Raw genomic sequence first — 288,358 nt, 5'->3', positions numbered from 1 at the left:
CAGCCAGTGTTAAGAATGAGAAGTAAAATGAATAAAACTGGTATTAGGCATTAAGAGTAAAGTACTGCCAACGCAATAAAAACACTTAATAGAATATGCCGTGCTAATAATTTACGTATAACGGGCTGTTTGTTCTCTCATATCGATTCAAGTCGTAAATATGCCGCGGTATCTAAACATGGCGGGATGGTATTAAACATATAACATTTTGCACCTAATTGTAGAGACGGTGCCGCGGTAACAGATGAGTTTGAACTTATTTCTTCCACAAATTTCCTATCGTACATCACCTGTCAGGTAAGTTAAGACAGAATGTCATAACTAAAGCCTTACCACGGGCCGTTTATTTGTTTCATTATGTTTCATTATACAATTTGTAATTAGTAAACAACAGGGATAATATTGATAATACAGAGTATAGCTACTTTCCAGTGCATTATCCGTTTTTCACAATCAGAAATAAACTTTTAATTCCACAGCTACCTTACATGCCTTTACAAGTGCATAAAGAAACCATCTGATTCAATAACAGAACATCAACCGTCCAAACTTTAAAAATTATAGGAGAATAAATGATTTTCATATGGTCTGTTTTATAAGTTGTTTGCCTCTTTCTTTCCTTGGCAGATAGAACAGAGTGCCGGAAACCAAACATCACTGAACTTCAATGAGAATATCCCTTTTGCATAGATCAAATGGCGGACCAAATGGTGCTTAAAGACAAACGCGTAAAGGCAGAAGGTGAGAGGTGAAATGAAACGCTTTAACCAATGCTGCTGTTAATGTCTCCATTAAGCCTGTGTCTGGCCAAATTTAATTGGAACTGACGCGAAAAGTGAAGCAGCTTTAATTGCTATTTTCTTAGCGTGATATGACCTGTAGCAACATGCGTCTGAAATATCCCAAGAAATATCCACTCTTTATAAGTGCCTTTGGGGAACGCTTTGGCCTTTTACCGGAATACGAATCTCAGACACTGTCTTTATTAATAATTTCCAATAATTCCCAAGGTTCGGACAAACTGCAGCGTACAAATGTTAACATAACCAGCATTGTATACACAAATATATAATTTTGCAAAAAAAATACTACAAAAGTAATGGACAAAAAAATAATAATAAAATAAAAAAGAAGAATAGCTCAGAGAACAAAAAATGATTGTGCGAACCTGTATGCAGCAACAACCAAGTGCACTATGCGAATGGTACTCATCTACTATATTCTATTGACAACAGATTCCAAAAAAGCTATTATAAGCACAGCTGGCATGTGCCGAGGTAAGTGCATGGTGTAAAATGTAAATGGTTGGACAGCTTAAGATTACGGCCAGACAACGGGGCCAAGGCGGGTCAGGCTGAACATTGCTCTCCACATATGCCGACCATCTTCGCCATGGTGCAGCGGCTGCTACGTCACGTGTCGAGTGGGTAATCATTTCTCAAAACAGATGTCACGAGAAATAAGGTGCGTCCTATTCCAACATGCCAAACATATCCTATTGTATGCAAATACCTCGAAGTAAGAGTTTATTTATTGATTATTAATTGTTTCTACCGTTACTGAAATAAGACTACCACATTTCCAGCCATGACCAGACGCTGCTGTTATACAATGCGTACACTGTTGTACAATGCGTACACTGCTGTACACTAATTGACCATTGATACGTTTACTGTGTACTTTGGTGAACATAAAAAAACAGCTCCTTTACAATGTCACGTTGTTTGCGGTCAGCATTTTGAATCAATGTTAACATCCCAGTGGGGTTTAGTTGTACTACACTGCGTATATAAGCAGAATTGATTTAATTCATTCTTCTTTGATAAACCATACTTTTTGAATCACATAGAAGTTTTGCAAAGAAAGTGCTAAATAATTATACAAATACATTTATAAACCAAAGGATCAAACTCAATTAACTCGCGTAAATGTAATATCACGTATTCAATTTACATCGTTTACGTTTTCTATTATAAAGTTTTCGCATTGAAGCCTCACTCCTCTAGTGAGTGCTAGGGAAAAAATCTAAAGAAGACGTTTGTAAATGTTAAGTGAAGGCGGCATGAAGACGTATGTCATCACTTAGCCAGGTTCTTTTCATCATCAATATCGAGTAATCATTTTGATGGGTTTTCCTGCTGGTTTACAAGCTATAAGAAGTGTTAGTGTCTAATTTTCCACCGCCAACAACCATAATTGTCCAGTAGTTTTTTTAAAGACTTTTTATGTATGGTTTAATCCTAATTAAGCGTGATTGTGGGTCCACCAATCTGTGAACACGGAAGGGTATCAATCATTAGTTAACAGATACAATAGTAAAAATGTGTGGGTAATTTGTATTCTACTATTTACCATAGTTGTGAATGTATATTAGACTAATCTTCTGTTCCGTTGTAAAACCTTTCGTATTCTCCTCCGTAAATATCTCACAGTGTATAGTCATATCGCTAACTAACCCTCTGTTGCTTTGTAATAACCTTTCGTATTCTACTCCGGTAATTTCCTATCGTGTGCTCTAATTCCCCTGGTCTGCGTAGTTCTTAATTAGTTTCCGCGGACATCTAGAACTAAGAACTGGGTTATTTGGTAATGTTTCGTTTGTCTATCACATCTATCTATCTTTTCTGGAAGCAACATACTGAAATTAAATAATGAATTTTCGAGTCAATATTGTTTCCATTTAGGCTTTCATTTTCAAGATTATCGACTGATATTAGTGTGGCACCAAAACTGACACACGTCTCGGGCGTAAGACTATCTATCTTAAGACATGGCAGTTCTACTATCTATCTTAAGACATGGCAGTTCTGCTCTCTATCTTTATTGCATGTCAAGGCATGGGATGGTGAATGAAAACTCCTCTAGGATTTCGCAACAAAAATTGCCAAAACGATTCCATCTTGCAAACATTCCGTCAAATACATAGATATTGGAGTATATAAATAAACCATTCCTAAATTTTTGTGGCCATTTTTCGGAAATTCCATATCTTGTAACAGTGAATATTGGGCTGGGTGATGACTGCCGTCTCGAGGCGCTGGCTGCAGATGAAGACATGAAATTGCGCGAGGCCGTTAAAATCTAAAATGACGGAGGAACTCTGACCTCAACTGGGTTTAGGGATGTTCCGATGTTAAAGTGGAGTTGCCTTGGCAATCATGATAACAGAGGCACCAGATGACAGATAAGCGGAGTGTAAAACTTTACATGTGGTATTCTGGGAAAAAATTTAGAATGTAGGGCGGGGAGTAGGATGTCTAACAGTTAATGCTTTAAAATAAACTACTTTCATTTCGAGTTGGACAGTTATGTCTCCTCCGTGTTGTTCCATTATCCACGTCAACCATGGCTGAGGACAATACTCCCTTTGCTTTTACAAAGATGGTGATTTGAAAATATAACTCTTATACCTCAACCATGGAGGGTAGATTAAGTTTAATGATGAACATAATAAAAATAAATGTACAATAGCTAGAAGCAAAAGAAAAAGAGAAAGTTATTCATTTTCGTCATTTATTAATTGGTAAAATAATCACACATTTACGTGTTTTCTAAAAGGGATAACAACTCGCCATTTTGGTGGGAAAAGTGCCACGTTGAAGTCAGCAGACTTTCCAATGGTAAAGTCAAAGTTAGTTCATGTTATTTAAAGTGTTATTGTAATAATCTCTGAACAGATTATTGCGGAAGGTAGCCATCTAATGTATAAAGGTCTATATGGCCCGATGGCAAGCGTAAATTTCAGAATTTTCACTATTTGTTGTTTTCGATGTGTTTATTATGAACATTTTAATTTCATATGAAGTGTTGTTATCACTTTAGTTTGACCACGAAAGCATATATTTCGTTAGAGCATTTAAGTCATGTAAACTTTTTAAGAAAGGTTTACTTCTTTCTTAAATAAGGTATAACTGTCTACAATATCCCCGGCTCCGTGTCTCAAGTACTAGTATATAACTATACCGGATATCTTCTGACTAGCTCTGTGTCTTAAGTATACAATGTAACTCTCTGGGATATTCTTCGGCTAGCCCTGCGTCTAAAGTATAACTCTCTGGGATATTCTTCGGCTAGCTCTGTGTCTAAAGTATAACTCACTGGGATATTCTTCGGCTAGCTCTGTGTCTAAAGTATAACTCACTGGGATATTCTTCGGCTAGCTTTGTGTCTAAAGTATAACTCACTGGGATATTCTTCGGCTAGCTTTGTGTCTAAAGTATAACTCACTGGGATATTCTTCGGCTAGCTCTGTGTCTAAAGTATAACTCACTGGGATATTCTTCGGCTAGCTCTGTGTCTAAAGTATAACTCACTGGGATATTCTTCGGCTAGCTTTGTGTCTAAAGTATAACCCCCTGGGATATTCTTCGGCTAGCTGTGTGTCTAAAGTATAACCCTCTGGGATATTCTTCGGCTAGCTCTGTGTCTAAAGTATAACTCACTGGGATATTCTTCGGCTAGCTCTGTGTCTAAAGTATAACTCACTGGGATATTCTTCGGCTAGCTCTGTGTCTAAAGTATAACTCACTGGGATATTCTTCGGCTAGCTCTGTGTCTAAAGTATAACTCACTGGGATATTCTTCGGCTAGCTTTGTGTCTAAAGTATTGCCCTCTGGGATATTCTTCGGCTAGCTGTGTGTCTAAAGTATAACCCTCTGGGATACTCTTCGGCTAGCTCTGTGTCTAAAGTATAACTCTCTGTGATATTCTTCGGCTAGCTCTGTGTCTAATCTGATGCGACATTTCAATATTAATCGACTCCCTGCGTCTTTTTCTTTCAGAGCTACAGTGTGATTTCAAAACAGCAAGAAAAGATTTCCTAAACTCGGCAGAGACAAAGTTGTACAGTAGGGGATTAATGCTGGAATTGGTGTGGAGCAGTAACAAAGCCACGAACATAACAGTTTTAACAGCGGGAGATGGACAGTCGGCGATGACGACGCCACTGGCCTCCAGTAGCAGCATTAGGTGCGCTGGCCCCCAGCAGAGTACAAAGAAGAAGGCCACTAAGGCTATCAGGACGATGAGCCGAGTACTGGAGGATTTGGCCGCCCTCACGTAGGGCGCTGACTCTAGCTGTGTTCTCTCCATCTCTGTCATGTCTCTCCGGACTTCTCTGATGATTAAAACCGAGATGACTGGTAATACGGTAGCTGGCAGGAAGAAATCACACCCAGACACCAATCCAATGTACACATAATACTCCGTCTGGCCGTTCACACACAGGTTACACCCGCCACCCTCAGTTCCACGATGAAATATGATAATAGGGATGTTAATACTGCACATGACAGCCCATATGGCGCCGCTGGTCCAGATGGCACTACGGCGGCTCAGCACACCCCGGCACTGGAGAGGCCGAGTAATTCCTACGTACCGCAGAACACATATAGACACCAGTGAATAAATACTGACTCCCATAGTTACGTAACTGAAGTAGAAGGAAACTTTACACACAGAATCTCCAAACTGAATCGTCCCCTCACTGGCGTAGATGGACACTTGAACAGGGACACATATCAGTATAAACAGGAGATCAGCCACGGCCAGGTTCAGGAACAAACAGTTGATGTACATGTTCCTTTTCACCACGATAATAACCAGCACATTGCCTATGATACCAATAACAGATACCAGGCATAATACCACCGGAAGTACGGAGTTAAACAAACTGGTATCCAAGGTGAATGTGAGGTTGCCATGGTCACAGGTAGTTGTCACATTGGCATTCATGTTGTAACATTCGAAATCCGACATGTTCCACACTTCTGGTAAAGACAGTTCCGAAGATACGAGTGAATTCACTAACAGCGCTTCGCTTAGAAAGTGAATCGCTTTTCACGTTTTACAATATATTTAAAACCTGAAGTTTCTTTACGCCGACTCTCAATGAAATCTGACAGAAATGTCGAGGCAGCGGTTGTTACTTTGAAAGATAACTGTACCGTGTCGGTCTTCAATAGCTTAGATAAATACGTTATCCGTGTTTCTCGACAGAAAAGCTGTTTTCCCGAGCATTCAACAACGTAATGGCCTATGCAACTTTAAACCTGTCACTTCTATCTTGAAATAATTGAAAGGAATAAATGTCTCAATATCCTTCATCCGATATTTTCAAAAGCAAGTCAATGTTTTGCAACAACATTACGAAATCGAATAAGAAGATATGAAACCCTCCTCAAATAATACAGTATAATGCTAGCTGGTGCCCAAAGGAATATTTTAAAGTAAACACACAGACAGTGTTGGTAGTGGATTGCCTACCATGTGCGACCATTGGTCAGTCTCCAGATATTCCAAGGACAGTGGACTGCGTCCCTCACGTGCCCGGTGGACAGCCCGTGTGTACCCATTGTAGCCCATATCAGCCAGATGCGGTCCGAGTTCTGAGGTAACCTGGTCCACTCACTATACTTGAAGCTTACAACGTTTTAAAGACGTTGGCTGGTTTTACCGCCATTAGCTGAGGTTTCCCAGGGGACAGTTCGGCGACAAAATATTTGATACAGGAATCACACACATGTGACAGCGGAGATGAAGCACACAGTTTCAAAGCCGCCTTAGCCCCATTTTAGAGTTTTAACACTCTCTTAGTCAGTGACTCTTCTGGATAGCCGAACACATTTAATCTGTAACCGGAAGAAAATGAAATTAGTTGACTATTTGCGTACTCCAAGGTATAACTTTACACCACACAAGTCGATCTAAGCTTTATAATGTGAATTGCGTACCAGTATCACGCTGCATATAGGCTGCTTTTTTCTTGTTGACTCAACGAAACTGATCTTTGAACTATCATCCGGCTGTTTCTGCAGGTGTTTGTAACGATTCATGAAATATTCCTAGATTTTTTGTCTGAAGTGTTACCGCTTATGCACTAGCTGTTATGTTAATTTAGTACTTGGAATCATTTGCCATGAACACCGGTTAACCGGTTAAAGGTCTATGGAATTATATGTGTGGGGATACAGGATGTTCAGTGTTGGTACTCGAGGGGTGGGGGGGGGGGGGGGAGTGGCGGGGGGAGGGGATTACGTCAGATCATTTGCATCACCGTGTTAATGTAACCGGATCTGACCGTTCTTTATCATCAAGTGATGCATACTATAAATGTGTTACCCTAAGGTCAGGAAGCTACTGTGCCAGTAAGAGAGCCTCTTTTTTTGTATAAGCACATGCCTGCTGGGACCACTTTAGCTTTACCTGCAGGGTGTGTGTCTTAGCATTCTGTAGATGAAAGTGTTCCGAGCTCACACCAGGCGTAGGGAGTGTCACTGCACGGTCAAGTAGGAAACCTAAGGAGTTCATTTTGATCACGTCACATTGCTTACACAACTTGGATGTCGATTTGCATCCACAGAATTCAGTCATTAATTTCCCTAGCTTATTAATATCTTATTAATCTCCAGGAACAGAAGTCAAATATAACATATTACTGCATGATAATACTGATCTGACTTAACACATACATTACATCCACACACTCACACGCGCTCACACACACTGGCTCACATACGAAAACGATTTTTGTTTCGATAATTTCTAAAGTACGATTTAAACACATTTGGCTCTTGCATTTCCCCCTTCCCCTTGTATCGCGTGCTGTTGTCCCTTTCTTTACATTATTCTACTAAAAACGTGTCACAGAAGTAACCAGGGTAAGTGTAGGCTGTGAATGAGTCGTTTACATGACGTAGATCTGATAATAACACGTATGTCTATAGGCTATATATATAGAATCAAAAACACCTATTATTTTACATGTATTTCACTCAGTAATTTCCAGGATCAACCGTGCTGTTACTTTTATATACATGTTTCTTGTCAGAAAATAATTAATACCAGTATATTGTGGGCGAGAAATAGATGAAACCATTTGTCATAACTGTGATTTTTTCCCACTATATCTCCGTTTTGATTGTCATTTTACTCCGACGGCCTATAATGGCGGCCACGCGTTTTTATAACTTCGAAGTCAGGTTATTAACAATTCTGTTGCAAGTTTAACTAGACTAGGCCGACAAAGGCACGTATGGTATTATTGAAAATGCATTCATGATTACCGTAGACAAAATGGAGTTTGTACTGACTTATGGTTTACGTGTGCCAGTGGCGTCTGCCTTAATTCACTCTGTCAAGAAACAAGACGGGAATGGCCCTGAAAAGGGCACAATATTAATATGAAGGAATGATAGGTATACTGAGTTTTAATTAGGTTTCTCATTTCTCCAGTGCCACGTCGTCAATACCCTGCGGCTGGCCGGAGATTTCTCATTACCTCAGCACCACTGCGCCGCCTGCGACTTATTATCTAAATTACTGGATTTCTGATAACCAAAAGGTGAGAGTGCAAATATCACAAGCTGAGGCTTGAGCAGGTGCCCGTACATACGTTTCCGTGAAATGAACGTAATGTTAGAAAACAAGTTATATGAGTATTGAAAATATATATCAGCTAGATTATTTCATAGGAATGAAGATTATTTTGTCAGATGACTTCTGAATATAAACACAAGAACCGTGTCTGGTGAAGTTTAATTTTAATTCTAAAACTATTGACAAAAGGCATAAGTCTCTTAAACATTTCTCAATCATTGGTTATTTTAGATAAGACCAGAGATCCCCCAGAGCGTGCATTAACCCCCTCACCCTCAGTGAACCTGTGATAGACAAACCAGACAATAACCCTCAGAGTCGTCAATCCTGAGCGCGGCATCGGGGTTTACTTGCAATAATTAGTATCAATGGACTAATACAGTCAGATCTGTTTCAGAACACAGATATAAAACTCAAATTAACAACAAGAGAGGTGTTCGTATCTCATTAACAAAAACAATTGCACTGCCTAAGGACAACGGAGAGTGTGTTTTTGATTTATTTATTTTTTTGCTGAGAGAGAGAAAGAGAGAGAGAGAGATAGTGACCATAAGTTGTAACGTATAACCTAGCTTCATTCATATCATCTACACCTATGTATAGCGTATCTCAATGCTGGTCTACGGGTCCCTACAAACTGTGAAGATAATTGTATCTAATGTTGTCAACTAGCCAACAGGTGTCAGTTTATCACACATGTCTACTCTACAGCGTGGTACCGTCCAGCTGGTGGTGGTGGGTTGACCGAGGCTGGGAAGGTACACACACCTTGGGGTACGGACAAGATGTAATTATCACTCCCATACTTCAACAATCCCTTGTCTTCTTTTTGCTTCTAAATTTCAAAGTTTCCATTACTCACCCAAATGCATTTTCGGACACAAAAATTAAGCAATTTTTAGAATTATCACCAAATTCTTTTTCAGGCTTACAAAAACATTTTATTGGATAATAAAATCAGTCGATTTGCTTGAAATGTAGCGAGAGATTGCAGCCCTGTGTTGTACACACATAATTGAAATATCCAATGAGAAAAATCACATACAAGTAGCACCTGTTTCTACCAGCATGTCTTGAGCTGTACCTCACTAGTATGCGGTGTGTATAATCTGAGGTGTTACGCTATGCAATGATTGAATTTAACATCCCTTGCTGATTCTAACACCCATTGATATTTGGCACCCTATATCTAATGAAGTAACACATTCACCAGGAAAACACATGGTAACAATTACCAGTGTTCGAATTCAGTATTAGCACATCAATCAATAATATATATAATGTAACAGTGCATATAAATATAATTTTATGAAGGATAGTCTGGCCGCACGATCTTACTGATGACATATAGTTTTCGAGATAAAAATATCTTCCGGGTTGAATACTTCCTCCGTCACAGAGTCAGTTGTTGTTGTTGCAGAGCCTAAGTGGTTTTATATCAACAAACTGGTCTTCAAAACCGCACCACAAAGCTTGCCTAGTATAAAAGACACTGTGTGAATGTCACCAATAAACGTGAACTTACATGTACAGTTTTCTCCAGTGCCGTCTTGCTGCCACCAGGGTCACTGTCAGGGCAGGGGACTTTAGACCAACAGTCACTAGAGTATGCAAGGTACTGTTTCCTTTCTTCCGGTTTCCAAGCAACAACTTACAGTAAACACCTTATCATTATAACGACGAACGGTTTGATATAGAGTCAAGTAGAGGTGAGACCGACAATTCCGGTTGTCTCCCGTCTACGTATTGCCTGCAATGTGATATTAACACTCTCCTACATGTAATGACTGCCAGGTGCAGACTATCTACCTGTATGTCAATCACCGCGACAATTACACTCTCATGGAAATACACATAGCCATTTGGAATATAGTAAAATCCATTCAACTAAATGTCGATGATGAATTTTAAAATTCTATACGAAACAGCATATTTTCTAGAAAACAGGCTGTAAGAAGTAATAGTTTTAATGAATCAATCAAGTGCCAATGACACAATAAACTACAATACGTACTTTGCCTCTTCCATCCATCGCCTACAGAACCCATTATCAGGTGCCCATTATCCCCTCATCTGGCACGTAGTCAAAAAAAACATGCGCAATATTCGTGTAACATACATATATAGACCAGAAGGGGCTTGTCAGTAAGAAACTATACCAGCAGTCCATGCATTTTATACTCGTATATCTCGAGTAGCAACTAACGTAATGCTGTATTCTACACACTCCTTTACAAAACGCATACTGCAGTTTAAAGTGATAATACCCCGGGGATTTCCATAAGAGTACCAAGCTAAGTGCCTCTGAGTCAAATCTGTGACCTCTGTATAACATACCGTGTGTATATCCTCCACAACTACAGGGTAAAACTATCTAACAGTACCATTTACGTTTAATTATGGCGCCGAATTTAAGAAATATATCCCCTGGGCTGTAAAAGGGGCTGCCAATAGCTATCAAAATATGGAATATGACTAATTTAACCATCAGGGGGCGCTGTATAGAGATGAGAATGTTGTGCAAACAGCCGTTGGAGCAAGTACCCTGAGTTTCAGAGATTCTTGGAACTCGTCTATGAGATGATCAAGTCTGCCATTTCAATTTCCCAGGAAATCCAGAGAGAAAGTGAACACATGCAACACATTTGACAGTAACAAGTACATGTTATACATGAGCTATTTGGTATTTAGGTTATATAATTTGATTTAACAATATTTGTAGAAATGTGCTAAACATACTATTAAAAACACGACCTCCAGTCAGTAGTTAATAAGTAGTAACACCTGTCCCAAGGTAGCTTTCATCTTAAACCTGACCCAAAGACGTGTATATTATTCGTGCTTAAACATTGGGAAAAATCCAGAAGTCCCAAGTCTGAAAACACCGCTTCGAACGCTAAGGCAAGATGATCCATTGTATCAGTTGTATATAACATTATCATTTGTTTTGAGAAAATTATTGGCAGGGGTCCTTACCTGGCGAAAGATCGTCACCTTGGCCGACTTTCCTCGGTCTTTGTTTTTCTTTTTAGATAGGAATTCATTAAGCCAATAGATTCTTTAAAATATGAGTATCGGGTACTGTTTTCTAGTAAAAGATAAAAACTAAAAACGTGAGAATGAAATTGTTTATGGATTCAGGTTTTAAAATCGAATTAAAATCTGATACTGCATTCACAGGGATATATATATATATATATATATATATATATATATATATATATATATATATATATATATATACGGTACTATTATAAACCAGTTTACTGCCAAACGTCTGCTATTGCTCTGTACTACAGTGAAAGCAATGAGGCTAGAATCCTACGCATTAACAGTTCAGAGATGTCTAGAAGAAATGGGCTCATTACTTTTAGAGATTTACTTAATAGTCTTAAATGTTCAGCTCTTTGAAATGGCCTGCACAGTGTGATATATCATGACTGGTAGAAAACGCCACATGTGCCTCTGTGTGCGCTGCTGCTGCCTAATTGACCATACAAACTGCTGCACAGTACTATTCTGCCAGAACAACCACCACAGGTTATCACTGGTCACACACACACACACACACACGCACACACACACTCAAACACGAACAGTATTATGAAATAGATCAAGGCTTGTTTGCCGAAAAGGTTCAATATTCACTGTGTCAGTTTTAATTGGCCAAGGTTTTTGTACCACACGCCCAGTAGAAATTAATGCTTTTACTGTTAGTCTAGTGGGATTTTTGAAAAAAGGCTCTGCATAAGAAGCAAGAGGCATTTTGGGGTAAAAGTTGGGAACCAGGCTTATAAGCATAATTTTGGCATGCTGAATCCGATTAACCCGGTTCCCAAGCGAAATTTTTAACTGTATAATTAAAAAAAAAAACAATAACAAAATGGCCGCCAGGTTTCCAATTTTCTGCAATATCTCTGTAACTAGATAGGCGAATATGACAAATGAAGTGTTTTTACCGATATTTTCAGGGTCAAGGAACATTATTAAGATATTTCTGTAAGAATTAGATTTACAGAATTTCCCTAAATATGCAAATTAGGACCGCCATTACTGAAAAAACCGTTTTACTTCTGTATCTCTGTAACTAGGCAAGCAAACGTAACACATGAAGTGTTTACACCTATGTTCTCAGGGTCGGGGAATGTGATGAATCAGATGCCTTGTCTGATGGGTAGCGCTGACTTTTTTTTGTTTCTTCACTGTATCTGTCAAACACAAGTCAAACTGCTGATAGTTAGAACCTGCCTTCAGAACTGCTCTTAAGTGTGTGTCAGTCAAACTACCAAAGGTCACTGCATTGTCAGGTTTTAACAGTGACATTGCCAGTGCTTGCCCATCAATTATAAGGCAAGGTGAGCAGAGGCGGATCCAGGATTATTTGAAGGGGAGGGGGAGGGGGATCCGCAGTTGCAGATAGCAGATAATGCACGCGTTGTTATCCGTTTCCATTTTTAAATTTTGTCTCGGTGATTCTTTGTGTAAGAGAAAATCCTTACCAACTGATATTCTTATTAATATTGAGTTCATAAGAATTTAATACCTCGTTGTTATCAGCTATAAAATTACCCATGTGCTGTTTATAACGCTGATCTAAATACGTATTTAAATTAAAATTTTGGTGTATTGACACGGGTTGATTTATTAAAGCTATATCGAACATGATAACAAGTGTTATTTTAATTCATTACTAATATAAAACAATGAAAATCAAAGAAAATATGTTTAAAAAAAAAATCCATTTTAAATGTCAAGTCTGTACATTGCATCACATGAATTACTTTATTCAGCAAATCCCTCCATTGCATTAATAAAGGAATCACCTTTTTCAAATCTAGGCAACAGGGGCAGTTGTGTGATCCAATATGTTTACATCCCAATGGCAGCGCAGTATTTAATTGCCAAATTCAATTCAGATTCAAATAATTGCTACAGTGTGACAGTGTAGCACTTATTACTAATTTGGTTATAGTGAAAATGTCTTAACCACTTTCTGTGACCCTGAAAACACAGGTGTGGGCACTTCATGTGTCACATTTGCTTGCCTAATTAAGGAGATACAGAAGTAAAACGGTTTTTCAGTAATGGCGGTCCTAATTTGCATATTTAGGGAAATTTTGTAAATCTAATTCTAACAAAAATATCTTAATAATGTTCATCGACCCTGCAAATATAGGTAAAGACACTTCATATTCGCCTGTCTAGTTACAGAGATATTGCAGAAAATTGGAAATCTGGCTGCCATTTTTTTTTTTTTTGCAAATTAGACAGTTAAAAACGCAAAATTTCGCTTGGGAACCGGGTTAATCGGATTCAGCATGCCAAAATTATGCTAATAAGCCTGGTTCCCAACTTTTACCCCAAAATGCCCTACCATTCATATTTTGTGGAAATCCCACTAAACTATGTTAATCCAAGAAAGGAACAATACCTCAGTCTGTCAGCTCCTCCAGCGCCTCTCTTCGTCTTACTTAGCACTATTATCTCCTGACATAGCACTATTATCTCCTGACATAGCCTCAGGTCGCTGTTTCCAATACAAATGTCTCGAATCTACAGGGTGCAGCCATAGTCGATGATTCCAACTTCCGAACACGTGGATGATATTAATCCTGTACTGGCCTATGGCTGGGGCTATTACATCTAATAGAAGTAATTTCCCTTCAGTAAACGACCTAAAGAGGGGACAATTCAACAATGCTATAATGATTCCCCTGGGGATAGTTTCTCTTCATTTGATTGTCCTTTCTATATTATTCAAACAGCAATTTAAAGGCAATTAGCTAAAAGACACATGTAATTACCCAGTATAAGGTCAGAAGAGCAATTTTAGTGAGATCGTACAGAGGATATTATGGTGCATATAGCAACATGTACCAACATGTACCAACATGTACCGACACGTACCCCGGTATCAGGATGTACCAAGATAAACCAACATGTACTAATATGTACCAAGATAGACCAACATGTACCAAGATAGACCAACATGTACCAACGTGTACCGACACGTACCAAGATAGACCAACATGCACCAGGATGTACCAAGATAAACCAACATGTACCAACATGTACCAAGTTAGACCAACATGTACCAAGATGTACCAAGATGAACCACGATAAACCAAATTGTACCAAGATAGACCAACATGTTCCAAAACGTGCCAAGATTAACCACTATTTACCACTACGTACCACATGTGCCAAGAGATATCAGCATTTCTTTGTCTCGCCCAAATATCATGGAGGCGTTAAAATAAATAAAAAAGTTGTTTGATTTTTCCTTAATCGTGTAAATTATATATTGAGATAATTACATCGGTATATGTGTATACAATGTACATGGCTTTCATGCGCGTATATCGCACCTCAGCTAAGGTTGATGTACCTGGAGAAAACATCTTATTTCTTTACCCGTCAATCACACACGTGTGCTACGCATTACTAAGCTGAAACAGGTCCCATTTTAATACTTTCAGTCCGTCAAATATTAAAACATATCAAGAACAGAGAAGCTGGTCACGAAGCAACTGTTGGTAGCCACGATTCTGAAATGCACTCCGGTCTACGTTAATTTAAATGTACTGGAAGCCAGGACGTAGCGTGCAGTTTTAGCTTTATTCAAAAATAACTTTTACCGATGCAGTCGGGTCTAGCGGCATATACTGTTAACACAATCCTCAGGAAATTATCGAAGCTTCTTTCTTATTTTGCTTTCTCTTTTATAATTTGCAAGTCTTTATTTATTTTACTTCGTCTCATGTTTTTTCTTCCAGCATTCGTGTTTCTGTCAGCCTTCTTCTCTTTCTTTATTTTCTGCCATTTAGCCGTTTAGTATTGTAAGGCGATAGTAAACAATGAAACGTTTCTATCTGTCGTGTCCGAAATAGTCGCTGTTTATCGTTTTACCTGAATAATTCCTTATAGTTCCTTCTGCACTCTATACATGCGCATGCGGAACATTTACCTCGGCAATATTCAGTTATTTGTACGGCGTTCTATGTATCACTGGTATATATGTGGTCATTTTGGACAATGCCAAAGCTGACATACTCTCCTGTACTTAAAGTGTTCGCTGTCACCCTGGGTTTGCTGGAGACAGGTTTGTACACTGTCAGTGTCACGGGTTGGCCCTCACTTGTCTATATCTTCAGGGACGCAGGCTTCCACATCGACCTCTGCGGAGCTAACTTGACAACGGACGCCAACTGGTCAGTCTCTGGGGATAGTGGGCATCAGGGTAGCCTTGGCTGTGCGGAACAGGAGCAGGGTCTAAACCTGGTCTACACTGTGGCTATATCGTTACAGGTTGTGCTGCCTGCTCTGGGTTATTTCTACGACCACTATGGTGTGATCCGCACCCGAGTATTGTCCATGTAAGTTGTGATGATAACATTAAGAATGTTTACAGAAACGTACCAGGCGTCAGAATGAAAGTTTCTCAACACTAGAGACCAGAAATACACAAGAAAGCATTTTAGATGACATACTGTCCCTGATTTATATAAAAAACTTTGTATTCTGTATCAATAAATCCTTCTTCAAGAGGAAAACAACTAATGTTATTGGACTATTAAAATGCTGCTCTTTAAATCAAGAAAAAGTTGCAGTCTTCTTTGGGAATATGACTTGAATTTAAATAAGAAATACGATATGTATAAATAGTGGGTTAATAGTTGATGGATCGTCTCACTATATCGAGTCTCGCATAGTGTACTCGCCTTTGGCTCTAGTAAGTGGAGCACCCATTGTCACCACAAAGAAAAGGCGTAAAAGAGATGCTTGAAGCGTACAGGGGGAAAACGACAGTAGCTGAATAGTGTTTGGATGGAGCGAAATAGATACAGTGAAAACGTTGCATAATAATAGAATCTGCTGTAGGGGCCCCTACAAAATATAATTCGTACAGTGTTAGCTCACCCCTTGAGAAGTGCAAAAAGTTTATTCCTCTAACCTTGGTCTCTGTTACTTTCGCCAAAGAGTGGACTTGGGTATGTTATTGGAGATCAGGGCCCCGTAACTCGAAAACATCGCGCATTGCGACCGAGCGCAAGCGTCTCGATTCCATAACTCGCCCATACTTGCCCCATATAATACACTGTAGCTTCTATGTGATATCGCTATTCGCAATACGAGTTGCTTTCGAGTTACGGGGCCCAGGGCGAAATTGAATTAGCGGACGTCAGGGATCGTGTGAGTGCAGTCTCTATTTCAGGCCTACCCAACTACCAGACTGGGCACCGAATGATCCTGAATTCACCGGTAGATCAGACCACACTACCTGTTTTCAAGGTGTGTGTCAGATCGCATTACACAGTATCAGACGCGACACCGCTCTTGCCTAGTACGCGATGTGATAGTAACGATTCTCAGCGGGGTTGAAAAGCATTGCATCACCACTCAAAATTTGTTCAGGGTATGATACTGTGTAACGCTTAGCAAGTTAAGATGCTGACACTCGTTTTCGTTAATGAACCGACAGAGTGCAACACCAGCAGCAACATGCGTTAGAGTTTATTTATTATATTTTTATTTTATACATCAGTTTTCAATTAAAGCTAAATCAAATTATAACAAACCACCGTCAGTTGCATTTTCTGGCATAAACCACAGTGTTTACATTACCGGAACGTGATAATCCTGAATTCTTTTTTCTTAAGGTTTACAACATCTTTATCTTTGCAGACTTTTCAACGTTGGTGGATGCTTCCTCATTGCCTTTTCTGAACCAGGTAACTATGTTATATCGCTGATTCTGTTTTTAAACTTTAAACTTTAAAAAATATTAAAATATGTAAACACATGTGCATGTGAATATGTAGTCCACACAGGGTATAGAAATACATGTACCTTGTTAAATCATAGACATATAACACACACAAAATTAAGGTAGCCGTTGCTTTGCCAGGTTCACTTTGGGACTTCCTTAATGATATTTACATTTGGTAGTGCTTCCCTTAATCCTTCATCATTGTCTGCTATGTTCGCCCTCTATACATGTAGAAAACCATTTAATGATAAACACTAAAACTAATTTGGCAAACTGTGGATAATTTTTTCAAATTGCTAACGTGAACATTATTCTTTGTGTGTTTTAGGACTGGAATGGCTCCTGTATCCGGGTGCAACCCTCCATTTCCTGGGGGGTGGGATGCTAATGACTACAGACATGCAGCTAACGTCTTTATTCCCTGCTAAGAAATCCTTTATTGCCACTCTTGTCTCTGGTGCAGCCGACATGAGCAACTTCAGCTTTGTGTTGGTCAAGGTAAATTGCAACGATTTCCCAGAGTTTTACATAAGATTTGAATAAAAATAGTGTCTCTTCGAAATGCACAACATTTCGACAACAAAGATGCAGACCTGTAAACAGCTAATCCACTCATGGACAATTTCTTTTTTGTGCCCATCTCCAGTTGGCGTATGACGCCGGGATACCGTACCGTCTGTCTTTGATTGCCATGGGGTGTGGAACACTTGTCATTGCCACCGCCACCACCATTGTGCTGCCACCTCGTGAGTCAATGTCAGACAATGACAAGGACAGACAACCGGATGCCAGTGACATCAAATGCTCTGACAGCCGCCTGGTGTCCTGCAGTGAGACGATCTACGTCATTTCTCCAGTGGACTCCGAGGTATCTGCCGAATCTTCAAGTGGCACAAAAGTATGTATAACAGTACTGCTTAATCATTTTGAAATGTTCAGTTAAACTTGCAATTATGCAAATGATACCATCACCGATTAATTAAAATTAAACAATTTCACCTAATATAATTGAACATATGTCCAACTTTTCTTTTCGATGAATCCGTCCAATTTCTATCACATTAATGGATACTAAGAACAGAGAAGATGCTGGCTTTTGGGATAACCCTGCTGTAGAAGTTGATCCAGAAATCACAGACGACCCAGGTGGAATTTTGACAAGTTTCCCACGTGGTGACACATCACACTTTTCAAACTGTGGCACATCGAAGAAAAACGCCGAGATAAGTGGACAAACAGCCCTTGAAAGCGGAAGAGTAGATATTGCCTGTATAACCGGCCAAGCGAGGCCTTCCACAGAAATGGTCGGCTCATCTGTTTCCAAGGCGGGCCAGGATTCTGGCACCAAAAATGAAAAACGCCTGCCATTCAGTGTCGTGTTGAAGAGCGCCATGTTTTGGATGACACAGCTTTGGTTTTGCGGAAATTCCTTCTTGATTGTTTCATATTTCGGCAGCTTTAATGCCATGATAGACTTCAGATCATACGGGAATGTTAATGCAAGTAAGTACATATATATCTTTACCTACTTCAATTATGACCACTAAAATAGAAACGAACGCTTTCTATAGCTACATATATTATCGATATGCTGATACATGCATACGTTCAAAGAGTAGTTTCAACACATCTGTTTTATGTTTATATTTGGACTGAAAAAAAATTGACTTATCAATAGTTGTTTCCTGGCTGCTTTCATGTCTGGACTTCAGTTATATTTACGTTTATTCACAAGAACATAACGCTGCAGCACACCTGTCAGTCGCGAAGTCATGTTTCGATTAATCAAAGCAATGCCGGTGTCACGAAACTGAGGGTCCGTGTGACAGAAAGTCCGCCCTCCATATATGTAGTTATAATGGCTAGGGTTAATTTGACCTAAGTAGGTCAGAATCTAGAGCCAGGCTCATCTGTACAAATAAATAGGAAGCGGACTCTCTGTCATGGCGGACTCTCTGTCATGGGGGACTTTCTGATACATGACACCGGTAAGTAAATTGTTACCCCAATGGCGTCATGCATGCCTCAGGCCCCCGTTTCACAAAAAAACTTAAGTCGGTTTCCCTGACTTAGGGCTTGGTAACCAACGTAATTAAGTCGTTACGTCATTAAGTCCCGTTTCACAAAGAATCTAAAAGGTTGCTTACGTCGTTTTTTTCTTAGCTGTAAGTCGACGATGTCAAGCCTCCTCGGGAGGAGACTTAAGTCGGCAAGCTCAACTAAAACTCGGTAAATGAGAGCATAAACAACAAAAATTTGGAAAGAACATACCTCCTTCAAGATATTGTGTTATAATATCCTTGAATAGCACTGAAATTTATGGAATATTAAAATAAAAAATAAAATTCCACTTTACCCAGCCGATCGCGTGTTTGTTTATGTTTTTGACCGCTAGACGTCCCTCAGTAGTGTTCCACGACAAGCTAATGTTTAACTGTTACTTTGAAGTTGTATTGAAGTTAAACTTATCAATAAAGTTCAAAAACAAACTTTGTTTGTGTTTTGGCTGACTTTTATTGTTGATAAACGATCGTTCTCGGCCGAAAGAGGCCATGAAACGTCATGTCTTGTGAAACTTTTGCAATTTTACACCTTCTTTTCTTGAAGAGTTTCTCGTGCGCGTCGACTACGGTAAGCACGCCAAGCTAAGACGTTAGATTCTTTGTGAAACACTCCTAGTCGACTTCAGCTAAGTCGACCTAGCTAGGACACCCAGCTCGAGTAAGACGTCTACGGATTTAAGATTCTTTGTGAAACGGGGGCCAGGGCTACGTTTTTAATGTGTATCAAATGTATTGCCTTAAACAATATTTTGTTCAATTAGAAGCAGATAATCATTTTTCTACATTTCAGTCAGCCATTACACCAATGTCTTTGGTTATCTACAGCTTGGTATCAGCATGCCTCTGGCCATATTTGCCGGCCATTTGGTCAACAGACTGCACAGTGGCGAGGACAGAATACACGGTCTCCGTTTTTTTCTTCTCCCTCTCCATCTCTCTTTCTCTCTTCATCCTCTCTCTCTCTCTCTCTCTCTCTCTCTCTCTCTCTCTCTTCATTTCACTCTCTCTCTGCCTCTTTCTCTGACTGAGCAAATCTTTGCATGGATGGACATCTGCATAATTTTAGGATAATGCAGCCTGTGTACAATATGAACAGGAGATAAACACAACTCATGCAAAACCTGCTGTACGAGTCAAGTATTGAAGTCACACGTGTTTTGGTTTAATGGTACATGCAGTGGCGGATTTAGAGGTGGGCCAGCTGGATCCTAGCCCCCCCCCCTTCGGTTTCTGAAAAAATCATACTGATATTCCCCTCTTGGAATTAGAATGTTGACCAGCTGATTTATAATTCTTAACCGTTCCAAATGGCACTGTTTGCCCTCCCAAAACACCCCAAAGTGGACCTAGGGTCGACTTTGCATCCGAGGCCTGTCAATCCTGAAAAATCGGACCCCCTCTTGAAATAATCCTGGATGCACCCCTAACATGTATGTCCCTTTCAGCTGAGCCAAAGACGTTCATTGGTCCATTTCTAGTCACGTGTATGTCGGGACTGCTGCTGTGGGTGACATGCGCAGTGCCGGTATTGGAGGTACACTACGTGGCCATGCTTCTTCACTGTGTACTGCGGACATTCACGTACGGGGTGCACCTCGCGTTCCTTGTGTTTGCGTAAGTATACTTCCCTATTGCTTGACTGTACATGTATCATGTTGCTATATGTATATTGATTGTTATGTATTATCAGTCAGTTTACTTCCAATAAAACATCCAAGTTAAGTTTCTGGCTCGTTGGTCACCTTGTAACTCTATAGTCAGTCACAGGGGTGTTTCATCACTGAGGTTATGTTACTGCTTTTAGAGCTGGATTTAATTCTCTATTAACCTTGATTATAACGGGTAGTTGCGCTAGATATGCAATTTCAAGATATAATAATAATAATAATAATAATAATAATAGCAATAATAATAATAATAATAATAACAACAGCAACAACAATAAAAATAAAAATAATAATATATTATTATTATTGTTTTTATTATTATTATTATTAATTCTTGTTGTTTTTGTTTATGTGCTGTTGAGAGAGACATCCGTAGATATCTCATAAGAACGGGGCTTACTAAATTCTATACTAGTACAAAGCTTATATAAAATCGAATGTAGCAGCACAGTGCAGTCATTTACTTTTATATTACGCAGCAAAGACACGTCTCACAATTGAATAATATATTTTTCAGTTTTCCACACGAACATTTTGGGAAAGTATTTAGTACTCAGCGGGCCATAATGACGGCGGTCACTGCTGTACAGTACATCATGTTCTCCTGGCTGAAGAATGGGCTCAATAGTGACCCACTTTATGTAAGTACGGCATAGGATTGTTTTCAGTCATTTCTCAAAATAGGTTATTTTTATAATCTACATAACTAGCATAATGCGCATCTTCTGTAAAGCGATCTATATATGTTAACTAATCAGAGTGCGTACCCTAGATATCAGACAGAGGGAAATACTACATAAGTGACAAATTAAAACGGGAAAATTGGGTACCTCTGTGTATTTAGAAACATATCATTAATATACATGAAAATTCCCAGAAACAAGCCTAAAATCTTAAACCCATTAGTAGGTAAATCATGCCATCATGTACTGAACTCTAAGGACTTTGTGGATAAAGTGAAGGATATCATTCTGGGACCACAGGAAGCCCTAGTATCATATGATGTGAGCGCATTATTTACTAGTGTACCGGTGGATGATGCTCTTAAAGTGATCAGTTCCAGACTTACGCTAGATCCCACCCTCAATGAACGTACTAATCTATCAGTAGAGGACATCACAGAGCTATTAGACATTGTATTGAACGCCACATATTTTATCTATAAGGGTGAATTCCATAAGCAGAAACATGGAGCAGCCATGGGCAATCTGTATATGGAGAACTCTGGGGAAGCCGCACTGGGTTCCTTGCCCAATCCTCCACGTCTTTGGTTGAGATATGTAGACGACACGTTCACCATCTGCCACAGAGACCACATAACTGCCATCACCGACTTTATCAACAGCCAAGACAGTAACATCAAGTTCACTAGAGAGCTAGAGGAGAACAATTCTATTGCTTTCCTGGATTCATTGATCACTCGTGCAAACGACGGCCACCTGAGTCTGAAAGTCTACAGGAAGGCCACTCATACCAACCAATACCTAAACTTCCAGTCGCACCACCCATTACATCAGCAACTGGGGGTAGTAAGAACTCTAAAACACAGGTGCAACACGATCGTGACTAATGAGGAAGACAAGACCTCGGAGAACAAGACACTAGATGAGGCTCTCATGATGTGTGGTTACCCACCTTGGGCTTTAAAGACCAAACCTCGTCAGGACAAGACAGCAATAACTAACTGTGAGCCAACAGATACAGTCAGAAAAAAACAGCTAGTGATCCTCCCTTATTGTAAAGGAATTTCAGAGAAAGTGTGCAGGATCTACAAAAAGCACAGTGTCAACACATCTTTTAGACCTCAGTGCACATTGAAACAACACCTAGTGGCACCAAAGGACAAAACCCCCAAGAACAACGTTGTGGGACAATATACAGGATCAATTGCCATGAGTGTAATTCCTTTTACATTGGTGAAACAGGTAGACAGTTGAAGATCAGGGTGAATGAACACAGGAAATCAGTGACTGTAGGCAATACCAGCTCTTCCATTTCTGAATATGTAATAGACACCGGCCACAATATCGATTGGAATTCAACTAAGATTCTTGAATCTGAATCATCCGACATCCCGCAAAAAATACGAGAGGCTATCAACATCAGCAGACACCAGCCTCCCATGAATAGGGACGGGGGGGGGGGGGGGGGGGGGTTGATCTACCTGATATTTATAAGAGGGTCCTGGCCGCTATACCACCTAGCGGTCAGTGAGTGTGAACAACTACTCACGTCAGCCTGATGAAGGACTTCGACCAGGTTGGCCGTAAGCTAACGGTACGGAAAATTTTAGGCTTGTGTCTGGGAATTTTCATGTTTATCAACTACCAAGCTAATGAACATTTTTGCTCATATCATTAATATTGTTTTATTTAATCGCTGTGCTAGATTGCTCCATATTGATAACTACCATATTCTGCTCAGAGATCTTCTTCGTGCATGAATAGCTTTCACAGTGGATGATGGTGGTCAGATACCGCTGTGCTATGAATCTTATCTACATGTGTTGAAAATCTTCATTTTCATTATTTTCAGTTCAGTTTAACTTTATGTGGTATAGCCTGTGCGACGCTCTGTCTTCCGTTCTATCTCATTAGACGCCCGGCCGTGTCGCAGACATAAAATGACATAGCTGATGCTGAGATTGCTTAATAACAGATTGTGTTAGTTGTCTCAGAATATAAGTTACACAGCTGATGCTGAGACTGCATTATAACAGATTGTGTTAGTTGTCTCAGAATATAAGTTACACAGCTGATGCTGAGACTGCATTATAACAGATTGTGTTAGTTGTCTCAGAATATAAGTTACATACCTGATGCTGAGACTACTTAATAACAGATTGTGTTAGTTGTCTCAGAACAGAAGTTACATACCTGATGCTGAGACTACTTAATAACAGATTGTGTTAGTTGTCTCAGAATAGAAGTTACATACCTGATGTTGAGACTACTTAATAACAGATTGTGTTAGTTGTCTCAGAATATAAGTTACATACCTAATGCTGAGACTACTTAATAACAGATTGTGTTAGTTGTCTCAGAATAGAAGTTACATACCTAATGCTGAGACTACTTAATAACAGATTGTGTTAGTTGTCTCAGAATATAAGTTACATACCTGATGTTGAGACTGCTTAATAACAGATTGTGTTAGTTGTCTCAGAATATAAGTTACATACCTGATGCTGAGACTACTTAATAACAGATTGTGTTAGTTGTCTCAGAATAGAAATGACATACCTAAACCTGAGACTTTTTGACAGCAGAATGCGTTTGGTGTCTCAGACAAGACGTTACAAAGTCAATGATAACGGAGTTGGCTTTGTAGGCATATATTTAGAGACGATATATTTTTACCGAAACGAATTTGCTGTTCCGAGTTGATGAGATAACAGCAACGTTCTTTGGAGTGAAAATTGTAGTATTGTTTTCAAACAAACCCCCTCACCCGAACAGCTATCAACACCTTTTTATCGCCCATTTAATCACATTAATCGCATCTCCAAAACAAGCAAAAATATAACAATAAATAAATAAATGTTAAACAAAAAATAAAAAAAGTATAGTTAAACCGAAATCTGACATTCTGTTTTAGTTTACAGCCCATTCATCGACTAAAGCGTCTTGGCTAACCGTGCTGGCAGACTGCGTTAAACATCTCAGACAAGACATGACATTGTCGACTTGACTACCTCAAATCTCACAGGGGGTCTTTATTTATTATCGTAACAGTATACATACAGAGGGCGCTGTGATCAGTGGTGCGATTTGATGGCGGATTACGTAAGGTGATTCAGACAGACAACGGCATACATGCCTCAACTACGTAGATAGATATTTTATTTGAATTTATTTTAGAGATAGATATTTTATTTTGAATTAATAGCAGAAACACGAAATTAAAATAAATACTTTATCTTTACATAGATAGATATTCTGTTTTATAGATATATATTTTATTCTGAAATGTTAGCAGAAACACACGAAATAAATATTTTCTCTTTCACAATATCAGCAAGTTAAGCAATCAAAATAGAGAAAAGAAGCATATTTACACATCATAAGTATATTTTCTTGCTGAAAAACGTGACTGTTCCGAAATCCAATTTAATAAAAATCTCTCCCACGCCAGCTATGAGCAGACAACCACACCGAACATGTACTACAGTTTGTACGCTCCCGCACACACATACAATTTTCATAAAGAACCCTTGTCAAGAGACCTTTTTGCACAAGGTCATGAGATGGCATATACAATCTGACTGCTACAATTCGTTTATGAATGCTGTTTAGCGTCAATTAATGTACATGCTGTTATGTTACCTATGCTGAGCATGGAGTTAGATTTTGTAAGTGACATTTGCTACCCCTTCCACGCGCTCGGCTTTGTCACTTTGCACATATCTATCGGTATCTCTGTTGGCTATATCCACAGAGTACTCGTGTACGTGAAAGTTTCAATCTCTACATAAGGTGTAACAATGCATAAACGGGTTGTCTGATGTACCCTTCCTTTACTGAGCACACTAGCTGATACACTAGCTACCTGTATCCTCTACCCGGACCCAGCAGGCTCCTTGGACTAAGTTCTACAAGACACAAGTCACTCAGCGTGGTTCCTCTGTCACATTACAGTCTTAGTAATCATTCGCGTAGTCAATTGGTAGTTATCAGGGAACGGTACATGTGACTATGCGTTTAGCTTTTTTAATCCAATAGTTGTAGCTTATTTGCTCTAACAAAGGGAAATTTTTAAAAAAGTTTCAAATTTCCCTTGCTTATAATTGCCAATTTTATGAAAGTGGATTCCTATATCTGTCCTCCATCACCGCCTGTGTGTATGTTAGATCTCTGTTATATTTTCATGGAGCTGCATTCCAGTTGTGTTTGGCTCTGTGTCCTTGTTTTTGTCATTGATAGTTTTGTCCAACTCCGTCATATCACCGACCTTGGCGGCTTTCCTTTCAGCGTCTTCGATGCTCCGCAGAAATCGTGTTCCCGCTCGCGTTAAGCAGAAAAAGAAAACGGCGCCAAACACGATTATCCCAACAGACATGAGAACCAATTCGGTGCTTAAAGGCCGGACGATGGCGAACGCTGCAACTAAAGCAACGGTGTCCAGTACGTATATGAGGCCCGCAAGAACCAAGCGATGGAAATGGCTGCCGATGACAGAGCCAAGAGGAGCCCCAAAGATGACCACTGGAACACAAACGGCGACATACTGCCAGCACTCTCCGTCCACGTGGCCCATTATGACATGTCGCCAGAAGAGCCCAACCGAAGTGTTTCCCGCCATCAGCACGATGGAAGTGGGTGTTGCAATTTTCTCGCTGACGCGAAACAGAAGCGTAAGAACACTAAAACTGCATATATCTAACCCACTACCGGCAAATGACGTAAATATACCACCGAAGAAACCAGTGAGAACCAGAACTATTCCCTTCCACCAGTTAAAGTTTGGTATTTTAGGGAAGGTGCGTCTTTTGTGATAAATATTCAGTCCAAACAAGGCGAAAGCAAATGTAAACCAGATACATACAAAACTTAACTTCTTCTGCGCGGAGGTCAAGGCGGGGTCGACAATCTCAAAGCCAAAAACAACTCCAATGATTCCCCCAAAAGTTCCCAAGAAAATTGAATGCCATTCCAGTTGGATTTGCATGTAAATTAATGTGAAGGCCGCCGCCGTCATCCCCACGGACTGGATGGCCACGGAGAAATCCCTGGCCACTGATGGAGGAATACCGAACGCTAGGGTCATCACTGGAAACGCTACGGCGCCCCCTCCCTCACTAGTCATTCCTGAAATATTTTATGAACTGATGTCATATGATAGGAGATATGATTTCCGTAAAATGTGTGATCAGTAAAATATATTAAATGGTGTGATCGTTAGACTTGTTTTTGAAATTGATTTACTAAACCGTGTCTTCTATCAATCCAAATATTTATAGAAGTGCGCTTGTCCTTTAAGTTAAATTTATATATGGTCATATAGGCTGCCAAGCAGTTCCATGGCCTTAAGTGATAGTTTTGTGTGGCTTAAATAATGGTTAAATTTAATTCATGATTACACTGAACTTCATATTAGAAATAAAATAAGGTACAACTAAGGACGAGGTTATAAGGTTGTATTACTTGCACAAACCTGCTACCAAAGACCCAAACACCATTGTTATCGTCATGAAGTATTTCTCAGGAAACAAGTTCCAGTGATTGTGAGCCACCATGACGGCCAGCCAAGCAGAGAGGACAATGACGGAGGGGATAACGACTGCCACAACGCGTCTGTAGCGCACCAATACCTTCTTGTACCACTTAGCGTCTTCTGGGAGACTCCTCAGAGCGTCTTCCTGGGTCGGCAGCAGGTGTTGCCCTGAAGGACACCGACACAAAGTAGCAGGTCTCAATGTGTCAACTGGATGTCATAAGTTGGAATAATTTAAATGCAAAATCTACTTATCTGTAAGACCGTGTTTGCATATAGGCCCCTACTGTACTTGTAATTAATTCTCCCCGTTCGTCTTTTTTTATCATTTTATCATATTGTTTTTAGACCCAGAATGACTGATATGTCACTTTACAGTACCATTATTCGTGTTTTCTTAATGCAACAATACACTATTATTTCAAGAAAAAACTTGGACATAAAATTCACCTTCCCAAAAATACTTTCTGATGAATACTCTTAACCTGAAGGGTCGTTTTCTCACACAGCAACGACAACAAGAAGAGGCGTGGTCGGTTTCGTGGTCGGAGACAACGGGTGGATTGCACTGAAATATGGGTATTTTTTTTGTTTTAACTTGGGATATTATTATATAGCGTATACATTAGATATGACGACGACTATCTGAACTCCCTTCAGATTTCAAAAACACGTGTAGACTGCTAACTGGGCAGATTACTAATCTTATTCTTCATATCGTGCTTGAGGGTAAAATATGATATGCTGAGGAGTTTGCACTGTAAATCCCCCTACAGGTATTTCCTTTCCGAGATCGATACATTAACTAGCGTCCAAATCTTCTCTATTCCAACTCCTTATCAGCTTTATCTTTTAGAAGGGATACATATTCGAGACACCATGTTTTTATCGTGTGATAAGCAAAGATTATATTTTATGGTTTTGTATTGTTTTTTGATTTTGCGGTCTGATAAGACGTAATTGGCAGGTGGCGCCATTACCTATCATACTAGTAATACTGACCGATGCATGAACGTCGGTTTTAACCAATCAGAGTTAAGGACACATACCAGACTACAACGATATCAGATGACGGTAATGCTGTAAATCATTTCATATGTTACAATTAATACTTGCGTTTTCTGTTTCCCTCGACCTTTGCACATGTGAACTAGTGTCTGCCTCGTCTGTCTCCATTTTGTCTGACGTCATGTCCGTTTTTGGGTCACCCATTCACTTGCATTTGAAGGCACTCGGAATTTGTGTCACTGGAACAATTACAAAGATGATAAATAAATCAAATTCCATTCCATCAGTAGCAATAACAAGTAAAATTGATCAATCAAATGAAAGGAAACCAAACGAAATTATCGCCGAAAACGTGTCATAACCAACAGGTTTTGGTACTCCAATCAGTCAGCTACATTGTATGTTCAAATTTTGCACTGGGCGTCGATGACCTCTCACTGGAAATGCAACATTTAAACATAAATAACCAGATATCACACAAAATGACACAATTGCATGTTGTACGATTCATTATTTAATAGCCTAAAACAACACGTATGAATTATGAAATATTAGTGTTTATGTACAGGTTAACGGACCCATAAACATGTACATCATACTGGTAATGTAAAGTAATTAGGGAAGCAACGTGTGAACATGAACTTTGACGTATCTACGTCAAATATCGCGAATGCCAAGCAGTGAAACGGCATCCCCTTCTAAACAAGTAGCACCCATTTGCAAATAATTTCACACCCTCCTTTGCAAGTAGCGCAAAATATAATATCAATTCTGCCCAGATTAAAACTCCGGCCATTAAGGTGCTGTTTTGGCTGAACTCTGGGTTCTTGACAGTATCGGAGAAAGATCTGCACCTCGTCTCCACCTACGTGTAACCAACGTCACTCAGTTATACTAGTACTTTGAAGGCTATACAAGTGCATGATGCGTTACCTGGTGTTAAAAGAAGTGGAAACCAGGAAAACCAACAACAAGAAAACCAGGCAATGTGCATGCCTACTTAATAACATGTCATCATCTGAACCAGGTGGTCCTGTATGACCTCAGGTCGCACTGATATAAAGCTGTATTTGACATCACCTAGAGTGGCAGGGCAGTTCACCAAACCATTGCATTTCTGTGGCTTTTACGAGGGCATATTCACTCTGCAATAACTAAAACGCAGTCCATGTACTAGTCAATATAGAGGGTTGTTTACAAAATTTCCCACTCACACCTCCTTACAACCTGATCTCACTGTCAGTACACAATGAGTCTTTCGTCAATCAGAACATTTTATCATGTAGAAATGTTTTTACAATATATATTTTGGATTTTTTGAAAACCTCAATGATTGAAAAAAATCTGTTTCATACTAGTGCCTCCCTAATATTCACATTTAGCTTATAAAAAACGCACCTATATGGCAGGTCAAAGTATGGATAATTTATGTACTAGCCTTGACTTATTTGGTAGGTCAATCTGAGTCTGTACTGGCAATAACTGGATTATACGTGATATCTAATGTGATGCAGGTCTGCTCCAGAAATGTGCCTGGTTCTATGTCCTGATCAGGAGATGTAGACCACTTAGCTCTGATCATATGTTACCATCTGTCTTCAATCCCATCAATGAATTGCTAAATATATGTTTTAGGTACGGAATAGTTTCGGCTTCATCCAAAACTGCAGTAAATAGACCTCTTCTTAAAAAGGAACAAACTGGATCATAATAACTTTGAACATTATAGGCCAGTGAAAGCTATGAAAGGTGCTTTTTTAAGCATCTGAAACGGAACGATTAACCGATATATATATATATAACACTGATCTTATTTTCTGAGAATGAAAAACGACATTTTGACCGTTATTGACACAGACTCTGTAGTCCTGCTTGTACTGCAGCATTTGACACTATATTGATCACTCCGTCCTTCTGTCATTTTTTTGAGGATTCAGCTGAAATTAAGGACAAGACTTTCGCTCTTCTATGGCCCTTTCTCATTGGAAGAAAACAATAGATATACTAGGTGTACTCGAGCTCTGACCTTCCTGTATAACAACTCGTCTTTGGTGTTCCACAGGACAGTGTTTTGGCCCACTTAAATTTTACATTTACACCCTGTCCTTGGGTGTCACACTAGTTATTACATAAATCCTGATGCCACTCCGTTATACATTTACTGTTATAACCATAAGCCTGATGGTGCAATAATCAAAATAACAAATACGCTGGATGGTAAAAGCTAAGTTAAAATTAAATAATGGTAAAGCGGGTTTTTATGCACGCAAAAAAGAGCGTTTTTTTCGATATCACCTTGACCATAGAAAAACCGATAGCCAACCTTTAAAAAACCTGCATGTGTCATATCAGAATCACCAGTACTCTGTGCAATATTCTACCCGACTCGATTGAATTGGGGTCTTGAGAACTGGAACTCCTTGCTCTATGGCTGCATCATAGAAAGAACCAGAACTTCAACGCATTCGAAACATCTCAGCTCGTCTTCTTACTTAGACTCCAAAGGGGAATCATTTAACACCAATTATAAAAAAAAACTTCACTGGCTCTCTGTAAATGCACGGATTTATTCATTTCGGATTTACTTCACTGGCTCTCTGTAAATGCACGGATTTATTCATTTCGGATTTATTAACTTTTTATATACGCTCATGCTGCCTTTTTGGATTTCCACTAGATTATCTTTGTGAACTTGTTTCTCACTACTCACAAATTGCACGATAAAAAATAAGGACCAAATAATATTAAAAACTCAATGTGCAAGGTTTAATCTTTTGGAGAAAAAAAAACTTGTGAATACGAGGCCCCGATATGAATGGAATCATTTTCCATCAGGACTAAGGTAATAAAGCCCAACAGACGATTTAAAAAAGCCTTAAAACCTTTATTTTTCAAAAAGTTTTATGACTGATCAGTTTTTTTACAGATCATTATAATTGGCCATTTTCTCTTTACTTTTAATAACAATAAATTTGGTCAGATTTTTATTCATTTTAATACCGTTACTTTTTAATATATGTTAAAACTTTAACTTTGTATTTTATTTGTGTTTGTACTGTATTTTTGTTAATTCCATTTATTTATATGAATTTTATAATCTAAATAAATATATCATTATATTAAATATATTATTAGAAACCTGTTAACCTCTCTTTGTAGGTATGTTTTACCACTCAATGGACTTGGTGACGTGGTTTACTTGTTGGTTTACCCCGCCGTTTATATATAGACACGTTAGCATTAGTTTTAAGGCTTCTTCATTACTGACTTAAAATAAACGTATACTACTTAGTTTAGGGACTGTAGTTTATAAATCATCATGTATTTATTCTTCTTCTTATATTTTATTATTAAATTTTTTTTTGGTTGCACATTTGCGTATTCCTCGCTCCGTTTATTGTGTTGTTCTTCATGTGATTCAATTTACGTTTAAAAACTGCGACAGCAACAGATTCGATTCAAAAGTAGAATTTTAGGATGTTTGCGAACACTAAATTACATATACATATTAATGCTCCATAATAACGTCAAATATAACGTTTCTTAGCAGAAGCTTTATTGAGACCGTATTTTAGGTTAAAGCCAAGAAGACACACTGATGAATAACGATTGAAACATGTCAAAACTACAGAGATCAGCACCAACAGACCCAGTTTACTTACAGGATAAAAGTAATTTAGGGATGCTTCCTTGAAACTGTTAACATCCCGCAGAGTATTAGCCCGCAGAACCACAGGTAAGCAATCCGGAATTAAGGTTGTCGGACAACAACTCGCTGACCTTTGAAATGGCCTGGACGATAACGAGTTCAGCGCAGGGCTCTGGTATGAACTGGTAAATTATAACGTTGCAAATGAAAAGGTACACACACATGGTTAATTTTATCTTTCAACAGAAATTATTTTAAAGATTTCCTCCTGGTTGGCACCAAGCTGGTTGGTGTGGGTGTTGGGGAGGGGGGGGGGGGAGGGAGGGAGGGCGAGACCTGGCGGCACCTTGCTCACATAACGGACGTTTAAAGTCATATATGAAAGTTACCAGTGGGAGTGTGCCATCTATACGGCTACACATCCTTTAAGAGAATCGGTGAAAACAAAAACATCTGCGAATAAATCTGAACAAGCACTTCAGTATGTACTTTAAGCACCAAGTTCTTTAGCAACAAAAAACTGTACATGTGCGCTTATCAGACAAGAAGTATATCAAAAAAACTGAACAAGAATTGCGATATCTGTGGACGAAAGTGTAAATCTATAATGTTTACAGTTTAGTTTACAAAATAATTTCAGCGGTTGTAAAACAATCAAATATTATATTTTACATACAGCTTTTTACGTCCTCTGCACACTTTTCTTCCCATAAAAAACCCACCTTAAAATATTACACGCTCCTGAGAAACACGACGCTTCTCTCACCTATGCCAAACAGCACCACTGCCCTCGCTGATGTGGTCAATGTGGAGTATATTAGCTGACTATAACCTCAATGAAGGTATACTTCTGCTTGCAAGGATTTGGGCCAGGGTAACTCCAAGTAGCCTATAACATGGTACATAAGATATATATGTATGCAAGGCTCACTTGGCGTGATTGATTATAATTATTTTAGGAATTAAAGTTATATGTGTGTATATATACACAATATTCTACTTATCCAGACGGCATGAACAGGTCAGATGAAGTTGACAGCTGAATGTCCAACTCGGCTTTACTGAACCTTTAGTTCACATATGCGCATATATAAAAATATATGGGCATAAAAGCCCATGGTCACAGTGAATTCCAGTAATTGGTTTGTCGCTGCTTACACCTTGGCCCTTGGTTTTTGATTTAATGAATATTCCACAAATTGTTCGCCAGTGACTGAGTACCACAATGTGTAACGTCAAAAGTAAATCAAAGCAATCCCTATTAGTATTTACTTGGTGTTATATGCTGAAATCAGAAAAAGAACTGCTTTAATTTTTTCCTAAATTTTCTCTTTCGTTGTTCCGTCCTGTTTTTAAAGAAAACTGATGTTTAAAACAGCAGTATCGTGTGAAATATGATCCATCATTCAATCACACAAGGTGAAATAAAGGTCAGAAAAGATCATTAAAATACAAGGTCACGTGATCAAATCTCTTTGGTTCCGGCCATTCTCCAGCATCCCCAGGGCCCGCAGTCGCTATTCCAGTGTCAGACGTGGCATCACTGAACATTTTTTGTTATGTGTCATACTGGATTTGGTGACTACCTTAAATAGACCTAATTAATCACCATATTGAACCGGATTAATTCACACCAATCACGAGACAAGAAAAACACATGATTTTGTAACAGCTGATCACAAAATCAATGAAGCGGAAATTTTAAACATCCGAGTGGTCAGCCCACTCTCTTATAACCAAACAAGTGCATTTGTACTCGTTTCTATGGTTGGAATCGATTCTGGGTAAAGAAGTACAAGAAAGTTTTCTGATGCGTTTCCATCGACTCTCAGTATATATCAATAACTAGTTTGGGTTCAACATTTATTAAACACTTTGAAGGAAGCAACACATATATCTGACTAGTTCCACATGCCAACTGACGACAGAACTTTGGTTTTAACTTTCAGATCAAAATATAAGTCTAATTTAACCCAAGGCAATCACTAGTAATCAAATATAACTGTTTTTCTAATTAAAAAAATGAAATAATTGGTTTCAGTTTAAGATGAACAAACGTTCCCTGTATTACTTTTACACATATCTACTATGACTGGCTCCACGTGTCAACAGAAGGTAAAAAGTTGGTTTTAACTTTCAAAACAAAATTTTTCTACTTTTGCCCATGATAATCACTATTAGTAAACCAAATATGTCTACCTACCCCTATAATAAAATGAAATAATTGGTCACAGATTATGACAAATAGACAGTTGTCTACTTAATAAAATGAAAAAAAAAATGATTACAGTTTACAATAATCACTAGCAGTAAACCAATTATAACTGTCTACCTACCCCTTTAATAAAATGAAACAGCTGGTTACAGTTTAAGTTGAAAAGCCAATTGTCTAAGTAATACAATGAAATAATGGGCCACAGTTTATGAGGAATAGACATTTATTCTCTGGTTAATGGTCTACAGAATGCATATCATTCTCGGCCACAGCATCACGAACTGCTACTACGTTGAAACAATACAGTGTACATTGATATCTTTGTTGAAATATCTCTCAACCAAAATATTTTGCCAATATCTGTAATCAGCCGGTGTAACGAACTGAGGGTCCGTGTAAAAGAAAGTCCGCCCTTCATTTAGTTGTAATGGTTAGGGTTAGCCTGACATAATTGGGTCAAAATCTAGGGCGATGCTTACCTGTACAAATGAATGGGAAGCGGACTCTCTGACACGTTACACCGACGTAAAAAAATGAAGCTGTACAACAAGATATCAGTTAGAACGGATGGAGGACAAATATAGTTACGTGCTCTACTTCCCATATGCACCTCGAACACGATCGTGCACAGACTCTTTGCATAAATCATAATTTGATGTTATACCAGTATATATCGTACGTGTATATTTGAGGTGTGTTTGAATCAGAAATCGCTATGCGCAGAAGTCTCGTCTTATTTGTTTTAGTTCTACAACTGAAACAACAGAGGGCGCTGTGGTACATGACTCCTGGCAGTTAACTACTAATATTCATCATCGAGATTTTGGTGTCGGTCTCAACTTCCTTATCGTCTAGTCGATCCTCAATATAGTCATCAGCACTTACGGTCATCTGTCTGAGGGCAGTAAGTGCGAGGATGTCCACTCTGGGGTCAGTGGACATTTCGGACTCGTAGTTTTCCACGGGCTGGACGTGATTACTCTGTATGCCGAATGCATCACTGATTTCTTTCAATTTATTTTCAATGGCACGACTGCGAAATATCAAAGATGGGTCTTCAGCTACGTCCTGGCATACTTTGTCCACCTCGGTCAAGACCACGTGGACCGGGATATCTGCAAGAGTTTAAAGGTTAGTTAATGATTTACCCTTCCTACTGCCATGACTATACTATGCCGTATCTGTACTGCTATTTTCGCTGCAATTTAACATCTTAAAAGAAAATGATCGACTTTGATCGATCGACTTTGAAATCCCGGTTTACAAAACTATAGACGTTACCTCTATCACGTGCCAGGGTTTGTACACCCAGCAATTTTTCCTTGACCTTGGAAGACATGACCTTGTATGTGCTGCCATCTATGACAAGTGCTACGCAGTGGATGACGTCAGCCAAACCAGGGTCCTTCACAAAACCAGCAGATTCGCGTGTGATACGCACAGCCGAGTTAAACTGGAGATAAATTAATATAAACTTATAAACTTAATTGCACTTAATTCACCGACTACATTAAAGTAAAACAGCTACAATATATTTTGATAAAGATACAAAAATCACAAACTTTACAATGTTAAATTAACTATATGGGCAAATAGATTCATCTTAATTCTGAAACAAATCACACAGCTTTACGCACAACTTTCAAAAAGATAAGTTTTTGTCTAAGGTAATTCTTTAGAAAAACACATGCTGAAGCATTTTTTTAGCCACATGTCCCAAATGCTTGGCCAAATCAGAGAAGTTGCCATCTAATAATCAGTCTTAGGCTTGTGATAACATATAACTGACATATTCGACAGGGAGTTGGACACCGGCCTCTATGCCATCAGAACACCTCCGTCTTCCCTGACTCTGAACCTCTACGACTTAATACGTCACTGACCTGGAAATGGTCTGGCACGTGACCACCAAGCAGATAAGACATGTCCACCACATCTAGTCCCTGGTCCTCTTCCAGACCCATGGTGTCACACAGACGGAACGCAGGCGTCTGGTGGCCTCCTCGAATCGCATACACACGATACTACCAAAGCAAATAATAATCATAATAATTATTAAAAAATGAGCGAATTTGTACCGTAAGTTTCTCCTTAAAACGTATTACGGTGGCTTTTAAATACCTTTATGTAAAAGCTCGTGTTTCGTGCCCAAGTACAACATCCCACTAATACAGATACCATAATCATTTACACACCTTGGTTGTGAGGCAATGGGGTGTCGTTCCGGTCGCCGCCTGGCTGCGGATTTCACCTTTAAACACAGAGCTCACGGTGTTAAAGAAACTGGATTTCCCCGCCCCCACACTGCCCACCAGGAGGAGCCGTGCGGCGGGGACTTTGGTCGGGCTTGGAGTGGAGAACGACAGCGACCTATCCAACAGGGAGTCTCTAGTTTTGGAAGGAGAGAAGGATTAAAACATTTATTCGAAACGTGCACGTTTCGTTTTCTTTCCAAGTCCAATTTTCATAAAATTAACTTCGTTGAAATATTTGCTGTTCTTCCAGATTCTTAAGTACATCTGTACAATCGTGCAGTTGGCGCCACGATTCTCTATACATGTTCTCAAAACAAATGTCACAACATTTATTATCATTTTTTTCTTTTATGTACATTAAAGAGCTAAATATACCTCACCGCTCCAGTCAATAATGTCACTTTTGCACCATGGTTTATCTTCCCCATATAATTCATCTCCTGGATTTCCCTCTGTCAAAAAATAACTACAATAAGAGACAAATGGACTGTACATAAATACCCGATGTTGTTAAAATATTTGTCAATTGTGCCGTACAAGAAGCATATCTGTTTATATCATTAAATAATGAAAGAAAGTCAAGGTACACTATCATCGCGGTATAATGTAAATAAAAAGGCACGTATTAAAATTTCAGTTTTTTATTCATAACAAACATTCAGCTGAAAACTTTGCAATTTTGTTATATTGCTCTAATCATTCATATCAATACTGATAAATGATCACTGAATTTGGAATGAAACAAAAAATATTCTAATATACCAGTACAGTTGATGAGTACAATGACACTTACGTTTTACAGCATACACTTCAATGATTTACCCTTCCTACTGCCATGACTATACTATGCCGTATCTGTACTGCTATTTTCGCTGCAATTTAACATCAATTTAACGAGATAGGCGTTGCTGTTTCCATTAAATGTTTTGGCACTGTAACCATTGGTATTATAACTATTACCGAAGTTACTGCTGCCATATGTGTTGAAATAAGCACCAGATTTGGTGTATGAATTGGAAAAGAAGATCAGATTGTTACCACCTCCAGATGGACCGTACGTGGCGTCGTCAAAAACATCATTCCCCTTCCCATTGCGAGCGAACTTTACCATGTTTGGAAAGAGCTGGAACAAAAATGCACGGTCATCATTAAAATAACATCCACGTGATGTCCATGCAATGCTCGTGTATCCCCCTATGATGTAACCAGCACTGTTTTGACCAATAGAAACAGTCGGACCCTGGTTGTTGCACTTTTCATGGAAAGCCGGACCACTGCAGCCGTCTCTGGAGGCGCTGTACAGGAGGTCAAGGGTCAAGGCCGGGTCACCAATTCATGCACGGAGCTCTCTACGGTACGCCTTGTTATCAAGTATCGGCATTGCGGCGCAGTGGGCTGAAATAGACGTTAAAATGTGCCTTCTAATAATTTATAAACAGTAACATGTACAGTATCAATGGTGAACCCAGGCCCTCTCGAGGAAAAGAGGGGCTGTTATAATATCAACAAGGGCTATTTAATTATGTGTACATTACATGCGAGGTGCGCAGTATTAATTCAATAAGTGGAAGCCTTTCTCTTAAAGCCACACTTGGGAAACCAAGGTGTATCAGTACCCTCAGATAATATTCCACACCTTGCAGTTCAAATTTTAATGTCCTTTGTTTCTAAGCCAGTAATCTGTTAGAGCCTGATTACATGGAGTTATTGGGGGTGCCCACCATGAGGGGGTGGACTTGTGTCTGAAGTTACCAATCAGTTTATAAGTTATGTAATGGACAGTTTATCTGATAAAGTTTGGTATAAAAATCTGTACACTTAAATTTAGGTGGAGACGGGATAGAAGAGAGAAGTGGAGAGAGGTCATGCTTGTACCATGTAACTTTTAGAGTAGCAAAATATATTGTATTGAAGTTACATCATGGAGTCGTGTCATTATTTTCCGTGTGCAGAATTTAAGGCATGGATCCTGGGAATCTCTTTAGCAGTACTACACATGTATGTACAGATCGCGTTATCCAAAGATGTGAGCCCATTGTACCCAAACCCTTAGGTTTATCTTATAAAGGGTTATTTTATGTAATGTGGGGTCGGGATAGTCAAAGGGAGGTTCCCCACAAGCGGCGAGCTCGCCAAGATCTTAAATTATCGGCATGGAATGAAATGCAGGGACTCCGGGTTTTAATGCCTTGAGTTTCAGATTCAATGTGAATCGGGTTTCAACAGTGAACTCTGAAGAACAACGACAGTGTACGATTTCCGTCAATCAAAAAGAACTGCTCCGCAGTGAATCTGCAGTTGAATGTCATTAGACCAAAATGAAACGTAAAACAGATTTAATTCTGCTTTATTTAATCTTATTTACTGTTTTAAAAAAAAGATGAAAAAGTAAAAAATAAATAATTTTTCTAAAAGAAAAAGACATATCCAATGTTTTTTGTATTTTTTGCTTATCAAAAAACATTTGCTCCTGAAGATGATAAACAATACACGTGCTTGACATGTGCCAAGCTTGACAGCTACACTGGATGCCCGATATCACTATTAGGGCTACGCGATGGCTACACCAAGATCAGTTTTTAAAGCAGAATGTTGCTTGTACTGTGACACTGCAAGATATTTTCAATTCAAACTTCTCCGCGTCAGCCACTTTGTTTCTTGTCTCGTCTGCACGAGATACGTCAGCGCAAGGCGGGAAAGGCAGCTCCAGGAGGGCAAAGATGCGACGTACGAGAGATGGCTTCCAAATATGGGAGCTCCAGGGGGAAAAGCTGTGATGTACTAGACTTGTGACTTCCAAATATGGAAGCACCCCAGGCAAAATTTTGAAGAAGAACGCCCACGAATTTACGGTGGTGGCTAGAGCCTGGTATTGCTGATATGGATTATATATGAAATCAAGATCGAGCTGGCAATACCGGAATCTAAAACCTAGGGTAGGTTTTAACAGCATTCAACAGTTTCGCGGCGAAATTTCGAAGAGAAGGGACAGGTGGGAAGGAAAGCAGGATTGTCAGGCAGCCGTGCGCTTACCGTGTAATTCAGGGAACATTCTTGTACACTTACATGTATTCTCCTTGTTTGTTCCCGAAATTGTTTTCCAGTTGGCTTATCGTTATGGACTTCTATCAACAAATCATTACCTTTTCAAATACTCTCCTTCCCCGGAAACACTAGAAAGCACTTAGGAGAATCCCAGCGTCAAGTACGTAGAACCAGCAAATGCAGTTCCTGTTTGCTTTTACAGCAGAGCGGAAATTCCACAAGTATTGATCGATTCTCTTGAATGCCACTTGCTGCAGTCTGGAAACAGGTCACATCAGGTAAAAAATGGCGCCAACTTGCCATCTCAGCCAGACCAAGTGACAAAGACAGTCGATTGTGTTCAAACCCTTGCAACGGAGTTTTGCAATGGCTTTGATGAGATTAAGGATTAATCTTGCTAGCGTCCGCTGTTAAAAGTGCTAGATGTCCCAGGCCAGGCTCCTCATACACCAGGCAGTGCAAAACCTGGGCTACGGACGACTGTCCTCATTTTATGATATTGACGACTCTGACAGTGTATCCTATTATATCTTAAAATACTTCCTCTAGTTATGTATTGCCCAATACTCCCCGCCTCTACACGCGCTGTAGTTGCAGGGTCCTCGTAGCAGGTGTTTAATCCGTGTAATGGCGCGTGCGGAGGCTGGGAGGCCACTACGGGATTTAGCGGTCTTGCTTTCATGTAGGTTCCTTCGTATATAAATTGATGTATAAATAAAATGAAATAGATACATAAAGTCCTTTGTGGTTAACTCTCAGCCTATATGAAATTCGTCAAACTTGGTGGAAAAATTGCGATTTGAAATATTAACCAGGCAAAACGCTAGCATTGTTATCCCTCTGTTCGGTTTTATTTAATATAACTACATTCCTGGGATCTGCTACATAATTTAGCCAGAAAGAAGTTCATATCTCTAAATTGAAAATCAGTTTGTTTTTTTTTATAATATAAACTCATAACAATCAGTTCAATGAAAGTATAATGGTCTGAATAAGAAACCCAAAAATGAACAACATTTAATAAACAAGTTTTTAAAATTATTTCATTCTTTGATATTTCCTAGAACAATTGCAATGATTATAAGGAAAGCAGGTGCTTTAAAACAGAAATATGACAAGAATTTTTTTTCGTATTGACATATATTAACAACTACCTATTTGTTTTACCTTTGCAAAAAAAAAAGAACATATCTCGTATAAGGTCATATAAATATACTGTGTCATAATGAGAAAAAGTGGCCATGAGCTGGCGATAGAGAAAGGCAGGCACATGAAAATCCCTCTGGAAAAAAGATTCTGCACAGAATCGAGGACGAGAGACATTTCTTAACTTGCAACAAGTACCGCACAGAGTGAAAAAACATGCTTAATTCCCTCTCAAATACTGAAAAACAAAATCATGAATTAGCAGGCAGTGATCAGAAGCTATTTATCCCCTTCAACCCTCAAGACCATACAGGTAAATCCCTTAAAGCGATATTGCAATATATTCAGTTAGCAGCACAATGAATAAGCACCCATCTCATTAATTAAATTTTAGCTAATTATTACGTATATAGAAACCTTGCTTAATATTGTAAAGTGAGATTGCAGGTACTGATGCTTTGATAGATATTTTAACCCTTATTATATCGCATTACCTAACTACAGGGTTACTACTTAATATGGAATATTTTTTATCATTGTTATTTTTGAGTGCTGATTAAATATTTTTTTGGCTTGATACATCAAAAAAGTATGTCAATGAGTGATAAAAATATCCAGTCTTCTATTGTGAGATATTTTGGTCATTAATATAAAATCTGACATTAGATGTCATTCAAAAGAAAAGAACACCCCCAGAAAACCATATCAACAGTTTGATGGCAGTATCAACTTTAAGCTAAGATATTAAAGAAAATGATAGCCTCCGGACAGTGATATGTTACACAGTCAAAGAAATCATTACAGTAAATCAAGAAAAGTCATCAATAGCGGGTATGACCTCCAGCAGCCGCTTGCAGCGCCCTCATCCTACAAGGCATACCCTGTGATAAGGTTTTTAGAGTTTGGATGCGGATATCATTCCACTCAGTGATATTTGCCTGTCGCAGTTCATCACTATTTACCGGCCGATGACCATAGCTATTAATTCTGTTAGTTACTTCCGCCCACAAATTTTCAATTGGGTTAATTTCTGGGGAGTTTGCAGGCCAGGGCAGTTGCTGAACCCATTGGTTTTGAAGAAAAACAGTGATTCTGCGAGCTCGATGTGGGGTTGCGCAGTCGTCTTGGTACACAAAGTTGTTCCTGAAGATGACTCTTACAAATCGAAGCATTGTTTGCTGTAGAATGTCTCTGTAGGAATCCTGGTTGAGGTTGTCTCCTAGAAAAACCAACTGGTTCTGGGCACCAGCATGAAATGCTCCCCAAACAGAGACGTTACCACCCCCTGCTTGCACCCTAGGCAGTGCACACTCATCGTTTTATGCCTCTCGTACACGTCGGCGGACACGGATTCGACCGTCAATCCCAAAAAATCCATATCTGACCTCATCACTGAAAAAGACGTGATTCCAGTGTTTTGGCTGCAAACGCACGTGGTCCCCAGCCCATGGCAGGCGTCGCTGTATATGACCTGCTGTTAACAGTGGTTTCCCTACTGGTCTTCGTGCAAAATAACCGGTTTGCAGTAATCTCTTTTTCACGAGGGACCTTGAAACGGGCGTGTAAATGACATTCTGCCACTCTTTTCTGAAGACACTGGTTGTCTTAGTACGACCAGAACGGCGCACTCTAAGGAGAAGGCGATTCTGTCTTCTTTGTGTAATACGCGGATACCCTGGTGGAGGTATTGGAGTAGGTTCCCCTGTTGTAGCATTTCTTTGGAGGACTTTACTAACTGTTCCTGAAAAATGTTGAATTGTCTGGCAATGGCTGTCCGTTTCTGGCCATTTTCTCTGAGAGCAAGAATCCTATAGTAAGCTGCGTTGCTTAGCTGTCTAACCATATCTTCTCAAAGGTACCTGTCAAGTTTCAGAGCGATCCCTTTGTTGCTTCTCTTAATACACTCCAAAGATTGACCAAACCCATGCGTTTTTATACAAGGGCAGAAATTGCCGAAGAGACCACCCCTCACATTTCTGACCACAGAACATGCAACTGCATGCATCAATTGTTTCGAGAGTTGTGTGGTAATTAGGTAACACACCTGGCTACACATGGAGTGACACCTCAGTTTTGGATTTAAAAGAGTAAGAGAGAAAATAAATATTTTGTAGGAAATTTACTAGCCGAAAAATAATATTCCATATTAAGTAGTAACCCTGTATTTAACTATTTCACTATTTAACCCCAGAAAATCACTAGTGGGGAATCAAATATAGTTTGTCTTACTAATAAAATAAAATAATGGGCCACAGTTTAAGACGAACATAGAGACGTTCTATGTAATAATGGTCTACACAATGCATATCATTACCGATCACAGCATCACTATCTGCTATTTCGTTGAAACAATACATTGATGTCTTTCTTGAATCCTCTCTCAACCAACTAGAATTAACACAATTACCCAGTGCCTGTTATCAGCTGGTGTGAAGAAGTGATGCTGTAGAAAAAGACATCGTTAGAACGGATGTAGGACAAATGTAGTCACTTGTTCCACTTTCCATGTGTACTTCGAATAAAATCTTGCACAAGTCATTTGTATAAATCACAATTTGAGGTTATACCAGTATAATATACCTGGATATTTGAGGATCGATTGATGTCTAAATCAGTAATCTCTATGCGCAGAAGTCTCGTCTTATTCGTTTTAGTTCTACAACTCAAACAACAGAGGGTGCTGTAGTACATGTACATGCACCGGTAAGCGCGACTCCAGGCAGTTAACTTTTGATATTCATCTTAGACATTTGGGTGTCGGTCTCCTCCATGTCGTCGAGTTTAACCTCAATGTAGTCCTCGGCACTTCCGGTCATCTGTCTAAGGGCGTTCAGAGTCAGGATGTCCACTCTGGGGTCAATGGAGGTCTCGGACTCGTAGTTCTTCACGGGTTGGACGTGATTACTCTGTATGCCGAATGCGTCACTTATTTCTTTCACTTTCTTTTCAATGACACGACTGTGAAATACCACAGATGGGTCTTCGGCTACGTCTTCGCATACTTTGTCCACCTTGGTCAGGACCACGTGGACGGGGATATCTGCAAGAGTTTAAATTAAGTGAATGATGTATTCTTTCCTTTAAAGCAGTATATGTACACACTGAACTGTACTCAAGTCAGCAAGACGTCTGAATAATTTATCAATCAACAAAACACATGCATTTCCCAGGAACAAGCCCCCAACAGAAGAGTGTACAGGGTCTTCTGGTACACATATGCTGAGTAAGGTGAGATCCAGATATATTACCTTTGAGACATCCCCCTTCCACCCCTTGGCTTGCCTAAATAATAGTTTATGTTCAAGCAATTTCAATCATATACAGTGGTCGGAATAATTTTGTTTCCGTTGTACACCGGTGTAACCACGTTCGAAATGTTTTAATCCCTATCTTGTGAATAGAAGGGGGCGGACAAACAATGGAGGGCCATATAAATCCCTTCAAAATTCGAACGCACAAACACAATAGCTTAGGTGGAATAACACAATACTTAATACGAGCGATCCCCATGACGCCGGTTTCTGTGGCCCAGCGCGAGCGTGACAATCCGCTGTAACTAGGTGTAATTAACAGCAGGATACATCAGCCAGAAGGTCCCTATTGTTTGTTGCGGCGATAGGATTATAGCTTGAAGAGGCTAAACCCATGCTAAGGCGTGCCACGCGAAGCGAACTGTCCTTTTGTTCACTAGTTTGGCACGCGCAGCTGGTTTTTAGTGTTGCTAACAAACTGCTAGTTAAATTTGTTATCAGTTATTTCATCCTATATGAAATTTCCGCAGTCAAAAATTGAACTAATTATTGTTTGTTTGGTTGAAATGCATGAGCGTCAGCATCAATCTGTCTCAAAAAATTCCTATTGCATTAATTTATAAATGTATAATTTATTTATGTACTTACGTTTTAATTTGAAATATCTGCATTCAAGCGTTCAAGTATTTATAAAACATGAATGATAATGAAAGAGGAATAAGGAAATAACATATTACTTATATTATGCTTATATTATAATATTGAAATTAAATGAGGTGCATTGACATAGGCGCAATGACAATCCAACTACAACGTGCAACAGGGGGAAGTCTGGCTGTATGATCATACAATATACGAAAGTACGGTCAATTAAAAGTGTAAATCATCAGTTAAATAGGAGGGGGTCTTACTATGGTCGCTATCTATTGTTAAACCCGACTGTTATTGTCTCTCGAACAAGCTTAAAGCATGCCTATACAATTACTGTGTCTCCGGCTGCCGTTCAGAAACACCATGTCGAACGTATTTTGCTACAGTGAGAAACATGGTACACTAGCGACTTGTTTTAGATCACTCAAGAAAGGATGCATACGTGCGACACCAGAGGAAAAACAATCAAGTATGCGTCTGATCCATTAATAGTAATTGCACAGTGCATGTTACTAGACCTTTGTCCTAACTCTGTAGTTAGGAATAGGATGTTTGGATAAAAAGCTTCTATTCAACTCGCTTAGACCTAGGGCGTGATGCTATCATCCGATGAAACACGTAACTGAACCCTCTACCTGAACCTGAAGTCCCTTTATCTGAAACAAAAACTGCCCCTTGAACATGTCCATTTTTTAATCGTCAAATGATTTGTGATTTCATTGAACGTCTTTGATCGAAAGCTTTCAAGTGACAATAACCGAACCATGTGTTGATTATTTATTAAAGCGTAATTAAGTTTATTCAACATGATCTATTTTGTAAACGATACTTGCCAAGATTGAGCTTGGATTGATCACCGTCACTATTTAGCTACTCGCCTATAATGCGTGCTGAACGACAGACAACTTAAAAATATTATCTGTGTAACTGTGCAAATGAACGCATTTAGTTAAAATATAACAAAGCCGGCATTTAATCCATCGAACATATTTATATTTGTTCTTTTTAAACCAGTGTAAGGTTAACGCCAAATCAAAGCAAGCCTTGCAGACTGGTTTTGTTTAAACTGTCGTGCATCAAGTAAAGCTAAGTAAAGCCTGTTTCTACTTCGCAGTGTTCATCCCAGCCATAAAACTGCATGAAGGATAACAAGACTCCGTAGACCTGTGCTTCAGGTTTCCAGGAGTCCCGTGTAACACAATAATATCGAAGGCCTGAGAGTAATACATATATGAGGCCGTGTATGAAAGATTTAACAAATTAGAAATTCAAGAATTTAAACATGCTAGGTACATGCACATCACTTAATAAGTCATTTCACAAAAAACGCATCTAATTGTTTAGATTAACCTTCACTTTTATCGATCTCATCCCATTGTCTCAACCACCTAAAAGAAATATAGAGAACATGAGGAAAAGTAACACGTTTACATGCAGGCGAAGGAGTTATACTTCAATATTAATCGCGAACAATATCAACAGCGACTAAAGACCGTTGCCTGTCTTTCACACTTTTACACAAACACACGAAGGTTTAATAAAGGGAGTCGCGGCGCGATATCTATCTCTTTCATTCGAACAAGCAAAGGGCTGACCCGAAGTAAGCTTTCTATACTAATGTCCTTTTTATTGTGTATTGTAATTACTCTACTTGCTCGCCTCCATTGTCTTGTAAAAGTGACAAAGAATGTGTTGTATTCACACACGAGATGAAAGAACTCCTTTACCTTAAGTTGCATAATGTCTTTCTCAAGGTTATAATCAGTGTGAAGAGGGTGTCTTGCCTCATTTAAAAAGGGTGTTGTTCTTCATACTGGTTGTTGCTTAACTTATGCTAATCTTTAACTTTTATGTACCAATATGGTTTTAATAAATCGCTAAAATTATTAATTTAATGAACATTGTGTATCAAACGTTTTGATACGATTTAAATAAATGGACGAGGAGGATTACGGTATTAGGTTCTATTTACCTCTGGCTTTAACTTCGCCCTGCTATATAAATGAACAAATGTTGCAGATCGTAACAAAAAACTTTCTTATAGTGTTTTATGACATATATGATTTACACATTTGATAGTGAAACACTCCTCGACTTTAACGAATCACCTAACGTAAACTGTCTACCCGCGCTCCCCGAAAAAAACTGTTTCTTTTAATTTTGAAATGAATCGTTTTTAAGGCAAAGAAGTCCATTAAACCCTTTAGTCTCAATATCATTGTACAGCATGTTGTAATCGATATTTAAAAAAGTTAATTTTTGTACTCCGCTTTCATCGAGGATACCTCAAGTTGAGGTTACAATTACGTCGCTCGCCTATGCTACTGGAATATATATTTAAGGACAAATTAAGCTTTGTAAAGTCCCTATTGTCACACACCATAGATACTTTATTTTGTCTTGAATGAAAAAATAGCCTCAAATTATCGTTTTGTGCTTAAACCTTTCATTACTTGAACCAAGATCTGTACTATAGCTACCAAGACGTACATGCATCAAGTTGGGTCTGCTGGGGGAGGGGAGCATTTAAATGATAAACGAGGAAGTCTACCTGCAAAAGCAGCAGCAGTGGTTTAAATAATCGCTATCTAGACTCCTTTTTCTTTGACAGCAACATAAAAAGTGTTTAGGGAGAAAGTCACACAAAGACCCGACGTTGTTTTGTCTTCAGCATTTCCTCTTCCTTGTTATCTGCAATTACTATCGTCAATTAATGAAATCGAGAAAGCAATTAAGTGACGGCACATTGAATATAGTCACTAGGTGCATTTCGCTGAGTGTTTACAAGATCTAGCGACACATTTTATCGCCAAGCGTTCTAGTTTGATTAGTTTAGAAAATTAAACAGTTACTCTGTCGGCTCTCCGTCATTGCTATGAATCTGACATCGAATTTAGTCCAAAATATTAGTAAATTCAGAATTATTAGCTAAAACGTAAATTGCCCTAATTTGTCAGATAATCAAAAATGCCGGTGATCCACGCGGAGGGTATACGCTTTCCTGAAGGTAGCGGCGACGAACGGCGACGATATTTTTCTGAATAGTGAACCTTTATTAGTTACGAAAAGCCCCCTTTTCAACAGGCGCGTTTTATTAATTACTTCATGTCACAAAGTTAATTTATACAGGCAAAACTTTATTTTAAGGAAATAGTTTCACGAAATGAACGAGAGTAAAATATTAGTCGGCACAAATATAAGGCATACAACAATGAGTCATGTTATGGATCATGTTATGGGCCATGTCGGATTATAATGGCATACCTTGATGCAAAACAGTCTATCGTTTCTTCCACCGCGAGTCCCTTTATTTAATGTAATGTATTACTCATTACCCGTTTCATTTGACACTCTCTCTTTTTATCTCCCTTCCCCTTTCTCTTGTTAGAAGGAGGGTACATAATTAAGCACTCAAAATCTGCACCACCAATCCTCAGAAAAACAGAAGTCAACGAACGAGTGGGCTGATCCATCCCGCAAGAAAATACAGTAGTATCGAAGTAGCAAGGAAGCATTAACGCAGTAGTGGTGTGGAGCATATTTGCAGTAGAAATGCAGTATAGCCTACTGCAACTCTACTTCAAAAATTACATAGGGTTGTACAGAGGAGGAGCATTAATGCAGTAGATTAGCAGCATGATAGAAGCATGTTTCAAATATGCTAATTAGATCCCACATCGGAGCAGATTTGAAGCATGTTTGCAGTATGATTGCAGTAGTCAACTGCACTGGAGTATCTACTTCGTTTTCGTGCGGGACAACATCTGACACAGCAGAATGAATCAAATAACAGCTAGCACAAATTTATATGCAGTTAGCTATAGTGTCACTACATACATAATCAGCTGCACGCGCGAAGCTGTTGAACAAAAGGATAGTTCGCTACGGGAGACCGTTTGTTTACATAAGTACTCTAAGGGGGCGTGGCTACCCAGGCGACCAAGGGATTAGGCTAGTTACTATATGCCGTCAACAATCGTTTAGCGACCCTATCATTATACACTCTCTCTATTGTATTTTCCACCGCATTAATCGCAGTGTAATCTTCAAATGGTCCACGGGGTAAATGTACACATTCTTAATCCGAGTACGGTACAAATACATGTGCCGGTATGTTCACTCCTTAAAAAGTGAAAGACAGCCCCGCACGAAAACGCAGTAGATGCTCCAGCGCAGTAGACTACTGCAATCATACTGCAAATATGCCTCAAATCTGCTTCGCATTGGGAGCTAATTAGCATATTTGAAACATGCTTTTATCATGCTGCTAATCTACTGCATTAATGCTCCTCTGTACAACCTTATGTAATTTTTGAAGTAGAATTGCAGTAGGGTATACTGCGTTTCTACTGCAAATATGCTCCACACCACTACTGCGTTAATGCTTCTTTGCTACTTCGATACTACTGCATTATCGTGCGGGATATAGTGCATGTAGTATCAAACGTATTCAAAATTTCGCCACCGCACAAAATATGTGTTGCTACTTTTAATGCAAGTAACTATACATTAAAGGAAAAATAGTCCATTTCTTTTCAGTTCCGGTTATAGCCGTTACCTCTGTCACGTGCCAGAGTTTGAATGCCCAGCAATTTGTCCTTGACCTTGGGAGGTATGACCTTGTATGTGCTGCCATCTATGACTAGTGCTACGCAGTGAATGACTTCAGCCAAACCAGGGTCCTTCACAAAACCAGGAGATTTACGTGTGATACGCACAGCCGAGTTAAACTGGAGAGAAATGTAATATTTTTTTTTCTGTATATAAACTTCATTGCACTCTGTTAAAGTCTACATTTGACTAAATGTGTAAAAGTCTTCTGGTTAGACGAAGTTACAAAGAAACTACAAACCATTAAGGCAAAGTGAATTTAAGATAAAACCATTTAGTTAAATCGAAATAAAAAACGATATTAAGCATAATGAACATTTCTTATTCGACTGAGTGCTGAATCATCTTCGTTAGCCTAACGTCACAAATCCATTAATCTGTCTTAGGCTGGGCAAAACAAATATTTGACATATCCACCAGGGTTTTGGACACCATCCTCCTCCCTGTGTGCCTGGAAATGAAAGCAATTTAAAATATCTAATGAAGGTCGGACTGACCTCTAACACCCTGGGTGCTAATTAATACGTCACTGGAAATGGTCCGGCACGTGACCATCCAGCAGATAGGCCATGTCCCCCACATCTAGTCCCTGGTCCTCTTCCAGACCCATGGTGTCACACAGGCGGAACGCCGGCGTCTGGTGGCCTCAGCGGATCTCATACACACGAAACTTTAATAATAATAATAATAATAATAATAATAATAATAATAATAATAATTTAAAAAAAGAAAAAGAACGACAACAACAACGATAAGAGAAAAATAACTACTAGAACTTGTATTAGCATTGAGAGCTTCCATAATTTAAATAAATTGGATGAACTGGCCAAATGATCTATTGTCAAGCGGCTAGGAATAGTCTCCGTTGCCCTGGGCATTACTAGTATGTGAAATAGGTTATAAAACTGAGGCCTCTTCTTGTTCAGTGTTGGATTTTCCACCCTTTCCCACATAGCTTCTTTGATGCCACGTTTGCTCCAGTTTTTCTCCAGGTCTCAGAGTTATTCATATATTTATCATTCTTATTCTACTGGATTACTAACAACGTTCACTCATTAAGAAATAAATAAATAAATAAATAAATAAATAGAGAAAGAAGTGAATCTGTGCCTGGATTTTCTCTTTCAAAACGTATTTTGATGTTTTGATAACCATGTAATTATCTGCACTTTAAAGACCTATGAAGCCTGCTCTTCGTAAACATTCCCTTCATTTTCCAATGGATAAATATATCATAATGCAAGTACATACCTTGGTTGTGAGGCTATGGGGTGCCGTCCCGGTCGCCACCTGGCTGCGGACTTTGTCTTTCCACACAGAGCGCACAGTGTTAAAGAAGCTGGATTTCCCCGCCCCCACACTGCCCACCAGGAGAAGCCGTGCGGCGGGGACTTTGGCCGGGCTTGGAGTGGAGAATGACACCAACTCATCAAAAAGTTTGTCTCTAGTCTAAAATGAAGAGATGAAGACAATAGAGAGCTTTCGCACCTGTACGTTTAGGCGAACGACTACGTTTAGGTCATCATATTTTGCTGTCTAGTGACGTGTACACATACGGTTAGAGAAAACATTATCCGCAGCAAGATTGCTACCCGTTAATGAAAAACGGTTTGACAAATCAGCATAATTTTATGAAATCAAGCCTTTCAAAATTGATCGTTTCTCTGCTAAAATCATATTGGAATTTTTTTTTTGCAATATATGTGAAACATGTTGTCTCTGTTATTTGTGTCTGTGTTTTTTGTTACTATTGAAATATAGGTTTTACCCGTAAAAAAGGCATTTTTCACTGACCACAAGGCAGTCAGAACTGGCCTTCCGCACGCGTGACTGATTGTATGATAAGACTGTTTGGTCATCATTTTTTGAGCAGTTGTTACGAGTACACATGCCTTTGTAAGTGGTCTGTAGACTAGCCGTTTGCACTTGACGCACAACAAGCAGGATATCCGCAAGGTAAGTGCCGTTTAGTAAGATACTACTACTAGCTCGATTTTCTCCTTTAGTTGACAGGGCGTCTCCTTGACTTTTAATGCAAATTTTATGAAGCATTGTTTCGAAAGTCACATGGCGTCCTGTTTTGTGTATTTGAATACATTAATTATAAATAAAAGTAAGGACAGCACATCTTTCTTCACATGAAATTGTCTCTAATAGCAAATATTGATTAATATTCATTATATCAGTAACAAAAACTGACGCTGCATTGATTGGTGACCCGCTTATTTTTTTTCAGCTGAAAATTGCGAAAACATGCAGCTAACTAAGAAGCGCCGTACTGATTCACCAGCAGATTACGTACGTCAGTTACCTGAAAGACAAGTTGGCCTTCGAGAAAGAACGCTTTGAATTAGAAAAGAAAGAGCGAGAAGTTCAAATTGAGAAAGACAAACAAATGATGGAGATGGTTACGTCTTTGGTTAAGAAGAAAAGCTGAATTGACATACTAGGCTCTTGCTGCCTACAAGATACACATGGGCTGAATCTTTGTTAAAACATTATTTTTTTATTCAAGATTTCATTTAAATAAATGTTTGCTTGCGGTATGAATTTTACATTTTACTCTTTAATTTTCCATACGCACAATGTACACGTGTACAGTTCATGCTAAATAGTCCTCCAAGGTGGGAGGATCTAGTTAAAAGTACCGACTCATCTGATTGCCATACACACAGGTATGGGAGTTGACCAGAAGACCACCTACCAAGTACTGCTTGGCTACAGGAGACAACAGAACTTCTTAATTCTTTCGAAAGTCCAGAAAGGCAAAGTTTCACAATAAGTTTCCGAGCTTCCACTCGACGCATACCCGCACATAGGACATTCTCCTGTTGAATTCTTCTTCTTCGGTACTTAAATTTGCTCCTCTGAAGGGACTCAACAGATACCTTTTAACGGGGTAAGCCGGATCTCTATAAATTGGAAGACCATTCCAAAATTACCTAACCTGTCCAATGGTGTATGACCTAATTTAACGTCTCAGCATTAGCCTCGGTCACAACCGGCCGCACGGGCTCTTACGGGCTGTTTGCGTCCAAAATTTGCGCAGAATCTCACGTCCCACTCAAGGCCTTCTTACGCAATTTCGAGTTCGCAGACAGCCCGTAAGCACGTACGGAGGATGCTGGACATGTCCAAAAGCTTCTACGAATAGCCTGCGAACAGCGAGGCCGCAAGCATAACTTGCTCCCCTCGCACGGAGTTAGCAAGAGAAACGCGCGTTGTGCAAGACGCTCATCGCAAGCAATGAAGGAGCAAGTGCCCTTTGCGTGTTGAGTAAGGCGCACGCCCTCACAACTATAACGAACAAAGTCGAGAGCACACCGGGAATACGTCGCACGTGCGTCACCCCCACGCCTGTATATAAAAGGCGTGCTCACGACGAACGCTTGTGTCTTTACAATGAACATCGACTATGTAACGTGTACAGCAATTTTCAAAATTTTCAAATTCTTGCTCAATTTTGTTTCTAATATGCCTCCAAAAGGCAAGAGAAAGAAGCTTACATAGTGGAAAAAAGGGAGGAGGAAGAAAGCCGTACATCACCACAAACGTGTGAGGCAAGTGAGAAGCAAAACTGACGCAAAAGGGCACTACTTTCGCCGCGCTTTGCATTCCCTTCATAAGTGGTGAGTGTGTGCCACGTACACAGGAAGCAAAACAAACTCAAAAAAATGAATACAATTTCCACGACCATCGCTCCTTGCAATTAGCGTCCCTGCCTGAAAGGACATCACATGGGGCCTTGCGACTCCCAACCCAGCAGGCAAACGACATTTATTCTACGTTGATTCAACGTTGATCCACCAAAATTAACATTGATTCAACGGTGAATCAACGTCGATTGTCTGCTGGGAAGGAAGACTTTCCTCTACCTCTACGACCTCTACGGCCTCCGCAACACCCCAAAATCGCAGGGGTCGTACGATCCTGAAATTCGTGCGTCCGGTTGTGACCGAGGCTTTACAGCATGTGAAACATGTATCAGCCTACTATACAATTCGACTATCCGTAAAGGCTAAACGGGTCTTTCTGCGAAATCACGAAAAAATAAACGTCGGTCATTTTACGGTTACGGATAGCTAAATGTAGTCAGTCGCCTAAACGTGCAGGTGCGAAAGCTCTCTAATAACTTGAAATGTGCCGGTTTTCTTAAAATATTGAATGCGCGCTATGGTTCCCTGAATCAGAATCTCAAAAATCTAAACAAAAAAGAAACGATTAGAAAAGTTACTATGAAATGTGTTAAATAATTTAGCAATCGTATTAACATAAAGGCAAGGGAGCACACTGTATACTACAAAAATTAGAAAGAATGAAAGCTTGTAAAAGTCGTACCTTTAATTTTTTTTTTATTTTTTATTTTTATATTTAGTTTCGTCAAAGAGCTACATGTACATATACCTTATTACTCCAGTCGTTAATCTCAGTTTTGCGCCATGGCTTATCTTTCTCATACAATTCATCTTCCAGATTTCCCTCTGTAAAAATAATTAGAGATTAATGTGGTTCGTCTGTCGGGATCAACGAAGACCATCTAATTATCCTATCAATGAATGATTAGTGTTCTGTGTGTGTATGTGCAAATGCCTGGTAAGGCCAATCTGCGCTCAAAGGACTGGCTGCAGTGTGGGCAGGGAATGGTGGCTGCTGTCAAGGGCTTGCTGGTACTGCTTTTTCTGGCGTGTTTTTGTTTTTCTGTCTTGTTTTCATAGGCTTTGGCGCCATAGTGAGCATCTGAACGCCATTTCCGTCTGTTCATTGATTTGAGGTCTCTCCATTATCTTGAACTCATGCAAGCATTCCACCATGTAATTGTTTATAATTGTGAATTTTCTGGCGCACCCGTACTTTGCCATGCTTCTCCAAAGGCCGTCTCTGCTCACAGCATTAAACGCCGTGGTCTGGTCCACATAAGTGGAGTAAAGGTCCACATTCTGTTCCTGGCATTTCTCTTGGAGCTGCCTAGCTGCAAACACCATGTCAATCATTCCACGTTCTTTCTGGAAGGAGACCCTGTTCGAGGTGGGCTATTAGAAGAATAAGTAGAACTCTGGCTAGGACCTTGCCTGAAATGGATAGAAGTGATATTCCACGATGATTGCCACCTTGTATAATGGAAACATATTTAAAGTCCTGTAGAACTGTCTCGTGCTGCCAGATGACCTGGAGCAGTTGTTGGAACTTCTCAGTCAGCACTTTGCCACCAACTTTGTAGATTTCAGCTGGGATGGAGTCTGAGCCAGGTGGTTTGCCACTGTGCAGCTGGTGAAAGTTGGAATGTCATCCAGTGACTCATTGATTGGTACCTGGGGGAGACAGTCGATTGCATCATCATTGATGGTAGAGGGGCGGTTCAGTTCAGTTTCAAGTATTCTGCCCACCTTTCAAGGATCTTTCCTTTGTCAGTGATTAGAATAGAACGATCAGCACTGAGGAGAGGGGCAGAACCGGAGGTAATGGGACCATAGACTTCTCTTAAAGCATTGTAAAAGTTTTTCATATCCTGTCTGTCTGCGAACCTCTGTATTTCGTCAGCTTTGGTACACAACAAGGAGTCCTGCATCTGACGTAGCTTACGCTGTAAGCGTTAACAGCAGACACACTGCCCACCAGGAGGAGCCGTGCGGCGGGCACTTTGGCCGGGCTTGGAGTGGAGAATGACACCAACTCATCAAAAAGTTTGTCTCTAGTCTAAAATTTAGACATTGCTGCGTGCTCTCTTCAATATCTCTCTCTTTGACTGAAACTAAGGATCTTCAATGTGAGCTCTGTAGACTTGGTGTTTGACATTTAACAGCTCTAAAGATAAATATCCTGTTGATTAATATCCATTGTTCTCAAACTATGTATATTAATCGGGCCGTGAAACAGGCATCATATCTATTACTATGATTTAATAATGAAAAGAAGTAAAATTATTCATCGTCGTGCAATATAATAAAATGGAACGTATTATAGTTTCATCATTTTATTCATTACAAATAACCAGGAAGAAAACTTTGCAATTTCGTTGAATTGCTCTAACTATTTAATCACAACTGAGAAAATGATTACTGAAACGTTGCATGAAATCAAACATTGTTTAATATACAGTTGATTAGTATAATGGCACTTACGTTTAACAGCGTATACTTCAATATCGAGATAGGCGTTGTTGTTTCCAGTAAATGTTTGGGCGTTGTAACCATTGGCGTCATAATTAGTACCGATGTAACTGCAGCCATTTGTGTTGAAATAACCGCCAGATTTATTGTATGAATTGGAAAAAAACAACAGATCGTTTCCACAGGGCTCAGAAACACCTGGCCTCTGGACTGGGGCCCCAATCCCCCTTCTCATACTATTCCAATATTCATACCTGTATTCCTCTTCCATATCTAGCCCATAACCATAACTGTCAACAGTATCAAAAGCCGTCTGATTATAGTTTAAATCACCTCCAAACGTGGGGCCATATGTGACGTTGTCATAAACATCATTCCCGTTTCCATTGCGAGCAAACTTTACCATGTTTGGGATGAGTTGGAACAAAAATGCACGGACATCATTAACATAATTTCCGCATGATGACCAGGCAATGATTGTGTATCCCCCTATGACGTAACCAGCACTGTTTTGACCAATAGAAACAGTCGGACCCTGGTTGTTGCACTTCTCATGGAAAGCCTGACCAGTGCAGCCGTCTCTGGAGGCGCTGTACAGGAGGTCAAAGGTCAAGGCCGGGTCACCAATCCATGCACGAAGCTGTTTCCGGTACGCCTTGTTATCAAGTATTGGCATTGTGGCCTAGTGGGCTGAAACAGACGTTTAAATGTGTATTTTAAATATTTTTAAACAACAATATGAACAGTGTCAATGGTGGACCCAGGACCTCTTGGGGGTTTTGTGGGGGTTTCAGTGTGGTAAAGTCGATGAGGGCAATTTGAGCACATTGCATGTAAGGCACTTAGAATTGAATCTGTTTGGTTTTGTCACGGTTTATACGATCTGGTTCCGTCATTGCTGTGCACAACATTTACACCAAGGCAGAAACTATTACGAATGCAATGTACATACATGTGTACAGTTTATCATCTTTATCTAATACCAGTTCTACTTTACAAGGCGGCCTACAATGCCCCACTATATTAATTCTAACACATGACCATGATAATAATTCAGGACTCACATATATGGAAGTTTGACGAGATAGAATAGCAGCCTGTCCAGTTAATATACATGGAAATAACCAAATACAAGAAAAAATCACATTAAAAAATAATATAAGTGACTAAAATTCTTTGGATGCGTGAGAAATACTTAATTGTACTTACTGATATCCACACAAAGTTTCTGATGCATATTACCATTACAAACAGGGTGAATCCATCGAGTTGAGATACAAGTACACTTAGTGCACAGGGGTCGCAACTATAGTCTGTTACAAAATCACTAAATATTCTTCAATTTTTAACAGGCTGTACAAGAAACCACTGAGATATCAGAGGGTACATGTACAGTACACTAGCAACTGTTTTTAAGGGGCAGTGATTACACCATGCTCAGACTTGTTGTCCTATCACATTCAATAACATGTAGCAAATACATCTTTCTGAAAACAACCAGCTACTGCCAGGCAACCGTACATACACCACTGGATATACCATTGTTCGTCATTCACTCAGGCCAATAGATGCGAAATTGACCAGACCCACGCTGCATTTGTCTTATACTCTGCATCTTATAAAACACGAAATTGACATAGTCATGCTTATTTCGTAACTTGCTGGCTCCAATTAATGAAACATTGCTTTTTATAACGTAGCCATTTGAAGCTCAAATATCCACAATAAGAGGCGAACGCGTCATGAGTCGTGTCAATCTCGCATCTATGGAGTTCAATAAGTGGCGAAACAGACACAACCATGTCATTTTTGGGGCTCAAAGCTCTGTAGTGAAAGACGAATGCGGCATGGGCCTTGTCAGTTTGCTGCTATAGGGATTATAACATACGAAATAGACACGGTGCATGTCTTTTTCGCATGTTAAGGGGCGTCTAAAAGATGCACGCGTATGCTGGTATGGCCATGGTATATATATTAATTACTGTACTGACACTACTGGATATCTTAATGTGTCTGCTGTTAACCCACTGTACTGACACTACTGGATATCTTAATGTGTATGTTGTTAACCCACTGTACTGACACTACTGGATATCTTAATGTGTCTGCTGTTAACCCACTGTACTGACACTACTGGATATCTTAATGTGTCTGCTGTTAACCCACAGTACTGACACTACTGGTTATCTTAATGTGTCTGCTGTTAACCCACAGTACTGACACTACTGGATATCTTAATGTGTCTGCTGTTAACCCACTTTACTGACACTACTGGATATCTTATTGTGTCTGTTGTTAACCCACTGTACTGACCCTACTGGATATCTTAATGTGTCTGCAGTTAACCCACTGTACTGACACTACTGGATATCTTAATGTGTCTGCTGTTATCCCACTGTACTGACACTACTGGATATCTTAATGTGTCTGCTGTTAACCCACTGTACTGACACTACTGGATATCTTAATGTGTCTGCTGTTAACCCACTGTACTGACACTACTGGATATCTTAATGTGTCTGCTGTTAACCCACAGTACTGACACTACTGGATATCTTAATGTTTCTGCTGTTAACCCACTGTACTGACACTACTGGTTATCTTAATGTGTCTGCTGTTAACCCACTGTACTGACACTACTGGATATCTTAATGTGTCTGCTGTTAACCCACTGTACTGACACTACTGGATATCTTAATGTGTCTGCTGTTAACACACTGTACTGACACTACTGGATATCTTAATGTGTCTGCTGTTAACCCACTGTACTGACACTACTGGATATCTTAATGTGTCAGTACAGTGGGTTAACCCACTTTACTGACACTACTGGATATCTTAATGTGTCTGCTGTTAACACACTGTACTGACACTACTGGATATCTTAATGTGTCTGCTGTTAACCCACTGTACTGACACTACTGGATATCTTAATGTGTCTGCTGTTAACCCACTGTACTGACACTACTGGATATCTTAATGTGTCTGCTGTTAACCCACTGTACTGACACTACTGGATATCTTAATGTGTCAGTACAGTGGGTTAACCCACTTTACTGACACTACTGGATATCTTAATGTGTCTGCTGTTAACACACTGTACTGACACTACTGGATATCTTAATGTGTCTGCTGTTAACCCACTGTACTGACACTACTGGATATCTTAATGTGTCTGCTGTTAACACACTGTACTGACACTACTGGATATCTTAATGTGTCTGCTGTTAACACACTGTACTGACACTACTGGATATCTTAATGTGTCTGCTGTTAACCCACTGTACTGACACTACTGGATATCTTAATGTGTCTGCTGTTAACACACTGAACTGACACTACTGGATATCTTAATGTGTCTGCTGTTAACCCACTGTACTGACACTACTGGATATCTTAATGTGTCTGCTGTTAACCCACTGTACTGACACTACTGGATATCTTAATGTGTCAGTACAGTGGGTTAACCCACTTTACTGACACTACTGGATATCTTAATGTGTCTGCTGTTAACCCACTGTACTGACACTACTGGATATCTTAATGTGTCTGCTGTTAACCCACTGTACTGACACTACTGGATATCTTAATGTGTCTGCTGTTAACCCACTGTACTGACACTACTGGATATCTTAATGTGTCTGCTGTTAACCCACTGTACTGACACTACTGGATATCTTAATGTGTCAGTACAGTGGGTTAACCCACTTTACTGACACTACTGGATATCTTAATGTGTCTGCTGTTAACCCACTGTACTGACACTACTGGATATCTTAATGTGTCTGCTGTTAACCCACTGTACTGACACTACTGGATATCTTAATGTGTCTGCTGTTAACACACTGTACTGACACTACTGGATATCTTAATGTGTCTGCTGTTAACACACTGTACTGACACTACTGGATATCTTAATGTGTCAGTACAGTGGGTTAACCCACTGTACTGACACTACTGGATATCTTAATGTGTCTGCTGTTAACCCACTGTACTGACACTACTGGATATCTTAATGTGTCTGCTGTTAACACACTGAACTGACACTACTGGAGATCTTAATGTGTCTGCTGTTAACCCACTGTACTGACACTACTGGATATCTTAATGTGTCAGTACAGTGGGTTAACCCACTTTACTGACACTACTGGATATCTTAATGTGTCTGCTGTTAACACACTGTACTGACACTACTGGATATCTTAATGTGTCTGCTGTTAACCCACTGTACTGACACTACTGGATATCTTAATGTGTCTGCTGTTAACCCACTGTACTGACACTACTGGATATCTTAATGTGTCTGCTGTTAACCCACTGTACTGACACTACTGGATATCTTAATGTGTCTGCTGTTAACACACTGTACTGACACTACTGGATATCTTAATGTGTCAGTACAGTGGGTTAACACACTGTACTGACACTACTGGATATCTTAATGTGTCTGCTGTTAACCCACTGTACTGACACTTCTGGATATCTTAATGTGTCAGTACAGTGGGTTAACCCACTTTACTGACACTACTGGATATCTTAATGTGTCTGCTGTTAACACACTGTACTGACACTACTGGATATCTTAATGTGTCTGCTGTTAACCCACTGTACTGACACTACTGGATATCTTAATGTGTCTGCTGTTAACACACTGTACTGACACTACTGGATATCTTAATGTGTCTGCTGTTAACACACTGTACTGACACTACTGGATATCTTAATGTGTCAGTACAGTGGGTTAACCCACTGTACTGACACTACTGGATATCTTAATGTGTCTGCTGTTAACCCACTGTACTGACACTACTGGATATCTTAATGTGTCTGCTGTTAACACACTGTACTGACACTACTGGATATCTTAATGTGTCTGCTGTTAACCCACTGTACTGACACTACTGGATATCTTAATGTGTCAGTACAGTGGGTTAACCCACTTTACTGACACTACTGGATATCTTAAGGTGTCTGCTGTTAACCCACTGTACTGACACTACTGGATATCTTAATGTGTCTGCTGTTAACCCACTGTACTGACACTACTGGATATCTTAATGTGTCTGCTGTTAACCCAATGTACTGACACTACTGGATATCTTAATGTGTCAGTACAGTGGGTTAACCCACTGTACTGACACTACTGGATATCTTAATGTGTCTGCTGTTAACCCACTGTACTGACACTACTGGATATCTTAATGTGTCTGCTGTTAACCCACTGTACTGACACTACTGGATATCTTAATGTGTCAGTACAGTGGGTTAACCCACTGTACTGACACTACTGGATATCTTAATGTGTCTGCTGTTAACCCACTGTACTGACACTACTGGATATCTTAATGTGTCTGCTGTTAACCCACTGTACTGACACTACTGGATATCTTAATGTGTCTGCTGTTAACCCACTGTACTGACACTACTGGATATCTTAATGTGTCTGCTGTTAACCCACTGTACTGACACTACTGGATATCTTAATGTGTCTGCTGTTAACCCACTGTACTGACACTACTGGATATCTTAATGTGTCAGTACAGTGGGTTAACCCACTGTACTGACACTACTGGATATCTTAATGTGTCTGCTGTTAACCCACTGTACTGACACTACTGGATATCTTAATGTGTCTGCTGTTAACCCACTGTACTGACACTACTGGATATCTTAATGTGTCTGCTGTTAACCCACTGTACTGACACTACTGGATATCTTAATGTGTCTGCTGTTAACCCACTGTACTGACACTACTGGATATCTTAATGTGTCTGCTGTTAACCCACTGTACTGACACTACTGGATATCTTAATGTGTCTGCTGTTAACCCACTGTACTGACACTACTGGATATCTTAATGTGTCTGCTGTTAACACACTGTACTGACACTACTGGATATCTTAATGTGTCTGCTGTTAACCCACTGTACTGACACTACTGGATATCTTAATGTGTCTGCTGTTAACCCACTGTACTGACACTACTGGATATCTTAATGTGTCTGCTGTTAACCCACTGTACTGACACTGCTGAATATCTATGTCGATGTTTTATACTACTCCTGCCATTTAGTCTTAATAAATCGATCATTAATTTTTTATGATTCCCTTACACATATACTTACCTTAATAGCTAGTTTCCTCGCCAAAACGTTTTTCTGCAGGACTAATACCGTTATCGTATTCTAGCAATGCACTTTGACTATTACGAATACGCCCCTTTCTTAAGAGTTAGATAGCAAAGATAGCACAAGGAATCGGCAATTGCACTTTAGCATTGATTTTCAACGGAGCGAGAATAAATCGTTTGACTTGTGGGCAACTACCTGTAGCCTGGATATGGCTTATATCCTGTTACAAAACTGCAACAACTTGTCATTTCAGTCAGACCAAGAGCCAAAGAGAGCTGATGGTGCTCAGATATTGCATTAGAAGTCTGCAATAGCTTTAAATTTGATAAGGTTAACGATCAATCCAGGGTGTCAACACACCAGGCAGTGTAACACCTGGACTGTCCTCATTTTTCATATAAATGACTCCCACAGTGCTCTCCATTATTTCTTATCTTACTGATTCAAACAAAGAACTGCCACAAACACACAAGATGTGGGATTTATTAATGAATAGGTTTATATATCACACAGTAAATGCCCCAGTCACTCATAAAGTAGATAAGTAAGAAGAAAAAAGATACGCTTCGCAGTAAACTGTAACTAAAGCCTAGATAACATTTGAGATGCGATGCCCGTACGGTGCACGTATCATCATCATCATCATCATCATCATTTAGAGCCTATAGTGTTCCACTGTTGGACAAAGGCCTCAGCACGGTGCACGTATACTGCGCGTAATACTATTTTTGTACGGCGTCTGAGCGGAGGTAGACGGTGGCCGTGCGAAATGGTGCGGAATCGTACGGATTTAATACGGATTTAATGTAAAGTATCGTAGCTCCTTACGATTTAAAAATATTGTACAGACAATTTCATCGCACGGCGCCCGTGTAAATATAATCTGGGCTTAACGTCCTTCCTCAACACCCGGAGCCTAAAGCCTCGGTCGTAGCCGGCCGTACGGGCTCTTACGGGCTGTTTGCGTCCAAATTTTACGCAGAATCTCATGTCCCACGCAGGTCCTTCTTAAGCCTAGGTCCCAACCGAACGTACGGGCGGCTACGTGTGGTCTACGGCCAAAAATATGGGGAAAATGTGGGAGTTCGTGCGTGAGGAGCACGTCCATCGTGCGACTTTTGGAGGACGCAAACAGCACGTAGAAACTTTTCGACATGATCAACAGCCACTACGTGCGATCTAGCTACGTCCTAGCCGGTCGCAAGGAACCTTAAAACCGTGCGTCCAAAACGTAGTTGGGACCTAGGCTTTACGAAAAATCGAGTTCGCAGACATGTCTGTAAGCACGTACGGTGGATGTTGGACATGTTCAAAAGATTCTACGAACACCTTTCGAACAGCGAGGCGGCAACCGTAACTTGCTCCCCTCTCACGGAGTTAGAAAGTGAGACGTGCAAAACGCACGTAACTTGCTCCCCTCTCACGGAGTTAGAAAGTGAGACGTGCAAAACGCACGCCAAAGTGCCCTTGGCGTGTTGAGTAAGGCGCACGCCCTCACAACTAACGAACAAAGTCGAGAGCACACCGGGAATGCATCGCACGTCCGTCACCCCCACGTCTGGTGTATAAAAGGTGTGCTCACGACGCACGCGCGTGTCTTTACAATGAACGTCGGCTGTATAACGTGTACAACAGTTCTCAAAATTTTCAAATTTTTGCTCAATTTAGTTTCTAATATGCCTCCAAAGGGTAAGAGAAAGAAGCTTAAATAGCAGAAAAAAAGGAGGAGGAAGAAGAAAGAAGGGGAGAACAGGAAGCAAAACTGGCATATGCCGTCAGTACGTCATAACAAACGTGTGAGGCAAGTGTGAAGCAAAACTGACGTAAAAGGGCACTACTTTCGCCGTGCGTTGCATTCCCTTCGTTAGTGGTGAGTGTGTGCCACGTACACAGGAAGCAAGACAAACTCAAGAAATGAGTACAATTTCCACGGCCATCGCTCCTTGCAATTAGCATCACTGCTTGAAGGACAGCTCGTGGCCCTGGCGCCTCGCAAGGTAGATTTTCCTCTACCTCTACGAACCCCACGACCTCCACTGCACCCAAAATTCGTGAGGGACGTACGGTCCTTAAATCTTTTTTGTCCGATTGTGACCGAGGCTTAACGTACCTATCAGCCACTCGCCCACTCACTCAGGGATGATTTTTTAATGGACAACACTATGCCATATTTGGAAACACTATTTTCTACTTTAATGTAGCAGTTAAAGGTCTTTGGAAACACTGCCGATTTGTCTTATTTTATGTAACATTCGTTCCTTTGTCAGTTTGAGTTTAAAGAAAAAGTGTGATGGATTTATTATGATAAATTGTAAAATTGCACTGGTAACGAAAAAATAAAAAATATCGAAAAAATATCGGAATAACAAATAATAATAATAATTTAGAAGGTGTAGGGTTCGAACAAGAAACACAACCTTTACTTTACTTACATTGGTCATTAGTGCCTGCACGCTGTTCCACTCGTCCATGAGGTCGCTGTGCCAACCACCTAGACATTCATCGGCTTAAAAGTTTAAGTTTATTTTTTTTAACTTATAGCCACGGATAACATATAACTAGAAGACAGAAAAACATTATATTCTCATTTATTATCGGACTTCCGGACTCTCTGTTTCGCCATACATGTAGCTGTAACGGAAAGTAGGGTCCGGTATAACAGAGAGTCCGTGGGACACTCTATATTAAGATTATTCAGGGTCCGGAGGGACCCTGTATTTCAAAGCAGACTGTCAGATTCAGAAACCAGGGGTCCTCCGGACCCCTGGTTTCTGAATGTGACGGTCCCGGACTCTGTATCACACCGGACTCTGAGTTCCGTCACACCGGCGTAAACCGGGCGCAAAATGCTACGCCCGAGAAAAGCCAGTTGCACCAAACTGGAGTAGTGTTTACGTCGGTCTTAACTTAGTCGTAAATTTACGCCTGCTAGTTAGGTGGAGTAAGTCGGTCGTAGCTCGTTTTCCACTATGGCTAGGCTGGCACAGAGAGAGTTTGATGACAATTATCGTAGTTACCGTTGATTATGTGGGTTGTTTTTTGTTTATTTCTTACACAAAACTTCCGTCTGTATAGCTTGGTTTTTAAAAAAACTAATTTTATACACTTATATATATATATATATATATATATATATATATATATATATATATATATATACCTGTAAGTGATTATTAAATACATTATGTGTGTAGCCATGTACATGTACATGTATGTGTTCAAATTAAATCTTACCACTCATGTCGACACGCCTTGGCTCTCAGCAGTACGGTGTCTTTAATTCTTTTCACAATTTTTGACAAACCATAACTAACCATGGTCATATTTTATTCACATTTTATATCATTAATATTTTACTATATATAAACATAGAGACGAAAGCTTAAAATATCAACATTTTAAGGCTCATATAATATGTATTAGGTCTCTTGTATTTCTCAATCTCCAAGATGTAAGCTCGATTGAATTAAATGATACCTCACGGTGTAACCATAGATAAAAAAAGGTCATGAAATTATAGTGAAATTATAAAAAGAAAGCAATGCTGGCTTTTTTTTATTATTTTCAGACTCAAATGTTCCAATAACAAATGTGAAAGTGTTCAAATCCATTAATAGAAATACGTACTGCCTCCAACGCGTTATTCTCATTTACAACAGCATACTATAATAGCATACATAGCATACTATAATAATATTTTGATTCGGAATATATTTACGATTTTATTGCTATATATCCAAGGCAACAGCAAAGTTAACGTATTTTAACGTTCTTATTTCTAAATCAAAATGGAATAATGTAGCTCATGAATTTCTCCGTCACTGAAATGCTCCTTTTGTGTTTATTTATGTCATCATTCCATTATGACTGCAGCTGAGAACTCCTCATTTGCCCAATTATACCATCCACGTATTGTTGGCCAGTGGCGCAACGGAGCGTTACTCGGGCGTAGTTACGACGATCAGTTTTTGTCTTGGTGCAACGGGCGTAAGCAGGGAGAGTAAACCTGGCGCACGGACGCCAGGCGTTGCGGTTTACGACAGTCGTAGCCGAGTAAATTTACGCCCTGTTGGTGCAACCGGGCCCGGGTGAATAAACCGTCTCTGAGTCACACTGCGTAAGCCTTGCATGGCACTTGCACGATTCTGTGGCACGCTAGGGTCCTACTGTAGAACAGTAGATATTTAGTAAAAGCGCTTTAACAAGCTGGGTATAATAGAATTATAATAAAGCAAACCCTTGATGCAAGTAAATATAATATAACAAAACGGCGGTGGTTTGCACAACGACCTGGTGGTGTAGTGGACAGCGACACGGGTGATGGGCCTACTATTCTATAATATATATTCACGAAGCACGCTTCAGTAAAAGCACTGCCAAATAACAAGGCTGAAAACGTGGCTATATTTTTGACAGACTTAATGATGGTGTAAGTATGATTTATATATCTAAAATGCATAGTTAAATGAAATCCTTAAGCAGCAAGTCCTTGTTCTATAACTATGTTCATTTTTATTATATAGGTTTGGTTATCCTAACATTATCGTTTCTGACCAAGGCGGAGAATTCTGCAACACGTTGGTGGACACGATCTCAAAAATAACAGGCTGCAGCAGACGGGTAACGAGCCCTTATCACCCGCAGGCAAATGGACTAATAGGTGATTTACACATTTTTAATAAATATTTTCTTTTCTTTTGCTCTAAATAAATTGCATAAATATACTTTTACGACTTAATTACACTCACGATAACATTATAAAGCAATCAATGTGGCAGCATAAGAGTAAACGTATCATTCTATATTTCAGAGAGCTACAACCAAACTTTAAAGGCAATGATATCCAAATTTTGCAAAGATCCAAAAGAGTGGGATATGTACCTAGGGCCATGCAACTTTGCCTATAACACATCTGTGCAGGCCAGCACGAAAATGACACCTCATTTCCTTATGTTTGGAAAGTGAGCATGCGTTTTAAGTCAGATAGATAAATAATACTTAAAATGGCACTTGTAAAATAAAAGTATCACAACATTATGTAAATAACTCTTCCTAAAATCTAACATTTACAGCATATAAATTTTTTGTCATTTTGGTGAAGCAACTCTTCCAAATGAAGAAGTAAGGGACTTGCAACAAATAGCCGAGGACGAAATAGACCCGCTGCCACGGATAGAAGTCATAAAAGAATTAAATTGTAAGGCACGACCAACAGCTATGGCCAGTATAGAAGAAGCTCAGGCAGAGCAAAAGAAAACCTACGACGGGAAACGTTGCAATGAAGTAAGACATAATGTGGTGTTATTTTTGTTTATTGTCATGCATTTATATCAATATATATATATATTTCATTATCATTTAAATTAACTTGCATACCAAAATGGTTATATGCTCTTTCACGATTAAATATGATATTTTTAACTGTTTTAGGTTTAAATAGTTATTTTATTTGCTTTTTCAGGAGTATCAGATTGGATGTAAAGGTTTGAAGTTGAACATGAGGCGGGCTGATAGAAAAGGAGGAAACGATGCTGAAAGGTACATTGGCCCGTATATAGTGGTTGGAAAAGGAAAGCATGCTAGTTCGTACAGACTTAAGACGCAGGACGGGAAAACACTCAAGACGGCCGTTAGTGCCAAATTGCTAAAGAAGTATAATGAAAGGGCGTAAGTATTAATAACACACAGCACAACTTTATTCTTAATATAACACCATTCCTCCCAATAACATTTGAATTTTTAATTAACTTTTTTTCCATTATGTATTATATGGACAACTATGAAGCAAGATTGTATCAACAAGAAAGGATATGATATCTACATGTACTTTAAAAATATATTTATAATGTGAAACTATGGATTATATTTTTCTCGTTTTAGACGAAGCACTGACACAGATGTTTTGTCAAGTTTGCATGATGATGGAAATGCGGGTGACAACAGACAATGAGGATAAAAAACAATTACTATACTGATTAATAAAATAAACTTTTTTGTAAAATCAGGAAGTTCACCAAAGGCACTTATGTATTCTGAATAAATTTATATTTCTTAAGTGATGTTCTTTCTCCATTGCATACAAAAGATAATCCTGCAAATTAAAGTTTATGAAATGCGAACAATGCACATTTATACTACGCGTTACACTTAAATAGAGGTTAATGATGTCTATTTTACCTTTAATCCGTAAAATTCTTCTCTCCGTATCAGTTAACATCATGTTCAATGTCATATTTAAATTGCAGGTTTTAAGTTTGAGGTTTCATTATTACTCTTCAATGCGGACTTTCAGTATTAAAACGTAGGGTCCTAGGACTTTCCGTACTGAAATAGAGTGTCTAGGGGGACTCTACATTTCAGAACATAGAGTCCGGGACCCGTTATTTAGAAACAGGGAGTCCGCCGGACTCTCAGTTTTAAAACACCGGGTCCGCCGGACCCTAGAATGGTAGGGCTCTGTGTTGCTTGACACCGGTCTTTGTTGGAGTAATGAATACCTCCGGGTGATTGAAGACTCTATTTGTGGTATCCAACCTGTTGCTAATAGGTCGCCGATTGATTTGAAACTGATTGCGCGGTTTCCTCTGTGTTTTTTTTTTTTTTTTAGGTTGAGACATTTATCACTTACAATACAACAAAATTATCGTGACAGATCGCCTGCGCATCGTGTATTTTAACATTCCCATCATCGTGGTGAGGATACTAATTTGGTTTTCCCTGAATTGTTTTTAAATATATTGGTAATACTTGGATTTTAACCGATCTGTTATAGTATTTGTTGATAAATCAAATACGATAATAATTAGTAATTATACACTGTTGATAGCTTTCTTCTTCTCCGTTTCTGTGCACCCGCCAACTTGTTTTATTGCTCACTTAGAAAATCTAAAATGAGAAACACTGTGCACGTACAGCAATGATACAGTAAGGATATCGACATTTACCGGTGAATTTTTACAAAATATTAAAAGAATAAACAAAGTGTCAACAATTAGCACATCCTGGAATCCTCATCTCTGCGGTTTTTGTTCACTTAGAGAATTTAAAATGAGATACATGTGCAGCGATTAAAAATACAAGTAGATTTTATTTACCTACATTTTTACCAAATATTTTTTGCAAAACATGAAAAGAAATAAAGCGTCAAAACGATGATAAATCCGTACTTAAAGGTGACATAGAATTTTGTGATATCACGGCTGCTATTCGTAGTCAGCACTATTGTGTTAGCATAGTACTGGAATGACGGGGTGAAGTAGGAGTGGAAACATTGGCGATGTAATGAATAAAGCTGAACCGCGGAGACGGCACTTGTAAATAAAAAATATATATATACATGTATGTATCAGTCATAAAAATTGTAGTCAAATTTCCAATTCAATAAATAAGCATATATATGTAAATTTGTATGAAATTAGAACTAGAGTTATTCCAGAAATAATGTTTTCGGTTATTGATAACGGTATAATACATCACTTCCACGAGATTTTATTGTCTCTAATAATAATACATGTATTTATAAACTCATAACAATCAGTTCAAAGAAAGTAATTGCCTGAATAAGAAACCAAAAAATGAAATGCATTTAATAAAAGATTTAAAAAAAATTATTTCATTCTTTGATATATCCTAAAATATTCTGTTGAAAGGCAACGAATGCATGATGAACTCTTGAAAATCAATGTATCAATGTCTAGAGGACAGTGGTCATGTATTGTCAATTCTCCTTATCATTCCTGTGAAAAAAAGTCTCAAAGTAATAGCAGAATTTGTAGAGACTGCTGTTAAAGTACATAGCTCACCTGTAATTTAGTGCATCACTGCCACTAATTGTTGATAATGCTGTGAATTGCTTAATTGATTTTATAGCATAGCATGCATTAACACGTGTAATTTAGCATACTACATATGCAATATATATAAATGTATATCCTTATATATTGTGTAAGTAATGTAGTCTAGATAGCCTACAAATGTATTCATATCATTTAGTGCTCAATAAACTTATTATTAAAATAAGTGCTATGGTTTTGAGGTAAGCAGATGCTTTAAAACAGCATTATGATAAGATTTTCTTGCTTGGTATTGATATATATCAACAACTACCTATGAGTTCTACATTATTTACACCTCTTGAAAAAAATCAACACATATCTTTGTAACAGACCGATAGCTCGGGTTGATGTTTCTTTATTGTTATTGTACAAATATCTGCAAATATCTCCAAATATCTCCAAATATCTGCAAGATTAATATAAACAAATTAATTTTAAACAATTACATTAACAAAATTTACACTGACGAAAGACAAGAAAGACAGAACAAAGAAATACAAATATAACAATGCCAAAAACACCATAAAAATAAATATATAAATTTAGAAATGTATGAATTTAAACTATGGATTGGTCCTTTCTTAAATATAGTTAAACTTACCTGCAAGCTCACTGGAATACCTATTTCAGTTATTCAACCTGCATCTCCGTCCGACTCTCAGGTGGAAATCAAATTTTATGGGGCGCGGTCTTTCAACCCTTGACCTCCACGTACACATACGAACATACACGATACACACCGAACACAATCATAGCTAACACAACAAACACAGCAAACCTTACATTCTCCCCTCCCCCCGAAATGGGTTCCACACCATTAAAAAACAACAACAACATCAATCTTTGATTTATATTTATTATGCCATAACGTTTTATTTACAATATCCAATCTTTGTTATTCATCCATTCTGGTCTGTTCTTACTTCTTGTGGGTCGTACTTCTGCAAGTTCTTCATTCTGTTTTTCTTCATATTCCTGTTGCATTTCATAAATGGGAAGTAACATGTTTCGATGTAGTGTCTTTGATTTTCCTGCACCATCTTCTCTTTTCACTACATACACTGGAATACCATCATTCGGCTGATCTACTACCACAAACACTTCACTCTGCCATCTATCAGCAATCTTGTGTTTACCATCGAATGCGACATTCCGAATTAAAACACGGTCACCTATTGACAAAACACCCGCCCCTGTTTTTCTGTCAAAGTTTTGTTTTTGTCTAGATTTCGCCCTCTCTATTTGAACTTTTGCCATGTTAAAAGCTTCTCGCAATCGGTTTTTTAATTCCCGTACGTACTCAGACTGAGATTTAGCGGTTGTCTCTGAGCAAACATCCAATGATACATCAACCGGTAACTTGGGGTGCCTGCCAAACATCAGGTAGTATGGTGAAAATGACGTGGAACTGTTACGCGTACAATTGTATGCATGAACTAGAGAAGCAATGTGTTTTTTCCAATTTGACTTTTGGTTTAACGACAATGTGCCTAACATGTCAAGTAGGGTTCTATTCATGCGTTCACATTGTCCGTTTCCCATAGCGTGATAAGGCGTTGTTCTCGATTTCTTTACACCTGCTATGGAACACAAATCCGCTATAACCTTTCCTTCAAAATTGCGTCCTTGGTCAGTATGTATACGGTTGGGAAACCCATAATGTACAACAAAATTTTCAAAAAATACTTTGGCGGTTGTTTTTGCCGTTTGGTTTGCGGTAGGATAGGCCTGCGCGTATCTAGTAAAATGGTCTGTAATTACCAAAATATTGCCGACACCACCTTTACCGTCTTCAATAGTTAAATAGTCCATGCACACGAGCTCTAAGGGTGCAGATGAGGATATGGGGCACAATTCTGCTCGAGCAACAGGCAGCGTTTTGCGTTTAATGCACCTAGCGCATTTACTTATGTATTCACCCATTTGTTTACTCATACCTGGCCAATAAAATCGTTGATTGAGTATATCAATAGCTCTCTCTCTGCCCAAATGTCCGATCTCATCATGGCATCCGTACAACGCATCTTTTCGGTATGCTTTTGGCAACACTAACTGTTTCAAAACTGACCCATCATTCTTTTGTTTTGTGCGAAACAGAACATCATTAGATAAGATCAAGCTACTCATCTCTTTTCGAAACCTTTTACTTTCAAAACTGTTCCCTTTAATGCTTTCGGCTCGACCTTTCAATACATCTCGCACCTTCTTCAGTTCTGGGTCACCTTCTTGCAATCTTTTCCAGTCTTTCTTCTGATTCACTGCTGAGGACAAAATCTCGTTGGGTATCACTTCTTCTGAACATGGCAGACAACTGATCAGCGGTTCCCCGGATTGAGCACTTTGCCAAATAGCCTGACAAGTATTTTCAGATATCGTCTCTGGCCAACGAACACGGGAAAGCGCATCGGCTTCTACATTACTTTTGCCGGCTACATACACTATATCAAAATTGTAATTGGCAAGATCGGCAACCCATCTGTGAGTTGTAACATCCAATTTTGCTGATGACAACACGTATGTCAATGGATTGTTGTCTGTCTTGACAGTAAAACTATTCCCGTACAGATAGTCAGAAAATTTTTCTGTCACCGCCCATTTCAGAGCCAAAAACTCGAGTTTATGAACTGGGTAATTTTTTTCTGACTGACGTAACCCTCTACTAGCATACGCTATAACTCGGTCCAACCCACTCTGTTTTTGATAGAGAACAGCTCCAAGTCCACTTCCACTAGCATCCGTCCTTAGTTCAAAAGGTTGGGTAAAATCTGCAAATGCTAAAATAGGACTATGTACACAAGCATTTTTTTAATTCCTGAAAAGCTTCTTCATGCTCTGCTTGCCACACGAATGTTTCAGTTGACTTTCTACTCTTTCTAGATGTTTTACTCACTTTACCTTTTGTGAGGTCATGTAATGGTTTGGCAATTTCACTAAACCCCTTGATAAAACGCCTATAGTACCCAACAAAACCTATAAAGGACATAATATCTTGAACAGATTTTGGCACTGGCCAATTTTTTACAGCCTCAAGTTTCTTGGGATCTGTCTCAATACCTTTGGAAGACACAACATGGCCAAGATAATTGATCTTGCGCTGGAAAAGCTTGCACTTGCTGGGTTTCAACTTGAGACCATGATCACGCAATCTTGACAAAACATTTTCCAATTTAACTATGTGCTCTTCGTATGTTTTGCTAAATACAATAATGTCGTCAAGATAAATGAGACAATGCTCTAGATTCAAATCACCCATGCACGACTCTAGAAGACGCTGAAAAGTCGCTGGTGCATTGGTACACCCATATGGCATCCTAACACATTCATAAAAACCCAACGGTCCAACGGAAAAAGCCGTTTTTGGAATGTCAGATTCTTCTATTTCTACCTGCCAATATGCAGATTTTAAATCAAGGCAACTGTACCACGAAGAACCATGAAGAATATCCAAGGTTTCATCAATGCGGGGTAAAGCATATGCATCTTTGATGGTTTTAGCATTGAGTTTCCTGAGATCAATGCAGAAGCGCAGAGAACCATCTTTCTTTCGTACAAGAACGACACCTGATGAATATGGACTAGATGACTTGCGAATGACACCAAGTCGAAGCATTTCATTCAGATGATTTCTCACCTCAGAAAACATTGATGGAGGGATGTGGCAGTGTTTGGACTTGAAAGGTATCTCATCAACTAAATTGATTTTATGCTTGACAGTAGTACACTTTCCCAAATCCAAGTCATGAATAGCAAAGGAGGTTTTATACCTAGACAACAGATGTTTCACTTCAGAAACCTGTGCTGGACTTAAATTTTCCTGAAGCATATCATCAAACTGACATGTAAAATCATCATGATTATCCACATTTCCAATGGTTGATTCAGGAGGTACAATGGAAACTTGAGATAAGTTGCAAATTGTCGAACCACCAGGAATGGTAATGCTATGGCAAGAGAAATTTGAAATTTCCACAGAGATGTCATAAGGAGAGGAACAAGGCTGTATCATATGAATGCTAGGAGATAGCAACAACCCTCCAGGTAAAAAGGAATGGAGATTTTCTTCTGCCAACACTAACATTTGTTGATTTGTAGAAATGTTAGATGTGCCATTTATCAACATTTTTTCACCTTGTCGAACTGTGATGGGTTTTGTGATCCTCACATTCCCAACAACACCATCATGATCAGGTGCCCTTTGTTGTTTAACCATACACTCACGCGCAAGTTTCAATGCATAGGGCAGGTCGTTTTCATTAACACCCTGTGTGTCAATAAAAAGTGATAAAATATTTGTTCCCAAGAGCAAGGGTGTTCTTGTATGATATTCTGTATTGGGTACAACCAAAAATAGAAACACATCGGATTCTAACCTATCTACATGGGGAATGGAAAGAGAAGCCTCGACGTAGCCCAAATATGAAAGGTTATGACCTCCGGCTACTTGAAAACCCAACACACTTTCAAGGGGGTTTATTTCCAAGCCACACGATTTTGCACATGAAGCAGAGATAGTACTCACCACTGATCCCGTATCCACTAACGCCCTTAATTCCCTACCATGAAAAACTGTCATACATTCATTAGAATTACCAACCAATCGCTTAACTACTGATGATTGTAGTTTGGGGCGTTTGGGTTGAGCGTCTGCTGAGTGCCCCCTCTCACAGACTGGTTTAAGTTTAAAGTTGGACACTCCGACTGCCTATGACCAATCATTCCACACTTCCAACACTCACCAGAAAAAGATCTCCGACTGGAATCATTTCCAGTGGCCCCTCGAGCAGTACCAGTACCATTTCTACTGGCTGAGTACTCTCGATTACGCCGTCCTATACTGGTTTCCAACCCACTTAACCTACGACTTAAAGAATCGATTGCTTTCATTAAGCCACCAGACTGCATGTCAGATACAGCTGCATCGAGATGAAATCTTTCTTTTTCTTCCATCTCTATTGTTCTTCCTTCCACCAGTAATTCTTCGAATGTGGCACCACCATCAAATTTATTTTTTAATAGATGCCTGGTAGTGTTAGAATTAAGCCCGGAATAAAATTTCAAACGCAACATGGACTTTGCACCAGTGTCTGTTACTGCCGGTGGATTGATGGAGAGTAATTGCGCAACTAAACTTTCCAGTCTACAGGCCCATGCTGCAATACTCTCAGAATCATGCTGTTTAGAAGAATGAAATTGCTGTAATATTGCCCCTGATGACAACACATCACCAAACACCTGTTCAAATTTCTCCAAAACTCGGTCAATTTCCTTTACATCACCAAGGTGATATAAAACATCAGACGCAGGACTTTTGAGTGACCTTCTGATTGCATGTAATAAAACGGCATCGGAATAAATACCGTCACGTCGAAGAGCTTTGACTTCAAACAACCACTGCTTAAAGCTAGCATCCTTGGAATCCCCGGAAAAAAGAGGTAGACGGGGCGGATGCGTATATGAAACGAGTTCTGACCCTGATGTTGAAAAAGTTGGGATCTTTGGTAGTAACCTTCTTGGGGTGCTGCCTTTTTGTATTCTAAAAATTGGGGTCCTTTTTGGGGTACTATTTACTGGAAACTTTGGTTTTGATGATTTGGGCAACAAACTTTTTACTTCCTCGTAAACTTTCACAATATCATCAGCTGGTAACGACTTAATCATACCTATCACTTCGGACAGTTTTGATTCTTTAGTTTCTAGTGCATCCAGTATATCCCTTTCCATACTTTTGTTTATTTTCTTCACGTCAACTGTTTGACCATCATATTTTCTTTTATCAAGAATATCAATGGCTTCTGTCGCTAAAGCGGCATCTTCAAATACTACAAATATTGCACCCAATATTGTGTCAGGTCTATGGATGTATTCTATTGTAAACTCTGATACCAGATGGAATTTTAAAAAGTCTTTCAATTCAGAATCTGTAATTTGATCAGGCAGTCCAGTAATGACAATGCTTCTTGACCTTAATAAAGACGATGGGTATGCCATTCTCAAAAACTTTTATGCCAGATGCTAGCTAATATATATACATCACATTCATTCATGAATAATAACAACACAATATTCAAAATTGTTTATTTATTCAGTGTCAAGTAAATATCAATAGCATCAATGCACAGTCATGATTTCACACCATCATATCAATATCATCACAACATATGCATAATCAGTTGAAGACACATTCAAAACTCACACATCGGGAGAAAAGTAGGCCCCCTTTCCCCCAGGCAAGAAAAAAATCCCTAAATAAATATCACTTACCTGAGAGAATCTGCTGGATATATAGGACCATAAGACTCCGTGTCTTTATATAGACCTAGTTCACTAATTAGAACCAATCCAATAGTCTGAGATATCGCCAACTATGATCTAAAATTGGTGTTTTTAGAACTGTCTGAAAAAAAAATAAGAAAATTAGTCGAACTACTGTAAAGAATCAAATTGATAAGAAAAAATAAATAAATTATTTGGTATTCATTACTTTAAAGAACTCCTACTAAGCCTGGTAATCAACAAACCAACGTGTTAGATGAAAATAAAAATTCTACCAACGTTCTGTTTGTATTATACCTAGCCTCAAATATACAAATTACTGATGAAAAAAATATGTACAGGTATTAAATTAGTTAATCAAAAGTCTTTATATGAACAAATCCAATAGTCAATGTGAATAGTAGTCCAATTTTATGCAACAGTGCAATCAGAAAAGTTCAATATCAATGTCTGAATATCGGCAAAAAAAATATTAAAGTCCACAGTCAAATGAAATATATACAGCCTAGGCAAAATATGTACACTGCAGTCAATGTAAAGTTCGACAATTACGCCAAACCAAGCAACCAAATCCTCGACTGTCAACTCGTAGCTGTCCACATAGACCTATGCGAATCGGGCACAGTCACAAACGCACAGCATTAGATCGACGACAACTCGTCCATGGCCATCACCACATCATCTGAATATACTGATCGGTGTTTTACCGGACAGCAAGAAAAACAATCCCTCTTCACTGGACCGTGTTCTACGGGGCAGCGGGAATCCTTGGCGGAGAGAAAGAAAGTATCCCTCTTCTCTGGACCGTGTTCTACGGGGCAGCGGGAATCCTTGGCGGAGAGAAAGAAAGTATCCCTCTTCTCTGGACCGTATTATACGGGGCAGTGGGGACCCTTGGAGGACGGACGAAAATATCTCTCTTAACAGGCCGTGACTCTTGCAGATATCGATTTGTAGTCAAGTCCCTGTTCGGGCGCCAAATGTAACAGACCGATAGCTCGGGTTGATGTTTCTTTATTGTTATTGTACAAATATCTGCAAATATCTCCAAATATCTCCAAATATCTGCAAGATTAATATAAACAAATTAATTTTAAACAATTACATTAACAAAATTTACACTGACGAAAGACAAGAAAGACAGAACAAAGAAATACAAATATAACAATGCCAAAAACACCATAAAAATAAATATATAAATTTAGAAATGTATGAATTTAAACTATGGATTGGTCCTTTCTTAAATATAGTTAAACTTACCTGCAAGCTCACTGGAATACCTATTTCAGTTATTCAACCTGCATCTCCGTCCGACTCTCAGGTGGAAATCAAATTTTATGGGGCGCGGTCTTTCAACCCTTGACCTCCACGTACACATACGAACATACACGATACACACCGAACACAATCATAGCTAACACAACAAACACAGCAAACCTTACATCTTGTATAACTGGTTTTCAGACCAATTGAAGACTGAAAGTTGGTTTTAACTTCTAAAACAAAATATCAGTCTATTTTAACCCAATAGAAACAGAAAAGACAGTTCTCTGGAATTAATGGTCTACAGAATGCATATCATTTCCGGCCACAGCATCACGATCTGCTAATACGCTCAAACGGAAATATCTCGAAATAGAATCGGTTATGGAATCGAGACACTTGCGCACGTGCGCAACATAGCGAACCTTTCGAGATACGGAGCCTGAAGTTAAGCGGCAGGACGGTACTTCAGACCCCCCAGGTAAAATGTCCATGTCAGGTATTTCTAAATATTGTAATTTAAATGCACGAAGTGTAAATTACAACAACAAGGGTGCATGCATTGCCTAGATTTATGTTAATTTATTCTACAACAGCTTCTGTTAATTTAGCTAATTATTATAATTACGTTTTATCCTAACTATATTCATCTTTAATTCAGGTACTCTTCCAAGTTTAGCGGCTGGTCTACAGAGACATCTCCGCGATGAGTGCGATCGGAGGGACGCGTGGCTTCTCAAGAAGGACGAAAGGTTTTCGTGAGGCCTTAGACTCTAGAAGGAAAAAGTTGTTCAAGGAAGGGGTCGGAGTCGTACCAAAACGTGCAGATCCCGTGACGTCGGACGACGAATTACAACTGTGGGAGAGCGGCGTGTTAAACACCACAACTAGCACTGGACACTCTTACTGTGTTTATTTCTATAATATGAAAATCTTCGCTTTTAGAGCTCGAGATGAACATGACGGCCTCATGGCCGAGCAATTTTCCTTCGGAGCTGAGAGGGGGTAGGGAATAGGTATTTACAGTTTGATGGAAGACTTTGTAAAAAATATCACCGGTCCACTGGGCAATAAAAGTTCTCCAAGACAAGTACGACACTATGCTGACCCTTCTAACGAAAGATGTGTTGTTAAAATTTTGGAAACTTATCTTTCGCACATACCTTCCAAAGGCCGTTTTTATCGGCGACCAATAGCGAGACAAGACGGCGTCATTTCCTTCAGTTCCCAACCGGTGGGTATAAACACACTATCTCAGTATCTCCCTAAGGGCCCCTTTACACTGGACGGCGTCCTTTCTGCGTCCCTTCTGCGTTCAAAAATGTGGTCAGGACGCTCAACGGTCGCCAAAGCAATTAAATCGTGTCTCAGTGTAAAGGCGTCTGCGTCCCTTGTGCGTCCTTTGAACGACCGTATCTTGATTTTACCTGTAAAACTGCGAGCAACCTGCCTCCCTCCACTGTACGTCCCCTGTGCAACCCAAGGCGTCCATTGCGATGTTTTAGAGACCATTGAGCATTCTTGCTGCGTTCTCTGTACCTTCATCGGCGATTAGTGGCGTCTATTCTACGATCATTCTGCATCCTGCTTGACCGATGAGCGTTATCTGGGCGTCCTTCTCTATATTCTAACTTATCTTTTCATCGGTTCTAACCAGGTCATCCAATAAAGAACATTTCCAGCACACAAAACAAATAAATGGGAATAAACACTTTAAACTATAATGATGCAAGGTCTGCATGGACTGATAATCAGCCAGATGCTCATTGTTATCCTTATAAGAAGGATGGACAGGGACCGAAAACGAGAAAGTATGACTGACACAACATAGAATGTTTGAATCCGTTTTCAAATGAAGCATTCTGCAAAAAGTTCTGACAATTAGGCTAATCTTGTAAAAAAGGCAAAATATTCGTTTAATAATAACCTCAAAAAAATGGATCGTTTCATGAATTTTAGGGGAAAAAACAATCGGAGGCTGATATGAGACCACTGTTACCCTTAGAATTCCTATCTGGTGAAAAATACCTCAGCACGGCCCCGTTTGAGAGTGAAAAAAAAAAAAACTTTCTACGTGTCGAACAATGGACGATCTTTAAGTTTTCATTCTGCAACCAAAGCGATGCTTGTGCGTCCTCTCTACGACCGCGGCGATGCGTGTGCGTTCTCTCTGCGACTACGGCGATGCCCGTGCGTCCTTTCTGCGTCCATTGAGCGACCATCCTACATCGCGTTCTCTCTGCGATTGTTTTGAACATGCTCAAAACTTCGCGGCGTCCATGGCGTCCTCGGCGATGCTTGAACGTTCTTTGTGCGACCTTGGCGATCACTGTGCGTTCTTTGAGCGTCCGACGGCGTCCTGGCCAGTTTCATGGTCGCACAAAGGACGCAGAAAGGACGCCGTCCAGTGTAAAGGGGGTTTAAGGTATTTGCGCAGGCAGGGATTAATGTGGGGGGGGGGGGGGGGGTAGAAAAATCACCGGCCACAGCGGTACGGTGACTTGCTGCACACAGCTGTACGAAGCTGGTTTCTACGTGCAGACGATAAAGAAAAGAAGTGGACTAGACACTCTTCCGACGTCGTGAGATTGTATAAAAGGCCCTCTGTCGAGTTGGAGCAGAGAGCCAGCGATGCCCTGCAACCCCCTAGACCGAAATCTGCGCCAGCTACCCTAACAATGGATTAATTAAAGTAGCAGACACAAGCTGGGTATCATCCTGATGAAGAAAGATGCGCGACCATGGAAGGAAAGACCCAATCTTTACCTGGAACTTTAGTTATTCAGATTCCTTCCGAAATTGTTTAAGTTGTATTGGTCAAAAATTCAAAGAAAATCACCCTAGAGGTGTAAGAAGTGTGAACTATGAAAGCTAACCTATGTACCAGTAACCTCTGTTTATTATTATATCTGCAAGTATTAAATAAAACTTGAAATGTTAATTTCTGCTAATTCAGGCCTACCCAACTACCAGACTCGGCACATAAGGATCCTGAATTAACCGGTATATCGGTTAATTCAGGATCCTTATGTGCCTGAATTACCGGTATATCGGACTAGACTACCCGTTTTCAAGGTGTGTGTCAGATCGCATTTCGGAGTATCTGCAGTCAGAACACCGACAGGATGAGCCCGCGGTCGTCCTACAAAAATTGTTCTGGGGTATGATACTCCGAAATGCGATCTGACACACACCTTGAAAACGGGTAGTGTGGTCTGATATACCGGTTAATTCAGGATCCTTATGTGCAGAGTCTGGTAGTTGGGTAGGCCTGTTTAAGATCTTTTCTAACCTGTAATCACTGCACTTGTTGCAGTGACAGCCTGAACAAGAACTCGGTTACCTACGTAATTAAGTCTGTACGTCACTAAATCCCATTTCATGAAGAATCTAAAAGGCCGCATACCTCGATTTTTTCTAAGCTGCTAGTCGACGAAGCCTAGCCTCCTCGGGAGCTGCCTTACACACAAAATCATCTGGCACAAATTCTTGCACAGGTCATTAGCATAAATCACAATTTGAGATTATACTAGTATATTATACAGTATATTTAAGGATACTTTATAAATTGGAAATCACTATGCGCAGAAGTCATGACTCATTTGTTTCAAGTATACAATTTAAACAGCAGCGGGCGTTGTGGTAAGCAGGGGTCATGACATTTAATTTTTGATACACATCTTAGACATTTGGGTGTCGGTCTCCTCCAAGTGGTCTAGTTGATCCTCAATGTAGTCCTCGGCACTTCTAACCATCTGTCTGAGGGCGTTCAGTGTCAGGATGTCCACTCTGGGGTCAATGGAGGTCTCGGACTCGTAGTTCTTCACGGGTTGGACGTGATTACTCTGTATGCCGAAGGCGTGACTGATTGCTTTCACTTTATTTTCAATCACACGACTGTGAAATAACAAAGATGGGTCTGCAGCTACGTCCGGGCACATCTTGTCCACGTTGGTCAAAACCACCTGGACTGGGATATCTGCAATAAATTAAACGTCAGTAAATGAAGTGCAATGGCTTCTAAAACATTTAAATATTGTTAAACACTGTCAAAATATTTATTTCATGAAAAACATGTATACACATACAAGTACTACTACATGTAGTAAGTGAGGCGAGACGAAAAGAAGTTACCGTTTAAACTCTTCCTGTCACCGTTTGACATACCTAAATAATTATTTGAATTTAAAAGAAGACCTTTTTCGATTCTGAAGCCCGTCCTCTTTTTAACTACTAGTACTAGCATACACATGTACTGTATCCCTTTAAAAATGAATGCCGTTCGAAATGTAATTAGCATCGAACCATGGGGATTAAATAGAGTGAAGTCCCAAGAACGAAGCATGTACTGATTATTCTGATATTTAGTCTCATTTTCACAACACTTAAATTGCACATGAAAACAACGCATTAATGATACGTTTTCCTCGTCACAAATGTAGTCATTAAAAATAGTGTTAGAAGGCCATCACTTTTGTACCGTTATGTCAATATACTAAAGTTAACGTACTTCCAGCTGATTTCGTTACCATGCCACGTTATTTATCTGCCTGCTACTTTCGCAAACATGTATTAAAGCGAATACAACCCACTTTGAAATCCCACTTGCAAAAATAGACAATACCTCTGTCACGTGCCAGTGTTCGTATACCCTGCAATTTGTCCTTGACCTTGGGAGGCATGACCTTGTATGTGCTGCCATCTATGACAAGTGCTACGCAGTGAATGACTTCAGCCAAACCAGGGTCCTTCACAAAGCCAGGGGATTTACGTGTGATACGCACAGCCGGGTTAAACTGGAGATAAACATTTTTTCCTAAATCATTGCACTTCACTTCACTTAAGTGAATGACTACGTTAGAGTAAAAACAATACATATAGATACACAAGGATAAAAAACACGAACCATTTATTGTTAGGTTAACTTGTACAGACTATTAATTTATTCAACCTGAGTCGCGGGCTTGAGCGCGCGACTCGTAATACGTGTCAAAGTTTATAGCTCTTATAATCTCTTTTCATATCTCATCTCCTTTAAAGTTTACAGCTCTTATCTAAAGTTAATCTCTTTTTCATATCTCAACTCCTTTAACGATAAAGTTTCAATAAAGATATTCAATAAAGTCTGTCACGCAAATTTACGTATAAAATCAGGCTGCGACCTGGAAATAAAGGAGTTTTGATTTTGTAACTAAACAGTGGTGTTGCGTTACTCTTCTCTCCGGGCATAACCCAAGTCGGGAATCGCGTACCGAACCTAGGATCTTTCAACGGTGGATCAGAGCCCCTAGTGTCTAGATTTATACCCGCGGTATATCTAAGAACTTAGTACAAATTTTTTTTCCTCAAAATTGTGTAGGCGAAAACCCTGTAGTATGCAATTCCGGACCCCTCTATAAAACCGGTCAAAAATGCGAACGCGCAATAATCGCAGGAGATGAAAAACATAGGGAAGCATGTGAAATAAAAATCTCCAAAAGTTTGGACAAAGGATTCGCTAAAGAAATTAAACCGGGACAGTATGTCATTGTTACTTGGGGGGAGACTTTGTACACGCGATGTGACAATACTGTGGAACAGTCCGTGAAAATTCGACCTGGGACTTATTTATTAAACGTTGACAACGGGTGTGAAATTCAGGGGGATAATTATCTTTTACCGGGCGTAATTCACCAAATTGGGAAAATCGAAATCCATCCCATTTAACTAAATTTTTCCAAAGGCTTAAATTTAACCGATACCATCCGCGAAAACGCCGCCCTGAAACTGTTACAAAATTTAAACCAGAAAGACCTAGCCCTCCAATCGACCGTCCCATTAAAAGAAATTACGTGGAACGACAAAAACGTTTGGGAAGACTTTATACCTGACTCAAGTAATGTATGGGGTTATTTAGGCACCTTAGCGTTAATTATGATTGTTATTGGAGTATTGATTGTGATCTTAAAGAAATGGTGGTTTACAAAATGTTTTAAGAAATTTCAGGGGAAGCGAAAGCCGAGAGCTATTACCTTGGAAACAGGACCAGAATCCACAACACTGGTCGGGGACTCGGTATCTAATGAAATTCAATTTATCCCTAGGAAAATCAAAACTGCCAGCTCCGGACCCACCCAACTTCAGGCGCTATACACCCCACAGAGAGATGGGATGCTGATGTACACCGACATCGAATGATTTATATGGCGAGCTCGATTACTCATGTCGATACCCTTATTATTATGAATATTATTTTTTTATAGCGCTTAGCTGTAGACTGTCACTTTGTTAGTGTGCGATTCCCCGCGTTGTGAGAAGAGACTCGGCGCCTAATCTAACCTAGCAAGTGGAACAGACTTCGTTCGAATTTTAGTTATGTATTAGAATGTATTTATATGATTACATAGATTGTTTTTCAGGGATAATTTCCCGGTGTGGGGAGCGTTTGTACTTTTGAATTTTTCAGATAACCAAGGAACCGGAGACCACTGTTGATCACGCACGCTAAATCCAACCCGAGACACGGAGACGTTCCTCCATTCGCGCCGCGTTCGACGGGCAGCTGCGTAGACACCCCACTACAGATCGACAACCGTTAAACAGTATTTATTCCCCTTTTGTTATGTTACAAATGGACCGATGAGATCCATGCCTACTATTTGAAAAGGGTAGGCTGGCATAGGCATTTCGCCTAGTCTCGGCCTTTCAGGTTTGCTTTTATGAACTAAGCATGTGGGACATCGTTTTATCCAGCGCGTCACTTCCTTTTTCATTCCTTTCCACACATACGCTTCTTTAATTCGAGCCATTGTTTTGAAAATTCCCGCATGACCCACGTTTTTATGACAGTTTGAAATTACCCGATCTCGGAATCGCGTTGGTAATAATAAACGCGGATAGTCTGGCTCATATTGTGACGGCGCGCATGTTGAGTACAGTAAGCCTTCAAAGACTTCAAAATCTGATTCTTCATCTTTAGCTCCTTCAAATTCCGCGGGAAATTCGTTCCTTTGTTCAGTCTTAAGATCTTCTATATTCAACCCGTTGGCTTCTATCGTAATGTTTATCGCGGGGTCATTATCACTAATGACCCTTACGTGTATGCGAAAACATTCATCAAATCTCTTAAGCTAATCACAAACTTAAGCAGAATAAAGGGTATCTTAGCACAACTTTCTAGAGAAAAATCCTTGTCTGAGATAATTAGAAATTAAAAAGTTCTGAAGCTTTTTTCTTTAGCCAAACATCGCAAATATACAAGGTATGACCAAAATCAGAACTGCTCCCATCCTATCATAACTCTGGGGATAACAAATAACTGCCATATATGCCAGCGTGTCAGGGTGACACCAATCTCTACTATTAGAACACCCCTGACTTCCCAGAGACTTTGAAAATGAAAGGCGCCATCAGTTCCTAGTGACATTTTAGACTCTGGGTGTTAATAAAAGGTGAACTCCACGGAATTTTCCCGCTAAATTGAACTTACCGTTAAGAGCATGTCCTCTTATTCACGAACGATTGCTTGACCTGTCCCTGCCCATGGATTGGATGTTTTCATTTGACATTTATAATTAGTTTTACATGTCTGACCCAGTCATATACAACGACACCTGTCGTCAAGCGCAATGCTTTGTTTTCACACAAGAAAATAGCGGGGTGTTTTGTATCGCGGCCCTGTGCCGTGTATAAAACAGACTTTGAAAGCTGACAATGACAACCCGAGGAGGCTGAGAAAATAATAACGTTGTACACTAGGTAAGCTTCAGATATATATTTTTAAAGGATTTTATTGCCTTACAGTCTGAAGTGGGCAATACAAATAGTTTTACAGCACATTAACGTAGAGTACATGTATTTTCAAACACATTGGAAGGAATCTCAGCAAATCATTTTGGAAGGTTAATCCTGTGGAGAGCACTTTAAGCACCTCACTGACCTGGAAATGGTCCGGCACGTGACCGTCCAGCAGATAGGGCATGTCCCCGACATCTAGTCCATGGTCCTCTTCCAGACCCATGGTGTCACACAGGCGGAACGCCGGCATCTGGTGACCACATCGGATCGCATACACACGATACTACCAAAGCATAATAATAATAATAATAATAATAATAATAATAATAAATGGAGCGAATTTGTAGTTTGATTTTCGCATTTAAAACGTATAAAGATGGCTTACCACAAATATTCTTAAGCACGTTCTTCGTAAAGAAATACAGCATCACCCTTCATTTGGCAAAATAAATATCATCATCATTTGATCACCTTTGTTGTGAGGCTGCTGGTTGCCGCTCCGGTCGCCGCCTGGCTGCGGATTTCACCTCTAAACACAGAGCGCACGGTGTTAAAGAAGCTGGATTTTCCCGCCCCCACACTGCCCACCAGGAGAAGCCGTGCGAAGGGAACTTTGGCCGGGCTTGGAGTGGAGAACGACACCAACCTACTAAGAAGTCGGTCTCTCGTCTGAGCGGGAGAGAAAGAAAAATAAAGACAATTATTCTAAATGTGCAAGTTTTCTTTGAGTACAATTTTCATTACATTAACCAAAATAATATCAATATTCCTTCTCACTCTAGTTTCCAGATTCAAAAGTACAACCGTGTAGGTGTCGCCTCAATGCTGTGTTATGTAAAGATAATAAGAGACACGGTTTTTTAAATGCCGCAACATTACTTACTCCAATTTTCTCTGAGCTTCAAGTACCTTATCACTCCATCCCTTTATGTCAGTTTTGCGCCATGGTTTATCTTCCTCACATAATTCATCTTCAGGATTTCCCTCTGTCAAAAATAACTATGATTAGAGATAAATGGCCTGTAGAGATATATCCAATGTTGTTAAACAATTTATTTACTGGGTCGCAAATAATTTATTATTTAATATTCATCATCGTGTTAAATATGAATAAAATGACACGCATTATAGTTTTAACTTTTATTCACTACAAACAATCAGTTAAAAACGTTGCAATTGTGTTGATTTCCTATCATCTTTCCCTCACCACTGAGAAAAGAATCATTTGAGAATTGGCATTGAATCAAACATTGTGTACATGTATAATGCAGTTGACGAGTACAATGACACTTACGTTTTACAGCGTATACTTCAATGTAGAGATAGGCTTTGTTGTTTCCAGTAAATGCTTGGACGTTGTATCCATTGGCATTATAACTATTACCGATGTTACTGCCGCCATTTGTGTTGAAATAAGCACCAGATTTGGTGCATGAATTGGAAAAGAACAACAGATCGTGACCACCTTCTCCATCCCATCCAAATGTAGGACCGTGCACAGCCTTGTCATAAACATCACGCCCGTTTCCAGTGGGTGCAAACTTAACCATGTTTGGAAAAAGCTGGAACAAAAATGCATGGTCATCTTTAAAAAAATTTCCACGTGATGTCCACGCGATGCTCGTGTATCCTCCTGTGACGTAACCAGCGCTGTTTTGACCAACAGAAACAGTCGGACCTTGGTTGTTGCACTTTTCATGGAAAGCCTGACCACTGCAGCCGTCTCTGGAGGCGCTGTACAGGAGGTTAAAGGTCAAGGCCGGGTCACCAATCCATGCACGGAGCTGTTTCCGGTACGCCTTGTTATCAAGTATTGGCATTGTGGCCTAGTGGGCTGAAACAGACGGTTAAATGTGTATTTTAAATATTTTTAAACAACAATATGAACAGTGTCAATGGTGGACCCAGGACCTCTTGGGGGTTTTGTGGGGGTTGCAGTGTGGTGAAGTCGATGAGGGCAATTTGAGCACATTGCATGCAAGGCACTTAGAATTGAATCTGTTTGGTTTTTCACGTTTTAATCGATCTTTTATATATTTTCTTTATGCTTTGGTGAGGGAGGGAGAAAATAGGGAAGGGGTATCTGAAACATTTTGCCCACCTCCCCCAGTGTGCCTTCATTTTGCCCTTCTCTCACTGTGCCTTCCATGTTGTGATCTGCACCACTGTGTCCCCATACCCCCACTGTGTCCCCATACCCCCCACTGTGTCCCCATACCCCCCAATGTGTCCCGATACCCCACTGTGTCCCCATACCCCCCACTGTGCCCCCATACCCCACTGTGTCCCCATACCCCCACTGTGTCCCCATACCCCCCACTGTGTCCCCATACCCCCCCCACTGTGTCCCCATACCCCACTGTGTCCCCATACCCCCCACTGTGTCCCCATACCCCACTGTGTCCCCATACCCCACTGTGTTCCCATACCCCACTGTGTCCCCATACCCCACTGTGTCTCCATACCCCACTGTGTTCCCATACCCCACTGTGTCCCCATACCCCACTGTGTTCCCATACCCCACTGTGTCCCCATACCCCACTGTGTTCCCATACCCCCCACTGTGTCCCCATACCCCACTGTGTCCCCATACCCCACTGTGTTCCCATACCCCACTGTGTCCCCATACCCCACTGTGTCCCCATACCCTACTGTGTTCCCATACCCCCCACTGTGTCCCCATACCCCACTGTGTTCCCATACCCCCACTGTGTCCCCATACCCCCACTGTGTCCCCATACCCCCCACTGTGTCCCCATACCCCACTGTGTCCCCATACCCCACTGTGTCTCCATACCCCACTGTGTCCCCATACCTCCCACTGTATCCCCATACCCCCCTGTAATTAGGTGGCGTTTTCTCAGTTCGGTTTAAATCGTGTTTATACCCAGTTACATGTCATAGTCCGGGTTCTCTGTTCGACGGTGTTATGAAAAGTAACTTATAAATCGCAATGATGAACAGTTTAAACATAAAATCGAACCTGTTTTGGCGGTGTGGGCACAGCATCTAGCTGTGAAACATTTGGTTCGTAATTCCTTTGTCAGTCTTTTCGGCTGTGCGAAATTGCGTTATACCGTGGAGGGTAAAGTTACGCCCGGTAAGCGTGCACTGTGCGGCACTGTCACCAGGTAGGTTCCCGCTTTCACTGCCACGGTAACAGGCCTCGTGTGGTGACATCTCTAAGACTCTATTCCCACAGAATTTAGATCGATCTATCCCTGTGGGGAGTCTCACTAGATTACTGTCAACTTAGCCGGCTTAAGCGTATGTCCCGCCTACCAAAAGCTGTAAGGGGGTAATTACCTGTCGTGCGCGCTCGGCTGACTGCAATTTAGCGTGAACCCCCAGGGAGTTAGGTCGATCCGGATGGATCGATCTAAATCTCTGGGAATGCACTCTTAGTTAAATTCTCCCCCATGTCTCGACGACATTTTCTCCTACCAAGATCTCGGTAGGATGAAATTCCATCTCCGGAGGTCAGCTTGACCTTGCACGCACTCCGCTGTGCCTTGTCAGGGGCGGATTTAGGCCGTCTTCTGGGTCTTCCAGAAGACGGTCAGATTTTCAAGTTTACATTGACGGGTATCCAATTTTTAATGTTGGAAGACGGTCAAAATTGGAGGATGAATCAACAAAGATAATTTGGAAGACTGTCAGTATATAGCTCTGGATCCGCCCCTGCTTGTGACCGTAGATGATAGCTCTGGAACAGAGCTGCGTCCACTGACTGTAGGCGGCGCCTGTCCGACAGACAAGTGGTTTCCATCCCAGGCAACCCATCTGGTTAAACAGATTTCCCATGCTTTCTACAATGTCGGTCTGCTTCACCAGAAGCCGGCTGGCGAAGACGAAAGTATTGTACCTGTTGCCGGTGTGGCAGGAGTGCACGTCCTAGTAACGCAAGTTCGCCCGGACACTAAGTCCTGGGAATGCAAGTCCTAGGGCATGCATTGCTAGGAATGGAAGTCCTAGGACATACGTATACGTTACTAGGATTCAATGTCCGTAGGACGAAGGCTCCCAAGTAATGCAAGTCCTACGTGTAGTAATGCACGTCCTAATGGGACGTGCGTTCCTGACATTTTAGTAACGCTAAAAAAATGACATGAATAAATAGATATAGAGACATACTAGTTTTAAAGATATAATAACGTTTGCTTTATTCTATTTATATGACATTTTATCTTTATATTTTACGATGTTTTCCGATAGGCAGTTTATAAGCATATTAATGAAGAAAAAAATTATTTATTTTATGTGTATTTTTCATATAATAAACGCAAATTTTGACGTGTTAACGCATATTTTTGGCGTACTCCTCCCTCAGTGCACAATATGTATGAGCCTGGTTTGCCCGCTATTTTTTTTAACAAAATAAGGCACCATCCAAAGGCATCCCTTATTTTCATCCTTTGAGGTATATGTACAGTGTATATTATTTCATGTCCCTTTCTACTGGGGTGTAACTTTTGTGTTTTGCGTCGAAATTCTTATTTTCTCTCCCTCTCTCTCTCTTTTTCAAAACCTTATTCCTAAGAGCAAAATCACTTTACACAAAACGCGGGATCTCCATTCTTAGATTTATTTTTCGGTTTACACTCTCTGAAATTGAAAAATAACCTCAAACTCGATGGAAATTCGCTCTTGGAAAGTATGAGCTGAGATTTAAGACAAATCACGACAGTTTAGAAATTGAAAATTGCAATATAAGTACGGAGCTTTGTTAGTATCATATTAACTTTTTTTATTTTCATTTAAGTTTTATGTTATGGAATTTTCACCGCGGTGAAAATTATTTCTACCGCGGTGAAAATAATTTTCACCGTGGTGAAAAATAATTTACACCGCGGTGGAAAATAATTTACACCGGGGTGGAAAATAATTTTCACCGCGGTGGTAATTCCTGGCCATCTCGGCCCGGGTAATGTATACATGTAGGTTATACGAATCCAATATTTACCAGATGTCTGGAAAGGACGTTGATAAAGACAAGCACATGCACATGCACGCGGTTTAACCGTCTATGTGCCAATCATCCCAGGAATCTGGAGGAAGCGGGCAGTATTCGATAGATTAAAAATCACCGAAATGCTGCAATGTTGTACGTGGCTTTTCCCTTTATAATTACTTGCGTATTCTTGGGAATATTGGTAGAAAGAAACCTTTCCGAAGAAGCCGAGATTACATCTATTAAGATAAGATCTAAGAAACACATCACAAAAAATATTTAAAAATACATTGTCCAAAAATAATGTTAAGTATTTAGTAATAACAATGGGATTCCCTTTGCATAAAACTGCAAGCGGGACTTTTAATTATATAGGTGGTAAATATAGATGGGAAACTGAAGTTAACGGCAGTGGCCCCACGAACGGATCCACCAACCTTGTGTGTATGTAACAATAGCATGCACCGTGACGGAATCTGGCAAATGTAAGGTTCTCATTACCTATTCATCACCCGGGCCGAGCTGGCCAGGAATTACCACCGCGGTGAAAATTATTTTCCACCGCGGTGAAAATTATTTTCCACCGTGGTGAAAATTAATTCCCACCGCGGTGTAAATTATTTTCACCGTGGTGAAAATTATTTTCACCGCGGTAGAAATAATTTTCACCGCGGTGAAAATTCCATAAAATAAAACTTAAATGAAAATAGAAAAAAGTTAATATGATACTAACAAAGCTCCGTATATATGTATATAATGTTCTGTAATAACCCTTTGTTATTTTTGCTTTGACACTTAAAAGACAGAACAAAAAAGTTGTAAATGTAATGAGCACGGAATTTCAAACATTATTAGACATTAAAAACACCATTAAACATTTTGCTACAAGGAATAAATAGGGGGACTTGGATTACTGTTACACCGGCATGCCTAGACATTATACCGCTTGGCCTCCTCCTGGCTCACTAACGGTAGCCTGACTCTGCATGTAAATGAGAGTCTTCCCTCCCCACACTGGGTAGACGGTAACGTGCTGGTAATACCACTGTAACGGACTTATGATTTTGTACGATGCGTTGTTAGCCGCTTGATTTAGGATCTCCCGTAGCTTGGACGGCGGCAGGAGCTCTTCTGCCAACCGCCCAAGTTCAAGACTGGCTTTTTGTCTGTTGTACCTGTTATATGATATACGGTAATCGTCTACTAGCTGTTCGAATGAATACATGGCCTGAGTTGCATAAAGACGGTCACGTCCTATTCTTGTCAAATTTTCGACCCAGTCTAGGACATTAAAGTGCGTCGTAATAGTAGAGGTATTTAGAAATGTCAAGTCTTTGATAACCTTTGTTTATAGCATCCATCGTGTTGTAAGAACTGACACCATTTAGATGACGCGATGTACAAGGACTTTCTGATGTTTTCTTGTATCTTCAATAATATTTCTACACTCCTGGAGGTCCTCGTCTCGAGCCAATCCGAAATAATATTGTTCGAGGTCAGCTGCGAAGTCAAAAAGTCCAGGCTTAGTAGCCATTTCGAACTGATCTAAGATTTACGACATCAGTTATATTATTGTGATAATAAACGGCGTTAGTCATTAGTGCCAGAGAATTCCGTGCCTTCTGTAAGCGAAGAACAAACTGGATTAAGTCATTCGATTCAGCTTGGCGGTTTTGATAGATTTCTGTGATACGTACGTGTTTGTATAGCTTCGTGAGAGTTTTATCAACTGGAGCGGTAAAAGTGGGTCTATCGATTGCGAATAGTAGAGTCCATTCTACTGTGTGTCTCTTGCCTCGTTATTAATAGTCCGTCCGATATCGGGTGATTGTCGGCCGCATATAGTTATTCAACGATTACCATAAAGCTTGGTACAAGAGAGCCAAATCCATAGCCTCGTCGAGGTGACGGCGCTTGAACGCGTACTCGTCGTCCGACTTGGGCGGGGCTGGCGGTCTTTTTTGCTTGATGTTCCAAAGATGGGGAAACTCCCGTCCCTTTTTGTTCGGGTGGTTTGCTCCATTGCCTCACATGTTTCCGGTAGCGGGTGTTATATTGATGCTGGAGTTCCCCGAGCCGTTTGGGGAATCGTTGATTCTGTCTCGGTAGTTGTTCCGGTTCACTGTCACTCTCTTCGGTGCTCGTATCGGAACTAACTGCGTCCCCTTCGGCAGTGCCGTTGTCTATATTGTCTTCCTCCTTTTCTATCTTTATTGCCGGAGGCGGTGACCTCTTAGGTTAAGGGTTTCTGATTGGTGTCTTCCTGGCGTCGTCCCGTACCATGTTGGGATTAAATAGGTGGAGTTTATTTCGATTAACAGTTAGAACTTTCCCTGATTGTTGGTGACGTACCCGATACACTATTCCACGATTACTTATGATCTCGTATTGGGGATCCCACTGACTGGTGAAAGTGAGACACTCTCAGCGATCCAACTGTGTACTGACCTCAGCGCGCATACCTGGCCAGATATAACTCTGCCGTATTTTATCTTAAGTTTTGCTGTCGAGCAATGGCCCACTTCTTCACGACACCTTATCACGTCTTCGCGATAAAGCGAGGGGAGCAGTTAACGTGTTTAATAACCTTGCGCGCGTTATACGTCACAGGTCTTGCGTAACTACCCACGTGCTACGATTTTTCCCTTGGGGGGGGCAGCAAGCGGCCATTTTGTACACGAGCAATGCATAGATGGGTGAAAACGATACGTTGTTTTTTAACCAAAAACGATGTCCCCAGGGCGAAACTGCCAACACCAAAAGTAAAGGAGCATACCAACGTTGTTTTGAAACGATGTGGTTAGCCTGTCAGTGGCGAGTTGGGGAGAATAGAGCAGCACTGATTGCAAGGTACTGTATACACGTGAACCGGCAAATTTAATGATAATTTCATGTTGCAAAAGCATAACTAAATCAGTAAGTTATTTTCCTAAGGATATTATTTGAATAGCAGATACATAAATCAAACTAACAACAATAAAAAAATTTGATGACATTGAAAATCAAAACCTGCGGTGCACGATAGGTTGAGGAGGACACTGCCACAGCAAGTAATGCATGAATTTTGTTACACAACACCATATGCTTGTGTCATTGTTAACTCTGTGGTATTATTACTCAATTTACTGCTCAAATTAATACCTGATACTATTTCTCAGGCTACCAAGTACAGTACAAATCAACTTATTTTGTGGCAATTGACCTCCATGTTCCATCTTGTGTGCAGGTTGTTTATTATTATTATCATTATTATCATTATTATTTTTTCAAGCACATTTTGATAAAGTGGCTATGCTTTAACAAGAGAAATTTATGCTGTTTAAAAGATTAAATTATCAGTAGTATGTACAATTAAAGCTATTAATTTGATTATGCATATTTGATTTTCAATTATCTTGATTATGATATGAGGTTTCTGCATTTTTCTCTTGCCCTCAAATCAATATCTAACAAGTAAATTGATAGTGCTTTATTACAATTTTTGCTTTATACTTTCAGATGTAAAAACTGTGTAGCAGTTGGTAAAGCTATAGAGACTGATGTGAGCATAGATCAGGGGAAATGGTATTAGAGAAACTAGGAGGACAAGACATAGATAATGTACTAGTAGATCCATCATCACAGCAAGGATAGATGGTGTGATCTTGTCCCTGAAGCTATGCCACAAGTTTTCAAACTGGTTGAGTCCTTACTAAGACAAGCTGCTGCGGTGTGAATCGTTGTACATTCAGGTTATACATGGCAGATTTATGACAAAAGAGACCTTCACAATATACTTCAAAGAAGTTATTCTTGCATCTATGCCTCATCAAAAGTACACAGTTACAGTGACTAGAACATTGTCTGCAAATAGTGAGGCAGTGAAGGCTGCAAGGTGCCATTGTTTTTCAGTATTAAGAATGACAGTATCTGTTTTTTATTTATTTATTTTCATTTTTCATTTTTAATGGGAGGAAGACTCACTTTGTTCTTTCTATGCCCATTCAGTTAAGGGTTGGTGGCAATATATGGTAAATCTGTCATGCCTGTATGTAGAATTTCTCTGGCTCAAATTTCTACATTTATTGGGTGCATTATGAAGTTTCCTGACTGATTAATGAGGTTACTTGCAGAAATATCTTGCTTACACACATTTTGTGATATTTTTACTACTTTATACATATGATTATTCACATCTTATCAGTGGTGTGTGAAAGGTACTTGCATTTTAGAACTGTAGGTCTGTGTACCAGCAGGGTTATATTTCATATATCTGCGAATGTTTCTAAAAATAAGCTTCATGTTTGATAATTATTTGGTTTGAAATAAATAACCCAAATAAAATCAATTCATTTTATATTTCACATAATTTGTTTTTATTATTCTTCTGAGCATTTAATCATAACATCTCCCATCATTATACTGTTATTGTGTAATAACATTGAAAGTTTCCAAGTTTTTATTAACAGGTTGATGCTAACGTATTAAAAATGAACATAAGCATTAAAGCATGTTGCCTTACTCAAATGTATCAAACGTACCACTGGCATAATACCGGTAAAGATACAGGTAAAGATGACAGCATTGATAACTGAGTTTACAGCGCTTTTATAGTGCAGCTTGGCTAGTGTCAGATTGTTATCTGATAAAGTTTGCTACTAATACCTGGGAACAAAAGGTCTGGCACTTGACAATCAAGTTGATAAAATCACAAAACGGGTGTAGCAAACAGAGCATACCTGCCCAACATTGATTTGTTCAGATTCTTGACTAAGGGGTGCGTTACTGGTGTCAAGGGCCAAGACTTGAACTTAGGGGTTTGGCATGTCACTGGACATTCCCCTCGATTTCTGTCCAAATCTAATAAAGCCTCAGTTGCTTGTAAAACTTTCGCCAAATTTCCAGTATCTACAGGTTGTGTTGTTTAATGCTTGGGATCTCTTCTTTGGCGGCGGTTAATTGGGGACACCTGTGCGGCCTGTCAACGCACCTAGATTCACTTTTGCCGGTGCCACATTTTCAATTGCCGTAAATATGAAATTCATGAATAGAATGAGGAAAAATTACAGTTATGAAAAAATGTTTGGAAGTACCTGTCACCTTCGCCACAGTAACCATATGGGCTGTGATGCCCCCCACCACAGGCGACACCTTGCGGAGCAAGCGTGCGTAATCCAGGGTGCAACTGAAAATAACCTTGTCGCGCGACCTTATTAGGGCTGCTGCCTGTCGGTCTCTTAATAGAGTATAAATGTCCACTTAAAACGTCATATTCTGAATCTCGGTCTACAGCAAAGATAAATTTCTCCTTGACTTCAGCCTCCTGCTCATTCAGAAGCTCTTTAGGGTCAATGTCGTCGGCTTCTAGCGACATACTCCGTAGGGAAAATTCACCAGGTATACATTCAGGGTCGATCCAATAGGACGTATCAAACGTGGCTACTTTCTCTGAGGAGGGAATAGGTAACCTGCTCATCACATCGGCCCTGATGTTTTTCTTTCCTTTTATATATTCTACTTTTGCGCCGAATTCTTCCATCAGAAATGCCCAACTTTGAATCTATGTATTCCGTAGCTCCTTGGTAAAGATATACTTCAAAGGTCTGTGATCTATGTAAACTGTCAACGAACAACCGTGTAAATAAGCTCGCGTCTTATATATATATATATATATATATATATATATATATATATATATATATATATATATATATATATATGCTTCTTTTTCGATAATATAAGAATATTTTCGTTATATTCTCTCCCGCAACCGGACATTGCCAGTAACTAGCTCTAAGGTCGATTACACTAAATAGAGTCATATCACTCACCGAATCAAGGATGTCTTGTATCAGTGGCAATGGTAGTGTCACGAGTGGCGACTTCGTTCAGCTTCCTATAGTCGACACAGAAACGGGTGCTCCCATCTGTTTTTGGTACTAACTTGACTGGTATAATTGTAATGTTAGTAAGTGACATGAGTGAATAAGGAGCGGGGGGTGTTTGGTAGAGTAACTTTAGTTGATTGACATGCTCTTGTGATATTTATACAACTGCCTGGGGCCCAGGGTACACTTTACGAGCGCTGTTCCTTGACAGTTGGCTGTACGCGGCGCAGTTCTCACGAATCTGCTCAATTTCCGTCCTCAGGCAGGCCGCCTCATCTGGGGAAAGAAAGGAATGACGGGTTTGTTCTCGTAGCACCACCCATGCTGCACCTTAGTAGTCGGGTTGCTGGCGGAGGTAATAATCTACCACTGTCGCTACTGCGCCCCTGCCTTCAGTGCCAACCGTATGGCGCAGTTTGTGATGGTGTCCTGCCCCCGGGCAAACGCCCTCTCCAGTTGATCAATCCACTCCCTGGTCTCGAAGGGAACCGCTCCAGCAGGGGTGAAATAAGTCAGCTAGATCTTGGAGAGAGACCCTCTTTCTTTTCTCAGCCCAGCGCAGAATCTGTCTCTCCGCCTCTACTTGCCGATGTTCGATTAGCTCTCTTATGTTCTCAATAAATGCGTGGAACTGCTCCTGAGACATGGTTTTCGTTAACTTTCCAATTTACCAAAGTCAAGTCGCCAATGTAAAGTTCGTCCCCTTTACAGTTATTTATTTTATACCAGGACCGGTCGTGCGAGTGTAAGGGCACAGTCTTGCGCATTGGTAAACAAACAAACAATGCCCAATAAGGTTTCTTGTGAATTTTAATGTTACTTCTTCCGACTGGGGAAAACCCAATGTGCGTGTACTGTTAACGCTAACTGCCACCTTCCTGTTCCCCGGTTAACTCAACGCGACCACGGCGTATTACCCTACACAGTTTCTGAACTGGTATCTAAATTCAACTCAAGAACTAAACTAATACATGCAGGTGGGCTTCTTCTAGTAAAGATTTATGGTACTTTGTGATTCATTAAATTGTCTAAGTGTTCAATAAAACGCTTATCGTCCTTCTAATGACGTAGGTGCGTGGGAACGTGGGGCCTCTCACGATCGTCCATCCATTTGCTAAGGGAGATCAAAGTATTGATTCTCATAAAATGTAGCTCATAAAATTATCAAATGACTTATAACGACTGTCATTGCCCTCTTTATGACGTGCAAGTACATAAGTGACTCAAAGTCTTTGGATGTGTGATAAATATATATATTACTTACTGATATCTACACAAAGTTTCTGATGCACATCACCATTACAAATCGGATGAAGCCACAAAACTAATATACAAGTACAATGCTCCCTGAAAATACAAGGGTCGCTCCTAATCTGTTACAAAATTACGTACTGAATTAACTTCAATTTTTACAGGCTACCCTAGAGACCCTGGAATATCAGAGGGCACATATACAGAATACAAGCAACTGTTTTTAGGGGCAGTGACAGTACCATGCTCCGTCTTGTTGCCCATCACATTCATTTACACAACAAATGCCTCTTTCTGTAAACAATCAGCTACATGTCAGCAACCGCCTGGCACTACTGGATATATTCAAGTTCCCTATGAACATTACCATTACAAACAGAGTGAAACCACCCAGCTGAGATGCATGTACATGCCCTTAGTGCTATCTGATCACAGGGTTCGCATCTATAGAGCGCATTCTCAACGAATTAAGCCAGGCTTTACAAAGCCGGTGACCTAAAAATGGCGGACGTACATGAAAGAAAGACCGCCTAATCTTTTAATAGTCTCTCCGCCTCTCACACGCCTCCCCACACGTCGTCCCTGCGGGGTACAGTAATTAAATCTCGGCTCCGAACATTAATATTTCCGTGAATATCTCTGGTGATATTATCTCCGTAGATAGTCGATTCATTGCTGCTCTACGGGCCAAATTATTCCTTTTTCGTCTCTGTTTTCAAAGATAATAGAACAGAAGAGCTTTTTCCTTCGATCGCCTTCAGCCGCCATGCCTTCTTCACCACGAGTTTAACTGATGAGCATGCGCACTTAATATTTCTCAGGTAGCTTCCGCATGGCGAACGGAGCCGAGATTTAATTACTGTACCCCGCAGGGACGACGTGTGGGGAGGCGGAGAGACTATTAAAAGATTAGGCGGTTTTTCTTTCATGTACGTCCGCCATTTTTAGGTCACCGGCTTTGTAAAGCCTGGCTTAATTCGTTGAGAATGCGGTCATAGTCTGTTACAAAATCACTGAATCTTCTTTAATTTTGTAACAAGATATCTTAATGTGTCTGCTGTACTGACACTACTGGATATCTTAATGTGTCTGCTGTTAACCCACTGTACTGACACTACTGGATATCTTAATGTGTCTGCTGTTAACCCACTGTACTGACACTACTGGATATCTTAATGTGTCTGCTGTTAACCCACTGTACTGACACTACTGGATATCTCAATGTGTCTGCTGTTAACCTACTGTACTGACACTACTGGATATCTTAATGTGTCTGCTGTTAACACACTGTACTGACACTACTGGATATCTCAATGTGTCTGCTGTTAACCTACTGTACTGACACTACTGGATATCTTAATGTGTCTGCTGTTAACCCACTGTACTGACACTACTGGATATCTCAATGTGTCTGCTGTTAACACACTGTACTGACACTACTGGATATCTTAATGTGTCTGCTGTTAACACACTGTACTGACATTACTGGATATCTTAATGTGTCTGCTGTTAACACACTGTACTGACACTACTGGATATCTTAATGTGTCGGCTGTTAACCCACTGTACTGACACTAGTGGACATTGACGTATCCGTGGAGGACTTATTAAATTTGCTGTCATCAATTCTTATAAAATTAAGCTCGTTTTTACTTACTTGCTTCTTCGACAAATCGTTTTCCTTGTAGACCTTTGTTGGCAAATACTGAGCAAAAATAGTCCTGGAAATCACTGCGCCGAGTTAGTTGAACTAACAAATGTAGTTTCACTTTGCTTATCAACAAAGTGGAAATTCCCCAAGTTTCGATCGATTCACTAATAGAGGTCATTTCTGCAGTCTAGATTCAGGTAACCTAAGGCAGCAACGTGTAGTCTAAGTCAGACGAAGAACCGAAGACAGTTGATTGTGTTCAAACCCTTGCAACGAAGTTCTGCAATGGGTTTGATGAGATTAAGGATCAATCTTGCTAGCGTATGCTATAAACAAAGAGTATGATAGCGCTAGGCGTTTGTTAAGCCTCTCTTCTGGTCCTCAAATCAAGTTCGGTCACTTGGTTCTAAACTGTTTACAAGAAGCTATGAACTGGTCCTACACCTGTAAATGTCCATCATGACGAGTTCAAACGTGTTCCCCAAACGTGTCCTTGGCTGACTCTATTATGGTCTCCAAAATTTGAGGTTTAAAACTTTGAGAGGCTACCAAAAAACGTACGTAAACTGAATGTTAGAAAGAAATGCATTTCAATTATTTAAAATTGTATTATATTTGCTACAATATATTCTAATATTTTTTAAAGAACACAAAAAGTTTTTCTGCGTGACTACCTTTAGGATGCTTATACTACTACAATGTTTGGCGTTCTCTGCTTCTTGTTTTCAAGACAGTAACATTCGTGGGTGATTGTGTGCATGTGGGGGTGGGGGTACTCACTCACTGTCATGATTCTTTATTCCGTTTCAAATTAGTATAAGCTCTTATTTTCATATGGACGCGTTTATTCCCTTGAACTATAGTGATTCAGAGCTTAAATCAGAACTTAGTCCCTTATATACATGTAGGCACAGTGTAATGGATTTTTACTGAATACGTTTTATAAATATATTAATACTGCAATTTATGTAAAGAGCTCCCTATGAAGGATAGTCTAGCTACTTTATTCTTTTACGCATTTTGTTTTCAGAATTTTTTTCAATTTTCAGGATTTAGGGTTTAGGTATGGTCACTATAAAACTGCCAAAATGTAGGCGTTTTGTGCAAGTAGTAGAAATGGATTATATATATTATTTTCGAATCAGCGGATCTGAAATAAACAAAGTTAATTAATAAACGCGCAATATATTCGTAATTAAAGCCTATTTGCCTGTTTGACTGCATTTAAACAAAGACGCAACTGACCATAATGTGTGTCTGATTGACGGGGCTGGTTTAGAGATGTGCTGCATATTTATACCTAGGCCTTCACAAGATATATATCCCATATCATTCGAATAATGTTCAAGTGATGTTTTGCTACAGGATGACAACTTAGCATCCCAATTGTATTGCTTTAGGAGCGTACAGTGAAGGGAATATCATGAAAACCCAGTGATCTGACCAAAGACATTGTGGCGATTTGATCGCCTATTGGTAGAGGACAGATCCAGTATAACTACGTAGTATAAGTATGCATACCAATGCAATTTACTGTTACACAACGCCGTACTCCCTTGGGCAAAATTAAAGGCTAACATCTCCGTTTCAATTTACCACTTCAAGGAAAAGATTCAGAACAGCGCCCTGGCCTGAATTTTGATCTTACAAACTGACCCCTGGAAACCACAAAATTTTCTTTCATGCCCGAAATCTGTGAATTTAAATACTTGATCCCCACCATTAAAAGTGCCACCGACCCTCACATTGACTGCCTCTCTTGTTCTAAAGCACAATTCAAATTAAACCTAGCTGTTATTACAGAATCGGGATTCTTTAACATAGATTTTGTCTCGACTCCAGGGACGTCTCAATTTCTTTTTCGCCCTATATATATATATATATATATATATATATATATATATATATATATATATATATATATCTTATTCAGTTGAATGGTCTTTATCGCAGCATCTTTATTTAAGTTCATTTAAAACCACAAATCAAACGAATTGTGTGTACGCGCCGTAATGTACATGATCTCTGGATGGTTATTTATGTAATCCGATGTTGATAATTTCGAATCCTATACATTATACTAGATGTGCGTACATGGAAAGCATCAAAACAGACTAAAGGCATTTTCGCGTCGATCATTATACCATTTTATTTGCATCTCATCTGTAGCGACATTTGTTGCCAGATTAACGAAGCACCGCGCAATTATGTAAGAAAACCACGAAAACAGAGCACCCGCACCAGACACGGGCACGGGCATTTAATTTTGGTTGGTCCTTACGGGCTTGCACTCGACCGGAGGCAGAGTTGTGAATCAATCTACAGTATATTATTTTCCGTTTATATAAAGGTTACCCAAGTCCCGCATAACGCTATCTCAAAAATTGGTCACTTTATGACCCTTTAAAGTGGGAGGGGGAGCATAAGGGCATAGCAACTATTATGTTATGAAATAACGATTTGAAATAAAAAGTCAAGTTGAGCCTTTCTACTGATATACTTTATCGTGTTTCGTGACTATCTAGCTTGGTCGGTTAAGAAGATATATACCCCCCCCCCCCCCCACATTTATTTCAACCTGTAAGATTGGAAAGTCGGTAGTCTGGCTCCGGCAATAAAATCTCACTATCTCCACATCTGGTTTCTATCAAGTGCGTTCAGAGCTTCACAGCTTAGGACAAACATATTAATTTGCTCCTCGGGCCAGGAAATCTGGAGAGGGGGAGTACAGGAACATGTCTTCTCAATATGGAAAGCTATATATTTTTGGTAATTCCCTTTGTAACATTTACAAACACTATAAAATACCCTTTCTCGAATTAATATCATGTTCACACATTTCTGTAAATATCCTGAATTTAAATACCAATGTTAAATGTCAGAGACTTTGATTTATGACGAGAGAGAGAGGTTAAGACATCCTAAAAAGGAACTAAAAACCCACCTTTTTAAACAATATTATCTTTAAATTCTTGAAAAAACACTTCTTAAGAAAATCTGTTCTTAGTCATTGTTTTAGTTAATCATTTTCCTTTTTTTTTTTCATCTTATAACCATTAGCAATATTTTTCTTTTAATTTGAATTTTATAATTTTTGTAAAGTCTTCTGAACACATGTTGGATTTTAGACTATAAATAAATATTATTATAATAATATTATTATTATTATTATTATTCTGTAAATGTCCCAAACTAGAGGAGAGTGTTATAAACTAAACACATCTTGGCAATAACCCGAAGACAGTTAGCCTGCAGAGTGGTTTAGTTATTATGATCAACATAATTGTTTATATTTTTATTAATATCAAACAATTTTAATGTTTGCAGGTATACCTGTTTGGAACCTGTACTCTGCGCCATATAATAGCAATGGTGCAAAGTAGTGATATTGTTAAATCCTGCAAAAAATTTTCTTTAAATATCAAAATTTATTATATGGTTAAATACAACATCAGCAATTGAGCATGAAAGAAAGAAATAATTATAAGTAGTATGCTTGCGACACAAGGTAACTCTGCAATTTATATCTTTCAATTTATGCTGTGAAATAATAGCCATCTAGTCCGTTGATCTCGAGAATCAACCAAATGACCGTTAGTTGAGTTGCTTAACTGCAAGTAATTGATCCCCTCCCCTCCCCCGAACGTCATACTGGCAGGTTTCCAAATGAAGACTATACCGCAGAAAAAGTTTTGGGTCCAAAAGAGAGTCAGCCAAGGACACGTTTGGGGAACACGTTTGAACACGTCATGATGGACATTTACAGGTGTAGGACCAGAACAGAGCCTCTGGTAAACAGTTTAGAACCAAGGGACCGAACTTGATTTGAGGACCAGAAGAGAGGCTTAACAGGTGTTCTACTGGTAGGTCCGGATTCTCGTACACATAACAGTGCAAAACCTGGGCTACGGACGTCTGTTCTCATTTTCTGATATTGACGACTCTGACAATGAACTTGACTTCCTCAAATTATTAACTGCCCGAAGCTCACAAGGTGCGGGGTTTATTAATGAGTTTATGTATTTTAAGTTTATATATTCCTGCACTGAGTATAGATGAGTAAGGAGAAAAAGACACGCTCTGTAGTGAACTGTAATAACAGCATATTTAATACCCGGTAAACAGTACCTTCAACCCTAGCTCATAGAGAAGACATGCCTTATGTAACATCCAACTTCCGTGAACCCCCCCCCCCCCCCCCCAACACTGGGAGCGTGACATGACCACCACCACTCTCAACACTGGGAGCCTGAGATGACTGCCACCCCCTCAACACTGGGAGCCTGAGATGACTGCCACCCCCTCAACACTGGGAGCCTGACATGACTGCCACCCCCCCAACACTGGGAGCCTGACATGACCACCACCACCCTCAACACTGGGAGCCTGACATGACACCCACTGATTTTAATGAACAAGTTGTCCGCATCGTTGTCAAAGTTATGGTCTTTCGGGACACTGTCAATTATGCTTCAGTTATCGCATTCATGACAATTAACCAAAGTTTTCATATGGTTGAGGTTTGGTAGCTTTCCTGCCTATGTTAAGAGCATGTCACCTTGCGTCAGATCATAATTGAATCCTGGAGTATTAGAAAGTTGGGCACATTTTCCCTATCACTCTGAGTATCAGTGGAATGATTTTGATTTAACGGGCATTACATGCATGTGCTGTTTTACAGAATGTATGTGTTTACTTAGTCTGTACAACTTATTGTATATACGCATTGCATAATACATAAATTGTAATAATTCTGTATTGTTTTTAGCCATACAGTGTTATATTAATGCGCTATTTTACTCAGTAAATCATAACCGGCACAAGTTACTAGAATTCTATCAAATATCAAAGAAGGAGAGGATGGGGTGAGAACCAATTTCTTTACATTGAGGGATCTAGAATAGTCAAAGTTTTCATTTGTGATAGATCCAGATATTTGATTCACCTGTTGACTGTGTCGTCTGTTCACTCTGACAGACTTGGTCACATCATAATTACCTTTTTTTTCAGAAAAAGATAGAGTCCAAGCTTTGCAAGAGACATTTGTATCATCATCATCGGATTCAGACTGATTTTGTTTTTAATTTTATTTCTATTTAATTATTTGTTATTATTATTATTTTTATTTATTTACTTTTTTTCTGGGGGGGGGGGCGGGTCCAGAGATGAAATCATGTGTCATGTTACATGGTTATTGAAAAATTAAATTTGGATACCTTAGTTAAGATTGGACTATTAATAAAGGTAAGGAGATATTTGGCAAAGATATAGACCCCATTCCCAGAGATTGGATCGATTCAACTAGATCGACCGAACTAGCTGGGGGTTCACGCTAAATAGCTGTCAGCCGAGTGAGCACGAAAGGTAATTACCCCCTTACAGCTTATAGTAGGCGGGACAGACATTTAAGCCGGATTTTCTGACAGTAATCTAGTGAGACTCCCACGGGGATAGATCGATCTAAAATCTATGGGAATGCGCCCATAGACTAACTATGCTTGGATCTACATGAACATGTATATGACGTTTTTGACAGTTAAAACTGTTTCGACTACAAATCAAAGCACTCTGTTTGGCATGCTTGGTCCTTTCAAACAGATATGTTCCAGTAGGAGTATTGAATAGAGTTAATTTTGTATTTTATATGTTGTCGTTTAAACGTTTTGTGATATGAATGGGTGTTGTTACATTCAATTGTGTTATTCATTGCAAGTAAAGACTCTATTACACTGACATGGCTTTGGAAATACAAGAAAACTCATTTCTTTGTACTGTTCTTTTGCACAACTATCACTGGGGGCATGGATTTTGGGTGATGAGCTCTCTTTAAGTGTGCAGATCTTCGACACTACGATCCGGGAAGAGGCTTCGACACTTCGACCTTGGATGGGGCTTCGACACTTCGAACCTAGGTGAGAGACCAGCGAAGAAGACCTCTTTAAAACGTTTTGTGCGTTTTCTATGTTTTGATTACGCACAGTCAGGTCAGTTATCTGCTACCGTTAACCATGTAAAAACGGTACTACCTGTCCATGGTCGAGCCGTCGGCGACTAAACCGGCAAAACCTTGTTGGGCTTGCCCGGCAAGGATAAGGGCGTCAGGACTCCCTGAGGGAACTTAATAATCCCTAAAAGATCTGCGGATCATCCTGGGCCCTCATCAGCAGACCCTGCAGGACCCATGAAAAAGAAGAAGGAGGAAGAATCCACGACGCCAGCGCCGGAATAAATATAGACTATTAAATAAGAAACGTTACAGTTTTAATTTAAGATTAATATACTTCAGATTAATATTATCGTAAACATAATTTTTTTGCAAATGTGACGTAAGTTTAACGGTAAAAATCTTATATTTTTTTCTCGAAAAAAATGAAGGAATATGTCGGGAGCGCCCGGAGATCAAGAGACGCTCCCGACAACGTAATTATGTAATTGAAAACAATTTACATTTGGAGCACTGATTGGACAAAGACCTGCAGCAGAAAATCCGCATAAGATCGTTGCAATAAAAGAAAGCTGTATAAAAGATAGTATATGTAATGAATCTTGGTCAGTTGTTGAATAAAACAGCGTTACGTTGATTCATTCTTGTGGTTGACTTGGTTGACTTACGTGAAGTTTTAGACCTTCGAATCTGGAATCGATAGAGAGAGTGAAAGGTTACTTGTGTAAGTGAGCGTAAGTGAACGATAGTGAGTGAAAACTGACTCTACCTCTATCAGGGCGAGTGATAGATTTTTTACAGATATTCACAGATATGTCTCTAGCTAGATAGATGGTCATTTAGGGCTCAACTCACCCTGTTGAGGAATCCCATGTGGAAACAATTATCTCTGCATGAGCTGAGATTCACAACGATGTGATAACTGCTCGTTACGCAACCAGTCTAAGGCTCTTTTATCTGTCACAGTAGAGCAAGTTATTGAAGTCAGAGTAATTAACTGTCTTAGGGTGTATTCCCAGAGATTTAGATCGATCCAGTGATTAAGATTTAGATCGACCTAACTCCCTGGGGCTTCACGCTAAATAGCTGTCAGCCGAGTGAGCACGAAAGATAATTACCCCCTTACAGCTTGTAGTAGGCGGGACAGACGCTTAAACCGGCTAAGCTGACAGTAATCTAGTGAGACTCCCCACAAGGATATATCGATCTAGAATCTATGGGAATGGGGTATTAATTGCTGTCACGCAGACTTAGACTGGACCTGCAAAGTGGCAGTGCCTGAGCAATTATGCAAACAATTACCAGCCATGTAATCAGCCTTGAGATTTCTCAACAGGGTGAGTTGAGCCCTAAATGACCATCTATCTAGCTAGAGACATATCTGTGAATATCTGTAAAAAATCTATCACTCGCCCTGGTAGAGGGTACGATTTAGTACATTCAGTACATTTAGCAATGTATTTCCTTTTTTTAAATATTTATCTTATTCTCTGAAGGTCCTTTATAACTTGCCACCCTGTTTGTATATTATGAAAAAAAGATTATGGAAGAATAAAAAGTCTTGAAATATAACAATATGTTTTGCCCATTTTATGTAATAATAATGATAATAAGTATAAAAAATAATAAATCAATTCATTAATGAATAATAATAATGATAAAAGAAAACATAAGAAAAGCGGTGGGGCTGCGTCGGCCCACCAGTTACTGCCGCTGGTGGGCTGACTTTGGGCCGTGTAATGTTATAATCACTGCATGGTTCTGGACCAACAACACGAGACACAAAAATACACCTGTTGACTCTTCACTCACTTTATCAGTAACTCCCCTGCGCATGCGTACAAATACATCAGATTACTCATTGCATTGTAATGTAAAACACTACAGGCCGCTCAAGATATATGTCGCTGGTGGGCCAACGTTGGACCGGCGGTCAGGCCAACGTAGGCCCACCGGCGACAGTAGCTGGTGGACCGCCGTAGTTAGAAGAGTCTGTGGCCCAATCTCGGTCAACCAGCGACATGCTATCTGCCATGGGTTATACTAACACTGATTGTATCAGACGTCCCTAACGGAGAAATCCTATAGGATCCTTTACGATCCTATAGGATCCTATAAGAAATTGGGCCAATTTCTTATAGGAGCCCATAGGTCTTTTTTCATAATCGGTGATACGTGCGTCGTTCTAGTACTCAGTAATGAGCTGCCAAGCCGTTGCTGAAATTTTGATGCATTTCTTCTAATGGAATTATTTTCTTGACATGAGAAAAAAAATTGTGCAGCTTAACATTTTTCGCTACTCGCACTCCCGCCAAGATGTTCACATTACTCTCTTATGAGAACAATAGTGTGCATGCTTAACCGGAGGTTGTTGAAAGACTGTCGCTGCCGTATCAGTGAGAAGGTAAAGAAAGGAACGCGAGGCTATCGGGGTTAACTGGACTGCGGTTAACTTGCTAGTGTGAATGACGCTTTAGTAGTTTCTCACAGGTAGGTTATATCCACGCTCGGCTATCACCTTGATTGGATAGTAAACGATTGTCGTAAAATCGCTAAATGATATTAAAACCGGGTGCATAAACTTGAAAACCACCTACAACAACCTTGGACTACCGCATTAATCCAATACAATGCAAAAATAAACTATAACAAGTGGTTAAAGCCTTCAAACCGAATGTCGTAAAGTCCCCATATACCTCCATAGAGACAATAAAATAGAATGAGCTTCTGAAACAAACCTGATCCAGTTCCAACATAATAATCGAAATAAAATACTGCCGGGCATCGGAGCGGCCTAAAACTTGGCACGCTTACCGCTAATACTGCAGGCTACATCATCCCGTCGCTCGTTTGTAAATTCCGTGCATGGCATACGCACAATCAAACCGTAAAAAACAAATTCTCGGGGTGTCGTTGGCTAGGTCCACGCAACAATCCAATTCAGGAAATGACGTAACCGCAGAGGTCGCATTGTCCAATGGCATGGCTTCTTTTTCGTAATGGTAGGTTAGAGTGGACCTGGCCAACGACACCCCGAGAATTTGTTTTTTACGGTTTGATTGTGCGTATGCCATGCACGGAATTTACAAACGAGCGACGGAATGATGTAGCCTGCAGTATTAGCGGTAAGCGTGCCAAGTTTTAGGCCGCTCCGATGCCCGGCAGTATTTTATTTCGATTATTCTGTTGGAACTGGATCAGGTTTGTTTCAGAAGCTCATTCTATTTTATTGTCTCTATGGAGGTATATGGGGACTTTACGACATTCGGTTTGAAGGCTTTAACCACTTGTTATAGTTTATTTTTGCATTGTATTGGATTAATGTGGTAGTCCAAGGTTGTTGTAGGTGGTTTTCAAGTTTATGCACCCGGTTTTAATATCATTTAGCGATTTTACGACAATCGTTTACTATCCAATCAAGGTGACAGCCGAGCGTGGTTATATCATATAACCGCATGCAGGTAGATCTATTTTCCCCCGACTGTCTCATTTGCACAAGAAGGGCATCACGTCTTAAATACGGATTGGCGTACATGTAGTAGTACTTGCATGTGAAGATCGAACTAAACCTGACTTCAAACTATGCCAAACGCACTGTGATCAGTAGGACATCGCTTAGGAGCAGGAATGCAACTGATAAAGTAGTTGGTCACAAGTAGGTCATGGCAAATACATGTAGGCCTACATCGTGTTTTACCGCATACAAGTATTTTAACCCAACTGTTGCATTCGCACAAGAGAGGTTTCATGTCTCTAGTTAGCATGCCGATCGAAGTTCGTCTATATTTCTGAACTGAAGCATTGCACATGGACAACAAAGGCGGACTGGACTGTCTGAAGCTTAAGAGAGGTGGAAGCCTCCCAGTTCTTTACGCAAGAGGAACGCACTATGAAGTTGGATATCAAGTGGTGAGTACACAGAATTAACACTGGACCATGTTTTTTAACTGTTCCATCATGGCCAAATTACTAGTTCGTCTCTTATCATTAATAAATGAGTCATCGTAATGATGCATCTGTAAAGATCTATTTAATAAAGGATGTAATGTCTTATCCAAGCTTTTGGCCCCTAGGCCTTCTTAAGGGATTTCAAAAAAATAATAATAATTATAATATAATGAACAATAAAAAATATGAATCTCTTTTCATTGAAACGTTTTAAATCTCTGCAGAAGAACAGTTCACCAGTGTGCCCCAGAGTCAAAGCATATTGTGTTTATTTATTTTATTCATTCATTCATTTATTTTTATTTATTTATTTATTTTTCTTCTTTGCTAAGTTGCTGATAATTGTATGCATAAATTTCCAACGATAAATTGGTAGTGTGTGCTGCTAGATAAGACTGACATTTAGAGCATCGTATGTGTATAATTGATGCACAACCCTCGCTCCCAATAAAAATGAAGTCAGCTTACGATAAATAATGTAAACTGGCAGCGTTGTAATGAGAAAGTGAACGTAACGTTACCCTATCGGTCCCTATAGGCCTACATACGGCTCTTAATTGCTGTGATAAAACAGCGTTACTGGAGTTTAAGAAAAACACATTATATTTTCCGTGGAATCATGATTTTCGTTAACCCTTTTCATGTTTACCCTGATGACAAAGTGATGGTGAAGGACAAAGTACTTTTTTTTTGTTATATTTATTAAGATCTAATGCTCATTAATTGTGTGCACGTGCCTCTAAAATAAGACGTCTAAAAAAGCGGAGTCGTACTGCTTTAAATGTGATTGAAATGTTGAATGTTATGATTGATTTTGAGCATCGTCCTGTTTTGGTATCGGTCCATATCCATGCACAGTGATCAAAATGCCCCTTCTAAAAGAACTGGGCCTTAACCCCCCCCCCCCCCCCTCTCTCTCTCTCTTTCTCTCTCTCTCTCTCTCTCTCTCTCTCTGTGTGTGTCTTGTGTGTGTGTGCGACTGTTTGTGTGTATGTGTATGAACCACCATAACTGTCTTCATCTTACAGGGTAGAGTATTTAAAAGCCTCATTCAAGATTATGTCGAAAGGGACGGATTTCTTCAGAAAACGTTGGTGCCATATTACAATACCGAGGATGGCAACAGGGTGTTCCAGAGATACCTTCACACTTCTGAGACGGTTTATCCACAGTACATTCAGGAACTGAGGGGGATTGCAGATGGTGCACAATTGGACTTCAATCAGGTATGATGAAGAACAAACAGATGCACAAATAAATAAAATGCATGATCTACAAATGTACATGTACGCGTGCTTACGATGAAAAACAAAACGACAAACAAGCTATCGTTTGTGGGACAGGAGATACAGTACAACACTACTACAGTCCACTGTACAATACAATACACTTAGCTGTACTACACTACAAGACAAAATATTACAACAACGCACTACAAAAGGTGCATTTAGCGTGCCCTAACGCAGTCTTTGCTTTGATAAACTAAAAAAAATAATAACTTTGCAGATTTGTTTACTTGAAGTAACCAGTTACATGAATTATGGCTATACTGAGATCGACTTACTCCTCTTAGTAAGAAATACTGATTTTTATAGCACATTTTATACAACTATTGTGTACTAGTAACTCTCGACTGCATATTATTGGCAGCAATAAAAATGTATTGCTTTATAATAGAAACTATACGTAAATGTTTTGGCCCGGAAAAGCAAATAATAATAACCACCCTCTAATGATGAAGGTGCCTTATTTCTTATATTTATGTTAATGTTTTCTCCTATTTCATTTGTAGTTATTTTTACTTCACCTTGAACCAGAAATATCAGTACGTCTGGCAGTTAACAACCCGCAAGATGGCTGCACTGCAGTATTAGTTAACACACGGGTGAGATAGTTTAAGTTTGTTATCCAGTTTGTTATACATTTGTTTATTTTACCTACACTATTATATATATATATATATATATATATATATATATATATATATATATATATATATATATATATATATGCAACATGATGGTGAATACTAACAACATACCACTCGTTTGCATCTTTATAGGAGTCGCCACAAAAGCCCCCCCCCCCCCCCCCCCAACTTGTTGTATGGCAATGTGAACAAGAGAGAATGCGCAGATATTAAACATGTCTTTTACAAAAGAGAACAAAAGAGAAAGCTTTGGTTTCAATTTGCTCTTTACTATACCTGTACTTTAGAAAGTAAAGTTCAATAGTTGTTGGTCTTAAAGGACAGCACTTGTCATTGATTTTCATATTACTACTAGTATTTGATATATTTACTTCCTATACTGATATAAATATAACTTGACTATGTAAAATATTTTAGGAAGCGCACATAATGGCACACTCAGAAGACGCAAACCCGGTCATGCAGAACTTCTGTTATATCCTACAAGTCACCATTGTGTCTGAGAAATCTGGTGACGAAGTTGAAAATTTCACAGCATTTGCGTACCCAGGTTAGGTTTTGTTTGTTCACTTTAAAGGAGAATAGACTCATAAAAATCTATTTCTCGAATTCTGAAGATCCAGCACTCAATCTATACACTAGAGGTATGTTTTAATCGATCCCCGCCATTTAAAAATTATAAAAAACAATTAATTAGTAGAAAAAAGCGTTTTAGTAAACCTCACCTCAATATGCATAAATGAAGCAACAGATCTGGGTCACGTGGTACTGTGACGACAATCACGATAAAGGTCTATGAGACTCAACTGAGCTGCATGGTGTGTTGAACGGAGTTGAGGAATTTTCGTTATGCCTCGGTGTGTTGCCGTGGGATTCACCAAAATTGCACCTCTCGTTGACAATCTTTCTTTGTCTGTGACGGTCTTCCGTGACTTACTTACTAACTTCGGTGACAATAGTTGCGATGCTTTAGATCGTGGTCACCTGAGGTGGTTTAGATCATATCAAGAGCTGGTAGTCTTTCAGATTAACTGTCATCAGTTGGCAAACTTACTGATTGCTGATGCATTTTAAAAATATTGTAGTTGACCAAAAGCTCGTTTACAACAAACCTGTTAATTATGCACCGCTGCACTTCCCAACCCATGTAATAACAGGTATCAAAATCGTCTTGGTGGGCTTTCATATTTTTCAAAATATCTCATTTATTTCATGGGGTGATTTTATTGGTATTTGTAAATGACGTTTAATATCAATATTCAAACAATTGAGTTCAAACACCGTCGCGAACATTAATAAAAGTAATTGCTCTCAGGGTAACTTGAAGCATGCGTATGCCCAGGCATGACTTCCGTGGAAGAAAACGTGTTGAAGAACAAACAGAAAAAAAGAGCGGTATATTAAAGAAAAAAATAGGAACTTATGTACTAAAATGGTTCGTAATCCTAATTCGTTTATGCTTTGAGGATTTGTTTCTGAAGGTTATTTCATCTGAAGTATAAAATAATTTAAAAGATTTATCATTTTATACCTTGAAATACAAGTTCTGCGTCTGTACACAAAACTTTTTGCAAATTTGTATGCTTTGTCAAACCCAAAAACATGTAGCAGATCAAGGTAAAAGAGCATTGTTTGCTATAAGTAGCATGGGGAAAATCATTACTTGAATGTTTACTAAATGTGCAGTTTTACATACGTGAGTATAAAAAATTAAAAAATTCCAAGCACGCACAGCAAAATGCAGACTAACGCAAAACATCAAGAACAGCGTAATCTCAGCAAATGTGCCCCATATAGTAGCTTAATTTCCATCAATAATAAAATCATCATTTAAGTCAAATATTTTCTGTCGATTTAATAAATGTTCTAATTTTTCCAGAACGGTATATTTATTTAAGAGGAGGCTAACTGAAATATAGTTTTATTATTTTTTATTTTGTATTTGAAAATTGCCCATGTCACCCTGTTAATTAGAAGGTCTAAGCTGGATCAAGTCCGTGCTAAAATTCCTATGAAGCTGTGCAGGAAAAATTCTTCCTTTGTTTCTCTAGCTGCTCAATAAACCCGGTGTTCAGATTTTATCTAGTACCCCCAGGTCTGCGGGAGCTGCTCTTTGAAACTAAAGCACAGGTAGATTTTTACCTGAGATAAATATCGCCAGCCATTTAACCCTCTAATTAAGAGGTAAAGGAAGTTCCAGTTAGATGGATGATTAAGATAGGACTTGTAAAGGTAACGGGCATTGTTTACCTCAGTTTAAGAAAAGTATGCAAGACGGAGTGTCAGCGGTTTAATAAAATTAATTGAATTTCACAAATAACATGGCCCTCATATGCAATAATCCACAGTACCCTTTACTCATTCAAATGCAGTGTTTTATACAACTTGGGATAACCATAATTAAATGCTCGTTAAAGAATTGACTAGACGGGAATGGTTTTACACAGCTTCATGAGGATTTAGATCCCTCGGGTAAGAGATTTGAATGAGTATTAACTTTTATCAGAAGCCAGAGAAGTCATCTTACAGGTAGACAATGCAGCTCAGTTTGACAGCTAAGCACGCTCTGTTCTCCAGTGGCTCGTGACTACGTAGCTCATTAACTCCCAGGCCGAGCAAATAGGACGTTTTTTAAAGCCAAAAAATTACAAAATGAGCTTTTAATTTGTGTATTTGGATAAAGATATCGTTAGTTGGGCATGTTTTCTGAAGAATATGTTCCGTTCAGGCCATTCTGACGGCAAGACGCAAATCCTTTAAACTAATATTCTCTGTCAAAATAAAGCGCTGTTTACGGCTCTTTTCTATTTCCCCTCCCAGTCTCCCGCCACCAACAAATCCCTGGATCCGCCAGTGCTAGAGACATGATAAAATACCGTGCCTTTAAAACTCTATTTAGCCAATTCTTTTTTAGTACTGAACGTACATGAATTTCATTTGTATCCAGAAGGCGATTAGAACATTAATTTCTTCAACCACTCAGGGCTTACTAACAAATGTGCTTTTTTATAGATTTAAACGATTTGATAGGGTTATTTTTAAAAAGGGCTATGTTTTTATGTTTTAAGTTGGTGAATGTGATGTTCGTGTTTCAGGATGCCTGCCAGGAAATGCATTTGGTTTCAACGTTCATGGACTCGTGTTTACAGCGAATTATGTACCGCAAGTCTGGGTATCGGACAATGCCATACGTAAGTATTCTATAAGAGACCATTCCCACAGATATTTAGATCGATCTATCCCCCTGGGGAGTCTCACTAGATTACTGTCAGCTTAACCGGCTTAAATGTCTGTCCCGCCTACTAAAAGCTATAAGGGGGTAATTAACTTTTGTGCACGCTCGGCTCCCAGAAGCTGACAGCAATTTAGCGTGAACTCCCAGGGAGTAAGGTAGATCCAGATGGATCGATCTAAATCAGTGGGAACCCAGTCTAAGACTTAAGGTGCATGCGGTACGCGTTAAACTAAAGTATAGCAAACTATCAAAAATAACAGCAGCAACAACAACAACATAATAACAGTAACCCGAACACATCGACTTTGTTCCCTACATCACCAAGCCTTACACTATCTAAAATTATTGAGAAAGTAACGGGCTCTAAAACCGCTGTGGATTTCCTCATTTAAATCATTTTTTTTTTTTTTTTTGCCGTTACGAATGAAATTTGCTAGTGTCCATCGCTTAAACAGAATTTTAGAACTCAAAGGTGTATAGATAGCAAATTTGCACACGATTTTAGAGTGACTTGATTAGACTACCGTATTTTACTGTATTCAAAATACATGTTTTTGCATTTATAATAAAACTGATAAAACATCGATCGGGGTTCAGACTATTACCCTGTAGTAAAATTGATTTAACTACTATTCAAAAGCCATTATATTGATAAATGATACTTACACTAAAAAAGAAAACCGAAAGAGAACATTTGTGGCATAACTGTAAACATTTACATAGTAATTTATTTTTCAGCTCGGCGTGTTTATAATAGAGCCCTGCTTGGCGTGAGAAGTGAAACAGAACTTTGGGCGCTCTTCAACCAAAACCCAGGTAGTATTAAATATGGAGCGATAACCGTTTGTTGTGCATTAAAAAAAGCGATACTGCAGTGCTGATAAGACTTGTATCAACAAGATCAAGACTTAAGATTTTAACATATATTTTGCACACTTGGTACCATGTACAGGGAAATCATTCATAGAGAGTAGTTTATAAATAAGCACATAGCTTAGTAAAATCATCTCTTCTCGAGGTGATGCCATCAAAATACAAGAGTGGTGCAAAAATTCCTATATAGTAGCCCTGTTCATGGTAATCAGACCTAAGTTAAAACTGAAGTAAACTAGACATTAGAGTAATAGGGTATACCTGTACTTCCAGGTATTGGTTCAGGCTTCAATTTTAACATCACCTGGCTTCCCCCATGCACTGAAGAGCAAGAAAAGCCCATCCGCATGTTTTCTGTCGAGTTAGCAAGCAGTGAAAATGGAGCCTGTATCGCTGAAAAGACTATTAGTTCAGGATTTAATTTTCATTTCAATGTGTACGTCATAGTTGTTTGTTTACCGTTATTGTCTAAATCCTCGTCAGCTATTTGGGGTATAGTGTTGCAATATTCTTGATAAATCTCTCTAAACTACCACGGAGTGCCCATTGTGACGTCATATTTACTTCCACAAACGATTTTTGCATTTGTTTATCTCACGAACTGAAGCTTAACAGATTATTAGATGAACAGACAAAAATAATAGCATGGAGATGAATTAGTTATGGGTTATGGAGTTCGAAATAACAACCCCTTTTACCAGGAAAAGGTCTCTTCTGGGTATTATTTTATCAAGGTTCACGAAGGTTTCGTGGTAAAAGGTCCACTTTTTCAGAAGAAAAGACCCCCCCTCCTTTTGAAATTGCCAGCAACGGGCTAGAACCTGTACATGAATATGACTGTGCACATTTGCCCCGTAGTGTTTGCTAGATTACTGGTACTGATGGAAATTCATTTTTACAGCTACCAAGACCTAAAAGTGCCAAACTTCCCATGTCTCAGCAGTGAGCGCCGTCAGAAGAGAGTAGAGGAATTGTTACACCATCGTGACGTCACAACAAAGGAGAAAAACCGCAGAGCGGTGTGTGACATCATGTCTGACGTCACCGACAATGATTTTCCTTTGTTTCGTGACGGAAGAGAACCGGATTATTTGGCCACTATGGCAGTTGGTGAGACACGGAGACTGCTACACACTTGCAGAAAATTTCTTGTTAAAACGTTAGCTTCAAAAATAAGCGTTTTAATGATATCATGCTCTGATACACCCTTTGTTTCGGAAACAGGGTCTTTACATCAGTGGTGTACATTCCCAAATCTATAGTATGTTCGGAAAAACAATGTTCCTACTTTTTCTCCAAATGAAACGCGCAAAGCACATTACTATTTTGTAGCCTATGCATAATTACCTAGGGTATCGACCAGGTAACACATCTTTGTTTTTCTTTTCCAGCAATAATTGACTTGGACGAAGAAACTCTGGATGTTTACGTCAATCGACCCAACGCATCGAAGCCAATTGTTACTTTTAGCTTACGGGCAGGGCAGAGCGTGTAACTCTGTCAACCAAAAGAAACTTAGTGGGATATTATAATTGCTTTTAAACATGAAAAAAACATGCATGGCACCTACATGTATGTAATATTGGTATTTTATTCAGACAGTGGACATCATTGACGAACTCGTTGATACTTAACTTGCCAATTTCAAATACATCGGGGTGTGTGTGTGTGTGTGTGTGTGGGGGGGGGGGGGGGGGGGTAGGGTGAGGACCCAAACGGCCTAGTGTCCCACATGTTCGACAATGTTACTAACATAGTAAAACCCTGTTCTTCCTGCGCCTTCTTGCATGTATTTCTGAATATGGGTAACTGTTTAAGGGACCTTTTCCACAGATATTTGGATCGATCTATCTCCCTGGGGAGTCTCACTAAATTTCTGTCAACTTGACCGGTTTAAATGTCTGTCACGCCTAGTAAAACTGTTAGGCGGTAATTTTCCTTACCCTTAGCTGATTCGGTAGGCGTGACAGAAATTTAAGCCTCTTGAGCTGATAGCAATATAGTGTGAGACCCCAGGGAGTTAGGTTGATCCAGATGGATCGATCTAAGTATGGGAACCCAGTCTAAGATTCATATTCATTTATGACTTCTTAATGATATTTTTTCTAAAAAAATGAATATTTTTTCTCGTTCCATTTTCTCCTGTATTATCGAATTACCACGATATTGTGTAATTTGGTGTTACTTGCAGTTGCCTTTTTTCAGCCCTTCCAGAAAAACGAGATAATATGTCATTTATTTTAAAAATTGCAGTGTGATGTTAACGTATACCATAATAGTCGTTATTGGAAAAGGCTAACGTTAACCTACGCTCGATAAGTTGTCCTCGCTGTTGTGTTATCTCGGGACAAATAAATGAATAGATACGTGAATCGATTATTGTGTACCCGCGTTTTGTTGGTTTGTAGAGCTGAACTTATTCATGCATAACTGGTGACGCGCCGCTATTGTGTGCAAGCTCTCGCACTGTGTCCTTTATCTGGTGCGTATTATTTTAAAATCTATGAAGCTAAAAGGTGCTACGTGCAGAGAAACAAATGAGGCAGAGAGCAATGGAGCCACTCGCAGAGTAAGTCGTTATTGGAAACTTTTGTCAGTTTGCCTCTAGAAACCGAAAAAGGCTTTACAATATTTTAGATCAAAATTAAGCCTACTTAATTTAAGTGTAAAATTGCAACAGTCCATTAAAAAGATGAATCTTATTTGGTCCAAAATAGTTGCAATATTTTCTCTCTTTTACAGAACGGGTGCATCATATATTGCATTAAGTTTAAATACTTCTGATTAATGTCAGGACTAAGTGCTAGTATATAGCAAAGTTGGTCTTAAAGTTTGGAATAATTTTCAACCAAAAAATTTTAGGACTTTATGATAATAGCATTACATATCCAGTTATCTCTGAAACTCGGTGTGTTTGTGAAACTCTCTGCGCCATTATTCTAAAACACAGAATGAAGTCCATACATTATCGCTACCGCGGCATTTGTTGAGTAATGGAATACGTCCAACACCAGCACCCGGGCACAGCACTAGAGTTGGCTGCACGAAAGAAGTCGAAACGCGGTCTTATCTGTTTAACCTTCAGTTTAGGTCTGTTAACCACGATAATGCGGGTATAAACCTATTAAGTGCCAGTGCTGGACCTGTTCTGGGAAAAGTATGAAATGACCATTGTTTCAGGTCGAAAGTTACTTTTATGTGAACTCCTGCGTATATTTCCTCCATCAGTGCTGGCCAAAACTGTCCGCCGTAAAGAAAAGATCACAGTCCGACTGCAGGTCTGTTGTAGCACCTGGTCCTTTCCTAAATATAATTTTATGAAATAGCCATGACGCCTCTCTGGTTTCCGATCGAAATGGGCGCTAAATGGGGCGTAGACTTACTTAAAACTGGGGTGCGTTTGCTTTGTTAATTGAACTATTGATTTTGATAGCGGACATTGTGTACTGTGTTAGAGACTGTGAGTGTTTACTTATTTTCCTGTAAATTTGATAAATTTGTATAACTAATTGTATTAACTGTATTGCCAAGGACAAAAGTGGCACATGTATACAGAATTGTACATTTGCAAATTTACCCTTTGCAAAGCTAACGTTGACAGTGAATAAAACAATACTGTTCATCATTTAAATAAGAAAAGGCATGGAACAGACTTTAAAGTATCCGTTAGTTTGAAGTAGATACGTATTGAATAGCTACGCGTATAACGGATAACATGAATAACACAGCTGGGTAAAGTGACGTTCGTATATAATATGCTGACAATAGTTAAACGATAAAGGGAAATACACTTCATGATTCAGTTACACCACCATCATAACTGGGGATATCTTTTAATGGAAACGGGAGTCTAGAATGACCTGAACAGAGCCGCTAAGGATGATGTAGTTTATAATGCAGGAAATCCGATTTAGAAAGATACATGAACGACATTTTAAATATGAAGAACGTGTTTTTGAATTGATACGCATATCATAGTAAAGCTTAATTGAAAAATAGTGTTTGATGAGTGTTGAAAGCACAAGTCATTCAGGGTGATGCTATTTCCTACTATAGTTATTCATAAAGGACATCTGGGGGAGTTAAATGTCGTCGCTGCCTTTGTTACAGGGTTAAAAAGCTTTTTGGCCACCTGCTTTATACGACTTGCATATAAGATATGTATTCTAGCTTTCTGAGGGGGAACAAAATTTAATTAAACCTAAATATAACCAAATCAAAACAAAAAATTAAAAAAATATATCTCAACATAAATATAACAACCTCTCAAATATAAATAATAAAATAAAATACTTGATCAGATATATCTGTAAAAAATCTAAGCAGTGGGCACGTCGGAGAGTATTTTCTGTAAAGTCAGGAAAATAAGTCAGAAAAATCATAAAAGAAATTAAACATATCCCAATGGAGGATGTGTTTTAAACTCGTCAGTAATTACCATAACCGCATATTCATGTACCAGGAGAGTTAAATGGATAATGTATTTTAGATCTAAGACAATCTCTATTTTTACACATAAAAAGACATCAAACGGTTTAAATATTGTGCGCCCGCCCATCGAATAGAGGAAGAAAATAGAAAACACTACCGTTTATTGTGGTTTTTTAAACCTTATCAAGTATCATTCTGGTAACATCTGTTCAAGTACATGGGAATCTGATTTGAAATGTGTACTTAAAGGCACGCACTGAGCTCTATTCCTTAAGATATAGCGAAATAACAAGTGTATAAAGTAATGTAAATTATTACCAATTGTATCACATGGTCCGGGACCTGTTAGCAGCAGTGACTCGGTCGTCCTGGAAATACCAATACTTTTACCTTTATTACCATTATTACCAAGATAAATGCCAACCTCCTCTAAATCGCTGACAGAATTCTCACCCATGCCTTGGTATTTTTTTATAACTTTATTGTTTCTAGATTTGAGTCACTTTTGTAATGGAAATAAAGATTATATAACATGTACATTTTGCATAATATGTTCACTTTTAAAGAATTTGTTTCATGCCGTCATTTCAACCCTTTACGACAGAAGTGAATGCACTGGCTGCACAACAGACACAATATAAAACAACATTGAAAAACTAGTTCGATATAAATGCCTAGGCACTCATTAACCTCACATAGTCATTAAATATATATTAATTACAGTAGCAGACACATATATATAAGTACGTTATATTTATTGACGATCCTGACACCTATTGATTTTATCTGAACCTGCTAGACGCTGTGTTTCCTACCGACAATAATATTTGTTTTGACGTCACTCTTCGTAATCCCACGCAACACTGTTGTTTGTATTAGCGAACAGATTGCAGATGGTCACAGCGGGGTACGCCTCAAGCAGTCGCAAATCAACATGAAGACAAAAGCACGTGACGTGAGTTCCAGTTATCTACATGTACGAGCACGGTTAACTGGATCTGTGTTTAGACGTCAGCATATGTTGCCGGCCCATGGGAGAGCTAATATTTATCTGGAAGAGACATAACAGTTCGCTCATGATAACTGTATTATTGTATGTTAGCTGCAAAGTCAGCTGCAGTTTATTTTCTCTTTTTTTTTTTTTTTTTTGCAATCAGTGTGGTGATGTGTAAAAACCACGTGTCGTGCGATAAAACTGCATAGTCGACTTTGTTCTCCGCGTATTTTTTTCACTGCTATCTAATTCGTCACTGTTATTCTGTGTTTGTAGACTTTGTAATATTTTTGTCAATTTCCACCCTCACTTTCACCCCACCTTTTCTGCACACGAAAACTTTATCGCATGTTCATGTGTGCAGTGCTATAATTGATTATCAGCACCTATTCGTAAACTATAATATGTCATCCCATAATTTAATACTACATACTGTAAGAGATTTTAAATGTTACTGTTAATGCGTAACTGACGTCAAAAATACGACCATTGACGTAGGAACAAAGCAATTCCACACTGCGCCGAGTCGTGCGTGTGAACGCACGTACATGCTCTCGCACTAAATAATGTGTTTTCAGCCCAAGTGTAATCATATTGCTCTGTTAGGACAAACATTGCACTTTTGTGCAATGTACGTACGCAACCATTTCCCGCGCCTCGTGCACATTTTAATCGATTTGTTAATGTACCGACACACGTATCTGAACAATCAGAACAACTCCTCCATCTGGTTCCATAACACGACTAAAACAAGATCAACATTGTGATTTGACTTCTAGACCGCGCCATTGTTGTTTTCGTCTAGCCAGCGGTGACGTAGGGGACTTTCTAGCCAATCAGATGCTCGGAGTTGAATCTATCAAATACCACATTGCACGGCGTTCATTCTGATGAGTGTCCAGCAATTTCGAGACAGCGTTCATTGGGTGGCTGCACATCGGGTGTGGGAACTTTTGTTTTCCTATCATTTTCTAAAATACAACGCACAGGAAGATATCTAACGCCAAGACCAGAACATTAGCTTCGCTACTGATGAACGGGACCGAAGCGGAATGACAAGCCTAGGTACTCGCCACCGTATAATCAATTACTCGCAAACCAATAACATATAACGTGGGTCAATAGGCATTTGCTACGTTTGCCTTGTCCGGGGTCTGGTTTATACACTGATTCAATTTACAACCTTAAAAACATTTCCCGTGGAGTTGCATATACAAAAAAGCTAGCGAGGAGGAGACATTTGAACATCTGCCGAGGAGCTTGAAGGGGTAAGTTAGGAGTTCATCATTTATTCATATACTGTAGTAATCAACCTGTGCCCTGGGGATTTATGTCTGTTACAATACTTTTCACTTCCTGCAATATTATTGCAGCATACATGCTTGTACACTGGTGCTAGAATCGCACGTAAATAAGTAAATTAATAAATTTGTAAATAGAAATTTATCTGAAAATATCACTTCTTTCATCAGGAAAGATGTCATTCAAAAGAAATAGGTGGGTGGTTTATATGTATTTATTACTGAATATCAGTGCTGATGACTGGATATAAACATGTGCTCGGGAGAATATGATTTGCACTATACAGTATATGGAAATAATGAGATGGGAAAATTTGAATATGAACTGAGATTTTGTGGGAAGGGGGGGAATGGGACCAGAAATAATGTCAGTCTTGGGAGTGTGGTGCGGCAGCCAAGTAAAACTGACAGGATATATCCGCGGGTAATGTTCCCGTAGTTTTCTCTTACGCTCTGTAGATTTACGATCTTTTGCACAGCAGGACGCTCTCTCCATATTTTGCGTGTCACTGTTTTATTATTTTCCCTTCCTACGGTCCTTATCCCGGCAAATCACTAGTCTCGTACGTGTGACTCTAGTGCCTGCAGTCTCGATCCAGGCACTTATTACATGATCTCCATTGCCAAGGAATGAAAGAAAATGGTATAACACAATCACATTTGGAGTATAACATAAATTGTATGAATTGAAAGCAAGCCAATGTTCAAGCGTAATTGAACCTTCGTTGGAAACTTGCTTCGGTTTGCTGAATGTTTAAAGATTAAGAAGACGCTTAAATTTACTACCTGTACGTTTGCATGTGCCTCAGGTTTTCATAAGGTTGCACGTACGCATGGCGCAAACTTCACATTGGAGTCTGCTTGAGAACGAACACAGTATTTATTCCTCTCTAGCAGTGACATAAGTAACCACATCTCTAGTTGTTATGACATGTATATTGAGGTAGACAGTGTATGCAAAATTACACAATGTATGTTCTTTCGTTCAGGATACAACGCATGCAAAAACGCTGTAAGAAAATTTGATCAGAGGCTTTATCTGACAGCATTTTGTAATATCCTGTTGCTGAGGCGTGACAGGTACTGGGGTGATCGAGAAATTCATCGACAGTATGGAACCACTATTAGAAAAATATTAACGAGTAAATAGTATATCATAACGTAGAAGAATGGGTTCCAAGGTGAATAAATACATAGATGACCTGAATAGGACCTAAATAAATAAATAATAAATGATGGTATACGGAACGTTGCGTCGCCTCCGATGTGAACAGTGAACGCTGCCTAAAGGTCGTACCGCACGTGAAACATTTTAATGTTAAAACGTACGAGGGACAGTGTACGTAAACGCACAGTGATTGGCGTACAGTACACAAACATGGATTTTGATCTTAATATAAGTGGCGTACGGTGACCAGTCTGTAGTCTAAGTTGGTTGCGTACACTGATTGGTGTACAGGTGTTGTATATATATGCCAGTGTGAGTGTGTAACATACATGCATAGAAAATTAGGATTAAAGATGAATATATGAATGGATAAGAAAAATAAATAAATAAATAAGTCGAAAATAAATGGATGAATAAAGTGGGGTAGGAGGAGAATATTTACTGAGTGCCTTTTTATAGGAACAGTACTTTGTCCAAAGTTCATTGAACCAGCAGTTACTAGATATCCTGGATATTGGCATGTGTTGGAGATCCCCACCTTTTGTCCGATTTATTGAATAAAGTGTAGATATCAGGTGAAAGGGACATCGGAAGTATTCTTAGTTCTACACTATTCATCTAACTAAGTTGATCAGTAAACTTGGAGAAGTGACTATATCCTTCCAAGTGCGGCGAGGTTATCAGTTGCGTGCAGGCAAAAACAATGTTAATATTTAGATATCGTCGTGGAAGCAAAAAGAAAACAACGCATGCTCAACACATGCGTCTTAACTGCAGTCTCTACCCTGTAAAAAGAAGATTTAATATGCCGACTTGGAGATTACAGACATGTGGAGGGACACAACGGACGCGTGCCACCCTCGTAGCTTAGGAAGTTAAACGTCCCTCCCGCTGTCACCCCCCATCCCCCCCCCCCAAAAAAAAAAAAAGAAAAAAAAGATGATAACAGTATGAGCTAAATTAGATAAAACGAAGCGGTTTTACAACTCCTTACACGTAGGTATAAAAGTAATATTAATGTCTTCGCCTGTTGTTTTTTAGATTCATTCATTTTTCAATCATTGCGCCCCCCCCATGCACGCACGCGCACACACACACACACACACACACACACACACACACATTGATTTGCCAATTTTCATTGGATACTCTCACGTCCGCCCATTGCATGCTTGAAATAATTGGTTGATTATCTGAGAGTTATTGAAATAACCGGTCGAACTGCTTCTGGTCGTTTGTAAGCGAGTATAGTATGAGTGCATTCGAATGTCAACTAAACCGACTGCGACATACTGATGATCCTCTCAAGCGGTTGATATTAGCGCCAGCTGACTGGAAATCGAAGATATATTTCTGAAACAAAAACGGAATGGGTTTTGATGTATCCATAAGTTGCGTGAACGTTTCTGCAACCACAGTGCATATTTGCATATATATATATATATATAAAGATCAGAACATTCGGGCCCTTATTTAATTTAGATAATGTCACCAACGATTAAGTTCAAGAAGTCTGGATGAAGGATGTAATTGTTTTTCATTTAAAGGAGACAGAATCGTTTCCAATAGGGGCCTAAGATTTCAAAATTAAACAATACAACACCAACATAACATCTTCGCTCAGCTACACACTCGCACCCTACCGCTTAACTCCACAGGGAGCACTCGGTCGTATCTTTTTGAAAATGTATTACGTACCTAATTAGTAATTTGCTAATTGGACGTTACTATAAGGCAAAAAAAAAACAATATATACAGATAAATCACTAATATTTTTTTATACCAGGCTAATTTATCATAATGTCAGATAATGAATGAAGGCATGGTTTCTTTTATCAAATTGGACAAAGATTAGCTGGGGAAGTAGAATAAAAGTACGGAGTGCCGTAATTAGCTTAGTTATAGGTAATAAAGCGTATCTAACAAAGTTACTGTCATAAATTGTCTATCTCTAATGAATAATATGATGTCCCATAGTCCCTATATTGGTTGAACTTTTTGGACTAGAAAACGAAATTGGAATGTTCCGTGAGAACGAACACATTGTTATTTTATCTGTAGTCGTAGACCTGCATCAGTGAACCCAATGTTTTAGTATAAATAAATAAATAAATAAATAAATAAATAACGTAAAAAACAGCAAGTAGCTATAAAATGATGCATTCAACTATTTCACATCGTTGCCTGGGTAAATTCCAACACCAGAAAGAGGCACAGACTTTTTCCAGATGGTAAAAAAACACTTTCTATCCCTGGACGACATATTATTATCCATTCTACATCACATGTTTTGGTCTGAATTTGAGTGAAGAAAACTCCCATTGGAAATAATCTGTAAAAAATCTAATTTAGCTTGAAATGCGTTTTTGCAGAAATTACTTCCAACTAAACGTATTGTTCTAAGCACCGAATTATCGCTCAAAGCAATTGGTTTTTGTAGCTCTAAGCTACTGTCTAGTAATTTTAAGTGCCTGTTGCTTAATTGTATCGTGTCTTACTGACTCTCCGTCGGTTGATGAAAATAGAAAAGAAAAAGAAAAAAACGATCACTGCACAATTCCCTCAGTTCGATGCGGCATTCAGAACCCTTTCAATCTCCAAGCCAAAGAGATGACCGTAGAAAGCCACAATGACAGCAATTGCCCAGCAGAAGCAGACCATGATATAGGGATTTAATTGACTTGTACTACCACGGAACGGTACTGAACGAGGGATTTTGTATTCTCGAGCGCGATCAGCGTACTGCGTGCTTAAACTAATTACTATTGCTCCGGCTTTCCAGCGGCCATCGGTTGAAACGAGGCAATAAAGCAGAGGATCAAAGGATCTACGACCAGGATTGTATTCCCTTGCAGGGGAAGACAAGTAACATATTTTTCTGATCATGATGGATAGGGGATATCGTAGCCAGGAGTATTGAAATTGTTTTGATGACTGCGGGAGGCTTCTAGTATCGCAACATCATCTCGGGTAATGCACGCCAACCCTGACTTTCAGAGGCAATTGGGAACGGAAGTTGAACGCTAACAACAGAGGTTAGTTTTCTCTCAAACCCAGGGTTTTACCTGAAACTGCAATATATGCAGATGGTTATAGGGTGAGTTTCCAAAGAGTTCGAGAAATAATGGAATATTTAAGCGAACGTATGCGGATTTTTGTTGCAAATTGCTATCCTGGTGATGTGTCTCTATGAGAAATAACAAACTGTAATTAAAAGAGTCTAAGTGGTCTTAGTATTCGACATTATCTTTTCTACTCCCGCCCTATATTTTTCACATGGTATGCTTGAGTTATGATAAATCATTCAATGTGAAAATGACCATGTGCACACTGAATATCGCCGGAGGCGTCTTGCTTCGAATTAAAAATTAAATGTAAAATTGTTTTTTTATATTTCCTCCCTTTTATTAATCAGTTCAATATATTTCACTAATCAAAACGATTTACGATATAAAAACATCAACCCCTTCCCCCCCCCCCAGCCATGTCACGTGACATATCAGGTGACACGAAACACCTAGCTTGGCTCCTGAATACAATAATATTCTCTTTCTGTGCAACAACTCCATCACAATCTTATTTTGCACGTGAATTCTCTACCTTTATCGGTTCCTAAGAATAAATTCATAACCCACCTTCAGCGACACGTAATGTCAAAATGTCAAAAATGTGAACTTGACTTTTTGGGGACGTATTGGATGACTTAAAGGGCTGACCAAACAACATCTAACTAACAAGCATATTTACTTGAAAACAAAAATGCCGTGTGTTTGTGTGCACACTCAAATCACACAGTTTCGCAGACGCCAGGATTAGTACTGGTATAATCTCAAGACATCAACAGTGACTTAAACATCCCGTCCAAACCTCTCAAGTAAGTTGTGAAAGGATTTGATACGAGGTCACGGCTTAGTGCGAGGTATGAATTATTGAAGATTTCGGATGTGAACACAAACCCATGAAATGTCACTGATGACGCAGATCCTGGGAACTTTTCGGAACTCTATCGAAACGACCACGACAAAGAGGTCGTGGCGTCATTTCATGGAAGTGTTTTCCCTCTTATGGGTCAACTTTTCTTTCATCATTTAAGCTTTCAGGTTCGATATCATGGATCCTAAGACAGAATCGTTTCAATAATGGAAAGTGATTGATAAAGTTTGACTCCTCAAACAAGGAAAACGACAATAATTCGTTTAGCGCATGATATTTTAATTACGATATATCAGAAAAAAGCTGCTTTGTAGCAAGTAATGGACGGTAATGTTGCAGAATCCCATCTATAATCCTTGGGAATCAAATGGCGCAGTTTTTGTTTTTATTTTTGTGAAATAAAAGCTGAAATGCGGCTAACTCGGTGCCTGTGAGGGGCACTGTACATTTGCGTCGATTAAATAAAAGGTTTGATTCAATTACGCAGTATTTTATGCTCTTAAGGATAGAAAAAAACCTTAAGAGTCTGAATAGGAAGTGGCTAATGTTCAGACCACGATTCGGCATTGGACAATTAATAGTTTGTTGTGCCCGTTGCGAAGTAATGCAACTTACAACGTGAAATTACACCCCATTATCCAACGAACATTGCTGTCAGAGCTTTACCCTTGAGAAGAACCCTGGTTCCATTTTCTCTATTACATCTCCAATGGAATACCATTACCTGGCATATGTCGCTTTCGCTGGATTCTTTATGCAAGTCATATTTGATAAATGGACATTGTACATTCACCGCTTGTATGTAGGCGAGAGGTAGAACACAAGAATACACTCAGCGATCACATTTGCAATTCACCGGCAATTCACATCAAGACAGGTGCAGTTCTGGTGCTGTTTACATCAGGTTTGATTCAGAATCGTTTTAGTTCTTTTGCTTAAGTTGTTTTTCATATTAAATAAAAATAGATACATTTCCCAAATATTGATATAGTTATTATCAAACACAAAATACACACATTCACAAACACGTAAACACAGGGTCACACGCACGTGTTCTGTTGCCAACCCCCACTCCGCCCCCCCCCCCACCACACACACATAACAACACACACATAGGAATACAGATGAGTGCACAGATCATACACCCACACGTACGCAAACACGCACATACCCACATCAAACCGCCTCTACCGCTCCGCAACACTCACGCGAAAGCTTGCAGGAGCGCACACACGCAAAAATACAAGAATACTTAGTCACACTTTCCGATGATTTACCAGCACGATTGCACATGCTCGAAAATACACACACACACACACACACACAAACACACAAACACACACACACAAACACACACACACACTATCTCCCCAAGACAATGATCAACCAGTGGTTTTGTTGATATGAACGGCACTCTTTTTGATGCCGTCTGCTGTTTTCCAATACAGCAGCGTGTGTTTGGAAGTTGATCCTAGCAGCCTTATAATGCTGAGCTCAAATCTCTTTGTTACTGATTGATCGGTTTGTTTGTGATTGGCGTCGCTGCACTCTGAGTTTCAGAGATTACTGGAAAGTATAAACTCTATTTTTACATTGCCCGTACTTTTTTTGTTTCCAATAATACCCTAATTCAACGGCTTCCTGAGCACTGGTCACAGTTTTAGCATGCCTGTGCCGTGAGATGGCCCAGCAAGGAGATGCTGATAATAAAGGGAAGATTTATGTAGTCTCTGAAACTCAGGGTGCATTTCTTACATTCTGGAAGGCATGCTGTAGGAAGCACTGCCCACAGACAATGTAATGCTATCTATTCTAAGGTGCATAAAACGTTACTGAATATTGCGTATAGCATTACCATTAGGTTCTACAAATTGACATGAACCCTGGAAGCTTTCTTCTGTGAGAGAAAATGATACGTTAATATTACAACTCGACTTAAGCAAGCAGGTAAATATGCTTGCAGCTCTAAGCGGTCTACAAAGATACGCCTTCATGTGTGATCCTGAATGCGTGCGCGCGCGTGTGTGTTATCCTGAATGTGTGTGTGTGTGTGTGTGTGTGTATGTGTGTTTGTGCGTGTTTTCTATATCCGTGGAATATTATTTCTTTTATTATTCAACTCCTTTTCACTTTATTTACGAATTGTGCCTGTGTGATACCCGCGAAGTAAATGTGTAATCAAACAGAAATGTGTCCCATGAGGCGTCTATTTTCACCATCTCTGTTATCTTTCGTTTTAAAATAGATGTCTTCAAGAGGATGCGCTATACCGTACCATTGAGCAAGTACGTGATGTCAAACCGACCGTTATCAGTACACGGATGAGACGTCTTTTTGACCTCCTACAAACCATTTAACTCCCGTCAGTCTTGATTATTTCGACATTCAAGACGCAGTTGACCGCGTCCATTCAAAGAATTGACCCAAGCGAAAAAGGCAGCTGATCTCATATCAGTTTAAAGTTGAGTTATTGCGAAAACAAAATAAGATATTGAAGGCAGTGCGCTTTTTTCTCTTTTCAGTTTTATTAGGATGAAGTTCACCGTGCGAATATGTGGCATTTTAATTTCTCTGGTGGATTGCAAATGACATTTTACTACTGTTATTCATTCAGCCTTGACGAACAGTAAAAAAAGACGACTGAAAATAATTGTCAGTCCATCAGCAGTTTATTGATAAATCACAAAGGGTCGACAAAAAGCCTTGAGGCAATGCAAAAAAAAAAAAGCTAATGTTATTTCAATCTTAAAAACATGGAAAGTTTTTCATTTTTTACCTACAAATATTTAATCCTTGTTGACATAACTTAAAAATAAATTTTTATGTGTTCCTATTAATTGACATAATTTTCAGATGTTATCATCTAATTATTAATGTTATGTCAACTAACACGTCTGCATTCTGAGTTCTTTGGGAGAGGTCTCACTAAAAATAAATTACTACTAATAATAATGATAATTAACCTACGACCAAAATTTGGCTTAATCTTCTAGAGCAAACATTTTAATGTATTTCATTATTCATCATGTATTTCAACCTAGTGACAACAGTCCCCTAAGGTTCCAATGTCACAGGGAACTCTCCTCTTTATTATCAGGCCTGTTGGTAAAATAGATGTGTCTCCAATGACCACTGAAACTCAGGGTAGCAATAGTCAACCCGATGTCCCTTTCTATCCTGGATCAAAATGTGAATGACGTTCTTTGCAATTCCAAAAACTAGTTCAACTGAGGGGGTAAAATGGTCAATTTTTTAGAACAAGATGGCACTTTACCTATAAAATTGCTGGCTACTGGGCTGTTCTGCTTTAACTTAAATTTCAAGCACATTAAATTCTTGGTCCAAAAACATAAACCGATTTTGGGGCTTTTTATTTATTTATTTATTTATTTATTTATTTATTTATTTATTTATTGTGAAGCAAGCCTCCGAAACTCGAATATTTATAGAAACTAGAATATCCACCAATAGACCAACATATTCTGAACTGTGATCACATAACAATTAACTCAGCTCATGACTATACAGCATAAGTGTGCATTCATTAATTTCAGATGCTGAGCTACGTAAACTGGACATGATTTAGTGTACTACACTAATGGTCTATAAGACTTTCTCATGTCGTCCAAATTTGGTTCGTATTGATGAGGGCAATCACTGTTGATCAATTATGCATTAACTTATGTTACAATTCCTGCATAGAAGCTATAATGTGGACTACATGCAGGCCAGCATGGGCGTTCTGTAGACTTAATCCTAGCAATTTAGAGTTTTGGATCTCTCCGGATCTGCCCGCTTGGAAGTTTAATAATAATAATGTATGGATTATGTGATGTCAGCATGAGATAGATTACAGCTGATTACTGATATTCAATACGGAAAACTAACAATTCTGCTTGACCTGGTTGGGGAACGATTTTAAGATTACATCTTAATTACACGAAGTATGGGTCTAGTCACTGGAGGCCGTCCATTTTTTTTTTTTTTTTGCTTTTTTTTTTCAAATAAATAACCTATCATGAAAATTGGCTTGATTAATTACATGTTTGTCCTTGGGATGGTTTATCAATTATGGATGATGATCTATCATAGATACATGTCACTGATGAACCCTTGCTTGGAGACACTGGGTGTGTTCAGGTGGGGTCTAAGTTAAAACCCTAAGACCTATAGTACACGTTACTGGATGAGCAAGTTGTTTCGGCTGGGAATCTGAGTATCTGGTGTACAGTAGGACATCTCTTTGCTCTAATAATATGCGTTCACTCATGTAATCTAATTCGGTTGGTTTGTTCACACAGGTTTCATTTAAAACCGCTTAGGGCACAAGATACTTCTTTAACCCCCCTTTACACTGGACGGCGTCCTTTCTGCGTCCTTTGTGCCATCATGACACTGGCATGGCTGTGGTCGTAGAAAGGAGGCACAATCATCGTTTTGGTTGCAAAATGAATGCTTAATGACCGGCCAGTAGTTGGCACGTAAAGTATTATTGACCGTGCTGTAGTGCGCAGAAGGGACGCTGTCCAGTGTAAAGGGGGCTTTACACAACTGTCCAATTAATGATTGAAAAGTAGGGTTCCTCCATGCCCTGATGCAGTCTAGGTAATCAAAATAAACAGTGTATCGTCTAATGACAAAGAGGGGGGGGGTTAATTAGAATTGGTGTGAATACACATTGGATTTCCGTTTATATCCCCAATACCATTAAGGGACCATACGCATTCATTAAGACGAACGCGCGGCTTATTGTCTGAAATTAAGGATGAAGAAAGTCATGGGAAGATCTATGGAAAAGACACTTGTCACAGGACCCATTCAGAATAAGGGACTAACTAGTCCGAGGGTCAAATATGGCGACCCACTACAAAGCTTACCGTCTAATCCGCTAATAGACACTGAATAGGTATCCCGTAGTAAAGTATTCAAGTGGGTCGGCCATATTTGACTCTCGGACAAGTTAGTCCCCTATTCTGAATGGGATCACAGTAATGGTGTAGCGTTTATTGTTTATGACTTTCTGTGGTTGATGTAAAAAATGCCTCAAGCTGGATCTGTGCCACCTATGACAGTTTATTAAATGTAAGCACTATGTCATCACTGACACACGATTCACGAAATAATTTAGATAATGAGTTACAGGCAAATATGTTTTACGTATACGTAATGCGGGAAAGAGATGACACCTTCGTATAATGAAAGTTTCCGTTATCTAAGTGAAGGTTACAGAACTTTCATTAAGACTGGAATATAAATGTATACATAGACTGACTTTGTTGTGCTAATTCATAAAACCAGCACACACATTTACCAAGTGAAACATGCATATGGCGAAGTCGTTCACTCACAGACCCGTAGACAGGGGGTTTGTTACAACCACCATTTTGAACGATAAAAAAACCCGCTCTAAATCAATATTCGATCTAGGTCCTATGTCATTAATCAAGTTGGGTCAACTAAGGGGATAAAAAATTGCTGGCTACAGTCTTCTTGCCATTCTGCATGTTTAATAGATGACTTGTCGGAATCTAAAGTCACTGTAAGGAGAGAATAACGGCTCAGTTTCTTTTCTCTGTCTATTTGGATGACATGTGGCATTATCTCCAAAATTGCAGCTTTGTTTTATGATCTGCCATGATCCATGCTGTAATGGCTGAAGTTGAAGACTTGTGGCAAATGGAAATGGCGTGAATAATGTGGGCTTGACAGGAATGTAATATGGAATAACCAATAGTGCTTTGAAATGCGGGTGATCCGAAGTAGGGTTCACACCAGGTTAAGCTTAGATTTTACCTCGACTAAATGGGATCATTGCTTATTGAGATTTATTAAGCATCGATTTCGTTGTCAGAGGGCATTCACTTTAACCAATTGAGATCACCAATAGATTACTACGTTATTTACACTTGGAGTCTAAGCCTCCTAGATTTCTAGGCTAGGAGTCATAATGAAGTCCTTCATAGGTCTAAGTTGATCTTGATGTGAACGCCTCCTGCAGTCTTTATATAAGGTAAATGCAAGAGTTTGAGTAAATTCCTAGGACGTTAGATCAATGCTGGTCAGGATTGTAGGAGCAGTAGTCGAATGAAAAACTGTGGCTTCAGGGAAATTTCACTTCGCAGAGGTAAAAGGGAGTATTTTTTAGATTAAAGATACATTTGGTTTAATTATGACGCAGATATCGGTCAGTTTTAGAAATCAGATGTCGAAATGTTGATTCGGATGGTATTAGGCCTATTCGTGAATATTCTAAAATCAGTAATATATGTGGTCACTACACATAAATGAAAAATGATTCGGTTAGTTTTGGATGTGGGTTTAGAAGTGTTGGTTGGAAAAATAGTATCAATTTTGTGGTCCTTGGTTATCCTGCAATGTATTTTTGGTTTAATGATATTTCTTTCGCTGTGATTGAGAATGTTGGGAGATGGCCAAAATACGGGTTAGGAACAGAAAAGAGAGCAAATTAAATTTTATGGGAGTGGGCCAAAATTTACGGGTTGCGTGAGAATACTTGTTTTAACATAGATTGCAAACCGGATATACAGAACAGATATAAGGGGGGACTTGATGGCAGGCTAGTGAAGCTAATAGTGGGGCCTGCCTTAACCATTTTTACGAATAGGCCCCTACTATATTGTTAATATGGAATATATATTGTTAAGCATGTCCTTTTCACAATCGCATACAGCCATCTTTTGTAAGCAGGACTGAGGTCCTGGTTGTTTACAAGAATTAAGATAGTACACAACATAGCCTACTATTGATTTTTTTTTAATTTGGCAAATGGTTGCTTCTGTGACGAATTTGTCTACAATAATTTTAAGTCCGACGAGCTTTTTATATCAGGCTTATCTCACACTTTTGTGAAAGATGGAAGATTAAAAATGTATCATTATCTTATTATTATATTTTACTCTCTTTTAAAGGATGAAGGAAGACAGTTCTCCATCCCGGACTAAAAAACCCAAAGCAATGCCGAGGAAAGCACACGGTGGGCAGAGTCATATCAATGGCGACGCACCGGACGGGGCGTTCGAAGAAGTCGAGGCCAACGCATCCCTTCGAAGAGGCGGGTCATTCAAAGCCCCAAGTTTAAAATACTGTAGCAGTAAATATTTTGCCGGGGCGGCAGCTGCTGGTGCTTCAAATTTTGAAACAACCTCGCCTTCCAGATCACATTCCTGCAGACGACCAAGGAGACCACGTGACCTGGAGATTTCGTCACGTGAGTATCGTCCCCGGGCACTCAGTATGCCCTCCAAAGGGATGCATGGTCGCCCAAGACACCCTGAACACGCAGACGATTCAGAATCTGGAGCAATCGGACCGGACAATGTTGAGAATAACGACGATGAATATTTGATGAAAGTACGCTCATTTACTCTTTCGTCAAAGGGACTGAAAAATCGTGGCGACTCGACGAAGCGGAAGTCCCGCAGTAATCAAAGCGTGAAGTCCAGTGAAAATTACGTCATGACGGAACAGGAATTTCGTGAACGTGCGTCCAGCGTGACCTCCATGGGCAGTGGGGCTCACTGTGACAGCAGTTCTGACATCAGCGGCGACGGGGAGGTGCCGCCTTATAAAGTCGTCATGCTTGGAGCACCAAAAGTGGGACGAACCGCGCTGGCGAGACAGTTTCTGACGTCAGAATACCTAGGGGCGTTTGATACGAGTATAGGTAAGTAGAATTAGCGTCTATCCTTGAATGCTGCAGAATGCACACAATATGATGCATACAGAATATACAAACAAGAATTATCCAAGATAACAATGAATCTCTCGCCTAATCATGAAATCCTGGTAGTTTGGAGAGAGTGGGGTCAGATATAAAAATAGTCCCACTGATTGCGGTGCTGCAATGAGTGAAAACTGACATAATCTACAGGATAGTACATAAGTACATTACACTGCCAATTAACCTCTGTGTCATTTATGTATTCATATTGAAAACAACATTAACGCTAAATGCTTACGGCCTCATTTTCGTTCTCTAACCTCTACCACTGAAGTTAGCCCCTTCATCCCCCCCCCCTCTTTAAAAAAACTAAAACAAGAACACAGAAACAAAATTAAACAACTTTGCAACCTAGTGACAAACATTGTACAGCAATATTTTCCTATTTGACTATTTTCAATTTGCCGATGCAATAAAGTGAATGATGATCAAATGAACGATACATATTTATATCCCCCGTCCCTTATATTAAATACCCCCTGTCCCTTATATTAAATACCCCCTGTCCCTTATATTAAATACACCCTGTCCCTTATATTACATACCCCCTGTCCCTTATATTAAATACCCCCTGTCCCTTATATTACATACCCCCTGTCCCTTATATTAAATACACCCTGTCCCTTATATTAAATACATCCTGTCCCTTATATTACATACCCCCTGTCCCTTATATTAAATACACCCTGTCCCTTATATTAAAAAGCCGTAGGTTGGCCATCGAAGCAAACATAACTGCGTAGAAAACCCACGGGTGACGCCCCATGTAATAAAACAAAGACAAGATCATTTATTTTTCAACTCAAGAAAACCCTTAGTATTTGATTACCGTCATGATATCCGGGAGGAAGTGCTGAGATATTGTCTTTATCAGTCTTAACAAGGGATCATTTTCCTGCTGCACAAATTGAAAAAAGGAGACTGATGATAAAATAATGACAGTGATATTGACTGGAGAAAAACATCAAACCGCTGTTTTCTGGGTAAATCAATTATGTTTCCACTCCGTATACGTCTTTTGTTTAATATACTACGTAATAACACCCTTTAAATCAAATTGAAGAGTAATAAACATTACTGCCGTAATGTCCATGAAAACAATACCAATTTGCAGCAATATGTTTGACGCATAAACATACCATTTTTGAAATACGCTAGCAGGCATCATTTCTAAGGGCACCCATGCGCTCTGGGAGTTTCGGTTTCGTTTTACCAAAGACCTCCCAGGATTCAATTAGGAAAACGAATGCCTGCAAACAATCAGCGACAGCCAAATATCGGTTTCAGAGCAATCTAGCTAATTCAAAATCTCTTCACGTTTCGGCGACAGTTCGATCAAAGCGATATCCCTCAACAATGCAATTGAACCATTCCAGGGTTTAAAAGCATCAGTGTGCGCATATCTGCATTATCTTTTTGTACTCTTGAAAGCTGCACGAAAACAGACACGTTCAATTGGCTCCCTGCAGAGAGGCACCGTATGCCTCTAGTTAACAATGCAATAATGGAGATTCGATTGATACTGATCACGCTACTTTATCGACCTGTCCACCATCCTGTAATTATGAGATGTTAAAAAGAGCAATGGTGTACTAAAACGCATACAAACGCGACTTGCTAGAAAGAATGCGATGTAGCACAAATTTCATGCAAAAAGAATATATACCGCGGGTATACAATCTATATAGTATTATTTATAAACGGACCTGTACGCCGTAGTACGATTTTAGTTGTACATATGCTCTCAAACGCCAAGTTTTTTTCTCGTGAGATATAGTTTTATAGTTATCAGATACCTCGGATCAACATTCCTGCATTTTCATTTTTCGTAAACTGATAAGCTTTGTTTCAAAATGCATTTTATTGGATGACGAATTCCTAAAAGCGAGTCATACCTGTTAGCTAGACCGGAAGTGGACCTCTCTTCTACGCAAAATAAGAACCCGAATGAAAGTGTGTAGAGAGAGCATGAGAAGTGGTCAAAGATAGTACATTAGTGTAAACACTCAACTCCCTTTTCACAGCCGTAGGGGAAGATAACACGACAGTGCGATGTAAACTTCTCGTCTCTCTTTTCTCAAGTACACTCACGGGGCACACTCGTGGTAAATAACGCCCCCCCCCCCCATCATACACGCACACCTACCCAGGAACACATATGCGCATAACAACATATATCAACACACGCCTGCACATGCACATGTACACAAACACACACACACACACGCACACATCAATCATATTGACCGCAGTCTGTGCCGTCAACATCATGTTAAGCACCGGCAGAGCTTGATTTCCAGACTCTGCGGTCCTCCTTGAAACTGGAAAGCTTAGTTGTATTCTCTAAACATACATCGTACGCACATGCACACACACACACACACACACACACATACAGAGAGATATAGGGAGAACGCACTGCTGTTCCAATACACATTAAATCGTACTTATAATTAGGTAAAGTAAGTGAAGTGCGATTCTCCAATCAGATATGCACACAAGGGAAATGTCCCGACGTTGTCCTTACGGCAAAACTGTCCCCAAGAAGGGTCCATCTAACCCGATACGTCCAACCTCTGTCACGTGAACAGACATTTAACAAGATAAACAGAAAATAACACATTTGCATCTGGCAGTTAATCTATATACCGATGAACCCAGGGAACGCCTTTGTGATGACCGTTTGATCGATTACTGATATTAACTGACTCGGCGGAAATGATATAGTTTTTGGGGTTATCTACGTGGCTTTGGCTTATCAAATGAGGTGTCTAGAGAGCATAGACGATATCAAGGCTGGGTACAAATAGTCTAATGTACTTGGGCTATACATTCTTAGACGTCTAAAACCAGATAGTTGACCATGCAAGGTCGATTTTGCTGGATTGGTTCAAGAGCTTTTAAGAACAAATGCTATATACCTAAATGGGCAAATGTCACCCCTAAAAGTCAACAGAATTATACAATGTTTAAGGGTAAATTACGAAACCATAAATTATAGGTAAGCGGCCTTGTACATAATGGAACATAAAGTAGACGGCTCAATCTTAGCAGACTAACATTTTAGACCAAAAACTGACTTAAGCTATTTTGTGAAGCCGTCCTCGGAACGTTTAATTTATGTCAGAGAGAAACGATATTAGAGCTTGTGAGTTATCATTACAGCACCTGGGTACAACTGCATATACGCCAGTGAGAGGTACGCCCAGCGTTAATAGATTACCAGAAGACATGCCCATTACTTATTTATATTTCCGAAATTAATTTTGGAATAATAAATGGAGTAGGGATCATCCCCATTAAGACAATGGAAAATAATTTTGCCGAGTCCACCCAGTGTACCATGGCATATGCTTCACGAGACGAGTAGCCTACATATATGTAACTGTTACTGCTTAAAGGCTATTTTTATCTGTTTTTGACATGAAAGTATAATTTTGGATTCTATTTTATTTATTTATTTATTTATTTATTTATTTATTTATTTATTTTTGCATTGTCACATTTTCAATGCTTGTGATGCTATTGTGTCAGTCCCATGGTTCGTTCTCGTTTGTTTTGTATATCGATATGTGTACACTGTTCGTATGCCTTTATTATATGGAACCTTTCTCAGTCCTTTTGCGGATCGAAAATAATTTGTTAACTTAAATTAAGCAAAATCAACGCCATGTTATTTTTTTAATGTAAATAAATGTTTGGCAAACTTGTGTGAAGCAATCCAGTTCTGACCAATGAAAACAAGGTTCAGTTTATCGCTTGTCGTGTCCACAGTTCCTCAAAGAGCGCAACAAGATCAGAACAAACTTGGCATTAATGTAAATGGCGGATTAGCGTGTATATCCCCATTACTGAAAACCTTGGGGATGCCATTTGAATTGTCCATTTCGGCACTGGTAGCCTTCAGGGCGATTACATGTCTTGTTATACTATATTTGATGGTAGACGCATCCATTAAGTACTACGTTCTCCTACATCATGTTGCGAAACATTCTGCTATCGGCTGATTGCAATTCAAACATAAACTGTGTTATCATGGTCCTATTCCTGGTTTACAATGGACCCTTACAAAGTTATTTAGCAATATCTGGAAAGTCATTTTTCCCAAAAGGACTAAAGTCGAAAATCGGTCTATAAGCCTAGACATGCCATGAACTTTCATCGGCTAAATTGCGTTTGAACGGTCTTAAAGACCACGAAGTCTGTTCTTTTTCTCAACTCCCACCGGTAATCTTATTTAGGCCCATCAGTTTCTCCAACAACATTAATTGAGGACTTTTGATCAGTATTGCAGAGTGGTCTTCTCGCTGTTGGAAAGTTTAGTTGTTTTATCTTAACCCAAAAAATATATTCGCTTTGTGAAACACGCCCCTCAACAAAAGTTGTAGAATCCTTTAAAACAGTCGGTCATTTGAACAAAGTAATCATATTTCCTTTGAAGAAATATAAACATATTTGGTGCACGACAGCATATTGAGTCAAATAAGACTTAATTTTTTTAAGTTAAGAACAACTTTCGAACGTTCGCCAGTTTGTGAAGTAGGCCAACGGTCTGATAAATAATAATATAAGAAGTATCTGTGATGTGGAAGGTGGGAATGGCACTGTGTTGTCTGTTGGACAAAAGGTTCGTGGAGGAATTTATAGCTTTAGATTGTGTGTAATTCATATTGGTAGAATGATGTCAAAAACGTCACGTTTTGAGTGGCAATGGCCGAGAAAGTGAAGACTTTTCAATTTAGTTGTCATACGTAAATATTGGCGTAAAGAATATTGAATTGCTTTTGACTGAAATACCAGCGTTAGCAGAATTGTTTCCAATTTTGAAGTCATAAATAAACATCAGTGTACATTATGGCGATATAGCAGTCAATGAATTGCTTTTAATTCATTACCTACGAGGCCAAATTAGTGTTTAGAATGTAGAAATCTTTATTTTTATGGTACTTGAAGTGAACTCAACAAAACGTCTCCACAGCAGATAAACTGACAACAATGCAAATAATTGAACCAGCTCTGTATCTTGATGAAGAATGGAGTCTGCAAATAGTCAAATTAATCATTCAGCAGACGAAAGCAGACGTTTTTATAACGATGATTAGAAGGATGCCATTATTATGGATGATATCCGTATATTAGACTACTAATTGGTTGAATTATTTAATATTAATGGGGGAATGTTTTTGGGTTTAACATACTATATTCTTTTCCTATGGCAGATCAAGGGGTAGTAGGGGATATTATTCATTGCTGGAAAGTCAAAACATGTGCAAAACGGTCATCATTAGATTAATGTTGCCTTCCTCCCTCCAATGCATACTATTTCGTCTTCCCTCTGCTGCTTCGTGACTTGGCATAACGATGTTAAGTCAATGATAAAAAACTCATTGAACGCTGAATGCAGGGACAGTTATAAATATTTGACATTCACGGGTGGTTGCGCTGAACACCAGAGCAAGTCAAATCTAACATGGCTTTCCAACGAAAGCACATCCATTAGAAATGATATCAGTGTTGTTTCCCCGGGAATGTGTAATAGGCTTCGATCCTCTGTCACGTCTGGGAAAGTAAAGTGTCGTGTTTAATGTAAAATAATTATTTCCGCTTGAATATGGCATTGTTGAGGTGAAGGACTGATGGTAAGGGCATTCAATTATTTTATGGGCCACTGATGCATTTTATGACTGATGACCGATTCGCCATTTTTTTAGGAACTGCGTTAGCATTTTTGTAAACTTTTGATTAAATGGATTATATAGTGTTGTCTAATTGTTGTGCACAACATTGTGTGTTAATTGGGTCATCATGATAATTATTGCAATTATTTTCTCAGCATGTTATCTTCTAGGTTAGACAAGTGAATGGCAGCGATTGTTACATTTTTTTTGTTTGTGCATCGAACGGCATGCCTTAGAGCAGTTGTAATTGACATTCTCTCTTTACACCAATGCATTTTTCCCCTAGAAAATGTGATGTTTTATTCATTAAGACGAGTGCATGGATGCAAACTTAAGTATCTAACTTTATATCTGTAACGTTTCAGAACGCGGCAAACGCCCGGACGTCTCTAAAAAGGATGAACGGAAAAAATGCCCCAGTTCGCGAACGAACACTCTTTGCCTCATGAACACGCTATTCTCAAGGGTTCATATATTAGCTTCATCAGTGCGCATTTACTCTCTTATTTGTAATTCTACTTGATCCGGTTGTCATGACGTTGTCGTTGCCATTTCAAGTCTGCCTCCCATATGTTCTTTCCGACTCTCATAATCTCATGGGAGCAATATTTCTACCACAGACCGTAATCCGCATTACAACTTAGTAAGTGGTTTTCATGTTTTCGTATGCCATTCTCTGACACGGATATTTTTTCATTAGTGGTACATCCTTTGAGGGACAAAAGCTACCATCTACTTTTGTCCTATGTACCGGTGAAAATTCTCTCGACTTTGCTTTTTGTTGTTTTAATTTACTGCGATATTCTTTTCTGTAGGATAAATTGTTGTGCTAGCCATGCCTTAAAATACGATAACAATGACTAACCCCTATCTGGAGTCGATATTTCTATTTAGTTATTAACACAAGGTGTTATTTTTCAAAGTTTGGTTAAGGTTCATTAAGCCGAAGGTTTGGTTAAGACTCGTTAAGCTCAACCTGATGAATTATACAAACTGGTCAGAGAAATTGTCTGCCCAATGTTGGCTTACGAAGGCCTCACGAGCATTGTGTGTATTTATCTTTAATAAAGTTTAAACCCGCAATAAGGGCAATTAAGTTCCAGGTGGAATTTCTTTCACGAGGAAACTACAAGGACATGAAATATATATGTGTACTACAATCCAAGGCGGTAACACTAGCCCCAAGTCAAATGCATTTTGACGCAAGTTAGGCCAGTTAGTCGATACTCTATAGAAAGACTACCACAGATAGAGAAAGAATAGAGGTAATGTTTTAATCATTTCCTTTGTGTTGTTAAAACTTTGATTTCAAGCCATACAAACAAATTTTGTGAAAACTGGAATATTAACTGTCAGTGTTCAGGGGATGTTTCTGCATCTCAAAATTTCTTATCGTATTGTTTACTTGAAATCGCGCACACATCAAAGCATAATAATAATAATAATAATAATAAACGAACAAATTCTGCCATTCTGATATTGAATTATGAACTTTATCCTAATTGGTAGTATACAACTGGCCTAATCTTCCCAGTCGTTGCTCATAAAAAAGGATATTTAGATCAAAATTAACATATTGAAATATTTCAACGTTTCCGAGTAAAGAGAAGTCTCATGTGTATTCTAGTACGCAGGTATTATTAAATATAAAACAAAATGACCAGTTACCACTAGCTTAACGGTTTTTTCTCTCTCATTCAAACACCCAACCTCAGAGAGGCCTGCAGTACTGTTTATAAAAATAAATAATTAAACAAATGAGCTATTGAGCTTTGCATGTTGTTCCGTTCTATCTCTCTCCACTCCGGGTTTCAGAGATGTCTGGGAATTCCCGGTAACATCATGGCGATGTCATGAAGGCATCTAGTCGCTTACTGTGCGTTATAACACAAACGCGTGGGATGACGGTATTGTTTCTTTAAGTGACCTCCTGGGGCACATTAAAATAATTGGAATTGTGTTATTAATCCAATTGGGGATTCTTGTCCTCAATGACAATGATTAAAAACGTTCTTCTAAACGCGAAACAGAAGGGCAAATAGATATTTCACACGAAGCAGGATCTATTTATAACCGCGAAATGGCACTACTGATGGCGAGTGAAGACCCGCAAATGACCCCCGGGAGGTTAATACTACATGACTGCTTCATACGATTCTTCTTGTATTTGTGTAACGGAAAGATGGCCTGGAAGATTAGACAAAAGAACTACTTAAATGAAAATAAAAGAGTATAAGGGTATATGTTTAATGGTATGTATGGCAACCGTTTTCCTGAACGGATGTCATACATGCCATTTTAATATCAGGTCATTTAAACACAACCCAATGAAGCTTTTCGTTAACAATGACAATCATGATTATATTGCTTTTCCAACGTTTCCGTAAAGGTAGTATTATGTATGTGTAACGCTCACAGGGGGGAGGGGGGGAGGGGGGGGGCTCACCTTCTATAGCTATCAATGTTGTAGCAGCAGAAGTGCAACAGTGCATGTTATAAGCAGTCTGAAAATTTATTCACTGGTTGCAGCTGTCACCGTTGAACATTTTGGTGAGAAATGACATACCGGTAAGACAAGGCCTTTAACACGTGTTCTTTGTTCTTGGACGGATAGGTAAAACACCCAAATGGCATTAGGCGTGTATGCAAATAAAAAATGCAATATTTCTTGAACGCACGATCTACATGTATATCCCGGGATGTGGAGTATGCTGGGAGCAAAATTTCTTTCAGCGAACTGTCCCGCCTCTGTAAAACTGGCTGACACCGCCCAATATATGTACAGTGGCTGCCGTCTTTCTGGGAGTTCAGCTTACGTTCCGATGCAGTTAAATCATTCCTTGCACAGCGTGCTTGTTGAGGCGTTTAGGCATCGCAGATATGTACCAGTGGCAAAATAAATAAGTAGATCAAAAATAAATAAATAAATAAATAAATAAATAAATAAACATTTGTAAGTATCTTCAAAAGAACAGTACGTGTCTCGTGAAGCGATATAGAGTTTCAGAGATTATTGGAAACTTCAACACGACAGTGCCGTTTTTTAAATAATTTATATAATAAATGTACAGATCTGAGAAATAGTAAAATGGTGTAGAAATGTAAACCAGTATTATAAAAGACGTACTATGACTGAAATCCATGTACACATAGTCTGCCAGGAAATGCGACTTCAGTTTATTAGGAGGATGAGGCACAGTTTTTTTTCCATATGTAGTGCAGTAATCTCTTTAACTTTCCACAAAATATCCACAAAAAACTGTCGGGGTGCAGGTCAATGACGTTAACGGACATTTAACTGCGTGTTTCTTCATCACAGTCATTGTCAAAGAATTCTCTTGTATATGTAATTGGTTTTGTTAGACTGGTGCGAAGACAAGCAACAGTTTCAATCCTGTTAAAGTGAAAGTTGACGCATGGGGAGCAGTAAGACTCTAGCAATGACGTCATAAGAAGGCAGGTTTCCAAATTTGCAAAGGAGAATGGAGTAACAGTTGTGAAAAAAAAGTGGTTTTAATCCCCTATGCAATCATAAGTATGCACTTCATTTGACGCGGTTTCCTTTTTACGTTATTGCAGCCACAAGTTTGGAAATGAGATGACGAACTGATGATCTATTTGTAAACTGTTGGCAAAGATTTACGTTATATGTGTGGGTATTTTCCTCTTTTACGTTGACACGTGGTCTGTTTTGTGTCTAGTTTTTTCTCTTTCTTTATATATCAGTTGAAATTGTAAGTATGAACTTGCTTTAACACTAAGAGCAAGATAATTAGGTCAAGTTACAGAGAGAGAGAGAGAGAGAGAGAGAGATTCTGCAATAGACATGAAAGGTAAAATTTGTATCTGTCCTTTCTTCATGGAATCCATTTCCGTGAACCCTATCGATTCCTGGACAACTTTTCTTACTTGTGCTTCACTGCATACATCACAAGAGGAATTAAGCCATGGCATTCTATTAATCAAGATTCAGTACATGTCCTAATAAAGCACTTTACTTACAATCTATGGATTTAAAGATATCTGAAGAAGACATGTTTGCTTTCAAGTACCAGTCTCGTCGACTTACTGGGCGTCAAGTACCTGATGAGGAACGCCGCGGTCAACATTAAGTTAATCATTGCAACTGTAAAGTGTTCTCCTCTGCGGTGTCGTATAGAAAGTAGAGATACAGATAAATTGTTTTAGTACCTTTTCCTCTATGTATCAATATCGGATAACCTTTAAGGTGGAAGCGTTTTTCTTCTTCGAGTTCTGATTTGAAATCTATTTGGAACACTTGTTAGCACGCCTGTTGAGTCAAAGACGATGATGTTCGTGTAAAGTGAGGTCATTGAAACAAAACATGCACTTTTATTTCCACACAGTTTATGCCTGATTGTAGCTGATGAGGGGGGGGGGGGGCGGTTGATGGGGGGACCATCACATGTACATTGCGCCACAGACTTTTAAAATAAAATTTAAATCATGTTATTTTTATCATTTAATATGTAATAATGATATATACATACAATAACTACTATATATTTATGTTCATTTCAGATGATGGAATAGAAAAATCAGTGTCAGTTTTACTAGATGGTAAAGAGACGGAAATGCGGATTTTAGAGCCTCCTGCAGAGCAGGTAAGGCATAAACTTATATTTGCTGTTCACGAATATGTTTTCATTTTCTTTCTTTTATGGTAATAACAAAACTTTTTTATGATGATAGAAGTGAAACCTGTAAAGTTCTGACGAGGAATTAAACACCGTGGTTTTTAACAGACCTCTGAAACAGTAAAATACAAGGAAGAAGCAAGTTTTAAAAACATGGTCCCAAATCTTGTAATCATCTTTTTTTCCTCTGGTACGCGTATTTTCTACATTGCCATCTGCGTCATAAATGACGTCATTTTTTCCACAATATTTTCTCAAGATGAACGTAAATTCGATTCATAGGTGACTTTTTATGCCACATCTTTATCTTCACTTGTTTTTCATTTCAGCAAGAGACAGGTCTTCACGGAGACGCTGACGCTGTGATTATGGTTTACTCTCTAGCAGACCGGGCCTCGTACCAGTACGCCACAGATGTGCTCTTCAAGTTAAGGAACGATTACGTCTCCGACCAGGCTATCATACTAGTGGGGAATAAAGCCGACATTGTGCGGGCAAGGACCATAACCCAAGAAGGTGAGTTGATAGAATAATAATAATAATAATAATAATAATGGTGGTGATGGTGAAAGTGCGTTCCATTTCTTTCGTGGTAATGTGGGTATAATAATAGAAAATAACACAAGACAGTGTATTTACTTTATAATAATAATAATAATAATAATAATAATAATAATGACATGTTCCACGTGTTTGATGGTAATCTGGATAAAAAAGGACTACATCACAATAAAGTAGGTCGATACATTAAGGAAGCACAAGTCATAGGTTCGTGCCAGTGAAAAAAGCTGTAAGTTTGCGTCCTAATCAAATGACTAGACACTAGACTTTTAGCGCGCTTTAGGTAGAATCTCGTGTCATACATTAAAGGGACGATCACAGTACATATGTGAAAGCGAAGGACGTTTTGACGTTTTTCAAATACGCTGATAATGCAACACATTTTGAACCCGTCATAACCTTCTTTATCTCGGATCTTAGACCCCATTCCCATAAAGACACCATCAATCTAGGTGGATCTTCCCAACTCTGCGAGGACTTTCTCAAAGTGCAATCAATTTAATTGAATAATACGTCTCCTTTCGTTACCAACGTACTCGTATAATAACCAGCTTTTCTGTATTCTACATAATGCCAGGAGGATGGGTGGTAATCTTTTAAGCTGATTGCACTGAGCGAGATCCCCGCAAAATCGGGTCGATCCATGTATACCCGTGGTGTTTATGGAATGCACTCTTTCTTTTCATATTTGTCCACACATTTGTAAATACCCTTTCGTGGCACCATCCAAGATGCCAATGTGACAGGAACGGTAGTCCGCTAGGAACCGTAGTTCGTTCCCATTACTTTGTACAGGTGACATTCACTCTACATACTTACCCCAATACTCCCACTAACCCTAACCTGTAGTAATCATATGAGACCCCAGTCCTAGGACGACCATTCCTGTCACACCGGCAACATATTGCCGTGTTTCTGTTTCAATTGGTGAAACGGGTCAAAAGGTGAAGCGCTATTGTCCGCGTGACAATGATAAGCCACGGTTTTATAGTTTATACCCGGGCACACCATTATGAAACACTCTCTTGAGATTGAGAGAGCTGTGTGTCAGAGAAATTTGATTTTCCTGGGTTTAAGAACAGTCGAGAAAATAATTAATAACCAAAAGTAATAATTTCTTCATTGTTTTGTGCCCTTAGCCAGAGTCTATCTAATAAACACTGTTCAAGCCTATTGTGGACACAGGTCAACTGAAAACAAGTGTTATGTTATTTCTAAATTGGTTTTGCTTTTGTACAGATGATGAAGATGAACTCACGATCATGTCCTAATGTAGGCGTCGTTTTCGTGTCGATTGTGTCCTAGTGTTTGGTGATACATGTAAATAGGCCTATAGCCCTATGTTATGTCTGACATAATCTGAAGATTTCTATGAAAATAGTCATCTAAATAACTGTTGCTTCAGGTCTGGTATTAACACCATGATATAAGTAATTTCGTTTCTAGAGAGAGACGATAAATGGTCTACCTATGAGATTTGATGTTTCAATATAGGGTCTTGATCACTCATCTTCCGACCTTATTATATTACTGTGTGTGTTGCTTACAATGCATTGGTTGCGGAAATTCGAATCTCATATGGAGAGTTGTTATCCTTTAAGTTTACTATTTTGTTTCTTTATTTTTCATCGTATTCCTGCGTTATTTTGCTAATTTGGATTATTAGTTTCACTCGTATTATGTGAACGTGAATGCCTAACATGTGCTTTAATTCTCATTCTTTGTTTGAAACTACAAGTGGGCGTCTCTAAAAAATATCAAACTAGTCCTATACAGTGAACTGGTGTGAACCCCTGGGTGATAACAGAAAGTTAAAGACTAATTTCAATTTCTAGAGAATAATCTCCTCTGTTTTATTAGCTCCTTCACAGCAAGCAATCCGCGTGAATCGATACTCTCAGCAAGATTGCTTTCTAAACGTTTCTGAGAGGGGTGATCGGTCTGTAGTTACATTGGAGATAACTTTCAGGTTTATGGTCGGGGAGAAAAAAGGCGAGTCATGCATGTTGAAGTGATTTTCGTGCTCTTTTGATTTAAATTTGATTACTGGGCTGGTCAGAGCTGACTTATCCATTAGAACAAATCTTTTATGACTTTTAATAGATTTACGCACGACCTATCTAAATTTCATATAAACGAAATCCATATCGTTTCCCCCACCTACCGGGGTTACCTGCCCACGTAGCTGCTAGTGCAGTGCATTATTATTTTTACCACTTCATTGTGTGATCCCAGGTCATTACTTACAAGACCAGATGTAATTTTAAAGGGAAAACGGCCATAACAATTCTCCTAAGAACTTATCAGGGGCTGCAGGACAGAGACCATTTCTAACCATGTCGTAAAATATTAAATTCTCTTGTTCTTGTGTGCTTTGAAAAACGATACAGAGTGTACCATGCTTCTGTGAAAAAGTCATTATGCCCTGCTGCTAGCTATAGATGATTATTTCAATTCAATTAAAATTTATTTACGTACTATAGAAAGCTGCTCGTGGCTGTCCTAAGGGAGTTTTACGATCAGTAGAGCTAAGTATAATGAATATAAATTTTATAATGAATATAATTTATCTGTATGTAATTTAGAGCATATAAAAAGCGCCCTGAAGCTAGTGGTATAATATGATTGGCATTGAGATGACAAAAAGGAAAAAAATAAATAAGATAAAATAAAAATAATGAATGACTACACTTTAATCGGTTGTCTCGGGTTAAACAAGAGACGAATGTTGAACTTGCCAATAATCCTTTCAAAAACCTCTTTAATAGTGTTCTAACATTTTGAACTTTTATTAAAATACAGAACTAAGTTTTATTTTTTCAAGGGGCACACGCCAGAGCTCTTAAAGGGTGTTAATTATTTACCCCATTTAAGATTAAAGCAACAGCCGTCCAATATAACAAGTAGGCCTATACTTTTTTCGTCCTTGCAGAGGGGCGGGCCACAGCTATGGCGTACGACTGCAAATTCATTGAAACGTCAGCCTTGCTTAACGACCAAGTCGACGAGTTGCTAGTTGCAACACTGCGGCAGATAAGGCTCAAAGAGAAAGAAAGAAAGAAGAAGCGGAAAAAGGAACAAGAAGGATGTGTGACAAAGACGGCGCGAGAAATTATATCTTTGTTTTGGAGGAAGGACAGACAGCTATCAAAATCCTGCGACGATTTGTACGGGATGTATTGATTTAATTGACCTCTGAACGTTTATATATTTTTCTTTTGTCATTTTGTATCATTTATTTCAATTGTAAAGTCATGGATTCCTCTGACATCAAGTTCGATATCTTTTGCAAGACGTTCATCAATGGAGAAGTCTCCATTAAAACTAATGGGTAGCGTTGACGATTTGTGGTTGGCAAAGCTCTGATTTAAGGCCCAATGCATTTATTTATTTATTTTCATCACATAACCAAAGACAAGTGCTCTGTACACTTATGTATTTTTAAATCAAATTGCTCATTCGACTCTATTTGTGACAGCGAAAGAACGTGAAAGGATCACCCGTATGGAGCAATGCGCCTTGGTGCAGTGCGCTGATTGTGTTTGTTGAGATATTTTTGCAGAATGCAACGGTTGCTCTGACTCTGAGGAGTATTCAACTTATTCCATCATAACCTGATAACCCGAGAAAACAATCAACTGAGATTGTGAAATGATGGGAAATGACCAAGGTCACAAGCACTAACAGTGCATTTTTTTTTCTCTTTTTTAATAGTACAGAAATGCATGTTTCTCTTCTTTTAATTCAGATTTTATTTAAATTATGTGTAATTTATCACAGGCATTATATGTACACTGCTAAAAATTCCTGCACATGCTTACGTTAACCTCAGCCTTTAAGGCCAATATGTTACATATATGTACAGCAGCAAGACGTAAAGAAATTATTTTTCTAATCGTTGCCAGTTCTTCTCAATTATCAAAATCAATTCTATTTGCAAGTTGTATAAATTTATTGATATAATAACAGTACTATAATTATTATAATTATAATACAATTATAATTGTTTTCAATAATTGCTATTATATATATATAGAGAGAGATCATCTGAACTTGCTAACAGCCAGACTGTACTACAGATATCATAAGAACCATATTTAGCTTGCTGGTTATTTGGTTGTGGCTTGTTAACTGTCAAAATTTTCTTATTTCAAGAACTACTTGTTAAATAAAATACATTTTATGCTTTTTATGTCAAAGACAGTATTTTTCAATAAATCTAACTAAAAATACATATCTCTTGTCAGTTGACTTATTCAAGAAATACAAGTACATCTGGATAATTTTAAATGAGCAAAAAATTAAACAGGATATATAAATAAGTTCATTTGCAGGCAAAGTTACATAATGACTCAATAATCTCCTTCACAACTTAAAAAAGAAATGCCCTAATACCTATTAGTTTCCCAAAATATGTATAAAAAAACAGCCTAATTATCCAATTTTTATTGCTATGTATTATCCAAGTTGCACACTTCCAATTCTCTACAAACAAAGCCAGAAGCACATTTTGTCATCTTGCACTTAAGTCAAATTCTTCGTTGCTTCAGCTTAGATACCATCATGTTTCAGGCAGCGCAATGTCAACTACTTTGTCCCAAATAGAATGGAGACCATGCTGTTGACTTATAGTGTGCAAAATAAGCCACCTGACCAAGATAACAAAAAAATTAAGCATCAATTTAGGAAAAAAATTGCAGTTGTAGTCTCCAAATTCAAGTGGCTGATTACACTAACTTTCCTTTGGCCACAGACTTCATCTTCAGACTAATTAACACTGCTCACATGGACTCTGATTAGCCAGTAGTTTTCAGAGTGACCTAAGGGGTCCCAAAGTGCAGACTACCGGGTAGACACTGAGATTCATATTAAGTCAACAGTTGGTCTTGTCTTGAACTTCCTGTGAGCTCTTTCACTTGCACGGACTTGAAAGTTATTCCCATATATTGTAATTATATAACCTTCCAGCTCAAAAGTGAATACCGAATTTGGTTTGGGAATTGCTGAAACAGAAAAGGACCATTTTTATAACAAATTTTCACATATCACAGGCACAGCATGGTACCAACCATTTAGTCTTGTGGTCTGACTCAGTCTGCCTGAGTGGGAAGACATAGTTTTGACCCTTTCATGGACATAAAGTCCTTCATAAACTGTACCTGCTGTCTTCCCACTTGGTACTCAACACTAAGGGGTTGAAGCATGGGACAATTTCTGGTCTGGCAGCAAAAGATCATAGGATTTACTTGTTAGCTCTGAGTACCTCATACGACAGCCGTGATTCCTCACCAGGGAGGCGATAGCATCAACAGCCACAATGTATCTGGGCAAAAAATGACTAGACATACATTGTAAAATTCCTTTCATGTACAACTTAAACCCAACGGGTTGCCATTATTAATACAGTTATTATTATTATTATTATCATTATAGCATTTTTTTCTGATTAACAAAACATTTATAACAGTTGCACAGCTGTTAAAACTTTTTAACAACTACAAGAAACCAAAACATAACTTTTGTCACAAAGGTAGTTTTCAAACATGATACGTACTGCAAAGATAATATTCTAGCATAACAATCTTGAAATATTTATTTTCATGATAGTGTGTGTGTGTGTGTGTGTGTGTGTGTGTGTGTGTGTTTACAGGTGCACATGCATGTTCAGTAACAAAACATATTCTAAAACAAAACATTTCTAATTCATCAACAATATGAGACGTAAAACAGATGTAAAAACCATACATACTCTTAAGTCTATCATCTTTTGTGATCAACTTGAAAGTGTTTTTGGTCTCCTGAATGAGGATGCCAGATGTCCCAACGTAAGATGGACACTTGGACTTTGTCACTGTAAGAACCGCACCGTGAAGATCAGCCCGCAGCAAAAGTTCCTCCATCTGTGATTGGTTACCTGGAGTGATCCTGTGGGAAATGTAAAGGAGCAGATTATTATGAGTTATAAACAATATGTACACACACTACTCCACATGTGCTTGGTAAATAATAATAATAATAATAATAATAATAATACTAACAATAATAATAATAACTGAATAAGATTGCCATCCAGTAGGTTGAAGTTGTATAACATAAAATATAAAGAGCATTGCAAATAAAAATAAAAGTTTAAAACTACTTTAGATGGGATTAAAAATATGTTTTGCTTTTGGATATCTAAAGGTGCCACATGGAATAAGGAGCATCAGAAACTTTTGGTAATATATTTTGGATGATTGGATTGCTCAATTAAAATGGGATTTAGTTTATCAGAAGGTTTAGTTATTCTGTAACTTCCCTTTATATAAAATACTCATATTTGTCAGGTTCAAAGCTTCATAATAGTGTAAGACAGGGAAAATGGTCTTCAATGCACAACTTTGGACTGTCTCTAAGAGTTTGTATTGCTATAAGGTTCACCCTCCTTGCCACAATGGGCAGGCATATTCTACAATTGAGTGCACAAAACATTATTTAAAAACAACACTTTCTATTTACACAATACATCATTAAAAAAAAATCCCATTTCTACTTTAGTAAAGCCTTTTAAGAGTAATTTCTCAATGAAATCTAAAGTAATCAGAAATATTCACAATATCAACTACTTGTATTCCACAAAGCACATGCATGATTCAAGTGGGGGCAGAGAAAAATTTTAACTGATGTTTATCTCACTTGTCAAAGTTGATCACATCTTTCATATAATCCTTCCAAAGCTGATGTAGTGGTGTGTACATGTCATACCTGAAATGAACAGCAAGTAATGAAGTATTAGAATGATTAATTACAGAAAAAGAACTCTGAAGAATAAAAAGGTTTTTTTTTCTAAAATAATAACTTGACAGCAAAGCTGGTGCAAATATGCCAACATTAAGCCTTGAAAGTACATAAAAAAATATGGACAAAGAGAGAAAAAGTCTTAATTTTAATACTAAAAATTTTGTTCTACTTCAATTCAGGATATATAACTTGTAAGTTAATAGAGCTGAGCAACAGTTTGTTCTCCATATTAAAAAAATAACAAAGTATTTAAGACTCCATATCTCACATGGCATTGTCATTAAAATTATCAATAATGCATCTAAAATATTTTAAGTATAATAACATTATTTGTTTTGTTCATATCAATTAACGAGAAAATAACATGAAATATTAAAAATTACACATTGTGCATATTCAAGACAAAACAAGGTCTTACTTTTGATGTTCAGGTTGAATTTCAAACAGTTTCAACTCCTTTCTCTCCTTGGCTGAAAGAGTCTTTCTCTTCAACTTCACCTCTTTTCTCTTCCTGGTTCTGGGATTGTCCAACATAAAATGTGCATGCTGTAATGTAATGTCTTCACCTTGCCTCAGTCTCTTCTCTGGAAGGTGCTTCTGGAGGAAGCTCTGCACAAATTCATTTTTCTCTGCCTTGGATACATTCTAAAAAATACACAGTATATATGTTAATTAAATTTAAGAACACCAACATAAGCATCCAGGATCAAACACTAACATTTTTTTTTTTCATTTCATAATATATCAAGTCTCATCCTTGCCAAATGAATGATATAGCATAAACAATTATATAGCCCTGTTATAACAATTATATTCTGACTGACGTAAATATATACAAGGAGAAAATTCATCAATTCTAAATGAAATCATTTAGATTATTAGAAGAAACAAAAGAGATGCTAAGACAGTTAAAGAAGTTCAAAAGAAGTAACATACTTACAGCCAGTTGTAACTCCTCTTTCTGTTCAGCCACATATTTAGGGAGCGCAGCATACAGGCTCCCTGCAATAATATCATTTAATTACATTTAAAAATGAACTAATTTTTTACTGAAGCTGTGACAAGCTAAACTGACAGCGACAATGATTTTTTTTATCTCCCTCAGTGGTGTCATCTCAAAATTGAGAGCATGACACGTTTCAATTACTTACATGTTACTACTGCACACATTTTCAATTCAATGTCTACATTAAAAATTACACCAAATAACAACAGAAAATTAATATATATTCGGCCATATATATTTGACATCATTTATAATTCATTCGATGTAAAATCAAGGCAAAACTACGGCCTCTGTCAGTACCTTCTGTTGCTTTTTTCTCCATAACCTATTTTAATTAGAAGAAAACGGTACCACGTCACATTTTGTATGAACTACATGTTTTCATGAAATAAAAGTAGCAGAAATCATCTCCCAGCCTCTGCAGTACTCAGCACACCACCATCAAGGTTAAGGTGAAATAGCCTAGACTTCATAAAACAACAATTGCTATTGGCTTATTCAGTTGTGTCAAAGCTGATGATTCGCTGATAAGTAGAGCAAATATGGCGGCGCCCATGAGAGCAACACGTTTATTTGTAACAGGTACAAAAAATCCTAAATTTATGAGCCCAGTCGTCATTTTCAAGGGGCATTTTTGGTAAAAGAGTATGCTGTTTTCATTGACATTTAAGTGATTACTTGATATTGAATGTGAAAGAAAAGGAAGTCAATAAATCGATGCTCCACGTACCGTACTGGGAATTTTGTTTCAACCAAATACGTTATAAATAAAAACATTACATTATAAAGTGTATTCGACACCTGCGCTAAATAACCTCTTGCGCTTCTATTTAAGTTTTTGTTATATTCACTCAATATTTAGCACGTTTAATGAATATGTGTGATTTGTATAAAACTAGATAGAGAGAGAGGGGAAACATAAACTATAAAGTATAATTTTTTCACAAGAACGTGATATTTCAATATTTACAATTACAGATTGGCGTAGTGTACGGCGGTTCAGTCTATCAGCAGCACTCAGATCACCGCAGGATGAGAAGAAATTTGACGAGAGAATGCTCCAGTACTTGGTGTGCCCTGTCTCCAAAACACCATTGAGGTGTGTATATACTGGTGGTATAATATTCAGTACCATATATAACATTATATGTGCCCTATATTACTATAGTATAGACTATAGTGTCAGCATGCCACGGCTGTGCACTGTAATATGCTTTGAAACTCAGGGGGCAAGTTGGACACTGCTTACATTAGCATTTATTTGTTTTTTTTTTTTTTCTTTTGCTTCACATCTCTTCATCTCAATAAAAGCTAATTTTTGTATTTCACATACAGCACTATTTACAAAAGTTGTTTCATTTATTTTATATATCCAGTTCATAACTATTATTTAAATTTTCAAGCTGTGCTGTTTACTCTAAAGTTTATGACAGACAGAATTAAGTGTACAGAAGGACATTTTACGGATTAAAACTCACTTTTTTAATATAGAGAACAAACTCACTTTTTTGGCAAAAATGGACATTTATTGTCCAAAAAGAAGTGATATTGTACAGATTTCAATTTTCTCAGCAGCTTTGGATAGAATAGAAGTTTTGATAATTAAAGAAAATTTGTTGAAATTGTTTGGATTATTTTTTTTTTAATTATTATTTATGATTTTTTTGCTTTATAAAAGCATAGCTTGCATTTTTTGTTTCGTCTCTTCAGGGAAGGAGGCAACGGTGGAAATAAGGCCTCTTCCTGAGACGGGTTTCCAGTAACAAGACTGATAAAAGCAGTTTTAAATTGACAGCCTTATATTTTCACTGTATATTTTGGACATTTTCATTCCATTTCAGATACGACAAGGAGAACAATGAACTGGTGTGTGACAATATGCACGTGGCGTACCCAATAGTGAACGGGATCCCCAACTTAGTGCCAACTGATGCTCGTAAAATAACAGAAGTCACAAAAGACACATCTACAGACAACAAAAACCAGCCAGAAACATGATGAAAAGAATATAGATTATTTATTTTCACATTCAGTGACTTACAAAGGAGAGAATTTTGTTTAGCAGTTTAAGTGTTTATTATAAATACCAAAAATAATTATAATTCATTCATTCAAGCGTGCTTGTTTTTCTCAAAGAGTGTACGATACTGTTAATATTGCAGATCTAGGTACATGTCACCTTAAAGCAACATAACTGAAATTCTCTAAACATGCTTGGATTTAGAATACTGAAAAGTAGTAAAAAATAACTTCTCTTCTAGTTTAAGAAATAAAGGGACTGAAATGTTCTTAAAACTAAGGCAAGCAATACAAAAGGATTTATCTCATAACCATGTAAGTCTTGTAACAACCAAAACATTACAGGCCAGTCTGTGTGATGTACAAGCAGAGGCAATACAGGTTTTCATGATATATTCAATAGTAAAATCTGGCTGATAACTATTATACAGAAAATAACATTGCCCACAGTCTAGCTGGAATATTGAAAATTGGAATGTATCCATTTTGGCAAATTTTATCTTCTGCCTGAAGACTCTAAATTTATCATATATTTTCAAAATGACTTTCTCAACTATGGCTGGGTCCAGATTGTTGTCATTTTCACAAGTTAGTATTGCTGTCCTCATCTTCCAGATAAATCCATGTCTCAACAGTTTAGGTTAAATTCATTTATTTAGTGCTCTTGTCTTTTAACTTGCCACACCTAAAATGAAAATAATTTTTAATAATAATGAAACTGTAAATGTTCTATATAAGGAAATTTAACTGATTTTACTATAATATTAAATGAACCAGTTAAATAGATATCCCTTGACGTTGATGCTGCTATTGATTATTACACTTGGCATTTATATTTATATATAGATATGGAAACTTAAAGTAGCACTAGTGATACCAAACTGCATGATAAAGTTTTTCTTCCTGTCATTGCTTGCTCTTGCTCTCTCTCTCTCTGTCTCTCTCTCTCACACACACACACACACACACAGTCTAGCCCATCACCTGGCCTCTACCACTCACCTAAACACAATCTTGCAGCGAGATGGACCCAGAGGAGGGTGTGGTTGTCCCCACTGGACACTGGTCACAATCAAACTGACCCTCACTGTCCTGGTAGCTGCCCACAGCACACCTGGCACACACGCCATCATCATAAAATGTACCCCGTGGACACAGAACTGAAAATTAGAACAGAACATGTCTTTAATACATCACTTCTTTACTCTATTTCTCCACAATTCAATTTTGGAGGGGGATTATTGAATAACTGGTTGTATAATTAGAATATACTCTGAAGAGAGAAATAAGATCTTTGAATTCATAATGTGGACAAGACATATCCTCTTTCACTTCCGCATGCAAAACTCTGGAGTGTGGCATAACACAAATAGGTTTGGCATCAGACTTGGCAAAACTACTAGGTAGTCAAACTGGAAAATGAGCAGTTACTTTATAATATATTTTTAACTCTATTATCTACAGATTTCATTGTTTTCTGAGTCTCACAATTACCAAATACAACTACAAGTCATTAAAAAAATGTTTCATATAAATAAAATACTTCCACTGACCACAAGTATTATTACTGGACACAGATCCTGCTTCACATCCAAAACTACCAGAAATCACCAGAGAGTTGGGCTCATACATCAGAAACTTTCCACCACTGAATCCTAGTCTGAATCCACCAGAGAGAACGTTACTTTGGACCATCTTGGCAGCCGGCTGGAGCCTCTGGAATGCGCCTGTCATCTCTGTCTCACCTATCGCAATATCAGCTGAGTATGCAAATGTGGCCACGTAACCAGTTCTGTTGATGTTCAATATACAGGAACCCACGGCAGCCGCACTGAGATCACACTCCAGGGTTTGAATACAGCTGATATTTGCCGTGAGATTTATGATGAGTTCTTGAAATGCTGTCTGAAGGAATGGCTGGAAGCGGTTGGAGCAGTTTCTGAAGGGGTAGAACAGGAACAAGTCCAGAGAGACATTCTTAGGAGGAGTGGTTTCTGGAATAAAAATGAAAGTGGCATGAAGCGAAATAAATGTATCAAAGGACACATCCTTGGGGGGGGGGGGGGGGTGATATCTGAAATGAAAGTAAAGGTGACTTTACATGAAAGTGTAAAACATATTTTACTTATTGACAGCCTATGCGCGATGGCAGCCTGTAAAAATTGTTCAGTACTACTTATTAAACAGCCATGCCAAAGATCACAGAAAATCAACACTGAGCTAATGAAGAAAGTATGTCTAATCAGATCTGTGCCCTGAGGTTCAGAGATTACTGGAATCATTGCCACCACTATTAGCTGCTGCTACTACATGTACATGTACTGATACAGTGCATCACTCTGAGTCTCAGGGTGTAGACAAGGGAAAGTAAAAACCACACTAACTTCCACAGCTTGGCAACAGGGCATTAGGGTTAGACTTAGACTGGTGGTTCCATTTATAGCTGCTATTAGCACTGCAAGTGTACTTCTCCAGGGCTGGTCCACTGAAGTCATACTGAGGCTGACAGGTGGAGATGCACTCATGGAGGTCCCCAGTGGTTGTACAGTTCAGAAAACCATTTACTGGAGGTTTCAGGGGGACACAAGCTGAAAATAGGGAAAAATAAATGTTGAAAAGTATATTTGATTCGTGAAGTACATAGTGCTTAGGAAATTAATATGCATTGAGTATCTATTTCTGTCATAAGGCAAAATGAACAACCAGTTTAATTGTGACAGTGGTATCATGAAACTGGTGAATGACACTTAGTCTCACAAGCCTATCTCCTTTCATTATATTATTTATTACAATATAAAATTAGACTCAGTTTTGGAAACAAACTGAATATTGTTTACACAAAATTTCTGAGTGTCTCGTGTGTTTTGGAGAAGTGCTTGCATATGTGTTGTTGGCATCATAGATATATGTTTATGCCCTCTCACTACCTGGACATGGGTCAGTGTTACATTGCTCCCTTTCTAAGCTGCCACCACTGCATGGCCTGCCCCCTGGTGAGGGAGGAGGGTTGTCACACTGGCGATTCCTTGTCCTCATTCCACTGCCACAACTCTTGGTGCACTGAGACCACAGTGACCATGGACCCCAGGCACCATGGACTGAAATATATAACATATATAACACCACTTTAGTATACTGAGACCACAGTGACCATGGACCCCAGGCACCATGAACTAAAAGATATAACATATAGCACCACTTTAGTATACTGAGACCACAGTGACCATGGACCCCAGGCACCATGAACTAAAAGATATAACATATAGCACCACTTTAGTATACTGAGACCACAGTGACCATGGACCCCAGGCACCATGGACTGAAATATATAACATACAGCACCACTTTAGTATACTGAGACCACAGTGACCATGGACCCCAGGCACCATGAACTAAAAGATATAACATATAGCACCACTTAAGTATACTGAGACCACAGTGACCATGGACCCCAGGCACCATGAACTAAAAGATATAACATACAGCACCACTTTAGTATACTGAGACCACAGTGACCATGGACCCCAGGCACCATGGACTGAAATATATAACATACAGCACCACTTTAGTATACTGAGACCACAGTGACCATGGACCCCAGGCACCATGGACTGAAATATATAACATATGGCACCACTTTAGTATACTGAGACCACAGTGACCATGGACCCCAGGCACCATGGACTGAAATATATAACATATAGCACCACTTTAGTATACTGAGACCACAGTGACCATGGACCCCAGGCACCATGGACTGAAATATATAACATATGGCACCACTTTAGTATACTGAGACCACAGTGATCATGGTCTGAAAGATATAACATATGGCACCACTTTAGTATACTGAGACCACAGTGATCATGAACTGAAATATATAACATATAGCACCACTTTAGTATACTGAGACCACAGCCAAATTCATTGTGGGTCAATTGTTATTGTTAATGCTTTTTCACCTACATAAAAAAGTTAACTTTACTTCATCGGCTATAAAAAATCTTTGAATCCTAGCCCAAAAAATCCAAATTCTTTGTAATAAAAGCACATAAATGTTTTAATGTGTTAAATGAAGAAAGAGACACAGTGTGCGTTTTACCTATCTCTTCTTGGCAAAACCTCCCAGTAAACCCACTGGGACAGACACAGGTGTAAGCCTCTATACCATCCACACAGCTTCCTCCATTACTGCAGGAGTTATCAATGCAGTCGTCAATGTTAATGTCACATTTGGTGCCTGTGTATCCTCCGGGACAGTGGCACTGGTAGCCTCCTATCTTGTTTTCACAGGTTGCACCATTGAGACATGGGCTGGATGAACATTCATTTACAGCTAGAAATGAAAAGACCCTAATCAGAAAATCTGTTTCATAATTAGCCAACTCGAAGATGCTTAGTGTGCAGGCAATTCGATTTTACTAAAATGACTGTGACTTTATCTTCTTTCTAATCAAGGAGACTAAGTACATGTAGGAAATTACTTTCATGTAAGCTTACATCATTCATTTACAAAGGGTTCTAAAAAATGAACCCATTTTGAAAGTAAAAATGTAAAATTAAAATAACTATCAAACTAAAATTATACATCAATATGTTGGAAAGGCCTGAGAGTTGTTTATACAGGCAATTTCTTCATTTATTTACTGTTTCTTCATCCTTTGTCTATATTAAATTTTGAACTTTCAATTAATAAACATACTGCATTCAGGCAGACGTTGTCTTCATTACCCTTAGGAATCATGCCAATTCCAGATCACAAGACACTTCATCCACAAATTCCCAAAGTCCCCAAACCTTCCTCTAAGCTACTTACAATCACACTGTGTTGGTTGTACTATCTCCACTTGGCCTTCAATACCAGCTATCACATCTGCCCACGCCACTAGGTTCCCAATCCTGCTGTCCTCTGATTGACAGTCTGTTACCTTGGTGATAACATCAGTGGGCAGGACTGTATCCCATATATGGAGGCGGGAAATGTCACCTTCAAATGCCACGCCTGTCTGGATAGCACGTTCTGGAAGGTAAAATAACGTACCATATCTTTTTGAATATTGGCCAGCAACTTTAAACTTTAATAAATGTCCTCTTGCCTTATATATTTCATGTGCGGTTGTTTGCTAGCCCATGATGACCATCTTTCTTCATATAAATTACATTAAATACAGTACATATTATTATTATTATTACATAATTAAAAATCAATATTCAATATTTTATTACCATTCAATGAACAAAAACTTTCTGACCTGATAGGTTAATATAGTACCCTAGTTATGGAGTATAAGCTATTTGCCTCTGTCATACGTGAAATTACACAAAATTTTAAGTTGACAACCCATATTATTAAAATAACCCTCAGGCTTTTTATTACACAATGTATATTCTGCAGCATCACAAATTCTTACTTCGTCTCATCTTCAGTGACTCATGTCTCTGTCCAATGACCATGTTCCCCCCTGTGGTAATACTAGAGCCAGGGACATTGGAGTAAGTGACCACCAGCTGGCCGTCCCTGTAGAGGGTCACTCCCTGGGTTTGGCTGGTCCAGGTCGCAGTGACCTGATGCCACTGACCATCACTGATGTCCAGTCCTGTCTGGACAGTGTGACTGAAAAGAAATAAATTTTACTGACAGTAATTTTAAATATTTTTTTTGGGGAAATATTGAAAATTAAAAATAATGAAGTGATTTTCAAATGTTCAAAAATAAAACTAACCAAGTGCCTATCAATATGAATGTTATTTTAAAACATCGACTAACTCAACATTCACATCACAGTTAGGTCACAAGCTTGAAATACCTGTATCAATATCTATCATATATTAATGGTAATTTCTCACAAAATTGCAATACGCCAAACATTCCAGAGAAATTTAAGATTAAATACAAATGCAAATTTTGTGCGTTAAGAATTCCATGTACCTATTTATCTGTATCTCAATATCACCAGGATTTTTCACCCCAAACCCAGTCCCATCAGCTGCCTTATACACGGCTATCATCCCCTGGGGTTTGTTACTTCGTATCCAAGCTTGAAGTGTCAACTGGGTCAGTGGGGTGAGTCTATGGTCAGCGATATCCCTGACCACGGCATAACTGATGGTGTCTGGCTCTCCCTGCAGGAAGCGCAGGTCAAATTTGGAGGACAGTTCTGGAATTTAAATGAAAAATGATGAATTTCAAATAAAAGATATACAAATACAAAAATATACAAATACTTATATATACAAATATAAGTACCACATTTACAACCATGCACTTTGCAATAATGATAAATTAGCCACAATTTTCTGCTTTCTCTCAAAATAGAATCAACATTGCTAATGGCAACTATATTAATTCAAAATATAGCATATATCAATAATAATAATAATAATAATAATAATAATAATAATAATAAATTACTCTGTGTACAAAGTTGTCCAGTATAGCCAGGTGCACAGATACAGGTGAAATCATTCAGTTTATCAATACAAGTGCCCCCCTGTCCACAGCTGACTCCAGTACACTCATCTATGTCTACATCACAAGTACGACCCCTGAGATAATAGAGAGAATATTTGAAATAATAAAATGAAAAACAGAAGGCATACAGTGTAACTTACAACATTTTTTCCTGAGAATTTTTTTCAACAATTTGTATTATAAGAAATATTTCAAAAATTGTTGAGAAAAGTTATGATCTATGAACTTGTGTTATTGGAGTTCTAAGCTTAGAGATCAAACACTGACTTAATTAAGGTCATTTTAATTATGTTTTGGATATGGTTCACCAAAGTTGGTAATTAAGATAAAAAAAATCTTGAAATAAATAGGTAATTAAAATAACTGTTTGTTGTATAAGGGTCTAATGCCCATAGTGCCTTTCAATAAAAACAAACATTTTATAATTCTGCATGATTTTCAAAATGGTATGATTACATCAATCCACAGCTATAACTGTATGATAGAGCCTTAATGAATGCTAAAATAAAACTATGATCCAAGTACACTGAAGGAGTTTACTAAATCAGTCCAGACATGTAAATTATGTAGTAAGAACTGTCAGCTTAGTGTTAGTGTATAAACTGCTGAATCAGATTTGAAATCCTTATTGATAATGAATCCTACAATTAATATCACATACGTGTATCCAGGGAGGCAAGTACACTGGAAGGAGTTCACAAGATCTTGACACCTTCCTCCATTGCCACACGGGTTAGGGACACAGTCATTTATGTCCACTTCACATTGGTCACCTGAGTAGCCAGCAGCACATGTACACTGGACAAAAACGGTCATCGAATTAGTCTTGTTTTCACAGTGTTAACTTTTTATGTGATAACAGAGCATATACTAATGGTGGTAGTGATTGTTGACATGATCTTTTAAATTAAACTTTTCCTTTTTTTATTTCACTTTGTACTCAGTTAAATCTGAAAAACTACGAACTCAGCCAAATTCAATCAAATGTTTTGAAATGTGTTTTTCATCAATGATTAACATTTACAGACACTTTAAAGCACACATTAAAAAAAAATGGGGGGGGGGGATGTCTGAAAAATAAAATAATGCCTTGATCTTTTGAAATTTGCAATAGTTTCATACCTGATATGAGTTAAAGCCATCTATGCATGTAGCCCCATTCTTACAAGGTGAGAATTCCTGACATTCGTCAAGATCTTGGTCACAAACCTTCCCAGTGTATCCTGTAAAAAATGGCAATTGATTAATTCAACCAAAAAACATTGATCAATAATTTAAACCTTGAATAACTAAATATTTCTATGCTACAACAGTTCTACCATGGTGCCTCCATGTTCACTCTTCACTAAGATAACACTCCTTAATGTGTGGTTCATGCTTCTGTATTGTGTCAAATAAAAGAGCAATGATGATGATAGTTTATATCACAATAAAACATTACTTTCAATATTTAGGGAGTACATTTTATGTTCATTGTAGTATACTTATGATGTCACTATCTTAATAAATAAAGTTGTTTCATTCTGACTGATAACATCCATCAGCTTTTATATATCCAAAAGTTCTACTAATTGGTCATAGAAAAAGATTGAAAATGTCTCAGGCAAAGAATAATGTCCTATGTAGAGTAAGAATGTCACATACCTGCAGCACAAATGCAGTCAAAACCATCCACCAAGTCAACACAAGTTCCACCATTACTGCAACGTGATCCTGCACAGTCGTTGATGTTGACCTCGCAGTGTTTACCAGTGAAGCCAGGTGAGCAGACACAACTATAGGTGGCGTTACCATCTTGACATGTAGCACCATGCTTACAAGGTTGTGAGATGCAATCATCAATGTTGACTTCACAATATGCCCCTGTCCAGCCAGCCTTAGAGACGATTTGATATATGCATAATATTTTTTACTTATGAACCCATGAGAGAGAGAATGAATTGTACATGTACAAAGTACTAAATGTAAATGAAATGATTTGGAGTGTACAAAAGACGTATTGCCTTGCTTGCCCAATTTCAACTTCTATGTCACAGTTACACTATTATTTATCATTCTTTGAAAATAATGCCACTGAACATTTTCCAAGAGTTATTTTATATATTAGATGTTGATCCATGCCAAAATTAATGATTCATTAATTCATAAAAAAGATTTGTCTTACCAGCTGTAAAATTTTGAGCTAATTCAAAGATAAAAAATATACCAGTATATTCAGTATTACAATGCACATCAAAGAAAATTATGCAAGAACATTTCTTTCAGGTGCCAGTAATTTCTAACAACAAACTCTAAAACATATACTTACAGGACAAATACAAGTGAATTTGTTTACTTCATCCAAGCACTTGGCTCCATTCTGACATGGATTTGATTCACACTCATCAATATTAACCTCACATCTCTTCCCGGAGAACCCTTCAGGGCACGTGCACGTGTACCCGTTCACAAGATCTACACACGTGCCATTAAACAAGCATGGATTGGGTTGACAGTCATCAATTTCAACATCACATTGTTGTCCAGTCCATCCAGCAGAGCACATGCACTGATAATGACCGCCATTATCTTCACAACGGTTAGCATGGACGCAAGGAGAGGAGCCACACAGACTTTTCTCCTCGTTACACGTGCGCCCCGTGAATCCAGGTGGGCATTCACAGCGGAATCCATTCACCATGTCGTGGCATGTTGCCCCGGTAACACAAGGTTGTGACAGACAGTCGTCTATATTCTGCTCACAGAGGGCGCCAGTGAAGCCAGGAGGACAGGAGCAAGTAAAAGAGGATGTTCCATCTGTACAAGTTGCATTGTTTTGGCAGGGATTGCTAGCACATTCATCTATATCAATCTGAAAACAATATATATTAAAAATAATAATTATTATTATTTGTACTATGATTATGATTATTATTATATGCACACAATCACTAATCATTCGATCAACATGCAATATGCTTGATAAAAATACACTGGATCCAATCAAAATATTTTAAAATATGTTAAGAAAAAAATTCCAGAGTTTCCACTGTAATACGCTGAATAGAGCAATTAAAGTCTCAATCACCCAGTTACCATGGAAACCTTAGAAACTTACCTGACATTTGTCCCCAATGAATCCACCTGTGCAGTCACACCTGTATGTGTCCCCTGTCACCACACACTGTCCTCCATTGTAACATGGGTCTGAGTAACAGGGTGTGTACGGCTGATCACATAGCTTACCTGTGAGGAGGGGGGAAATAATGGTGATCTTATCAGCACTATGTACCAACATGTCGATCATCTTATTATTTCACTTGCCCATCATTACCACTGGGACATTATAAAGAGCCAAGCTGCCCATTTTACTTTCTTTTGGTGTAACAGTAAGATTATTTGGCATCTGGTTGGATAGTATATATACCTATTTTTGCTTACATGGTCCCTTATATATAAAAATTCACAGCTACATAATCTGATGTTTTAAAATAAACATCTGTTAAATACAGCATTGAATAACTAAAGATACTAAAGATATAAAACAGTGCTTCACTATTTTATCATTGTATTGACTCTTACCACTGTACAGACCACTGCAATAACATATGAAGTCACCATTGCCGTCAGGGACGCATCTTCCACCATTATCACAAGGGTTGACATCACACACTGCCACCACTTGGCTGCATGTTTTTCCAGTGAATTTCTCTGGGCAGCGGCAGGCGAAATCACTGACGCCATTTTCACAAGTGCCTCCATTTTGACAGGGTGAAACAGAGCAGAAGTTGACTTTTTGTTCACAGCGTCTGCCTAGAATAAATATCAGGCAATTATTGCAACATCCACTAAAAGTGATAAAACGTGAGATCTTTTAAATTGAGACATAAATAAAAAAACCAGAAGGGCAATATGATATTAGAAAGAATGGCATGTCATGGTATAAGAAAAAATGGGACATCATGCTCCAACCTCTTCTGACTACCACTCTTGGTCAAGGAAACAACTGGTATTGTCACACCCACAATGTAATCATGTTCTAAGTTTCTTTCAGTTACAATAACAACTTTATTCTACACTAAATCTATTTTCAGAAAACTTTCAACTGGTGATAATAATAAAAGCAATAAAGGTACTGACATGTTGCATGTTGGAAACTGTGTAATTGGCAACAAAAGCACTGTTTATTATTATTACAATTATTATCATAACATTTAATCTGCATAAATACTAGGCTTGTACGATTCACTTTTAAGCCGTTGCTTAAACAGAAGAGACAGCTTAAGTTTCTTTCACCTTGTTAGTTGTGTCTTGACATTTACATATGATTTGTATATCATAAATAGCAAATTCAAAGGAAGTTTTAGCTATATGTGCAAAACACATTCTACTAGTATATAAGCAGAAGAATATTTTACTTAGTAACCTTATAGAAAAATATTTCAATGTCTTGATTTGATCCACAATTTTGATATCAAATTGGTTACCAGTCACCTGTCTCTTAGGCCAAAATAAATTTCATCTCAGAGTAAGCACATTCTTACCTGTCAGACCAAGAGGACATATACATGCAAAGTCGTTCACTAAATCTATACAGCCAGCGCCACCTGAGCAAGGATTGTCAGCACATTCGTTCACATTGACTTCGCAGTCTACGCCAGCAAATCCAGGCACACATGTGCAAGTATAGTTGTCTGTTCTAGGTTGCCCTGGAAACAAAAGTGCTCACTAAATTCAGCTGATGTATTATAATCTAAACCTTTAATTATTTCATATTATTGCAGGGCCTACATAAACTGCAAATTGTCCTTGAATGTGCTTGTTTCATGTTACATATATCTGCGGTAATACCATATACCATTCATTAGAAAGTAAAACTAATATGTCTGTAGTATATGTATGTTGTCAAGACTTTTGAAGGTAAATGCATAGAAGAATACAACACAAAGTTTTGGTCCAACCTGAGCAGGATCCGCCATGCTGACAAGGATTTGGGTCACAAGGATCTAGGTCATTTTCACAAACCTTCCCAGACTTCCCTGGGGGACAGGAGCACGTAAAGTCTGTGCCAACATCAACACATGTTCCGCCGTTTTTACAGGGTGCTGACTGACAGAGATCTAGGTCATGTTCACAGTAGCGCCCTCTATATCCATTTGGACAAGTACAGGTATAAGAAGCAGTCGTGGAAATGCAGGTTGCACCATTCAAACAGCGCGAACCACGGCAGTTATCTTGTTTGATCTCACAATTCTTTCCCATGTATCCCAGAGGGCAAAGACAAAAATGGCTGCCAATGGTGCTCTGACATGTTCCTCCGTGTTTGCAGGGACTGGACTGACAGTAGTCTGTAGCTGTCTCACACAGGTCGCCTTCAAACCCCTCCATGCACTGACATGTGAATTTGTTTAAACCATCTATACAGGTGGCGTTATTCTTACATGGAGAGTTGACACAGTCATCTGTGTTTAAATAACAGTCATCACCTGAAATGTTAATTCAACGTTTACAGTTAACATCCAAAATATGTATATTATATATAAATATATGCATAGACAAATTCATTTTGATAAATTTACAACAGCTATTTTAATGTATCACTTATAAAAACATATACAGTATTACTTAACTAATATCATTACACATATTTTTCTTCTTGTACTGTCAATATAATACTCAGTATCTTAAACCCATATGTTTTAACTACATATGATCTTGGGTTGTAAAACAAGTTGGAAGAAATAGCTATGTGGCCTTAAAACAAGGGATGCGAGCCACTTAAGTTGGAAAACCACAGATAAAAAGAAAAGATTTCCAATTAAAATTGGAAAAAAATTCATTCCTGAGGACCCCAGTACCTTCATATCCAGGTAAGCACCTGCAGGTAAAGCTGTCCACTCCATCCACACATGTCCCGTTGTTAGCACATGGCTGTGACAGGCAGTCGTCAATGTTGGTCTCACAGGTGGCGCCAGTGTAACCTGCTGGACATTGACACAGGAAGCCGACCATCAGGTCTACACAGGTGCCACCACTGTGACAAGGAGACGAGAGACACTCATTGATGGCTAGAATGACAAAATTTTTGTGCAGTTATAACAGTTGTATGGCATTTTAGTATTGTAAGCATAGCAGCAGGTGTATCTTTATTTGAGTATAATAAAAATTATAATTTCTACATGACAAAAGAGCATTTGCTACTGATTCTATCAATGCTCTAACAACTGACATATTATCCTATTACATAATTTTATATAAAAAAATCAAGCAATCCAACTAACGGATGTACATGTACAATCTGTGACTCACCTTTGCAGTCAGATAAATCAACAGCACCATCCTTCTCTGTAACAGCTCCTCTTGGACAAGACATACAGCTGGTGCTGCCATCTTCAGTCTGGTAAGTATTTAAAGGACACAAAGTACAAGGAACAACTCCATTGGAAGAGAAACTGCCTGGTGGACAAATGCCTGGAAAAAATATTACAATATTTATAAAATAAATAATAAAATACCATAATGACAGCAAATATAGAACCTACTATCTTGCAAAATCTTTTAAATTTCAACTTCATAAATATGTAATACAGAAACAGGCAAAAGGGTTATTTCGTAAAATATATAAATTTAAGCTGAGGTGAGTCATCAGTGAAAAAATGATCTGTTCATACACACACACACACACACACACACGCACACGCGCACACACACACATTGACGTACTCACTTTTACACTGCGTTGAGCTGGTGGACCCCACATCCACTGTTGTTGTGCCATTTTTACATTTATTGCAGGACTTGGCACTGGACTGGTCTTGATATTCTCCTTTCTTACAGGGTGTACAGGACTCCACTCCAGTCAGAGAGGATGTTCCAGGTGTACAGATAGCTATGATTAAATAATTATCATATATAGTCTTACATAAAATTATTGACTACAATTGGAAAAGTTCACCCTGAATTTCAGAGACTATTGGAAACTAGACAATTGATCAGCATGCCTCTCAGCCATTTCCATGTTTTGAAGCTTTAGTTTCCAGCAATCTCTGAAACTCGGAGACATTTGACTGTGTACCCCTGTACTACTTACGCAAACATTGAGTGGCATTTTTGGATCCCGTCCCACGAGTTGAGTGACCACTCGGACACTGGACACAGTGACGCTGACCAGACTCATTCTGATAGGTCCCCAGTGGACAGGGGTCACACTTGCTGGGGAGGGGGGAAGCCTGGTTAAAACGGGTGCCACTGGGACATGACACTAGAATATAAAACAATTTTTAAGTGAAATGTGAATTAATCAAATATATTTACACGCTTATATACTTGTCATATATACATTTTATATATAGCCTTTTTTCAATATATGTAATTTGACATTCATTTCTCCATTATGAAACCTTATCTGTCTTTTTACAGTAATGACTCAATATTTTCAATGGGGACAATAGTAAATGTTACAGATACTGGGGGTTTTCATTTCATAAATTCTTAAAATTTGATGAGATCAAGACAGTACCATAAAATTCTGTCCATCTGTCTGTCCATCTGTCTGTCTGTCTACCCAACCTTTCTTTCAGCCACAAAAACTTTTCTTGACTGTCCATTTATTGGACCAAACATCTATTCGTTCATCCACCCTCTCATTCCGCCAATCTATCAACCTTTAATACTGTCACTACATCCAAGGTTTACAAATCATTAAAGATATTTTACCACATTTCAGCGCCTGACTCAATGCCAAATCTGGGTTACTACACGTAATCTGTGGTCTTCCCTGCTTGAAGGATTGCCTATCCACCCTGTTAGCAATATTAGCTCGTAAGGTGAGGCGGTCATCTCCATTATTTACCATGCCTCTCAATGCCACAGCCATCTGGTATAGTTTGTACTGGGCCATGTAAGCCTCTCTTTGGGTTGTTCTGTATCCAGCAGTTTTGACCACCATTTGAAGGTCAAAGTTCAATTTGGTCACATAACGGAGTCCAGAACTATCTGCTTGCCGTTTTCGACGGAACATGGACACAGGACCACATGTAACTTGTACATTCTCTGGTTTGCAGTCCTCATTGGGATTGCATTTGTTGCTGAGAATGGAGCCAAGGAGGATCTGAATAAAGTTGTTTTTGATTTGTGTCTGTGTGGAGGGGTCATTGCAATCACCTGTGAAGTAGTGCAGCTCTGATGGCAATCTGGATATGGCATCTCTGGGCTCTGAAATACAAGATTTTTAAAAATTTGTGGACAGTAATAAAGGGTCCTTTAATTAATGCAAGCCAAATGACATGCTGCATTATTTGCTAGAGTGATGATTAGCTTACCTACCATTCAAAATTGAGTACTACTGCTTCAAGATAGTAGTACAAGAATACTTGTTTTTGATGAAAAATGCAAAATAATTAAATATAAAATTAAATATATGTAAAACTAAATAAATACTTTTCTAGATAGTCTTACATTGGACAAAACCAACTGAACACTTTTCCCAGTCAAGTGCACTTCAATTTCAACATTTAAGTATAAAAGTTTTACGTACCCACACAGTCAGGCACCTCATCTGTTGGTTTCCATATCCCGTTGGCGCCGCAGGCAAACATAGTAGCCGCGGTGATTCCTCTGGGGATGTCCCACTTCTCGTTACAGGCCATGGAGCAGAACTTCCCCAAACCCCAGTTGTTACACGACAGGGCTCCATTCTTAGGTGGGTCAAGTGGGGCACATCTCTTTGCTACAATGATTTAAAAGAAAAAAATGTTTGAGAAAAATTTCTTGCGATAAAAAATCTTTTAAAAAGTTATGAAAAGATTGAACACTTCACTAAATTGCTCTTTCTATTACTTAAAAGAAATCAAGGGGAAACAGAGGAAACAACTTTTATACAACTAGAACTATTAATAAAGAACAAAGGAAAAAAGGAGAATGTAAGATTTTTTTACTACAGGTACAGTACAATACCACGCAACATATTACTCCATCTGTCATAAAACAAAACCAATGTTTTCTGTGGGGGAGGTGGGGTTTAAAATGGAGGGCATCTTTTGTGTGATATAAAACTTTTATGTCTCCTCCAGCTACTAACACCTCATAAAAATGAACAATATTATAGTATCTTTTGCCAAAAATTAAATAACAACAGCAGAAACAAATCCTACAAACATTTGTTACCAAACAAACGCAAGGCAGAATTAACTGCTGTACTTACGTTCAACAGACACCATAAAAGTACAGAAAGATGTTTTCCCATTCTTGGGGTTGCGAGCACTATACTGTATAGTGTGGTTACCCCAGGTGTAATCTCCACTGTTTATACTGGGGGTTACGATAGGGAGAGAACCGTCAGGGAGAGTGAAGACAGGCATTCTCCATGAGACTGAAGCCTGGTGACCTTTGGCCTGGGACCTCACCCATGAGGGGCAATAGCTGACTATAGGGGCTATGTCCTCTGAAATAGTATTATTATTATTATTATTATTATTATTATTATTATTATTAAAATGATAAGTATACTCCATTATGATCTTATTCATTGCTGACACTATAATCTCCATCCTCATATAATTATTGTTATATTATGACTAATAATTTATTTTGTCATCATCACCTACAGTATTATCATTATTATCAATTATTATTTTCATCTTTATCAATCATAATTATCAAAACATTGAACAATACATACAGTACACATAATTACCTTTTTACAATCAAAGTAGTTTAATTAGAGCTGCACTATTACTAGCAGCACCATAGAACCCAATAGCATAGTTATCAATATGATCATCTTTAAAAGAATCTTACAGATATCGATTTTGCTGGCAAAAAGAAGAAATGGTTTAATTGGTGACCTTGGGATTAAGAATTTTAGGGCTGTAAAGATGGAAAAGCATCAACAAAATGGGATTTTATTATTAAATCGTGAAAAAACATGACTCTGCAGTAAGCATTCTGTACCTTGCACAGTGACAGTGAAGCTACATTCAGCACTGTTCCCAGCATCATCAGTAAATGTGTACACTACTTCTGTCGTAGTATTAAAACCATACAGTGGCGCCACCCCAGCTGGTGACACAGTCATCTGAGGAGGTTGTCCTGAGTTGTCCTCTGCTAGCGGGACATCCCAGTCCACCATAGCTGTCAGGGTGGAGGCATTCAGACTGGCTGTTATTGATCCGGGACAGGTCAAAATGCGGGGTGGGGTGACATCTGAAAGGCGAGACAGTATACAGTGATATTTTTACTTATTCTCATGTTTGCAAGTAAATTTTGATATTAATCATAGTGTAGTATGTTATAATATTTGTTGTCAATGACTATAATTCTTGGACCACTGACTCAGATGTATAAAATATAAATATAAAAGCTACAAATAAGAAACCTGGCACCAATAATTAAGATTATTTCTGTGATTATAAAAATTACATCTGTCTCATCAACTTATATTATTTATGTATTTACAATATTTCAATTTTAACAATAATGGGGGAAGTGATCACAATTTCAATTAAACTGATAAAATGTAAAAGCTGAGCTCTGACGCAAAGTTTTAAAAGTTTTTTATAGCATTTAAAGAAGAAATTATATCACGAGAGTTCGTGAAAGCGGTAAAATGAAGTGACTGAAGTCAACCAGCCTTACTTTATATCTATTGCAAAATATGTAAAAAAATGAGTTACCTTTGCAGTTGACAACAGAAGTATCTCCACTCCACTGTCCATTAAGTCCACACACAACATCATTCCTTGGCGAGTCCATCTTAAAGCCTTGCTTACAGAAGTACTTACAAACAGTGCCGTGATAGGGGGTGTAGTTACCAGCACAGAACGCGGGGTACACAAATCCATTCACTGGTGGAGTCAGGGCAGGACAGCCAGTTACTGCAAATAGACATATTATATCTTAGTTCTTTTAAAAATATATATGAAAGAATATATTACATCTTATTTTTTTAATATATATAAAAGATGGAAAAATGATATTAGTAAATTAATGAAATATTCGCTGGTCTGATTTTTTCCTTAACATGTAAAAAGGATCATATAAAGGGTAAATTCCCATCCTAATCCCCACTGACATACAATTTCCTATTGAAAACTTGCCATACTTTGACACCGTGGTTGTTCCTCCATGTCCCAGTACATTAAATTCCCACTCAGAGAACAGGTCATGGTACTGGCTCCCTGTAGGCGATATCCCTCCACACACTTCACAGTACAGTTGGTGCCGTAACTGTTTTTGCAAGGTCCATCAAATATTCCATACACAGGGGGTTGAAGGCGAGGACATCTTCGAACTGATAAAAATTAACAGCAAAGGTTCAATATCAAAGAAGAATTCTTTATTAACAGTGTTATTCAATTACTGTTTAAACGCTGGCATTATCCTAAAACATGTTATCTGAGAATTCTTCAAATGTCAGAAAACAAATTGTGACCACTTATTTCTCCACTATAAATGTCCACATATAAAAGTAACTGCCAAAACTGAAACTGCTTCTATCAAATAGAGCTATCAACAGAAAAAAAACTCATGTAGTAACATTTTTTTCAAAATTTTCACTACTTTTTATACCAAAATCTGTGTAGCTACCTAAATCAGATGCCTTTTGATCTTAATAATGCACATACCTTCAACATTGACTGTGAATTCACATATCTGCCTATTTCCAGTTCTATCAACAGCTGTGTACGTCACGCGATGACTGCCAGATGAGAATCGAGATGGAAGATTACTTGTGGTCACAGTTGGTGCTTCTCCTGAGTTATCCACAGCGACTGGTGTCTCCCATGTGACAAGGGCCGAGTCTGTGCCCTTCTCAGCATAGATGAAAATGTCGGATGGACAACGAGTAAATCTTGGTTTTTCAATGTCTGGAAAATTTTGAAATTAATCTTCAAATAAATTTAATTTCTTTTATTTCTCCATTGAAATCAATTGAAAAAACTATAATTACTGATAAATATTGTAACATGATACTGCCAAGTTATGTAACTGAATATGTCAAATCCAAAATATTTAGTACCTAAAATAATAAACTCATATACATCTTAAATAAATACTGAAACATATCACCTTCCAAAATCAAGCTTTAAACCGAGTATAAAAAGACAAAATAATGTTATAACATCACCTTCACATTTTAGATTCTGGATATCTCTGGTCCATTTTCCACTAGCAAGACACGTGACAAAGTCGTGACCAATTGGACGCAGACGATAACCAGATTTCCGACATGAATAAACACAGCTCTGCAGAAACTGTGGCTGAGACAGGCAATTGGCTGGACTAATTTTATAGTCTGAAGTTTCTGTCAAAGCTGGACAAGACTGAACTAGAAAATGATGCACAATTTATTTATTACATTTCTATCTATTCAATAATTATTGTCTTGAGCATTCACTTAATTGCAGACCATCAAGCTAAGAAGTCACTTTTATAATTAATATAAAAATATTTAGTGTCTAATCATGAAAGCGTTCTACTATGTTCTCTCAGAAGACAATGAAGTGCAACTGAAACAATTACTGTATCATTTATCACTGGATGAAAATGGAAACTCAGAGAAAAATCACCAAATCTGAGAAATGATACTCTCATGAGCATTATCAAATTTCATCCATTAAAAACATCAAAAAAAAAAAAATAATAAAGAAGAACAGAAAAAAGCAAGAAAGTAAAAAAAAAAAGAAAAAAAAATCCCACCAACCTTCACACCTGAAGTCTTCTCTCTCCCAGGCTCCGTCCTCCTTACACCTGGCGACAGGGTTACCCACCTCACCGTAACCATAGCGACAATAAAAACTGCACACCGTCCCAAACTTCTCTGTGGCAGGTGGTTCCCTGATACACCCTGACTTGATGGCATTGTTAGGCACTGTCAGTGCAGGACAGGTGACAACTGACACAGATAACAATGACTGATCAGAACTATATATATATTATATCAATAATAATAGTAACAATTATATAAATGAAAATTACAATAATAATATTTAATAAAATCACTGTTGTACTACTGTCAACAATTATGGTTATATATATATATAATATATATATATATATAAGAAAGGAGAAGAAATCAAAACTTGGTACCTTCCATTAAAAAAATTGAAAATCTTTTAACTGCTACTGTTGCAATCTGGTTGTCTTAATTAAGAGTGTCAATCCTATGTACTTTACAGTAGCAGAATTTCTTTATTATTTTTTAATCTGATTGATAAAAATCCTACATCACATAAAAGAAAAAACAATGTGAATATGAAATTTATAATTATTGAGACTGTGGCTGTTTAAAAATCACATCCAGTACATTTAATTATCATATTATCATTAATTAATCCTATTGACCCACCTTCACACTTGGAATCTGTGCCTGTCCAACTGGTAGTGTCAGTAACAGGAGAGTACTGGCAAGTCCGGACTCGTGACCCAGAAAGCTGGTGACCTAGATTACATTTGAAGCTGCAGGTGCCCCCTACTGGTGTAAAACCCTGGCACTGGTCATATTCTCCATGTAGAGGAGGCGGGAGGGGGAGGCATTTACGTACTAAGTGATGAAAATATAGAATATCATAAATGAGCTTTTATTATACTTTCATATGATTGTTTGTAAAATGAACTTGCATGCATTACTTTGATTATATTAAAAACCACAAGTGAACTTGAAATCAGTAAGGTACATGGATATCTATTTCAAGCAATTAACTGCATGGACACTTATCAGAAATCTATTTATTTACAAATCATTAATTAATAATACTGATCAATTATTCTAAAAAACAAGGCAGCAAAGCTGTCAAATGTACAGACAAAAAGCAGGAAATAACTATGCCCAAAATAGGCTACTGTCAATTCTGATGCAAAAGTACATTATGTTAAACTGCAAATTCAACATCAAATTTTAATTATGCTCAACAGGTAAGTAAAATGTGTCCAAGCATAAGGCTTCAGGACCATGGGAGTTCAAGTTCACACTTTGAAAATGTATAACTTCCAGAAAAAGAAGCCAATTAGACTGCTTTTCCAACTCAGGCTGCATTTTAGTCCTGTATTTCTTTTCTGAACGTTTGGCAATCATCAGTAACATGGTTTTCCCATAATGGTCATCATGGCAGCAGCACCCAAAATTGTGTTTTCTTCTATTCTGATGCAATATTACATAGTGGTTAACAGCATAATGACCGTCAATTTTTAATAATAAAATATACGTATCATGGATTTTCGGAAAATGTGACTAGCATGGGTCTTCAAGCCCATGGAACTTCAAAGTCACACCTTGAAAATGCCAATATGTGAAAAATTAAATTTTTACAAAAAAAACTGTTTAACTAGCAGAAAGAATTACCAAGCAGACTGCATTGCCTACTGAAGCTGTATTTTAGTCCCATGTTTCTTTCCTGTAAGTTTGAGAACAGTAAGTGACATGATTTTTCTTAAATGGTCATCATGGGAGCAGTGCCTAAAATATTTTTTCCAAATTTTGATGCAATATTACATAACGTTTAACAGCATAATGACCATCAATTTTTAATAATAAAATATTAGTATTATAGATATTCAGAAAATGTGACTAGCAAAGGTCTTCAGGCCCATGGAACTTCAAAGTCACAACTTGAAAATGCCAAAATGTAAACAAGACAGCACTGTTCTGAAATGTTTTTTTTTTTTTTTTTCCATTTTAACAGTTTACTGCCATTTTTATATGATCAACTAAGAAAATTGATGAGATGTGAAAAATATCAATAAAACGGTGTCAAATGTCCAATTTCCTCCATTCTGTGTTTCTGAACATAGTGAATGATTGAATCTTACAAACTGCAATGCTATGAGTTTATTTCCATTTTTGAAACTTTATTACAGAATACACGATAACAAGTTTACCATCATTCTTACAAAATCAACTAACAATGTTGTAAAGATGCAGGAAATGTCAAACAAACTCTTTTACTTATCTTATTAATTAAATAATGAGACTGTTAACATGCCTAAAAATTGAATCTGAGGAAATGTGAAACAAGACAGCACTATTCTGAAATGGGTTTATTTCCATTTTTAACACTTTTTTAACATAAAACAAAATTAACAGTTTACTGCCATTTTTATATGATCAACTAAGAAAATTGATGAGATGTGAAAATATCAATAGAACAGTGTCAAATGTCCAATTTTCTCCATTCTGAGTTTCTGAACATAGGGAATGATTGAATCTTACAAACTGCAATGATATGAGTTTATTTCCATTTTTGACACCTTATTACACAATACACGATTACAAGTTTACCATCATTTTTATGTAATCAACTAACAATGTTGTAAAGATGCAGGAAATGTCAAACAAACACTTTTACGTATCTTATTAATTAAATAATGAGACTGTTAACATGCCTAAAAATTGAATCTGAGGAAATGTGAAAAAACAGCATAACTTATAAAATAATGGTCCGATTATGATTTTCGAACTTGACCTGCGTTTTAGTAAGATTGATTACTCCTGTGAGTTTCATGACAACAGGCCTATGGGTTTTCCTTGAAATGTGTTAACAGTGTTGCATATATGCTGAAAAGTGAAAAAACAGCATAACTACTAAAATAGTGGCCCGATCATGCCGATTTTCGAACTTGATCTGCGTTTTAGTAAGATTGATTACTCCTGTGAGTTTCATGACAACAGGCCTATCAGTTTTCCTTGAAATGTGTTAACAGTGTTGCATATATGCTGAAAAGTGAAAAAACAGCATAAATTCTACAATAATGGCCCGATCATGCTGATTTTCAAACTTGACCTGTGTTTTATGAATATTCATCAGCTCTGTAAATATAAAGCCAAAAAGTAAAACTGTCTTCCATTTATGGTGTTAACGCTGAAAGTGCACGGCGACGGCGACATGATCGGCGACGGCAACGGCGACGACAGACACAGGTGATGGCAATATGTACAGACACATCTGTGTCTGTACATAAAAATGTTGACAGTGCATAAAATAATATTACATAATGTTTAAAGACATAAAAACCTATGCAACTGCTTATGTGGAAATACAGAAAATCTGAAGAGCTTCAGGTGGATGGGAGTTGAAAATGCCAGTGTTTAGAAAAAATTTAAAAAGAAAACAAAAAAAAAAAAAAAAAATTCCAATAAAGCTGCTATTCAAACTTTTAATCTTGCTGTATTAACATGATATGAATAATCCCAATGTGTTTGAGGATAATAAGGCACTGTTTTTCATCTATAGCATTAATGTTGGCATTACACAATTTTTTTTTCTTTTGTAAACTTATTTGCAATATTAAACAACATTTACCTGCATAATTATCATCAATTCCTAATTATGTGACACAGTTAAGAGAGCTTAACCTATAGGACTTGAATGGGAAATCTCAACGTGTGTTTTATGTAATCTTATTTAATGGGCACTTGAAAATCAATTAGGCAAGTAATTTTATAGCTCTGAATTTAGCTAGTGATTATCCCAAGGGACAATTACCACCATCCATAAACAGTAGCCCCATATAGCACTCCATAGAGCTGCATTGCTTCCAAAACAGAAAACAATCACACTGATTTCCAACACAAGCTACACTTCAGTCCTATGAAACTTTTCAGTAAGTTAGAATATCATAAGTAAAATGGTTTTTCCTTAATGGTCATCCCAGCAGCGATGTCCAAAAAAGTTTTTTTTTTCATCTTTTACGCAATTTAACACAATGCTTAACAGCACAATGGCCATCAATTTTTAATAATAAAGTAAATGTATCATAACTATTCAAAAGATGTGACTAGCAATGGTATTCAAGCCAATGGAAGTTCAAAGACTAAGTCACACCTTGAAAATGTCCATATGTGAAAATTTTAATTGTAACAAAAAACTATATAATTACCAAGAAAGTTAACCGATATAACAGGTTTTCCAACTGAAGCTATAATTTTGTGCTATGCTACATTTCTGTAAGTTTGAGAAGAGTAAGTGACTTGGTTTTCCTTAAATGGTCACTGTGGAGGCATTGTCTAAAATGGGGTTGTCTTCAATTTTGATGCAATATTACATAATGCTTAACAGCATAATGACCATCAATTTTTAATAATAAAATAAAAGTATCATGGATATTCAGAAAATTTGATATGGAAAGGTCTTCAGGGCCATGGAAGTTCAGAGTGACAACTTCAAAATGCCAAAATGTACACAAGAGATAACTGTACTGAAATTAATTTCTTTCCACTTTCAACACTTTTTTTACATATATCAAAATAATCAATTTACTGCCATTTTTATATGACCAACTAAGAAAATTGATGAGATGGGAAAATATCAATAAGACAGTGTTATATGTCCAATTTCCTCCATTATGAGATTCTGAACATAGTGGATGATTGAATCTGACAAACTACAATGATATGTGTTTATTTCCATTTTTGACACTTTATTACACAATACACGATAACAGGTTTACTATCATTTTTACAAAATCAACTAACAATGTTGTAAAGATGCAGGAAATGCCAAACAAACACTTTTACGTATCTTATTAGTTAAATAATGAGACTGTTAACATGCCTAAGAATTGAATGTGAGGAAATGTGAAAAAACAGCATAACTTCTAAAATAATGGACCGATTATGCTGATTTTCCAACTCAACCTTCGTTTTAGTAAGATTGGCCACTCCTATGAGTATTGTAACGCGACGCGGCCGTCCGCCTCGAATCGGCGACGACACACCGACGCGGTGTGGGATTGATGTTGCCTGTACCTTGGGGAAAGTCTATCCCCAACCTTCGGAAATAAAAAGACATGCATTACATTTCCAATATGATTATTAAATCTCCAAACATTGAATACAAAAATTCATGCAATATAAACGTGACTTATGGCCACAATAGTTCATGCATTTCCAAGTATCCTTTGACGTGACTTATGGTCATTAAAGTTCATAAATTTCAAATGTTGCGCGCGACGACAGCATCTGGGTAGTAAAACGAAGACAACGAAGACATTTCTGGTAGCGTCGTGGCTTGCGTAGTCTTCTTATGGGTAGCGCAGCGGTTCCCGTAGATCGCGTTTCTTCTCATATGGATTATCGTACGTAGTCATCTTATGGTAGCGTCGTGGCTCGCGTACTCTTCTTATGGGTAGCGCAGCGGTTCCCGTAGATAGCGTATCTTCTCATATGAATTACCGTACGTAGTCTTCTTATGGTAGCGTCGTGGCTCGCGTAGTGTCACTCATCTCCGTGGTGCTGTCCGTTCTGTAATTCTCTTTTCAAGATGATGTCCTCATGGTAGGGAGTTCATACCGCATCGCACGGCCGCAGTCGCTAGGGGAATCCAAGTCAGCTCTCGGTGTGCACCCTCTCCCGACAGCCCGATTCCAGCTTCACCAGCTCTGATGTGGATGCGGCGATACTCTCTACCAGAAATGCGCAAGGGTGCGGGTCAAGTGATACCAACTCAATACTGACAATCTTTCCGGTCACCAGTGACGAGGGCGCGGGGGATCGCCGCGGCCTTCAAACCAATCAGTGGAGATCTTGGCGGCGCTGAAACCCTTTGACTCGGGACCAGTGATCGTTGGCACCGAAAGAGCAAGGTTAATCTTCGCATATCACAAGCCCACATTTTCCACTCCCTGAGCACCGTCTGTTCCGTGTGAAATCTCCGAACTCGCATGGGCGGGGACGGGGGTTCGCAGGGAAGCACCGTAAGGGATCGGCCCGCTACGGCCTTACGTCCCGTGGCAGGGGTTGGACAATCTTCACCACGTCTCCGTTTCTAAGGTCACAGTCGGCTGGCATCCACTCGACTCCTCCGGATGGACACACTGAACTAAAGAAACAAAAGCAAAATCTGCCCCTTCACACGGGGTAAGTCGACTCCCTTCACACGGGAGGAACACTCTTGGGCTGGAACTCGGCATCAGACCCAAGTGGACGTCCGCTCTACTATGGCGCCCCGGACCCGGCCGGCTTTTCACCCGGGGTCGTCATACACAATAATTGCAACATCCTTGGCACAGCTCTACCAAGGGGTCCCAGACCGTTATGCTGCATAAGCCCATGGCCCGGAAGACACTGAAGAGGTTCCGCCCAGCCAACTGTTAACTCAAAGAAACTCAAATCACGTTGATTAGTAACCTTAACCGGAGAGTAGCTCTCCCACTATGCACTGTGCTAAACACTGATTATTCAACTATGAAATTTACTTCTTACAATGGTTTTATATCTTAGCATTGCCTACACTAGCTAGAGAAATTTAAAGAGGTCCCTAACTCCCTCTGAAAGACTCACTATGCCGACCTTGTCCATCCATAGCCAACATAGCTCGCCGGCGTGCATAACATTATTTCCTTAAAAACCGCCCTCCTGTACACAGTCTTATCACTTTAGATAAATGTGGTTAAATCTCTCCCCCCATATACTATCGTAACAACTTATCATGCGTACAGTAAAATCCTCCCCCCATATACTAGGGTAACACTGGACACTGATTCCATTAGTAGATAACACAAAACAAGGACCTAGCGTTAGGTTACGCTTTAGTTAAACTAAGCTTCATCGCAAGCGCTGAAGCTAACCCTACGACGTTATATCTAAAACAAACAACATGCCTTAACCATGACTGGAATGACGTGGTCATTAGATGACAACATGGAATGACTGACGTTGTCTCTGAAGACAACATGACGTTGTCACTAAGCGTTAACATGACTTAACTATGACTTAAATGACGCGGTCATTAGATGACAACATGGAATGACTGACGTTGTCTCTGAAGACAACATGACGTTGTCACTAAGAGTTCACATGACTTAACTAGGACTTAAATGACGCGGTCATTAGATGACAACATGGAATGACTGACGTTGTCTCTGCAGACAACATGACGTTGTCACTAAGAGTTAACATGACTTAACTATGACTTAAATGACGCGGTCATTAGATGACAACATGGAATGACTGACGTTGTCTCTGAAGACAACATGACGTTGTCACTAAGAGTTAACATGACTTAACTATGACTTAAATGACGCGGTCATTAGATGACAACATGGAATGACTGACGTTGTCTCTGAAGACAACATGACGTTGTCCTTAAAAGACAACCTAACTTAACTATGACGTAAATGACGCGGTCATTAGATGACAACATGGAATGACTGACGTTGTCTCTGACGAAAATATGATGTGTCCTTAAAAGACAACCTAACTTAACTATGACGTAAATGACGCGGTCATTAGATGACAACATGGAATGACTGACGTTGTCTCTGACGACAACATGACGTTGTCCTTAAAAGACAACCTAACTTAACTATGACTTAAATGACGCGGTCATTAGATGACAACATGGAATGACTGACGTTGTCTCTGACGACAACATGACGTTGTCCTTAAAAGACAACCTAACTTAACTATGACTTAAATGACGCGGTCATTAGATGACAACATGGAATGACTGACGTTGTCTCTGACGACAACATGACGTTGTCCTTAAAAGACAACCTAACTTAACTATGACTTAAATGACGCGGTCATTAGATGACAACATGGAATGACTGACGTTGTCTCTGACGACAACATGACGTTGTCCTTAAAAGACAACCTAACTTAACTATGACTTAAATGACGCGGTCATAAGATGACAACATGGAATGACTGACGTTGTCTCAGACGACAACATGACGTTGTCTCTAAAAGACGACCTAACTTAACTATGACTTGAATGACGCGGTCATTAAATGACAACATGGAATGACTGACGTTGTCTCGGACGACAACATCACGTTGTCTCTAAAAGACGACCTAACTTAACTATGACTTGAATGACGCGGTCATTAAATGACAACATGGAATGACTGACGTTGTCTCGGACGACAACATGACGTTGTCTCTAGAAGACAACCTAACTTAACTATGTCGGGAATGACGCGGTCATTAAATGATAACATGGAATGACTGACAACATGACGTTGTCTCTAAAAGATGACCTAACTTAACTATGACCCGAATGGCGCGGTCATTAAATGACAACATGGAATGACTGACGTTGTCTCGGACGACAACATGACATTGTCTCTAGAAGACAACCTAACTTAACTATGTCGGGAATGACGCGGTCATTAGATGACAACATGGAATGACTAACGTTGTCTCCGACGACAACATGAAATTATCTCTAGAAGACAATCTAATTTAACTATGACGTGAATGACGCGGTCATTATATGACAACACGGAATGACTAACGTTGTCCCCGACGACAACATGGCGTGGTCTCTAAAAGATAACCTAACTTAATTATGACGGGAATGACGCAGTCATTATATGACAACATGGAATTACTAACGTTGTCTCCGACGACAACATGAAGTTGTCTTTAAAAGACAACCTAACTTAACTATGACTTAAATGACGCGGTCATTATATGACAACATGGAATTACTAACGTTGTCTCCGACGACAACATGAAGTTGTCTTTAAAAGACGACCTAACTTAACTATGACGGGATTGACGCGGTCATTATATGACAACATGGAATTACTAACGTTGTCTTCGACGACAACATGACTTAGCTATGACTGAAATGATGTGGTCTATAAATGACGACATGGAATTGTTAGAAAGGAAAAAATAAGCGAAAATAAAATAAAGAAAGAAAATCTACCCTACGCTTAGCCTTAATTACGCACTGCTGTCAAGGGATCGACGGCTGTGAAAATAACGAACTTAAGTACTTACTGCTGTCAATAAAACGACTGCAGTAACAATAACCAACTTAACTGATCTGTGTCCATAATCGGACTCAGTATGAACTGTTACAGTTAGCAATGACAACTGGGGCTGCATGGAAATAAATTTTCCATAATAGTTCGACGTTAATCTAGCAATGGAATAAATGCGGTTACGATCTACCGTTAAATCTACTGAACATTTAAATTCCTTATCGGGTTTCCCCCCTTTAAATAAATAAAAAAAATAATAATAAAAAAAAATGAAGCGGGCTAGCCCCTAAGGGCTGCCCTAACACTCACTGCTGGTTCTTCTTTTCTTTGTCTTTTCTGTCTTAGATTCTTCTCTGACTTCTCCGTCTTCTCCTTCTACACAGCCAGACAGGACGCTTCCATCAGCGCGCTTCTCTATTTATACTCTGACGCGGCGACGTCATCAGTCGCGTGAAGCACGAGCTTCGCGTACGGCGTAGGTCAGCATGAAGTGGCATATATGACGGCTTCCATGCATCGTCGATGCACTGTATCGGTAGTTTTGTCTTCTTTAGATTAAATTTTCTTTCAATCGACGGAAACAATTGTAGTAGGGGGAATCAAATAAAGGTGGAGGGCAGGTACGTAAGCGCTAACCCTTCCAAAGTGAATTTCTGAAGAGATAAAGTGAAAATGTTGTATTGGAATGCAAAACGGAGGGGGGGGGAACGTTACACTGCCCCCAACCTTTTAAATTTGATTCTCCTGAATCAAAATAAGACTCCGTTTTTAGTTTAACAAGACTTTATTAATCGTTTTCTTTTCTCTTCCTTTTATTCGTAAAACTTCTCATCTTTTTCTCTATTGGTTTTCTTTTTCTTCATTAAAAGTAAAAGTTTCTTCATTAAAAATAAAAGTTTCTAACTATGTCTCGTCTCCCATCAGGATAGCGCATTTCTCGTTCGTGCAATCGCCTAACTCTCTGGAACAACGCCACCATATCCATCTCTACTTCTCCCTCTTTAACTGCTCTTATGGGGACTTTGCTGCTTGGCTGGTCTTCTTCCCCATCTAGGGAACTTGGGTACTCTTGTGGGGGTGTTCCTTCCTTGAGCTTTCTCTCAGATGTCCTGGGGCTGGTTGAAGGAGACTGAATGAGTGATGCCTCTTCGACAGGTGTAACATCTACTTGCAGCGGAGGTTCTTCTGGGATAGTCTGACCTGCTGGGTTCGTCTCTTCCTTCTTCTGAGCATGTTTTCTTTTGTAGTGTTCCACCAACACTCTGTTGTCAACGAACTTCAATCCACAATAGCAGTTAAGGCAGCTCTTTTCATGGCGTTTGCGGTTGCTTCGGTCCGAAAATGATTTTTTGCAGAACAAACAGCCTGGCATGTCTAGGAAAAGAGAGGAGTAAGTTACTGTGAGAGGTACTGTAAAACTGGCCCAACAACTTTGCTGGTATGTAAGGAAGGGGGGGGGGGGTGCGTTAGAGACAAACAACAGAAAATGGAAAATCCAGAATACATGACGTCGCACGACTCAGGTAAGTCTCTAATTCGAGACTCTACAAGTGTCGATTGAAACCATGCATTCTGGGGTTAGTGACAAAACTTTAAATTGTCGTAGTGCACGACTTTGGGTTTATGCTTGTGGCTGAGCTGTATCCGGTATACGAGGTCTGAAATTCGATCCACCACTTCGTATGGTCCAGTCCATTTTGGTTGTAGTTTTGGACTCACACCCTTCTTTTTGTTGAAATCGAAGTACCATACTTTTTCTCCCACTTTATACGCTTGCCAATGTACTCGAGAATCATAGTTACGCTTCTGTACAACAGCACTCTTCTTGAGCTTCTCTCTCGCTCGTTTCCAGATATTACTTAAATTTTCTCGCAACTGCAAGGCGTAGTCGGTTTGTAATGCAGGTGAACCCGGAGGTTCCTCAATCATCGCGTGTACTGGTAAATCAATCTCGCGTCCTAACATCATTAAATTTGGAGTTTCGCCGGTGCTGTCGTGTCGCGAACTGCGGTAGGCCATAAGAAATAAAGGGATCTTCTCATCCCAATCCTTTTGGTGTCGACTGGGTTCTAGGAGTTTTGCAATGCCAGTAACTAAGGTTCTGTTAAAGCGTTCTACCAGCCCATCGGATTTTGGATTAAACGGTGTTGTTCTGGTTTTGTAGATGCCTAGAATAGTACAAACTTCTTTTAAGACGTTAGCTTCAAAATTTCGGCCTTGATCTGAATGCAAACTGGCTGGTGTCCCGAATCTGGAAATTACTTCTTCAACTAAAGTCCTGGCGATCGTGGTGGCCTCCTGGTTGGGTAAAGGGAATGCTTCAACCCATTTGGTGAAATAGTCACTCACCACCAATATAACTTTGTTTCCACGGTCACTTTCGGGAAAGGGGCCCAGCACATCCACACCAAGTCGCTCCATGGGCGCACCTACAAAGGACTGCTTAAGAGGTCCCCTCTGTTTCCTACCGTAAGTCTGATGAACCTGACAAGTATGGCAACTTCGACACCATGATCTGACATCAGCCCTGAGCCCATACCACCAATAGCGTTCTTGTATTCTCGCAACGGTCCTTCGTGGTCCTAGGTGCCCTGCTGTTGGATGTGAATGGCATCCCTGGAGTATTGTCTGTCTCAGCTTCTTTGGAATGATAATCAGTGGTCTCTTAACCGAGCCATCATGGGATTCTTCTGTGAGGCACAACACACCTGCATGCAGAGATAACTGTTCCCACTTAGAGACCAGGGCGTGAGTAGTATGTGACCATGGCTCAAGCCCGTACTGTGGTTTTTCAGAACTGTTTTCTATGGCTTCTACCAAGGTTCGTAGGTCAGGATCTTCTCTCTGTCTTTCTGCCATTTCAGAAAGAGAAATATCTGGGCACAGGGTGACACTTCTAACAAACGCTGGTTGAGCAAGTAACTGGTCCTTTCTTATCCACCGCTTCTTGAGAATTTTTCCTTGCTGCTCGGGCTCATCTTCCCTACCACACTGATGACATGGGTAACGGGATAAACTGTCTGCATTACCATGGCTTCTGCCGGCACGGTGCATCAGTTGCGGCTGATATTCTTCAATCACCTGGATCCAGCGAGCTAGCTGACCCTCAGCGTCCTTCATCCGTAGTAACCAGGTAAGCGCAGCGTGATCAGTTCGTAGCGTAAAATCCTGACCATACAAATACTGTCGGAAGTATTTCATGAAATAGATAGCGGCTAAAAATTCTTTTCTGGTCACGCAGTAGTTTCTCTCTTCCTTGGTGAAAGTCTTGCTGGCATATGCTATAACTTTCTCCCTGCCATGTTGTTCCTGAGAGAGCACCGCTCCCATGCCTGCGTTGCTAGCATCAGTGTCTAGGATATACCTTCCTTCTGGTTGGGGATAGGCTAGTATTGGAGAAGTGATTAGTTTCTTCTTAAGGTCCCGGAAGGAATCTTCACATTCTTCAGTCCAGATGAAAGGTGATGATTTTTCCGTGAGGCGGTGTAAAGGTCTGGCAATGTTGGCAAAACCCTTGATAAATTTTCTGTAATAAGACGCCAGTCCTAAGAAACTCCGCACTTCAGTCACATTGATTGGAGTAGGCCATTCTTCGATAACCTTGATCTTCTCTGGCTCCGTTCTTATGCCTTCTTTGGACACCACATGCCCTAAATAGGTCACCTCTGACTGGAATAAATGACATTTCTTTGGCTTTAGCTTCATTCGGGCTGTCCTGAGGCGTCGGAAGACCTCCTGTACTCTCTGCAACTCTTCGGTGAATGTTTTACCGAAAACTATCACATCGTCCAAATACACCAACAGGCTCTTCCAATGTAAGCCGCTCATCACCTGCTCCATTAGTCTCTCAAACGTGGCAGGAGCATTACACATCCCAAAGGGCATCACCTTCCATTGGTAGAGACCACCTCTCATGACAAATGCAGACTTGCGTTTGGCTTCGTCCTCCAGCTGAACCTGCCAATATCCACTGGCTAAGTCGAATGTCGAAAACCATTGAGTTCCAGATAGGGCGTCGAAGGTATCGTCAATGCGAGGTAGTGGGTATGAATCTTTGACAGTGACAGAATTCAAGCGACGATAGTCCACACAGAATCTAGTAGAGCCGTCTTTCTTGGTGACAAGGACAATAGGAGACGCCCATGGGCTGGTTGAAGGTTCAATCACTCCTTTGTCCAGCATCTCCTGCACTTGACGATCTGCTTCCTCCTGTTGATGCCGAGGTAGCCTTCTGTAGTTCTGACGAATTGGCGCCGAATCACCTGTGTTGACTGCATGTTTCACCACATCAGTACACCCTAAGTCCAAGTCATCCTTGGCGAAGATGTCTTGAAATTCAGCTAACAGTTTCTCCAATTCACGAGTCTGGTCTTCATCCAGGTACTTGGTGCTTCGATTTAAGAGATCCCTGAGGAACTCAGGAACTTCACTCGGCTTTTCCGCCTTCACCAAAGTCCGAACCTTGCCGCCACTGCTAGCCGTGTCTTGTACCTGATCTTCTGACACTGCACTCACTTGTCCCACGCTCGTCCCCTTGTAGAGAATCACTGCATCGGATGTTGGATTGCAGACTCTGATAGGAAAGGTCGGTTTAGACAGGTCAACTACAAGTCTGGCCGCTATGAGTCCGCGTTTAGCAAGCCGGTCATCTTCTTCTGGCTCCATCAACCCTATGGAACTGGTTGGCTGAATGTCGGTGTCCTCCTTGACGCCCATTAAAACCGCTTCATGCCCAGCTGGAATAGTGATGGTCTCTGCTACGGATACTCTGGCACAATAAGGCTCCGCATTCTCATCAAGACAAGGAAGGTCTCCACCATCACAGTGCAAGCTGAGTGTTTGGAAATCGAGTATGCTTTCAGTAGATAATAAGAAGTCAAGGCCCAATATGCCTTGATTGTTCAACTTCGCAACAATGACATCAAGGTCGGTGCATCGGCCCTGGACATCCACAGTAATCTTTGCTCTTCCCGACACAGGAAGCGGTGTGCCGTCAGCCTGCTGTACTCTTTCAGTCATGGGTTGGAGTTCGGGTCTTCTTTCCAGAGGTATCTTCTTAAAATAGTCTTCGCTAAGGATCGTATCAGACGATCCTGTATCAACTAAAAACAGAACATCAACATCAAAAATTTTTCCAGTAACAAATAACCCGTTTGAAACTAACTTATGTACAGGTGTGCATTCACATGGGACCTCTATTGTGTCCTGGGTCTGGCCCCGGTCCCCTGGGAAGACCACTGCTCTTTTCCCATTTGTCTGTTTTCTGGGCAGTCCCTGGCGTAGTGGCCTATCTGTTGACAGTTATAACATGTGATTTCACTGACAGGTCTGGCCGCTTGCTTCTGAGAGCCGGGACGGCGTGGCGGCACATCTCTGTCCCTCCATTGTCCATGACCCATAGACTTGGTTGGGCGGTCATAGCTACTCAGCTGTCTTCTTAGCGCCTGGACTTCTTTCTTCAGTTCCTCCAATTGGCTCTCCTCCTCTTCTTTCACCACTTGTGTAGCTCTCAGGTGCCGTCTCCCGCCGTCCTTCAATTTTTCTGCTTCCAGGAAGGATTCCATCCCTGCCGCTACTCTGACTGCCTCTTCTAAGGTACCGCACTGTGCCTGGAAGATCCTCATCTTCAATTCTTTATCGTCCACCGCATCCTGAAAATGGATTCTGGCCAATCTGTCTTGCGATTCCCGATTTAATTCAGGGTAAGCCAGGGCTGTGAGCCGTCTGATTGACTGCCCTAGTTCCCTTAAAGTCTCATTATTCTTCCTCTTGCGACTCCGCAGTTCAGCCACATAAAGTTCGGCCCCTTGACCAGGCCCGAAGCGTTGAGAAAGAAGATTCACCAGCTGGTGGTAAGGAATATTTTTCCCTTCCCCTTGCGCATCGCTTAACGTTGCCTGAGCGGCCCCCCTGAGGCTCGCTGCTAGGTAGCACGCTTTCTCTTCATTGTCCCATCCATTGATCTTCGCACAACTCTCGAAATGACAAAGGTAGTCGGACCATGGTAGGTTTCCATCATATCTGTCGGGGACGTAACTCGGACGCTTGTCAGGGGTCAATCCTAACCCGGGTTGCAGCAAAACTGGAGAAGGCAATGGTCGCGGGACGCTCCCTGTCACTACTTCTTCAGGACGGATAGTAGTCGAACTGGAACTCACTGGCGCTCCTCCCCTTTGAGTAGCCCTCTCAAACTGGATGATTTCAGAGTCCCTAGCTCCCGGCAGCTCGCTAACAGGTCTCGGGCGGATGAGGGGTTCCCCAGCGTCCTCAAGGGTGATGTCACTGGCACCAACAGTCGTCTCTGGTCTATCTTCTCCCAACCGCAAAATGGTTTCGCTGGTCTTCTCCTCAGCCTCAGCGGTGCGACTTCTGGTATTCATTGCCATTGTTTGGAATTCTGAGATTAAAGGAATTGATTCAGTAATTTTGTATACGTAAGCTTACATGCCTTAATTCCGAAGGTAATTGATACAATCCCACCGCTGCCACCAATGTAACGCGACGCGGCCGTCCGCCTCGAATCGGCGACGACACACCGACGCGGTGTGGGATTGATGTTGCCTGTACCTTGGGGAAAGTCTATCCCCAACCTTCGGAAATAAAAAGACATGCATTACATTTCCAATATGATTATTAAATCTCCAAACATTGAATACAAAAATTCATGCAATATAAACGTGACTTATGGCCACAATAGTTCATGCATTTCCAAGTATCCTTTGACGTGACTTATGGTCATTAAAGTTCATAAATTTCAAATGTTGCGCGCGACGACAGCATCTGGGTAGTAAAACGAAGACAACGAAGACATTTCTGGTAGCGTCGTGGCTTGCGTAGTCTTCTTATGGGTAGCGCAGCGGTTCCCGTAGATCGCGTTTCTTCTCATATGGATTATCGTACGTAGTCATCTTATGGTAGCGTCGTGGCTCGCGTACTCTTCTTATGGGTAGCGCAGCGGTTCCCGTAGATAGCGTATCTTCTCATATGAATTACCGTACGTAGTCTTCTTATGGTAGCGTCGTGGCTCGCGTAGTGTCACTCATCTCCGTGGTGCTGTCCGTTCTGTAATTCTCTTTTCAAGATGATGTCCTCATGGTAGGGAGTTCATACCGCATCGCACGGCCGCAGTCGCTAGGGGAATCCAAGTCAGCTCTCGGTGTGCACCCTCTCCCGACAGCCCGATTCCAGCTTCACCAGCTCTGATGTGGATGCGGCGATACTCTCTACCAGAAATGCGCAAGGGTGCGGGTCAAGTGATACCAACTCAATACTGACAATCTTTCCGGTCACCAGTGACGAGGGCGCGGGGGATCGCCGCGGCCTTCAAACCAATCAGTGGAGATCTTGGCGGCGCTGAAACCCTTTGACTCGGGACCAGTGATCGTTGGCACCGAAAGAGCAAGGTTAATCTTCGCATATCACAAGCCCACATTTTCCACTCCCTGAGCACCGTCTGTTCCGTGTGAAATCTCCGAACTCGCATGGGCGGGGACGGGGGTTCGCAGGGAAGCACCGTAAGGGATCGGCCCGCTACGGCCTTACGTCCCGTGGCAGGGGTTGGACAATCTTCACCACGTCTCCGTTTCTAAGGTCACAGTCGGCTGGCATCCACTCGACTCCTCCGGATGGACACACTGAACTAAAGAAACAAAAGCAAAATCTGCCCCTTCACACGGGGTAAGTCGACTCCCTTCACACGGGAGGAACACTCTTGGGCTGGAACTCGGCATCAGACCCAAGTGGACGTCCGCTCTACTATGGCGCCCCGGACCCGGCCGGCTTTTCACCCGGGGTCGTCATACACAATAATTGCAACATCCTTGGCACAGCTCTACCAAGGGGTCCCAGACCGTTATGCTGCATAAGCCCATGGCCCGGAAGACACTGAAGAGGTTCCGCCCAGCCAACTGTTAACTCAAAGAAACTCAAATCACGTTGATTAGTAACCTTAACCGGAGAGTAGCTCTCCCACTATGCACTGTGCTAAACACTGATTATTCAACTATGAAATTTACTTCTTACAATGGTTTTATATCTTAGCATTGCCTACACTAGCTAGAGAAATTTAAAGAGGTCCCTAACTCCCTCTGAAAGACTCACTATGCCGACCTTGTCCATCCATAGCCAACATAGCTCGCCGGCGTGCATAACATTATTTCCTTAAAAACCGCCCTCCTGTACACAGTCTTATCACTTTAGATAAATGTGGTTAAATCTCTCCCCCCATATACTATCGTAACAACTTATCATGCGTACAGTAAAATCCTCCCCCCATATACTAGGGTAACACTGGACACTGATTCCATTAGTAGATAACACAAAACAAGGACCTAGCGTTAGGTTACGCTTTAGTTAAACTAAGCTTCATCGCAAGCGCTGAAGCTAACCCTACGACGTTATATCTAAAACAAACAACATGCCTTAACCATGACTGGAATGACGTGGTCATTAGATGACAACATGGAATGACTGACGTTGTCTCTGAAGACAACATGACGTTGTCACTAAGCGTTAACATGACTTAACTATGACTTAAATGACGCGGTCATTAGATGACAACATGGAATGACTGACGTTGTCTCTGAAGACAACATGACGTTGTCACTAAGAGTTCACATGACTTAACTAGGACTTAAATGACGCGGTCATTAGATGACAACATGGAATGACTGACGTTGTCTCTGCAGACAACATGACGTTGTCACTAAGAGTTAACATGACTTAACTATGACTTAAATGACGCGGTCATTAGATGACAACATGGAATGACTGACGTTGTCTCTGAAGACAACATGACGTTGTCACTAAGAGTTAACATGACTTAACTATGACTTAAATGACGCGGTCATTAGATGACAACATGGAATGACTGACGTTGTCTCTGAAGACAACATGACGTTGTCCTTAAAAGACAACCTAACTTAACTATGACGTAAATGACGCGGTCATTAGATGACAACATGGAATGACTGACGTTGTCTCTGACGAAAATATGATGTGTCCTTAAAAGACAACCTAACTTAACTATGACGTAAATGACGCGGTCATTAGATGACAACATGGAATGACTGACGTTGTCTCTGACGACAACATGACGTTGTCCTTAAAAGACAACCTAACTTAACTATGACTTAAATGACGCGGTCATTAGATGACAACATGGAATGACTGACGTTGTCTCTGACGACAACATGACGTTGTCCTTAAAAGACAACCTAACTTAACTATGACTTAAATGACGCGGTCATTAGATGACAACATGGAATGACTGACGTTGTCTCTGACGACAACATGACGTTGTCCTTAAAAGACAACCTAACTTAACTATGACTTAAATGACGCGGTCATTAGATGACAACATGGAATGACTGACGTTGTCTCTGACGACAACATGACGTTGTCCTTAAAAGACAACCTAACTTAACTATGACTTAAATGACGCGGTCATAAGATGACAACATGGAATGACTGACGTTGTCTCAGACGACAACATGACGTTGTCTCTAAAAGACGACCTAACTTAACTATGACTTGAATGACGCGGTCATTAAATGACAACATGGAATGACTGACGTTGTCTCGGACGACAACATCACGTTGTCTCTAAAAGACGACCTAACTTAACTATGACTTGAATGACGCGGTCATTAAATGACAACATGGAATGACTGACGTTGTCTCGGACGACAACATGACGTTGTCTCTAGAAGACAACCTAACTTAACTATGTCGGGAATGACGCGGTCATTAAATGATAACATGGAATGACTGACAACATGACGTTGTCTCTAAAAGATGACCTAACTTAACTATGACCCGAATGGCGCGGTCATTAAATGACAACATGGAATGACTGACGTTGTCTCGGACGACAACATGACATTGTCTCTAGAAGACAACCTAACTTAACTATGTCGGGAATGACGCGGTCATTAGATGACAACATGGAATGACTAACGTTGTCTCCGACGACAACATGAAATTATCTCTAGAAGACAATCTAATTTAACTATGACGTGAATGACGCGGTCATTATATGACAACACGGAATGACTAACGTTGTCCCCGACGACAACATGGCGTGGTCTCTAAAAGATAACCTAACTTAATTATGACGGGAATGACGCAGTCATTATATGACAACATGGAATTACTAACGTTGTCTCCGACGACAACATGAAGTTGTCTTTAAAAGACAACCTAACTTAACTATGACTTAAATGACGCGGTCATTATATGACAACATGGAATTACTAACGTTGTCTCCGACGACAACATGAAGTTGTCTTTAAAAGACGACCTAACTTAACTATGACGGGATTGACGCGGTCATTATATGACAACATGGAATTACTAACGTTGTCTTCGACGACAACATGACTTAGCTATGACTGAAATGATGTGGTCTATAAATGACGACATGGAATTGTTAGAAAGGAAAAAATAAGCGAAAATAAAATAAAGAAAGAAAATCTACCCTACGCTTAGCCTTAATTACGCACTGCTGTCAAGGGATCGACGGCTGTGAAAATAACGAACTTAAGTACTTACTGCTGTCAATAAAACGACTGCAGTAACAATAACCAACTTAACTGATCTGTGTCCATAATCGGACTCAGTATGAACTGTTACAGTTAGCAATGACAACTGGGGCTGCATGGAAATAAATTTTCCATAATAGTTCGACGTTAATCTAGCAATGGAATAAATGCGGTTACGATCTACCGTTAAATCTACTGAACATTTAAATTCCTTATCGGGTTTCCCCCCTTTAAATAAATAAAAAAAATAATAATAAAAAAAAATGAAGCGGGCTAGCCCCTAAGGGCTGCCCTAACACTCACTGCTGGTTCTTCTTTTCTTTGTCTTTTCTGTCTTAGATTCTTCTCTGACTTCTCCGTCTTCTCCTTCTACACAGCCAGACAGGACGCTTCCATCAGCGCGCTTCTCTATTTATACTCTGACGCGGCGACGTCATCAGTCGCGTGAAGCACGAGCTTCGCGTACGGCGTAGGTCAGCATGAAGTGGCATATATGACGGCTTCCATGCATCGTCGATGCACTGTATCGGTAGTTTTGTCTTCTTTAGATTAAATTTTCTTTCAATCGACGGAAACAATTGTAGTAGGGGGAATCAAATAAAGGTGGAGGGCAGGTACGTAAGCGCTAACCCTTCCAAAGTGAATTTCTGAAGAGATAAAGTGAAAATGTTGTATTGGAATGCAAAACGGAGGGGGGGGGAACGTTACAGTATTATGACAATTGGCCTATCTGTTTTTCACTTATCGTGTTATCAGTGTTGCATATATGCTGAAAAAAGTGAAAAAATAGCCTAAATTCAGTAAAAATGACCCAATCATGCTGATTTTCAAACTTGACCTGCGTATTATGTATATTCATCAGTTCGGTAAGTTTTAAGCCAAAAGGTAAAACGGTTTTCCATTTATGGTGTTATCGGTGCTGTATATATGCTGAAAAAAGAGAAAAAATAGCATAAATTCCCTATAAGTGACTCGATCATGCTGATTTTCGAACTTGACCTGCGTATTATGAATATTCATCAGTTCTGTAAGTTTCAAGCCAAAAGAAAAAACAGTTTTCCACTTATCGTGTTATCGGTGCTGCATATATGCTGAAAAAGTGAAAAAACAGCATAAATTCCCTATAAGTGACCCGATCATGCTGATTTTCGAACTTGACCTGCATATTATGAATATTCATCAGTTCTGTAAGTTTCAAGCCAAAAGAAAAAACAGTTTTCCACTTATCGTGTTATCGGTAAAAGTGCACGGCGACGAAGGCAACGACGGCGACGGCGACGACAGACGCAGATGACGGCTATATGTACAGACACATCTGTGTCTGTACATAAAAATTACAATATTGCTCAATCTGGCTATAACTCTCACAAGTACACTGTTATAAATATATGTAACTGGTGTTTTAGTCCTTTTCAGAATTAACTTTTAATAGATTCAATCTCTCTCACATTGGCGGAAATAGAAATGCTAAGCAAACAAGTTTCAGTATTGTAATTAAAATCTTCTTGAAAAACTGCACCTTCAACCCGTATATACACATCACACTGTGAGGAAAGTCCTGCACCATCAGTAGCGATATAGGTCACTCTGGTTGTTCCTTCTTGAAATACGCTACTTGGTGACTTGTGACCCTTTTGTCTGGAAGGTGATTGGACATTTTCTTAAGTTTTCATTTCTTTTTATTGCTTTTATTATTTATCATTTTTATGTTTGATATTTCAAATAAATGTGAGCTTTGCCAGATATCCAATTGAATGTGACTTAAATGATGCCAAAATATATCACAGATTTAGTTTTAAAGACATATTTTATAAAAAAAGTACATGTAATTTGGACAAACAGAACACTAATATAAATGATATTTTGGCTGTATGCAAAACCTTTTCAATAAAAGCCTTGTTTCAGCTTTCAAATAAAATTCATGATTTTTTATAACAGTTGTCTATAAAATATGACTAAATTACCTGTCTGAAAAATTGACATCATGCTGTGAATCATTATATCAAAACAAAACTTTTCACTTGATCACAACTGCAAACTGCATGGAAAAGGATAAGACATTTAACTAACTTCCACTAATTCCAGTTGTACCAAATAAAACCATGCCACAAGAAGTCAACATATATATATATAGTACCTTTTCACAGTGACATTATGGGAGTTGTCTGTTGCCATGGGCTCCGTCCATGTCACGGAAGCCGTCACTTGACCACTTGGTGCAGTGACATCAACATAGCGTGGACATGAGGCAGTAAACTGGGGAGGCTCATTGTCTGAAGACATTAATGATGAAATATTGATTTTATTATCATAATCACAATTTTTCTATCTGAAAATAATTGAAAAAAATCTCAGCCATTTTTTTTTTATTTCAAATAAGTCCTAATCCATTACCTGTGCATGCTGTCTTCCTGGCTGTGCTCCAGCTTCCAGAGTCCATGCACTGTGCAGCGTAAGATCCATGCTGTATGTACCCATTATCGCACGTGAAGACACACGTGGTCCCGTAGCGCACTGCCCCTCCCTGCTGGCACAATGGAGGACTGACTGTACCATGCTGAAGAGAAAAGGTTGCCTGGCAGCTGACATCTGAAATGGGGTTTAAGATCATAATCATATCCAGCTGTACAGCAGACATCACCCAAAATTGACAATTATATAATATGCATCTAATCTATATATATGTATCTTCACTCTTCTATGACACTGTTATACAATGAAGGCTATCTAACTGTTCATGTGACCTTAAAATAACAAGTTAATATCTTTGTAACTTAGTATTCTACTAAATAACTACCTTGACATACAAGATGATCCCCACTCCATGATCTATCTCCCTGACACATTCTTTTGACCTCTTTCTCTCCCTTAGGTCCACGGTAACCTTGGTCGCAGCTAAACAAGCACACGCTGTTCACCAATGATTCGTTGCTTGGACAACCACTAACAAATCCATTTTGTACGGAAGGTACCTTGCATGTCCGAGCTAAATGTGAACAAATAAATGAAAAACAGTTAAAACTTATGACACTTGCTACATAATGCAATCATTTAACTGAAGTGTACACTCTCAAGGTAAAGTTCATGGCAGCATGCTTTGTAATTAGGTCTTGAAATACCTCTTCAAAAATTGTCTAAACATATTTAATTCTACCTACGTTTACATTTTCCCACCACACCGTCCCAATAACCAACAGTGGTGGTATCTGTGGCGCGTCTGCAGCGGCGTAGAGCTGTCTGGCCAATGAAATCAAATCCTGGTTTACAGCCCTGTTTGCAAACTGTCCCATAGGTGGCATGACTGCATGTTGCCTGGCCAACCAAGTTTTCTAACTCACCAAAAGGTGGCGATGGTGGAGCCAAGGGAGGACACCTGGTCACTGTTAGAAATTAAAAATGTATTACCCTGATAACTGTGTCTTATACAACTGTATCATAACATCTGAAATTTATTATTTAAAAAATGTTGGAAACATTCCTTCCAAGACGTAACTTTCTTAATTTTCCTAACAAATAAATGATCAAGATTTTTTTCTTCTAGCATCTGAATGTAACATGATGTAAAAGGTTTGCTTTAATTGCTATTAAAATGTATAGAGTGGGCTAATGGTATCATTTATTTTTCATTTGCTGCAAGTAAAAGATATTTTCTGTCAAAAGAGAATTGTAACTATAAATACAAAATACAAATAATTTAATAATTACATTAAAATTAAGTGCATCTGATTGTAAACAAGGCAGCAAAGCTGTCAAATGTACAGACAAAAAAAACAAAATAAAGATGCAAATAAGTGAAAAATTAAATTTTCACAAAAAACTGTTAAATTGCCAGAAAAATTTACCAAACAGACTGCATTGCCTATTGAAGCTGTATGTTAGACCCATGTTTCTTTCCTGTAAGTTTGAGAACAGTAAGTGACATGATTTCCCTTAAATGGTCATCATAGGAGCAGTGCCCAAAATAGGGGTTTCTTCAAATTTTGATGCAACATTACATAATGTTGAACAGCATGATGACAATCAAATGTTATTAATAAAATATAAGTAACATGGACATTCAGAAAATGTGACAAGCAAAAGTCTTCAGGATCATGGAACTTTAAAGTCACACCTTGTAAATGCCAATATGTGAAAAATTAAATTTTCACAAAAAACTGTTTAACTGCCAAAAAAAAAGAAAAAAGAAAAAAAAAAATACCAAACAGACTGCATTGCCTACTGAAGCTGTATTTTAGTCCCAGGTTTCTTTCCTGTAAGTTTGAGAACAGTAAGTGACATGATTTTCCTTAAATGGTCATCATGGAAGCAGTGCCCAAAATAGGGGTTTCTTCAAATTTTGATGCAATATTACATAATGTTTAACAGCTTAATGACCATCAATTTTTAATTATAAAATATTTGTATCACAGATATTCAGAAAATGTGACTAGCAAAGGTCTTCAGGCCCATGGAACTTCAAAGTCACACCTTGAAAATGCCAAAATGTAAACAAGACAGCACTGTTCTGAAATGGGTTTCTTTCCATTTTTAACACTTTTTTAACATAAAACAAAATAAACAGTTTACTGCCATTTTTATATGACCAACTAAGAAAATTGATGAGATGGGAAAACTATCAATAGAACAGTGTTAAATGTCCAATTTCCTCCATTCTGAGATTCTGAACATAGTGGATGATTGAATCTGACAAACTGCAATGATATGAGTTTATTTCCATTTTTGACACTTTATTACACAATACATGATAACAAGTTTACCATGTTTTTTACATAATCAACTAACAATGTTGTTAAGATGCAGGAAATATCAAACAAACACTTTTAGGCATCTTATTAATATTAGTTAAATAATGAGACTGTTAACATGCCTAATAATTGAATCTGAAGACATGTGAAAAAACAGTATAACTTCTAAAATAATGGCCCGATTATGCTGATTTTCGAACTCATCCTGCATTTTAGTAAGATTGACCACTCCTGTGAGTATAATTACAATTGGCCAATCCGTTTTTCTTATATTGTGTTATCAGTGTTGCATTTATATTGAAAATAGTGAAAAAACAGCATAAATTCCCTAAAAATGGCCCAATCATGCTGATTTTCAAACTTGACCTGTGTATTATGAATATTCATCAGTTCTGTAAGTTTCAAGTCAAAAGGTAAAATGGTTTTCTACTTATCGTGTTATCGGTGCTGCATATATGCTGAAAAAAGTGAAAAAACAGCATAAATTCCCTAAAAGTGACCCAATCATGCTGATTTTCGCTCTCGACCTGCGTATTATGAATATTCATCAGTTCTGTAAGTTTCAAGTCAAAAGGTAAAATGGTTTTCCACTTATCGTGTTATCGGTGCTGCATATATGCTGAAAAAAGTGAAAAAACAGCATAAATTCCCTAAAAGTGACCCGATCATGCTGATTTTCGAACTTGACCTGCGTATTATGAATATCCATCAGTTCTGCAAGTTTCAAGTCAAAAGGTAAAATGGTTTTCCACTTATCGTGTTATCGGTAAAAGTGCATGGCGACGACGGCGCCAAAGGCGCCGACAGCGACGACAGACGCAGATGATGGCTATATGTACAGACACATCTGTGTCTGTACATAAAAAAAAATAATAATAATAAAACATCCATTATAGCTAAATTAAATATCAACCTTTAATCTGGATTTTAAAACTGCAAGCGGCTCTCAGTCCGGCACCATCAGTGACCTGGTAGGTGAAGACGTGGTCTCCCTCTGACAACAGCTGGGGTTTTACTCCAGAGATTGACTGTGAATTGATCTCTACCAACACTGCAGGGATACCACTGTCTCCATCTTTAGCCTGGAATGATAAGATTAAATAGATAATGTTATGATTCTCTTCTGAAGCCAAACCTAATTAAAGTTACCAAAATTAATTGACAATTGAGAGAGAGAGAGAGAGAGCTGTATTATGTTTACTTCTGTTTATTTAATTACAATTCTATTAAATATAAGGGCAATGGAAAGGCATTTACCCATATAGGTTCCCAGTCCCAGTTCAGCACCACATCTCTCCTACCAGCCTCTGCAAACAACACGCGGTCTGTGGGACACTCTAACTGGGGCGGGGTGACATCTGGTGGCAGGAAATGAAAATGAAATATTAACATTACACTGATCATAAAGCTTAAAAATTCAAAAAGGCTGGGGTCACCTCATGAATTTACACCACTGGCTGGGGGTGCGCTAAAAGGTGTTACAGGGGACTGAAAAGATTTTAAAAAGACCTGTATAAATAATGTGAGTCAGATTCCAGAAAAGAACTTAAGACCAATATTTGGTTTTAGCATAAAGACAAAAGTCTCTTGTCCATCTGACCCACAATGACTCAATAGATTAGTAGTCAACCTTGCCAAATTAACAGTTACTGTATCAATATCTGTGTTGTCATTCCTGTACCTTTACACTGTGCCCGGCTGGAATCCCATTTCCCTGTGGCTTGACATGCCTGTGCCATGGCCCCGATCCCTGTGTATCCTCTGGCACACTGGAAGGTACACGTGGTGCCATACCTCTGAGGTGATGACACATCCGTCTGATAGCCCTGATATAAACATCTCTGGACTGTGCCATTGCCAGCTATGGTAGGGGCGGGGCACTGAATTGCTGGAAGTAAGGTGTCACATATGAATATATAGTGGATCTGAATCTTCTCTTAGACTAATTAAAAACACACACACTGAATGCAAGGGAGTTGAACAGAAGAACCCTCAGTGGTTGGATAGTATTGACAGTAGTATTGATAGTATTGACATTTTTTCTCATAGAAAGACAAGAAGTACACACAAAATAATAAATATGTACATGGAGTAACTAGTACATATTTTGGCTTTCTTTCTCCTACATGTGCATATAAAATATGGCACAGGTGCAGACTTGTGTGGAATGTCCTACAGTTGCAGATGATTTTAGTGTGCATCAGAAAGTTTGTCTAAATGTTGCAAAAACTGGGGCTTTCAGCTTAATTTTTTTTTTGTTGACAAAGATAATAACAGTGATTCAGAATGTTAAAAATTGTTAAAGGGATAATAATGCTTTGTATGAGGTCTATATTTCACAATAAAAACATTGTGAATAACTCATAGAAATATTATATATTCTGTTTTACGACAAAAACAGCAGTTATAGCTATTATTCTGATATCTGAACTTGTCTTCAGACCACGTGACCCCCATTGATGGTTATACTCTGTTATAATCTCTTAAGAGATTTTAACAAAAAAACAAACTTTTGAGAAAAATACCAGGGACTAACTTTGAATGTAAAAATGGATTCATTAACCATTGGTAAATATGGGAAAATTGTTGTTTACTCCAGGAAAATTCATTTTTTGGCCAAAATGAAGAGTTATTATCCCTTTAAGTCCTCACTACTGGTAAATGGAACACACTAGCTGGTAAAAGGTTACCAAAATGTCACAAAAATCCAATACTTCTTACGTCTACAATCAAAGGAGCTGTTGCTCCACTGTCCAACTTCTTGACCGCTGTCCACACAGGTCACTCTACGTGGCAGTGTGGGTTGATAGCCCTGGTCACAGTGAAGGGTACATACAGTACCCACAGTCTCCTTAGTGTGAGGACAGCCACTCTTGTAGCCATTCTGTGGTGCAGGCAGCAGAGAGGAGTCACACAGCTTGGCTGAAATTATAGGAGTCACTGTCACTCCATACTACACTTTCTTTTAAATTGTGAAACCTAACTACACTTTCTAAGAAATCCATGTATTGAATAATTGGCATCAGCATGAATATGTGAAATTCATCTTATTCTATAGCATGACCCAGACATGGCTAGTACTTTACTTTATATCTTTAGCTATTAAGACGTTGTTGTGATGTGAAGTCTATTGAACATATTAGGAATTTTGGATTCTGAACACCATCAGAATTTATATATTATATTATATCACTATTTTGGGGTTTGGACTTATATTGTTACAGAGAAGCAGCAGAATTTATCTGACTAGTAAGTCCAATGATCTGTTCTACTTTATACAAGGACCAAGACCAGCATTATATTGTAATTACGGATAAGTATGTACTTATACACTGAAATAATCATAATTATACTGTACCTCTACAAGTTGGCTCTGAGAACTTCCACCTCCCAGTGTTAAGACAGGTGTTAATGGGTTCCCCCAGCATTCTGAATCCGCGGTCACACTTAAACCCACACTGAGTCTGGTAGGGTGGACGGCGGGGGCAGTGGGATGTGTTCTGACCATGGGTCGGGGGATACAGGGTCTTGCATGTTCGGACTAAAATATGGTTGAACTTGATAAATTTAAAAATTGTTGTAATATTAAACATTTATCTGGGATTTTTTATTACCCAATAAAAGTTACTGCCATATTTGATTTCCAATTCAAAGATCACCACATGGTTCTTAATTTTCAGTCCCTAAACGTCTTCTACAACAAAGCAATTGACTGTCTGGCCCATTTTAGCAATAACATTTTCTTCTTAAAATAGATGCACAACTGTATCTAAATAGACATGCATACTGACTTATCTTTGGTCAAAGTGGCCTGAAAACTAAATTCTTAAATTCAACAGCAAATTTCATCTTTCAGCCAGACTAAATATTATCTGTGAAACCATTCTCTGGTATATCATCATGTATCATGACTGTTACCATGGAGCCAATCACCCACCGTCACATGTGCTGTCCACACCATCCCAGTACGACTGTGAGCGCCCTCTGGCGTCCATCCTAGCCAGACATCTCCTGGACGATGTCCCCATCAGGTCATAGCCCTGGTCACAAGTGAAGCTGCAGAATTCACCAAACTGTTTGGCGGAACAGTCATCCACTGTGGCGCCATGTTGGGGAGATGGAATGGCAGGACAGGTGAGAGCTGGAATAGGTGAGGTTTTCCTCAGTGATGTTCCTTTATTAGAGTTTTCTTATGTTTATTTATTACTTTATTCATTTATAAATGTGTTTTCCATGATTGTATTCTGTGTCATGATGATAAAAAAGAGACTTAATTCACATATTAATTAAGACTTTAAAACGTATTTTGATGTAAGGTCAAGACACATCAGTACAAGATACATTTATTATATTTAGAAACAATTGTACTTTTTAATCTATTCAAGACAATTACCCCTTTCATTTCTTCATTTGTTACAATCAATTGTCTGTATGCTGGTGTTCCAAATAAGAACTGCAGCTCTCACATGAAGGGGAAATTTGTGAGCAACAATGCCCTTTTATCTTCTTTAATTCTTTTAAAACTTTCAAGCATACCTTTCAAACACTTACACTAGTTTCAACATAAGATTTAAAACAGCAAAAATTCATTAAATAGTTCTCAAATTTAACTCCAATAAGTGACTTACAGTTGCATGAAGGCATGCTGTGTGTCCACAGTCCTCTCTGTATGTCTACTTCATCAGCATCAGGGTTCATATCACATTCAGTCCTGTTGCTACCTGTTAAAGCGTAGCCCAGACCACAGCTAAAACTACAGGTGGAGCCATAGTTCAGACCTGTACAATCAATACGTCCCAGAGGAAGGTTGGTAAGTCGTCTGCAGTAGATTACTGAAAAGCAAATATTATGGAAAAATAAGATCAGGATTTTAAATATCTGATTTATGATGAGTTGCTATGAATTCTCTAGTTACATTACTATACATTATTTTCTCTATGTATCACTAATAACAATAATTTCAGCCTAAGAAACTTCACTGTTGTCAAGTTAAGGACATGTCACTAATACTGATTTACAATAATAATTATAATCATAATAAATGTTAATTAGAAAGGGTAAGTTATTATTATTAAAGGCTCAAAAACAAAATGTGAAATATTAAGTAAATTGATAACAAATTAATAATTTGAAATTATAAAAAATAACAGAATATAGCTCATGTCATTACATCATTATATAAATAAATAAATACACAAATAAATAAATATATATACAAACTTAATTAATTAATTAATTAACAAATGGTCATCATGGAAATTTTTATTCTCTGGAGGTATGGGTACTTACCAGCCACACGTACAGAGAAAACACATGACGCCCTGTTCCCCTGAGAGTCAGTGGCCGCATATCTGATGTCATAATATCCCTCATCATATTTACGATTTGGTGGGAAATTCACCGTCATCAGGACTGGCGACACCACCTCCCCTGAGTTATCTGTGGCGTTTATAGATGGCCATGTTATGTAGGCCTTTGTTGTTCCCTTGCCTGGATATTTGGTGATGACCCCCACTGGACACTGTAGCTTAGGAGGCTCAATGTCTAGAAATAAGAGACTTATACCATTATGTTACTCTTCAACAGGTAAACAAGTCAGATGTGGTAGATCAGCAGCATCCCAAATAATGTCTGGGGGAAAAACACACACAAAGCTTCACAATATAACTTAGAGGATTCAGTAACTAGAAATCATAGAATTAGATCTGTTTCAAATATCAATTGTCTGCATGTTTGAAGAGTTGAGTGTAATCAAAAAAATTATTTAAATGATTTATCATAAAGTTAATTTTGAAAATAAGCCATTTTTTAGTCAACAATTAAACATGTAGAGATTTGTAAAAAACCTAAAATCTTTGAACACCACTATAAATGTCCAAGAACTCACAAATAAAAAAAATAAGAAAAGAAAAAATAATCCTTTATCAAATATCCTTTTTGAAATCCACTTGCTGGACAGTTCAGAATACATGTTTACAGACCAAAAATCCTGATCCTACCTTTACAAGTCCCTTCAGACCCTGTCCATAACATCTGACCGAGAGCATCTACTGTACAAATTCTAATGGTCAGTGCCCCTGTGGTGGGCCCATAACCCCTCTCACAGCCATATGCACAGGCAGAGTTGTAGGTGAAGTTCCCTGTACACTGTAACTTTACATTAGGAGGCTCTGTAAGGGACTGACACTGCCGCGCTGTAATAGATATTACAATATTAGTTGTAGGTGTAGTTCCATGTACACTGTAACTTTACATTAGGAGGCTCTGTAAGGGACTGACACTGCCGCGCTGTAAGAGAGATTACAATATTAGTTGTAGGTGTAGTTCCATGTACACTGTAAATTCACATTAGGAGGCTCTGTGAGAGACTCACACTGTCGGGCTGTAATAGAGATTACAATATTACAGAAGGCTGTGCGCAGCCCCCCCCCTCTGAAGTGTGCCATAATCAGTTATCTTATACATTATATTAAACAATCAAGGCTTTCTCAGAAAGGGTCAAAAAGTTATATCTCATGGGTAAAAGACTCATCATTTAATCTCTTTAGAAACAATTCATGTTTTACCCTACTTTCACAAGAAATGATGAAAAATTGGTATGTGACATTACAAGTACTCACTCATAAGTTTAACTAATAATCATTAAAATAATACACAGTCTACATTACCAACACATTCGGTCGGTCCTCCTGTCCATGTGCCTGTGTCATCACCATTCCCTTCACAAGTCTGTTCCTGAGCTCCGCGTACTTCAAATCCTGGCAGACAGGTTATCTTGCATCTGGCGCCACCTATATCTCCTTTGGGACACCACCAGGTGCCATAGTTGGTGGGGCCAAGAGGACCACATCTGGGCACTGTTAAATACAATGTTTATATTTATACAACTCAGTATAATTTAAATTATTATAGCAATATTATACTATGATAATTATTATCATTATAGAATTCATTATTACCTTTATTAGTATCATTATCACTATTGCCTTCATTATTATGCAAACTATTAAGTCGTTTCAGAAACACAGTTACACTGTACAGCATTTAACACAGTCATTATACAGTGTTTTTTACATTATACATTTATATTCATTTTAGCATGCCAACTATAAGGTTGCCCAAGTAATCTTGATCTTTTTAAAATAATAACATTACATACATTATTATAAAATATACTGTAGGACTGCAAGTTATTTCAATAATTTTTAGAGTGTAAAACCCCTGTAGATGTGTCTCTTTAATTGTTAACACAGTTAAATAAAACTAGTGGTCTGTTAGCTGTCCATCCTAAAATCCTACCTATGACAGTTATAGAGAAGGTACACTGGTCAGTGTTCCCTGCCGGGTCTGACACAAAGTACGCCTGCTGTGTGGTGCCAGCGGGAAATGCAGAGCCGGGTTTCATACCAATTAACGTCGCAGGAATACCGTCTTTCACTTGGTTGTCTGTAATGGAGGAGACTGTCTTTCATATCATGTGTAACACTCTACTGCTCATATGTAAAATATCAAAACTTATCCAACACAGATATATGGTACTGTACATGACAGTATTTAAATCTAGCTCAACTCAAGTGAGGATTACTTGATTATGTGTTACAACAGCCAACTTTTTCTTGGCTTTCTAAAAAAATATAATAAAAATAGAGAATGTTCTGCCATATTTGGGCTCATAATATAAGGAATAATGCATAAATATGGACTAACAGAATGCACCCACACACACACATGCACACACACACACACACGCACACACACACACACATACTCACACACACGGCTATAAAATACTGCCAGAAAAAAATTCAATTTCATTTCAAGTTGGCTAAAATTGTTTTACAATTTGACTAAAAATAAAAAAAGGTATTCTCCCTTACCTTGTGCTATAGGTGGATCAATCCAGTTTGGAGCATTTGTTTGGTCCACTACAGCTGTGGTCTCCCCTCGGTCAGCAAGAACCACAATATTCTCTGGTGGACATTCTACCACTGGTGGAACCTTGTCTTTAATAAAACAGTTTAATATCAAATAATATATATTAATATAATAAATTGTTTTATAAAAGTTGAAATACAAAATATTGATAAAGTGTATGTTATATACATGATATGAAGTAATTCAATAGATTGGAAATATTCTGACAGGTTTCTTTCACTGTTGGACATTTGTCTATAACGGGATAGTTCATGTAAAAATAAAAATAAAAAAAAAAAATATATATATATATATATATATATATATATATATATATATATATATATATATATATATATATATATATATATATATGAATGGTATTCAGTCTTGAAATGTTTTATTAATGTTTTGCCAAAGAAGTGCTGAACTATAAATGTACACTTTGTTGATAACCAATTCACTTCATATGCAGGTCATGTATCTTAATAATATGGAATAAGATATTTTTTGAAAAAAATTGTACAAAGTTATGGATATTTGATAAAGTTCCATAAATTTATCTTTTCACAAAATTGTTGCTTTTATTCATACCATACCTCGTTCCTCCTTGATTACTTTCACTGACTGTCTGCTGCTCCCCCCGAACAGACCTCCTAGCAGTCCAAGAGCGCCCCCTATAAGCGCACCCCATGGTCCTCCAATTTGGAACCCCGCCATAGCGCCCTGGGCTGCTCCACCCAACGCAGAGCCAAACTTACTTTGTCCAATTGCTAAGTTGGGTAGCAATAAAATTTAGTCTAAATTATGATTCCCACAAAAATCAAAGAAAATTACTCAAAAGTGAAGTGAGTACAATTATTTTAGAATCATCTGGACTACCTTTGACTGCATTGTTCAGTCTGCATATCAACTGATTTGTACAGCTAGAAAAAAACGATACAATCCAGTCCAAGATATTACACAAAATATTTCTGACTTTCAAAAAAAAAAGGCAAGTTAAAAACCTACATATGCAATCTTCAAACAAATAACAAAAAAGTAACCAATTTTGTTCACTATTAACTAACATTTAAAAATTTTTACAGTTGGTGTCCCTAGTGTGTCCCTAGAACAACCTACCTGGTACAGACTGCACAATGCTGTTAACAGCACCAAGAGTATCAACAGCTTGGTTTCCTGTTTTGCCATTTCCTGGAAAAAATGACAGGCAGATATCTATTAATTTAACAAAAAAAAAGGCAAATGGGCACTGTATATAAAACTTGCATAAATATGTGTAAAAAAAACCCAACTGGTTAATATGAACCTTTTTTAATGTTAGTCCGTAATGATAAAGAAATAATTATTTGTTTTGGCACAATCAATCAAACTTAATCAGTTATGTTATTAAGAATACATGTATATCTTGAAAATCCAAAATAATTCAAATTGCCATCTTTATACATCACCTCATGCTTAGAAAAAGAAAAGACAAAAGAAAGAAAGAATGAACAAAAGAAAGGGGGCAGAGAACTTCAAGGAAGAAAATAAGGGAGGGAAAAAACAGGAAAAATCAAAACAGGAGAGAGAGAGATGGGGAGAGAAAGAGAAAGATGGTTAATAAAAATGAAAAGAATCAAGACTACCATACCATTCACAGCCTGATTGATGTTGTTGACAGCTCCTCCCACCTGGTCTACCACTTGACTCACCTGGTTTACACCTGACAACATAGAACACAGTGTCACCTGTCAATGTCTTACCTTTATCACAAGATAAATATACCCTGTCTCAGCTGCTTGCATTGTTCTGTGTAGCTAACAATGCAAGTGTCAGCTGGTTTTCTAAGAAGTTAAGACCAAGTTTTAGCTGATAAAATCTTTTTGAGAAAAATAGCAGCAGTATTTTTAAATGCTAACACCAATAGGATGGTTTGAAATTCAACTAGTGAAAAAAATAAGGCGAATGCCTTTACTAAGGGGTAATTTAAGTACTCACAGTGTAGGGTTTATACATTTCAAGACTCCATTCACTTAATGATCTGAGTCCAGTACATAACCTTTTATTTGAACCAAGTCCTTTTTGTTTATATATTCAAATGTATAATCAAACCTATTTACTTGTAGTCCCATTCCTTATTTACTTTTTAAAAAAATCACCTTTTTTATCTATATGTTCATTTATTAATTTATTAATCCATCAACTAGTTAATTTACGTGTCTTTCAGGGCATGTCATAATAAACATTCTTTAAAGTTAATAATAGACAGCTGAAAACTTTGATCATATTATTTCTAAATCTTACCTTCTTGTACTTTATTGATGACATTGCCGGCTCCTTGACTGATACTGTTACCTAGACTTGGGCTAATCTTTCCAACCACTGCTCATAATATAAAAAATGAAAAACTTAAATTAATTCATCAATTTATATATATATATATATATATATATATATATATATATATATATATATATATATATATATATATATATATATATATATATATATATTTTAACATTACACACACAGACATCACAAATAAATTCCTGTGTCATCTTGAAACGGGCCTACTACATTAAAAAATCGTGAACTAATTGCTTCATTAATTAATGAACTCGTGTCAGATTCCCAGTTAATATCAATTAAGAAGCAGCGATTAATTTTATCAATTAATTGCAATTTAATTTACACAAACGATTTTAAGGATCACGAGTGTTTGAAGTTGTCTGACAACAGTGGGTAATTTTATGGAAACAGTTAGTGATGGTGAGTGTCCACGAACCTCTGATCACTCAGCGTGCCAGTACCCTGCCTGTAATGATATAATGGTTAATATTACCCCGTATACTGACGCACTTTAAGTAGCGATATAGTATCTAAACTGTGCACATACCATTGCCCAACTTCTCTGCCTGACTCTGCGCTTTGTCCAAGGCGCTACTGAAGTCGCTTAAACCGCTCTGGGTCTTGTTAACCACGCTGCTTGCCTGGCCAAGGAAGTCCTTTAAGTCTCGTTTGCGGCGCAGCCGATAGATGGCGAGGAGATCGTGTTGCTTCTGACTCAGTAGATCGTATTTTATTCCCAGGGCTATAAAAAATGAAGGAAACAAAGAATACGAAAGTACCTTGTACCTGTATTGTCGGTTAACGGGATTTCCGGAAAATTTTGGGTAAAAACGGGCCTATGACATAAGAAAATATTAATCTTTTTCTCTTTACCTTTTCCTAAACATTTTGCACTTTACATAGGCCTACATGTATCAGTATCTGTACAGGTACTTGTGTCTTATGCCTTAATGTGGAATGCCTTAATTATATATTGGACATTCGCCCTTTTCTTATTCATTTATTTTGCAAGTGATGAGTAAGTAGAAACTACTGAGATCAACAAAACAATATTTCTAAGAACTGTTGGTTTGGTTATTTCATTAAAACTGATCCATTCTTTGGAAACAAAAGAAAAGCACCTATATCACCCAAGAAGACGGACATGTAATCTTTTAAATTTTTTTTTTGAAAATGATTTTAGTAGCAAAAGTTTTTTTTATCCTTCGAGATTTTTTTTAGTTTTTAGTTTTAACCACGTCTCGTTTTTGTTCCGCTTCCGATAATATAGAACATGATAGTATTTTCGCCATAGGCCTACCGCGAACGCTATTCAACAGGTAAAATAGATGACAGATTATTATCGCGAACTTAAGAATAAAACAGTGGGAGAGCCTACGACATTTTTTCAAAAAGATAATGTTGCAATCAATTTCAGGGGCGGATTCAGAGATATTTTCTGACAGTATCTTACCAAATTATCTTTGTTGATCCATTGTTCATTTTTGACCGTCTTCCGACCGAAAAAATAAGATACCCGTCAATGTAAACTTGAAAATCTGACCGTCTTCCGGAAGACCCAGAAGACGACCTAAATACGCCCCTGAATTTACAGCCGCAATATACGGGAACCAATTCAGAAATAATTTCTAATTTCTGAATCCCAAATCTCATGAAGGACGAGGGGGGGGGGGGGTAGACTGGGTGCCCTCCAGCCCTGATATTTAAGGCAAGGTTCTCTAAAAGCATATACGTTCTCTTATTACAACAGAAGAAGAAGATAAACAAACCAATACAAATATTATAATGTGCAGTGATATGCAAGTGATTAGGTTTTCATGTGTTGAGTAGAAAATAAAAATGAGGACATCATCGAAACCGAATGAAGCGATAATGATAGGAAAAGTAAAGACAAGAGCGCTGATATTGTGCCAACACAGGTGAGTATGTAAACACAGGTGAGATTTACCTGTACACGGGTCAAGACCATCCCAGCTAAGATCAGGTAGACAAGTGCGCTCAAACATGTCACCGTTGAGACATCGGAATTGGCACACGGAGCCCGGTTTGAAAGCTTTCCCCTTCAGCATAGCTTGGGAGAATGGCTGTCCATTGCTGGTCAAGCAGTCCGTGGCATAGCCTACCCCACGAGACAGCGGTGGGCAGTGCCCGGCTGATGATTGAATTTAAAAATAAAATGTACAGATCAAAGGTATTTATTATCATAGCTCATAAATGTACAATTCTACAAGTATGCTGATGGTTATACTGCTTTACATAAAAGGAGAATAGAATATAAACAACAAAATATTTGTTTTAATTATTTCTACGGATATTATACCCATTGTGCAGTGGTTATAAAATGAGGAAATTATTTTCTATGCGTTGATTATTTGGAATTAGAAATACACCATTTTAAGATTTTTCACTGTTGTCACGTGATATTTTACTTTTTATCCGCGCATGTGTGTATAAATGAAACAAATATTAAGCTTACCAAACACAGCATTAAGGGTACAGATGCATAGTATAATAACTGCTCTTCCCATCACTCCAAGGAAGCAGACGCTTACGCGGTTTTCCTTTAAAACCACCGAATAATTAAAATATTTGTATTTTTCGTCTACGAAGAATTTTGAATGTCTCTGCCTTTCAGTTACAATAAAGTAAAATGACTTGATCTATATGTCCTTGACTGCAACAACGTAACCGGATTTAGATCTGTGGAAATTTGTGATTAAGTGGAATGTTTACCGTGTGATGACAGATGATACCTTTTGCATCCTCAAATCTGATTGGCTGAGAAGGTCACCGTACCACACATTACCTCAAGGCGCCATTTCTTCCGCCCAGGAATATAGTTCCTAAGGATTGTTCTCGATAAGTTAGGAGGGATTTGGCATCTCAAAATATTAAAGTCCTGTTGTCTGCTTAGAATCTCGTTATTTATTTTCCTGAGGAGAGAATTGACTGGAACAGGGATGTCCTGCCCTTTACAATAAGCTTTATTATAAGTGTTGGCAATACTCTCAAAAAAAAAAAAAAAAAAAAAAAAAAATACAGTGCCGATTTGTAAAGCTGAAAGTCTGCACTTCTTTGTGTCTGTAGTAAGATTCTATGAGTTAATGTCTATATATTTGAATTAAATGGACTTTTGCTGAAGATGTTTCTCCTTCTTGTGGCAGTGCCTTCAATATCATCACATCCCACTTATATCATGCCCTGTCACATTCCGGGTGGACCTGTTAAAAATATAGCCGCCATGTAAACGGCAGTCATCACTAGGACTGGATTCCCATACCTAGATTCATCTAACAGGATCGATCTATCTCCGAGGGGTTTCTTGCTAAATTGCTTTCAGCTTAAGTGGCTTAGATGTCTGGGATGCCTACTAATCAAAGCTGTTTAACGATAGTTAATTATCCCCTAGTAGCCTCAGTAGGCGTGCCAGACATCTAAGCCGCTTTAGTGGATTGCAATTTAGCGAAAATCCCCTCGGAGATAGATTGATCCACAGTTAGTACGATAGTGTCTGGGAATGGTCCCTAGGGCTTTCACACCCAGGGTGACAATCTCAGGGTGATCTAAACCCAGGATTTTCCTGTATAAAAAGTGCCCTTTTAAGAGTTCTGTTAAGTCCAGGGTGACAGTAATCCCGTGCTACATGATGAATATATGATGAAACTAAGGGTAACGAATATAGGAGGAACAAAAGTATGGTACGTCCTATAGAAATGTTGCTGTTACTGATCTACAACTCAGGGTAGCTGCAATCATAAAATAAAGCCGTGAGTGGTCTGAAACTGCAGCCGCTTGTGTACATATTGGAGCGTTATCATGAAAGCACTGTTGTCTGGATCACGACAACCATGTAGTACAGAAATGATCGGAAACCCAGGGTAACGTTAATTATGTGCTAATATCGAGAAACAGGAGCCATGACAGGCAAGGTGAACGGCTGGCGTTGATCTATATGTAGAGGAGAGACAGAAATGACAGATGTCGTGACTAAATCGCATGGTGGCGGTAACCTAATGTTAAATCAGGTGATAAACACGGCGGTCACGTTGAACCCCAAGGTGACCGCTAACGTGCCAGGCGTGCGCTGACTATGACAATATGTAGGAGCGTCGCCACGCTTTTCTAGGATGTGTTTCACAGGTGTCACAGGCACTGACACAGGTGTGACAGGGATAGCTGATCAAGTGAAGAATTCACTGGATCTATGCCCCCCCTTGACACGGGATCGAGCTATTCCCCACAGTCTTTTTAAACAACACTTCTTGTATTATAACAAGCAATACGAAACGAAACCAAGCAATTTTCCCAAGCCGTGACCTGCATATTAACACAGTGAAACTTTCCTCGTCTGCTTTTTCATATTTATGACTTGTGCCAACACCCCTTTCCTCCCCAGCCCCCACCTCCATTAAGTAAATATCTGGATTCGGACTTGGACGAATAAATCCATAAAAACAGTTGGTAAAGTCTAAAACGCAGGGGTTCTATAGGAGTTTGTTGATAATTTGCTGAGAAGGATATATTTAGCTCTGGTACTCTCTGGGTGTTGTCAGCAAAGGTATGCTGGCAAAATGAAGAGTCATCATCCTCTCCCTGGCCCCCTGGCCCTTCGTTTGTATTTAAAAACTGCTTCGATGACATTGATCCAAGGACACAAGTGACAGACTCATAGAATTTCTTACATTTGCTTCCTGGTTCACACCCAGCAAACTACTAGCTTTGGCATTTATATATTAACTTTGAGTCAATATATCTTTGTACGGACATTTAGTGGAATTTGTCATGAATCGTTATATAATTTTTAAGCGGTTTGTGTACCTGTACAGAGCATAGGACAACCAAGGCCTGGGGGGGGGGGGGGTCCAGATTTTTGTGACTTATTTTTCCTTTTTTACAGTCCATATATATCAGTTAAGCATATTTTAATGATAGATTTTTAAAATGTGCTGTATTTGCTTGATTTATTCACCTGCTTGAAGTGTTTTGTCAGTCTGGTCTACAAGGTAAGACTAACGTATTATCTTTCAGCAAAGCTATCCATAGTGTTGAATTTACTTTGTGTAAAGCTATACAAAAATCTGATTAAAACATGTTCATTGGTATTCATATTGGGTGGGCATTCTCTGGTATTATAAAGTATCTATTATATTTCGATAACTCATTTCTGGTATAAAAACACGCCCTCTCTGTATGTCTCTGTCTCCTCTGTGTGTGGGCTGGTGTGAGTGCTCTGATTTTTATGCCAATTTTCTTTCAGGAATTAAAAACAATCAAGATATAGACTATCTTACAGTGTAATACATTTCTGTATTATAGCCAAAAATGCTAGCGCGCAATTGCGTGACAAGAATACTCACAGTCGCATAGCGCATCCTTGTTTAAAGGAAAAAGACACACCACTATAAGTGGAAGGAACAGAAATGCACGGGCACAACTAGAACCAGGCAAAAAAAAGTGAGGAAGAAAAACACAGTTGCGCCCGAAGCGTGTGCGTCACTGATAGTAGCTATAAATCTCACCACGCTGCGCTAATATTACGTGACGTTTTCGAATGTTTGCTGATATAATTACATATAGCAAAATGCCGCGGGATTTTTTTTTTTTTTTTTTTTTTTTTTTTTTTTTTTTTTTGTGTGGTTGTTCTGTCAAACCGTGCTGTATAGGGTTAGGCTTTTTTGGAAAGAAAACATTCTGTAACCTAGCCCACGATAAATAAAAAACCTAGCTGCTTGAAAGAAATATGATGATCAGACTTTTTCGAACTATTAGTCTATGAACATAAAAGATATAAATAAGAACCTGGCTTCTTGAGAGAGATAATATAATGAACAGAATGTTGAGAACCTCTACTGGATTACAAATACACAAAAAGGCTTTGAGTGATTCATAACTAATCAAAGAAGTGTATTACGGCATTTCAACTGTTTAAAAACAATATTTTTGTTCTCAGTTTTTTTACAGCACCGCTTTGTATAAGGGATATTTATACACTACACGTATAAGCAGCAAATACTCCCCTCTCCCCTCCCTTCCCACGAACCGCCGGTAGAAATTTAACAACTGTTCATTTCTCATCATACGTTTGTAACAACTCTGATAAGCTGTATTTCCTTCTCCGACTTAATTAAGACTGCGCTTGGACAGACACAATTAAATTCGCTACTCTCTCAAGTGTAAAATTAATCAAGGTCACTAGCGCACAAAATCTCTCTTGTTCTTCGACTATGGGTTTAACGGGGCATGACGTTGATTTTTTCTTTTTTTCTTTTTATTTTCTGCATCAAATCAGGCAAATTTGTTACTGATGGTAAATTTATTTATAAAATTATTCATTTGTTGTTTTAAACATGAAGCCTTAATTTCATTAGTTGTAAAAAAATAAAACGAGATTACACGTGGACATCCATACTGGCGAAAGATGACAACGAATTACAATAATAATGCGTTAAAAAAAGGAATACGAGATTATCGACACGATCACAAAGTTAAGACAATAGGATTCATAACATCAATAATAGTCGTTGGCAGCAAAGGAGAGGGGAGGGGCACTATTTACATTTTTTAAAAATAATCTCTTGGGGACTTTTTTTAAAGTTCCCGCAAAGTACAGTTTTGAAGTACAACAGTCCCCTCCTCCTCCATACATTTTTATCAGCCTGCTACTCTGAATAGTAATGTTTTAATTTGTAAGTGACCGTTCTATTTCTAATGTATATAACAATCAATGTTTTGCATGATATATATAATGAAGTCTCTTTTTGTTTTTCAATAAATAAACAAACAAACAAATTAAATAAATAAATAAATAAAATAATAAGAGAATCAAGTCGACTATATGTATTATAAATCACTTTAGTCTTTACAGTGGAGTATTCTTTTTATTTTTTCACAATTCAATCGTAGCAGAGTTGTCTTTGTTTGGCTTATGCCTTAGTCACGTGACTTCTCCTCCATCTGTAAGAAAATGATATTTCTATTAAAATCTAAAAATTATACTAATATATAATGATACAGAAAAAAATTGCACGAAATCTGTATTGAGTGAAAATTTTATACATGATCTTCAATTAAGTAAAATTTATATGCATATTATGTAATCCTAGACCTAATTTACGTTGCCCTAATTTGCATTTGTGTTGTTATTTTTATTTTCATTTAACATGGATCATACGAATTAAGCTTCATGCGATCAATACTGAGATTTGTACAACAATATAGTAAACAAATATTTTGCTGTTTGTTTACAATGAAATAATATAGCTATGGACAGATTAATTTATCAATTAGTATATACCATACATATAATTAAACGCAAACTAAATAAAACAATAATCATAATGATAAAAGATACCTACCCAATGGTAAACGTAGCCACTATGGAGGCAACAAGAAGAATAGCTGAGCTGGTAAAACTAGCAATCACCCAGTCCCTGTCTGCAGCTACGCTTCCGAGGAATACAATATTGTCATAGGTTGTGGGCTCTAGAATATAATATGAAATAACAGATAGTGGTACCTAGGCTATCATAGAGAGGGATGTGTCATGGGTAAGATTCTAATCTCGCGCTACCTGTCAGCAATACTAACACATATAAACGCACCAATGCACAAACATACACACAGACATTTATACACGCAGACAAATGTACAAACACACAAACGCAGACGCACAAACATAAATTCTAGTGTTAAAAGACAAACACATATACATGCAAACGCACATATACATAAACACATGCACGCACACAATAAGTATTTTTTCCAAGAAAGTGATCAACTCTATCTTTCCTGGAATATGATTTTGTTCATCACAAAACAACCTTAAACATAATTTAAAATCCAATCCACCGACTCATGAATCATTTAGGTTAGGTTTCCCACATGTTACGTTTATCTTTTTCGCAATACACAAAACTACACATAAATGGCTTTTAATGATACGTTTTTCCAGTTACCCAAAAAAGACACTGGTCTTTATAATGCATCAATGGGGTCTTAACAAATGACGTCAACACTGACCACATTTCCTCTTAGTATATTATATTATATTATACATATATGTAATATATCTTTTCACCTGTTTATTTATATGAACATACCTATACAGAGGGAAGCGTTATAGGACCCTACATCATTGGTGGTCATCTGTCCAGGACAAGGGACACACTCTAACTGCCCCTCCTGGTCCTGGTAGGTGGATACTGGACACTCCACACAGTCTGACCGTTGTACGTCATAGTATGTACCCACTGGACACTGGACTGGGAGAGGGAAAGGGAAAGTGTGTGGAACTTATAATGTATATAGCACCTTTTCTCTCCCTCCCTCTCTCTCTCTCTCTCTCTCTCTCTGTGTGTGTGTGTGTGTGTGTGAGAGAGAGAGAGAGGGAGGGAGGGAGAGAGCACTGGTAGTGGCAAGTGGAATGTATGTGGAACTTACACCAACTTATAAAGCACCTTTTCTATATTTCAATAATATATCGTGGGGTTTTTAATGTGGGTGTGCGTGAGATTGTGTGTTTTCGTGTGTGTGTGTGTGTGTGTGTGAGAGAGAGAGAGAGAGAGAGAGAGAGAGAGAAACATGAGAGGGAGAGAGAGGAAGCGAGTGAAAGAGATTTATACTTTTGGTTATTGTCCAACTTTCATATTTTAATAATTAAAATTCAAGAAATTTAAAACTTTTCACGACCATAATTTTCTATCATAACTTGCAAATGTATGAACTGTATTCAATTTCTTTTTTTACACAGCTAAAATTATTTCTCTTTTTGTTTATTAATTGTGTGAGATGATCAATGTCGAAATAAACTTTTAAAATCAAATTTACCCCTTGATTGATTGGCTGAAAAATACTTCATTTAATGAACTAAGCTGCGCATACATTGCACACATTTCTTATGGAAATAAAGAAAGTGGTATGGAAACTCACCACAGTATGTGTCCCTTATCACGGCCCCAGGGCGACACTTAAGGGTTGGCGACACTACTGACCTCTTGGGATCTGCTGTCAAACTAGTGCCACTGACATTCAACGTCAGATTGCCGGACTCCACAAACTTTTGAACCGAACTCGACAGGAGATTCAATTTTTCTTTCAGGGACGTCACGTCTGTATCGTTGCTTATTTCGCTTGTCGCATTAGTAAGGATGACAAAATCGACGCTAACGCTGCTTCTTGTTCTAGGCGTTGCCTCTCTCTTTCGTCTTCTGCCGAAGTCTAAATCTCCTGAAAAATCCGGAAACCCGGATCCAGTGGCAGTATTACATACAACCGTCACTGATGAGACTTCGCAAGCCCCGTCGTCGCAAAGGCCAGCTTGAGCAAAAAGACTTCGCTCCAAGAGACTCTGAAAGTCCGCCCTTATTTCAGCAGTGGCAGCCGCCGATACGCAGTCCCCCTCGTATTCATGGAACTGTATACGCCCGTTGACTCCTCCGAAGGGCGGGAATAACAGCGGTGCACAGGTGAACGGCAACAAAGGCAAAGCCGGTAGCCACTGTCCACTATCTATGCCACAAGTGTACGCAGGTTGAGGGAAGGCAAATGGCGGGAACTGGTATTGATCATTGCAGTGCAAGGTGCAGAAAGTGGTGAACTTGATGGTGCTGCAGGCCTTGGCGCCATTTATCGGAGGTTGTATGTCGGGGCATCGGCGCGCTGAGGATCGAAAGTGTACTTGTTATATTAATGATACACATACTTATCGCTGTATTACATTACTGCAACTTTTTCACCAGGAGCATCTGATGACAGTTCACAATACATACAGAAACATTATATTAGCACTGTGCATAATAAAACAGTTAAGTACCGGTGTGGCGTGTACCGCTCGGAGCGTGAACCATCCGTTCTGCTCATGTGAATTTTACCTAGAAATATCCACAATATAGTGAATATATAATGAGGCGGGATACGAACAAGCCATATAAATGCACAGGTGAATAACAACGGATCATTCACGGAACGGTTCATACACGCGTCTGCTGCGTGTACAATCGGTCAGGACGGATGGTTCACGCAGAACGGACCGTACACGTGTCACCGGTACTTCCAAGTGGCATCAATCTAAAAGCCTTCTATAACAGTGTAGATAACTGGTGGTCAGTTTTGATATATGAAGAATGTTGAACTTAAATAAATATAACCAATCATTTTCTTATTTACATAGGATGGAAAAGTATCAATCAAATGAAATATAATATAGAAATGTCTATTTACGAAAATTTCCTACCTACAACAGCGATGCCCATAACACACTTCCCAGTGTTCCCCGCGGCATCACGTGCTGTGCACGTGACCTCGAACCTGCCAAGCGGAAATGACCCCCATTCACGGTCACAGGATGACGTAATCACGCCAACGTTATCTTCAAACACTGGTTTTTCAAATTCAACATTTGTCTCACTTCCTCTGGCTTCAAAAATTTGGTTATCTGGACACGCTAGGGGGCGCGGAGCTTCTTGGTCTGTATAAAAAACAGCATGTTCTAAAAATAATGCTAAATGCATATGCGAATGACATACTTGATATCAGTGGACAATAATGGCTACCAATGAGCAAGGAAACCGTATCTCAATGTAAACGTATCAACCTAAACTATATTGAAATATTAGATAACTTATTAAAAAAGAGAAAAGTGGTATTACTTTCTTAAGTTAAATTCACTGACGCATATTACTAGAATCTTCAGTTTTTAAATTCATTTAGATTATATGAATTCATTCGCTTCACCTTCTACGGTGATTCTGAAGGAGCAGGTGGATGTCAGTCCATACGAGTCTGTGGCCGTGTAGGTTATTCTATGACTGCCCACACCTAACCTCACAGTGTCCGATACCACGAACAAAGGAGTGACCGTCAGGGATAACTGCCTGCCTGAAATGGAAAACGGTACGAGTCTAAGATGAACAACTGTCATACACTACAAATCAATTTGCCTAATATGCTTTAAACTATATTGCTCCTTTTACGGGTACTTTAGTTCATGATACAGTAGTTGCTTTTACATATAACAGCATTTTCAGCATTCTTTAAATCACGAACAGCTGCATTATAAGCAAGTACATCACTATAGTGATAGTAAGGTACTCTTAGCAATTATTTCTCTTACAATTATACATTTGTTGCGGGAACCGAGGTATTTGTAAGTCAACATTTCCATTTGTTCCCAAAATCCTCTATCTTTACCACTGTTAATCCATTACAGGGAATATTTGTAAATATGAACATCTACAAAATATTTTTTTCAATAAATAATAAATAAACAACATAAAAATGCGGTGCTTGTATTAATCTTTGGCATCCATGTTGTTACATTACCTTTACTGTCAAAAGCACGTGGCACGCCCCACGTGACCTCTGTGTAGTCTTTATTGACGTACGTGGAGACGATGGTGTCTGGAGGACAGGTATCTTTAAAGTTTGGGGGCGGGATAGCTGTCAAAAATAAAACACGTCTATTTAAACCAATCTAGTCTCTATCCATTCAAATAGTGGGTTGAACACCTACTTAAAGCTAAGATCTAATAAACAGATCTGTTTATTAGATCTTAGCTTAAAGTAGTACAACTATGGCACCATCATGTTCCAAGGAAAGGCCTATTTATACAGGGCACAGCAAAACCCAGCTATTTGGAATAGGTTGCGTACTTAAAATACAGCCAGTGTTGACCAATAACTGTTTCGCTTTGAGATAAATGCTTGAAACTTAGCCAGGTTGCTTGAAATAGTAATATTACTATTTTTGGATGTGAAACTAGTTGCTGTTTTTTCTCTTAGCTCAAGTGTTAATTGCCCCAAAATGGCTACTAAATGGCTGACCACGTCATTTAATATGATTTTTGAAGAAAATCTACCTTTTTCTTACTATTGGTATTGACTATAATATCACCACACTTTACCTTCACATTCCGTCACTCCTGTTGGATTAGACCAAGCACCGTCCGATCCACAGGTGAAACTCCGAGGACCCTTCAGCAGGTACCCTAGCTCACACGTGACGTCACACTGGGTGGCATAGAATACGGAAGATGACGTGCATAACGACGGTGACGTCACTGCGTTTGGCACAGCGGATAATTTGGGGCAAGTGATCGCTGAAATCGAAGAAAGTTTTAGTTGAAGATAACATTTTGACTGACATTTGACATTTTTATAGTATATGGTTGACCTCAAAGAACCATTCCAGAATTAATTTGTCTGCCAATTGCCATGATGTCTGTCCATCTTCCTCACGTATAAAGTTTGTTCTTTTCGTGCGTATTTTTGGCTACCTGGTCTGAGATTTAGTTTTGTTCTCTTTTGGTTTCGTTTGTTTTATCACCCATGTCAAGTGCAAACTTTATACGTGAGGAAGATGGACAGACATCATGGCAATTGGCAGACAAATTAATTCTGGAATGGTTCTTTGAGGTCAACCATATACTATAAAAATGTCAAAGTAAATCTTATTCCAAGTTGAATAGAACAAAAATAGACACTGACACTTCTTTTGCGCATTCTTAATGCAATTCGTCCATTCGCATATAACATTGAACAGATACATGTATTAAGAAAAAAATTAAGTACATAAAACATTTGTGAACTGACTGGATTGGCAAACATTTTAAAGACACTTTTTATTTAATCTTATTGAATATTGAGCAATTTTGAACACACAAAAGTTATATTAGTCTTACCCGCACAAGAAACCGATCCCACCCAGTTACCCTCCCTGCCACATGCCAACGTAGCGTTGCCTTGGAGACGGTAGCCATCTTGGCATCGGTAAGTCACCACGGAGCCAAATTTGAAGCTGCACGTGGTTGAGTCTAACACAGCACCTGCTATGTCTGGGGGTGGCTGACACGACGGAGCTGAACGACAGAAACATATAAGCTATAATAATACAAGTACTATTTATACACTGTAGTAAGTTAACTAATAAATAAGAGGCTTACTACATAACTTTGGGAACCCCAATTGCTATTCTACTGTTAATGACTGCCAAACAATAAGCAGGTCGTTATTAAAACTTATTGTAAAAAAAACACGACCTTTGGTTAAGATTTCCAGACCATACATAATAAAAGCTCTCGTCTTCTAGTTTATACATGTAAAGCGAAACTCGGTAGAACATTTCACTATTTGTGCCCCCTCCCCATTAGAACCCCCATTTGTAGAACTCGCACTTACATCGGATTCTCAAAGAAAATCGACATTGTTTCTGGAGATTGGCGGCGTCCTGGGCAGTGTATACCAGAGGGTAGTCTCCCGGAGTTAACACAGAGGGAGAGGTGTAGGTCGGTTTGCTGAGGGTCAGCTGTCCGGAGTTATCCGTGGCCACTGGCTCTGACCACAACACGGACGCTCTGTCCCCACAGGGAGGGGTGAAGAAATGGAGGTCACTCTCGGGACAAGTGTCCCCAAAATCAGGTGGGGTGACATCTGGAATTAAAGAAAATCCTTTTGTCGTGTAGAAATCAGTTAAGAGACTACAGTGATTACCGAATGAAAATGCATTTGTACAGTCCAAATAAAAGGTGTCCGTTACCATGGCAACGGAAAACTTCCAAGGAATATAGCCATGTTTTGATACAAATGAATTATATCTCTACATCAGAAGTTATAGATGGGATATATCTTATAATCTATATTCCACACAGTCGTTAATTCTACCTGTGCATACGGCGGTCTGGTCTTGAGCTGTCCACGTGTTGAATTCCGTGCACCTGTGACTGCTGACACCTGTCAGTTGGTACCCCTCGTGACACTGGTATTGGCACTGGTCGCCATATTCTCCCTGGACCAGGCAGGAGGCAGGGCTCACGGTGCCGCCAGGTGGCGCTGTTAACGCAGGACATTTAGGTGCTGGAAAAGTGAAAGTGAAAGTGATGTTTAAAATTTCTCCCTCTTACGTCCTCAATCTATTCTTCTCAGCCTCTCATTCTCGCTCTTTTTCCCTATCCCCTCTTTTCTTCCACCACTTTCGCTCCCTCCCTACAATTTTTCACTCATTCTATACTTCATTCCCAATTACTCTTTCTCTTTCTCCTCACTGCTTAATAACCCCTCTCTTTTCTCTCCTCACCCTCGCTCCGTCCCCAACCATTTTTCTCTCACTCCATCTCTTTAGTCCTTCTATCCTCTCTTCCACTCCTCTCTCTTTTTCTCTCTCTCGTTTTCTCCCTCCCTGGGTCATTCTTCTCTCTCCACTCTCTTCGCCTCCCTCTCTCCCTTTTCCCCCTAAATATTCCCTCTACATTCAATACTAGCAACAAAACCATCACCAATTCCGAAACAAACACATTAGAATGGCGCGGTGTTTACTTCATCCACTCACCTATACACTGAAAGGTCGTGTTCTCCCACTGCCCCGTGGGTAGACAGCGAATAGTAGGGGTGGTATCATTTTCACTCCTCTGGTAGACAATATCACACCCCAACTCACACACTGTACCAACTGGCAGTTCTCTATCCGTGTCACACCGCTGGTAGATGTAACCCCGGCTAGTGTCCAGGACTGGACATGTCACCGCTAGAAGAGAATTTATTATTAAAGGCACGTCTCATATCTAACACCACAATGCAATTTTTGCCCAAAAAGCACTGCTTTTTTCTGAACAACAGCCAAAGTCGAAGCTTTTTGAGCGTATTATATATCACAGCTGACGAAATTTCTTGCAAGAAAAATCAGCTTATGCCCCTAAAACAATGCAAGATATTTTATGCTTCTTATCAATCTTAATATAGAAATAACCCTTTACGCCTGACATCAAATTGTGATTACCTTGACCCTCTCTGCAAAAATTCATTTTTATCCAAACAATTTGATAAATAATTTTATTGTATGTTTAATAAATCTTGCTAATCGACTAACTTTCTCCTTGCTATTAACAGTCAGATCGACATATGCCTGGGCATGAAACAAATAATGATTGGAAGTAAATCAACGGAGGCTTTGTAGCATTACCTTTACACACGGGGTTACCGTCCCAGTGAGTGTTCCCCTCAGAGTAAACACATGGCAAGGTGCCCGTGTTATTCCTAGGTACCATGTACCCTGAGTCACACGTTACAGAACACACGCTGCCGTGGATCAAAGAACACCCTGCGGCTATCGCTCCGTGTGGGGGAGGCGGAGGGGACGCGCAACGTGGAACTGAAATAGGCGTGGAAAAACAGGGTGAATGTTTTCATTTCAGGAGATTCGTTTAATTGTTGTTAACTTTCATTACAAGATGAAATAAAACAGACAATACACGGTCAAGGGTTTGTTGTTAGTAAATTGTAATAAAAAGAACAGGGTTTTCTCTTTTGAGTGAAATTAAAAAGTAATTAAAAATTTGTGCGGTTACTTTTTATCTACCCGTCTGTAATTTGTGGCTTTCAGAATTCAGATTTAAGAATCGTAATACAAGGAATTTCTGAACCGTCACTTTAAGCCCTGCATTCAATGTTCATAATATGACAAGATTCATTAAAAACTTCAGTTGTAGAGATGGACTCTCTAAAATTTCACTTGACATGATTAAAAGAGAAATTAAACACACATAAACGTGATCAAAATCGTCATTTTCTCAACAGAATCGTGTTACATATACCTTGCAGATTCAGAAAAATGTATTGATCTTTGGGGGCGATAAAAAAATATCAAGGTCGACCACAGCAATTGAATTAATCTTTCTTAACGCACAATACATTCACAAACATTTTACCTGGCCAAATCTTTCGAAAGAATCATTATATATGAAACGTCAGTTTTTTAAATTCCAAGTTAACCACAAAAGCGCCGTACCTGTCACGGTCACTGTAAACACACAAAGCGCTGAATTCCCGCTGTTGTCAGTGGCATTAATTTCAACCTGGTGATCGCCTTCAGAGTACGTGTCCTGTTTACCCTGGAGTAGAAAAAAATCCATGACTAAATAGTTCAAAGAATGTCTCCGACAAGGAAGTTCAAGGCACAATTAACCCAGACATATCCCTTTCATGCTTGGCCTTGGGAGTCTGTTAAACTGAATTGGAGAAATACATCTGCATTGTTATTTACTTAGTTGAAAAACATTTGACAACAAAGAATTTGGGACCTGCACCGATGGAAGCCAGTTCTACACCAATAGTTATTTAGTTGAAAGACGCAGGTCAGGGAAGTTCATTTGTACGCAACATTAATACCTTATGAGTACATGAATAAATGAATCAGCACGTGACCTGAATAATTTACCTTGTAAGACACAGATGGGAGGATGTTAGAGTTATCCACGGCTTCTATGTGAATTGATGTCCAATTTACCGCCTTTCTACTGGTCCCTGTGTCTGAGATATAGACCAAAGGGTTCTGAGGGCATGTTCCGTTGAAACTTGGTTTTTGGGTATCTGGAATAACATTGCTGATTTAGCAAATATTTAATAGTGGAACGCATTTCTTATTCACCTTAGTATTCGTTGGAATGTATTTTAAATCAAATGTTCATTTTGGCGCGATGGAAAAAGCTTAGTTGGGGGTACCAACCATTCTGAAAATAAAATAAAAAGTGTCTTGGGCTCCCCTTAGAACCCTCTGCTTCTAGCATAAACCCGACGTGGTAGAAAACTTGGGGATAGGCATACGTAATTTATTTAGGAATAATTTATTGTTTTATAATTTAAAGCTTATGGTCAATTTTCTTTTAAAACATTCTTTGTAGAACTTCAACCTTAGGGTTGCAATTTTACCTAATAAATTATTATTATTATTATTATTATTATTATTATTATTATTATTATTATAATGACGCCTATGGAACTCTATTTAGGCGTGTTGGAAGTAAATATTAGTTGAGGTGCTGGGCATTTACAAAATAAGAAAAAAAAGGATTGTTGGGGTCTTCCCTGCTTCTAGCGTAAAACCTGACGTGGTTAAATTTAGGGGCAAGCATACATTATAGTGCCTTTGTCACTTATCAATATTGTTCATCAGCGTACTGTGCTGTACGGAATCGTAGATATTGTGCCAAATGTGCTTGTAATGTAATATTTACGAGTTCTTTAAACAAAGACAGGGGCAGTATTATCCTTGGTTAGTTTGTGGGAGATGGGAGCGGGTTCAGGGAAATAACCATGTTTTCATATCCCGGATCCGCAAGTGCAAACACATCATGACGAACAGAATTTGATTTACTCATCGCTTACATAAAGGCTGAGGAATTTTTTAGATGTGTGCAGACAAATGAAACGACTTAATTACAGTGACTGTTTTATATCCTGTTGTCTTAGTTTTAAAACGTGACTTTACATTTATTGAAATGTTCACTGGCATTATTCAACGGGGTTCTTTTAGTACAATATAACGTTTTGTTCGCTTTGAAGAAGTTGTCGAAGGAAATTCCCATTTCTTAAAATTCCGTATCCGCAAGTGGAGACTGGGAATATTTCTCTTTGACTGCAAACATTTTGAAATGGTTTAATTGGGCTGACGGCTTTGCATCCTGTTCTTTTCTTCAATAGTGTGACATTTCTGACAGGGCCCTAGACAGTAGTCGTGTTTGTCGAAATTACTTTCCTGTTAATTTCCTCCAAAAATAAACTTCTTTTGTCATGCAGTTTTTGATCGTTTTCTCGGAAGGGAAGTGACGTTATTGATATCCGTGGAGCGTGTAAGAAGGGCATCTAGGGCTCGGTGGCAGGGGTGTATAATTTCAATGTCACTTGGATATTATCTGTATTTTAAGATATATACTTAACCAGCTGAACAGAAGCTGGGATAATTAAGCTGAACTGTTCCGTTAGATTAAATATCATAATCTCCAATGTCTATTAAAAATGACACAGTTTTAAAAAATGAAATAACATTATTGATTACCAGTAAAGTAATATAAGACTCACTTTTTATTCAATTTTTATTTGTATCAAGTACCTTTGCAAGTCCCCAAGTCTGCGTTCCACTGCGCAGACGCCAAACACGAAACCGTCGTCTGCCCAGACACCACGTATCCCGAAGGACAGCTTAAACTGCATACGTCATTGAAAACTGTGTAGTTAGTGCAGAGGGTCGGAGTCAAGGTGCCATTCTCAGGTGGACTGAGTGGTGGACATTGAACAACTGAAATTAAAATAAAGAATATTAACACTAAAGTATATGAAAATAGTTAATAGAAAGTGTTTTGCCAGACGTGATTTAAGAATTCCGTGATTAACGATGAGTAATTTAATACAGGGAATATGCGTTGACTTATACTAGGCACAATTGTCATCATGGACATGACATAAAAAAAAAATAAAAAAAAGATCAGTAAAGTTTTATAGGCCTCTATACATGTTCAAGGGTTGACACGATTTTCACTGGAATGATAAGGAATAATAAAGAATGACTTAAGTAGGTTTCACTTTATCAAACTTATATAGCTCACCTTCGCATGAGAGAGATGCATCCCAGGTTCCATTGGCTAAACAAGTGGTTGTCACGGCAACAGTGGGGCGATACCCAGTATCACATGACAGCTGACACGTGGTACCGTAATTCCTGCTATCAACATCACAGTTACTGGACACGTGGTCAGGTAGTGACATCACTGGGCATTTTACGACTATGAATAGATTGCATTTTATGAATAATTTTATTGATACTTGTTTTATGAATATATGAATTGTTACTGCTTTATTCACTATTCATATATTGAATTTTAGGCATTCCTCTTTTGACTTTTAACTTTTTTCAAAACTGACTGCACATGGACAACCGCAGAATGTTCTGGATATACTGTCTTTTCTTTTAATCTGTCTCTCTAAAAACATCGATTTATTTCCTTAGATATGCTTCAGTATTACAAAGAGACTTACTTTCACATGTTGGCTGGGTATCTGACCAAGCTTCGCTCTCCAAGCAGGTGATATCAGCCTGCCCTGTCAGAATATACCCCGTGTTACATTGGAAAGAACAGACAGAGTTCTCGTAGGGGCTGCAGTGCCTTACCAGGGTCAATTGGTCAGTCAGGGTCACATCTGGACATCTGGCAACTTTGTACCGGTAAAAGATAAAGTTTACCGCTAATGGAAGAATCCTGAAGCATGGCTTAAATGACGATAACACGAACACTTATAGACCTTGATATTTGTTGTAGTAAAATAAGCAAAATATTTGTTTATCATAATGGGTGAATTTAACAAATATTTCCCAAGAAAAACGGATCTATTATTAAATACAACGCACCCCCTTCACAGGTCCTGCCGTCTGCTTTAAGCCCTTTCCCCTCTGGACATTGACACGCCATTCCAGTCGGTAATGGCAGGCACAGATTGCTGCAGCCACCGTTATTTACCGAGCACGCGTTGCTACCTAGAAAATTATGATAGTGGAATATATTTGAATTATACTGAAATCATAAAAGAACAGTAGAGGAGAGTAAAATATTAATAAAAATAAAATAATGCAAAAACCTGAAAATGTACTTATTTATTGAAACACCAAATTATATTTATATATTTTTGCTTTATAGCGACGTAGATAAATACGATCTGTCCTTTCATTGCGACTCCAATTCAAAATTATATTTCTTAAAAATTACCATGCAGAATAACTAAACAATTTTTTAATATTTTACGTCTACATTAAATACATCAAACAGTCTCTCAGAATTTTGTTTACCTGGACCTTTTGGTCCTGTCTTCAATACGGCGACCCCTGACGGTCGTTTGAGCCCAACTGGTCCAAGTTCCAGGAAGCCATCATCTATGGCGGCCATGTTGGATGAACCAATTGACCTCGAATACCAATCCGTCCACCACAGTCGGCCGCCGTGGGTCACCAAGCCGAATGGATGACCTACATATCTAGTGTGGCATGGAGTTAATACTTTAATATTAAATTTAATATTAAGATATCAATCACTGATACATGTAAACCGATATTAAAATATAAAAAAAAATATGAAAATATGAAATAGGGAAGAAAAGATAGCTATTACAACGTCAATTAATATATATGTAGTTGATAAAAAAGTAAACATCGACCCACATTATCTGAACACATAGATTTGATCGAAATGCTTCACAGTGGAATTTGTTGTGGTCAGTAATTTTCTAAAACACTCTAAACATATTTTATTTTATTTAACCAAGAGTAGTTCTTACCTGGCTGATACGACTAATCTCCTCTCCAAACCATCGTAGTTACACACCTCGATCTTCCGGAGCCAGGCGTCCGCCCAGTACAGCCTCTGGGTCTCATAGTCTATGGTCAGTGCGTTCGGCCATACTATGTCCGTGTTGATGATGACCAGTCTGTCCGTGCCGTCCACTGCGGCACGCTCTATCTTGGCCGGCTTGGACCAGTCCGTCCAAAACATATACCTGCGTGTAAAGTTATTATTATTATTATTATTATTATTATATCAGTTCACCACAACATACAGTATCAAGTAGTGTAAACATGATTTTAATTTGTCTGTAAAATGGCTGCTATACCATAAACTGCATCAGTGTGCGTATAACGTGTTAAATGAGTTCAAGATAACATTGCTTTTGTTGATATGATACACCATTATACAACAATAAGGTCTGAAGTGGGATCATCGGACAAAGTTGAACTGTTTAAATCAACTCAGAAGAATACTTCAAAGTGGTAGAGTGATTTTACGTCCAACTTCTCGAATAATAAATTTGCCAGGTTTGGTGAGTGGCATGAAGGGGAAGAGTGTTGGTGGTGTGACAGGAATGGTAGCCGGCTAGCGACAGTAGAGGTGGTAGTCGACTAGCGACAGTAGAGGTGGTAGTCGAGCTAGCGACAGTAGAGGTTATATTCCTGTCTGTCGCTGGGCGGGTGTGTGTGTGATTTACTGTATTTACCAACTTCAAGTCGACCTGGTCACACTTACCCACTTCTCGGCTCCACAGCGATGGCTCTGGGCAGGTCAATATCGTCATATATCAGAGCCCTCTTTGAAGAGCCGTCCAGCCGACTAACCTCTATCCTCTTTAACCAGGGGTCAGTCCACAACAGGTTCCCGGACATCCAGTCGATAGCCAGACCGTCTAGAAACAAATCACAAGTAACAATTAGGATTAATTGTCTTAAAGGGATAACAATTTTTCATTGTGGACAAAAAAAATGAATTTTCCTAGGATAAACAACAATTTTCCCATACTAACCAGTGGTTAATGAATCCATACTGCATTCAAATTTAGTCCCTGTTTTTTCTTTCTAGAAAGTTTTTTTTTAATAGTATACCCATTACCCATCTATGGAGGTCACGTGGTCCGATGGCAAGCACAGATTTCAGAATAATTGCTTTAACTGCCATTTGTTTGTGGAGAAATAGAATAAATTATATTTCTACAGTTGTTTACAATGTTTTTATTGTGAAATATAGATCTCACACGAAGAGTTGTTATCCCTTTAACTTTACAATTAGCCAGGAAGTGTGTAGACAAAATGTTTCCTTCGACTGGCTCTGTCTGACTTATTCAGCCATTTGCCATATGGGAAGTGGTAGGCCTTGTTGTTATAAACCTAAACAATATATCGGCGGGGAGTGTGAGTGTTAAACATAAGACAAATAAATAAATAAATATGATAGAAAGTCAAATAACAATAAAAGAAAAAAATAATAAACAAGTAAAACAGATATTTCAAAAATAAAGAAACCAAAATATTAAATGGATACATAACATTGAAGAAAAGAATCAATAATTAGTGGCGATTATTTGTGGAACACAACCTATGGCTGATTATGATTTCTCAATGTTTAACATATAAAATATGAATGTCCCATCAACCTGGATTAACTGTGGAGTTAACTATGAGTTCTGGTTCACTGTCCCCGGGGTATTGAACCCTGTAGATACCGCTCTGTTCCACATTGCTCCAGTAGATGTAGCCACCGTAACTTTCCAATGCTAGCACCCCATTAGATACGTTCACTGGTAGCTCTGGTAAAGATGATAAAAAAAGATAAAAAATCAACTGATTAAACGAAAAGAATGATAAAATATACGCCGTTTCATTTTAGTCTGCCTGGTATATTTGGACACCAAAAGATAAAATGATAAAATATTGACAATTACTAGATCGGAGATACATGTATGTGTCATGCTTTGATTGTCACTTTTTGATAATACATATGAACATTATGGATTAAATTTTGATTGTTTGCTAATGACATAAACTATTAAATTATGATAGATTTCAATTATTCTATCACTGAAATGGGTAAATGAAATAAACTAACCACTGAATGCAGATGGAGTTGCTGTCGACATCTTGTACAGCTTGCCCAAGTCTGTGTCAGAAAATATCAGCAGTGGCTCGTCACCTGGAACAAGGCAATGATTATATGTTATTCTGTTAGAATTTAGCTAATTTAGTTGTGCTAGTATAGTTTCACTCTGTTAACCCAGAGGAAGTGTAAAGATGTCTAAATGTGCATAAGTCAATATTTTATATTTCTCGTTCAAAATAATCATCACTTTTAAAAAATTGGCATCTACAATTCATAACCGTATTGACCTCCAGAATTTTTACCATATCCGCTAGAGTATATTTTATTTTATCTGTTGTCTTTTTGTTCCTTTTTTTTCTTCATTTGTTGAAAGACATATTTTCTCTCACCTCCTGCACACCGGGTATCGTTGAGATACAGCCCCGCCCTGCAGGTACATTCCTCAGTGGCAGACGACACAATGCAGACGCCACTACAAGAAGTATTGGTCTGACAAACAGTTGCCTTGGTGGCTTGAATAAAAAAAAATTGATCCAATTTATTGTATATCTAAAACCATTACATTTGTCTTTCTCTGTAGAAAAAAATACTGTGCTTTTCGTTTTTAGGTATTGGGCGAAATAAACAAATAAATTAATAAATAAATTAGTGAGAAAAATACATGTAGATAGATCAATTTGAATAAAATGGCTTATCCAATTTAAGAAAATAAATTTTCACGACTTCATTTATTCCAGTGCCGTGCACTCCACACTTTCTTACCGTTTTCTCGGTCGTACTTCCCCAAAATAATCGGGGCCCCGACTGTGGAAAATGAACCAACCGTATTGCTGGTTCTATTGATAAAATGTATGACGTCATTTTCAATGTCAGCAGCTATGATGACGTCACTCGATACAGCTATGCCATAAAAGAAGCTCCCGGGTTTCTTGAGGATTTCAGAGCAACTGTTTCCATCATAAGAGCACTTTTTGATCACCCAAGTGGCACTGTCACTCCAGACCAACTTCTGCTCGTCTTGAAGAACAGCGACCCCTGTCGGGTTGATGACGTCATTGATGATGTCACGTCTGTCTCGTCCTGACAGGGAGGATCTGACTATAGCCGGGGAGGATCCTCTTTGGGACCAAAATAAGTACCTTTAAGATAAAATATAAATTAATGAGTTTCAAAAAGATAACGAATAAACAATATTATATCATAAGGGTACATTTAGTGATCAACGCTGTCATAAGGAATAATGACAGATATTATTGTCCTCGCTATAGATTAATATTTTAAATGTAATTATTTATTCAATTTTATTTTCAGATGCGTCTCTTCATTTCCTTAATTTTAAAATTCTGAATTTCCTTTTTTATACATTTGTTCATGCATTCATTCAACCATTCATCAATCCATTCATCCATTCAATATTTCATTCATTCATTCATTCATCCATCTATTCATTTTCTACTTAATTGTTTAGATAAGGAAAACCATTTATTTAAATATCTGATTCATTTTAAGTTTTAAATTTATGAATTTCCTTTCTTATACATTTGTTCGTGCATTCATTCAACCATTTCATCCATTCATTCATTCATCCATCTATTCATATTCTACTTAATTGTTAAGATAATTAAAAAATAACATTTATTTTGAAAAACAATTTCTTAAAATAACTGATTCATTTTTAGCTAAAAATTATAACTTTAATTCATACATTTACTTTTTTCAGACCAATTGGACAATTTATCAATAAACAAAACAACTGGTACAGCGTTCTACAGGGCGTTCTGCTTTGTACACGAGGCAGGGGGGAGGCAACGAAAACTAAGTCCACATTCAGACCTTACTAGAAGAAGAAATCAGACTGATGTAAGACCTGAAAAATTAATGCTAAGATTCCTTACTTATACCATAGCTTGCAAATTATTTCATTGCGGCAGGAAGGGGGGGGGGGGGGCAGGGGCGGATCCAGGATTATTTGAAGGGGTGGTCTGCTGTCGTAAGCCGTATTAGCAATGGTTACACGTTCACTCCAGATGGACATTATCAGCAGCTGATTTTCCAGTTGTTTCGTTGGCTATTATGTACAATATAACCATGATAACTCACGTACCCTCTTTCAAAGTCCACCGATATGTCCGGGGGTGAGTGACCGTAGTCCGGTCTGTTAATGTCAATAACGCCACTCTGCTGCGTCTGTGTGTCCGTCACTTTAATGCGACCATTTCGAATGTCCACGCTGTACCTTAAACCAGCGTTTGTCACGCCACCATAGCATTTAGACACAGCGTCGTTGCTTTGTAAACTTGTGCACTGCTGTACAAGAAGCTCCTCGTAATTTGTTGAAGTATCAAGTCTATTAAAGGCAGCATCTTCCCTGCAGCCTTCTATGAATAACTGGGTATCCACAACGGTGAAGTTACAAACGTGTGTTGTATTGGAATAAAAATACAGCGCCTCTACGCGAACAATATTAAGGAAAAAAAGAATAAGTATCTCCGCGGTCGCCATGATGAAATGAACATGAAAGTTAAACTACCGCGGAGTAATACGCCGGCGTTAATAACACATAGGTACAGCTGAACTGATTGAAGCTGTTTACGTGTTATTATTATCTCGCTATACTGCTTGGCAAACTTCGTTATTAGGTGTGACAGACATTCTTATCAGCTGACTAGGGCTTAAAACTATGGTGTTTCATAGTACGTATCGCTTTCATACTAGAATTAATGTTACAAGATGAAAGTTTGGGAAAATTTCTACCTATCTCACTTCCAAGAAATGCCCAAACAGGCGGAGTTCCGTTATCAGTATTGTTCATTGTGTTGATGCCAATAATAATACAAAGGGCGGGATATTTTGTGAATAACCTCCAGGGACAAGGTTTCATGCGGCAGCACATTGGTATGCGAACCCGGACCTTGCCAAGCGCCATCGTAAAGGCAGACATAGAGGAGTGTTGATGAAGTGTAACTCTTGACGCACCTGCTTGCACATGCCACTCAAATTTATTATCCCGGATTTTAGGCCGATGATAACAGTTTACATATCCTCAGGTAACTGATAAGTCCTCGTAGTGAATAAACATTGTATCAAGAGTATACAAATTACTAACTTATAAATTCATGATGATGTCATTTAAGGGCTTTTAACCGCCGGCCTTGAGTGTAAGTAATAATAGATTAGAGATACATGTCAGAAAAGTAGTCCCGACATTTAATGTGTTGCAGACGATACACAGAGGTAAACCGTGAAAATGGCTGCGACCAGTTGGGGAGTGTTGTTGGTTATTCTGCTTCAGCAACTGGGCGAAGTCCACACTTTGACAGGGTACGTAGACTTGTTTTCGCTTTCTTTCCATTTAATTAAAGTAATTATTTAGTCATACTAGTGTGAAATCATTGTGGATCTCAATACTGGTGGATCTAGACTTGGTATAGGATACGGGTACATCGGAGAGATGGAGATCAAGGATAGAATACATATTTCTATTTACCTGCCAAAAATAATAATAATAAAAATAAACGCTTATTCTTTATGGGACACGTTCCCCCCCCCCCTCCCCTCTGGATCTGTCTCTGATCACAACTTCCGGGGCACCCTGTGTTACCTGTAACTGGAGATAGCGGAGGGGTACTGATTATGTACAGATGAATTAACAGTAAACTTAGGGTGCCCCCGAAGTGACGATACTTTCCAAATGACTATTAATCAATATTGTTTAATGTATAAATTCTCTTATATTAATTTTTTTAGAATGAGTGAACTCTGCCCTGTGTCAATTAATGCAAGAAATTTGCCTCGTCTCTTCTAACGCATGAACTATGCCTAGTATCAATTAATGCAAAAAAAAAAAATTGCCTCGTATCTTCTAAGGCATGCTTTGCCTAGAATCAATTAATGCATGAACTCTGCCCCATTTCTTAATTTCTTTAATTTGATTCGAGTATCAATTAATGCATGCACTCTGCCCCATATTAATTTATGCATGAACTCTGCCTTGTATCAACTAAAACATGAAATTTATCCTTATTTCTTATGAATTAACTGTCCTGTAATAATTAATGCATGAAATCTGACCTGTTTATTTTAATGCATGAACTTTGTCCCGTGTCCATTAATGCATGAGCTCTGTCCTGTATAACAAATGCATGATATCTGTCCTGAATTTATTAATGCATGAATTTTGCCCCGTATAAATTAATGTATGAACTTTGTCCCGAATTGATTAATGCATGAACTCCATTCCGTATTTATCAATGCAAAAATATATCCTATTTTAGACCACACGTGTGTACTCAACAGCAAAGTAGATCGGTGATGGTTTATCAACAAGCGAGCAGACAGCAATATCAACGATACACAACTAGTTGTGGCTTTCTAGGTTGGAGCCGTTGTACGCGGTATAGGTACGTGGTGTTATACTTAAAGTGTGAATAAATGTATGACTATTTGTTGTGACATTTTACAGACATGTTTGCACAGAAAAAAGAAGTAGATCAGTTATGATCTACACCTCAGCGTCTCGACAGCAGTACCAAAGGTATTCCACTAAGTGCGGGTTTGGAGGGTGGAAGCGGTGTACCAGATACAGGTAGAGGATGGGGGGCTTCTAGATCCCTCTTTTTCTTCTTTTTGTCTTTTCTTTCTAATCTAGACTTAAGTGATTAAAATAAAAATGTTCTTCTAACTTCAATTTATAACAATTTCTTTTTTTCGTAATTCAACATATTAACAATTCTTTGCTTATTTATCTTTTTTCTACGATTATAACTCCCATCGAAGATTGCAATATATTAATCCATAGAAGCTCTACTTCTATGATTAATCAGGGTGTAGTTCAAGTAGGCGGTAGGCAGAGTCCTTTTGTTTATACTACAGTCCTTTTATTAGCTTAATGATCAGCTCACGTGGCAAATAAAGAAGAAGTCATGAGGTTTCCAAATAATGCCACTAGATGCAGCAAACAAGTGTAAAGTATGCCGCATAACCACAAGGTTCTGTCCTATAGTCTTTGGAGCCAATCTGGTAGATTTACCTTTCTCTTTCTATTTCATCAATTTATATGAATGGTAAATTCAATGGCGTTGGTGTTTGATATATTTATGTTCACACAGGGCTCAGAGTAGGTGGGGGTTCCCAAGTTTTATCAATCACGGCAGAAATAAGTGCAAGATAAAGGGTACGAGGTAACCCCTGATCGCTGTTTGTATTCACTCAAGGGTTGTTCCCTTCTTAGAATAAGTTTCCTTTGTGCCTGGTTAAACATTAACAAAGTGTTTATAAAAGCATAAACCGTCTGCTGAATTGCGGTCGTAGATACCGTCAATTGCGTTAGTTGCGATGTGCAGATCCAGCCCCAAATGCATCGGGTGTCAATGAGGTAATTTTCCCGGATACTGAATTTCACATCAAAATCATCTGTTAGCCATAAGGCACATACTTTGCAAATGATATATGTCTATGTTCTAAATTCAAGTCCATCTGTACAGATATTATATGCCCAGTTATTATTACAGAAAAGTCCCATTATTCTAAAAAATGTTGCCGTATTCAAACTATTGGTGCTTGTACAAACTTTCTACGCTGTCATAATGATAAGAGAGTGTGAGTGACCTATAAAAAGGAGTTTCTAAACGTTTTATTACTTTCGTAATGGGGATGGTGACCGGTGAACTATAACTGTGCCTGTAAATGATAGGAATTACGAAAAAGAGTGTGTAGATCTTAATTGTCTCAGCAGTTCTGGAGATGGTGATAAAGGGGAAATTACTGAAATTTACAATATTTTTCACTTATTAAATATCTGTGGGGGAAATTACATCCCGTACAATTTGACATTTTCAGACCCATTACAGCTTATTACTCCCGGCCAGTGTACCAAACACAATATTACCAGACTCAAGTCTGCTGCTCGGGCTGGCAACAAACGGGAACAACCTGCAACACACGTAAGTGACTTACATATGGAATGCAAACAATGTTTTTTCATTTATTTCAATTTATTTATTTATCTATTTATTTATTTTGTTCCAATTTAATAAAATAAAATTTCAATAAATGCTAAGTTGGACATAATCCTGGTTCATTTTCCTTGACTAGAATACATTTCTGTTCTATACAAGCAATCTGTAGTCGTGGGTGTGTCCATGGCTCTTGTACCGCCCCCAATGTGTGCACCTGTACAAGCGGTTACAGTGGAACACGGTGTGATACCGGTAAGTGGGCGTAGTAGTAGTAGTAGTACACTGTAGTAGTAGTAGTAGTAGTAGTAGTAGTAGTAGTAGTACACTGTAGTAGTAGTAGTAGTAGCAGTAGTAGTACACTGCAGTAGTAGTAGTTGTAGTAGTAGTAGTAGTAGTAGTACACTGCAGTAGTAGTAGTAGTAGTAGTAGTACACTGTAGTAGTAGTAGTAGTAGTAGTAGTAGTAGTAGTAGGAGTAGTACACTGTAGTAGTAGTAGGAGTAGTAGTAGTAGTAGTAGTACACTGTAGTAGTAGTAGTAGTAGAAGTACACTGTAGTAGTAGTAGTAGTAGTAGTAGGAGTAGTACACTGTAGTAGAAGTACACTGTAGTAGTAGTAGTAGTAGTAGGAGTAGTACACTGTAGTAGTAGTAGTAGCAGTAGTAGTAGTAGTACACTGTAGTAGTAGTAGTAGTAGTAGTAGTAGTAGTGGTAGTACACTGTAGTAGTAGTAGTAGTAGTAGTAGTACACTGTAGTAGTAGTGGTAGTAGTAGTAGTACACTGTAGTAGTAGTAGTAGTAGTACACTGTAGTAGTAGTAGTAGTAGTAGTAGTAGTAGTACACTGTAGTAGTAGTAGTAGTAATAGTAAAAAAAGAAGAAAAAAGAAATACAGCTGTTATTACTTTAGTTTATAAGCAGCAGTAGTAGGCACTCCAGTTAATTTTTTTTTTTCAAATTATCTTGTCATGCATTTCAGAGAATGAAGAAACGATTTGTGCATTATGTACATCCGTTTTGTTGTGTTTTACTTTGTTGTAGATATCAACGAATGCACGGGTTCCCATGGCTGTCAACACAACTGTGTGAATACTGCAGGGAGCTTCAGGTGTTCGTGTAGAACTGGCTATGTATTGTCTGGCACCAAAAACTGTAACGGTGAGTTTTACTTTGGGGAAAAGTACAGATATATCAATGATTGTCTATATTATTATTATTATTATTATTATTTTGAAAAGCTGACAGTAGGGAGAATATCTTTATATTAATGGCAAATATCTTGGTTTGACAATGTACATGTACTATTGATAAGCAAAGCAAATATACAATCTAATGATCAAAAACAAAACTGAAATAATATAAAATGAAATAGACCGGTGTACCATGAAAATCTGACTCCCCTAAAATGTGACTCCACAGTCTGATTTTCATTATGAAAATGTGACTCCCCAGTCAAATTTTCATAATGTAAATGTGACTCCCCCTATGAAATTTTGACTCCCCTCCACAAAACTTATAAATCTTATTTTATTTTGAGTATATGACTGTGATCTTGTAGTATGTAAAATGGAGGACACATTGGAACTTTTTTTGTAGTTTGCAGGTGAAAATTTTCAGGAAAAAAAAAAGAAAATTAAAATGTGCACATAATGAAAATCTGACTCCCCCATGAAAATTTGACTCCCTCTCCACAAAACTTCATAAATCTTATTTTATTTTGAGTATATGACTGTGATCTCATTTTATTTGAGTAAATGACTATGATCTTGTAATATGCATAATGGAGGACACATTGGCAATTTTTGTTAGTTTGAAGAAAAAAAAAATTAAGATATGTATTTTACTACACAAGGACTTCCCTATGAAAAAAGCTATTTATATAAAATCTGATGACCATTTCAACATATTTCCCTTTAGGATACTTTATGAGGATTATATTGGAAGTACTTGAAAGTTTAATGGTAAAAAAATGGGTGAAAAAAAAAACACATTAAAAAATAAAAATTAAATATTTATATTCTAACACCCAATGACTCCCCTATGAAAAAGCTATTTATTTGATATTTCATGATCATTCTGACAGCTTTTCTTCGAGGATACTTTATGAAGAATTTATTGAAAGTACTTGAAAGTTTGATGGTTAAAAAATTGAGTGAAAGAAAATAATAATAAAAAAAAACACATGAAAATAAGAAAAATTAAGGATTTGTATTCTAACACCTAATGACTCCCCTAAGAAAAAGCTATTTATTTGATATTTGATGATCATTCTGACAGCTTTTCTTTTAGGATACTTTATGAAAAAATATATTGGAAATATTTAAACGTTTTATGGTAAAATACTGGGTGAAAATAAATTTAAAAAAAAAATAATGAAAATCTTCATTTTCATATGCATGGGATTTGGACTCCTATGGATTCCCATTAGGGAAAGGCCCCATTTTATCTTTGCTGTTGTTTTTCCCATTTTTTCCCAAAGTTGAATGAAAAATGGGGATTGATGATTTTGAATGGATAAAAAAATTTGCATTCTTGTACCCGTAGGATTTTGACTCCCCTAGTTAAAAGCACTTATTTCATATTTAGCACACATTTAAATGTTTTTACCTTTTAGTTTTCTTTATGGAGAACATATTTGGAAGTATTAAAATTTTTGTGGGTAAAAAATTTTGCAAAAGGTGTTTGAAATTTAAGAATAGTGAGAAATTCAGTATAATATTCATTTTTACACCCATGAAAAGGACAATTATTTTATATTCAGTCCTTATATCACTATTTTCCACATAGTTTTCATTGTATATATAATGATAACTTTGCACACTAAGCTATATGAAAATGAAAATTGTTTTGTGTCATATCAGAAAAGAATATTGGTGACTGAATAAAAAATAGGTCCTTTTCTTCATGGGAGTCCAAATCTCATGGGTATAAAATGAAGATTTACATGATTTCTTTTTCATTCTTTCACTCACTATTTTATCATCAAACTTTTAAATATTTCCAATATAAATGATGATCAAATATTAAATAGATAGCTTTTTCATTGGGGAGTCATTGGGTGATAAAATGTACATTTTTAATTTTCTTATTTTTCATGTTTTTTTTTCATCCAATATTTTACCATCAAACTTTTGAATATTTCCAATATAATCTTAAAATAACATAAAAGTGAAGGAAAGGTGTTGAAATGATCATCAAATATTAAATAGATAGCTTTTTCATAGGAGAGACAATGGGCGGTTAAGTGCACATTTTTAATTTTCTTATTTTTTCATGAAAATTTTCACCTGCAAACTACAATAAAAAAGTGCCAATGTGTCCTCCATTTTACATACTACAAGATCACAGTCATATACTCAAAATAAAATAAGATTATAGAAGTTCTGTGGAGGGGGAGTCAAATTTTCATGGGGTGAGTCAGATTTTCATTATGAAAATCTGACTGGGGGAGTCAGATTTTCATGGGAGTCAGATTTTCATGTTACACCGGGACTATTTCAGTGACCACCATAAAGCCCAGAGTTAGGCCTTAACCATACCGCCGCGTGGTAAATTTCCATACGTCTACCTCATTTAAAGTAATCATGATTTATATAAGCAATACTTTCGGAGAAACATAAGCAGTTCATTCTAGCAACGATCTCATGAAACAGTTGATTTGTTTTTTCCTATTAATAGATCAATAAACGGATCAATTTATTTATTCCCAGACATAAACGAATGTACTGCAGGCACCCATAGGTGTGATCACACGTGTCACAATTCTATTGGTAGTTACTACTGCACGTGCCGAGATGGCTACCGACTCCAAGGTTCTCACAGCTGTTTAGGTAGGAGATGTTTAATCACTTGTAGAGTCACTGGAGATGTTGTAAAATGTTTATATCTGAGGTATTTTGTAATTTAATGACAGTCATTAGTGTGTATACCTTTATCTAACTGCAATGATATTGCATAGATCAGTATACTATATTTCATAATGCCATTATGTACTGAATATTTGCGTGGTAGATCTTCCTTCTATTCGAAGTGTGTAGTGGATGATGCGGAGACTATTTAACATATTTTTGTTACTCTAATCTAGAAAAAAGTAAGGTTTAATCTATTTTGAAACAAAATTACCTTTTCCAGACATTGATGAATGCACCAGTAATAACGGTGGATGTTCTCAAGTATGCTCCAACATCCCAGGAAGTTACCGCTGTAGTTGTAATGTTGGCTATGCCCTGCAGGCGGACAGCCACTCGTGTAGAGGTACAGTATGTTGGCTGGGTTACCTATAAAAATATAACAGTTGTCGGAACTCTCGATTTCACTCGCGAGATTTCGATTGTTGCTTTTATATAAGAAAGTATTGCATTTTGGGACAAAACCTGATTTTAATGATATGTGATAATTCGTGATCTATTAATTAAATTATATTAAACTATTCTTTGATGTCATTTAGTAAATGTCATTTAGTATATAACGAATTTGATTTTCTAAATAACATAACTAAAGATATCGACGAATGTTCCACTGGAAATGGCGGCTGTGCCCATAACTGCACCAACACCGTGGGAAGTTTCTTTTGTACCTGCAGGACTGGATTTGTGTTGGATGGGAACGGTCTGACTTGCTCTGGTAAGGGTGATATAGGGTTCATAATAATATTATTTTGTTATTGATGTAAATGTTTTGATTTTTGTTGGTACATGTAGAATCAAATACATATTTTTGATTAAAATTTATCTTTGTGCAATGCTCAACAGCTAAAAGGGTTGTCGTGAATTTTATATATAGATGCGTTTCACAAAATTTCAAAATGTGTTTTAACACGTTTATATTTAATCGGTAAAACCTCTGTTGATGGTAGCCAACATCAAACTAAATGTACGATAATTTATTTTGATATTAGACCACGATGAGTGTTCAACCTCCCATCATGGCTGCGAACAGAAATGTAACAATCTTCATGGGAGCTACTACTGCTCTTGCAATATAGGCTACATTCTTGCTACTGACAAGAAACTCTGCAACGGTAAGACAAAGAAGCCGTCTAATTCACAACTGAATCAAATTAAATCTGCTTTCCCAATTTTTGTTTTCCGAAAGTTATGGATTTCGGGTGATAAAATGTATTTTTCTACGATGGTACGTGTTAGATACATTTATTATACATTTTATAACCCCTGGTGGCCTTTACACGGATTAAATTTTTCAGACGTTGACGAGTGTAGTAACGGAACTCATGCCTGTGATCACAACTGTCACAATACACGTGGTAGCTACACGTGTTCATGTAGAAATGGGTATGAACTGGCGCCCGATGGACGTGGATGTATAGGTAAATGGTATGCTTAAGTACATGTACATAATACACATCACAGTGAAAACGACAGACGTGCGTGCTCTTGCACAAATGGACTTTAAGTGACGTGCATGTCAAAATAAGTTTAGAATGACGAAAAAAAGAAGAAAACATGTTCTGTACATAACTTGCATCTTTGCTTTTAAAGCTACATAGAGCGAAGTCACAGAAGCAATTTTGACTCTCACCCCGATTTACGTTTTTTAGATATCAATGAGTGTGACCGTGGGACCGATGGCTGTGGACATATTTGTAAGAACACCCAGGGTTCTTTCTACTGTACATGTCAGTCTGGATGGCATCTTGGCACTGATAACAAAACATGTTTAGGTATGTGTATATTATATAAATTATATCGTTTTTGATTGTAATTTTCGGATGTGATGCAGTTAGATAGATTAAAATTCGCTACGTTGACACATCTCACCTTTAATATACTTTTCTCACTTTTCCACATATAAACGTGTTACCAATACTGCTCTGTTAGTAGGAAATTTTGAGTGTTTCTTGTCAACGTAAGCAGACTAGTGGGTTACAATATTTATTATTAAAAGCCAAATAAGTTGTTAGAATATAAACATATGTATAGTATTTGATTAGCCTATAAGTAAAGCGAGAAAGGGAAAGTGCAAAAGAAGGATAACGGTTTATTATGTGAAGTAATGGATTGAATGAGATTGAATAAAAGTACATGGGACCCTGTAGTGGAACATTATTATTTTTTTAGGTATGCGTTCATTCGCAATTCTGTTATACAAATCGTATTTTCGATTCATTGCTTTTCAGGAAACCCCTGTGTTGCAATCGACGCGCCAAATAACGGCGCCAGAGCCTGTAGTGGGTTTGTCACCAACGAGACGTGTAGTTTTACCTGTGATCTGGGATACTACATGGTCGGGTCTGCTAGCAGGGTCTGCCTTCCTAGCGCCACCTGGTCTGGCCAGAAGGCAGCCTGCCTACGTAAGTATCAGTGGGTTCCTCTGGTTATAATTAAAGTACTGCTTTGTTGTATTCACACATGTCTGTCATAGTAAGGAGTGAGGCAATAATGGTCCTTTGCTGCATGTAGTTCCTAACAAAATCCTGTATTCAACACGTTGAGAATTATGTACGTAGTGGATTGGAAAACCATCAGATATTAACCCAAAATGCCACCCCACTACTTGTCAGTGCAACAGTATTTCCTGGTGTTAAGAATTAATTTGGGAATTAAACTGTTTAAGATTGAATACATTTGTTAAGGTGTGGAAGTGTTGGCTTAACTCTTCGGGTACAAAGACAAAGGCTAAATAATTCATTAATAATAATTTTCGCATTAATGCAGTGTTTCTTATGTCCAAAACGTCTGATTTTAGCCAAGCAGTGTCCTGACATTAGAAGCGAAGATGGACTGATTCCACAAAACGGCTTTGTCAACTTGCCCTGTCACACTGACTTCAAGTCCAGATGCACTATTGGCTGTTACGACGGACATTACATGGATGATTTCGTCAAAAATTTCAGAGAATGTATTGTGGATGCTGATGGCAGCGTTTCATGGTCCACGGATCTTATTGAGTGCAAAGGTATTCCGACCAGCTTTAATATGTAGCAGTCAATCCTATATATGATTATGCATATCTGAAAGTGCTGTTCCTCTCTCACATTTATATATTAAGTTATTAAGACGTAACATGTATGATAAGTTACGGTTAGTATTATACACTGATGCTCATAAGTTAGGCAACACCCCGATTTTTTCAAAAGTTTATTCTATCATGATCATAATTTCATTTGTTGGTGGGGTTATGCATATTTCTTTCATATTTTATAAATAACTTATTCAAGTTGAATATTTCTGTTAAATATATACACAACATAGCTTATTGTAATAATCAAAATAACTTTATTAACCAAACGGTACTAAAATATGCCAAACTATGTGTCAAAAAAGTATGCTCACACAGCAAAAAGTACGTGCTGATTAAAACAGCTTATTATGAAAAAATAAAGTTCGATCATCTAAGAATAAGTTTTACTAAAAGAAGACTGTAGATAATAGATGATTAATCGTCCATTATGCAATAAATATCGGGTGTGCCTTCCCTGGTTTTGAACAACAGCTTCACATTGTCTCCTGCAACTTGCCACCAAATTCTGCCAATGTTGCTTTGAGAGCCGGTTCCATTCTTCATTTACTGCCTGCTGGACCTCTCTAATGTTTCTAACTGGAGTTTGCCTCTCATTTACTACCCTGCCAATCATATCCTAAGCATGTTCTATTACACTGAGAATTGGTAAATATGCAGGCCAATCCAAATGTGGGATACCGCGCTGTTGCAGCGCGTCTTGCACGGACCATGCTTTCTGGATGGGCGCATTGTCCTGCACCAAAATGATTTTTCTTTCTGGATTTGCTTGAATGTGTGATTGTATGCACCCCAATGGTATTTCGTCTCTGTATTGTTGACCAGGACACCTCCCTTGAATGACGTACGGTGGCAATTTTTCATTGTTTGGCTGATATGAACTGGTCCTGGTGGCATAATCGAACCAGATATCTTCATCTCTTGCGTCGGTTAATATTATTCTACCAGAAAGAGGCTTGTCCACTACATGATGAGTTTGGCGCCATTTTGCTACCAGCTTGGACACTTGACTTGGTGCTACTTTTTTGTTGCCTTGCAATCTGTCTCTTTGGCACCCCATCACGATGGCTTCCCATTATTTGCCATCTGATTACCTCGTTGAGTCCTCTTCTAACCGTTGGTTGGTCCAAAATAACAAGTTGTGCCCATGAAACTAGCCAAACTGGAAGCTCCTCGTGGCATGGCCAAACTGTGTTTTTTGCAAGTGGGACCCCCATTGCATATTCTATCGTGTCCAACAGTAAATAGTACTCTAATGTCACGGTCCAGTAAGTCAAAGTAAAAACAAGAGAAATATCTAGCTATTGTACAAATTTTGCCTCAATAAAAATTTTGGTTGCTGAGAAATTCGAGAAATAAGAAAGTGTTGCTTAACTTATGAGCATCAGTGTATATATATGCTGGAACAAAATACTTCAGTGAAGGAATTTATAATGAACTGCAGACCATAAATAGTAGGAAAACATTCAAATATGCTGGAGTTAGATAACAAAAATGGCTACGTTGAACTTTAGAAAGTTATATTTGCTTTCAAATTAATAACTGTGGGTCGCAATAACTGGTTCATGTGTCGACATAGTCGCTACGAACAGGTTAGGTAACCATCCACGTGCTGCACGTTCACGCTTCGTGTGCAATATTTCACTCCATTGTACTATTTCAGAAATCTCCACGTGCTCACCGAACCCCTGCAAGCATGGTGGTGTTTGTGTTCCGATAAACGTTACCACCTTCCAATGTGACTGTACCGGTACTGGCTACCACGGAGACAACTGCGAACGCGGTCACATTGCCTCACCTGTCGACGTTGAATCACTACTCCTACACAGACAAACTAAAACATTCACTATAACGGCTAGACCTGTGGAAAGTTTGACAATCATTCCATATTCAGATTTTAATTCCATTGAATTCATTCCTTCATCAGTAACAATGAATAGCACGGTAACATCTGCGACTTTTGCTATGGTTGCTCGGAGGACTGGAACCTGGATCATTTCCTACAAACTGTCGGGACCCAGTGCCTCTGAATACGACCCAATTCCTGTAAGTGTCGTGTCTGTGGCAAGGCCTCGCTTTCCTGCTGAACTTTCGGTGTTTGAAAGACTTGGCATCGCTCCTGGTACTCTCCCCATGGGACAATTTTGGCTCAACGTGTCTCTGCTATCTGGTGAATTATCTTTAATGTCAACTGAAGAATGGTTTACGGATCCGACTCTCGAACATGTCAACTTCACTGGGGGCATAGTCCAGCTGACGACACCGTCTTTTACCGTGCCTTTAACTCTGTATGGACTTGCAGTTGAATGGAAAGGCACACCACTGACACTGAAAGTGTCCGAAATGACGATTGAACAGGAAGCTCACTTGAGCAATTATGACTCTTCACGTTGGAAAGGATCCTTGACAAAGCCTGATGCCACGAGAATGAGTCAAAAGGACATAACTGCTTTGGAAGAGAGCAACTCATTGGCCAAAGGCATTGCTAACGTATACGCACAATACTTCCCGAAATGGTTAAACATTAGCTTTTCGTTTGATCGTGATAGTCGCGTTAATGTCCCAGTTCAAGTTGACACAAAGTCCAAGGCAACAATAGCTGACTGGATGAATTATAGCAGAAGTAATGTATTTCTATCGATGGAGTCCTCCGTAACAGCCAACATAACTCTTGGCGAGTCAACAATGACGTTGCATAGCGGGGAAATCAATATGAGGACAACTTTAAAAGCGCTACCCACCAATGCCTCTGCCATGTTTATAAACATAACAAGCGAGATGGCATCCGAACTCCAAAGTACCGAAATGTTCCGTGCCCTTGACAATTACGGTTGGAAGGTTGGCGTGGAACAGATAGGGTTTTCGGGTCTCCAAGGGTTTGAGTTTACCAGTTTGGCACTTAATGTTGACAGAATCATAGGCGATGTGTGGGTTCAGTTTGTGGTGAATAAGACGTTCGATGATGCTTCTTCAAAAAGTGCGACGACACTCAACTTGCAGGGTGGCAGCGTTGTTCAAACACAAGACCTGGTCAAGGTTGGTTATATATTCCTTGAAACTTTTTTACTCAGTCTGAGAGTCCGTAGCTTTCTCACAGTATCCAATATTATTAAAAAAGGAAGCTTAAAAAATACTGATGGGGTTAAAATTAACATGCACAATCAAGTGCATACTTGCTTATATGTACATATACAATGGATACTTTTTTGAAAATTGTGAGACGCCTACTTAAAATGATGTGTTCTTATTATTTTATTCTTATTATTATCTACATCTTTCATATGAACATCCACTGACGTATATTGTTAATCTACAAAAAACATGTACATTTTAATGCACAATGCATATCACAAGGTCAATTAAGCAGCCGTCAGGAAATGAAAGATTCGTAAAATTAACGGAGATTGGGTTTACTTTCCAGTCTGTATATCGTCAACTACCCGCTTTTGCCGGAGGTAAAGGTCGGCTCTTGCTGGACCACGCCGTGCAGAACTCTAACCTGTGGACCGTTGAGTCTGAGGATGCTGCATGGGCAGCAACACTTGGTGAGGCAAAATGGAAATATCGTTTTCAAGACTCGATGTTTTCGTTACTGTTTTAAATCCGATTTCTTTTAAGTATAAATTAAGCTGGCACATTGAATTATTTTAATTTACAATGACAAAAAGAATAAAGATAATAACTCCAAAGTAAAGAAATGCAAAAGCTGCGTAAATAGTGATTCTCTTGTGAAATCAACAATACAACATGTACGCAAACGAATAAATATAAACATCCTTCTTTTCAGGCAACACGAATACACTGGACTTCAACATGGTCGACTCAGTCGTCTTACTCAGTCCCTTGAACAAATATATCAAACCAGATAAAAATGTTCGAGGGAGAGTGACTTTCCACTGCAGTGTTCCAAACCCATGCTCCATTGGTCATTTTACCTTAACATTCCCGGGGACAATCTGTTTTGGAAGGCTCTGTCTGTCAGACTCCAATCCCGTACACCTTGATATGGAACCAAATGGAGAGACCAGAGTATTATCCGAGGTCGCCCATGGAGAGAATCTGACATCCCATGTCGCTATACAAGACAACTGCAACATAACCATGGCAATGGATGGGTCTCAGAGTGTAACGGGGCAAGTTCCGGTCAAACTCAGTCTACTGGATAATGTGGTCCCTGCTGTTATGGTCATTGGCAATGAAACACTGAGCATAAGTTCCACAATCCAGTTAAATGGTTCATACACACTTCTGGTAAACGTATCCTCATCCTTTGCAGATACATCTCTGCCGCCTTCTTGGAATCTCCAGGGCCGTTTTGTAGATGGCGACGGTGGCAGAGAAAGTTTGCAAGGTCGTCTTGAATGTCAGTTTTACAGGTACTTTTCGGGCATATCTAATATAGTTGATGAACGCATTAAGGTGATCGACCAAGCTTTGGAAAACGCCAGAAATGGCTACAATGAGGCACAGGCACTAGTATTGGGGGCAAAAACAATATTGGACAATGCAACAAACGTGCTACAACAAGCAGACGCAAATGTGGTTAGGATAAAAGAAGAACTGCGCGTTGTGGAGGGCGAATTTCAGGCCGCGTTTGGTCACTTGGAGGCCATTCGCGAGGCGGTAGAGGGTTTGTGCACCACCGTGTCCTGTCCAGCTGTGGCCGTGTCTGGTGAACTCTGTGAGGTCAAAGACACTGTGGTGGATAAAAAGATCACTACGGAATGCTGCGCCCAATGCACAAAAGTCAGCCAAGTTGTCCGTCAGTACGTGTGTAGAACAACCTGTTTTGACTTTAAGAAGATCGAGGAAATTACTGATTACTGGAGCTGTGGCATGTTTGGTGGATTTTTTTAGCGGTTGTAGCGGTGGAAAAGTTGTCACGAAATTTGAAGTCCATATCAAAGTCTACGACTGTAGAGAAAATGAAAAATACTGCCCGATGCTTGTGAACAAGGCCGAGGACAAAACCTGCTGTGAGCCGTGCGAGAAAATTGTTGAATCCGGCATCGTGCCTATTGAAGAATGCCGAGTAGTTCCTAACCTTCACTACGTGTCCGACCCCGTGTGTGTCGCCAGAAACAGCGAGTGCAACAAAATTATACGATCGGCTTACGCTGCACTGGGAAAGAGCAGGAATGAGTCGTTTGAAATTCTGGACAAACTTCAAAAGCTGAGGATTTCAGCCAATGTTGCTCGCCTCGAGAAAGAAGGACAACAAGTCAGGCACGACTCGGCTGAAAGAAAATACCAGTCGGCACTTATTCTCAATGACACAAAACATAGCTATTTAAAACAAGCTGAACGAAGTAAAGAGCAGCTTGTTGCCCAACTACGCGACGCCTTACTCTTGCAAAAGAAATTAGTTGACCATACAAAACCTTTAAGTGTCGAGTATGTACAAATAAATATGTCGCTACCCGAGGATAAGGTTACGGTAATTCCAGTGACGATTGGAGTGGACGAATTCAGCCTGGGGAAAAAGGAGTATGTCACATTCCTAGATAATGACAACCTACAGCAATCGATGGTGAACGCAGTTCTCCTAATTTCGCGACAAATTTATGGCGACATCGAGGCTGCTACGCGGAGCAAACGATCTGCAATGCCTTCCCGGAGACTCCGGCGGCAGGTTAGTGACCAAAATTCAACCAGTGACGTCATCCACGTTGAAAACAGCTGTAAAGTCTTCACGGCAATCCTTAACTATCTAAACGCGTCCATACAACTGGATAAGACCCTCAGACCACGAAACCAGACCACTGATGATAATATGACGTCATCCGTCAGCCACCTGAAAGAGCTTTCCCAGAAAACTTATTCCGTAGATCTTAATACTACAGGAATTCGTCTTCTTAACTTGACAGAGCAAGATCTAATTAATTTATTTTCACAGAGTGAAAATAATGAAACGGCAGCTATGAAGAACGTCATATCTCTGCTTGACCAAGAATTAACTGACGCAGGTGCGAACAGCAATAACAGTAACAATATAGAACTTTGGTACTATGCTATGCAGAACTTTTCTCTGCCCGACTCACTTTCGGAGACATTCAACTGTTATTCATTCTCTGACTGTATTTTGACTGAGCTCCAGATGTTGTCCGACATTTTACTAACATCTAAATACGTTCAGGCAAAGCAGATGTTATCTCGTGTACAAGAAATTCGACAGTCTTTCGAAATGTCTCTTGTCATTTTTGACTCAAAGAACTTTACCAGGGATACGCAAACTTTGTTTGCAACCCAACTATCGGATTTTTTCTCTCTTCTTGTCACTCTACGGAATGAACACGCTATTTGTGGAGAAACTCCAACTATTTCATCGCAGTCAAATTTTACAGAATTTGTCAGACAAGGAGACCCCACTCGCCTCACCTGTGACGTCACAGGGACCCCAACGCCAGTAATCACCTGGAAGAAAAACGGTCTTCACTTGGCTTCAGTTTCTGGGTCAGATCTGGGAATTACCAAAGAAAATGTAACTGATGGCGATTCCTATGAGTGCGTCGGTACGAACCATTTTGGAGTGGTGACGTCATTTCCGATGAGGATTCAAGTCGTGTGGTCCCCCACTGTGGTCTCCCACCCAGAGTCTACAGCGACCACGTACATGAACCCTAGGAGTACTGCTTTCACTTGTAATGCATCAGGTAAACGTTGAGAACTACTGTCCGTTTTTTCTTTCTTTCCTTTTTTTCTTTCTTTTTCATTCAATGTCTGTATCCTCTTTTGTTCCCTTTTTCGACATTCAATTTTTCTATTTCCTGATCGTCTTTTCTTTATACACATTTATTCCTTCAATAAATATTCAACCAGTTTTCATTTACTAGTTATCACTAGTTAAATTATTGTAATTTTGGTCGTTGTTTATCGATTGACTGATATAAGTATTTTTTATATAAAACAATTTCCCCTTCTCATCTAAATTATATGTGATTGAAAGCGATATTTTTGTATAGGATCCCCGCAGCCCGGATATGAATGGTATTTTGCACGTTCTGCAAACGGAACAAAGCAACTGATTAATGACAGCGGATCAAGCATGCTGCTGATACGGCAGCCTACGGCCAATCAGACAGGCTTTTATTTCTGCCGGGCGTATAACGATTATGGCGAGGTATTCTCGCAACCGGCGAAGTTAACTGTTTTATCTATAAAAACCGCATCTCCCTTTGCACAACTGTCGTTTAAAGTTACCCCCAAATACTTGGCAATGGCCATACCTGTTGGCCGCATCCTTCTTTCCTATGACGACACTAATAATTTGACAACAGTCGCCATGGAGGACAGCACGGGTATTTCGTTTACTACCTTGATGACGAACACGACAGGAGCGGACGCAATGAGTACGGCTGAACCGGCCACAACGACGAGCGTCGACAGCAGCGTTTCCTTAGACAGATACAAAAATATTACCCAAATCATCAGCGAACTACTCCGACCTTTTAACCTGTCTTTGTTCACAATATCCAGTGAGCGGAAATATGCGAACGACGCAGAGGATTTGAAAGCGTACATTATTGGTCAAAACATGTCGGAGAGAGACACCCCATTCATAGATTACACAGATTTTGCAATCGCTCTAGCCGAATCTGTGGTCAACTTAAATACAACACTGCAAGATATAAATTCCAACCTTGCGTCCCAAGACAATGTCTATTTAGGAGAAAACCCGGTTGTCATTGGGAACATTTCTTCGGCTTTGATTCATCCATTCTGTTCCATTGGCAGCGGATTGTCGCAAAATGGCTTTTTATGTGGTAAGTGCCAATATGTATTACAGCACAGTATGTATATAAGAATTATATAGATGCTTGAATATGGTGGTTTGATTAGTACGTGGATATGCATTTTACATGTATTCTTGTAAATTCTCTCATTGATAAACATACCTTAAAACCAACAGATATAGTCAATAAGGATGTGTTATCAAGATAATTGGAATCGGTATTTTATACATTGTTACTAAAATAATGGACCGTATGTATTATCGGTACATAATTATATATATATATATATATATATATATATATATATATAATCGTCATCGTCCATTTCAGCTCCGTGTATCCCAGGCACTTACAGAGGCCAGGCGGACATCTTCAAATCAGGCTCTTGTCTGAAGTGTCCGAAGGGATTTTACCAGCCGGACATGGGTCAGACATCTTGTTTGTCATGTCCAGTTGGTAACAGCACGGCCAGTGAGGGTGCAACAGAAGTAGAGCAGTGTAAAGGTTAGTACTAATCAGTGCATGAGCGGCCATCTTGGAACAATGACAGACGGAAGGTCCATGCACAGTTTTGATTTCTTACCTGGGGAATTCACCAATTCACCAATAGCAAATGAACTATGCGCATTTATTCATTTATTCTCAGCATTGTCGAAAATACTATTTCTTTTGCTGTTGAAATTAATTATTACTGATATATTTTCATTAAACTCAAAGGTTATCTTGAAAAATAATTACAATTTTACATAAGTTTGCGGCTTAATATTCCGTCACTTACATGTATTTCAAACACACTGATTTATCATGTGCTCCTTTTTCCAGACGCGTGTCCACCAGGGACATATTCTGCGTCCGGTGTCAGTGACCCTGCGTGTCTGCCCTGTCCTAGAGGGTCGTACATGCCTAACACTACCGCCACCTCGTGTGTACCGTGTGAAGACACGCACTACACTCTGGCGGAGGGGGCAGTCTCACCCACGCTCTGTATAGGTATGGGCTAGCGCAAAATAACATTTATTTTAGTTATGTCATTATTTAAAAGTGATACTACAGAAATAATATGTGAGACTGATTGAAAAAAAAAAAAACTATTAAATTAATGAACATAATGGGAGATCGTATTTTTAGTGAGACGTGCATCAGCAGTTGTTATTTATATTATCTTAATGTAAACATAAACATTGTTTTGTTTTTACTGCGGCGTGGTCAACCTGCTTTTTAGGTAATAGATTTATTAATAAAAATTTGCAAACCAATGCCATTTCTGAGGCATGTTCTATTAGGTCCGGATCTACTATACTTCAGGTATCTTCAAAGTAGACAAACGTTCTTCTGTGGGAATAAGATGATGCATGCCGTATGCAGTTCATTGTTTTTAAATCCCAATTTGTTTCATTGTAGCCAAGTGCACGCCAGGTTCCTATTCTCCAACTGGCCTTGAGCCGTGTGAGTGGTGTCCAAAGGGGAGTTACCAGGCCCTGGACATGATGACCACATGTAACCAGTGTAAGGCGGACACGTCTACAAATGGAACGGGGGCCACTGCGAACAGCGACTGCTTTAGTGAGTACACTGAATACTTTTTTAATGTTTGGGTTTTGTACAACATTTATGTAGGTGTCGCTATTGCAAGGAAAGCCACGTTGACCCAGATGCATTGCAAGGGGTGACTTTTAAAAGGAGTGACAAAATGCGTGTTCTTACTCATCATCTAGTCATCATTATTATTATCATTATGCCCAGGATATCACGGACTCAGTGGGTAACACTTTTCTACCGTATTTCTATTTCCCTTTTTATTCAATGATTTATTCATTTGCAGAACTCTGTCCGCCTGGGACGTCGTCCCCGAGTGGATTGGAGTCTCCCACGTGTACGCCTTGTGAGAAGGGGACGTATCAAGACGAAAAAGAACAGAAGACATGTAAACGATGTGCTGGACACAACACCACAATATCCACTGGGCTACAGTCAGAATTGGACTGCCTTGGTAGGTGACATGATTACATACTACTTCCAACACTACCAATACTACTACTACTACATTGTTCTGCTACTACTACTACTACTACTACTACTACTACCTGAGCTGCTGCTGCTCCTAGTTCTACTCCTACTGTAATATTACTACTGCTGCTAAAATGAAATAAATAATAAATAATGGTAGCGAAATGATTTTTAGAATAATGGCTTAAGAAATGTATCTATCATCTTTTCTAAAATAACAACCATAATGATGACATATTACATTTATAAGTCAAATACACATACATTGTAATATGAAAATGCTTGAAAATTAGTTAAAATATATGTGTTAGCATTTCAAAAATAAAAATATAATAATTTCCTTTACAGAACAATGTGCACCAGGTACGTTTTCCATAACCGGGGTTGCACCATGTGCCAAGTGTAAATTTGGACAGTTTCAACCTAAGTACGGACATACTTTCTGTGAACGCTGTGAGTTCGGCAAAACGACCCTGGGCGTGGGGTCAGAGTCAGAAGAGGAATGTTCAGGTAATTTAGGCATAATACATATACCGGGGGTATATGGCAAAGACCATATATGCATTCTGTGTTGAATGTAATTTCATTTTAGTTCAAATTGCTCTTATATGCGTGTATGTGCGCATCTTTTGTCATAAACAGGTACTTTTTTTGTCAGTCTTACGTCACCAGTCGTTCATATGTCTGTCACTAGAAGAAATAGAAAAAAAGAAATTAAAATTTAGTTTGTACCAAACATTATTTTTCTTTTACACCTAATTATTTAATATACTTGTGCTTTTAGCCGAAAGCTTGGGAATGTAGCTAGAATACACGGAGGTTATTGGACAAGTAATCTCATATAAAATAAACACTTCTTTTGTCCCTTTTTTCAAATTTGGACAGATTCGCTTAAATAAGTGACTTACAGACGGCAGGAAAACTAACTTACTAAAGTACAACGGACAGGCTCTAATTTGCTTTCTGTTCCCTCTTTAGTGATTAACCTCAAACAAGGCAAGTATGACGGCAATATTTGGACGTGGGAGCTGTTGTTGATTTCCCTGATCTCAGCAGTAGTAATCTCAGGTGAGCTGACCATTTGTTTTACTTGTCAAGTTTTACCTCCTTTAAAAAACGTACACACGTGTATTATTAATAATAATTATTATTATGAGAGGCAAATTCACAGCAGGGACGTGTATCACAAAATATACAAGTTTCTACAATTAAGACTGAAATCTGCTTTTTACTTTAAGCCTAAAATGTAAATCTATCTTGACCCCAAATGAATCGGTAGTAGTCTACACAAGTGTATCAAAGAGCTTCATTTTTGAAAAGAAATAACTTTTTAGAATAGTTAATTTTCACTTGGTTTAAATGGGCCTTTATTATTCATCTTTTAAATTGCATATAACAAAAATGTAATTAATATTATAATAGTTAAAAGTTAACATGCTCGTTTCAGTGACAATGTTGTTGATCATGTGTATTAAAACCGGCGGCTTGCAGAAGGGCACCAGCTCCCCAAAACACAAACGCTTCGGTAAATGTACGCAGTCGGATAGCAACGAACAATTACCGCGGCATTTGGTCATTGATCAAAGTGGCACCCATACAGTTAACGCCACATACGACACCACATGGTTCCCAAGTGGAGACGGAGCCAGAGAGGAACCAGAACCAGATTACAACGATGATCAAATATCAGAGAAGTTTAGCCAATACGCTGAGAACTACCCGGATGTCTTGGGTCAAGAGGAGCCCGTACCGGACTATCCTGGTGCGCCACAACGCGTGGAGGAATCGTCCTCAGAGAGCGAGTCAGGGCCGGACCCGGAGCCAGATTACGATGTAGCTTTACCGGTAATGGAGGATGAGCCTGAACCTGATTACAATATGGCCGACTTCAAATTTCCTGTTGGTGAAAGGAGTCTGGGACCTACATACGATGTAACAAAACTGTAGCTTCTTCGCCAGTGAAGAATTGAAAATTTGTTAATGGAAATGATAATTTTTGGTCGTAACGTGCTCATCAACCATTGTCATTTTAAAAATTATTGTTTATTTTAAAAATGTATACTTAAATTTGTATTTTCTCCACATAAACAGTTGAACAATCCATGAATTCTATCCCAGTAGATTTATACAAAGGTTTGTAAAATAATGTTGTTTTTTTACTAGTTGAAATCATGGTGATATTAGTTAAAACTTCAGATGTATTCATTTTTTGTGTACATGATATATTCTGTTGAGATACCAGTTTGTCTTTGGAGATCTGTATTTCGTGTGTCTGTATGTGTGTGGTTTACAGGTACGTATGTCAGCAGGCACAGTGGGTTTTCATGTGTGAGCGTGTGTATATGTGACTACATGAGTGCCAGTTTCCATATACATGGCTTTTGTTTCATGATTATATAGACTAAATAAGGCTTATTTTAAAAAAAACGTGTATCAACACCAACAGTAATTACGTTAGGAGGGTGAATTTCCTCAAATGTTGTGATTGCTGCATTTTTATGTGTAATAGAATACCTAGCCGCACCCTTTTTTACGTATCAATAATACATAGTCGCAAATGTGATTATTAGATGATAATAAAGTCATTATCTCTGTTAAAACACCACAATATAGTGGAACCGAGTGTTTTTTATGGGGTGGATTTATTAGTTTATCATATTAGGCCTGTTGGACATTTCAATTAAAAAAGGCAATGACTACATGTTCGCTATTCATTATTTTTTTATTTCCCTTTGTTTACGCTACCCCATTTCCCAAACCTACGGTTGCTATTAATTGAGTACTACAACATTTTATGCTGTAAATTAATTGCTATAAGTGACATGCAGTAAAGTGTATTATAGTATGGCAGTCGCCGGTGTGACAGGAATGGAAGTCCGCTTGGAACCGTGGCACGTTCCCCATTACTTTGTAATGGTGACATTTGCCCCATATTCTGACCCCAATACTCTGACTAACCTTAACCTGCACTAATCACATGGAAGCTCGGAATTCCACACCTGGTACTGCCACTCCTGTCACCCTGGGCTGCATGTGTCATGTTACAGATACATGTACCAAATGGATGCGTTCTCATAATAAATGTTAACATTGGAAAGCGTTGCATGAAGCCATACATAAAGCAAGTTGTAAACCAAACTATTGTGCAGTTCAAACAGATCTGAAAATTATTGTAAGATACTTTCATAGACCATGTAATGTTACAAGAATAAAGTAGTGATTTTTCTTCAATCAACAGCTAATATTGCGTAGTTTTTATCTGTAACATATATATATATATATATATATATATATATATATATATATACTGGACCTTTTTCTACTTTTCTTCTTGTGGTTTCTTGAATCAGTTCTGATGTTGCTCCCTGAATGCATTCTTCCATTTTCTGCCACTTCTGCTGTTGTAAAACTATCAGGAATGTCAAATTCATTTTAACTGTCAATTAATACTTGGCACAATTGAACCTGGATGGCAAAAATCTAAGAATTTTTACAAAACCTTCACTGGGAACAAGAAGCAGCAATAAAGATAGATAGTGAATGCAGTGAATTCAAACCAAGCTGCAGAGGAGTGAGATATGTTCTGCCACCTGCTCTCTTTAACATACACAGTGAAATGATCCTATGCAACATCTCTGATCAAATTCAAATTCTAACTGTCCAAGTCCCCAGCAGTCATTCACTCGTGTTTACTGTTATGTTCAGTCCTGGAGCTCCTTTCACAACAGGTGAGAGATGAATTGAAAGTACTTCATTTAAATTAAACATTGTTTTTGCTAAAAGTAGTTACTGTTTTAGCCAATTTTAGTCTCAGAACACACGTACAACTGCGAATTTATCCTGGGTTATACTAGACAAAATTAAAAGGGTGGCCAAATTTTGGTCCTCGGTTTTGCAACAGTGCAACAATTAAGTTCTAGCAGGGCAAATGCGTTGCAAGCTTGGCTTTTTGGCCATACACGGCACGTATCAGCTCGACTCCAAACGGCCCATAGATGTAGATGTCGTCACTCTTGTATCCAAGCTCATGAAGGGCGGACAATGTAGTGATTACGACTGCTGGTCCAGTGCAGATGATGGTTTTGTTTGTCTTGCCGTTGGCGGGTGGCAGGAACGGTTTTAAGGTGCTGGCGTCGATGAGTCCTTCGGTCCCTGTCCAGGAATCGTCGCACTCGCTAACGCAGAAGGTGAAATCAAAACGACTGTCGCGTTTCCCAAGTGCTGTAAGCTCCTCAAGGCATAATAGCTGCTCCGGCGTCTTGGCGTGGTAGAAGAACTTGACCTTGGTCGTGTCGGAAGGGTCGTTGGCGATGCTGCGGATAAGTTGTATGGCAGGCGTGGCCCCGACTCCGGTGGCTATCATGGTCAAAGTATCCAGTTTTCCCGCAGAATATTCAAAACCTCCACATGGACCTCGGCATTCTAGAGTGTCTCCTGAAATAAGGTAAATGAATATTGAATTTTTGGTAGTTGTTTCCACGGCATAAAATATAACACACGTTTTCAAAAATGTAACCTCAGTTTGAATATCATCGTAACTTTTTTCGTATATCCACAGTATTAAAACATACCTACGGTTTAAATTAAGCACAGCAATCCATATGCTTAAGAAAAGTAAGGCAAGTGCACGTACCGACTTTCATATTCTTAACAGCAATGGAGAATGCACCATGCGTCTCCAGGCGCAGCCCGAACTCCATCACACCAAAGGCACTGGGAGCACTCATGGGCGACAGATATCGCTCGTGGAATTTCCCGCCAACATTGACACGTGCTTGCACATACTGACCGGGCAGACAACCTGAGTGGGCTTCTGGGTCAGGCAGAGCGAATTTTAATCTCTGGACTTTGTCTGCTTCTTGGATAACCTCTGTTAGCTTAAGGGTGGTAAACGTATCGGCGTTTAAAGCAGCGAGGTGGACTTTACCCGCGGCGTCTTTGAAAGCGCCAAGAGGCAGGGCGGCAGATGTGGAGAAAGGGTCGTCGAAGTCAGTATCTTGGTTTGGCGCAGTGCCGCTGTCTTGGCCCAGCTCTTGCTCACACTCCCTCAACATTTTGTGCGCAAGCTCCTTCTTTACTTCAGGTTTCAGCTTCTTTAACTCGTAATTAAGAAGGCGTGTGTTTGATCTATGTGACCTACAAATTTATTATAACTATGTATGTCGACATTTAGACCTATGGAGTATTTATTTTAAAGGTACATACGAACCGAGCACCGGTAGAGCGTGGATTCCCATGCAGTAACGCATGTAAACCACTTCTACTAGATTCTTATATGACTCAAATAAATTCGACATGCCAAGGGATAAACTGAATAGATCACTCGATCAGCCATAAAAGACCTTTAGACTGCTCCTTTCTTAAAATTTTTGGTTGTAATTTTAACCTACTTTCGTGACCTACTTTCCTGTCCCATTGACATACAGCTTAGAATGCCAGCAGAAAAATCCGTTCAAACATCATTTTCGGGTAAAATTAAACAATGCCTTTTGGTAATTCTCTTAGTTATACTACTTGAAATTATATGCTGGCATTTGGTTGGTGTTTGTGACAAAAATTGACTTTGTATGCATCTTTAATGGTACATGTATTTTGTATAGCTATATATGACTTAAGACCATTAGCTTTTATTTGAGGAATTTGCCAGCTCTCCGCAACTCAACCTACCAGTAATCCAGCTGCTCCATTCCCATGAGAGCCGTGGTTCCTACCCACTGCCGTGTGACCTCATTGCTCGGACCCATCACCCAGCCGGCCTTGGCGTCTCGGAGAAGACGCTCAATGCCTGCAATATTGTTAAATTTATATGATATTAATTTTGTGTGTTACTAAAAATGGGTTGTTGGTTCAAGTGTTGTTAGTTTGTTCGTATTACGTATTATTCAGCCGGTCTTTTAAATCAAACAGGAGTATCATAATATCATCCCTAACATCCCGAAAAGACTGCATTCTTGTCAACAACGTTTTGATGGATTCATATATACGCTGTCCACATTATGAAATGATACACTGTGCCTAGGCAATACACATGAATCTGGCAGAGTTTCATTTCGAACTGAAACTCACCCAATTCCGTCTTGTATCCAGAACCACCGCAGGCGTGGAGCATTACATCGGAGACATGTGCGACATTTTTGGCCGCTGCAAACTTTATCTGCCAGCCCCAGTGCAAGAAGTCTGTTCTGAAACGATTATAGTCACCGTTCTCTATTGTTATATCGTTTAGTTGGGAATAAAAATAGTCCTTAACAGTTTCAGGCTCTTTTAGCCATTTCCAAGATGTAATACTTATCAAGCGACTGATATACCTGTAGATGGAATAAAATTCTACACATTTTCCACATTGAGATGCTTTAACAATTTTCCAAAGTTTTTCTAGTTTATATCTGGAATGCATGTAGTAGGACAGGTTATTGCTCAGAACGTTTCGCAGCCACACTTTCATCTTCTCACCTTGGCATGACCTTGAGATCACTATGGATGGTCCAATCATTATTATTTGTTGCCAAATCCATTCCATGAGCCACATTGAAAACAAAGGCTCGGCAGGCATTAGTGTCTATGATGCACTCTCCGAAGTAGTCCTAGAATAGAGTAAATCATAACTGTTGTTGAGAATACACTTAGCAGGTCAGGAATTAGTGTTACGATACATTATCAGTGGCGGATTTTGGGGGGGGGGGTCAGAGGGGCCTGACCTCACCCTTTGATCTCTGAAAAAAACACATCAATGATACCCTCTTGAAATCAGAAGTATGATTGTTCATTGTTCTAAACCACACCAAATGGCATTCTTCGTCCACTAAAATACACGAAATTTTCGGGGCCCTTCAGAGGGTCCCGAACCCAACGCAAAAGGGAATAGGGGGATAAGGGGCGGCTTCGCATCCGCAGACTCCCCTCCAAATCATCCTGGATGCGCCCCTGGTTACCTGTTCTGTAATTAAATTAAATATAACAAAATTAGTTACTGAACACAAAACAGCCTCTATACTTAAAAAAAAAAACGATTTAATCGGTGTCTCTTTATCTATTGATTTGTATTCCTTTGTTACAATCTATTACAATTATTTATTTCGCCTTACATATAAACTGTTGATCAATTTAATCAGTCGTGTTAACGTTTCTTATTACTTGTTAAAGCGCACAATTTAATCAATATTGCACTCTGCTTGTGTTACTTTGCTTATTCCAGATATGTGAAAAGTAGCTAGTGTTAGCCCAACAGGAAGTCGAAGACATCGTACATACTGACCAACATGGGGAATGATATTTCGCGTTGTCTATAAAGACAGAATATCAAAATCAACAGCGCCAGCATACGATTTAAAGCTGCCACATTCGCCGTACTACGGAGGATCACTCAAGATAGAACTCAAGTAAACGCACGTGAATTCAGAAACACGTGCAGATGACGTCATCGTACCTGTATTGTGGGATAGTCGCAAACTCGGAGTCCGGTGTCAGCGTGGTCCTTCTCCGTGGCATGTTTACAAGCAACATCGATACAACCAAAGGCTATACCGTTCCAACAGGAGGCAGTCAGTAGCAAGAACCACGTGTCAACAACTTCATCATTTATAGCAGCACCTTCACCTACGATAAACATGAAAGAGAAATAAGTTAAAATTGACAGACTAAAACACAGCTATCCATGTTCTATAAATGACTCTTTAAAGTTGTATTCCTTATATATTTAATGTAGCAACGGGATTTAGGTCTTAAGGGGACGTAACTTTTCAACATAATTTATTTCTTATACATCAAAATGAGAGGAAAGGTATTTGGGTTAAAGGATGAATGTTGCACGTACCGAGTTCTCCAACCTGCCTTTCTTTGCTCAGCACGCCCTCTGTTATAAGTACGCCAGACTGGTTACCATGGAGACCTAAGGATTTCCAATCATCTGCATGAGCACGAACCTCGTCCTGTAATTTTGAAAGTAAAATTTAATTTAATAAATGCTCTGGTCTAATGAGTAGGCACAACGGCTGAATTATTCCACGAAGAGTTTTACACCCCATTTCCATAGATTTTTAGATCGATCTATCCCTGTGGGGAGTCTCACTAGATTACTGTCAGCTTGGCCGGCTTAAGCGTCTGTCCCGCCTACTAAAAGCTGTAAGGGGGTAATTAACTATGGTACCCGCTCGGCTGACTGCAATTTAGCGTGAACCCCCAGGGAGTTAGGTCGATCTAAATCTTAATCTTTAGATCGATCTAAATCTCTGGGAAAGCACCCTTACATGCATTTATATTTTACATCATAGCATGTATATATCTCATCAGTTTATTAGCTTCAATCAAAACATGGCTTTAACGTACGTGTGAATTATGCAAAAAAATTATAAAAAAAATTAATAAAAAAACAAAAACAAAGCAAAATGTTTTGAAAGCAAATATAAAAAAAAACAGTGTTCTTAACCTCATGACATTGCTTTTCGATGATCCAAATGGTTCCTCTTCAAATTCTGTACAAATATTACTATCGATATTGGAATTTGAACTATACCAACCTTGAACAGTAAAAATACGGACAGGTCGGAGTAGTCGCCGCCAAAGCCCGGGCTAGTGGTTTGGACGACGTAGAAGTCTGCAAATCCGGCGCTGGTTGTCCAGGAGGCGTATTTTAACATCTGGAACCTGCCATCCTTGGTATACCGGTTCTTAGAGGACAGTGGGTACCAAAAATGTCCACCTAGGAGATATCATAAGTATATGTCACGCGTAATGGCAATTAAGAACGACTAAATCTTTAATCGAATGCATGTACTACTGATGTTGTGGGCATGTGTTTTTAAAATACCACATCAGCTCTATGGCAAAGTATACATGCTGTAGAAAGGTGGGGTAGATAATATATAGTGATAAACTAAATTAGGAAATCGTAGAGCGATGACTCTTCTGGCTTATGTAAACTTAAATTTCTCACGAGTGTATTCCCAAAAAATAAATAAATGAATAACCCACTTTACCTGTCGCGGGATCACTAAAAGACTCAGTCCCCACCAGCTTGTCTTTGTCCAAACGTCGGAGAACACTTTTGATGAGTTCGTTGTTATGGTAACGAAGAAGAAGACCACCCACTGCGCCCACGTGCATACCTAGAATGAAGAAATAAATGAAGAAAAAGGCCCAAAACAAGGCTCTAACAAGTCCACAATTTTAATTGATTCTTTTTAAATCACCCTTTTCAAATCTTCAAAAATTAATCACAATGGAGAACAATAATAAATTCTAATTACAGATATGGAAATTAAGGTCTCGTTGCTTAATTTTTATTTTCAATTTTTTTGTTTTCTCGCAGATATGAAAACATTTTAGTACTGAGCCAATGCTTTCCAACTTATTTCACCTAACAGAACGTTCCGGCATATAGATGGCGTAACTTACAGTAAACCATAGCAGTACTGGGACACCCATAACGGGCAATAGTCTCCACCACCATGGCGGCACACACGTGGTTCTCGCCCAGCCCGCCGAGGTCCTTCGGTACAATCAATCCCAGCAGCCCTAGCTCCGCCATGGCGTTCAAGTTTTCTCTTGGGAATTCATATGTCTCGTCATATCTTACCTGGTTGATTATAAGATGTAAATTCAGGGATGAGACTGGGAGATGTAAATCTCTTTACACATTCTTGAATCTATGTACATGTGTTGTTGAATGGAGAATATCCATATCAATTGGTATTATGATATAAATTTGAGAGACAATTTACAGACATGGGCTGCAATAATAAAGAGGCCTAACTGCCCCCCCCCCTTACGTCTAGTTCGGCCTTGTCAGACATCTATCAGTAAGCAAGGAGGCAAAGAGAGGGGCTTCCTCATATGTCGTTTTTTTGTTTACGACCCTGCCCCCAACATACTAAAACATTTGCTTCCTATTTTCATAAAATTCATAATAGATTACATTTTTATGGCGCATTTCATCAAAATCTCAATGCGCTTTATAGAATATCTTAACAATTTAAAACACAGTTAATTAATCAATTACAAAAATTAAATTCAATTAAGCGATCAATAAAATAAATAAATAAAACATTTCTAGATTTTCGAACGTCATTTTGAAGTACTAATACTGTGTGAAAATGAGACCAAAGCTCCAAGAGGAACAGTCAGTAAGCATACTTCGTTAAGTCATGCGTGTCAGTAGTGCTTAGCAAGTACAAAGAGTGTATCTACCGGGCTTAGTGATGTAGTCATCTGTACTGTTAACAAGATTTCACATGCACTGTGCATACAGACATGATATTGCTTTGAATCCAAAATGATAAAGCGCAGCTTTAAAGGTATATACAGATAAGACCATTATCGGCCTGATTCCTGTCACAGGCAGTAATTGCATTATAATGCATCCGCTCTTTAAAAAGAAATATAGAAAAAAAAGAGAAAGACTGACAGAGAAAACATGAAAAAGAAGAGGGGAATAACAAAAAAGAATAAAAACATACACGCGTGAAAAGTGGGCCAACTTTTAAACGACAGTGCTCTAGTACATTGTAGGTATAGTGTTGTCAATGTGGATCTGGATTTGGTCTGGAAGGGGCAGCTACTATGAATATATGGCATCAAAATAAAAAAATGAAATTTGATATTCAGCAGTGTTTTAAATGGCGCATTACTTTCCGTGCCCCCCTTTGACATAAGATCGTGACGTCGTGTCACTTGTGCATCCAGTATTACTTTGCGTGATGCTATGTTTAGAACACTCGCGCTACTGGCGCTCTGGGCGCTTTTTTAAGTTAAAAATTCCACTGAATCGTTTTGTTCATTTTCAGTACTACTGGTTTAAATTTAACGTATTTTATTGCTGGTGCAACGGCAAACATACAGGGTATTACAGACACAATTTAAACCGAGTTGTAGTGTAAAAAAACACTTACGGCATTTGGTCGCATCGTCGTTCGACACAGCTCCATCAGCTTGGCCTGCAGTTCCCTCTGTTTATCTGTCAACACCCACTGATGGTCGTAGTTGAACCCGACCCCCCAGTAAGGGCGCTTACCCCAGGGTTTCTCTGCAAACATATCCATGGTGCTTAAGGGTGATCGGACGCTCTCTCTAAGTGACGCGTTGAAACGAACTAAGTGTCTCTCATGTAATGCCTCTAGCTTAAGTCGCCCGATATGCCGTCTAGGGGTCCTGGGTCAAGGTTGTGGGTCTTTTGACAGACGTACGCTACGGTGGTGTTTAAGGTGTGATAAGATTACCGTATGAGAGGGTCCCGCTTGAGGGGTCGTGATCACAGTTCACGGAAAACTAAAATCGTTGATTTCAGAACATATAGTATATAAAACTTTATTTATAACTCGACTACTGGTAATGCTGAAAATACTGAAAATCATGAATTACAGGGAATAATTACTTCGTTTCACGAAGGGTGAAGAATAAAACGACGCATTTATGAGTCAAGGGATAGGTGTGCTGCACGGGCCACGCTATATAAAATGAACCTGTTCCGCATCTCAGGAAATAAAAAGTGTCTTTCACCGGTAACGAAAATACCCTTGGGTCCCTCGTATGACGTAATACCACTTGAAGTGAGCTTAGATTCGCACTTCGGTTGATTTTAACAGAGACATATACAAGGGAAAGGCCGGACATACTTGTCATCTTAAATGTTTATTCGACGGGTACTTGCGAGTCCTACGTATACCCTACCAACTACAAGGCAGGACTCTGTTCAACACACTAGGTGAATCAGTTGACCTTTGTCATGATACTCAGATGTTTACGAAGTCCAACATACCTCGTGTGTGGGTGCCGGAATTTGACATGTGATATTTGACACTTGGTGACCCAGTGTGACAGAAATGATAGTCCTCGGGCTCCATGTGATTAGTAGTGGTTATGGTTAGTTGGAGTATTGGGGTTAGCATATGGGGCAAATGTCTCCTTACAAAGTAACTGGGAACGGACTACGCCCGGTACCTATAGGAATATCATTCCTGTCATAACGGAATAAAAACAGTAAATACAAGTCAAATATTGGGAATATTGATGTGACTTTGAATTTCACCACTTACCTACTCTCCGCTATGAACAGTACTTTACATGTATTATACATGTATCAGCACAAGAACAATATGTGGTGCCTCGATATGAAACCAGACAACTTTTGTGTTTTTAATCTACAAATACTAAAAAAAAAAATCAATTAAGTTAATAAATAGGCCGAGAACAAGAACTTATTATATATAGTATATTTTATGTTAACTATTATTGAAGATCTTAATAATAAACGAGTCGCATTTCGATGTACTCCATGCTATGGTCTTTATTTAAAAATAACAATTTTTACGAGATTACATATTGCATCGTATTGTTTGGTTCCGTTGCCTCGCTTTCAAAAATTACAACATGCGCTCCAAAACCGGGAGATGAAGTAAAAAAAAAAATATATTGGCCAAGTTCGCCCTCGCCCAAGAATGTCCTCGCAGCATTATCTGCAATTAACCTTCCTACGATTTTGAATGTATTTTGCAACATCATTTTCAATCTGGCACATGAAGAATTTTATTAATCAAGAGTGGGGGAGGGGTGAAAAATCCCCATTGGGGCCACATATAACACTATAAATAATGGGAATCCCCTTAAAATGAAGGTATTCTAATGAATTCCGACGGATTTACTTTTTACAACATAAAATCAATAGAACATTTCTAATATAAATTTGCAAAATGACACCAGAGAGCAAATGAAATAAATCAACCAGACGGTAAACACCGGCAGGCTCTCACCAACTTGTTTATTTCAAACACCGCACTTTTCGCGCATGCGCAGTTGTTTGAAGCCTGTGCTACATGTATCTACAAAACTGGCAGAAATACACTCATAGAACGTTTGGAATAAAAATGATGTAATGGCAATCTTTCTGTTACCTTGAAATTGACATTTGGCCTACTTTTTACAACGAAACGCAGTTTGCTCATTCTCTAGCTCTAATATCTCCAAAACTGGTAGAGATACACCCATAATTATTATTGAAATTGAATAGGAAATTTTATATTGGGCATGTTAATGCGACCTTGTTCACATTTCGAGGTTGAGAGGATATGAATTTGAATTCTCGTAGACCTGAAACCCTTGCTACTTATATATTCCTAGTCCGTGTAACCTGTTGTGGTGAATTTGCTGCCGAACATTATGTAAAATTAAATCGAAATTTACAATTAACCATTCTGTGTATCAGCATTTGCTTTTATGTTTTTTGTAAAAGTGGGTTTCAAATTTCTTCGAAATCACTGCAATATTACAAGAATGCCCCCCAGAATCGAAGGATGGGCCTGCGTGTAGCTTGTCTCTACAAAATGACTGAGGAACTAGTGCTAGCTACGTGTACGCATATACCGCCTGACTCCTACCTGACTCCTATTTAATATAAAAAACTAACGGCGCATTTGTGTCAAGGTTAAGACGTATACTTTCTTCTGTATCCACAAATAGTGTAACCTCCCAACAACATAGAAAAACAGATGTTTTACCGTCCCGCCAGCCATTGATTTGTGCGAAAATTGTTTGTAAATAAGAACTTTGCTGACTCATCGCGTCATATTTTAGGATGATGAGTCATATTGAATATTTGATGTATATTTTTATCCCTTAGGCATATCATTTAATACAGGCAACGATTTGACACACTGCTAAAAAGATTAGGATAGTGGGGTTTTATAATAAAAGCGGCCTTGTTTGGCCAAATCTCGAGCAGCAAATATGCGTTGTTGCCTTCTTTCTTGTTGTAAATGTGGCTATGAAAGTTTGTGGTACACTGGGATGGAGGAGACGTAAAGGCAGTTGTTAACGGATATTCATTCATTGCTTACACTACCATAGACTTGAACTAACTGGGGGGAGATACATTTGTACACGACCTACATGTGCGACCTAGATGTTGAGTGGTTCAAGTGTCGTCCCTGTGCCACTCCGATTAAAAACAAGTCAGACGAGGAAGTTTGAAACCTAGTTTTATTATCATATACAACAGGACAATAGAATGTATTCTTTCGCGATCAGGGGCGGATCCAGAATTTTTGGAAGGGGGGGGGGAGTCCGCAGATGCAAAATCGACCCCCCCCCCTTTGGCGTGGGATCCGGGGACGGAAAAAATAGGTATTTTCGAGGGCGAACAGTGCCACTTGGTACGGTTTAGAACTGTGATTAAGCTAGTCTAAATTCTAATCCAAGAGGGGACCATATGTTTGATATTTTCATAGATCAAAGGGGGGTCAGGACCCGCCTGACACCCCCTAAATCCGCCACTGTTTACCGTGCCACTTTACCGGGTTCTTACTGTACAGGTAATTCGTCCGCGGAAGGGGTACTCCCTTTCACTGGCCCCAAGGCACTTAAAAGTCAGCCATTTAGGTGACAATCTTAGGTAATAGCCAAATATTTATAGTAAGATGATATCAGATGCTGCGGTTATGAATATATGTACAGTCTTGATAAGCAAGGCCAAAGGACAGGGGCATAAAAACAAAATTTATGACTTTGTAGAGCAATAGCGGCAATGTGACTTTTGAAAAAAAAAAAAACAAACTTTTCTTGCTGATAGTGCCAACGAGCAGTTAGTTTTTTTTATGAAAGGGCTGTATGACATGTATGACGCCATGTCGGGTAAGGTATTGACTCAATTCAATGTTGATCTGTTGCGTATTTGGTGAAGGATAGAGATCAATGACCATCCCCATCTAATTATTATTTTAAAGGCTTTAAAGCAGAGAAATGAAATGTAATTGACGACGCAGACTTTATGTCGAGCAATAATTTGTTGTCAGAATCGATCACTAATTCTAAGTTATACCGGATTTTTATGCAAAAGGGAATTTGCTAGGACACACGAGACCCTGCGTTCGCTTTCGGGGTCAGCTCGTTGTTGTGGTGACCTTGCATGCGCCATTTGGGGGTTGAGCTCGTGACCTGCCGTCAGGATGGTTTGCTTATGGCATGGTGATTTCTTAGCAACCAAGCACGCTGCCGCCTGCGCCGTGACTGACCCTCCCACCCTTGATTATTTAGCAACCAAGCACGCTACCGACTGCGCCATGACTGACCCTCCCACCCTCAATGCAATTTTTAGAAATTATTTCGAGCAAAGAAAAAAAAATTGAAATTGTTAATATTCGAACCTGCGTCTAGCTGTGTCTGGTTGTGCAAAAGACGGCGGAGTTACCACGGAGCCACAGAAGCTTCGGTGATAGAGTACGGATCAAATGGAAACTTTCTACTTTTTCACAGAGCGGGCCGGTTGGGCTGTACATATTTTAATCTGCCACAATAGACCGCATCAAGAGTCTGCAAACATGGTATTATCATCAACCTTGGTAAAGTTCATTATGTACACGAGCACTTATTTTAGAAGCCGACACGGAGCGTTCCTTGATAGATTATTTTTTATTATGACTATAAGTGTGATATTTTCAGAAACCGAAAGAGGTGTCAGGGCCCCCCTGACCCCCCCCCCCCCCCACCTCTCTAAATCCGACGCTGTTTGCAATTTTACTACTTCTGTTAAATTATCAATACTGGATGTTATGTAGTAAAAAGGTGATATGTTACTCATCCTGCTAGCCCTGAAGCCTTTCATACAATACTACAATCCGTAAGCCTGTTTAATAATTCTATAATTTCTGTTGTTCATCAGAGATCAGCAGTCACGGAGGGGCATAGGAAGATCGAAGTAAAAGAAATCGGCATATACTAAGATTCATCCATCAAGACGAAAATTTAACAACAACCTAGACGAGGAATTTCATAATTTTGTTGACCTCAAAACATTGGTATGTATTTCACCCTTTAAGCGATGAATTCTAAATCGGGAAGAAATGCATGCCATTTTTAATTTTACAATAGTTCGTAGAGACAAAATGAAGCCGCACCAAAGATAAAGAGTCCACAAAAACGAAATAGTTAAGCTACAGCTGTGCCAATTTGAGGTACATGGTTTCATGTTAAAAAAATGTTTGTCTTTCAGACCGTTGGTTTTCTTGCTTTTATTTTGGTTTATTCCATTGGTTTCAATGATTGAAAAAACAACTTAACTTTGAGGCGCACTGAATGTCACCAGAATTACTGTCAAGGTATTTTGTTTATCGTTAACAGTACCAATATTGTTTACAGTGTAGACAGAGTGGTAGTAAGGTGTTATTGTAAAGTGGATGAGGGCGAGAGGAAACCTTTACACTTGTTTACTAGTATAGAACTCAAATCCAGCACATACATTGTACTTTAAAGCGGTATGATAAAGTTAAATACAACTTCACCCCTTCCATCTCTTTATTCTGTTTGAAATACGATCCTGGTACATTGTTTCGGTTTCTTAAAGCAGTTATATATTATTAAACTTGGCTAGGATCTGCAAAACGACAGCTGAGAATATTAGGTTAAGTGACCCCCAGAACTTACAGAACTTCGATATCAGCGGTAGACACACACGCTAAAAGACATGTGACCTTTCAAGAGCAAACCCTAATGATAAGTGTGTGTAAATTTGGTGGTCTTTTCAATTTAATGGGCATTTCTTTACCTCTTAGGAAATGACACTGAAACCTAGGACTTTAGGGGGTACATGAATTAAATATGAATAAATGGCATTAAATATTTATATCTTCATCGCTAGTTTGTATTTTCTGTACCATTAATCATGTTAGTAATGGTGTCCGGAATGAAAATCGCCATCAACAGCAATTAACTCCTGTGATGTGATCATTTATTAATAAAAGCACGTGAAACTGGGAGTGGGGCAACCTTTTTGACCAATGTTGTATAGTACGAAAGCAAAAGTTGATAAAATGCATCATTAGATATGGGTAAGATATTAACATTCGTATCTTCCTTCCTTACAGGTACAAAAGCATATCACATAATGTCGCCAAATTACAGACAAAAAGTTAGTATCATGTAAAAATTAATCGTCCTCATAAACACGAACGGTGTCAAAACTAGGTTCTTTAATCAAAAGCTAAATATATAGACTTATATTCTTCTATATATCTGTATTAGTCAAGTGAATATCATGAAGGATATAGATTCATATATTGACACGTAGCTTCAATCCATGATTGAGAAGTATATGGAGGTCATCTATATTGAATAAAAACGAAGCATCTGTAAAATTGGCGGTGCCTCTTACATGTATCCTCTGAACCAAGCTGACCTATATAGTTATTATACGCTGTACTTGTGGAGGTAAAGAGGTGAGACTTGGTAGTTATCTTTACATCTTCGGGAAGAGCAAAGCACTTTGATGGCCAATGCTGTTAGAAATGCATGTCCAATCAAAGTAAAGACTCGTCTGTTTTAGCAGTGGTCTGCAGACAGTTTGGCTTTCCGCCCGAACACAGAACGAAGCAGCTCAACACCAAACGGCCCATAGATGTAGATGTCCTCGCTCTTGTACTGCAAGTCGTATAGAACATCCAGAATGGTGATGACAACATTAGTGCCAGAGCAGACGATGAATTTTACTTTCTTCCCATTGGCTACAGGCAAGCACGGTTTCAACGAATCGGCATCGATCAATCCTTCAAGCCCGGACCATTTATCATCTGCTTCTGAAACACAGAATGTGGTCGTCAAGCGCTCGTCGTCTTCAGCGTAACTGGCAAGCTCTTCACGACAAAGGAGGTGATCTGGTGATTTAGCGTGGTAGAAGAATGACACGCGAGTTTTGTCGGATTTATTTTTTGCCACGGTTCGAAACAATTGTATGGCAGGCGTAGCGCTGACTCCAGTCGCAATCAGAATCAACTGATCCAGTTTCCCGGGTTCGTATTCAAAACCACCACATGGACCGCGGCACTCCATGATGTCTCCTGTAAAGACATAAAATAAATAATACATGGAGAAGACCCTTCTTTATACTCTAACACATTTTTAAGAACATTGAAACAGCATTGGCTTTATGGTGAGCTTTACTTTTTCCATGGGCTCAAAAGTTTTGATGCGGTAGAACCTCTTTTAATAATGAGATTGAAATCAACATTTGATAAAACAGTTTTACATCATTTACCTATTTTCATCGCTTGAATGGCTTTGGAAAATAAACCGTGAGTCTCCAGGCGCATCCCAAACTCCATCACACCGTAGTCAGGGGGTACAGACAGAGGTGACAGGTAGCGGTCATTACTTTTCCCATTCACATCAACCCGGGCCTGCACGTACTGTCCTGGCATGCACCCAGAATGCATTTCGGCATTAGGGAGGGCGAATTTCAGACGCACGATGTTGTCAACTTCGTTGGTGCGTTCAATAAGCTTCAGCGGGACAAAAGCGTCTGTTTTTAACCCCGGCAGGTGCCTTTTCCCGTCGACTCCTTTCAGGGCGCCCACGTGCTTTGGTGACCTTGCTGAGAAAGGGTCGTCGAAGTTGATGTCTTGGTTTGGTTCTGCACCGGTGCCCCCACTCTCCTGCAGAGCAATCTCTCGAAGCAGACGCTCTGAAAGAGCTTTCTTGTCCTCAATGTTCAGTTTCTTAATCTCTGCATTTAGGACGCGTTTATGAGGTTGTTGGACCCTAAATCATAATAACTTCAATTTCTTTTGCTGTTACAATTAACACAAAGCAAGCAATGTCAATGCACTGTATTTCAGAAATACATTTGTTAACTTTTAGATAAATTCAAGGTTAGCTATTGCTTATCAGATGTGCTTTCAAAAGAGTGCCAGTAATTGTACATATATAAGAAACAATAATTACAAAAATAGATGGCAATCACCATATCAATAAGTTACCCCCCCCCTCCCCCGAAAAATAACATTTCTATAATAGGTTACCGATGATAAAAAATCTTTAAAATTGTTTAACTGTTTTAAAACTTACCAGTAATCCAGTTCTTCCATCCCCAACAGAGAGGTTTGTCCAATCCACCCACGTGCCACCTCGTTACTCGGACCCATCACCCACCCCGCCTTGGCGTCACGAAGCAGACGCTCTAAACCTAGAAACCAAAGCTATCGTGCAACGCCACGTGTCTTGACGGCATTTAGAAACTAGGTAAATGCATTTGGATTTTGAAATATATATATTTGTCTATTATTTTGTCGTTTGTGCTCTCAGGCGTTTTACCAGGAGTCAAATAACCATAAACAAATAAACCGATTAATATTTTCTCGATTTATTTAATATTGCATATGATTTATGGCTTCATCTATTGTGTTTGACTTTCAAATATTTGGTTTCTCAACACAGTAAAACCATTAATGTATTTCCTTTTTTTCAATTCCACATTTCTACTTTATCATACAGGACAAGCACTTCATACTTAGCATTTGATATCCAAACATTCTATTTCACAGCAAAGCAAAACGTGATAATAAAAGAAAAGCAATATCTTACCGAGCTCTGTCTTGTACCCGGCCCCGCCACACACATGTAACATCGTGTCGGACACCTCACTCACGTTTTTAGATGACATCACTTTCAGCTGCCATCCCCAGTGTAAATACCCAAACCTGAAGTATATTTCACGTGGTGATTTAACCTCCGCCTAACTTAGATACCTGTATATATGCTGACATCACAAGACAATTAACCCTTTTCCATGCAGTCTAATTTAAATTCACGGGAACTGTCTCACAAAAGAGTCTCAGGGCTCATTCCCAATGAATGCAATCAGATAAAAGAATCGCCACGCCTCCTCTTGTTTCCAACGTACCCGTATAACCACCAGCGTTTCTGTTCTTGCCAAGGCCAGTAGAAGGCCTGTTAATCTGGTTGCATTAAACAAAAGTCCCCTAGTACGATAGCTAGTTTCATTGGTAATAAACCCCAAGTTTGAAACTGACCTTAACTTGCCCACTTTTACACAAGGTAACGCGGTAACAGTCCACTTTTAAATCAATTTCAGTTCGACTGGGTTAAAATATGAGATTATTGGCGCAAGTTTTATGTTAACTTTAAATCTATTTCAATATGGAATTGTCCTCATTTTCGGTTTACAGCCGTTTTGTGTATCGTGACAGAGAGTCTCACGTAATAGAGTCCGCTTCCCATTTGTGTTTTCATGTCAGCCTCATTCTAGATTTTAACCCACTTAGACAAGGCTAACCATTATTACCAAATGGAGGGCGGACTTCCTGTTACAAGGACCCTCAGGTTCGTTACACCGGTACCAAACTACTTAATTAAATTGAGAGAACTCTTCTATGTAAGTATATCCAATATAGAAGTAATAAACTGTGCAATGTCATACCTTGGTTTCAGTGTCAGATCTTTATGCATACTCCAATCATTGTTATTGGTGACCTTGTCGTAACCTCGTGCCACGTGGAACAGCATAGAACGACACGCGTTCGTAGACGCTATGCTCTGCCCGAAGTAATCCTAAGATGATACAGATTTATTATGAAAGATCAGACACCAGTTATGATAACCGCGAATTTGTGAAATTCGATTTTAAATCGGACCTAATGACTTGAATTGCGCTTTAATTCATGGACCAACCGATTAACTAAGTGCTGAATAAGTTAACAAGGCTTATTCTTTAAATTAATTTTCAATTTTAATTAAAATCAGATTCCAATTATTACTGATATATTTACTGGTGGTCATTTTATGAGCACATTAAAACAAAGAAATATCTGTCTTCAAGGCTGTTGCTACTTCAATAGTATACAAAATCACCTGGAGTACACTTATAAATGCAGTAAATAAACTAATTTCCAAATCTATCTACATTACCTGAATGGCTGGATAGTCACAAATACGTAATCCGGTGTCAGCGTGACGTTTGTCCACCACGTGTTTTTTGGCTACGTCAATGCAGCCCATAGCAATCCCGCACCAACAGGAGGACGACAGCAACAGGAAGTAAGGGTCCACAGTCTCGTCGTTGGAATCGGCTCCATCACCTGAAAGAAATATTATTGGTTCTTTTTTACTCCAGTGCCACTTTTTCACATAATGACTGCATATTAATCCCGTTTTTTTCGATTTCTATACTAAAATGTACTGACAGTCAATGAAACGCATCATTTCTTTATCGAATAATATTTTTGATCCTTCGGCACATTATGAAAATAACAGTTTACGTGTGAAAAATGACCTATCCTCCAGCATCCCCAGGGCCCGCAGTCACTCTTTCAGTGTCAGACGTGGCATCACTGAACTTTTTTTGTCATGTGTCACACTGGATTTCGTGACTACCTTAAATAGCTTTCATTGACTGTCAGTATATATGAGAATCTAAATCAGAGCTCAAATAATTAATACTTTTATTTTTTAAATGGTAATGGGAGCCCACATTTGTGAAACAATTACCTATTGGTCCAATGAGACGGTCTTGCTTCAGAACGCCCTCTGTTATCAGCACACCAGACTGGTTACCATGGAGGCCAAGTGCTTTCCAGTCGTCAGTATGGGCACGGATCTCGTCCTAGACGTGTTATGTGATTAAAAATAATTGTACGTTAACGTAGAGTGATCACGTGGTCAAACCATCAGGACTCTTAAAGGCATCTATTGTGGGTTACAGACTTTAATTATTTAGCGAAAACAAAAAAAGGGGGGGTTAAATTCAAAATGTTCTCTTCATCAAGGTATCTTATACTTGGGTGTCTTCTGTATACCTCTCCTCCACCCCAAGCCAACCCCACCCCGCCCGCTGCTTTAGCGAAATCCTGGTTTAATGGACATTGTACAACTCATAAAGCCTACACCACCCCACTTACCGGAAAGACTAAGAACACAGACAAGTTGGAATAGTCTCCAGAAAAATCAGGACTGATGGTCTGTATGACGTAGAAGTCAGCAAAACCGGCACTGGTAGTCCAGGAGGAATACTTCAGGAGTCGGAATTGACCGTCTGCCTCTTGGTGGTTTTTGGAGGAGAAAGGAAACCAAAAATGGCCGCCTGAAAGGAACGTTGGCCAATAAACTTATTTCAACATTGGAATATATTAAAGTCTTATTATAGAGATATAACAGGTTTATTCATAGTCGAGTAGCCAGAACGCTAACCCTGCAATGTTTTTTCCTGTAAACTTTTTTTTTTTGCAGAAATGCATTCTCCAGAGAGAAGCAAAATTAGCTTGGTTGCTATTTCCGAGACACTGAGCATTTTTCAATATGATCGTCAATTTATCAGGAAAAATAGAAAAACGACCAGAAGTCGCCGGGTATTCTTTATTAAGAGCTTCTTTGAATGTTTAACCTATCAGGTGAATACAGCAAGACTAGTAAATACACTTACGCGCGTAACATTTAGCAAAAATGGCCGTCAAAACATATGGCAGTAAGTAAAAAAGCAGCAAAATAATTTTTTTTGCAAATTTAGTCTTATTAAAACATATCCGCCTTTTCTATTTATGTTCAGTATGATAATTAGTTAGTCATGATCCTAAACTCTCAGAAACTGCTTATTTGACATTTATCAGATGGTGGCAGGAGTCCAATTGCCACTCCCACTAGCCCCAGAGTCAAAGCCTGCTATGTTATATCTTGCAAGCTTTTTTAAAAGAATTTATTTCATCTGGGCTACAAAACTTGAGACCCTAAAAAGAGGGACTTAAAAAAAACAACATTCAAATGTGTAATTACTGGGGCGATTTACATTTAAGCAATTGCAGCGATGGAAACATTTGAGTGAATCATAATTGGCAAATAATTCCTCCTAGAAGATATCGTTTTTCTTCTGAACACGGTTAACAGGTGGTATGACGTGCTGTTATACCGGAAAAGCTACTGAATCAATTCAAGTTCGGGCTTAAAAAGACAAAATGAATGTCCGTTAAAAGCAATAGAGGCGACGCGACTTTCGTAAACAATAAAAAATTTTCTCTCTGATAATCCCACCGAGATGATAGCACATTTTGAAGAAATGCAGTACATACGGAGTTAACTATGACTCTATTGAACCTTGTCACGGAGAGGGACAGATGGATTAACATGTATATATCTGCTGTCCCAATCGATCGTCCGGGTGCCGTATTTCATCTCACGCAACCCTCGACCATGTTTTATCGTGAACGGTAAATTCCATGATGTACAGGGAGCCGTGTATGAGAACCCGAGGCAAAGCTCAGAGTTTGATTTATACTTAAAATAATTCTGGCTTTACCTATGATATCAAAGAGCGCATTCTCAACGAATTAAGCCAGTTTTTACAAAGCCGGTGACCTAAAAATGGCGGACGTACATGAAAGAAAAACCGCCTAATCTTTTAATAGTCTCTCTGCCTCTCACACGCCTCCCCACACGTCGTCCCTGCGGGGTACAGTAATTAAATCTCGGCTCCGAACATTAATATTTCCGTGAATATCTCTGGTGATATTATCTCCGTAGATAGTCGATTCATTGCTGCTCTACGGGCCAAATTATTCCTTTTTCGTCTCTGTTTTCAAAGATAATAGAACAGAAGAGCTTTTTTCCTTCGATCGCCTTCAGCCGCCATGGTTTCTTCACCACGAGTTTAACTGATGAGCATGCGCACTTAATATTTCTCAGGTAGCTTCCGCATGGCGAACGGAGACGCGATTTAATTACTGTACCCCGCAGGGACGACGTGTGGGGAGGCGGAGAGACTATTAAAATATTAGGCGGTTTTTCTTTCATGTACGTCCGCCATTTTTAGGTCACCGGCTTTGTAAAGCCTGGCTTAATTCGTTGAGAATGCGCTCAAAGAGTACAATGGGACCAAAGGCGGTTTACAACAGGTCGTGTCGCTTTCATTGATGGGCCTGCTCGGAAATGTCCGAGCAAGATGACTTCAGATGCTTTTTATTTTTATTTTTATCTTGTTTTGCACTGAGATAACGTTTGGTTTCATCTTTGACGTTATAGAGCACGATGACGTTCACAGCTGTTCACACCTCGGCGGTTTTATTATTGAGTAGTCATTACTCTTTCAAATGTCGACTGCGGACTTGCCCCGGGTACTGTATGAACAAATGAACGGTCTTTAGAAGCAAGGACCCAAGATAGCAATTGCAGCGATGGAAATATTTTAGTAAAGCATAATTGGCAAAGAATTCCTCCTAGAAGATATCGTTTTTCTTCTGAACACGGTTAACAGGTGGTATGACGCGCTGTTATACCGGAAAAGTTGATGGGCATTGATGGGCCTGCTCGGAAAGTTCCGCGTAAGAAGACTTCAGATGCTTTTATTTTTTTAAATCTTGTTTTGACCTGAGATAACGCTTGGTTTCGCCTTCGACGTTATGTAGCACGAAGAGGTTCACAGCTGTTCACACCTCGGCGGTTTTATTAATGTAACAGACCGATAACTCGGGTTGATGTTTCTTTATTATTATTGTTCAAATATCTCCAAATATCTGCAAGATCAATATAAACAAATTAATTTTAAACGATTACATTAACAAAATTTACACTGACGAAAGACAAGAAAGACAGAACAAAGAAATAAAAATATAACAATGCCAAAAACACCATAAAAATAAATATATAAATTTAGAAATGTATGAATTTAAACCATGGATTGGTCATTTATTAAATATAGTTAAACTTACCTGCAAGATCACTGGAATACCTATTTCAGTTATTCAACCTGCATCTCCGTCCGACTTTCAGGTGGAAATGAAATTTTATGAGGCGCGGTCTTTCAACCCGTGACCTCCACGTACACATACGAACATACACGATACACACAGAACACAATCACAGCTAACACAACAAACACAACAAACCTTACATTATTGAGTAGTCTTTACTCTTTCAAATGTCTACTGCGGACTTGCCCCGGGTACTGTATGAACAAATGAACGGTCTTTAGAAGCAAGGACCCAAGATAGCAAAGCGGGGCTTGAAAAGACAAAATGAATGTCCGTTAAAAGCGAATAGAGGCGACGCGACTTTTGTAAACAATAAACATTTTCTCTCTGATAGTCCCACCGAGATGATAGCACATTTTGAAGAAATGCAGTTCCCTATGGCTCAATTGAAGTTCAAGATCTGTGGCACCAAAATAAGGATTTTCAAATGAAAAGAAAGGAAATATAATATTGACGACGCAGACTTTGTTCTAATGCCAGCAATATGTTCGTTTTAAATCGATCACTTCATGAAAACTTTTAAAATATACCGTATTTTTATGCAAAAGGTAACTTGCAAATACCCACGAGAGCCAACATTCGTTCCCCTGACATCCCAGTTCAGGGGCCCAGTCGTTGTCGGTATGGAGTGACGTGCCTCATCCGGGATTCGAACTCGTGACTCTGCTTTACCATGATTGTTGACGCTTTGGATTGCTCATTTGCATCCATGCACGCTACCGACTGCGCCGTGACTGAAACGCCCACCCTCCGTACGTACGAATTTCCTCTTATAGTAATTAATCGCAATTTTCAAAAATCAATTTAGAGCTTCAAACTTGAGTAATATGGCCTCAATGTTTTTAATGGCTGTCAGTATATAACCAAAAGATTTGTTTTGTTTACTGACTCTATAAAATGTAAACTAAAAAAAATGCAGTAATAAGAACATTTAGAAGTGCTGTTATGTACTGATGACATATTTTCTTAAACGTCTTTTTAAAGCTAAATTGTATATACATGCTGAATAAAGTTATGATCAAGGTATAAAATCACAAAAATTAATATAAGTATGCTCACTATAAAAACAAAATAATAATAATAGTAAGGTTAATATTTTGACAATATTATTTTACCCCCCCCCCCCGTCCCCACCAACGGACTTGGTTGGCCTCCATGTAAATATAAGGATCCCGATTGCAGATTTACATTTTGGACCCCCTGTTCACAAAATCCTGCGGAAACCCCCGTTGGCCCTTGATAAAATTTGCATCAGACTGAGTCCGTTGTAAAAAGAGAACTTACGTAACGGTCAGTCCTACAGTGTATCAATGATCCTCTCTTATAGAGTTTTAGTATAACTGTACTTTACTAGTACACCTTGTCAATAAATAAAATGGTTTAATATATATTATACGCCAGATTATCAGTTCAAAACGTAATTTTACTGCTTTTTTTTTACCTTTCTGGGCATGTTTTAGCAGTCATTTGAAATTTGGGATACCATGCACTTTGAACCCGGCTCTTTGCTATTTTACTTAATTATTTATTTATAATATAATGTTATAATGATATATTTTATATGATTGACGGCCATTTTGAATTTTGAAAATTGATCAATGTTCCAAATGTTGCCACTGCCAAGAAAGGCCAAATTAAATTGGCTTTTATACCCCCGAAGTATTCAATTCTTTAAAAAAATTACAGAGAATAACACTCCATGCATTTGACTATGGGATCCGTGGAAGTAGTAAACAGACTCTTTGGGGCTTATTGAACTGTCAGATAAGCTTATTCCGAGAGTTTAGGGTCATGGCTAATAACATATCATAATTAACATAAATATAAAAAGCGGATATGGTTTTAATAAAACTAAATATGCAAAAGACGAATAATTTATTCTGCAGCTTTTGTCAGTTTCTACATATGTTTTGACGGCCATTTTGATTTTTTTTGCTAAATGGTACGCGCTTAAGCGTATCCACTAGTACTGTTGTGCTCTCCTGATAGGAGTAACGTTCAAAAAACATGTTAATAAAGTATACCGGCGACTTATGGTCGTTTTTCTATCTTCCTGATAAATTGACGGCCATATTGAAAAATGCTCAATGTCTCGGAAATAGCAACCAAGCTAATTTTGCATCTTTCGGCCTGAAGAATGCATTTCAACAAAAAACGTTTACAGGAAAGAACATTGCAGGGTTCGACTATTGGGCCTATGGGAGTAGAGTCTGCAAACATGGTATTATCATCAACGCTGTTAAAGTTCATCAGAACCCCCCTGAACCCCCCCCTCCCCCTCTAAATCCGCCACTAATATTATTTGCGAACACACTCCATCTGAAAGCCGTGTGCCCGCAATATTGGTATATGCGTCTAATATGTGAAAGCAGTACCAAGACTTGCGCTGTTTAGGCCTACGTATATCGTACACAGGTTTTGACTTTACCTGTCGCTGGATCGCTGTATGACAGAGTTCCAATTAGTTTATCACGATTCACACGTCGAAGAACGTCCTTCACTACATCGTTTTTGTGATGCCTCAGCAGCATTGCAGCTACAGAACTCACGTGCATACCTTACGTAATAAATAAATAAATGAATTAACAAATAAACATACAAATTAAGTAACTAATATTTTAATTTAATTAATTTAGTCAAACTAAAATACATTGTTAATTTAACTGTTTTAGTATGGCATTTGAAACCTTCGGTTGAGTATAAAGGATCTGCTTAATATTCACATAATGTGTTTTTCATATTTCTTAATTTACTCATGACCAACAACAAGGCGAATACCTATGATTTCATAACCAATGGCACGACAATCAACAGCCTATTATTAGGTAATAACAGTAAGTGGCTGAAATGAGACCATTGTGTTACCATGTGTACTCACAATACACCATCGCCGTACTGGGACATCCGTATCGGGCGATTGTTTCCGTTACCATAGCAGCACACACGTGGTTTTCACCCAGCCCGCCAAGTTCTTTCGGTACGATCAATCCCAGAAGGCCTAGCGATGCAAGGGCGTCCATGTTGGCTCTTGGAAATGCATAGGTTTCGTCAGATATTATCTAAATGAGAAGAACATAATACCATGTCTCATTCTTAATAACAAGACTTTCACATTTGGGATGCATTAATTTGTAGAGCTGAATATTAACAGTAGTACAAGGTGTGTGGATTTAATTTTACATGACCTAAACACGTACCCCCCTCTCTCCCGTAAAATATTGAAAAATAATACTAGATGGTTGAAAATTTATAAGAAAACGATTGAAATGCCTTATTAATCAAAAGGTTAGTAGGACCTCATGAAAGAGGCGAAAAAATGGAAGAAAAACGTTTTACGACGAAAGCGGCATTCGAGAAATGTAGATGTGTTAATGTCACTAACGCAGTGCAAATGCAAATGTAGTCCCGGTGATGCGTGACCAGCTGCATTATTTATTATATATCCTGGCCTAAGGACATTTATTATGTATCCTGGCCTAAGGACATATATTCATCCAGTCTTTGGAAACATACAAGTGTGTGCGCGACTAAAATATGTAAAGATTTTAGGAAACCGCAGATGGCTAAAAGCCTATAAACTAGCGTGAGAATAATGGTGTGGTGGCACTGCGGAGCAAAAACATGTCGATCGCTCGAAGGTAGACGAGGATAATAAATTAATGAAAGCATCAGGAAATTCTGAAACTAACAGCTAGATGAAATGTTATTAAGAATTAAGGGAAAGTGTACAATTAAATGGGTTTGCAAAGTATTCGATCGAACTTATTAAACAAAGAAATGTCTTCAGTTCTTTATGAAAATCATATGCTTAGCTTATGTTTTTAGAACTGGTGATAAATGATTCTTCTCATATGAGGGTGCATATCCAAAAGACTTTTTCTTAGAATGTTTTTAGTCTTGCATATTGAGGTTTAGATAATAATTTGTCCTTAGATCTTAACGTGCAGTTCTGTGCATTTTTGGTACGTTTGTGTACGATCCCCTGGGTTTGGCTTCTTCTGACTGTTTTTACAACGAAAAAAGTTATACATGTTACTGTGTGTGTGTGTGTGTGTGTGTGTGTGTGTGTGCGTGCACTGATGCACGTACTGAAACCTGGCACTAGTCATGAGGAAGAGCCTTGTTACGCAGTCAAACGTGCAAATGCTTGTGTGTGCATGCGCGTTGGTGTGAAATTTCACATAAGAAACTTACAGCATTTGGACGCAAGGTAGTGCGACACAGCTCTATCAGCTTCTTCTGAATCTCCCTTTGTCCCTCCGTCAAGTCCCAGAGAGGGTCGTAGTCGGTCCCTATTCCCCAGAAAGGACGATTTCCCCACATTTTTTCGGAAGACATCTCTATAGATCTAGCTGAGTTATTACTCCGATCACTGGATGCAGTGTGCCGCAGACGGACGCGAAGGGACGCGACTTATGTGCTGTATCAACCACTGCTGAAATATTTTTGTCATTGGTTACGCGTTCATGATTTCAAGGCCATCGCCTTTGGCAACGTTATTTAAGGACATTTATTAAAGTTAATCGGATATTGGTGCAGACCTAATATCCATTAATTCAAGATATACATGGGTGTTTTCTGAACTTGGATTGGGGAATGATATTAACAGGTCTTTGCTGTTTGGCCGAACCGTGTATTTATATTGCTAACGTTACGTTGCAATACGAAAGGGGGGTTTGGGGTGGCGAATGGGCCTACAAAACTTATTTAAACTTATAAATGTTTTATTTTTTATACTTAAGACGCCACTTGTAAAAAATAGTCCACAATATAATGGTTCTAATATTAAAAACGCTTATGAAATGCTATTGAACAAAGTTGCCTACATTAAACATGTACATGACTTCTTATTTTAATTAATTGCTAGCGCTGCGCCTATGATCATTTATTCTAAATATTTGTGGTCGTTTTTAAATTGGGAATTAAGGAGCGGAAATGGCGATATTTGAGAAGTTCTATTGCTTTGCTCTAGAGTTTTGTTTTTTATTCTCTCTTTCTGACTAAAATACATTTTACGAGGGTTACGATCACAAAATTAATAGCATTCGTAAGTCTTAGTCGTGCTCTGACTTTGTCACATAAAAATATATTTTCATGCACACCGTTCACATTCGCTACCACTTGGGGAAAGGTTTTTGGCATACTATTGACATCAGTAGCAGGGAGCCACTCTGCGTGGTTGCCGAGAAATGATATAAAGTGGATATACCGTGACACAAGCCTTACGTCTCACAAGTCTCATGTTACTTTCAAAAGTGTGTCATCAATGTAGTAAAATCTTCCAGGTCCCTCGCCTTGATGTAGCATCTTGTTACGTACCTTTTAAATGGTTTTAATTAAGTGCACTTTAATGAGCTTACTTCGAACCTGTTGTTTTTGCATAGATGGGGTAAATATAATGGGGTGTGGACACAGTAACGGCCCTTCATTGGTCTCAAATTTTTTGCAAGTACTTCAGACAGTTACATAAATTCGAATACCTATTGGAGACAGATATAAAGTGTTGAAGAGCAAGAGAGACGACCGGGGAGACTATCAAGATCACTTGGACAGCATCTTTCATCCCCAGGGGGAACCCTGCGACCACCTCGTTGCGTGACTAATTTATTATTATTATTATTTAACATATATATTTAAAAAATGTCGATTGTAAACAATACAACACTGAACTACTGATTTCTCTAGCACACATACACACAAACAGGTCTTCAACAATGACATTCGAGCACGTGTTTCGGAACCGCGAATTTTATACAAATTTTTGCATGCAGATGGTGTCACCTCCTGGCTATGATGGACCTACAGCTGGAATAATTGACCGACGCCGAAAGCACATTGTACTTTAATACGATTGACTTAAAATCATATAGTTTTACCTCTGCAATCTCTTTATTCAATACATAAAAATGTTGTTATGTGCATTTGGAAAGTATATAGGCCGAGGGAACCCTCTAAAATATGGGTCAATATCCCAAAATACATGATTTAATACAAATAAAATGTTAGCATATGCTCATCCTGCATACAAAGTCACCCTGAGTAAAATATTTGATTACTAATTTACTTTTTGTATAGTTGTGTTTTTTAATCAAAAGTTAGAAAATAAGCATGCAGTGAATTCAATAATTTCGTGTCTGTCATGTCTCTTTCATCAAGGAAAAATGCTTCGTATATATAGGCACGTAACTTCTGGCTAAGGACACTATTGGTGTAGATATGACACAAGCAAATATCTAAAACATCGGTGGCACCTCCATCCTCCCCGAACCATGTCGACATGTTTATACAGAGGCAAAGAGCTGAGACTTGGTGGCTATATGTACACAACCTCAGCAACAGAGAAAACACTGGAGGCCATATCACCAGACTGATAAAACGTGTTAGAAAGAAACGGGACGCCCATATACAGCAAAGTCTTGCGTGTTTTAGCAGTGGTCTTCGGACAGTTTGGCTTTCCGTCCGAACACAGAACGAAGCAACTCAACACCAAATGGCCCATAGATGTAGATGTCCTCGCTCTTGTACTGCAAGCCGTACAAAACATCCAGAATTGTGATGACAACATTAGTGCCAGAGCAGATGATGAATTTTACTTTCTTCCCGTTGGCTACAGGCAAGCACGGTTTCAACGAATCGGAATCGATCAATCCTTCAAGCCTGGACCATTTATCATCTGCTTCTGAAACACAGAATGTGGTCGTCAAGCGCTCGTCGTCTTCAGTGTAACTTGCAAGCTCGTCACGACAAAGGAGGTGGTCTGGTGTTTTAGCGTGGTAGAAGAATGACACGCGAGTTTTGTCGGATTTATTCTTTGCAACGGTTCGAAACAATTGTATGGCAGGCGTGGCGCTGACTCCAGTCGCAATCAGAACCAACTGATCCAGTTTCCCGGGTTCGTACTCAAAACCACCACATGGACCGCGGCACTCCATGGTGTCTCCTGTAAAGACAAAATAAATTATATATGTAAAAGACCCTCCTTTATACTCCAACACATTACTAAAAACATCATATGTTAGTGAAAGCATACGTTGAAACAGCATTGGCTTTATTGGTGAACATTATTTTTTCCATGGGCTCAAAAGTTTTGATGTGGGTGAACCTGTTTTTGTAATGAGATTGTAATCAACATTTGATAAAACAGTTTTACATCATTTACCTATTTTCATCGCTTGAATGGCTTTGGAGAATAAACCGTGAGTCTCCAGGCGCATCCCAAACTCCATCACGCCGTAGTCAGAGGGTACAGACAGAGGTGACAGGTAGCGGTCATTACTTTTCCCATTCACATCAATCCGGGCCTGCACGTACTGGCCTGACATGCACCCAGAATGCATTTCGGCATTAGGGAGGGCGAATTTCAGACGCACGATGTTGTCAACTTCGTTGGTGCGTTCAATAAGCTTCAGCGGGACAAAAGCGTCTGTTTTTAACCCCGGCAGGTGCGTTTTCCCGTCGACTCCTTTCAGGGCGCCCACGTGCTTTGGTGACCTTGCTGAGAAAGGGTCGTCGAAGTTGATGTCTTGGTTTGGTTCTGCACCGGTGCCCCCACTCTCCTGCAGAGCAATCTCTCGAAGCAGACGCTCTGAAAGAGCTTTCTTGTCCTCAATGTTCAGTTTCTTAATCTCTGCATTTAGGACGCGTTTATGAGAATGTTGGACCCTAAATCATAATAACATCAAAATTTTGTATTAAATATAACACAGCTACTAACTTCAACATAACATAACATAATTACACATATAAGGTATTGCTTATCACAGATTTTACATTATAAGTTACTAAAAATTGAACCCCCCCCAAAAAAAACTTTTTCATTTCTTTAGATGTTTAAAACAATCACTGCTATATTTTTTAAATTCATGTAAAATAATCTGGTGTCTATAGCTCCCCAAAAAGAAGATTTTGATACAAAGGCAATGCATGATTAAACTAATTGAATTGTCTACTTACCAGTAATCCAGTGCGTCCATCCCCAAAAGAGAGGTTTGTCCAATCCACCCACGTGTCACCTCGTTACTCGGACCCATCACCCATCCCGCCTTGGCGTCTCGGAGAAGACGCTCCAGACCTGAAAACGAATGCATGTGTAATGTAATCAACGTATTGTATACATGACATCTATAAACAGAGATGAGTGCCATCTGCCTCGTTATTTCACGTCATTTTATCCAGCGTCAAACCATCCGCCATCGAGTAGACGCTCAACTATGACATCATCAGCTATGTAAAGTGGCAGGTGACTTACTATCGTAGGTACTTTTAGTATTAGATTTTTAAGCTTAATAAAATCATATCGATTCACACTGCTGCATATGAAAAAATACTTGGACTATTATAAAGCGTTTTGTCTGTGACTTTGCCGATAATGTTTTCACTTATAAAACCAGGTATCTGTAGCCCAATAAATAAATAGATGAATTTATAAATGAGTGATTAGCAAAAGGAATAAATAAATAATTACAAATATATATTCTATCCTCTATCATTTAATATTGTGTATATATTCCTTCAGAGGTTATAATAGACTTGTGAACAATTGGCATCTCAACACAGATAAATTCATATTGGTATCTCTTTTTCTCAGCATATTTTTACTTTTTGATGTTTGGTCTACACGCAGAGCCTTCCGTCCTAACGTTTGACTCTTTTAAAAACTTAAAAGCTTTTGGCATTTCATCACCTCATGTTAAAGCGCACCGTGTTAATAAAGGAAAACGTAATATCTTACCGAGCTCTGTCTTGTACCCGGCCCCGCCACACACATGCAACATCGTGTCGGAAACCTCATTCACGTTTTTAGCCGACATGAACTTCAGCTGCCAGCCCCAGTGTAAAAATCCAAACCTAAAGTAAATTTCATATGGTGATTTTACCTCCGCCTAATTAAAATACATGTATACATGCTGACATTACAAGGCGACCGTTTTCCACGCAAATTTTTACATTAAATGTACAACTTTGCCAAAACGGAATATAAGCTTAAAAATGGCATGGACTTTCAGACCAATAATTTTGTCCATGTTTACAAATAAAAAGGGAACTGCATAGTTTTACAGATTGTGTCTGCTTTTAAACGTTTGGTTTATGTTTTAAATCAACACTAAATTGATTAAATTATACTACTTTGGAATTATTTTGTACTGACCTAGGAATAATCTTGGGTCTAAAAGGACCGATTTAAGGGATTTAGCCGTTTTGTGAAATCGGCCCGGGCTATATTGGAATGAATGTGCTGAGATTTAGTTTGGCTTCACCAATGACGTTGAAGAGCCCAATGGGACAGAATTATTTTTAGCAATCCCATTAGAAGAGAGAATCGCTAAAACACACTTCAAATATGTTTACGCTGACGCGCATTCAAATCAAACAATTGCAACGAAGTCAATTTTGAGAAAAAAATATATTTGGCAAATAATTACGCCTGTAAGATCCCATTTTTTCTGCTGACCGCAGATTACAGGTGGTATGACGTGGTGCTATAACGGGAAAGCTACCGGATCTATTCAAGTTACGTCACTTTTTATATATAAGATTGCCCATAACGTTCCTAATTAGATTATTTCAGACGCTGTTATTATCATTTTGTTTTACAATGAGTTTACGTTTGACTCCACCCGTGACGTTATAGAGCCAAAGCGGTTCACAAATTGTTAGTTGTTAGTATCAATAAGTCCACCATGGAGTTGCCCCCGGGTACTGTATGAATACAGATTTGATAAGCAAGATCAATGACCATCCCCGCTTAAGTTTCATTTTCAAGAATATAAAGCAAAGAGAAAAGAAATATAATTGAGGACGTAGACTTGATGACGAGCAATAATTTGTTGTCAAAATCAATCACTAGTTCTAAACTATACCAGATTTTTATGCAAAAGGTAATTTGCTCGGAAAACCGAGAGCCTGCATTCGTTTCCGATTGTGGGACCAGCTCGTTGTTGTGGTAAAGCTGACATGCGTCACCTGGGATTTGAACTCGTGACTTTGCGTTACCATGGTTTGCTGACGGCATGGTATACTTTGCAACGAAGCACACTACTGACTGCGCCGTGACTGACCCTACCACCCTCCTTATGTGCAAGTTTCCTCTTATAGTATTCAAACGAATTTTTAGAAATTATTTTGAGCCAAAAAGATCACGTTGAATATCTTAGGATTCGAACCCGCGCGTATAGGTGTCTACTCATATCCATGCCGACAGAGTTACCACGGGGCCAGAGAAGCTTCGTTGGTAGGACTCGGATCAAATGGAAACTTTTTACTTTCAGCAGGTGACGTAAGCTCGCCCTTTTGTATATAGGTAGTTAAATACGTTCTGAGCGTTGCATATGGCCACGGTCAAATTAAAATACCCTTTTTCTGCAATTATAACTTTATCTGAAGATAGATGATATGTCAAATCATTGGCACTGATACATATATACTGGTAGTTTTAAATATATGATTTGAAGAAATATCAAAGGGTATCTTTTCTCATCTCTCGAAATGGTTCATTTGAGCAGATTTTGTCTGCTATATTTCTTTTCTATATACATGTATAACCTGGTCGTATTCCTTAACCCTCATTTGAATAGTTATGCAATTGCAAGTGCAGCAGCGATACGTCATTATAACATATATCATATGGTGGGCTTAAACGGACTGGGGGATACATAAATAGGCCGGTTTGACGTGAAGGTATGGTTTAAAGCCTGTTTGTGGCTGATCCGATGGTTAATTCCGTTTATTCTTTGGTATGTGGATTTACTTTGAGTCGTACTTTATTTGAAAAATTTACTAGTTTACTAGTTTATAGTTGCCATCAACGAGTATTAGATAACCCAAAGAACCTACGAATAGCTATTTATTTAAAAGTCGAAAGAACTACCATGTAACCAAATACGTAAGCAACATATCCAATACCGAACTCATCTACACTGCAATATCATACCTTGGTTTCAGTGTCAGATCTTTATGCATACTCCAATCATTGTTATTGGTGACTTTGTCGTAACCTCGTGCCACGTGGAACACCATAGAACGACAGGCGTTCGTAGACGCTATGCTCTCGCCGAAGTAATCCTAAGATGATACAGATGGTTTAT

The 288,358-nt window shown here is 38.8% G+C and overlaps 19 protein-coding genes across 27 annotated transcripts in view; 8 read left to right on the top strand and 11 right to left on the bottom strand.

Annotated features, from left to right (window-relative positions):
- Nucleotides 1-4,275: 4,275 nt before the first annotated feature.
- On the bottom strand, nucleotides 4,276-10,724 carry LOC106164822 (allatostatin-A receptor-like). The gene is made up of 3 exons (XM_087012238.1): nucleotides 10,392-10,724; nucleotides 9,903-10,127; nucleotides 4,276-6,630 (listed from the first exon to the last, which is right to left on the bottom strand). The coding sequence occupies exon 3, from the start codon at nucleotides 5,756-5,758 to the stop codon at nucleotides 4,685-4,687; it is 1,074 nt and encodes a 357-aa protein (XP_086868364.1). The 5' UTR covers nucleotides 5,759-6,630; nucleotides 9,903-10,127; nucleotides 10,392-10,724; the 3' UTR covers nucleotides 4,276-4,684.
- Nucleotides 10,725-15,321: 4,597 nt separating this feature from the next.
- Nucleotides 15,322-24,888, top strand: LOC106164824 (equilibrative nucleobase transporter 1). Its single transcript, XM_013542852.2, has 9 exons — nucleotides 15,322-15,753; nucleotides 17,063-17,109; nucleotides 17,476-17,645; nucleotides 17,794-18,045; nucleotides 18,224-18,650; nucleotides 20,001-20,114; nucleotides 20,656-20,824; nucleotides 21,395-21,518; nucleotides 23,413-24,888. Exons 1-9 carry the CDS (start codon nucleotides 15,395-15,397, stop codon nucleotides 23,497-23,499), a joined length of 1,749 nt encoding a protein of 582 aa, XP_013398306.2. The 5' UTR covers nucleotides 15,322-15,394; the 3' UTR covers nucleotides 23,500-24,888.
- A 71-nt stretch (nucleotides 24,889-24,959) lies between these two features.
- Nucleotides 24,960-28,281, bottom strand: LOC106173698 (uncharacterized). The gene is made up of 3 exons (XM_013554906.2): nucleotides 28,203-28,281; nucleotides 27,031-27,258; nucleotides 24,960-26,684 (listed from the first exon to the last, which is right to left on the bottom strand). The coding sequence occupies exons 1-3, from the start codon at nucleotides 28,279-28,281 to the stop codon at nucleotides 25,723-25,725; spliced, it is 1,269 nt and encodes a 422-aa protein (XP_013410360.2). The 3' UTR covers nucleotides 24,960-25,722.
- Nucleotides 28,282-33,596: 5,315 nt separating this feature from the next.
- LOC106173697 (interferon-induced protein 44-like) lies at nucleotides 33,597-37,550 on the bottom strand (the record flags this gene model as incomplete). Its single annotated transcript, XM_087011523.1, has 7 exons — nucleotides 33,597-35,077; nucleotides 35,244-35,415; nucleotides 35,846-35,986; nucleotides 36,158-36,350; nucleotides 36,593-36,669; nucleotides 36,930-36,942; nucleotides 37,063-37,550. Coding segments are annotated over 7 exons (1,404 nt in total), but the record flags the coding sequence as incomplete, so codon positions are not given.
- Nucleotides 37,551-41,018: 3,468 nt separating this feature from the next.
- LOC106164827 (uncharacterized) lies at nucleotides 41,019-55,714 on the bottom strand. Its single transcript, XM_087011522.1, has 8 exons — nucleotides 55,041-55,714; nucleotides 53,326-53,402; nucleotides 50,173-50,370; nucleotides 49,873-49,948; nucleotides 49,452-49,566; nucleotides 49,339-49,372; nucleotides 48,869-49,040; nucleotides 41,019-43,448 (listed from the first exon to the last, which is right to left on the bottom strand). Exons 1-8 carry the CDS (start codon nucleotides 55,702-55,704, stop codon nucleotides 43,132-43,134), a joined length of 1,653 nt encoding a protein of 550 aa, XP_086867648.1. The 5' UTR covers nucleotides 55,705-55,714; the 3' UTR covers nucleotides 41,019-43,131.
- A 9,965-nt stretch (nucleotides 55,715-65,679) lies between these two features.
- Nucleotides 65,680-67,190, top strand: LOC147762738 (uncharacterized). 3 transcript variants are annotated; one of them, XM_087011070.1, is made up of 5 exons: nucleotides 65,680-65,818; nucleotides 65,969-66,119; nucleotides 66,260-66,441; nucleotides 66,620-66,696; nucleotides 67,039-67,190. In XM_087011070.1, the coding sequence occupies exons 3-5, from the start codon at nucleotides 66,376-66,378 to the stop codon at nucleotides 67,106-67,108; spliced, it is 213 nt and encodes a 70-aa protein (XP_086867196.1). In that variant the 5' UTR covers nucleotides 65,680-65,818; nucleotides 65,969-66,119; nucleotides 66,260-66,375; the 3' UTR covers nucleotides 67,109-67,190. The 3 variants fall into 3 exon arrangements, with proteins under 3 accessions (XP_086867196.1, XP_086867194.1, XP_086867195.1); XM_087011068.1 differs by having other exon boundaries at nucleotides 66,620-66,825; XM_087011069.1 differs by lacking the exons at nucleotides 65,680-65,818; nucleotides 65,969-66,119 and having other exon boundaries at nucleotides 66,240-66,441; nucleotides 66,620-66,825.
- A 10,045-nt stretch (nucleotides 67,191-77,235) lies between these two features.
- LOC147762737 (uncharacterized) lies at nucleotides 77,236-79,216 on the top strand. The gene is made up of 3 exons (XM_087011521.1): nucleotides 77,236-77,534; nucleotides 77,652-77,800; nucleotides 79,071-79,216. The coding sequence occupies exons 1-3, from the start codon at nucleotides 77,236-77,238 to the stop codon at nucleotides 79,214-79,216; spliced, it is 594 nt and encodes a 197-aa protein (XP_086867647.1).
- A 430-nt stretch (nucleotides 79,217-79,646) lies between these two features.
- On the bottom strand, nucleotides 79,647-95,808 carry LOC106164826 (interferon-induced protein 44-like). Its single transcript, XM_087011066.1, has 7 exons — nucleotides 95,067-95,808; nucleotides 85,600-86,139; nucleotides 85,215-85,291; nucleotides 84,777-84,974; nucleotides 84,448-84,588; nucleotides 81,154-81,325; nucleotides 79,647-80,508 (listed from the first exon to the last, which is right to left on the bottom strand). The coding sequence occupies exons 2-7, from the start codon at nucleotides 86,123-86,125 to the stop codon at nucleotides 80,192-80,194; spliced, it is 1,431 nt and encodes a 476-aa protein (XP_086867192.1). The 5' UTR covers nucleotides 86,126-86,139; nucleotides 95,067-95,808; the 3' UTR covers nucleotides 79,647-80,191.
- Nucleotides 95,809-106,835: 11,027 nt separating this feature from the next.
- LOC106173713 (beta-alanyl-dopamine/carcinine hydrolase) lies at nucleotides 106,836-115,632 on the top strand. Its single transcript, XM_087010927.1, has 9 exons — nucleotides 106,836-107,878; nucleotides 108,946-109,143; nucleotides 109,710-109,802; nucleotides 110,265-110,397; nucleotides 112,943-113,038; nucleotides 113,821-113,898; nucleotides 114,229-114,391; nucleotides 114,857-115,065; nucleotides 115,347-115,632. The coding sequence occupies exons 1-9, from the start codon at nucleotides 107,777-107,779 to the stop codon at nucleotides 115,448-115,450; spliced, it is 1,176 nt and encodes a 391-aa protein (XP_086867053.1). The 5' UTR covers nucleotides 106,836-107,776; the 3' UTR covers nucleotides 115,451-115,632.
- A 4,499-nt stretch (nucleotides 115,633-120,131) lies between these two features.
- On the top strand, nucleotides 120,132-148,652 carry LOC106173709 (uncharacterized). Of its 3 annotated transcripts, XM_087010925.1 has the most exons (6): nucleotides 120,132-120,648; nucleotides 124,632-124,884; nucleotides 132,712-133,466; nucleotides 143,744-143,826; nucleotides 144,189-144,375; nucleotides 147,353-148,652. In XM_087010925.1, the coding sequence occupies exons 3-6, from the start codon at nucleotides 132,713-132,715 to the stop codon at nucleotides 147,601-147,603; spliced, it is 1,275 nt and encodes a 424-aa protein (XP_086867051.1). In that variant the 5' UTR covers nucleotides 120,132-120,648; nucleotides 124,632-124,884; nucleotide 132,712; the 3' UTR covers nucleotides 147,604-148,652. The 3 variants fall into 3 exon arrangements, with proteins under 3 accessions (XP_086867051.1, XP_013410373.2, XP_013410374.2); XM_013554919.2 differs by lacking the exon at nucleotides 124,632-124,884 and having other exon boundaries at nucleotides 120,136-120,648; XM_013554920.2 differs by lacking the exons at nucleotides 120,132-120,648; nucleotides 124,632-124,884 and adding an exon at nucleotides 131,731-131,906.
- On the bottom strand, nucleotides 148,149-152,669 carry LOC106173710 (ribonuclease P protein subunit p29). The gene is made up of 6 exons (XM_024076949.2): nucleotides 152,507-152,669; nucleotides 152,141-152,202; nucleotides 151,619-151,845; nucleotides 151,096-151,164; nucleotides 150,170-150,345; nucleotides 148,149-149,423 (listed from the first exon to the last, which is right to left on the bottom strand). The coding sequence occupies exons 1-6, from the start codon at nucleotides 152,526-152,528 to the stop codon at nucleotides 149,284-149,286; spliced, it is 696 nt and encodes a 231-aa protein (XP_023932717.2). The 5' UTR covers nucleotides 152,529-152,669; the 3' UTR covers nucleotides 148,149-149,283.
- Nucleotides 152,624-154,321, top strand: LOC106173711 (uncharacterized). Its single transcript, XM_013554922.2, has 3 exons — nucleotides 152,624-152,788; nucleotides 153,185-153,305; nucleotides 154,048-154,321. The coding sequence occupies exons 1-3, from the start codon at nucleotides 152,749-152,751 to the stop codon at nucleotides 154,202-154,204; spliced, it is 318 nt and encodes a 105-aa protein (XP_013410376.1). The 5' UTR covers nucleotides 152,624-152,748; the 3' UTR covers nucleotides 154,205-154,321.
- On the bottom strand, nucleotides 154,205-210,643 carry LOC106173696 (uncharacterized). 3 transcript variants are annotated; one of them, XM_087010915.1, is made up of 56 exons: nucleotides 210,395-210,641; nucleotides 209,867-210,070; nucleotides 208,466-208,660; nucleotides 207,874-207,951; nucleotides 207,221-207,292; nucleotides 206,710-206,781; nucleotides 206,187-206,360; nucleotides 205,551-205,676; nucleotides 204,973-205,119; nucleotides 204,342-204,530; nucleotides 203,673-203,867; nucleotides 202,963-203,217; nucleotides 202,302-202,505; nucleotides 201,611-201,814; nucleotides 201,032-201,214; nucleotides 200,395-200,595; nucleotides 199,355-199,561; nucleotides 198,931-199,031; nucleotides 198,587-198,755; nucleotides 196,087-196,308; nucleotides 195,726-195,914; nucleotides 195,323-195,517; nucleotides 195,066-195,201; nucleotides 194,448-194,566; nucleotides 174,025-174,219; nucleotides 173,380-173,571; nucleotides 172,804-173,004; nucleotides 172,301-172,543; nucleotides 171,778-171,966; nucleotides 171,350-171,550; nucleotides 170,628-170,879; nucleotides 169,879-170,118; nucleotides 169,213-169,404; nucleotides 168,393-168,890; nucleotides 167,767-167,937; nucleotides 167,404-167,565; nucleotides 166,986-167,147; nucleotides 166,535-166,744; nucleotides 165,638-166,162; nucleotides 165,221-165,385; nucleotides 164,259-164,489; nucleotides 163,795-163,922; nucleotides 163,006-163,548; nucleotides 162,342-162,573; nucleotides 161,820-161,920; nucleotides 161,359-161,495; nucleotides 160,638-160,771; nucleotides 160,155-160,383; nucleotides 159,637-159,839; nucleotides 159,042-159,245; nucleotides 158,328-158,561; nucleotides 157,153-157,323; nucleotides 156,610-156,813; nucleotides 155,779-156,219; nucleotides 155,228-155,385; nucleotides 154,205-154,910 (listed from the first exon to the last, which is right to left on the bottom strand). In XM_087010915.1, the coding sequence occupies exons 1-55, from the start codon at nucleotides 210,444-210,446 to the stop codon at nucleotides 155,228-155,230; spliced, it is 11,037 nt and encodes a 3,678-aa protein (XP_086867041.1). In that variant the 5' UTR covers nucleotides 210,447-210,641; the 3' UTR covers nucleotides 154,205-154,910. The 3 variants fall into 3 exon arrangements, with proteins under 3 accessions (XP_086867041.1, XP_086867044.1, XP_086867043.1); XM_087010918.1 differs by lacking the exons at nucleotides 154,205-154,910; nucleotides 155,228-155,385; nucleotides 155,779-156,219; nucleotides 156,610-156,813; nucleotides 157,153-157,323 and adding an exon at nucleotides 157,629-157,690 and having other exon boundaries at nucleotides 210,395-210,643; XM_087010917.1 differs by lacking the exons at nucleotides 154,205-154,910; nucleotides 155,228-155,385; nucleotides 155,779-156,219; nucleotides 156,610-156,813; nucleotides 157,153-157,323 and adding an exon at nucleotides 157,794-157,982 and having other exon boundaries at nucleotides 210,395-210,643.
- Nucleotides 210,644-214,212: 3,569 nt separating this feature from the next.
- Nucleotides 214,213-232,763, bottom strand: LOC106173718 (uncharacterized). The gene is made up of 27 exons (XM_087010919.1): nucleotides 232,198-232,763; nucleotides 230,856-231,232; nucleotides 230,483-230,605; nucleotides 230,103-230,186; nucleotides 229,651-229,803; nucleotides 228,750-228,906; nucleotides 228,007-228,225; nucleotides 227,522-227,706; nucleotides 227,087-227,212; nucleotides 226,717-226,893; nucleotides 226,287-226,463; nucleotides 225,794-225,979; nucleotides 224,123-224,274; nucleotides 223,694-223,796; nucleotides 222,869-223,057; nucleotides 222,239-222,433; nucleotides 221,575-221,766; nucleotides 221,092-221,343; nucleotides 220,596-220,772; nucleotides 219,819-220,013; nucleotides 219,238-219,354; nucleotides 218,650-218,793; nucleotides 218,150-218,383; nucleotides 216,847-217,575; nucleotides 216,018-216,179; nucleotides 215,274-215,400; nucleotides 214,213-214,872 (listed from the first exon to the last, which is right to left on the bottom strand). The coding sequence occupies exons 1-27, from the start codon at nucleotides 232,593-232,595 to the stop codon at nucleotides 214,842-214,844; spliced, it is 5,361 nt and encodes a 1,786-aa protein (XP_086867045.1). The 5' UTR covers nucleotides 232,596-232,763; the 3' UTR covers nucleotides 214,213-214,841.
- A 190-nt stretch (nucleotides 232,764-232,953) lies between these two features.
- LOC106180169 (uncharacterized) lies at nucleotides 232,954-247,882 on the top strand. 2 transcript variants are annotated; one of them, XM_087010922.1, is made up of 17 exons: nucleotides 232,954-233,140; nucleotides 233,315-233,414; nucleotides 234,556-234,678; nucleotides 235,932-236,035; nucleotides 236,210-236,302; nucleotides 237,089-237,205; nucleotides 239,758-239,877; nucleotides 240,179-240,301; nucleotides 240,548-240,670; nucleotides 240,945-241,067; nucleotides 241,251-241,373; nucleotides 241,605-241,727; nucleotides 242,184-242,357; nucleotides 242,753-242,962; nucleotides 244,689-246,061; nucleotides 246,447-246,570; nucleotides 246,813-247,882. In XM_087010922.1, exons 2-17 carry the CDS (start codon nucleotides 233,341-233,343, stop codon nucleotides 247,880-247,882), a joined length of 4,197 nt encoding a protein of 1,398 aa, XP_086867048.1. In that variant the 5' UTR covers nucleotides 232,954-233,140; nucleotides 233,315-233,340. The 2 variants fall into 2 exon arrangements, with proteins under 2 accessions (XP_086867048.1, XP_086867046.1); XM_087010920.1 differs by lacking the exon at nucleotides 234,556-234,678 and adding an exon at nucleotides 234,368-234,493.
- An 85-nt stretch (nucleotides 247,883-247,967) lies between these two features.
- LOC106180167 (uncharacterized) lies at nucleotides 247,968-256,000 on the top strand. The gene is made up of 9 exons (XM_013564073.2): nucleotides 247,968-249,678; nucleotides 249,988-250,788; nucleotides 251,089-251,262; nucleotides 251,581-251,748; nucleotides 252,160-252,321; nucleotides 252,581-252,748; nucleotides 253,114-253,275; nucleotides 253,744-253,833; nucleotides 254,213-256,000. Exons 1-9 carry the CDS (start codon nucleotides 247,968-247,970, stop codon nucleotides 254,710-254,712), a joined length of 3,936 nt encoding a protein of 1,311 aa, XP_013419527.2. The 3' UTR covers nucleotides 254,713-256,000.
- On the bottom strand, nucleotides 255,469-264,891 carry LOC106162315 (uncharacterized). 2 transcript variants are annotated; one of them, XM_087010924.1, is made up of 11 exons: nucleotides 264,795-264,891; nucleotides 262,159-262,339; nucleotides 261,741-261,869; nucleotides 261,282-261,463; nucleotides 260,579-260,693; nucleotides 260,192-260,361; nucleotides 259,219-259,349; nucleotides 258,832-258,947; nucleotides 258,433-258,550; nucleotides 257,399-257,901; nucleotides 255,469-257,199 (listed from the first exon to the last, which is right to left on the bottom strand). In XM_087010924.1, exons 2-11 carry the CDS (start codon nucleotides 262,289-262,291, stop codon nucleotides 256,682-256,684), a joined length of 2,115 nt encoding a protein of 704 aa, XP_086867050.1. In that variant the 5' UTR covers nucleotides 262,292-262,339; nucleotides 264,795-264,891; the 3' UTR covers nucleotides 255,469-256,681. The 2 variants fall into 2 exon arrangements, with proteins under 2 accessions (XP_086867050.1, XP_086867049.1); XM_087010923.1 differs by lacking the exon at nucleotides 264,795-264,891 and adding an exon at nucleotides 263,652-264,008.
- A 4,134-nt stretch (nucleotides 264,892-269,025) lies between these two features.
- LOC106162311 (uncharacterized) lies at nucleotides 269,026-281,711 on the bottom strand. The gene is made up of 11 exons (XM_087011559.1): nucleotides 281,469-281,711; nucleotides 280,153-280,333; nucleotides 279,703-279,831; nucleotides 274,437-274,618; nucleotides 274,027-274,141; nucleotides 273,448-273,617; nucleotides 272,960-273,090; nucleotides 272,104-272,219; nucleotides 271,588-271,705; nucleotides 270,779-271,281; nucleotides 269,026-270,581 (listed from the first exon to the last, which is right to left on the bottom strand). The coding sequence occupies exons 1-11, from the start codon at nucleotides 281,610-281,612 to the stop codon at nucleotides 270,067-270,069; spliced, it is 2,304 nt and encodes a 767-aa protein (XP_086867685.1). The 5' UTR covers nucleotides 281,613-281,711; the 3' UTR covers nucleotides 269,026-270,066.
- A 1,433-nt stretch (nucleotides 281,712-283,144) lies between these two features.
- The window catches only part of LOC106180173 (uncharacterized), a 9,494-nt gene continuing 4,280 nt past the window's right edge, over nucleotides 283,145-288,358 (bottom strand). Inside the window, exons 7-11 of the mRNA XM_087011560.1 lie at nucleotides 288,205-288,335; nucleotides 286,006-286,121; nucleotides 285,228-285,345; nucleotides 284,434-284,936; nucleotides 283,145-284,214 (exon numbers count right to left, since the gene is read on the bottom strand). Of these exons, the coding sequence (XP_086867686.1) occupies nucleotides 283,700-284,214; nucleotides 284,434-284,936; nucleotides 285,228-285,345; nucleotides 286,006-286,121; nucleotides 288,205-288,335 (1,383 nt within the window). The 3' untranslated portion in view covers nucleotides 283,145-283,699. The remainder of the gene's footprint in view (nucleotides 284,215-284,433; nucleotides 284,937-285,227; nucleotides 285,346-286,005; nucleotides 286,122-288,204; nucleotides 288,336-288,358) is intronic.

Source organism: Lingula anatina, chromosome 4, assembly GCF_051362555.1.
Source record: "Lingula anatina isolate TDL-2025a chromosome 4, LinAna3.0, whole genome shotgun sequence".
NCBI classification, from domain to species: domain Eukaryota; kingdom Metazoa; phylum Brachiopoda; class Lingulata; order Lingulida; family Lingulidae; genus Lingula; species Lingula anatina.
Note: the sequence above shows the minus strand (reverse complement) of the source record. Positions and strands in the feature narration are given on the sequence as shown.

Coding starts and splice junctions, on each gene's coding strand:
- LOC106164822 (XM_087012238.1), bottom strand. CDS start 5,758: ATGTCGGATTTCGAATGTTACAACATGAATGCCAATGTGACAACTACC.
- LOC106164824 (XM_013542852.2), top strand. CDS start 15,395: ATGTGGTCATTTTGGACAATGCCAAAGCTGACATACTCTCCTGTACTT. Junction 17,110..17,475: donor CATTGCCTTTTCTGAACCAG/GTAACTATGTTA, acceptor TGTGTGTTTTAG/GACTGGAATGGCTCCTGTAT. Junction 21,519..23,412: donor TCAATAGTGACCCACTTTAT/GTAAGTACGGCA, acceptor CATTATTTTCAG/TTCAGTTTAACTTTATGTGG.
- LOC106173698 (XM_013554906.2), bottom strand. CDS start 28,281: ATGACGTCAGACAAAATGGAGACAGACGAGGCAGACACTAGTTCACAT. Junction 27,259..28,202: donor GAGGGAAACAGAAAACGCAA/GTATTAATTGTA, acceptor GGTGTCCTTCAG/GGCAACACCTGCTGCCGACC. Junction 26,685..27,030: donor GTTTGGGTCTTTGGTAGCAG/GTTTGTGCAAGT, acceptor AAAATATTTCAG/GAATGACTAGTGAGGGAGGG.
- LOC106164827 (XM_087011522.1), bottom strand. CDS start 55,704: ATGCCAATACTTGATAACAAGGCGTACCGGAAACAGCTTCGTGCATGG. Junction 53,403..55,040: donor TGAAGTATACGCTGTTAAAC/GTAAGTGCCATT, acceptor TTATTTTTACAG/AGGGAAATCTGGAAGATGAA. Junction 49,949..50,172: donor CCCATAGCCTCACAACCAAG/GTATGTACTTGC, acceptor GTAATCCAGTAG/AATAAGAATGATAAATATAT.
- LOC147762738 (XM_087011068.1), top strand. CDS start 66,376: ATGGCCAGTATAGAAGAAGCTCAGGCAGAGCAAAAGAAAACCTACGAC. Junction 66,442..66,619: donor ACGGGAAACGTTGCAATGAA/GTAAGACATAAT, acceptor TTGCTTTTTCAG/GAGTATCAGATTGGATGTAA. Junction 66,826..67,038: donor AAGAAGTATAATGAAAGGGC/GTAAGTATTAAT, acceptor TTCTCGTTTTAG/ACGAAGCACTGACACAGATG.
- LOC147762737 (XM_087011521.1), top strand. CDS start 77,236: ATGAGTGCGATCGGAGGGACGCGTGGCTTCTCAAGAAGGACGAAAGGT. Junction 77,535..77,651: donor TCCTTCGGAGCTGAGAGGGG/GTAGGGAATAGG, acceptor TTCTAACGAAAG/ATGTGTTGTTAAAATTTTGG. Junction 77,801..79,070: donor ATCTCAGTATCTCCCTAAGG/GCCCCTTTACAC, acceptor TTCTACGTGCAG/ACGATAAAGAAAAGAAGTGG.
- LOC106164826 (XM_087011066.1), bottom strand. CDS start 86,125: ATGCCAATACTTGATAACAAGGCGTACCGGAAACAGCTCCGTGCATGG. Junction 85,292..85,599: donor TGAAGTATACGCTGTAAAAC/GTAAGTGTCATT, acceptor TATTTTTGACAG/AGGGAAATCCTGAAGATGAA. Junction 81,326..84,447: donor ACGTGCCGGACCATTTCCAG/GTCAGTGAGGTG, acceptor GTTTATCTCCAG/TTTAACCCGGCTGTGCGTAT.
- LOC106173713 (XM_087010927.1), top strand. CDS start 107,777: ATGGACAACAAAGGCGGACTGGACTGTCTGAAGCTTAAGAGAGGTGGA. Junction 109,144..109,709: donor CACAATTGGACTTCAATCAG/GTATGATGAAGA, acceptor TTTCATTTGTAG/TTATTTTTACTTCACCTTGA. Junction 115,066..115,346: donor TTTGGCCACTATGGCAGTTG/GTGAGACACGGA, acceptor TTTCTTTTCCAG/CAATAATTGACTTGGACGAA.
- LOC106173709 (XM_087010925.1), top strand. CDS start 132,713: ATGAAGGAAGACAGTTCTCCATCCCGGACTAAAAAACCCAAAGCAATG. Junction 133,467..143,743: donor GGCGTTTGATACGAGTATAG/GTAAGTAGAATT, acceptor TGTTCATTTCAG/ATGATGGAATAGAAAAATCA. Junction 143,827..144,188: donor TAGAGCCTCCTGCAGAGCAG/GTAAGGCATAAA, acceptor TTTTCATTTCAG/CAAGAGACAGGTCTTCACGG.
- LOC106173710 (XM_024076949.2), bottom strand. CDS start 152,528: ATGGAGAAAAAAGCAACAGAAG. Junction 152,203..152,506: donor GGAGAAAAAAGCAACAGAAG/GTACTGACAGAG, acceptor ATATTATTGCAG/GGAGCCTGTATGCTGCGCTC. Junction 150,346..151,095: donor GATGTGATCAACTTTGACAA/GTGAGATAAACA, acceptor CATTTCCCACAG/GATCACTCCAGGTAACCAAT.
- LOC106173711 (XM_013554922.2), top strand. CDS start 152,749: ATGGCGGCGCCCATGAGAGCAACACGTTTATTTGTAACAG. Junction 152,789..153,184: donor AACACGTTTATTTGTAACAG/GTACAAAAAATC, acceptor TTACAATTACAG/ATTGGCGTAGTGTACGGCGG. Junction 153,306..154,047: donor GTCTCCAAAACACCATTGAG/GTGTGTATATAC, acceptor ATTCCATTTCAG/ATACGACAAGGAGAACAATG.
- LOC106173696 (XM_087010915.1), bottom strand. CDS start 210,446: ATGGGAAGAGCAGTTATTATACTATGCATCTGTACCCTTAATGCTGTG. Junction 171,551..171,777: donor GGAACAACCACGGTGTCAAA/GTATGGCAAGTT, acceptor GTCTATTTGCAG/TAACTGGCTGTCCTGCCCTG. Junction 168,891..169,212: donor TGAGGTGCCTGACTGTGTGG/GTACGTAAAACT, acceptor CTTGTATTTCAG/AGCCCAGAGATGCCATATCC.
- LOC106173718 (XM_087010919.1), bottom strand. CDS start 232,595: ATGGCGACCGCGGAGATACTTATTCTTTTTTTCCTTAATATTGTTCGC. Junction 223,058..223,693: donor GTTTACAGTGACCGTGACAG/GTACGGCGCTTT, acceptor CGCCTATTTCAG/TTCCACGTTGCGCGTCCCCT. Junction 221,767..222,238: donor CACGACCTTTCAGTGTATAG/GTGAGTGGATGA, acceptor TCACTTTTCCAG/CACCTAAATGTCCTGCGTTA.
- LOC106180169 (XM_087010920.1), top strand. CDS start 233,341: ATGGCTGCGACCAGTTGGGGAGTGTTGTTGGTTATTCTGCTTCAGCAA. Junction 236,036..236,209: donor GGGAACAACCTGCAACACAC/GTAAGTGACTTA, acceptor GTTCTATACAAG/CAATCTGTAGTCGTGGGTGT. Junction 241,374..241,604: donor CGATGGACGTGGATGTATAG/GTAAATGGTATG, acceptor TACGTTTTTTAG/ATATCAATGAGTGTGACCGT.
- LOC106180167 (XM_013564073.2), top strand. CDS start 247,968: ATGCTTGTGAACAAGGCCGAGGACAAAACCTGCTGTGAGCCGTGCGAG. Junction 249,679..249,987: donor TTTCACTTGTAATGCATCAG/GTAAACGTTGAG, acceptor ATTTTTGTATAG/GATCCCCGCAGCCCGGATAT. Junction 250,789..251,088: donor GCAAAATGGCTTTTTATGTG/GTAAGTGCCAAT, acceptor CGTCCATTTCAG/CTCCGTGTATCCCAGGCACT.
- LOC106162315 (XM_087010923.1), bottom strand. CDS start 263,801: ATGGATATGTTTGCAGAGAAACCCTGGGGTAAGCGCCCTTACTGGGGG. Junction 257,902..258,432: donor ATGGAGCAGCTGGATTACTG/GTAGGTTGAGTT, acceptor ATAAATTTGTAG/GTCACATAGATCAAACACAC. Junction 257,200..257,398: donor TGTTAAGAATATGAAAGTCG/GTACGTGCACTT, acceptor ACCTTATTTCAG/GAGACACTCTAGAATGCCGA.
- LOC106162311 (XM_087011559.1), bottom strand. CDS start 281,612: ATGTCTTCCGAAAAAATGTGGGGAAATCGTCCTTTCTGGGGAATAGGG. Junction 274,142..274,436: donor CTGTGTTCTTAGTCTTTCCG/GTAAGTGGGGTG, acceptor TAACACGTCTAG/GACGAGATCCGTGCCCATAC. Junction 272,220..272,959: donor GATCTGACACTGAAACCAAG/GTATGACATTGC, acceptor AATATACTTCAG/GTTTGGGTATTTACACTGGG.